This window comes from Sitophilus oryzae, unplaced genomic scaffold, assembly GCF_002938485.1.
Source record: "Sitophilus oryzae breed Bouriz unplaced genomic scaffold, Soryzae_2.0 scaffold_54_pilon_pilon, whole genome shotgun sequence".
NCBI lineage: Eukaryota > Metazoa > Arthropoda > Insecta > Coleoptera > Curculionidae > Sitophilus > Sitophilus oryzae.
In genome coordinates, this window is record NW_022147140.1 from 2,513 (window position 1) to 244,832 (window position 242,320).

The window sequence follows — 242,320 nt, forward strand, 5'->3', positions numbered from 1 at the left end:
GTACATGACTTGTGCGTTTAAACATGATTACTCGTGTGATTAGAACAACTCGGTTTATGACCTCGTCGTTCTAATCGTTCACACTCGTTGTTTTTATCATGTTCATAAACACACTTGTACTGTAAATAACTATTTCGTTGTACCATTTTTAATTAATGTGTTGTCAGATCAATATAACACATCGCTTAAGTATAAAATTTAAAATGTTTAATTGGGAAGATTAGTGTTTGAAAATGTTACTAATTTTAAAATAACATATTTGTGCCAACAGGTTATTTAATAAAAATGTGTAATTTAATAATATACAGGGTGCGATAAAACTTATGGAATGATTCCTTGATAACAATAAGGGGTCATCATCATCATCATCAATTCCTCGTGGGTACCATGCGGTAATTTTTGTGGCATTTATTTAGAAGCAGATTGATTCATTGATAACAATAAGGGGTCATCATAATCGTCATCAATTCCTCGTGGGCACCATGCTGTAATTTTTGTGGTCCATCTGTTGTTCTTGCCCGGTGTCCTACCCATTACCAATTGAGGGATTCAATTTTGTGGATGACATCTGTTACCTTGGTATTTTGTCGTGTCCACTCTATTCTTTTACATTTTTTTTTTTCTTATTCCAGCATATTTCTTTTCATTGAGCGTTGTGCGACGTACAGTTTCCTGATAATGTTCGTTTTAAGTGTCCAGGTTTCCCATGCATAGGTCCTCACTGGCAGTACACATTGGTCAGATGTTTTCTTCTTTAGATAAAGTGGCATTCTAGATTGGAATATGATTCTGTTTCTTCCATAAGTACTCCATGCTAACTTAATTCTTCTGTTGATTTTTGGTGGTAGAAATCCCGAGTTGTGTATTAGTTGTCTATTAGAATTTCTTTTCTGTCTACAAGTTTATGGAACATTGCTTTATTGTATTGTGCCATTGGTGGCTGTATTAGGTTGTTAATTTGTGCTTGGTAGTTATTCAGGACTATTGGAAATTAGGACTATTTTATCAGCGAATGTTAGATGGTTAATATATTCTCCATATATTCGTAATCCTTTTTGGTTTAGTCCAGTTGACGGAAGATTTCTGCTAGTGTTGCTGTAAACAGCTTTGGCGATATTGCGTCTACCTGTCGTACTCCTTTGCCAGTTGAGAACTCTGGGGTTATCTTACATATCATTACTTTAAATACTTTAACATTATTAAATACTTTAATACTAATACATTAACTTAAAATACTTAATCTACGACAATGTCATTATGACACATTTAACATTGTCATTTGGATGTCATTATGGCTTTCATAATAACACGCAAATTTTAAAATAAGAAATAAGCAAAAAAAGGTACCTAAATACGTTTATTTATTGTAAACATTAATTATAATATCAGTACAATTCGTTAAATTAATTCCAGACGATGACAGGTGAGTTGGTTTCCTGAGTGGTTGAACTTGTTGAACTTGTTGAACTCCATCATTGCCAGCAATGTTACCCAAAATATTACATGACACTTTTTTCTTATTTTCTTTGGAATTTTCTATATAGCTCTCTGCCACTGTGTTAGAGCGCCAACCACCATGTAGTTTAACAGTTAATAAATCCACTCCTGAATCTGCAAGCAACGACGCAGACGATCTACGGAAACAATGTCCAATGTATTGTTATGGATTTGGAAGACTTAGGAACAATGCTATATTATACGGCATTTTGCCTAAAGTATTAATGCCAACAGGTTGCTTAATACATTTTCCATTTCTGTACCCCCCAAAAAGCGAGTATGCTCTGTGGTGCTTGGCCGCATAGCTATATATCTTCGAACCATTTCCACCATATTTATTCCTTAAACATTCCTTTTCGTTATAAAAAAATCTCGTGATATCTCTGTTTTCGTAAATGGAATAATGACATGAATGCATTGTCCTTCATCTTTAACATTTTACAGCTGCAGATTTGTCAACTCGATACGCCGGCAGGCTCCCGCAAGTCCCACTATCAATGAAACTTTTGTCAGGAAATAAGTTTTATCATCGGCTTCCAACAAAAAACGAGTTATGTCTTCTTTTCTTAAAATTCTCGATTTTTTGACCGAAATCCTTCCGATTTTCTTTTAAGAAATGCAATTAAATGGACGTACTTACTAATATCTGTATTTTTCTTCACTGATATAACTGAACGTAGCATGGAATAATATACCCAATGTGATGAAGCCTTCCTATGTTTTGAAAGATGTTCAAAATATGCCAGGAGAACCTTTTTGTTACTACTATTCTTGATTCCTTTCCCTTTACACCAATCTTCAAGTTTTACATAGGCTTGCTCGTACGTTTGGCTTGATTTTTGGGGAAGTAGGGAATCGACAACGTTTTGCGCAATGCCTTCAATATCCGAAGGGACACTTTCAGAATGAGAATCACCCATATTAATATTATTTTTTGCTTTTTGCTAAAACTGAACATTTAACACAAAATTGAACATCAATAATCGAGTTGTCAAAGTCAAAATGGAAACAATCAACAAGCACGGTTACCACGGCGTCGACTAATATGGGCACCTGATAATTTTGAATTTTAATTTTTATGAGGTTATGTCTGATATTTTAAATTAAATCAATCAGTTTCTTTGGATCGTGTCGCGTCGTAGATTAAATTTTGAATGATACACGTTCGATGCGAACTTTTTAATGAAACTTGTGTAACTAAGCCACTCGGCTAACGCCTCGTGGCTTAACGTTACACGCGTTTCATTATGATGTTCGTATCGAACTTGTATCATTAATAACTATAACTTTATTTAAACAATTGTCACAAATAGAGCATTTTTGCAATTACCATGCTCTGGTCAAGGCAGTATGTAGAAACTACCCCTTAAAAACGGAACTCTGACCAATTGGCAAAGGCATACATTCGCAGGCACGTGAATAATAAATCCCTAACAGCTTCCAGTATAGAGTAAAACATTTTCTACTAGAAGGCACAAGAGGGAATAGGGACAAATAGAGAAATAAAACCTTTTCAAGGATGCGCATCGGACGGGAATGGATCGATGTACCTTAAGGGGATTTACGTATTTGCATTTATTTAGAAGCAGTTTGGTTTATTCGACAATGTGCCGGAGTTATAAACAAGAAGGAAAATGGAAAATCGAGAAAAAAGTAAAAGATGTTTCAGACGTAGCATAAAGACAAATAAAAATTCTAAAAATAAATGTTTTTCAGATTGTCTCCTTTTTTGGAAGCTTATATTTACAATGTTGATATAAGTTGTATTATTTACTTAGCAATATATGTATGGATGATAGAAAAACATATTGACATACCGTAGCATCAAAAATAAATACCGTCAAGTTGGTATGACGATTAATGACATTAGCCGTATAGAACGACAGTCACATTTCCATGTCAACTCTGAGGGTTTTTTTTCGATTGTATTGTATTGAACAGTGTTAAGTCTTTAGAATGTCGATTTTTTGTCGAAAATTCACACAAAGCGAGAGAAGGATTTAATAATAATAGCTCCCGTATATAGCGTTTAACGCCTGGGAGTAGCAAGGTACAGCTTGCCATGCTAGAGCCGTTCGGTATACAAGGAAGGTAATATGGCTAGCACTACGCTTCAACCGCCTATTATTACCTCAGGATTTAACTATTTTTATTTTATTAAACATAGTCGGCTGATGAAATGCCGGCTGTAGGATTCGAATCCACAACCTTTGGATTGGTAGACGAGAGCTGTACCTCTACGCCACCGGGCACCACAGAGAAGGATTTTAACACAGAACATCTAAAAATTTACAAACAAAAATTAAAAAATCTAAAAAACGTTGCTATCAGAATCTGAATCTCAGAATGCAAATTTTGAGATATTAGGGCGAAGATTATAACTAAAAACAAATAAATGTTTCTGAAAATAGCAAAAATTCGAAAAACATAAGTATTTTTTAAAAGTTCGTATATTGATGTTTTAATAGGCCAACTTGATTTTGATAATTACCCACAATGTATCTATCTGTCTGATAAACAAATACCAAAGAAAGAGCAAACGTTTATGAAATATCTAAAAATTTTAATTATGGGGGAACATTTTTTTTAGAAAATGACTACAAAAATGCAAAAAAATTATTCTGAGAAACTGTTGTTTGTTGTAAACAGCTGTAACAGAAGTTGTCATTGCCTTCTTAGTTTTCACGCTATGTGACTTTTTTAGTCCAGAGGCTTAGTTTTTTTTTAATATTTCCAATTTTGAGATATTGACCACAATTAATGGTTTTCGAATAAAAAACCCGGAACATGTCAACCCGGTCAAGAAATTAATTTGTATTATTTTAAAGTTCAAAAAAGTAATAACTGCGCCATCGCCATTGGGTTTTACGTACTATGAGATCTAATTCGCGGTATTTTTGGATTCTCAAATAAGTAGAAAATGTTCATGAAAATTGCACGGTACTATCTATACTAAAAAGCGAGATATCCCTCAATTACATCAAAGATGGGACACTCTGGACAGCCATCATTTTAAAAAATACAATGATGAAAAGAAGATTTTTTACTCTGATTTTTTTAAACAATTTCAAACGTTGCAAATATATAAAAAACATTTAAAAGTAATACCTTGTAAGTAATTATATGTCGAGAAACTATGGTTACGCTAGCTGAATTTGACAGTTTATGTCAGTATAATAATATATTTTTGTGAAAGCGTTTCGAAATTGACAGTTTTTGATATGTATTTGAAATTCCAAATGACATTCTTTTAGGCACTAGTATCTAAAAGTGACACTTCTTTAGGCACTAATGCCTAAAAGTAAAAAATGAAACGTTAGAATCAATTTATCTATCTATTGGTCCCTCAGTAAACAGTAAACACTGTTGGAAAATGAGTTTTTGTATTCGGAATCTTCACACTAATAAATGACTGCGATCTTTAATAGCATCTACGGTCAAAAACGTGATTTCTTCCCTCCTACATGCTCTAAATACTCCAACGATTAAGACAACTTTAGCTAACAAGAATTCATTGTCATCGGCTTCTTTCATAAAGCGTTCTATTTCCACTTTTGTAAATACTTTTGATTTCATTGCCTGATATCCGGAAGCTTTTCTTTTTAAAAATGCAATAAGATTTGTGAATTTGCTAATATCTACGTTTCTGTTCAGGTAAATCATGGTGCGGAGGGAGCATCGAATATTTACTCCACAGAGTTGACGGCTTTAAGGTAGTGGATAACTTCAGGAAATAGGCTAGCAATACCTTTTCTGTGAAATTCTCAACATGTTTTTCTTTGACCTAGGTTTCACAGTTGTTGTAGGTGGTGTCGTATAAGTTTTTCGACTTCTCGGGCACTAACGTGGATAGCGCAGTCTCAGCAGCTTGTTGAATATCCAAAGACTCGTCATTATCACTCATTTTTTCACAAAACTTTGTAGGAAATACGGCGACGTTTGAACCTGACAGAACTTTGTCATTAAACAATGCATAAACAATACCTTAGAAACCGATTACCAGAATATTTTAAAAAATGTTTAAAAATAAATAATAATAATAGCATGAAAATCTCAATTATCCGCTTTCACAAAAATCTTGTATGAAATTTGTTGCGAAAGAGCGTTTTAAGCACTCGACGCCAACGCATTGTCCAACAATTTTGCGTCCCGTGCTTAAAACACATTCATTTTCAACTTGTTACATAAATAGCTATTTTATATTGTCAATCTTTTGTGACGTTTGAAAAATAATTATTCTATTTTAAATACAAAAATAGAAGAGACCAAAAGAAAATGTTTTAAAATTTTGAAAACAAAGGTTTTAATACTGTTGGCTAATCACAGGCTGTTTCTACATCCTTCTCCCCAAAAATATATATTTCTTAATGAGAGCATGCATCCAAAAATCATCCAAAATTATACTAAAAACAATATGCTTGTTCACCCTATTTAAGACAAAAATTTGAATTTTCAACCAATTAGTTTAGACTTCTCCGAATGACTAGAACACAGTGCAAGATATACATGACCAAACATTATGGCTTTCTAGATTTCCTGATATGTAACGCCAATGGTTTCGCCAGAAGCAATGTCCAGTTGCCACCCAATCAATAGATATCTGGAATTTGCCGCAAAAGTGATGCGTGGCCTTCGTACGGAACTAGCGAGCTAAGTGCATAAAACGTGCCCTGGCCAGCAACTTTTCTCCGTTTAATATTGATCAGAAATTTAATACTTCCATTTCCGGTTTTATATTCTACTTAAAATCCTTTATCTCAATTTAATTTTGGAGGAGAATCTCTAAGCTTGCCGAATAAAAATAGTTATTTATATTCGATTGTTTTACATTGAGATATAAAACAATTTAGAACTAACAAATAACAAAGTTTCCATAAAGTTTTGATTAAATCCTACCCGTCGTCTTGTTATTGATTTATTACAATTAAAAAAATTAAACGCTCTTGCTAAAAGGATTTTTTGTAAATGTATTCTAAAACTAAAAACTGGATAGATTAAAATTTATGTAAATATAAATCTTATAACATTTTTCAATCAAATAAAGTTTGCTCCACACCGACATAGAATGTATGCTGATAATACTTGAATCTGTGCGAATGTATACATGATAATTTTATAGTATAGACACCAATATATCAAACCTCTGGAGGCCTGAATCACTCTATTATCCATTCCATTTTAAATCAAGAAAATTAAACTGAAATATTTCATTAGTAATAATTGTGAATAATAAATGAAACTGTCATTAAAAGTATGACAGTGATTGTATTTTGAGAAAATGTCTAAAGCTAGAGCTAGCTGGATTTGATTCTTTTTAAGGATATATTAATAAATTAAATAAAAACGCTGCGGTATAATTTTAAGTATCAATTTTGATGTCCCTTTTTTAATAAAGTTTGTCAATGTCTGTAGAAATAGATTAAGATTAGAAGATTATTCTATGGAGCTGTAGTATAACATTACAGCATGATGTAATAGAGACGTTAAGATACTTACAGTTACATTTAATAAGTCTTTGGATTATTACTAGTTCTAAGGAATGTATTGAGTCAGAGCTGAACTGGTGCTAAAATCAACTAATAAACTATTTATATTTATATCCTGAAAAGAATGAAGTCTGTCAGCAAGATTACTGGTTGTATCCTAAAATTAAAATTTTCATTATAAATATAGCATCAAATTTCAATCAAAAGCACAAATAATGCTCAAAATAGATTCAAAAAGTTCTATTTATATTGTAAATATTTAATAGACATTATTAGTAATATGTGAAATGAAAATATGAATGATAAAAATGGTTTTGTCATTTGGATATGGACAACAAGATATATACAGTTACATCATACTTTTTATTAATTATATTATCATCAATTATCATATTCAGTTAAATATTCATTAATTAATTATTTAACTGAAATATACGTTTATAAAATAAAATCAAATAACACAACAAAATTCTTTAAGTGTCCTAAAATCAATAGTTGTCAATCAAAAATTCAATGATCATATAACATAAAGACATAATATTATATTCAAATTATGTATTATTACGTACTAATTGAGAAGCCACTAAATATTTTAATACGTATTTCCGAAATAATGCTAAAAGAATTATTATTTACCTATAGTAAAATGGGGCTACTTGGTCACCTTTCTGCTACATTTTCCCATGTGAAGACGAAACCTTAATCATTATACCGACTCAAATAATGATTATCTACAGCTGTTAAGCATATTTCAAATGAGGCTAATGGACCACCTTTTTGGTATATTTTCCCATGTTTCGAAGTAAAAATAACCATTGTATCGATCTAAATAATGGTTATCCAGAGCTGTTTAGCGTATTTAAAATATGAGCACTGGTACCAAAAAAATTGTTTCGGGTGACAGAGTAGCCACAATCAAAGTCACTAAAAATCCAGCCAAGTATTTCCCAATCTGTTGGCTAATAACCTATCTCGGGACTACTATCAAACTAGAATGTCTTTATGCCCAAATTATCCACTTGGACACTACAGGCGTATTTTATGCAAGGATGGTTTTATTATATCTGCACAGATTTGTACTTCTTATTCTCCCAAGGGCAATGTAAGTAATTAGTAAAAAAAATGAAGATGTCTGCTCTGTCCATAATACCTATTAAATTTGGTCGTGAATGCTCAGTTTTAACTACTCTAAGAACGTCTTGCTTATCAAAATACTTCTTGACATAACGAGCATATAGTTTCTATTCTTTGTTTCTGCAACTACATCTTGGCAATTAGGTACTAGCAACATTTTTTTGACATACCGCCGCTAACAGCATCAAATGTGCACTACAAATGTTTATTCTAAAAGTCTTTATATTTTCTAGATCATATCTTTCAAACGATCCAACCATTTTAATACCTGCCTGTCGAATTACCTACAATCTAAATATCTTAACGAATTAGTACCCTTTTACATGGAGTAGATCGTCCGTCCATGAGTACCATGCCTTTATACAGGGTGAGTTTCCTACGATGTTCTCTATGGGTATCTCGGAATCTATTGGAGACAGAGAGTCGGTTAAATGGGGAAAAAATTGCAGTTTTGTGGGGTCATAAATATGGGCCTTTCAGATTTTTGAAAAAGTTCATGGCTTACTAGATATTTCAAAAAAAAACAAATTTCGGCTATTTCAAAAATTTTCTCTAATTCCATTATAATCTATTTTAGACAAAAAAAAATCAGATAAAAGTTGTAGATAACACCTTAATGAGATAATAATAAAATTATATAAGAGTTTCTTGGCCTTGAACTGCTAATATAGAAATTAATTCCACGCTGTGTTCGACATAATGTGGGTCAACCTGCTCTCACTACCGGTTTCGGGGCCCTACCCCATCATCAGGTGAGCTTGGGTATTTCCACAATATGTCGAGCACAGCGTAGAGTATATAAAAACGACTTGTCGTAAAGTAGCGGTAAGATATTGTGGAAATACCCAAGCTCACCTGATGATGGGGTAGGGCCCCGAAACCGGTAGTGAGAGCAGGTTGATCCACATTATGTCGAACACAGCGCAGAATTAATTTCTATATTAGCAGTTCAAGGCAAGAAACTCTTATATAATTTTATTATATACCTAAAAACTGCAAGAAATTTACTTTCCATTACTTAATGATATTGTGTCCTCCGTTTTTTCTAAAGCCTGTCATTTTTGACATATGATACAAACATATGCTTTTTTAAATGGAAACCATAGTTGGCTATGATCTCATAAAAAGGGCCATTTTTTAAGCTTTTCAGCGATATAACCTATAATATGTTTTTTTTCGAAAAATTACTGAATTATAGCCAATTCTTATCATTTTTAAACAATTTCACTTAGCCATGGAAACAAGTTCAATCGTCGTTAATCTCAGAAATATGAAACTGCCACATCTAAACTTTGTTTTTTTAACATTTTTAAAAATAACTTAAACTGTATGTAGTGATATTATTTTTTTAAGTCTTAGTTTGTGTAATGTAAATTATAAAGAACCGTTTAATAATATATTCTGACTTTTTGTAAGTTACAAATCATAACAGAATAAGAATACCATGCAATCTAAGTGAAATTTACCTAACCTAACCTAACTAAATTTAACTTTTCTAACATATTTTGAAAACCGTTCTCTAAAAAACGCAAAACATTCACCAGTCAACGTATTCTCGAAAACGTATGGTCAAGAAAAGTTGAACCAATAATCCTACACGCTTTTCTTCATTTGAAAAATTCGTATTTACAATTTTTGTTTATTTTAATTTAGAAAGTTTGGATGTGACAGTTTCACATTTCAGAGAACAAAGACGATTAAACTTGTTTCCATGGCTAACTAAGTGAAATTGTTTAAAAATTATAAGAATTGGCTATAACTCAGTAATTTTTCGAAAAAAAAAACATATTATAGCTTATATCGCTGAAATGCTTAAAAAATTGCGCTTTTTATGAAGTCATGGCCAACTATGGTTTCCATTTAAAAAAACTTATGTTTGTGTCGTATGTCAAAAATGACAGGCTTTAGAAAAAAAACACAGGACACAATCTCATTATGGATATGATTATCTACAACTTTTATCTGAAAATTTTTTGTTTAAAATAGCTTATAATGGATTATAGTAAATATATATATTAATAGAAAATAGCCGAAATTTGTTTTTTTTTCGAAATATCTAGTAAGCCATGAACTATTTGAAGAATCTGAAAGGCGCATATTTATGACCCCACAAAACTGCAATTATTTCCTCATTTAACCGACTCACTATCACTCGTAGTTTCCGAGATACCCGTAGAGAACATCGTAGGAAACTCACCCTGTATGAATCTATTCACATGGGCGCTGATAATCTGTCCGGATGCTTTGATCCTCAAATGCTATATGATTAAATACGTTTTCACATGCGCAGAGTGGCAGCACATGTGAAACAACACTACTTAGTCGGTCCTTAAAAATGCACAGAAACATCGCAGACGATCCGCTCCATTTGAAACAGCACTTAGGAGCAAAAACTGAATTTCAGGTTAAAAATTACCTTTAAAATATGACCCGCATGTGATCAAGTAGTCCATTTTATGGTAGCCTTAGGAATCTAATACCCTTCCTTTATTTACAGTACTTCAACGATACAGTGAAAGCGCAAATTAAATTTTAAAGGTTTGCATTTAAAGGTTGCATTTAGAAGAAGGTTTGAGAAATAGAAACTCTAATATATTAGACATCTAGCTTTAGATATAAAAATTATCATTGAAAATTCCAAGCTTATTTCAGTTTATTTTTCTTGTTGTTTTATCGTGCACAATCCCAATTTAATTGATTCGTAGGAACGTTTGTTGCCTTTGGATCGGTCTCCGGAGGCAGTCTTCCATGGGAGGCCAACGTCCAGCGGCGTACCCCAATATCCCCCCCTCCCCGCCTTCCAATTTCAGAGACCATTTTTTCTTGTGCAACGAAACCACTGGTGCTAATCGAACCTCTCGACAGACCGGAAGCGACGTCATCAGCCTTTCAGCTTCACTCTGATGACGTAGTTCCGGTGCTCGGGGTGCGCCACTATCGATCCGGCCGCCGGAAATGCCATGAGCCCGCGTTTCCGGTGACCTCGAGTGCCCTCCCCTCGTCTTGTTACGTCTCTAGACATAAAAATATTGTTACTAAGAGGAGTTTGCAACAAAAATAAGAGTATAAATACAATTATTATATATCTGATATCTATTATACTACTGTCCTATATTTGTGTGTGCGTGTTGTCAGTTTTTTGTGAACTATATTTAATATTATTATTAAGGTTACTAGAATATAAATAACAAGTCGATGATATGAATTAATTGTGGTTTTATTTGTTACCTTAACCCTATGAACGAAAATTGCATTGTCCTGTAGACAGGGTGGCGCTTCTCATACGCCGCGGAAGCTTCAAGGAGAATGGTAGTTTATATCGAAATGAAATTTTGGCAGCATATGCAGGTTAAATGATAGCATTTTATAAAAATATATAGAATTATACAGGGTTTTCCCAAAAAAAGTTACACATCAAAGTTGTGTTTTTTTGTAATGGAACATCCTATATATTAATTAATTTTCGGATTCTAGGAAAAACATAAAGATGAGTTTTATTAAAGAAGCATATACCTAAAATCTAAGGATTTTGAAATATTTCACATTTTGTGTAAATGAAGAGTAAATGTTAAATTTCGATAACAGCTACATAAATTTTAGTTGATCATGTCTAGCCTCATATTTAATTACAGTAACCATTGTATGTTAAACCAAATTGAAATTTTGCCCGAAAAGTTATACAGGGTGAGACAAAATTATATATTATATATATAGAATATTAGTCACTTTTAAAAGCAAATTACTCCTTTATTTGAAATGGAACACCCAGTATATTTTCCGGTGTTCAATGGGGAATTTATGTATCTTTAAAATATTATTAAGGTTGCCTACCCCCCAGACAAAGATTTTTCTAGATATTTTAATTTTTATGATTTTGCGTCAGTAGCTCTTTATTATTTGAGAAAATCTAGAGTGACTGTGTGATATACCTTTTGTTAATCTAACAAAAAATTAAAGATTGTAAAAAGTAAAATACTCAACGGTAATAAAAGATACATGTTTAAAACATATCTTAATTATTACAGAATTAAAACTAGATATAAACCTATAATTATGTGACAAAAAATCAGCTAGATGAAATCAAATGCACAAACGCTTCTTTTCTTTTCAAAAGGATCTTTTCATTTTAAAAGGCATATGTGGAGTTGTGAAACTCCACATATGCTCCTCGAAAAGCAGCTACAATAACTTCTCTCGTGTTGTCGACAATAGTTGGTTGAGTTTTGGAAACACTGTCTTCAACATATCCCCATAAAAAAGCATGCTAGATAAAATTAGGAGTATTTAAGTATTTTATTAAATGGTGAATGCACACTGCATTCACCATATGCTCCTCGAAAAGCAGCTACAATAACTTCTCTCGTGTTGTCGACAATAGTTGGTTGAGTTTTGGAAACACTGTCTTCAACATATCCCCATAAAAAAGCATGCTAGATAAAATTAGGAGTATTTAAGTATTTTATTAATTGGTGAATGCACACTGCATTCACCATCTAATAGAATCATATTTCTTTTTGATGTAGTATAAGCACGGTATAAGTTTGCATTTTCAGCAAATTTCTCAGATTTTTTGTTTTAACTGACACAAACTGATAACTAGTTGTTAAAGTTGGACAATTAGACAGCTATGTTGAAGTAACGTCAGACATATTACCAGCCACCTAGATTTTGTCAAATAATAAAGATCTACTCATATGAAATCATGTAAATGAAAATATCTAGAAAAATCTTTGTTTGAGGGGTAGGCAACCTTAATAATATTTGGAAGTGACATGAATTCTCCACTGAATATCGGAATAATATACTGAGTGTTCCATTTAAAATAAAAGAGTAAGATGCTTTTAAAGGTGACCAATGTTCAATATTAATTTTGACTCACCCTGTATAACTTTCTGGATCCATAGTTATCTTAATTAGTTTGTTATAATAGTTAGTTTAATTACGTATTAGGCTATACTTGGTAAATTCCAATATAGGTAGCTTTTATTGTAATTTAAAAATTGTTCTTTATTTCAAGAAAATGTTAAATATGTCAAAAACCTTACATTTTAGTCATTACTTCTCTTATAAAACTCACCTTTATTTTTCTCCTAGAATCCGACTATTACTGAATATATAGGGTGTCCCATTACAAAAAATACAACTTTGATATGTAACTTTTTTGGGGACACCCTGTAAAACTCATAGAATTGCCCTCATAGAATATTTTTAAAAAGTGCTCTGAATTATCCTACATATGCTCACAAAATTTCATTTCAATACAAACTGTCGTTCTCCTTGAAGCCTCCGCGGCGTATGAGAGGCGCCACCCTGTACCTATACAAAATTTTCGTTTTCCTGTTAGAGGGCATCAAACTTTAATAAAATAAACACATTTTTTCAAATATTTTATGAACAGTTATCCCGATTTGAATGAAAATTTGGGTGTCTATGTTATGGCAGTACTATAAAATTTGACTTACACAAAAATCAAGAAAATGTACGGGAAGGATGAAAACTACCCCCACCCCTACATAAATTTTAGTGTAAATATTTTCCAACTTCACCGACGACAGATTTTCTTTTCGTAAAATTTTTATCTCTTGTAAAAAAACACCACATCGCTTAGTTTTTGAGAATTTTTTAGAGGATCTATTTTTCCACAGTAGACCTACAAAATATACAGTTAGTCCCAATATTCCGTGGGCATAGAACTACTACGTATTTTTTTAAATCAAAATAAGTTAATTACACATAATTTACCTTCATACAAAAGTGCTTCGTTTGTCCCTTAGAGGGCATCAATCAAAAATAAACCCGAATGTTACTTGATTTAAAATTTATTATTTTTTAAGCTTTTTATCAAATATAATTTGTGATACTAACATAAAATTCCATATTTTCGCCAACTAGATTATTAGAGCATAATGCATTTTATGCCCCTCCATAGCTTGATGTGACAAAAAAAAACTTTTGGAAGTTAGCTTGGGAAATTTTTTTTTGCTCAAAAAGTAGGCGCGATAGCGTTTTTTTACTAGATACAAAAAATGTACTAAATACTAGAAGGACCATTTTACGAAAAGAAAATCGGTCATCGGTTGAGTTGGAAAATATTTATACTAAAATTTATATAGGAGTGAGGGTAGTTTTCACCCTTACCGTACTTTTTCTTGATTTTTGTGACAGTCAAATGTTAAAGCAGTTAACGAAACATACACACCCAAAATCTCATTCAAATCGGAATAACGATTCTTAAAATATCTGAAAAAATATGTTTATTTTTTTAAAAGTCTGATACCCCCTAACGGACAAACGAAGCACTCTTATATAAAGATAAATTTTGTCCAAGGAACTTAGTTTGATCCCCAAAATACGTAGTGGTTCTATGTCCACGGAATGTTGGGACACCCTGTACAGGGTGGCGCCTCTCATACGCCGCGGAGGCTTCAAGGAAAACTACAGTTTGTATTGAAATGAAATTTTGTTAGCATATGTAGGTTAATTCAGATCACTTTTTAAAAAATATACAGATACAGGGGGTACCCAAAATAAGTTACATATCAAAGTTGTATTTTCTTGTAATGGAACACCCATCCTATATATTAATTGATTTTCGGATTCTGGGAGAAAAATAAACGTGAGTTTTATAAGAGAAGTATATGAAGAAAGAAATCTAGAAATAAGGAACAATTTTTAAATTACAATAAAAGCTACCTAAATTGGAATTTACCCGGTATAGCCTAATATGTAGTTAAATTATTGTACTTTAAATCAAATTAAAACTTGGTCCGAAAAGTTATACTGGGTGAGACAAAATTAATATTGAACATGCGGCTCAGCAAGCTGCTAGAAGAGATCCCATTGATTTCCATCATATTAGTAAATATGATCTTAAAGTTCTACTGCATAAAAGAACAGAAAGGGAATGGCAGGATGAGTGGGCAGGTATACCTTCAAAGCTTTGCGAAATAAAACAGGATCCGTCAACGCCATCCTTAAGTCTTGCACTAGGACGAGCGGATGAATCCAGAGTGCATCGTCTTCGTATTGGGCATACTGCAGTGACTCACGCATATCTGCTTCACAGAGAAATACCTCCAATGTGTATAGTCTGTGATGTTGAGTTGAATGAAATGAAAAAAAAATATATGTGAATGTCCTCAATATACGATAGAAAGAAATAGATTCGATATACGTGGTGAAATTCGTGATAATTTAACTGAAGAAGAGAAAATTAAAAATATTTTGAAATTTATGAAAGATATTAATATATACCACCAACTGTGATACTCGTCTGTGATACTCAAATCCAACTGTGATACTGTGATGTAAATAATTACCTATTTTTCTTATTGTTTGATTTTTGTTGTCTATTTTTTTTGTGTTTAGTTTTTTATTCTTTTGGCACTCAATTTGAAATGTATATGTCAATGTAGTTTTATAAATTTTGAATTGCCCTTGTAAGATTGAATCCCTTGAGGATATTGAGATAGATCCCTGTAATTACATTATTGTTAACAATAACGAGTTGTATATGGCTAATGATCCTGGTGATCGATGCCTAGAAAAAAAATTCACAGTCCTTTACAAAGATGCAACCGGGGGGGCATTGAAAATGATGAATAAAAACGTAAAAATATGATTAGTGTTAATATGAGTGTATTACATACATATGTTTAAATAACGAACTTAACAAAAAACAACAGATTTAAAGATTCACTGAAAAAGTAGTAATGTTAACATTAAATATAACATTATCAATAATAATTATGCGATCGCACCTATCCGTAAAACAAGCAAGCAAAAAAACCTCGAAAAAAACAAAATAACATACAAAACATCAGGTTAACATGATGACAGATCATGATCAATGACAGATAAAGAATTCTTACGGAAAGTTACACTTTACGATATAACTTTTTACCTGTTAAAGGCAAACCCCATTTAAACACAAAACTTTTTAATACCTACTACTGTATCTAAAAGACTTTTTTTTAAATTACTAAATTCTTAGCCACGCTTCTGTTTTTCTTGGCTGTTGTGCGTCACGTCACAGATTAACAGGCCCACGTTTGCACCACAAGGCGATGCTGCAGACCACTAGGTAGACCGGTCGTAGAAATTTATGTTATACAACTTGTAGTCAATCTACACAAATGCTTCACTCAAGGGACGTTGCCATGCCGCGTTTTTCGTAATAATAATGTTAATTTTTAAGCATACTTTAATTTTCCTAATATATCAAATTCCTCATAATTATGTATATTCGGTAATTCTTGTATACTTGCGTCACTTATTTCGTTAAAGAAATGCTAAATGAGTGAAGAAATGTAGCCGTGGGATTATAATATAAAAATACATTTTTCAAGTACTGAGAATTATGGGTTACCTTTGCAACCTCCCAAAAACCTTGCGCATAGTTTTGATCCACCTGCGCGCATATAACATAAAAAATTAAATCTTGACAACGAAAATCCCATCAGTGAAATTTCTGATTTGTATCTGTTCTGTGCTCTCACACACCTATTTTCGATTTTTGCACACATCATTTTCCTTTATCTGGTTTCAATATGAAAATTCCACGTCAATTCTAGTTGGTTTTTAAGCACCAGACTTTACACCCCAAAAATATGCAATAGAAGAAATCGAAATTATCCTAAAAATTAACCACCATCGATTTTTTGAGAACAATTTTACCTCGAATTTTACTAAACTATAATAGGATAAGAGTGATAGATAGTAATGTTTATAAGATGTTTTAAAGTTTATTCAGATATTTTCTCTATGTGGTGTCGCTATTGCTAATATTTTGATGTTGAAGTTAATAGCATCTACAATTATTATTATTAATGAAGTTTTTAGTTATTACTTATTTAAATTACTATTTTTTAATATTTTACTTGTAGTTATCTGGCGTCCTTTGTAGTGTGCGCCCTGGGTGACCGCCCAGGTCGCCCGGCTCTTCCACCGGCCTTGTGGACATATTTGTACCACCCTTAATTTTTAGAACTTTTTTTTGAAAACAAGTGGTATTGAAAGGGTTAAAATATATTTTAAAACGATACATATTAAGGGTTTATGTTATAACTTTCCTCAGGAGGGTGTGCAACATTCGAAAATAGGTGTGCAAAATTAGCAGAATTGATGTACATACACAGAAATAATTCAATTTCGTAACAGATGAGGGGGAATGGTCAATCGCCTTCCACGCCTAAAGATTCTGTTGCTGGTTCTCTACATATATCTCAAATTAATCCTATTCCAAGCACTGCTGGTTCTTCTCCAGTAAATTCGTTAATCAGTTTCTTATCGTCAGGCTCGCCTGTTATTATTTCTACTGCTCTCATTGAAATTCGCGATGAATATGGAAACTTCCATAAATTCAGAGCTATCATTGACTCCGTTAGTGAATGTAGTTTCATTACGGAGAAATGTGCCAATAGATTGGGATTTGTCAAACAAAAAATAAATTTATCGATATTCGGAATTGGTCAAGTATCGTCTACCGCTACCAGCTTCATCTTGTCTCATATTCGTCTATGCAACTCATCGTCGTCATCATCTCTATTTATCGAGGCAGTCGTATTGCCAAAAATTGGAAAGCATACTACTTCATCGCCTTTAAATCGCCATTCTTGGCCTCATTTTTTTCGGTATGAGCAGAATTATATATTCCTTTTTATTAAAGGACAAAAGAATTCTTACTCATAATCCCAAAAACAATTCTCACTATTTTTGATTGGGTTCTCAGTAGTTATACTTCCCCACCGGATCGTGTAAAAACTAGTTTACGCAGTGTGGTGTGCTCAGAAGATTTTCAAGATTCTATTGATTCAATCATTAAAAGTTTCGGGGAGATTGAACAACTTCTACAGAAAATATTTCGTTCCTCAGAAGATGAGTTATGCGAAAGCATATTTCTTAAATCTCGCTCGCGTTGTGATTCTGGTCGTTTAATCGTGGGCTTACCATTTCGACATATCTCGCCAATTTTCGCTGGTTCTCGCTCACTCGCATTTCGTCGTTTGCTTTCGTTAGAAAAGCGACTACAAAATTCTTCTCTCTATGACAGTTACTCTGAGGTATTACAGGAATATTTGTCGTCAGTACATATGGAAAAAGTGTCTGCTTCTGCTTCGGGTGAAGGTCATTTCTATTATCTCGATCATCACCCTGTTTTTAAACTGAGTAGTGCTACTACTAAAATTCGAGTAGTATTTGATGTTTCGGCGAAAGATTCCAAGGGACAGTCATTGAATGATCTTTTAATGGAAGATAAATTATAAAATTATATATTCTCAATATTGTTAAAATTTAGTTAAAAATCGTATTCACTGCAGATATTAAACAAATGTATCGCCAGATTTGGATAGAACCAAAACATACGGATTATCACATTGACATTTGTCAGCGGTTTACTCCTTGTAGATAATCAAAAAGATTTTTGATAAAATTTGCTTTTTATGTCAGATCATTTCTATGAAAAATTACATTAGATTTTTATTAAAGACGCTGGGTAATTAAAACATTGACTATCAGTGTAGCACATTCAAAACGATCGATTCAAAATAGAGTGAAATCCATACTATAATAATGTAAATCTTACCACCACTTTTTTTGACATATAACCACTATATATTTATTAGAACTCTACAATGTCATGTACCATCTAAGAACATCATGAATAAATATAGTCATTAGTTTTAAGTAATATACAACTGTGTTTTCTTTCTCTGTACATGCCTGGCGCCCAATATTTATAATTTCGAGTTATTATTGTTAATTAGTTTCTTTCCAGTGAAATACCTTATCCACGACTGCTCTACCAACGAAAAGCTGCCGTTCGCCGCCGTGATAATGTTTTAAAAAAACGCTACAATAATGGAAAAAGCTATAGCATTTTTATAATAATGGTACAGCTGGTTCCAAAAAAAATGAATACGACTCTTTACACATTTTTTTCGAACATTTGGGCAGTGTATATTTATGTGTCAAGTATTTTGACATTTTAAGGTTATTGTGACATTGTATAAAACAACTTTGCTTTTGACAAAGTGGCAGGGCCCGTATTCTGTAACTTTGAAAACGCTAAGCGCTTTTAGACGCTCAGCGTATATGACGTTAATTTTCGCTGAGCGCGCACTTAATTAACGATTTCGGTATTCTCGTCTGACGCGCTTAGCGTCTTTACTGATTGCGCTGAGCGCTTTGAAAACGGTTGCCTTAAAGGATCGTTTTGCTTGTCAAACATTGAAAAAAATTGTGATTTTGTGCGTTATCTTGCTCTTTAGTGAAAATTACTACTTCTTCTATAAATTCCTCAATAAGTAATTGATAATTTACGACTTGGCAGCTATAAATATTGTTCAAAACATCGAAAATACTGAGGAGCGTCTTCAACACTTCCCTCGTATAGTAAGAATAATGACATATCCATAGAAAAATAGCTTGACATAACTCAACAATAAGTTATGAAATTCACGTAACATTGACATTTTTCATTGTTACATCCGTCAGTTATCAACTTTTGGCTATTAGCTACTTAGAAATTGTGATGTTGCCAATATGTGCTCAACGCGTATCCAGAACATGAATCGCATGGCAACGAGAATACCAAAATCGACTGCTTTGCGTTTCGCTGATCGAATACTTGCGCTCACCGCTTTGAAAGCGTAACATTTTTATGTCAAAGTTACAGAATTCGGGCCCAGATAAATTTTTCAGAACGTCAGCATGACATGAGTAGAGAAATGGGGGACTGGTATCATAGAATATACTGCCCGAAATAATAAAAATATGTTTTAAATCGTATTCAATTTTATTGGAACCAGCTGTACATTCCAAGGAATCAGTGTGAAATATGAGAATATAAACCAAATTTAACTTGTTAAAATAGAAGGCATCTATCAGGTATTTAGCTTTGAAGAACTATAAAGCAGTACGAGACAGAGAAATTTACAGTGAAATTAAAGCTTGAGTAATGTTTTGACAGTGAAAGCTTGAGTAATGTTTTGACAGTGAAATTAGATCCTTTTTTATGTTGTTAAAAGAAAATGTGTGATGCGTAAATAAACATATTTAGTGTAAATAAACATATTTTAGCCTAGAAATTATGTTATTTACCAAATTGTTTTTAGATTTTAAAGAAATGGCGAATGCTCCAGGTTTGATAAAATAATAAATTAAATTGAAGAATTGTCTCTAAAATTACAATATTGAGCCCAAAATAAATAAAATTAGAAAATAAATGTATGAGAATATAAATCCCGTAACAACTTTTCTCAAAAACATCTGTTGATCGAATTGCTTATAAAACAGTACCATAAGCAATATTGGCATGTTGGATTGCAAACGTTGCAATTTTTATTGCCTTAAAATTTTTGGATTTTGTCAGCTAGAAGGGCTATTTATAAAGTAATTTTTAAATGCATTAGGTGTTTTCGAAATAGTCCTAAAATTTCTCAACCTCCAATAGGTCAGCTACCATCTGTTCGAGTAAATCAAGCTAAGCCTTATGAAGTAGTTGGTGTGGACTTCGCGGGACTCCATTTTATAGTTTTAGGAAGATCGGGGTGCAAAATCTCAAAAGGCATATATTTGTCTCTTTGTTTGTTTTGCCACAAAGGTCTTACACGTTGAGATGGTTAGCGATCTTACCACTAATGTTTTTCTTGCCCCATTGCGTAGATTTATTGCTCGACGTGGTAGGTGTAACCAAATATTCTCTGATCGTGGCACTAGTATTATAAGTGCCAATAGTGAAATTCTGAAATGTATGGAAGATGCGTGTGTTGAGGAAGGAGGATTATGGGAAGTAGGGGTAAAATTCTTTAAAATTCATCTCGTCAGAGTCATTGGGGATCAACGATTAACGTACGAAGAACTTTATACAGTTTTGGCTCAAATTTTGGCGTTGTTGAATTCAAAGCCATTGTGTCCGTTAAGCTTTGATCACAATAACTTATTTGCCCTAACTCCAGGGAATTTCTTGACTCTAGCTCCACTTTCTAGTATTCCAGATCCCGATTTGACTTCTATTATTGTCAATCGACTCACCCGATGGCAATTAATCCAGAGGATCCAGCGGGATTTTTGGCGTCGATGGCATCGTGAATACTTGCCTCAATTGCATCAAAAATTAAAGTGGAATAAAGCTACTAGTTCAATGGTTCCCGGTACATGTACATTGGTGTACAAGAAAACGATCCACCCCTTAATTGACCTCTCGCCAGAGTGGGAAAATGTAATTTAGGTGCGGATGGTATATCTAGAGTAGTTACTCTTAAAAATCAACGAGGACAATTACAGCGACCTGTTGTTAAAATTTGTCCTCTTCCTCTAAATTAGTTAAAATATTATATATATTTTGGTGGGCGATATGTTCACGCATCTCATTAATTTTTAAGATTTATGGGCATGGGATGTGTAAATATAAATGATGTGCAAAATTAATAGTTTATTTTTTGATTCTCTTTTCAATATTCAATTGTTTGTTTAGTTAGGAATGATCGTATTTAAATCAAATTCAACTTCTTTTCATAATTCAAACTCATACTCAGATGGTTTCTCTATTGCCCAGAGCGCGCGATCTAAGTGCGCGCAGAACCACAAGAAGAACACATTAGGCCGGTGTGTGAGATGAACACTAGTGCAGCAATCATACACTGATTTTTTTACTTGTGATATTTTCTCAAATAAATTGACATACTCCTTCTATGCATTAAACTACCTTTTTTGGTGTGCAAGGAATTTTATTTATTTCAACCAGTGAGTGCCGCCCATACGGGTTTTACATTGAATATTTTTGGAGAAGAAAGTGGTACACCACTGACTTCTCTTAAAATAAAAATTATTTTCAAAATCTACATTCATTTCTAAACATTTTTGTCCCTTGATTTTTTACATCCGACGCATAGTTTTTGCTTAAAAAATTAAAGTCAGTTTATTTCAGGGTTCAATCGCTACAAAAATATGATGCGGTGACTGTTGTGTGGAAATCATTTCTGCATTGGCTGGAAGGAAATTAAGAAATGAAACAATTTTTTTCATATATCAAAATAAGCATTTCCAAAATAAGCAAGAGATATTTTGTAATAACCTCGAAATTTATTCCACTCACACAATTCGCCATCCAGCGAAAAGTTCGATAATGCTCCCGTCTCCTCTGGTTTATTGTCGTCCTCTGGCGACCCCGCCTTCCCCTAGAACGTCCCCCCGCCCCCTACAGAAGCTATAAATCAAATTATCGTTGGGATATTGTCAAATTTTCCTTAGGACATCGTCTTAGGACAAAGCTTAGGATAAGATCGCGCTGTGTTTGGTAGCAGTTCTTAGCGAGATTAGGAGGTTTATCATGGGATTTTTATGAAGGAAATCTGCATATTTTGAAGTTAGAGCGTTAGAAGTTTTTGTTAAGAAGTTTAGAGAAAAATAAAAAATATACAGGGTCTGGCAAAAGTGCGTCGGGCATCTGTAGCTCCTAGAATAAAAAACTTGAGAATTTTGTTTAAGTGTAAACCTAAACCCTTGTGTGAGAGATATGTACGAGGATTTATTTGAAGAAAATATTTTAACTTCTATAGGGTGGCTCAAAAAAGTGTGAGCGGATCGGGATAATTTTTTTTTAAATGGAACACATCATGCATGAGAATGAAGTTTCTCCCATAATCATTGGCATATGGTAACACGACAGACTCAAGAATTAAATCACTCGGCCTAACTGGATTACTTCCCAGACCATAACTGTTCCACCTTGATAAGGGTGCACTTCCTGAACATGATCCAACCGAATTAGATTTCCTGGTTCTCTCCATACCCTAAGCCTTCTCGAATCCGGATGAATTCCAAAGCGTGACTCATCCGTGAAGAGAACATTGGCCCATTGTTCATTCGACCACTGAACATGATCTTGAGCCCACAAATATCGTACCTCTCGATTTCCTCTCGTTAAGAGTTGAGCTCTCCAGGGGCGTCTGCTTGTTAAGTTGACCTCTCTTATTCTATTGCGAACAGTGTCAGGACTAACGGTTACATTATGTGTTTCCTGGAGAATTAAACTAAGCTCTGGTGCTGTAAGAGTCGGTCGGCGTCGAGCATTTAATTGTAAAAAATGATCTTGCTGAGGGGTAGTAATGCGATGTCGCCTTGTGTGCCTTTCAGCAACAACACCACTTTCACGGTAGCGTGCACTTAATCGCGATATTACACTTTGCGTTGTATTTAATGCTTTAGCTACGTCGATTTGGCGCATTCCAGCTTCGAGCATACCCATGGCCCTTAGCATTTCGTCTCTGTTAAGATGTTTACGCTCCATAAAGTCGTTTAATACTAAACAGAGTTATTTGAATGAATTCTGGCCAGTTATCATAAAAACATAGCCAGTACATGTTAAATTCGAACAATTGATGCTAGATGCTTTTTATACATTTGACAAAAAATGCACAAACATTTCTGCAAATATCCTAAATTTAGAAATAACTAGTGTGACTACTTCGTTTCAATCGAAGTAGAAAGAATCGGCCTACAAATATGTGGTTGTTTATTCAAAACATTTATTTTTAACTTTAATAAAATGATCTCCCTAGATTTTTCCAATGTGTGTATTTACTCATATCTTAAGATTATGTAAAGTTATCTGAAAGGAAGCCAAAAATGCAATAATATACAGGGTAAATACACTTAGATCCATTTTATCACATACTAAACCAATGAATACAGACCAATAAACAAAAAATGTAATATACCAAATACCCTGTGAATGCGATAAATTTTACATTGGTGAAACATCTAGACCCTTAAATGTCAGAATTAAAGAACATAAAGATTCTTTAAGAAAGGCAGATTTTCACAAATCTAAGATTTGTCAGCATTCTTGGGACACAATTCATAATGTAAATAAAAAATAAAAGAGGCTTTGTTACGTGTATCCGAAGAGTGTGAGCAAAAAGGGTAAGTCGTTTGAGTGCCCTGACATATTTATATTTATTTTTTATTAGTTTCTTCTTCCAATTCTTCTCTTTTTTTGTTCAGTTCGCAACATTGATGTTTACCAAATTTAACAAGTATCTATCTAAAATTTATTTAGTTTTCTTAATAAGATTTATAAATTATTATGAGATTTATCATATTGCCATAACCCATCTTCCCAAGGACTCTACCTTAATATATTATATAAATTCATTATGATGAACAAATTTTGAGAATAGTTTGCATACTACTCGGTTAGATTGTAAACTATATGCTGCTTCCCCTAGGAGATGCAAGACCTTGTTGTTGGTGGGGAAGCTCCTGGTCAGCTGCTGGGGGGAATCCCCCCTAGCGCTTGGCTTGGTCTAACAAGTATCTCATTCATTGTCTTGTCCCTGGCTGTAGTGTCGTGGCCAGTGGTGAATTGCACCATGACATATAACGATGCCGAACGGGGCTACCCCTGTCCGTCATACCAGGCACCTTCTACTGACTGTGGTCATGTCTCGCGGGTAGAGGGTGGGTGGGGGGTATCTTGGCTTAACCGCCTGGTACAAGAGGAAACAACCTCACAAAAAACCTAAACCCTACGATGGTGGGACCATTACTGGCCTCAACCTTGGGCCAGATACACGCACCCCATTGTTTTTAGCCCTTACTTCTACATGCGGGGCTCTGTAGAAGTGGACCGACTATCCCCAGCGACTCGTGGGAACACTATGAGATCTAGCGTTAAAAACACCACCGGTGAAGCTGTGGGGAATCCCCCTAGCGACACTGGGAACATTACAAATGAAAGTCATAAGGGACCAAATCCAAAGGTAACTACAAGAGGGGCGGCTGACACTTGCTTGGGATCATCCTCCACAAGTGGCACACAAGCTACCACCTTCTCCAGCCAAGGGTCGGCAGCCTACCTCTAGACCCAATAAGCGATACAAGCTACCGTTTCATTTACCCGGCCTGGGGCAATACCTGGGAGATATATCCTAGGTCAATACCCGGCCTGGGACCCTACCCTACCTCCGACTGCTCCACGAAGGATTTGCTCCAGAGAAAGCAAAAGCGAAAACACTCCTCCGAAAAGGGTAGAGTAAAGAAACCAAGAAACAACCTGACTCATCTCCATCAAAGGGCAAGAGAGGGAGTGAGAACCTCTCACCTCTTCTCCGGGAGGGAGAGAAAAAAGCCGGGATGGAAAGCCGTCCAATACCGGGAGCCAAGCAGGGAGGTATCACCAGCTTTGCCGCTATTGCTGCACAAGTGAAAATGGCGGTGCTGCCAAAGGATTTCCCAGAGGTTGCTCTGACCACCGACCAGCAAACATCTCTAGAAGAGGCTATAATGGACGATGTAGTGGCGATCGAATCGCGACACAAAGATCTACAAAATGTGGGTCAGCGGCGTTTTGCGGGGATACACTTTCGGGTTGGCATGATCCTCATAGATTGTGTATCTCAAGAATCGGCGAATTGGTTGGTGGAAATCGCACCTAAGCTTAAAAATTGGCAAGGGCCGGAACTGGTTACTGTGAAGGGAGAAAACAACCCTAAAGGGGCGGCCATCACGGTCTTTCTGCCGGGGAGCAAGGGGAAAGACACCACCTACCTGCTGAGCCTTATCCAGGGTCAGAACTTCAATGTAAGCACATCGAGTTGGCGAGTCATCAACTCGAGGGAGGAGGGTCATAGTCAGGTCCTCATAATAGGAATTGACCTCAAATCCAAGGAGGCAATAGAGAAAGAGGGACATATCCTCTATTATAGATACGGTACAACACCGGTATCAAGTCTAAGGAGAGACCAAGTTAAAGAGGTGGAGAAAATGGAGACAGATCCTCCAGCCTCCACCTCACGGGTTCCTCAGCCGGAGGCAAGCTCCTCGACTGTGAAGGGCGGCACAGAGAGCCAAACTCCAACCGTGAAAGGAAGAACCCTCGGAGGAAGAGCTGTTGTCAGAGGAGGATGGGAAATACCCTGTCCCCCCTTCAACAGGGGTATGATGGATTATAGACTGTGTTATGACTCATCCAAGAATGATCGGATTACTTCAAAATATCAGCACTTTTAGTTAGTTTGCAAAATTGTTTACATTTTAAGGTATTTAGTATACATTTTAAGGGTAGGAGTTTCTGTAGTATTGTTATAAAAATAATATTTAAATATTCCGCCTTTACCATATGTAAAATAATATATAGTACACCATCCGTTTCCGGTAGATGTATGCGCAGGCATAAGGTACTGATGGTACGACATTGTAAATTCATTCTTTCTCTGAGCGTTGAAATAAAAGTATCAAATTTCAAACTGTGTTTTACTCAGCCTCAGTAAAGTTGGAATCACGTGGTCCAAGACACCACAATTGGCGACGAGGATTAAAAACTATTCTATTCTGTGTTGAAAACGAATATAGATCCGCGCGTTAAGAAGTGAACAGTAAAATGGCGGAAATCGGGCATCTCAGGGAATTTTCACCGATAAGTAGTGACTGGTCTATCTTCAAGGCCCGTTTGTTAAACTATTTCGCTGCAAACGGAATAAAAGAAGAGAAAGATGAAGACAGAATGAAGGCGATATTATTAAATACATGTGATGAAGAGGCATACAAATTAATATTCGATTTGGTAAGTCCTGAGAAACCGGAACAGAGGACATTTGGCCAGTTGATCAAGGTGTTCGACGAATATTTTAAACCGCAGCAGTCCGCATTCGCTTTAAGATACAAATTTTATGCAGCAAGGAAGGAATATGGAGAGACGGCAACTCAGTGGGCAGGCAGATTGCGAAGTCTGGCTGTAGGATGCGAGTTCGAGCCGAGCTGGGGAGTTTGCTCAAGAGATCGATTCATATTTGGGTTCGAAAAGGGACCAATTTTGGACCGTCTAATGGAGGAAAATATCGCTACGTCTTTTGAAGGGATAGTGAAAATTGCATCAGTAAAGATGGCGGCCAGAGAGGTGCAAGAATCGATGGTAAAACAGGAGCCCGTGAATTTCCTACGCAACAAGAAAGGCGACGCAGGTGCAAGAGGCGCGCGCAACCCGGATGTAGGAGGCAACTTTGGAACCACAAGACAGCAGTGGAACCCCCACCAACAGAAACGTCAAAGTCACAGCAGGGAGGCAGCCATGACGACAGCCATAAAATGTGACGTCTGCGGAAAAGGCAATCACCAAAAAGATAAGTGTTTTTATAAATCTTTAAATTGTTCCAAATGTAAAAAGAAAGGTCATTTAGCCGCAGTATGCAGACAAAAATTTAGTAATAGGTATCATAATTTTATTGAAGAAAAATCCTCGGTAAATAATCAAAACAATGATGATATTTGTTTGTTTACATTAAGACAGCAGATATTTTTAGATCAGAACCATTTAAAATTAATATTTTACTGGAAAATAAAAAACGTTCAATGTCAAATAGATACGGGCAGCGGAATTTCATGTTTTTCTGAGGAATTTTATTTAAATAATTTTAAAATTTATCCTCTTCAAGGATCAAACAAAACATTTATTTTTTATAATGGGCAACAAGTGAAGCCATTGGGTGAACTTTATTTAGAAATAAGTTACAAAGGAAAAAAAGAAAATTTAACTTTTTACATTATGAAAAATGGAGGACCTCCGATATTAGGGCGTGATTTTTTAAATTTATACAATTTTAGTTTGAATGTCTTTAACATAAATAATGCTACTCAGCATTTGCATGATGAATTTCCTGATGTTTTTTCTCCTGGATTGGGCTGTTTTAACAAGGCCAAAGAGAAAATTTATTTAAAAAATACTGAAATTAAACCAAAATTCTTAAAGGCTCGCCCAGTCCCATTTGCTATTAAAAATAAAGTAGAAAAAGAAATTGAACGATTGGTATTTTTAGGTATATTGTCTCCAGTGGAGTACAGCGCATGGGCAACCCCAATTGTGCCAGTTTTTAAGAAAAATGGAGACATAAGAATATGTGGAGACTTCAAAGTAACAGTCAACCCTATAATAGAAGTGGACCAGCACCCACTACCGAGAATTGAGGATCTTTTTAGCAAGCTTCAGGGAGGAAAGGAGTTCTCGAAACTTGATTTGTCACAAGCCTTTCAGCAGATAGCCATTGATGATGAGAGTAAGGAGTTATTAACAATATCTACACATTTAGGCCTCTTTAGATTTAATCGTTTAACGTTTGGCATATCATGTGCATCAGCTAAATTCCAAAAAATAATGGATTCTCTATTAAGTGCATTGTCAGGGGTGGTTATTTTTCAAGATGATATTTTGGTCACTGGGGTTGATAAAAAAAGTCATTTAGAAAATTTAAGAAATGTTGTTAAAGTTTTGCAAAATGCAGGGTTAAAAGTTAATTTTGAAAAGTGTAATTTTTTTCAAAAAAGCATTGAATATTTAGGGTTTATTATAGACGAAGAGGGTTTACACCCTTCAAAAGAAAAAATATCAGCTATCGATAATGCTATGCCACCAAAAAATGTTAAGGAGTTACAGTCGTTTCTAGGTACTATAAACTATTATGGTCGATTTATAAAAAATATGTCCACATTGCTACATCCCCTTTACAATCTTCTCAAACAAAATGTTAAATGGGAATGGTCTTTGAGAGAAGAGCAAGCTTTTAAAAAAATAAAAGAGCTTCTGAAATCTGCTGAAGTTTTAGTCCACTTCAATCCTGAATTGGAGCTAAGGCTATCGGTTGATGCCTCACCCGTGGGCATAGGGGCTGTATTAAGTCATATTTTGCCTTCCGGTGACGAAAAACCCGTAGCTTTTTCTTCAAGGTCGTTATCGGAGACCGAAAAAAGGTACTCACAGATTGAAAAGGAAGGACTAGCAATAATTTTTGGCGTCTTAAAGTTTAATCAGTATTTATATTTGAAGAAATTTAAACTTGTAACAGATCACAAGCCTTTATTAACAATTTTTGGTGAGCACAAGAGCATACCGCAATTTACGGCAAATAGGCTAAGGCGGTGGGCAGTAATATTATCAGGGTACAATTATGAAATTGCATACGTAAAAAGCAACAAAAATAATGCAGACTGGTTATCCCGTATGCCATCAAGTAAAGATAGTGATTTATTTAATGATGACAATATTGATATAGACTACTGTTATTTTTTATCAAAAAATACAGATTTTTATTTAAATTTTGAAATTTTACAAAAGGAAACAGCCTCTGACAAAATTCTTAAAAAAGTCATTTATTTTATTAAAAAAGGATGGCCTAAAAAAGTGAATGATATTTCGTTAAAGGCATATTTTGCTAAAAGATTTGAATTTGATGTAATTCAGAATTGTATAATATGGAATCATAGAATTGTTATTCCAAGTTCTATGCGGCAGCAAGTATTACAAGAGTTACATAAATCACATATGGGAGCTGTTAAGATGAAAAGTTTAGCTAGAGGGTATGTTTGGTTTCCAAATTTAGATGTTGAAATTGAAAATTTAACAAAAAAATGTGACGCATGTGTTTTGCATTCAAATAATGCTCCAAAGTCGCAAATATCTCCATGGCCTTGGCCAAAAGCACCTTGGGAGCGCATTCATATAGATTTTTTTGATTTTAGAAGAAAAAATTATCTTGTAATACTTGACGCTTATTCAAAATGGCTGGAAGTTTTCGAAATGTCTAGTATTACTTCTACATTAACTATACAAGCTCTTAGAAGAGTTTTTGCTACTTTTGGTTTGCCAATTACTTTAGTTTCAGACAATGGCAGACAGCTAGTATCAGATGAATTCGAAAACTTTTTGGCAAAAAATAACATCAAACATGTAACGAGTCCCCCTTACTCCCAGCATGTAATGGAGCAGCAGAGAATGCTGTTAAAACTGTAAAGTCAGCTCTTAAAAAGGCTTTAGTCTCAAACTCGGAAAATACTAATGTAGTGTTATGCAGGTTTCTCTTAGATTATAGGGTCACTCCACATTGTACAACTGGGGTGAGTCCTGCGACTTTAATGTTAGGTAGAAATTTAAGGACTAGGTTATCTACTCTTTTACCCACTGATAATATATTGGTTTTTAAAGAGAACATAGATAGAAATGTATTAAGTAAAAGGGTAGAACATGCTCAAAGTAATCAAATAAAAAATAGTAAGCCAAATAAAGAAGTAAATTTTGATGTAAATGAAACTGTGTTAGTCAAGAATTATAAATATGTCGACAAACCAACTTTTATTAAAGGAGTTATAACAAAAAAATGGGAATTAGGACTTATTTGGTAAAATACCAGAATTGGAAAAACTTTGGAAGAGGCATCTAATCAATTAAAAAATATACTCTACATTTTAATGAATCTAAAATTCCAACTCAAATAAATTCTAGTGTTTGTATTAATCAGCCTAATTTAGAAATTAGTCCAAATTTTAATGTACAAAGTGTAAATATAGATAATGGTGTTAATAATAATAGGGTAGAATTAGAAAACAAGTTAAGTGAGGAACAACCAGAGTGTTCATCAATTAATAATGACAGTAATAATTTAAAGAAAATGAAATTGTTTTTCCCGAAAATAAAAGACCAAGAAGGATTATAAAACCTGTTATTAGATTTGGATCTGAGCAGAATAGTTAGAGCATTTGTAATTTTAGAAAAATGTTAAAATTTGGTTTAAATGTAGTTAATTTTTTTAATGCCAAAGGAGTTATTATTGTTTATTGGATTAGGTTATATAGATATTAAGTTGTTAGTTGTATAATACTTGATTCAAACGCCACTGAGTTTAAAACAGTTATTGCTTAAGCTTAAATACAAATTGATTAAAGAGAGTAGATATATTTTTTGTAAAAAAAATTTTTTAAGAGGAGGGTATTGTAGTATTGTTATAAAAATAATATTTAAATATTCCGCTCTTTACCATATGTAAAATAATATATAGTACACCATCCGTTTCCGGTAGATGTATGCGCAGGCATAAGGTACTGATGGTACGACATTGTAAATTCATTCTTTCTCTGAGCGTTGAAATAAAAGTATCAAATTTCAAACTGTGTTTTACTCAGCCTCAGTAAAGTTGGAATCACGTGGTCCAAGACACCACAGTTTCAAAAGCCGCTTTGCAGTCCTCCTTAAAATTTAGTCCTACCATGAGTCTTGAGAAGGCACGTTGAGGTCATGAGTAGCATGAGCCCACACTTTTACACTATTATATCGTACGAAAGAAGTGAATGAAAAACTGCGTAGCTGATTGTATCTTACATATTGCATACTTACATGATTACTTACATTATCATATAGATCATATCAAATAAACTTTTAGTCATGAAATGCTTAATGATTAAGCTTGACCGGCTTGCCCACTTTTACATATTTTCTTTTAATCAAAATATTTTAGGAAACAGAAATAAATTAACTATAAATATATAAACAGTTATTATTTACTATTTAAACCAATAAAATTCACCTCCTTAACAGCACTTAAGGAATATAAAGGGCCATTACTACTGCTTTCCCGTTCAAAATATTCTAATAAGATTGTGATGAGTTTTTTTGCAACGGATATTAAGATATCTTGTACACTTCGCACTAAAAAGAGGTTCTAAAAAGGACAATGTTAGACTGCAAGGTCTACTAATATTTTTTTAAGCTTAAAGTATTACAACACAATTCATTTAAACTAAAAACTCGTAATACAAAACTAAAGCGTCAAAACGAATGACAATGTCAGGAAATAAATAAATAAATGTGGCAACTTAATGTGGCATTTCTTACAGCAGAGCTACCATCTGAATCCCCAGCGGGAAATTTAAATTCCAGTTAGTCGAATGGCTGGCAACAATGCATTTAAAAATCGCGCTTTCGATTATGTAACTAAAAGTTTAATTGGTATCGCTTATAATATATTGCAAATTGGGTGAAAGTAATTGTGTTAGATTTAACTTCTTTCCTTAAAATAATACGGTTAATTATTACGGCTTCTTTTCTTAATACGGTTAATTAACTACATTTTTTTAATAATAAATAAAATATTATTTTGACTAGGATAGCGAACTAGAACCGTCCGCTATTTATACCGTGCTGGCAACTGTTACTTTTGGGTCGGCATTTACATGTGTGGAAGTAAATCGCATAGGGATCTTATTAAGTCGGAGTGAGAGAAATGCGACAGACCGACGCGACGCGCGACTGTGTGCTGTTGCGGCGTTGCCGATACGCTTTTCCCTATCAAGTAGGTAAAGTAAAATCACGATCGCAAACCGCTTATTTTTAAAAGACTTTTTTTTCATGAGATAACTAGATAAAATCATTAGACATGTTTCTGAGCATCTGAAATGGAATTATAAGGATATCGTTAGGGTGTCATTTTTTTTATAACGAGAAAACGTCAGTAATCGCGATAATTTAGAAACTCAACTTTTTAACACATAACAGGCCATAACTCAAGAACCACTTTAGATATTGAAACTTTTTTTATTTTCAAGATCGGATATTTTACAATATGTTTACATAAGAAAAATTCGATAAGGTTGTTTTTTCCATTCAAAAATTGTAAACAATCCATCCATTTACTTTTAGAGCATAGCAATTTTCAGCAATCGTGTAATTTTTTTATTGATAAAGATTTTCACATACTGTCTACAAAGAAAATGCAGCAGAAATATTAACAAAGTTCTTGAAAAAACTACAATCTATTATTTCTAATAGATTTCGATTTTTGAATTCATAGTTCTAATAGCGCGACCACTATCGAACACCCACCAATTCCACTTATTTTTACCAAAAATGCAAGTGTTTCTAGCTTGCACTTAAAAAAATTCAAGCTATAAGGAAAATTACAACGACTCGTTAATAAATAAACAAATTAAGTATCACGAGACGTAATTAAATCGTGAAACTGAACGCATGACGTACACCTTTCCCTAGAACTTTAAGTACTGACAGAGGTATTAATTGGGTCGACCGGTCAACTGCGACAAATCTGCTATATCCCCTTCCACGTCTCTTAGCGATGTGCACAGTTTGTCGGTTTATTTCATACGTTTGGCAACGTGTTTACTGCCCTCCCTTTGTTCAGTACATTATAAACGCCATTGTACAGGGTGAGTCAACGATAGAGTAAAGTCCATTATCTCATTTATTTCAAGGTTTACAAAAAAAATATTAAATACAAAAGTTATAGGGACGGTTAAGATACACATTTTAAAATTATTATAGAGTATACAAGGTGCTTCGAAAAAGTGTGGCGAATATAACATATGTTTTTTTAAATGCAACACTCTATTTTTTATTTTATTTTTAGATTCTACGTAAAATTCCATAACTTTTTTGTATATAATGTTATATACCTAAAATTAATAGTTTTTGTAATATTTGAATTTGTTTTAAATAAATGTTAGATTGCAGTGCGAAAAAATTGTCAGTGATGGCATTGTTTCTGGAAGTTGGACAACTAAAATTTGGTAGGAGAATTTTATAGAGATATAGAAAAGACATATGTAAAGATATTTTAGTAAGATGCCATAGGTGTTCAAAAAATATATTTATGAATTTCAACTACTTAAAATTAAAAAATCTCAACTTTTTTAAATAGGACATCCTATATATTATCATTTTTTCTGATAGATTTTACAAAACTCTTCAACTTTTATTAAGTATGTCATATACCTATTTTTAATAGTTTGCGATTTATTCCAATTTTTTCTACTTTTACCCATATTTTTAATACAATTACGCTATAACATCATTGCCATAACAAAAAGTAAGCATTATCAAAACTTCATGTCTGTTAAGCAAGTTAAGAACAAAATTTGAATTTTAGTTTAATTTGTTACAGATTGTCTGAAATGAATTTGTGAATGTGACTGATTTACACGAACAAGCCAAGAAAAACATATTTTTTGGTTCAGTACTATATATTATATGGTACTTTGCTAAGGAGTATAAGAATAGATGTAGATTATCTAGAAAACATCTTCAGTGTGTAATGGGACGGTTTCACAGCAGTAGTAATATTGGTTTTACCAAATGAATTATAAACCAGAATTACTACGAGAAAAAAACTTTACTGGGTGTCAAAGAAAATTCCTATATCAGTATTCTTCAACAATTCGGTTTTCTAGTATTACCTTAATCTGTGGCTATTCGCCCCGACGGAAAATCCAAGTGTTCTCTTTCATAATATAGAAATACACCAAGAAATTCACGACTGCGATTTTAGTTTATTTGAGTAAAGTTAATTAATTATAACTAATACCAGCAGTTGTAACTAATTATTAAGCTAGTTGTTAAAGATAAGTAATAATTTTTTTTTGTCTAGTCATGGTAACTATGATTTTATAGGGTAATTGTATTAAAAATATGTGTAAAAATAGAAAAAATTGGAATAAATCGCAAACTATTAAAAATAGGTATATGACATAATAAAAGTTGAAGAGCTTTGTAAAATCTATCAGAAAAAATGGTAATATATAGGGTGTCCCATTTAAAAAAGTTAAGATTTTTTAATTTTAAGTAGTTGAAATTTATAAATATATTTTGAACACCCTGTATCATTTAACTAAAATATCTTTACTTATATCTTTTTTTTCATCTCTATAAAACTCTCCTACCAAATTTTGGTACTCCAACTTCAGAAACAATGGCATCACTGACAATTTTTTACCACATTGCAATTTAACATTTGTTTAAACAAATTAAAATATTACAAAAACTATTAATTTTAGGTATATAACATTGTATATAAAAAAGTTATGGAATTTTACGCAGAATCTAAAAATTCAATAAAAAATAGGGTGTAGCATTTAAAAAAACATATGTTATATCCGCCACACTTTTTTGAAGCACCTTGTATACTCTATAATATCATAATATTATATATTAATATAATATTTTTAAAATGTGCGTCTTAACCTTCCTTATACATTTTATATTATTTTTTTTTGTAAACCTCGAAACAAATGAGATAATTGTTATCGACGCCTATGATCCTTATGATAGGCAGTCATTTTCACGCCGTGCCTGCACCCCGTGACCGCTGATGTTTGCGAGTAGCGGAGTAGTAGGCTTTGGAAACAGTTGAATGTCAGAGGTTGTTGATTTCGGCCCAGAGAAGACATTGTTTTGTCAAGCTAGTTAGAATTATATTTAAACTATCAATTTCTGTTAAATATATTAATCTCCCGATTACATCAGAAGTGGCGATGAGTTTAATCCAGCGTTCTTAGGCCGTAACGGCGTATTTCTGACTTACTGACGACTATTGACTTGACTTTGACCTTTGAGACTATCGTTTTGTAAAGGCGTCGCGTCGCGTCGGTTTCGAGGATCTATTCGGTTGTCTCAGATACGGGTACCCGTCGGCGTCGGATTTCGGATACCGTCGTCGGATCGGCGAAGTGCAAAAAGAAAGCCGGAGGGATCATCCTGCTAGGTCTAGTGCTCGAAGGTAATAGCGAAAAAAAAGCAGTGCTGAAAAGAAGCGTCATATCACCCCTACAAGTTACAGACTCCGGAAGATAACAGGAAAAAGCAGTGAGCCAACACATTATCTGAACAAATCTCTTCTGAAAGGTATTTTAAAAATGGCTAGAAAAAAAATCGAGATAAATACTAATGTAATTACAAGATAAATTCTAAGGTAGTATTTTTATACAGTAAAAATTGTTGCCATGGAGACAGATTTGAGTTTAAAGTAATTGTTCGGATTTTTGGATTTCGGATTTCGGTGATATAAATCGCCTCGTGGTTCAAGAGGTCTCGAAGAGAGGGCGCTACCGTAGTCGGTTGATAAGGGCCGGTTTCGCTTGCGAAAGAAGATGGATGGGAACCTCGGCACAAACAGACAGTTTTTCACGTAAAAAGTAAAATTTTATTGTTAAAATTAAAAGGTAAATAAATATCTATCTATGGTCCTCCAGAGGAATAAAATTTCTAGAGTTATGTGTTATTTAGTATATTAGTTATGTTGAATATGTGTTATTTTATTCTCATTAAACTTCTTGATCAAGCCGAAACGTGGAACAGTGGTTTTCAAACATGATTTTTATTTTTTGTGCGGTGAAAAGTCGAACAGTAATTTAATAATTTCATTGTTTATTATGTAAATAAAAAATATATCAAGTATATACAGGTATATTCAAGACTTTATGTGGAAAGGTAAAAAAAGTCTCCAAAAGTTTTTCAGTTTTTCAGAAGTACCTACTATCCATTGTTTCATAAATATATAATTTATATTTTTCATATATACATTTTTTTAATTATACCCCATTTTACTTATTACTTATTTTATTACTTTAAGTTTAGTTATAGATATTATTAATATTTCAGCTATATTTTTAATTTTTCTTACATTTTACTGAAACTTTCAACTTTAGGTAGTCTAGTATTGCTATATCAGTAATATACTAGGTATTACATGAATGTACTTGGTAATTATCTTTAGTGATTAGAAATACTAGAGAGAAATAGTAGGTATGTAAAATTTAAAGTTAAACATTTGTGACATCAAACGTTTATTAAGGCATAATATTTATTATAGACACCTCATAATCCTTCTAGTACCTATACACGCATTTTCGATCTAATATTTGATAATTCAGTTTAAGATGCTTTAACGTAGTCTTTAAGAAAGTTATTTTGTTTTGTACCTATTTATGTAGTTGAATAAATACATGGTTGTAGAAAAGTTAAATAGGTTCCGAACGTCAGGTTTTGCAAATTCACTTGAGAATTATATCAAAAATTCACATAATTTATAAGTATTACATTAGTTTTTCAATTATTATAATATAATTTTAACCACCTCATTATATTTCAGAGTTTTTCAGTTTAATTCAGGTATTTCACTAGTATTTCAAGAACTTTATTCTTCGTATACGCCATATTTAATAGCAAATAACCCTTCGAGTAGTGTTGTAATAAATTAACACATAGTGAATGTTAAAAAAGTTGTTGTGTAAAATTTTGTAGAAGATGAGAACGAAGCGTTTATTAAGTACACAGGGCTACTTTTTAATAAAAGCGTAATTTCTTGTAATTAGAAATAAATGTAAATGTCCAGATGGGTAAAATTCTAGGCGCAAGAGTACTATTATGTTTTACTATTATATAGTGTACTATTATATAGTAATTTTCACAAGACGCTGTAGATATCTTAAAAACAAACTACTAAAGAACGACATAAAATAAATATTCTCGGAAATAACATATTGTTTCGGTAAAAATATGTATACGTATATAGTTAACAAAAATGTATAATGTAATATACAACTAGCAAATCCGATTATCTTAATCTTATATAAAATGCATACACTTTTCATATTATGCGTAGACAAAAATAAATAAAGCGGTAATATTATTTTAATTCAAAATACATAAACTAAGCTACCTAGGTATATACTTAAAGCTTTATGCGACGTTAATATATGAGTTTTACAACCCCGAATAAAGTAATAATTTAGGGATACCCTTTTACCTAAAGAAAACGAATACTTTCAATATAAACTAGCCATATCTCACTACCTGAATACTGTTTGACATCCACGTCGAATGGGACAAGTAGAGAGGCATAATCTCTAGTTTGTGTAACAAGTTGCATTACGATATCTAGGTTGAAAATGTTTCAAACATTCAGTTTGGATTGTGTGGAATCTAAGCACTAGGAGCAAAATGAGCGTATCTGGACAAGTTGCGTTTATCCCTCCGGGCGTAAATGATAAAGTCGGCGTTAGCGAGTTTCGGCGTAAATGAGTAGCGAATTATGCGAAATATCAAGCGGAATAAAAGAAAAATTGGATGCGTAGCGAACTATATTCAGCGTTAGATCTACTAAGGATCACTTCGACACAGCTAATAGCATCCCAATTAACTCCATGGTAGACAGGTTCATTTAAATTTCTAAGCAGCTGAGGATAGGTTGAAGTTAGAAACATCCTAGGATGGTATGCACGGTCAAAGAACAAAAGTACCGTGGAATAGCTAGGTTTGGCAAGCTATGGATTTGGTTATGGTAGATTCAAACGTGTATTAGGATAGGAAAAAGGAGTAGGGTTAGTTCTACCCGGTACTCTCTTTTTCAAGGTATACGTTAGTATGATAGCTGGAAAAGGCGTATGGTGGTTGCTAAGGTATGAGTTTACTACCTGGGCGCTTTGTGAGTAGGGCGGACAAGACTTGCGAATAGGGTTGTAGTCCCGGTATTCGGTCTGGTTAGTTCGACCCGGATTGCTCTCTTTTCCAGTGGCTGGAATAGGCGTGGGCCCATAGTTAGATTTTAGATTTTAAATTTTAGAATTTAGATTTTAGATTTGAGATTTAACTTTATTTTGTTGCAAGCAAGCTGCAGATTGCGTGTAACACCAATATATAATAAGTAATTCGTTTATTTTACCTTTTGAAATTTTCTTTAGTCCCTGAATAATTTATTTGTCCATCCTAAGTTTTTGAGTATTGTTTCTGAGTGAGTTACAATATTTTATTTTTATTTATTTAAGTAGCAAATAAGAGGTAGCTCCAGTATGAGCAGTGAACAATCTATCGATATTTTTATTTCAGCTTTTAAAAAATGTCCTTAAAACGATTCTGATTATGTTTCTCCTTTTAGAGTGATGTAACAATGGTAACAATTAGCTGATAAGGTTTTGTCAATTGGTTTTGTATCAATTGTCCAATATCAGCAGCAAACAATCTAACATATATTTTTATTTCAGCATTTAAAAAATGTCCTATAAACGATTCTGATTATGTTTCTCCTTTTAGTGTGTTGTAATAATGGTAACAATTGGCTGATAAGGTTTTGTCAATTGGTTTTGTATCAATTGTCTAGTATCAGCAGCAATCAATCTAACATATATTTTTATTTCAGCATTTAAAAATGCCATTTTAAAAGGTTCTGGTTATTTATGTCCTTTTAGTGTGATTCAGAGGAGTGAGGACATTCATAAGTCAGGAATGGCCGAATGTTATCGACGCCTATGATCCTTATGATCGGCAGTCATTTTCACGCCGTGCCTGCACCCCGTGTCCGCTGATGTTTGCGAGTAGCGGAGTAGTAGGCTTTGGAAACAGTTGAATGTCAGAGGTTGTTGATTTCGGCCCAGAGAAGACATTGTTTTGTCAAGCTAGTTAGAATTATATTTAAGCTATCAATTTCTGTTAAATATATTAATCTCCCGATTACATAATGGACTTTACTCTATCGTTGACTCACCCTGTACTCTTCTTACATACGGAAATCTCGACACAAGACTAACCTTTGCCAGCCATTAGTATTTTATTTTGTTATAGAGAGAATAATGTACGACAAAATAATTCTTCACTCGTTTTTATATTTTATTTGTAATAAAAGATGTAACATGAACTAATAAACATATATAAAAGTATCGTAATAACAATAACCAAGTTACATGCAAGAGCGGCATATAGTATTTACTCTTGATATCACAGTTTCTTCCAGTACTTCAAAGTGGATTCCCAACAAATTGTTATGATATTAAGTTTGAAAAATAAAAACCAAATAACGGCTAAGTAGAACAGTCCTTTACATAATTTATCCAGATAATAAAGCCTACAAATATTTATGCATATAATATTATAATAAAAACTTTACAACTTACAAATAATATTTGCAATATAAACATTAACATCTTATTTCTGCATTAACAGATTTTTTTACAGAATGTCGAACATATTCAAAAATAAATTATTCTATTTCACAAAAATTTATCAGACTATATTTACCCTTTGTTCAATGCCATTGTTCTAGGTTTAATCTCTTTACTCATATTCAACAAAACCCATCTGGTCGTTCTAAAGGAGTCCTTTATGTAATCGTATGTTTCCTTGTCATTTTTAACCATGTGGAACTTAAACTCTTCCTTTTCTGAACCTAGCATATCATCATTAAATAATTTCATAGCATTATCATTCAGGAAATCCCAGTCATGAGTCATAAAGTAATTCAGTGCGATATTTGATACAAAAACTTTTCTCTGTATTTTGAATAAGCTGAAAAAATCAACAAAACCGATAACTTTATTAATTTGAATATGTTTGTGTTGTAGATATATGATAATTCAGATAATAATTATTTATCAAACGAGTGTGTTTAATTTAAGTCTCCATTAATTTTTGAAATTGAATATAACAAATGTCTGTCTACATTCTTTTAGAAATAGTAGTATATTATTTAATTAAGTGTAAAAGTGATTGACGGACGAGCGTTAAGCCGAGGTTTCTTACAAAGCGGTAAGGCTAAGTCGTGTAAAAATGAGGCATTTTTCAAAACTTTTAGTTTTTTTCTCAGTTACAAGCATTTAGATATAAAAGTATTCCTTCTACAGTATGTTACCGGATTGTCTTTACAAGAAGAAAAAAAAACTTTTTTATAATTGACATTTTGAGAAAAATGCACTCTTCATAAAGATTTTTGATTGTTCTATATTCTAAAAAGGTTAATCCCGTTTGTACTTTCGGTAAGCCGCGGTTTCTTACAAAGCGGTAAGGCTAAGTGGTGTAAAAATGAGGCATTTTTCAAAACATTTAGCTTTTTCCTCAGTCACAACCATTTAAATATAAAAGTATTTCTTCTACAGTATGTTCCTGGATTGTCTTTATAAGAGGAAAAAAACTTTTTTATCATTGAGATTTTGAGAAAAATGAACTCTTCATAAAAAATTTTGCTTGTTCTAAAATGGTTTAAACCCGTTTATACTTTTCCAAATTTCCATACCGTTTTAAAGAAAATTAAAAAAAAAAACATGAAAGTATAGTTTCATTCATTCAATTTTTTCATAAGTCCTATAAAAATCAAAACGCTATGGAAATATAATCTCGATTTCATTCTTGGATGAATTGTTATTGATAGAATTTTAATTAAAGTCACATTTTTGCTGGTTTAAAAATGTTAAAGAAGAACAAAATTTATTTAGTTCATGCTATTGATTGATCATTTCATGAATTGATTATGCTATTGGGTGATAATAGTTATAGGAAAATATGATACTTTAATAATAGCAAAAAATATGACGTCAATCAAAATTAACAATAAGTTAAAAATAATCTTATCTATCAAAGAATGAAATCGAAATGATATTACCATAGAAAAGCCTTTAGATTTTTGTAGGATTTAGGAAAAAATGCAACTATATTTTCAGGTTTTTATAATTTTCTTTAAAACGGTATGGGTGAAATTTGGAAAAGTATAAACGGGATTAACTATTTAAGAACAAGCAAAAATTTGAGTGCATTTTCTTCAAAATGTTAAATAAAAATTGGCGCCGGGAGGCACGTATAGCCGCCCATACTAAAATATGTTAATAAAAAGTTGGTAGGCAGTTCTTTTAGTTTCAAAGTAAAGGAATTTTTCCAATTTTGGTCCGCGGTTATTTCCCCTATCCGCCACCTGGTGTCGCGTCCGATGGGAGTTTGGAGTTCTCCACACGGATTTTCTCAAAAACGGACTACGGAAACACGGATTATCCCCAAAACTGCGATTTTGACTGATTTTGATGTTATTATAAGTTTTGTTGCAAATATTATTCCTAATCTTAAATTGAAAACCGCGTTTCGCTAGCTACTACAATTTTGGAGTTACGATTTTTTTAAATTTTTAACCCCCTCCCATATACAATAGATCTGTAAGGTCGCAGTGATTTATCCCCCTCCCATTCATTCTAAATTCTAGAAACCTCCTTCCATACCCCCTTACCAGAAAATATTTTTAATTAGGTAATTTATGACCCAAATAACTCATTTTGAGTGAAATTAATTTTTTTTTGCCAAACCAGACCACACATCGGAAGCTGGTTCCTCGGAGGTGGACTTTTTTAGTGGATAATATTTGACTCCAGCACTGTCTAGAGTTCGTCTCTATGATCATCTCTCTCGAGATGGTGATGGGAACCAGCACCATTCGCCTATTAAAGGTTTTTTACCACCCCCTCACCAAAAAAATGCCTTTAAGTTGTCTCATGTTTTCCACTACCTTTGTCTCATTATTACCACTGTGTGTGTCTCAAATCCTCCAAAAAATATCATTTTATACCAACAGGATTTAATTTAAACGGACATGTCTTTCCAGGCCATGTTCCGTTATCTATCTAAGCACGCGATGACAGGAGTCAAACGCTTTCTACTTCATACTGATGTCACCTAACAAAAGTTTGGTAGTCAGTATCAAAAGTTTCAAACCTCAAAACGAGACAATAGATTTGTAATTTCAATTTTTCTTCACATCACACAAAGATTAAAGAAATTATGGGATTGATCTGTTAAGAATTACTATTAAACGTTGCTAACTAGAAAACTGACTGAATAAAACCACTTTTTTTCACCGCTTAACCCTAAGCCCGTGGTTACATTGGATGCGTGTACGTGCGTATTTTTGGTGGTACGTGAACGGACGTGCACGCAGCAAAAAACAAACAAATGGTATTTACGCAGGCGCTTACATTGCATCGGAGCTTGCGCGTCCGTGCACGTACGTCAATTTCCGTTGGTCGGATGAAAACAAACTGGTTTGTTTTTTTAATACGTGCACGTCCGAGCGTTCGAATTTTTATATCTCTGAGCCCAATACTTTCCCGAAAAATTTTAATATTTTTGAATACCAGGTTTATTTTTATTTAGGATATATTAATATTGATGGAAACATTCTACAGGGTTGTTCACCACATACGACACGGAGTATTGTAGCTAAATGATTAGATTTTTACAAATTGTAAGTTTTGTGTTCGTTGAAGGACTGTTAGAGCTATAATTTAAAAATATTTTTACAAGATACAGAGTGTCACAAATAAGTAAAAAATAATATAGTTGTATTTTTTTAAATGGAACACCCTGTATATTATTCTATTTTTGGATTCTACGATTGAAATAAAGGTAAATTTGATTAAGGTTTATCACACTTAAACCTTACCGTTTTTGAAATATTTTCAATTTTGTGAAATTGCAGTCAAAATTTTAAGGCTTCATTTCTCCAAGGGTATAAAAGTTTATAATACTAAATATTTACTGAAGATTATCTATTGATCACATATTGTACTGCAATAATAAAAATCTTACTACCTTATACAGAGTGTCCAAAAATTTATATTAAATAATTACTAGCTTTAAACGGCAATAACTTGATTAATTTAAATAGAACACCCTATATATGTTACGTGAATTAGATGCACAACGTAATTGCCTATCAAATTGTATTATACTATTTTTTACCCATCTCTTCAAGTTTTCGTAGAAAATGCATTTTCTTATAATTTAGACTTCATTTATCACTATACCCATGGAATATTGACATTTCAGATTTTTTATAGCACCATATAATATGTACAAAATTTACAGGTGGTAAATATTGCAAGCCCATTGCCCATTGGTATACAAAAAAAAACTATTTAAATCTTTGTAAAAGACTATACCCATTAAATATACCACCATTATTTCCGACCAAAAACACCAAAAATTAGTTAACTACATACTTTTAAATTGTTTTAATTGATAAAGTATTCTAAATAAATGTGGATTTGGCTGAGAAATCAATATAATAATAAGTTATGAAAATGAACGTCTCTGTTTTTATAAATAAAGCATTCGTCAAAAAATTAAATAAAATTTAGAAGGTGTAACTTTTTATCACACTGTCTAATACACACACAAAATTCAGTTTTTTAGTACTTGGAGCAATTATTTTTAATCAACGTAAACAGTCAATTAATGTAGTTTAAATACTGGGATCATATTAATTGGTCCTCTTTAACAAAAAATAATTAAACAGTTTTTTTAATGTTTCAATTAAATAAGCAAACTATATCGACAATATTAGTATCTGTACCCTTTGAAAATTTGTTACATCTTTAAAAATAAGCTAAAATATCAATATTCCATGGGTATAGTGATAAATGAGGTCTAAATTATAAGAAAATGCATTTTCTACGAAAACTTGAAGAGGTGGGAAAAAAATGGTATAATACAATTTGGTAGACAATTACATTGTGCATCTGATTCACGTAAAATATATAGGGTGTTCCATTTAAATTAAACGAGTTATTGCCGTTTAAAGCTAGTAATTATTTAATACAAATTTTTGGACACTCTGCATAAGGTAGTAATATTTTTATTATTGCAGCACAATATCTGATCAATTAATAATCTTCAGCAAATATTTAGTATTAAAAACTTTGATACCCTTGGAGAAATGAAGCCTTAAAATGTTTACTGCAATTTCATAAAATTGAAAATATTTCAAAAACGGTAAGGTTTAAGTGTGATAAACCTTAATCAAATTTACCTTTATTACAATCGTATAATCCAAAAATAGAATAATATACAGGGTGTTCTATTTAAAAAAACACAACTATAATATTTTTTACTTATTTGTGACACTCTGTATCTTGTAAAAATATTTTTAAATTGTAGCTCTAATAGTCCTTCAACGAACACAAAACTTACAATTTGTATAAATCTAATCGTTTAGCTACAATACATCGTGTCGTATGTGGTGAACAACCCTGTATAATATTCAAAAAATTTGACCGGTTGTTGTTTTAATTCACCAAATATTTTACATATTTATTTTCTTCTCCTTTTCTTGCATATAAATCATTTACCCAACATTTTCTTCTGTTCATAAGTAGTTATTAAATCTTCAGTTATTTAGATAGTTATTAAATCTTCAGACAGCATCAAAGTAGTGGCGTCCGCTTTGACAAACTCGACACACAGGACACCCTGAACACGCATCTAATGTAACCACTAAAATAAAATAGTCGTGCGAGTAAATTCTGTCAGAGCTCGCACGTATAAAAAAACGTACGGACTCGCGTCCAATGTAACCGCGGGCTAACGCAAAAGAGCAGCTGTAATTTGACGGTGAGTTACGCCTCAAAAAAGGGCATATTTACTTGCAGATCGGTGTGTATTTTGTATTTTGTAGGAAACCGAAGAGAATAAGTTATTTTTTTTAAACGACACAGATATTTTTTTAGATAATTTCAAATGTTGCAAATAATATAGAAATATTTCAAAGTAATACCGTATGATAAAAAAACGGCGTCCAGTTGGCTTGAAAATAAACATCGATGACATTCGCTACACAGGGAGTCCCAGAAATAAGTGCAAGTATTTTAGGGGGTGGTAGATCTCGATAAAAGAAACATATTTTCTCTTTATCGTTTTTCAAATAAGTCTAAAATAACGGAGTTATTTTACTTTGAAAATTTCCAAAAAAATGATTTTTTGCTAAAATTTTGAGAACCACTGGATCTTTTCTGGATTTTCTTTTTTGTAAATTTACTCTAATACCTATGTTGCATTTTATTAAGAAATTATGTTTTTTAACTAAAAACTAAAAAAAATTTAAAAAAAATCAAATTTTCAATTTTTTTTTTCGAGAAAAAACCTCATAGCGTGTTTCTGGGGTTGAACTATACTACCAGTTAAAATACTTGCACTTATTTCTGGGGCAACCTGTATAATTTTACATATAAAATGACAGCGATCTGCATTTCATTGCTGACGCCGCTTTTTTTTCGATCATATTGTATCTTGTAAGTAATTATATGAGAAACTATTGTTACAAGTCGTTGAATTTGACACCTTATGTCAGTTTAATTATTATATTTTCGTCCTTTTGTGCTTAGGCGTAAAAGTGCTTTACTTTTATGCCTATGAGTTAAAATTACTTTTTTAAATGTCAATCACGGTCGCAAAAATTAATGCTTTTGTGACGAAGAAAAAAATTAATAATGTAGAAAAAGTAGATAAATTAATAGCGAATCGTAATTTAAGATTGTGAGAGATTCGCCTTTTGTTTTATATATTGTTGTATATTGTTCCAATAACGTAAGTACATACAATGGTTTGTGTCCAAAGAGTTTTAGGAATAAATCAAGTAATACTGCTGGCATAAAATGAATTAAAATTGCATTAATATAATAGTAAGTCCAACATTGTGTAAATGTTATATTTGGATACCACATTTTTACATCCAGAGGGACTTCATAACCTGCGTCCATGGCTATTTTTGTAAAATGCTTTATACTGTACTTCTTCTGGTTGTAAGCGCTTGATTGCATTATTTCAACAGTTCCAAGTGATCTGAAATTATAAAATATACATATAATAGAACTAATACATTCAAAACCTTACAAAGTTAAATAGTTGTTTAAGGAGGTAGTAACGTCTATGAAAATAAAAAAAAACTGATTTTCTTTCTGATCTCTTTTTTGAGTGGAAAATATGGATATTGATCGATTTTTTTTATTTCATCTTCTGGTACTTCAAGAACCGGCCTCGAATGGATTTATATCAAACCATGTTGTATGCTAACAAAAGTATCCTTTACAGTTTTCTTTCTTTTCAACCGGAGATAGGCCGAGATGCGACAAAGTTAGACAACCAAATGCGACCTTGATTTGCTTTCCGAATAGTATAGTGGGTGTATAATCAGTTAAATTGTACAATTGGACTGCGCAAACTGGCTTGCACACTGCATAGCTCCTGTGTTAGAGAAGTGAGCTCTTACAAGTTGCAGTTATCGACAGTGGTCGTTAAAAATGTATAACAGTTTATTATTACTATACAACACTGTAAGAAGATTGAGGTACCGAAAAATTTTATGCAAGGTTCAATTTAGCAAAATGTGAAACTTTCTAAAATATAAAATAGTTTTTCTTAATTTTTTTAGATGAAACACTCTATAATATTCCTTTGTTAGATAGAAAATTTAAAAGTGCACATTTTTTGTATTTAAAGTATTTTTTAGCTTTTATAAAAAAGAACTAGGTATTTGATATAATAAAAGCATATTAGTTCCTAAAGCGTCGAGCTTAACCTTTGAGAGATAACGTGCCGAACCGTGACATAAAAGGTAACGTGCGGAGTAAGACTTATAAATCCGCACTTGTTTTCTCTCGAAATTTGACAAAAATACTGGGTAAATAAAATATTGCTACGCTTTTTTAGTTCTTATATTATTGTTTCATGTTTATAAATCATATTTTTAATATAAAAAAACAAATTCTTAAATTCTCATCAATTAAGTACATATTAACAAATCAAAAAATAAAATAGTAAGCAACAAAACCTATTCTTATAGTAACAGTAACATTTAGCTAAAAACGGCTTGAAAAAAAAAATAATTTTCAAATTGTCCATTTTCATTTGCAGTCAGAACAAATATATTTAGAATGTTCTAAGCAATTAAATTTTCTGCAACTTGAACATTTAAACCGGGTAGGTCTGTTTTTCTTTCTGTCGCACTGAAAACATCGGCCTTTTTCAGCCTCAGAGTTTGAGGCTGAAAAGGCCGATGGAAAGGAGCCTGCAAATTAGGCTCATCACTTATGCCCAATATTTCTTTGGCACGGATTCTGATATTTCGTGGAATCCTTGTATTCAACGCTCGTCGTCGCAAGTGTGCAATCGTCGAGGGGTTGTATTCTTGTAACCTGCATTACTTTTGTAAATAACAAATGAGTTAATGCCAGCTATATTCAAACTAGAAGAGAATATGACCATAGGCCATCGACGGGTCGGTCTGGCACAGTTATAGGCCTCAGACATCTTATCCACTGTATCAACACCGCCTTTTGTTCTATTATAATCTAAAATAATCGCGGGCTGTCCAGTTTTCTCGTCAATATAATCATCCTCGAAATGCATTGTAGATAACAGAAGGACAGCTTTATTTTTCCTGGGAATATAGGAGCAAATTGTCGCTTTGTCCTGGAATCCAAACATGCTGGTTTTTTCAGGCCGAGGTGCAGGCTGTGTGAATTCCAAAGGCAATTCCTTCCTGTTTTTCTTTATAGTTCCAAGAATTGTTAGTTTATGTTCAGTTGAGAGGGTATTTGCAACAGCCATACTAGTAAAGAAATTGTCCATTGTCACGTTTCTTCTGCTACCAGAAATTGGCTGACAAAGACGAGATAAAAGAGAGACATTATCTGTTTGGACTTTGTAGAGTCCAGGAGGTTGTTGTCCAACATAAATTTCCAATTTTGCAGTGTAACACATTTATGCATCTACCAAGGAGTATATTTTGATGCCATATCGATTTGGCTTATTTGGCATGTAAACTCGAAACCCACATTTTCCTCGAAATGCTGCTAACATTTCATCCACCGTCGTATACTCTGAGAGGCAAAAGTATTTAGATAAATTAGTATTAAATGCATCAAATACTTCACGCGGATTGGTGCCAACTTGTCATACTTCTGACGTTCCTCACGGGTAGTTGTGTTGTCAAAACGAATATGCCATAATAGGAATTTAAACCTTTGGAGAGACATTGTCAGGCGGAAAATCTCCATAGAAGTTCCGTTCGTTCTGAACAAATCGGCGGCATTAACATGATTATTTTTTGACATGCCTGAAATATAAAGTAGTCCAAGGAGGGCCTTCAATTCAATAATATCGGTTTGCCTTGCTGATCGATTAGAGGGATCAAAGTGGCTCATGCCAATAAAAATATTTGTGTTTTCAACAATAACCTCTAAAATATCATCGGGGAAAAAAAGGCTCCAAATCTCCATCGCACTTTTTTTCCCTCTTGCATTTGCCAGGAAGGCCAGGAAGGCATTTGATAATGTTTTCTGCACGAGTTCTTACTTGTATATTTCCAGGGTGCTTACGCCAGTTTGTCTTTCAATCTTTCCCCGTATAAAGCGCAGCAAGCTGTTGTCCCGTTTGTTCGTTTGTCAGCAGAATATTCAAATCATCAATGGTCTCAATTGTTTGGTCATCAACGGTGTCGTAATTTTGGATTTCTTCATTGTCACTGGTCAAACTTGCATCGTCGTCATCGGGTTTGACATCGGTATCTACCTCGTCAGAGAGTCGTTGAAGATATTCCTGTTCTTTTGCATAGTCCATAGCGCACTCTAAAAATACATAATTGTGCTCAGTAATCAAGCAAACACAAATAAAAAAAGAAGATACTCACATCAAGAAATGTTGCAATAAGGATAACCTGCGGAGCGTCACTCCGCAAATGACCAATATTCGAGAACTAATCAGTCTTCTAACCTCGCTATTTGACACTATTTTTGTAACGTCAAATGCAACAGCTACTCAGGCGCAGTACGTCAATGTCGGTAGAATTCGTCAAATATCGGGAAAATTCTGAACGCGCGGAGTCATGCTCCGCACGTTATCTCTCGAAGGTTTATGGATTCATTTATATTTTCAATTTCGTGAATAGGTAAATACTGTTAGATATTAAATTTACTATATAGATACTTATAACAATCCTGAGATTAAACGAATAAATGAGTCACCATTTAACTAATACTTTTATTAATTCTGACTTGTGATTCACTCATTGAGTCATTTGCTTACTTCCGTTGGGCTCTATTCCAAGCAGATAAAATCAATACTTTAACAACATTATCTACTGGTGTGCAATCTGATCCGATATTAGGATCTCCCAAACCTATTCTGAAAACGCCAAAGCCTGCCCCAACACATAATCCGTTGATACCGTTCCAATTGTCTATCCAACCTCTTAGTGGTTCATTTATTGCAGCAACAACTGAAAGAAATCATAATATTCTTATTTATAAAAGGTATTAATAAAGAAAATACATGAACTTGTTTCTCAACTCGTACTCCCCCCAGTTCGTTTTATTTGAAAAGCTATTTGTTAAGTTAACGGTAATTATATCTTAAAATCAAAGCTCCTTTTCTTAAGAATAGCTAAGATACGTTTATAAGGATTACCAATGATTAGATAAATTTGCTGTAAATAGTAGTATAAAATTAACGACTTGTTCAACCTCTAACTAAAATAAAATAGCGTGATCAGCTCATATTATACAGCACAAACATCGGAAAAAAATTGTAAGTAAAATGCTTTTAATTAGAGCGAATAATTGCTGTAAATTAGCCTTTAAAAAGCCGTAAAATAAGCTGTTTTCGTTTCGCAACTACTTGGATTCTGTTGTCACAGACAATGGGCACCCTCCACTGTTGGCAGAAATGCGTCGACGTCTCACAATGGCAAGGTTGAATCTTAGGACGAAACGTATACAAACAGTAAAAAATAGTTTTTTACGTGCAACAAATAGTTTTATACGCGTAAAAAATAGTTTTTATGTGTTAAAAATATTTTTATTTGTACCCGTGTCACGGCCGTCTCACTAGTTCGTGTGTCATGGCTTTGAATTTTTAATCCCAGGGCGTGTAAGGAAGTTTCAGTATTATTAAATATTATGTCCGCCTATAACTCGGTCTCATCTTAGAAATCACTAAAGACGCTACAGAAGACAAATCACTTTGTTTTCATTTGCGTTTTTGGGAGGCACGCCGAATGCTACACCCTTTTGGTCGAACCTTATACAAAGAAAAGGAATCGCGGAGAATGTTTCAATTTCACGGCTTATTTACGAATAATGTACGGAAATCACTTCGCCCAGTTTTAAGTATTTTATTTGTTGTTTACGTGCGACAACAAATTAAACAAAAAAAAAACATATTTTAGACTACTAATATGACAATAAATTAACAAAATAAACTTACCAATAGTGGGCCTTACAATTACTGTAGGTATCTTAGAAGTTAGTAGATCATTAATGCAATGCTCCGCTAAGTGTTTAGTATAAGTGTAAGTATTAGGAAAGTCTCCAATAAATTTATGTGAGAAGGTGTTTAATATATTTTCTTCTCCGTTTTCGGCAAGATATATAGCTTTTTTCCAGTTGCCTCTAGCTGGAAGCAATTTCTCGGGAACAGTCTAAAATAACATTTTTGATTTATTATAAATCATTATCAGAAAAAGGTGCTTCACGGGAAACCTTGAACGAATTTATTTATTAACTAACACTTTTCTTGTGCAGGTATGAACTGAATCTAGCAGATACTGTAATTTAGACTGTAGTTAATACCGTACCGAGAAAAAAAAACGATAATAAACAAAAATGAACCAACAAACCAAAACATACCTAACCAAAGCAATCAAAACACGCTGTAAGCTAAAACGCGTCTATTTACGAATTCCAATTGCCAAGTACTTTTAAAATCTTGCTATATTTTACAATTAATAAATAAAAATAGTACACTTCCGCAAGAAATTCTTTTGCGTGTCTCCGTTTAGAAAGATTTCTAGAATGAAAAACAGAAACGTATTTTCATGTACTCATTTTGCACTGTACGAATATGTACCCAGCTTTAAGATTAGAGTGCATTTTGCTGCAGTGCAACTCCTAACTGGTAGAAACGAGCAATCGGTGTCACATAGGAGGCATTGTAAATGTGCTCGGTGGAAGGTTACGTGTTTATAGAAAATAGTAGTGGTGGCTTAACCATGAGGTCAAATGGTCAATGCCCTCCCCCTCAGAAAAATCAAGAAAAAATTAGAAAAACCTAGTGTGTATTTACAAAAAGTGATACTTTTTGTAAATCACTTTTTTTCGTCCTAAGAAATTCAAAACTATTCCCAAAAATCTTTAATTTGTCCAATTTTCGCTTGAAAACGTTTTATTTTACACATTTTCCCTACTGCCGCATGCCGGTCAAAATTTCATTTTGTCATTCGTTCCCGCTATGCTTTACACGTATTAAACTCCAAACAAGGTAAGGTATACTACGTATAGAACATATTATGGGTTAAGGTGCGATAGATATAGATTGTATTATTGGCCATTGACCGCGTCATTCATAAAAGGATTTCAGTCATCGCTGGAAAAATTTCCCCGTGTGGGCAGTTTGGATGTTTATAAAAACTCAAATTATAAAATAACTTTTTGTGTCGTTTATCAATTTTTAGTCAATATAAAGCAATAATATATATTAATATCGAAAGAAATCCGATCTAGTTTTAGTTTGTCGAGTGTTTGAAGTGCAGCGCGAAATTTGTGTAGATAATAATTTTCTGGTTATGGATAAATGATGAACTGTGTTGACTGGTTCTGGAAGAGACAGAGATTTTTGTGACATTATTATTTAAGTCCTACCGTGGAAAATTTCTGTAAAGAACATTGTTTGGATTTTTAGTGAAATGGCACTAGACCACCTGTTTAAAAATGTAAGGGTAGGTTTCATTTTAACAGAATTTGTACTTATTTTTAGATTTATTTTCCTTTAACTAAACGTAGGTTTGGTTTGGGAACGAAAGTATCTCGTAGGAATCTAATTAAATTTGGGCGCGTCTTAAAAATCGACGCAATATTTTTAGATATTGACCTCCCTACAATAATGACCACGAACCGCCACTGGAAAATAGATGAGAGGATTTGAATATTTTGCACTGATTAGGTACAAACTACAGCTTATCATAGCCAGCTAGTCAACTCCGCTAGTTTTTGAGCGCTTCGCCTGCCCCGCCCGCCTTGTCTTGTATAGATTGTAGAATGTATGGGAGGGGCGCGACTCACTGGCGCGACTCACTGGCGCGACTCACTGGCGCGGAATCACCGCGACCACAGATCTATTGTGTGTCTTCCTTTCTTGAGTTATAACGAGTTATAACTCATCATATAGAGTCAGGGGTTTGGCAAAAGCCAATATCAGACGGTTTTACAAATGTTAGTTCTCCATCTTCGATATCAATCGTACCGAATCTCCTGACACGAATGGTTACCGTCTCGGTGCACTCAGTGTTGTCCTGAGTTGATGTGGTGTGTCCCCATTTTCCTCACAGAATCTGCATTCGCCATTATTTCTTACTTTCAATCTACTGAAGTGTTCGTTGATAGGACCGTGTTCTATTAAAACCACGTGACAATCGGAATATTGTTCTTACTGTCTCGTGCGTAATAACAAGACCATTGTTTTTGTACTATCATATAAACTTTAATCCTAGACTTATTTCAAGAAATGAACCCGCCCCAAATCCGGTAAAACAATCGGTTATTGTTGTAAAATGTTATAGTTCGTTATGAATGACATAACAGTTTAGAACAATAACTGACGCAAATTTCTTACACGAGAGGGTAATAACAATGATGACCTTGTACCTATAGCAAATTCATTATATTAGGACCAATGGCCACTCAAGAGATTCATGAAAATTTTATATAGGGTGCCCACTGTTCGGAAAAATTCTTTCCAGGTTTTTTACTGGAGATTTTCTCTCCGTGATTCTAACCATGCTAAAATAGGTTAATATGCTTTTGTGTACAGGGTGTTTTAAAATACATGTGCCATAAATCGTGGGGAGATTCGTCACCAAAAATAAAATTTATATCAATATAGGTCTGATTCTCCTTTGTTCTGTAGTTACAGGGCGTTGAAGTTTTCTTTTGTTTCGATTTTAGGTGTGGACACATTCACCAGGGACGCGCATATTGGGTATCACTTGAATATTTTTCTAAAAAGAAAGCTGTACGCTACTGAGTTTTTTCTCTTATTAGCACAATTATGTAGGCTCTTTAATGTCGATTAAAAGCGCGATGCATCGCAATGGCGCGGCGCCTCTTAGCCGCTCGTTTGCTTTTGTTATTTTAACGAACCACCCGCGCTCCATAGGTAAACCGCGCACATTTATTTACTCAGGTTTCTGGTGTGCGAGAAGAACTACGCAATTTTAGTGATCAGTGGTGCGGCTTTCTGACCCCTTCATTAATAAACATTATTCAAAGACAAACAGTTAAAAAGAGAATTTATTCAAAGAAACTAAGTCACAGATAAATGCCGCGCTGTCTTCATCGGCCGCGGCATTCAAAATTTTGCATTTATGCAAAATTTTATGCTATATCCAATTATGTACAGAAAAATTGAGGGTGCAATTTAAAAAAACTTTTTAAATTTTTCATATCTTTGTCAAAAGTATTTGAATTTTTTTTTGGACGGCCGGCCGTCCCAATTAAACAACGACCATACACGCATGCGGGAAAAACTTAAATGGCAGTGTTTTGAACAAGAATTGCCTGATCCATGTATTAGATGGCGCCACCGTCGCACAGTGGATCGAGGTATACGGAAATATCGACATTTGCTTTTGTTTTAGAACTATTAGTCTGATCAGAAATGTCCAATTCTGATATTTTTGACTAGAAATGACTATTAAGTATTTAATTTCAGTCCCAAATCTGGTTTTTCCATAAACTCAAGATGGCGGCTAAGTGTTTTCTAAAGCATGGATAATTTTTATCAACTTACTTGTGAAATATTTTTTATACTATTAACTTTGACTACTAACTAACAAGATTTCATTCCTCATATTTATTTTTAGTAGAAAAATTGCCCGACTAGCTATCAGGTAAAAAATATACGAGGCTGTTCGCGCTATTCAACACGGAGTTTTGAAGCCAAATGATTAGATTTGTGGAAATTATGAGCGATGGGTTTGTTGGTGGACAACTGAAGCTACACTTTAAAATTACTTGCAAAACGTACATAGTGTTCCAAATAAAAAAATATCAAAGTTGTATTTTTTTAAATGGAACGCCCTGTATATTATTACGTTTTTAGTTTTTACGATTAAAATAAACGTAATTTAATTCAGGTTTGCCGCACTTTAATCTTACCGTTTTTGAAATATTTACGATTTTGTGGAAAAACACTAACAATTTTAATGCTTTATTTCTCTAAGCATATTTATGTTTTTAAAACCAAATATACTACCTACTGAAGTTTTTGTATTCACTAGATTTTGTGTTGCAATAATAAAAATAATACTACCTCATACAGAGTTTCTATAAATTTATTTTACATAATTATTAGCTTTAAATGGTAATAACTTGTTTAATTTAAATGGACCTGTATATAGCCTGTATATTTTACGTGAATCTAATGAAAATGAGGTACTGTATGCAAAATTTTATGCTATATCCAATTATGTACAGAAAAATTGGGGGTGCAATTTTAAAAAACTGTTTAAATTTTTCATATCTTTATCAAAATTATTTGAAAATTTTTCATATCTTTAAAATATTTTTCATATTCAATAAAATACTAAACTTTTCAAAACCTCGTTTAATACTATAATAATAACTACTATTGCGAGAGATATATACATGCCACAAAAAACATGGAATACTCCCGCCCATAAACAAATATAGATACAATATTGTCAGGCTTACTTTAATTTATATACATATTACATCACACTTCCCTCCTACAAAAAAAAAACTAATTATACATTAAACGTTGCACTGGTTTCCCTAAACGTTTTGGCCGATTTTCACTGAGATCAGAATTAATATTTTCAACTTTATCAGGGGACGTTGAGTTTACAATCGAATTTTCTTGAGAAATTCCCTCATTATGACTTACGCCTTGTTCATCAATTAATTCTTTAGAAATAGCTGATTCATTAATAAAAAATTTCTTTATCTGGTTTAAATGACGCTTCCAAATAATGTCATTTAATGAAGGAATTTTTACCAAGTACATGCATTTTCTTATTTTTTTTATAAATTTTACCACGTATCCAAGTAGGTTTTTGGACATTTCTGTAATCCTTAACTGTAACATTTTCATTAATACTAAACTGCATAAATATATTGCCTCTATGATAATATTTTTGTATATTTTGCTGCTTAATGACTTTATTTTTTACATTAGTAGAACTCGCACAAAGTTGATTATCATTTTCAGGCAACAAATTACTAAACCTAGTACGCACTTTCCTATTAAACATCAACTGCGATGGTGAAACACCAGTCGTGCAATGAGGCGTATTTCGAAAATCAAATAGAAAATTGCATAATAACCTATTTAAATTATTCTCTACTTGAGTACTATTACTAGTTAGAGCGTTTTTAAGTGCAGTTTTAACTGTTTTTACCGCATTTTCGGCGGCCCCATTTGAGGAAGGATGAAAAGGAGGTGAAGTTTTATGCTTAATATTGTTCATACACAAAAAATTTTGAAAATCATTGCTGCAAAAAGTTTTTGCATTATCTGTAACTATAAATTTGGGTAATCCAAATCTTGAAAAACAATTCCTTAAACAGTCGATAGTTACCTTGGAGGTTATAGATGTTACTGGAAAAACTTCCAACCATTTAGTGTGACTATCAACTATCACTAAAAACTGTTTATTTAAAAATGGCCCCATGAAATCGACATGTAGTCTTATACAAGGTTCTTCTGGCCAAGGCCAAGTGTCAAGAATTGCCTTGCTAGGGCTTTTCTTATACAATAGGCAAGAAGGACAAGCGGAACAAATATTTTCGATGTCCTTGTCCAAACCTGGCCACCAGAAATATGACCTAGCTAAACTTTTAGTTTTAACCATTCCCATGTGTGTGGAATGCAAGTCTTTTAGAATTAGGGAATAATTATTCTATTATTCCACAATATACACTCTGATTCAATGCTTAACTCATTTCGAATGCGAAAAAATGGTTTTAAATTATCGGAAATATTTTGTGGCCACTCTGTAAGCAAAAATATTTTTACCTCACAAAGAGTGCTGTCTTTTAATGACGCATTTTTAACTGCCTCAAAATTAATCGGAAAATCACTATTTTGGCTAAAATAATTTATAAAGTTCACGTCAACATTTTGCCACTCGAAATCAGAATTTTCCGAACTTGATAAAGGCATTCTCGACAAACAATCGGCATAATTTTTCTCTGATTTAACAAATTTAATATCATACTGATAATTTGAAAGAATGACTGCCCAACGTCTCAGTCTATTTGCTGAAAATTGTGGAATAGCTTTTTCCGGATGAAAAATTGTCGTAAGAGCCTTATGATCAGTTAACAAAGTAAATTTGCGACCATACAAATATTGATTAAATTTACAAACAGAAAAAATTATGCTTAGCCCCTCTTTTTCAATTTGACTAAACTTCTTCTCAGAATCTGAAAGAGTGCGTGAGGCAAACGCAATGGGCTTCTCGCTGCCATCCGCATAAAGGTGAGAAAGCACACCCCCAATACCATAATCGCTTGCGTCGGTACTCAAAATAATAGGTAAGTCTGGATTATAATGCACTAATATGGGTGCTGATGTAAGAAGATCTTTTATTTTTAAAAAAACTTGGTCACATTCTGGTGACCATGCCCATATAACATCCTTTTTTAGCAAATAATATAAAGGATGGAGCAGTGTTGCCAGATTAGGCACAAAAGAACCATAATAATTTATAAGACCTAAAAAAGATTTTAATTGCGTTACATTTTGGGGCTGTTCTCCATCTTTTATGGCTTTTATTTTTTTGTCTGATGTATTTAGTCCTTCTTTATTAATAATGAAACCCAAATACTCAATTTGATCTTGGAAAAAACTACATTTAGGTAATGAAATTTTTAAACCTGATTCCTGCAGAATTTGCAAAACCTTTTTTAGCCTAATTAAATGCTCCTTACGATTACATCCAGTAATTAAAATATAATCAAGAAATACTACTGTACCGTCAAGGCCTTGCAACAATGATTCCATAATTTTTTGGAATTTGGCAGGTATACTTGCGATACCAAAAGGTGCCCTATTATATTGATATAAACCTTTGTGAGTGGAAATTGTCATCAATTCCTTTGAAGATTGATCTAAGCAAATTTGTTGATAAGCGTTAGATAAATCTAACTTGGAAAAATGAACGCCTCCTTGTAATTTGACAAAAAGTTCATTGATACGAGGCAAAGGATATTGATCAATTTCGATGTATGGGTTAACGGTAACCTTAAAGTCACCACAAATTCGTATTGAACCGTCTTTTTTTAGTACAGGAACGATAGGTGTTCTCGAAGGACTGTAATTAACGGGTGTAATGACCCCAATTTTTTCTAAGCGTTCCAATTCAAGATCAACTTTATTTTTAATCGCAAACGGCAAAGGCCGTGCTCGAAAAAATTTAGGTGATACGTTTTTCGATTTTAATTTGATCGAAATACACCCCTGTTTAAAAGTACCTAGCCCTGGTGCAAATACCTTATTGAATTCTTTAACTAAACTATTTATATCAACTGTCAACTCTAAAAAATTTATTGTTGAAATGTATAAACAGAATAAATTATAAAAATCCGTACCTAATAAAGGCGGACCGACTGCATTTTGAATAACATATAGATCTAATTCACATTCTTTGTTATTGTAAATCACATTACAGGTAATATAATCCAATGGAACAATTTGGTCACCATTATATAAGTTAAATACTTTATTGGTGTGTTTCAAATTTTTATGGTAAAATTTTTCTATATAATAATTTTCTGAAATAACACTATAGCTAGACCCTGTATCTAAATTAAAAGAAACATCAAGGTTTTCAATTTTTAAATTAATTAAAATTACATTATTTGTACAATCTAAAGTAAATAAACAATAATCTTCAGATTCTAAATAATTTTGAGAATGAAAAAAATAATTTACATTATTTCTATTTTTATTGGGACATACCGGTGCAAGATGCCCCTTTTTTTACAACAATGACAAAAACAATCTCTAAACGCACACTGACCTGTTTCGTGGTTTTTGCAACCACAAACCTTGCAAGCTGATGTGCCGGAGAATCGCATACCCTTCTTGGCTGATAATTGACCAGCGAACTGACCTTTGGACCGCAAATGGTGTGACGTCTGCGCTGGCTTATTATTGCACCTTAGCCCTGTGGAATGACTTCGCCTCTGGTATCCCCTAGTATAGAGAAGTTCTGACTCCTGTTTGACTAAAACTTCATTGTTGTAGGTTCTTACTGCAGATTTTGCTGCGGCAATATCAATCATATCTACAAATTTGGTAGACTTCTTTTCTTCCATGAGCCTATCTTGCACTGGCCCAGGATTGAACCCCACTACAAACATGTCACGCAACACTAACTCTAGTTGTCCAGCTTCAAAGTCACAAGGTGAAGCTAAGCTGCGTAACCGGGCTGCCCACTCCGAGAGTTTTTCGTTTTGAGTTTTCACAGCACGATAAAATTTGTATCTTGCAGCAAAAATTGAAGAAGGGGGCTTAAAATGTTCGGTGATTAATTTTACAAGCACATCGTACCCTTTTTTTCTGGTTCCTCAGGTAAACATAGATCAAACACCAACTTGTAGGCATCTTCACTTAAAAGGTTTAATAAAATTGCCCTTTTCCTAACTGCGTCTTTAATTTCGTTAGCCGAAAAATAATTTTCAATTCGTCTTTTATATATTGACCAGTCGGAATTTAAAGGATCAAACTCCAATATTGTCAGGCTTACTTTAATTTATATACATATTACATCACAGTCAACAACGACGATATTGAACTTTCTCGCACTAATACGCCACCCTGTATATATTCCAAAGGGGCGCCTAGTGGCAGTAAATCTTTTTATATTTCTTTTAAGGAATACATCTTCAATAACAGATATAAAAATAGTTTATGCATATTTAAGCATTTTTTTAAACCTTAATTTTTATTAAAATTTAATTTTTTATGATAAGACTATAGACTATATTATTATAAAATAATAAGACTTGAAAATTATTGTTATTGAATACATGTTGGTATTAAGGAACTGGACAAATCGCAAGGTCATAATTGATATAGAATTAAAATATGATAAAAAGTTCATTAAGTTTTGGAATAAGTATGAAATTATGCAGTTTAATTTGTAATAGTCAATTTAATACGAAAATTAAAACAAAATATATATTCTGTAAAAACACCCCTGCACTATTCAGTAAGTTATCTATAATAAAGTTATGACTCTTTTTAACAAATTTGAAGACTTTAGAACACATTTAATCAAAAAAATGTCTTAATTTAGAAATTTTGCATAATTGCTGAATGTCCAGCAAATTGCATTGGGTCGATCCACTGTGCGTCGGTCAAAAAATACCACGGCATATAAAACAATCGGCAGGCTAACTTTTTAATTTCTATAAAATTTGACCTTGTCAGGGCCGAATGAAAACGTATCAAAGAAATTTCCGAGAAAATAAACTATTGATAGACAGGAGGGTCGTATTAAAAAAAGATACTGTACTGTAATGTTTGTATTTGGATTATTCAGTGAATAATATTCTCAGCTCATTTTAATACTTCTGAAAAAAAATACTGGGTTTTGGTTAAGCCTATAAAATATAACACTTCATGGTGTTAGGTTTAAGTATTTTAACCTAACTGTTTACGTTATTAAACCCATCATGATTAAACCCTTAATATGTTTAGTCTTCTTCCTCTTCTTCGGGTGCCATTTGCTATGCCGCACGTTGACGATAATTCGTCTATTTTATGGCTATAAGATGACTAGGGTGCCCTATTATTCGACTCGTCGAAATATGGTTGCGGCTTCAGGTATGCCACTCCAGTTTCTTATGTTGCGAAGTCAAGAATGCTGTTTTCGACCCGGTCCCTGTCGGCCTTCGATTTTCTACTGCAGTATCAACCTGGGTATAGGGTACTGACGTCCACTTAATATATATGTCCTAGATATGATAGTTTGCGTTGTTTTACGGTATCCATTAGTTGTCTGTCTACTCTGGCTCTTCTTAGGACTTCATCATTTGTTGCATGCTCCGTCCAGGGTATGCGCAGCAATCGGCGAAGTGTCCACATTTCGAAAGCCTCAATTCTGTTTATTGTTTTTACATTAAGTGACCAAGTCTCAGCGCCATACAACATCACAGACTGCACATAAGATTGAATTACCCGCATCCTGGTATGTAGCGGCATATTTCTATACAGGAGTAAATTCTTAAGTTTAAAGAAAATTGTTTTTGCACGGCCGATTCTTCTCTTAACTTCCTCGTCGCAATCCCACTCTTCATTTAGGGAGGCGCCAAAATAGGTGAAATATGTGACCCGTTCGATGTTCTCTCCATCGATGTTAAGATGAGTGTTGAACTGGTGTCTGCTGAGCACCATCATTTTAGTTTTGCAACGTTAATATGGAGCCCAATCTGTTCACCGCATTTTACTTTATTTAGCAGAATCTGGATGTCTTCAAGGTTGTTAGCCAGAATTGCATACATACATACAGCCGTTACTCGCTGACGAGTATTCGACACACATAAAGAAAATGGTCACGCAAGGCGTTTTCTTTCATGAGCTTTTCTGTGACTGAAAAGCCCGATACGTGATGTTATCTGCCTACCGCACTCCGGACATTCAAAAATCTCATTGCTTTGTTGCCTCTCTACTTTACGACACGGAGTATTGTAGCTAAACAATGAGATTTTTACAAATTTTAAGTTTTGGGTTCGTTGAAGGACTATTAGAGCTACAATTTAGAAATAATTTTACAAGATACAGAGTGTCCCAAATAAGTAAAAAATATCAAAGTTGTATTTTTTTAAATGGAACACCCTGTATATTATTAAATTTCTGGTTTCTACGATTAAAATAAAGGTAAATTTGATTAAGGTTTATTATATTTAAACCTTATCGTTTTTGAAATATTTTCAATTTTGTGAAATTGCAGTAAAAATTTTAAGGCTTCATTTCTCCAGGGGTATCAAAGTTTTTAATACTAAATATTTACTGAAGTTTATTTATTGTTCAGTTATTGTGTTGCAATAATAAAAAGTATACTACCTTACACAGAGTGTCTAAAAATTTATTTTAAATAATTATTAGCTTCAAACGGCAAAAAATTGTTTAATTTAAATAGAACACCCTGTATATTTTACGAGAATCAGATGCACAATTAAATTGTCTATCAAATCATGTTATACCATTTTTTACCTATCTCTTCTAAGTTTCCGTAGAAAATGCATTTTCTTGTAATTTAGAACTTATTTATCAATATACCCATGGAATATTGACATTTTAGATTATTTTTAGAGATGTACCAAATTTTTAAAGAGTACGGATACTAATATTGTCGATATAATTTGTTTATTTTATTAAAAAATAAAAAAAACTGTTTAAATATTTGTTAAAGAGGATCAATTAATATGATTCCAGTATTCAAACTACATTAACTGACTGCGTTGATTAATAATAATTGCTCCAAATACTAAAAAACTGAATTTTGTATGGGTATTAGAGAGTGTGATAAAAAGTAACACCTTAAAAATGATATTTCATTTTTTTAATAAATGTTTATTTATAACCACAGAGACTTTAATTTTGATAACTTATTATTATATTTATTTCTGACTCAAATCCACATTTATTTATTAACGAACATACAATTAAGTATGTAATTAATTAGTATATGGGCGGAAATAATGGTGTTATATTTAATTAATAGTATGCTCTTTTATAAAGATTTAAATAGTTTTCTTTTTGCATACAAATGGGCTAGTAATATTATCGTTTTGCTAAAAACGATAATATTACTAGCTTGTACATTTTGTACATTTGTTGCTTTAAAAACAATCTAAAATGTCAATATTCCATAGGTATATTGATAAATGAGGTCTAAATTATAAGAAAATGCATTTTCTACGAAAACTTGAAGGGATAGGTAAAAAATGGAATAATACAATTTGATAGACAATTAAATTTTGTATCTGATTCTCCTAAAATATACAGGGCGTTCCATTTAAATTAAAAATGTTATTGGCGTTTAAAGCTAGAAATTATTTAAAATAAATTTTTAGACACTCTGTATAAGGTAGTATTATTTTTATTATTGCAACACAATAACTGAACAATAAATAAACTTCAGTAAATATTTAGTATTAAAAACTTTGATACCCTTGGAGAAATGAAGCCTTAAAATTTTTACTGCAATTTCACAAAATTGAAAATATTTCAAAAACGGTAAGGTTTAAGTATAATAAACCATAATCAAATTTACCTTTATTTTAATCATAGAAACTAAAAATGTAATAATATACAGGGTGTTCCATTTAAAAAAATACAACTTTGATATTTTTTACTTATTTGGGACACTCTGTATCTTGTAAAATTATTTTGAAATTGTACCTCTATAAGTCCTTCATCGAACCCAAAACTTGAAATTTGTAAAAATATAATCGTTTAGCTACAATACTCCGTGTCGTATGTGGTGAACAACCCTGTACAGAATGGGTGATAGTACACATCCCTGCCGAACTCCCTTCAATACGCTGAAGTTTTCCGATGTTCGATCACCATCAATACGGATCTCCGCCGACTGCTGCCAATACAGTTCTTTAATTATTCTTATGTCCTTGCCATCCACGCCTATGTCCTGTAGGCTCTCCATCAACTCAACAATCTATGTTTAGTCTATGATCCGGGTAAATAAGACATTTATTAGCCGTTTGGATCTTAACTGAAGAATCTAGAGTAAGAATAAATCGGGCTCTTGAACTGAAAACTGTTTTATTTTGCTCTACCGTAATATGTATTAAAATTTAGTTTAATTATAATTTTTAACTGCTATAAAGTGTTGCGTAAAGTTAGCATTAACTTGCTACAGTATTGTAACGTTTTTAGTTCGTTACATGTCTTTTTTATATATGATATATGATGTCTGGCTATCATTACCGGATTCCGTATCGTTCAGGCCTGACAACTTATTTGAAACGCTTGGCGTAGTTCTAACGTTCTCAAGTCGACAACTATGTTATCGTTTCACTGCTTCTGTGGAGGGCTGCAGGGCCAGTCAACTGAGATATACGACCTTGAACGATTTGTTTTTGGGGTAGTAATTTCCTGGGGCGCTAGATGGCGTATTTTTATTTTAATTTTTCCAGTTGCCTAACAATTGCGTACAAAATTGTTTTTATAGTTGCCTAAATAGGCCTATTAATTATGTTCTGTCATTGTTCTGTATGTCAAATCAGTTTTCCGTTTCCGGCTTCCTCCTTCCTCCTCAGTTGTGTTTTGCAATTGAACGGAGATGTGCGTTTCGCTGTTTTCTGGTTGTTTGGCTGTGTTTTTTTGCAATCTTCATTTTACAATCGTGATTTTGTATTTTTGAATTTTTTTGAACTTTGTTTTGTTTGATTTTTAAGATCTTTATTAAAGGTAAGGTTTAAGTTAAAGGTCTTTGATTTATCTAACAATTTTATTTAATAATCCGAGAAAGTGAGGTGAGGTAACCTAACCAAGTCCAAATATTCGTGAATTTTATTTTTTAACAATGTAATATTTACAACGCCATATATTTTTGTACATAAACTCCACAATGTGATATTACACAATTGTTCAAGTCCATATGTAAAAAATACACGTAAATAAAACATTGTTTCTAATGGACGTCACTTTCTCTTGTATTCCAACGATATTTGTTATGTGTTCTTAAATCTGGTACTATAATAAATATTATACTTTTAAATCTGTTAAAGTTATACTTTTAATCTGTGTAGGTTTATTGTGTTTATTACACCTTGTTAGGTTTTAAATACGAGTTTCGTATTTTTAGGGTCCAAGGTACGGACATTATCCTTTCATGGTGTCCTGGTGTCCTGGTGTCCAGGCTCATAGTGTCCTCATTCTGGCCTCTTTTGTTGTATTGGCCAACAGTAAAGCCGAGAGAGAGTTCAGAGATACAAGTCCACCTCACGCTGTACTGTTTGCAACAGGATTGCCTCAAGAACGAACAGCTAAGTTTAGATTTAAGTTCTGGATTTTATGTTTTACATCTCAGTCTTGAATAACATCTTACAGACTTTACGCTTAGTGATTAAATTACTTATGTCAGATTAGTATTTGAAATACGATTTAGATTATAGTTTCATTACGAACATATCTTGTAATGGTATTACTTTCTATGTATATTATTATTGCGTGATTTTGGCAGATGAATAACCAAACAGATTCTAGAATCTACGATTTGCAACATCTCAGATTTAACATTGTATAAAAGATAACAGATTAAATAAAGTAATGCTACCTTTTTTTTATTTCCAATAGCTTTGTCTATATTATATTTTTCCATAGTCTTTTTCATTCAACATATTAATTTAATATTATTTTTAACACAACTTTCCTCGACATATAACAACTATAATGATTAGAATTTTACAATGTTATTTACCATCAGAATCCATCGTTAATAAATATAGTCATTAATTTTAAGTAATATACAACTGTGTTTTCTTTCTCTGTACATACTTGGCGCCCAATATCTATATTTTTTGTTTATTGTTGTTAATTAGTTTTCTTTCCAGTAAAATACCTTATCCACGACTGCTCTACCGATGAGAAGCTGCCGTTCGCAGTGGTAATGTTTAAAAAACATTATAGTATGTTAAAATATAATGGCCTGTCCTACACAAAAATGCTCTTCAAATATATTAGAAATTCTTAAATACATAATCAATTGATTGAATGAGTAATAAATCAATTGAATTACTTTTTCAAGCAAAAGTATCGCTTAAGGCTTGCGGTAGACTGGATTTGTGCGCAAAAGTTGACAAACTTCACAAAAGTCACCGAATATGTGGCGCTCATTTCAGTACGCGAATGTTTCTGAAGGGCAAAAGGAAACTTTAAAGGAAGGGAATCGTTAACCGCGCATACTCCTCGAAAAGTAAAAATGAAAAAATCAATTAAACATTTGACTGTAGAGACATTTAAAATTAAAAAACATGCAACTAAAATAAACATGCCCGGAGTTACAAACAAGGATTAAAAACCCAATAAAATATATATCTGTTGAACAATATAAAGAGGCTAAGTACAAATTATGCCCATCAATGGACGTAGCAAAGTTTATTTATATTCAGATTTCACAAATTAACAATGCTACAGGAAGAAGATTCACCGTTGAAATTTAAATATAAATATCTGGCGATGTACTTTTCCGGACGGAAATTATATACAAGACGCTTTTGACAAATTCATTTTGCCTTCCATGTCTAGAGACACTAATAAAATTAATATATGACATTTATATCAAATCTGGAATAAAGAAAATAATTATAGAAAATCCTAGTGTATTTGAGACTCAACCTTACTCTAAAAAGAAAATATTTTATTATATTATTAATCGATATTGATGAGATGAGTACCAAGTGCAATTTACTTTAAAAACAAAGTAAATTAAGCCGCACGCTATTGATTCAAAGCTGCCGTAACTGTCGATGACAAAAACTACGACACTTGTTCTGGTTACTTTCTGTTGTTGGACACCCAAATGGCGGCGTGAGCAAAGATATGCGTGAAGCGTTCCGATTGTTTTATATGCCGTGAAAATACGATGACGGAGTAAGAGGAAGGGTAAAATTTCCCGCCCACTTCCCTTCTCGTCCTAATAGTCCCCACCAGTGACCAATGCACGAGCTAATCCTGTCAGTGTGATTTTTTATTTCGAGGAGGGATGTGGTAGTCAATGCTCCTAAATTACGTATTTTAAAATATTTTTTTCATGTGCATTTTTAGACTAAAAAAACTCTAAAGACTTTAAAAAGATAAACACGGATCTACAAATTAAAGTTTAAACTCAAAAAGACTCAACACAGAATACACAACAAAAACTAATTTTCCATCGACTGCAGAGTGGCCTATGTGATGAACTTAGTATACCGGGCAAAAAAGAAATTGTTGCAAAGGACACCGTTTTATTGTTTCTCATCTAATTTGAATCATAGGTTTAACATATAGGTAATCAAATCAAAACACACAATTGAATATCACTACTGGTTTAATCGAGAGTAAGTTCAAGAGAAAAATTAAAATATATACGTTTGTATTCTTATTTACATAGAGTTTAACATTTTCCTTTCAGTGCTATATCACATATTGGCAATATTTTTTTAAATGGCGGCATAGAGCAGTTTTATTCAAAATTCAATATGGCTGGATTTTTGATTTTTTTTATTACTCATAGTTTATTATAGAATTGCAAATAACTATACAAGGTGTTCCACTTAATATGGATACAAGCCAATATCTTGGTTGTTTGTTGAGCGATCTTTTTCATTTTTGGCAGGAGGCTGTATGGCTATAAGACGTACATTTTGCCTAGGGTAAGAAATGGGGTTTGATATTTTTCGAGTCAAAAGTAAACTACCCTTAGGACAGTATTTATTTCAAATCTGATAAATTATATTGAATCCTCCTTACCCAAGATACTTAAGTTCTAATTTTGATAAATATTGACACAGGGTGTGTTATTAAAATAAGACATTTTAATTTTTATTATTATTTTTTAAGTACTTACGACGTCACTGGATAAACAGCTGGTTTATTATCAATAACCGATTATCAATTAATAATCGATTTAAGTTTTCAGATAGCTTCCATAATAATTAAGATACGATACAAAAAAAACTAAATATTTTCAATTTATTTTGTTTACTTTAAAAAATTGTTTTTTAAGTCTGCTAATACAAATGAATAAAATGATTTACAAAATAATTTAAAAACCCAGTTTTTAATGGAATCTGAAATATGATTTTTATTCGTTTTATTGAGGAATATTTAAAAAAATCCAAATAGTTATTTAAAACAATCACTATTAACTTTGGAAAATATGCTCTAAACAAAGATTTATAAAACTATAACGAACTAAAAGTCATCATCTTCGACCCAAGTTAAATGGATTATTAATTGTTAATTGGATATAATCGGTTATTGATAACAAAAAAGTTGTTTATCCAGTGGCGTCGTAAGTACTTAAAAAAATAATAATATAAATAAAAATGTCTTATTTTAATAACATACCCTGTATCAATATTTATAAAAATTAGAACTTAAGTATCTTAATTGAGGAGAATTCAATATAATTTATCAGATTTGAAATAAATACTGCCCTAAGGGTAATTTACTCTTGATTCGAAAAATATCAAACCCCATTAAAACGTACGTCTATGAGGTATCGCATTTCTTACCCTGGGCAAAATGTACAGCCTCCTGCCAAAAATAAAAAAGATCGCTCAACAAACAACCAAGATATTGGCTTGTATCCATCTTAAGTGGGACACCCTGTATGTAAATTGGTACTCTGTAGCGAGCTTCAGCCGTTGAGTTTTGAAGAGAACGCCATTTCTATTTAGCGAAAATAGAACTGGTTACAGACGCTTATTAAATGCACAATCCAGAATAGCTTGTAGCTTTGTGCTTTCACAGCTCTTACCTTATTTTCAGTGATGCTGCAATACGCTGTAGAAACATGAACGAATACTTCAATATTTTTCATTTCCAATGATAACAAGGCCATGTCTCGTGCACTTCGTAGGTTTGTCAATATTGCATCCTTGATAAAATCATCAAATCTTACCGAAGCAGCTGCATGAAATATTACGTTAACTTTCTCTATTAAAATTTGCCTATCAGAACTGGATAAACCTGAGACCAAAATTACCTTCGTTGTTATATAACATTTTCTTAAAGTTATATGTAGTGTTACCTAAATTTGCCTCAGCAACATTGCCTCTAACAGGTATAACTTTATAGAATACGTCCGAATTACTATTTTTCAAATTGTCAAAAATCTAAAAACGCAAAAAAAAACTATAAATTCAAACCAGATTAAACATTGAAGAATATACTAAGGGCTGGCAAAGATTACGTGTGTCTTGGGTCGAGATTTCCGTATGTAAGAAGAGTACAATGCGTTTATAATGTACTGAACAAAGAGAGAACGCTAAACACGTTGCCAAATGTATGAAATAAATCGAGAAACTTTGCACATTGCTAAGAGACGTGGAAGGGGATATAGTAGATTTGTCGCTATATCGACAGCTTGTCGTATAGCAGCTTGAAAATGTTTAGTGCAAGCTAGAAACTCTTGCATTTTTCGTAAAAATAAGTAGAATTGAGTTGGTTTTCGACAGTGGTCAGGCTATTAGAACTCTGAATTCAAAAATCGATATCTCGAAATCTATTAGAAATAATTGATTGTAGTTTTTTCATAAACTTTTTTAATATTTCTGCTGCATTTTCTTCGTAGACAGTAAGTGAAAATCTGTATCAATAAAAAAATTATACGACTGCTGAAAATTGCTATGCTCTAAAAGTAAATAGATGTTTACAAGTTTTGAATGGAAAAAAACAACCTTATCGAATTTTTCTTATGTAAACATATTGTAAAAGTTCTTATCTTCAAAATAAAAAAAGTTTCAATATCAAAGTGTTTCTTGAGTTATGGCGTGTTATGTGTTAAAAAGTTGAGTTTTTAAATTATTATCGCGATTGACGTTTTCTCGTTATAAAAAAAATGACACCTAAAAGATATCCTTATAATTCCATTTCAGATGCTCAGAAACATTTCTAATGATTTTATCTAGTTATGTTGCAGGAAGCAGGTATAAGTGCGGCAATTTAAAATTTAAAGAAATTAAAATAATTAATCTTAATCTAAGAAATTACATAAAAGAAAATAATTTTATATAAAATATTAAGTTTCCTTAACAATCCCTATGCGATTTACTTCCATACATGTGAATACCGACCCAAGAGTAACAGTTGCCAGCACGGTATAACGCAGAGAACATAAAACACACGGTAAGTATAATAATACTTAAAGTTTTCATTTTGGATTCGAATTGTTATTATTTTCTTAGAAAACTCAAGATATCACAGAACACTAGAAGAACGCATAATATGAAGAGATAATAAAGTTGACCACAACCGGACACATCTGAACCAATAAATTTGATTAGACAAAAATGTTTTTGGAAAAAATAGATAGGTGTCGGTACTCAGTAGGACCTACAGTAGCCAGCAGTATCACACTGGTAATAAAGAATGTCCATGGATTCGTATCTATACGGACCTACCCAACTACCCAGCACTATTCATAATCCGGGAGGCATCGGCTTTTTTTTTTCAAGGAATTTCATTCCGGCCCAGTTTAATACAGTAGATTATACTCACATTCTAGATGACGAAACTGACCGTCATCGACAGTACGAGCGGTGGGTGCGAGCGTGGGAGACTGTCATATTCGTAAAAAATAGATTTCTGAAGTTATTTCATCCCGCGTGAAACTGTTTATATGTAATATTGATGTTAAATAGTAATAAAAAACGACCCCGGCCTTTCCCCCAACGAGCTGACGCATATTTTCACATTTCTATTTATTAAAAGTCGTGATGAAATTCCTTGAAAAAAAACCGTTGTCTCTCGGACTATCAATAACTCTTTAAAGCTTTAAATTTAGAGAAGAAAAAAATGACTAATAAAAACTTACCGGGTTAGAAAATAGTTTTTGGCATCTTTCTTCTAAATTCATCCCTTTTTTGGATCTCAGTAGTATATAAATATTTCCCACACCTGGACAACTACGTAATAGTTTCTCTATTAGGGCTTTTCCAATAAATCCTGTCCCTCCCGTTATAAAAATGTTTTTATCTATAAAATATTATTTTTATTGGTACAAGAAACTTCCCACGAAAATATATTAAAACCAGTATATTCAATTTTGACTTAATGCTAATCATTATTAACCATTAATATTTTTTTTATTTACATATCTTTTTGTAGTATTTCTCCTTCGTTCACCAATATAAAATATGTTTCCACAGCATTTTTTATGCAACTTTTGGTGTTAAATTTAAGCTTTCTTTATTATTTATAATATTATACTTCATTCAACAGCAAGCGCCAATTACAGAATGGGTCGTACTGTATAAATTACAAATTAAAATGAAGAAATTTATAGATCATAAAATGGTTAATTATACAATGGTTACTTGATATACAGGGTGTTTCAAAACAAATACGAAAAACTTCAGGGGTTGATTCCTTGTTCAAAATAAAGGGTAGTTTGCTTCATAAACGTTGGGTCAAAAGTCAACCATTAGGGAGATATCGCGGTACAAAGATGGCGGAAAAATAATGTTTTTATTTTTTATCTTTAAAACGAAAAGCGATAGAGTAATGAAATTTTATGGAAGCATTACTATTATGAAAACACACTTTTTGGTATTTTTTTCACTTTTTTAAAATGAGTGGAAGGGGTTGAAATAAACTACCTCTATCATTCTTGTTAACGAAATTTAAAGAAAAATCTTATCAAGCACATGCAAAAAATTAATTTGAATAGTTTCGTTTGTTTAGAAACTTTTTTATCTCTTGTGTTTTTTTGATAAAACTTAGCGATTTGAAATTAAAAAAATGAAATGGTAAAGCATTACATGTCAGGACAAAAACATTTTTAGATAAAGAATCTAGTGGGCTGCTGCCAAACAGTTTTATTTCGTAATAATATCGTTACATTTTCTTCTGAACGATAACCTCTTAAAAATTGTTTACCAAGACAATTTTTAATTCTGTATTTTAATTCATGAAAGTAATAATATCAAAATAATATCGTTAAAAAAATAATGTTTAAACATTGCAGCTCAAATAAAAACACAACGTCTTTTGCAGGAGCAATTAATTTTTTTGTGTTGAAAGTGTTGAAAATGTCCACCTTGTGATGTAATACATGCATTTATCCTACGCAACATTGAGCCCCTAATACGCTGAAATATGCCAGGATTATTTCTTATTATATCACATGATGCAATTATGCGATTTCGTAGGTCTTCGATATCCTGTACTGGTGTAGCGTAAACTAATTCTTTTAAATATCCCCAAATACAAAAATCCGAAGGATTCAAATCTGAAGATCGAGGCGGCCAGAAATGAGGCCCACCTCTTCCTATCCAGCGGTTTTCATAATTAAGATTTAAATACCTCCGTACATCTATGCTGAAATGTGCTGGACCACCATCATGCATTTCGTCTAATCTGCAGGGGTAAATGTTCTAGTAGAAGAGGCAATTCTTCTTGTAGGAAATAAAAATACGACTCACCAGTTAATCTTAAAGGTAGAAAATGGGGCCCAATTAAATGTTCATCGACAATTCCTATACAAACGTTAACGGAAAACTGCTATTGATGTCTAGATTCTATAACTGAATGAGGATTTTCTTCAGCCCATACATGCCTATTATGGAAGTTTTCAATTGCATCTCTTGAGAAACTAGCTTCGTCCGAAAAAAGAATTTTTGAACAAAAAAAGGGTTTTCCATATTCATTTGATGAAACCATTGGCAAATTGTCATTCTCGGCTCGAAATCTCTTGGTAAAAGAGCTTGAACTCTCTGTATATGGTAAGGATATAACTGCTGTTCTTTTAATATCTTCCATACAGTTGATGTACAAGTATTTAATTCCGCTGCAATTTTCCAGGTACTTGTCTCAGGTTGCGCTTCAATAATATTTAAGACAGCAACTTCTAATTCGGGTGTTTGAATTTGGCGGTGTCGGCCGGTATCCAAACTTCTTTTTTCGAAAGTTCCAGATTCATGCAGCCTTTGATGAAGCCTAGTGAACGTGCTGTGGTGGGGAGGTCTACGATTCGGATACATTTCTGTATAAAGACGACAAGCTTCCAAGGAATTTCCATTTGCACGCCCATACATAAAATGCATATCTGCCATTTCAGCATTAGTGAAATTAACCATTATTGTTTTACTGATTATCTAATACGGAATTAAAACTCCTTTTTTACGCAATTAAATAGATCATAAAAAGGGTGCGGAATAATTAACTGATCGTAAGATAATAACGTATTGCAGTAGAGTAATGTCAAATAAAATAATATTAGAAACCTCCTAAAAAGTGACAGCGGCCGACTAGATTTTTTCCTAAAAAAATTACAGCAGCCCCCTAGGTTCTTCATCTAAAAAGCTTTTTTTCCTGACATGTAATGCTTTACATTTTGTTTTTTAATTGTAAATCGGCGAGTTTTATCAAAAAAACACAAGAGATAAAAAAGTTTCTAAACAAACTAAGCTATCCAAATTATTTTTTTTGCATGTGTTTGGTTTGGTTTGGTTTCATAAGATTTTTCTTTAAATTTCGTTAACAAGAATGATAGGGGTAGTTTATTTCAACCCCTTCCACTCATTTTAAAAAAGTGAAAAAATTACCAAAAAGTGTGTTTTCATGATAGTAATGCTTCTATAAAATTTCATTAGTCTATCGCTTTTCGTTTTCAAGATAAAAAATAAAAACATTATTTTTCCGCCATCTTTGTACCGCGATATCTCCCTAATGGTTGACTTTTGACCCAACGTTTATTAAGCAAACTACCCTTTATTTTGAATAAGGAATCACCCCCTGAAGTTTTTCGCATTTGTTTTGAAACACCCTGTATGTACAGTAGGGTGAATCGAAAAATCAAAGTTTTGAAAATCGTTTGGAATACTGCGCAAAAGTTGCCAATTGGTATTAGAAAACTAATATCTATTTAAAGTTTTTCAATTTTTTTTTCATCTTCTGCCCTCTACCGGGCTTTAAAAAAAGTAAAAAATACAAAAATATAAAATTTTGATTTTTAGCCGAAATTTCAGGTAATAAGTAACTGTTCTAATTAGAAATAATATATCTTATTGAAAAAAGACATTTTAGCTCCCCAACTCAGTGTACCCTATATACAAAGTTAAACAATTTTTTTATAAATACCCAAATATTTACACACTTTAACAAAGAATTAAAAATGTGTCGAGCAGACCACTTAAAGCCGTTTTTCGCTTGTTTGACAATATTTTATGTATTCAGTATTGTTAAACAATCCAGAACTCACCAAGGGGAAATAATTGTTCAGCGAATTCAATCCCACCCTCCCTCATGATTTATTATTGTTCACTTATTGATTGTAGTCTTTTTTTACTCAAATTGTGGCATAAGATTGGGCGAATCTATTTTGGTCTTTATAAAACTGTCTCTCTTTTGTACGCCTACAACTGATAAATATGCTTCGGTTACAAGTTTTATGCATCTCTCTACTGATTGAGTGTGACAGGGAAATGCAGCGATGTCGATGATTGTTTCAGAAGAACTAACAATCATATTTTTCAAATCATCTACTTCCAAAGTTTGGAACAATGGGGGACAGGTTATTTCATTTTTTGCCAATCAATTAGATCAACATATAAGAGGTCGGATATTTCGTGAACGATTGTCTTGAGTTTTTGCATTTAGAATGCGGCGAAGTGCAAACTCTCTAAAAATATGGGGGCGAGTGTCATGTAGCATACATATCAGAAGATTTACGGGATGGACAAAATAGGCATTTCTTTGTATTACAGGGTCTATAACACTTTTTAAATCTTGCTCTAGGTATCGGCTACGTTTTATTGTTTGTAAAACATGTTTGGCACCATATACACATGAAGAGTTGCATTTAATTTGAAACCATAAAGGAGCATAAACCTTGACAATAAATTTGGACAGTTCCTTTAATTGTAATGTTGGATTTTCGGTACTAACATAAAGACGTAAGGTGCGATTAGCCAAAGTGAGCCATCGAGAATGACTTAACTTTCCTGGGCTTCGGTTTAATAAATCTACGGAGCACTCACTTGTAGAAACCGCAACACAAATTTCGTACAGATATTTCTTCATTCAAGAAAATCCACGTCTGGTAAATCACAGTCAATAATGGTACAGTTCACAACTGGCATATTTTCGCACTGTTGTATTTGATTTCCTATAATTCCTGCAAAAGCTCTTGGACCTAGGGTTTGACCGTCAAGCTTTTGAAAAAAATGCCTAAGATGTAACTTAGCGTGAAGCTTGCAGACCAATCTTTGTAAAGGGCGTCCTAATTTTAATTCTAATTGATAAATTGCACCGTTTTTTTCACCACGGTTCCCTCACATCCTAGTTTGACTTTAGAAAATTATTAGAAAATGCTTAGAGCCGATCCAGAACTGGGAACTGTGTGAACTAAAGAAATATGTTCTTCAAGTACAGTTCTTCTGTGGGACTTGCCTTCAATATTTTCAATAACATAGGTTTTATCTTTCCTTCCGTCAAAATAAACGGCCTTCAAAGCTCCCGAGGAGTTTTGCTTAAAACTGTTTCTTGTTTGCTCTCTTGCTCTTCTCAGCTTACAACGATCTATAACGTTTTCTTTATCCTATTTGGTGACAATTCCAAGGTCGTGTAGCACTGCCGTTGCCACTGCTGCTGCAGAACTATCTGATAGTCCAGCGGTCACAAACTTTAGCCAGGGTAGGAAGTTTGACAAAAATTTTTGTACACTGGATTTTTCTCTTGATACTGTCATAGAAAGTGGAAAGCAATTCATGATCAATTTCTACACTCAGAAAAAAAATGCATTGTAAAATGCACAATAAATCACGTTAAAATAATTAACTCGTTCTATGGAATTCGATTTACCTAATTATTTGTTTCATAAACGATTGCTGATAATATAATATTGTTTTATATACATAATAAAAATTAAAGCATTCGAAATAAAGTGAATACTGTTTTATCGGATATCTAATATTTAGTTTAGTTTAGTTTAATAAAATTGTTAAAAAGGTGGAAGTTACTACAGCTCGTACCAATATAAAAGGTAAAAAAATATATTGATGAACTTTAGAATGTACAGGGTAAGTCAACGATAGAGTAAGGTCATTATCTCCTTTGTTCTGAGATTTACAAAAAATGTTAAATATAAAAGTTATAGGGAGGGTTAAGATACACATTTTAAAATTATTGTAGAATATACAGAGTGCTTCAAAAAAGTGTTGCGGATATAACATATTTTTTTAAATGCAACACCCTACTTTTTATTTTATTTTTTAAATTCTACGTAAAATTCTACAACTTTTTTATCTAATAATATTTTTTTGTTATAATATACAGGGTCCGCAAGTAGTGCGTTGGGCCATCTGTAATAGAATAATAAACTTCACAATTTTGTTTAAGTGCAAACCTAAAGTATATACTAGGATGTATTTCAGGAAAATATTTCAACTTTTATAGAGTGGTTCAAAAATGTGATCGGTATGTTTTTTTTTAAAATGGAAGACCCTGTATATCATTGCATTTTTGGCTTTCTTTTGGACCACTTTACATAATATATTATATATGAGTAAATATATTTCGATAATATCAGAGATATTAATAAATAAATAAAAAATATATTTTTTCCAATCTTCCTTATTTTTTTTTACTTTATGAAGCACCCAGTATATTCTACAATAATTTAAAACGTGTATCTTAACATACTCTAATTAACCCTATAACTTTATATATACTTAACAAACCCTATAACTTTTGTATTTAACATTTATTTGTAAACCTCCAAACAATTATTGAGATAATGGACTTTACTCTATCGTTAACTCATCCTGTACAGAACAGAAATTTGTACAGGGTGGAAATACAGAACAGAAATTTGTACAGGAGGTTCGAATCGCACCAAGATTTAATGGTAATTAAGTCATTTGATATAATCCTATGAAGTGCCGTGTTGCTCCAAGTGAAGCTAGTGTCGTCCGCAAAAAGACATATTTTGCCACTGATGTTTATGTTAGCAATGTCGTTAATAAAAAGAAGAAACAAAATAGGGCCTAGTACTGAGCCTTGTGGTACTCCACATTCTATTGGCTTGCTAGAAGACAACGTGGTATCCACCCTCACAAGTTGACTTCTGTTGCTCAGATACCACTTAAACCATTCGAGAGATGATCCCCTGAACCCATAGTGCTGCAGTTTATTAATTAGGATCTTATGATTTACACAATCGAACGCCTTAGAAAAATCACAGAAAATTGTTGTAGAATGATGGTTGTTTAGGCTAGAGTAAACTTTATTAAGGAGGGAAAACATAGCATCATTTGTGGACTTGTTGCTTAGAAATCCAAATTGATATTCAGTAAGTATTTTGTACTTAAACAGAAAAGATACCAGCCTTCTTTTAACCAACCTTTCTATGATCTTAGATAGCGTTGGAAGAAGTGCAATTGGGCGATAGTTAGAAGCTTCATCTTTGTCTCCTCCTTTATGCAGAGGAATGATTATTGCCGTCTTAAGATATTTTGGAAAAATGCCATTTTGGAACGACATGTTTATTAAAGTTGTTAGGTGATTCAGAGTGCTTTCTGGCAGATTCGAAAACATTTTTAAAGTTAGCCCGTCGGTCCCAGAAGAGGATTTATTTTTTGATGGTATTAATTGTACTGCGAAGCTCTTCTAAAACTACGGGGAAAAAAAGAAACTGTGTAAGTTTACATTATCATTAGAGAAATAAGAAAGTGGATCATAAGGAGGACATATGATATTATTTAAGTTTTTCGCTACATTTACAAAGTAATCGTTAAGGTTCTCAGGTGAGGTAGTGATATTGCTAGACGAAGAAGCTTTGTTTCTCAATTCATTCACAATATACCATGTTTCTTTAGCAACATTACCAGAATTGACTATTCTCCTATTATAATAAAGGTCCTTAGCGGCTCTTATAGTCTTATGATAAATTTTTCTGTATAGTTTTACGTAATTGTGGAAGAAGAGACTGCCTGAGAATTTTTTTAAGTGAGATAATGAACGCATGTTTTTAGAAGGGTGGGTCGGGGTGGTTTGAAAAATACTCCATTTGCCTCATTCAGCTGGGTCCCAATTTGTAACTTATGCTGAAAAGATCACTTTTTTCGTTAATGTCCACCTAATTTTTCGTGTAGGGTGTAGTTTTTCAAGTTTACCCTAAAAACTTTATGATCATCGTTTAGCATTTTTCATTGGCTTTCCAAAAAGGCGCCACAAGTGGGGTGTTGCTATTTAAGATTTTCAAGTGAGTAGGGGTGCCGCCTAAGGGGTAGGTCGGGGTGGTTCATAAAATACGTCATATGTATTCCCCCTCGATATTATAGAAACGGTATTTTTTATTTTTTTGATATCTTTTTTGGTTTAAAAATTATAGCCATTGTAAGTTTTCAGTGGCCCACCCTGTATTATGTAGCAAACTAAACATTATGTCCCCGGATTGTCTTTACAAGAGGAGGAAAAACTTTTTAATATTGACTTTTTGAGAAAAATGCATTCTTCTTAAAAACCTTTGCCTGTTCTAAAATGGTTAATCTCGTTTATACTTTTCCAAATTTCCATACCGTTTTAAAGAAAATTTAAAATAAAATATGAAACTATTGTTGGAGTCCTAAAAATCAAAAGGCCTTTCTATGGTAAGTATGGTAATTCTGGCACTTGGACATAAAAATGTTACGCTTTCAAAGCGGTAAGCGAAAGTATTCGATAATACCTGGTTAGACAGAAGTTTTGTGAATGCGAAGCAGTCGATTTTGGTATTCTCATTGCAGTACGAAGCGTTTTCTGGATACGCGATGAGCACATATTAGCAGCATCGCAATCGTTATCTGCTAATCACTGTTTTCATCATTCCGGATGTTGCTAGATTAAGCAGCAGTTGGTTAAAACGAGTTTTAATCATCTGCTGATGATGCTAGAATGGTTAGCGAAACGCGCATCCAGTGTAAAAGTAATGCCCGGACCCCATTAGCCAACACGCTACGCCACGCGATGCCATGCTACCCACATCGTGAAGATCAGTGCGTATGTTTTTCCATTTAATTACATATATTGCGTACACACTAGGAACACGCCACGCTACCCGACGCTATAACACGTGTGATGGTCGATTCGTCGGTCCCAGATCTCACCGATGTGTGTTACGGCGTGTTGTTCCCGGCTTGCCTCTCTAGTCCCCTTGTTCCAATACGTTTTCTAAATCTAGTGTCCATTCTCTGTCCATACAAAAGTACATATGGTACCGATTAGGATCTGCCTCGATTTCTCTAATTAGCGTATGAAAGGCACCATATTTATTGCGTTTTTTGTTTATTTTGTGTACCCAAAATCCTCTTTTGTTTACACTTTCTAATACAATAGCGGTACACTTCACTAAAAATTCTTCGTCACTGAAAGAACTGCTTGAATCAATCGTTACTTTTCTAAAGGTTATTTTCGAATGCAATAGAAAACAAAAATGTTTTTTGAGTGTTCAATCAGTAAGAATACAAATTCTATTAATAATTTTAAAATCTAATAATCAAAAATTAAGGAAAGAAGGTTAATGGAGATTGTGAAGTTAAGGTGTGTATTATGATTATAATCTAATATCGGTATGGGCATCGATACTTCTAGTATTTTCGTATCCCTACTGACAACTTTTTAACTCTAATAAAAAATATCAGGCGTGTTAACACGTGTTACCTAATGTGTACACCCATTCCCACGTCACAACACGTGGGATAGCGTGGCATCGCGTGGCATCACGTCGGGTGTTGGCTAATGGGGTTCCGGCTTAAAAGTGTTTTGTTGTATTATTGTGGTGATTTAGTGTTTTATTTTGTTTATACTACTAGCGAACTTCTCTGGTAATAAATAAATGTATTTATATATAAATATTAAATAATTAATATGACAAATTAAAATAAGATATCGTATATAGAAAATAAAATAGAAAACTAACAAAATATATGACTATTAATACAAAAAAATATTTAAGTTTCCAATAACACTTTAATATTTTGTTAAATATTGACAGAAACGAAACCCAAAAGAATTATTTTTTGTTATAAAAATAGTAAAAAAATTATGATCTTAAAAAATTAAATTATTTTAGAAGTAATTCAATATTACTTTTTCATTCATATTTTAGTATTATTTCGATAATTAAATATTCTAACAATTAAAAATGAACAAGAAGTATTTATTTTTGTTTATTTTTTTTCGAATAATTATTTTTTATAATCAGTTGAACGTTTTGATTAGGTTAAAAAAACTACTTACACAATTAATAATTTACTACGGGAAAATTAATTTAAAATCTATGAAATAGAAAATATTAAGAAAGCTAGCTAACAAAAATACATCTAAATAATATGTTTGATTTTAATACATATAAACAGAGTGTGTCTTAAATAAGTAAAATATTTTCAGGGCTGGTAGATCTCGATAAAAGAAATATAATTTTCTCTTTACCGTTTTTCAAATCCAAAATAACTGAGTTATTTTATTTTGAAGATTTCCAAAAAAAAAATATTTTTTGCTTAAATTTTTAGAACCACTGGATTTTTTCTGGATGTTCTTTCTTGTACATTTACTATTTACTACCTATGTTGCCATATTATCAAGAAATTATGTTTTTAATTAAAAACTAAAAAAAATCCAAAGTTTCAAAAAAAAATCGCGAAAGAAAACGAATATCTACATCTAAAAATATTTGCACTTATTTAAGACTCACTCTGTATATATATTCAAACCAGGTAAATCGTACCTTTATAATATGCACTTATAGGCCCGTTTTTTATCTTGTCCATTTTGACGGCAGGTTTATTTACGAATATAGTTTGAAATGATCTGTTTAACGTACTTGAATATACAAATGTAAATGGGTGCCAATAGATTGTAAATCACGACATAAATTAGTTCGGAGGATGTACTAATAAAACCCGTCTATTTCCAATGCACCTGAATAAATAAATTATTTTAACCTCTGTAGTTTACAAATGTATGTTAAAAAAAGCAAAATGAATAATTAATTTTCTAAACTAGTACTTTGAAATATTCAGTCTATTTCATGCATATGTGAAGATTTTTTTATAGATGTATCAAATAATCCAAGTATTTTTTAATGCAATTATTGAACTTTTAAATATTCATATAGAAAAAAAATATATCCATTATTGTGAATACGTTTATAGGTTTGTTCAACTATTTTTTTGCTCAATTTTTTTAATATACATTTCGTTGTTAAAGAACCATAACTAAAGTCGAATGGTTAGTACTTACTTTTAACGAAGGACTAAAATTGTCTGGCTACAAAGCAGGAACTACACTATCTTTTACTTCAATTTTTAAGGAAGCAAATAATGTTTGATTTAATTAAAAGTAAAAGAAGAAGAAGAAGAAGAATTTTATATAAGCCGCATCAGCTGCTGGGCCATTTACTGGCAAATAAACAAAAACGGCAAGCAGCATACTTAAAAATCCAAGAAGTGATGGCAATAGAAGGTTTCGGCCAAATTTTTTTTCGATTCATAGCACTATTTTCAATAGAAAATACAAAATGTTTGCCTATTTTTTATAAAAAACGGACTCAGGTTAATAATTTTTAGCAGCGACAATCGACTTGTACTAAATAACTCGTCTAAATAAATGGCTAAATGTAGACGCTGTTTTTACTCGACTTGATTAAATAAACTCTACTAATTTACTTGACCCGTGTGAACAGAAAATACACTTGACTAAATTACTTTACTCTACTAAACTACTGGCTGCGTCTGAACCAGCCATAATAGCTCCAAAAGCCTAAAAGGCTCATGGCTTGATTGGTTATCTTTCTCAATTTGTTTCTGTCTTTCGCCTTTATTCTCCACCCATCCACTCTTATCCTTCTCAAGTCCTCGTCTACATCCTTTTCCCATCTGATACTCGGTCTACCCCTCCTTCTCTTTCCACCTATTTCACGTTTCATTATCACACTAGGAATTCTTGCTTCAGCCATTCTTTCAATGTGCCCCAGCCATCGCAGTCCTTGTGCTCTTGCTACTCCCGTTATACTAGGTGTCCGATATAGTTGCTTTAATTAAAATGATTACTTATATTAATTTTAGTTTATTTTTATTTACTATCTTTTGCTTTAATTTTTAAGGAAGCAAATCGCGGGTAATCTGGCAAATGTTCCTATCTCCTGAAACAATAACCTTACAGGAGGCAATAAAAATGGTATTTTCAAAAACGGAACGACTTAGAAGCCTGGGCTATTGAAAATATATTATAATGTATGTTTTCTATTAAATACTATTTATTTGGAAGCAATTTATCTGTAATAGTATAATAATAGCTCCCGTATATAGCGTTTAACGCCTTGGGAGTAGCAAGGTACAGCTTGCCATACTAGAGCCGTTCGGTATGCAAGGAATGTAATGTCGCTAGCACTACGCTTCAACCGCCTATTATTACCTCAGGATTGTGAATCCCAAGTACTCATTTAAGGCTGAGTCGACCTAGGTGCCCAAACTATTTTTATTTTAATAAAAATAGTCGGCTGATTCAATGCCGGGTGTGGGAATCGAACCCACTACCTTGAGATTGGTAGACGAGAGCCTGTACCTCTACGCCACCGGCCACCTAATTTATCTGTAACTTGTTTAATTAAATCAGACAGGATTTTTTGCTTTTGATAAAATGGCACATAAGATTATTTGTATTTTAGGATTATAAAGGATAGGACGTTTTGCTTGTGGTAAAAGTAAGATAATATAATTTGCTTTCATAATATCACTACTTTCATTGCTTCTTAATATCACCTGATTATAGATAGGAGCTTTTGCTTTTTAATCAAAATAAGTAGATAGGAGTTTGTGTGATCAGAATAACAGGTGGTTTCAGATAGGAGGTTTTCTTTCTTTTAAATTGTGCCGTAATTTTTTTTATTTTCAGAGTTTACCTTTTGTTTACGTGCTTAATGACTCATAGACCGTTATGCTAAAATAATCTCAATTTTGAAAAAAATGGCAGATAGGAGCATTTGCCAGATCACCGGCGAAATAATGTCTTATGCAATTAAAAGTATAGGTCATAAATACAGATACAGTAATCACATCACTAAATTGCTATTCGTTAAGTGTATCAAAATTGTTTGTTTTTAATAATTATTGAGGTTCAACTTTGTATAAAATATGACATATGACTTGAAATTTCAAAATATACATTTTTATTGTTATCGACTAAAAAATTATTAAAATATAATTAGATTGAAATATAGAGACATTATACACAGTAAGTGTCCTTATAAATGTCTAAGGAGAATTATTTACGAGCAAAATCAATAATTGATAAAAAAATTATTCTATGCTGCGGTCTGTATCTGTGCCTCTATTTCTTAGTGAAATTTATAAGAAGTAATAAGTAGTAAATAATTCATAAATCGATTAACATAATATAAATATAACTGAAACTATCGAAATTTGTACAGAAAAATTCGAATGAAATACTCCGATTTTTTTTTCGGATAAGATTATCCTTAATAATCCAGAAAAAAAATGGTAATAGTAAAATTGTTGAATGCGCACTGCATTCACCAACTAGTAGAATTTTACCAATTCTCTCTGATGTAGGATAAGTTTCTATTTTCCGCAAATTTCTGAGATTTTGTTTTGTTTTAACTGATATAAAATGATAAGTAGTTGTTAAAGTTGGACTAATTAGACAGCTATGTTAAAATAACGTCAGACATATCTCAGCCACCTAGATTTTATCAAATAATAAAAATCTACATAAAACACTAAATCATAAAAATGAAAATATCTAAGAAATCTTTGTTTGAGGACTAGGCAACATTAATTGTATTTTGAATGGACATGAATTCCTCATTGAGTATCGAAATAATATTCTGCGTGTTTCATTTAAAATAAAAGAGTAACTTGCTTTAAAGGTAACTAATGTTCAATATTAGTTTTGTCTCACCTTGTATAACTTTTTGGGTCAAGTTTTATTTTGATTTAATATACAATAGTTATTTTAACTGCATATTAGGCTATACCGGGTAAATTCCAATTTAGGTAGCTTTTATTGAAATTTAATAATTGTTCTTTATTTTTAGAAAATGTTAAATATGTCAATAAACCTTACATTCTAATCATATACTTCTCTAATAAAGCTCACCTTTATTTTTCTCATAGAATCCGAAAATGAATTAATATATAGAGTGTTCGATTACAAAAAACAGAACTTTGATATGTAACTTTTTTTGGGGACACCTTGTAGAACTCCCTATATATGCTCCAAAAATTTCATTTCAGTACAAACTGTTGTTTTCCTTGGAGTCTCCGCGTCGTATGAGAGGCGCCAACCTGTACATTATTTCTTTGCAAAATATAATAAACTACTTTGAAATTAAAATGAAGCACACATCTATCGCTGTTAAAGACAGTCAAGGATTTTGTCGTTGGACAGACTATACGGAGTTCTAGAGACTGTATTGAAAATGTAGGACTTAATTCATTCAAAACTAGACCAAATTTATAGAGGCAAGTTATAGAATTGGCAAAAAACTAAAATTATCTCTCCAAAAAAATCCTTTATGGGTATTTCGCCACTGCACTGCAAGAAAATCTACAAAATAAAATAGATATTTTTTGTAAACATTTCTGCGTTAAACCTAAACGGACACTGCTTGTCAGAAGTTATGTTTACAGTTATACAAATTTGCCTAACAAAGAACGTTCGGAAAGTCTATCTCTTTCCGTCGTCGGAAGCAAAAAATACAAAGAATATAGAAAAAAAAAACTATTTAAAATGTTTAAATTCAAACTATTATGAGAACACTTTAGTTTTTTTTTTAAACAGATACGTCTACAAGAAACTGTTGACGTTCTGTTAAAATGACATTATATCAAGTTAAACTTCAAAATTAACAATTACAACCTGATAACAATTACTTAATAAGGTAAAACCAAAAAGCCCAAAACTTTCTGTATGATTATTTCCCTCATCGTGAATAAGGGGTGAAAACCCCTTATTCGATATTATTTTGAACAAATAAGTGGAAGAAAATATGTCAGAATTTGATATGTTGACATGCGAAACGGTCCTCGATGCATTGTTGGGATGAGTAACCAAGGTAGCAGAAGCACAAACATTACCTATGAACATTACTTACGCGACGTCATTTTGAAACGTCTTTAAATTTTATTTTAAATTTAGAATTTGTTATTTGTAAAAAAAATGTTGTCCGAAAATGTTAAATTTTATAGTTAATAAAATTCTTATAGTTATTTATTTCATCTTAAGTCATTCAGGAAATAATCTAGCCGTATATCACTCAACCTATAAATTTAATTGATTAAACTACCCAAATAATTTTTTGCATGATTTTGCTTTTTAGAAAATCACGCGCAAAATATAATTGAATAGTATAATCGATTAAATTTATAGGTCTCGTGATATAATATATGATTATTTTTAAATTTTACGAATGTTATGTTTATTTATGTTATGTTCTTTAAAATCAAAGAAGCGATTGTCATACATTACTAAAATCTACAGATGCATGAGCAATACATTTATTTTTATTAGATTGTATTAAAAAGCCTCTTTTATTTTTCTTTTAGAGGCTATCGCTTCTTTCATTATAATATTTTTTGATAACGCCAAAATTAGAGATATATAGGTATAGACATTTTTTAACTAAAATTATCTTGTACATTCCTGCAATTCATATTATTATAAGAAAATCACGATCCAATGATTCCATACCTAGTTAAATATTATAATATAATCTGGCTTATCAATATCTGCGATTCATGACCTAATTCGATAACTGTTTAAAGTTTTCTCTAAACATATATTTAAATTGGAGTATAAAAATACGTACTGCATTTATACTCAATATAGTCTTTTATCAAAATTTGTTGCGCGACGACAGTGCAATGTTGGGGTCATATCTGGATGTGACAAAGCCCCTCGTTTTCTTTGTTGCTTTTTTCATTACAGAAGGATTTGGAGAATGGTGCGAATTAACGATTGAATGTCGTGGTACGTATGTTACATTTATTTATTATATTTGTTAGATTTCTTAAAATGCATATTAAATAGTTAGCAATTAATCAAAATTATTATTTGTGTAATCGGGAGATTAATATATTTAACAGAAATTGATATTTTAAAATGTAATTCTAACTAGCTTGACAAACAATGTCTTCTCTCGGCCGAAATCAACAATCTCTGACATTCAACTGTTTCCAAAGCCTACTACTCCGCTACTCGCAAACATCAGCGGACACGGGGTGCAGGCACGGCGTGAAAATGACTGCCTATCATAAGGATCATAGGCATCGATAACATTCGGCCATTCCTGACTTATGAGTGTCCTCACTCCTCTGAATCACACTAAAAAGGGCAAAAATAATCAGAACCTTTTAAATTGCATTTTTAAAAGCTGAAATAAAAATATTTATTAGCTTGTTTCCTGCTGATACTGGACAATTGATACAAAACCAATTGACAAAACCTTATCAGCTAATTGCTACTATTCTTACATCACACTAAAAGGACAAAAATAATCAGAATCGTTTAAAGGACATTTTTAAATGCTGAAATAAAAATATATGTTAGATTGTTTGCTGCTGATACTAGACAATTGATACAAAACCAATTGACTAAACCTTATCAGCTAATTGTTACCATTATCTCAACACTAAAAGGAGAAACATTATCAGAATCATTTAAAGGACATTTTTAAAAGCTGAAATAAAAATATAGTTAGATTGTTCACTGCTCATACTGGAGCTACGTCTTATTTGCTACTTAAATAAATAAAAATAAAATATCGTAACTCACTCAGAAACAATACCCAAAAACTCATGATGGACAAATAAATTATTCAGGGACAAAAAACAATTTCAAAAGGTAAAATAAACGAATTACTTATTATATATTGGTGTTACACGCAATCTGCAGCTTGCGTGCAACAAAATAATGTTAAATCTCAACTCTAAAATCTTAAACCTAAATTCTAAAATATAAATCTAAATTGTAAATTCTAAATCTAACTATGGGCCCACGCCTATTCCAGCCACTGGAAAAGAGAGCAATCCCGGTCGAACTAACCAGACCGAATACCGGGACTCATCCCTATTCGCAAGTCATGTCCGCCCTCCTCACAAAGCGCCCAGGTGGTAAACTCATACCTTAGCAACCACCTCACGCCTTTTCCAGCTATCATACTAACGTATACCTTGAAAAAAAGAGTACCGGGTAGAACTAACCCTACTCCTTTTTCCAATCCTAATTCCCGTTTGAATCTACCATAACCAAATCCATAGCTTGCCAAACCTAGCTATTCCATGGTACTTTGTTCTTTGACCGTGCATACCATCCTAGGATGTTTCTAACTTCATATCAACCAATCCTCAGCTACTTAGAAGTTCAAATGAACCTGTCTACCATGGAGTTGATTGGGATCCTATTAGCTGTGTCGAAGTGATCCTTAGTAGATCTAACGCTGAATATAGTTCGCTACGCATCCAATTTTTCTTTTATTCCGCTTGATATTTCGCATAATTCGCTACTAATTTACGCCGAAAATCGCTAACGCCGACTTTATCATTTACGCCCGGAGGGATAAACGCAACTTGTCCAGATACGCTCATTTTACTCCTAGTGCTTAGTTCCACGCAATCCAAACTGAATGTTTGAAACATTTTCAACCTAGATATCGTAATGCAACTTGTTACACTTACTAGAGATTATGCCTCTCTATCTACTTCTCCCATTCCACGTGGATGTCCAACAGTATTCAGGTAGTGAGATATGGCTAGTTTATATTGAAAGTACTCGTTTTTTTTTAGGTAAAAGGGTATCCCTAAATGATTACTTTATTCGGGGTTGTAAAACTCATATATTTACGCATAAAGATTTAAGTACATACCTAGGTAGCTTAGTTTATGTATTTTGAATTAAAATAATATTACCGCTTTATTTATTTTTGTTTACGCATAATATGAAAAGTGTATGCATTTTATATAAGATAATCGGATTTGCTAGTTAGTAGTATAGTATATTACATTATACATTTTTGTTAACAACATTTAAACATGTTTTTACCTACTTTTAATGCTGAAAAATACGTAAATTTACGTTTTAGTAATTAATGTTTTTTTTTTGTATTATATTTAGACTTACTGTTTGAACAGTCCTAATATAATGTTGCTAATATTTCTATTGCCGAAAGAATATAGTATTTCCGACAATATTTATTTTATGTCGTGCTGCTTTAGTAGTTTGTTTTCAAAATATCTATAGCGTGTTGTGAAAATTACTATATATTAGTACTCTGGCGCCTAGAATCTTACCCATCTGGACATGTACATGTATTTCTAATTAAAAGAAATTACACTTTTATTAAAAAGTAGCCCTGTATACTTTAATAAACACATCGTTCTCATCTTCTATCTTCTAACAATTTTACACAACTATTTTAACATTCACAATGTGTCAATATATTACCCACACTACTCGAAGGGTTATTTGCTCTTAAATATGGCGTATACAAAGAATAAAGTTCTTGAAATACTAGTGAAATACCTGAATTAAACTGAAAAACTCTGAAATATAATGAGGTGGTTAAAATTATATTATAATAATTGAAAAACTAATGTAATACTTACTAATTATGTGAAATTTTGATATAATTCTCAAGTGAATTTGCAAAACCTACAGTTCGGAACCTACTTAACTTTTCTACAACCCTGTATTTATTCAACTACATAAATATGTAGAAAACAAAATAACTTTCTTAAAGACTGCGTTAAAAACAGCATCTTAAAATAAATTTTCATGTATACTAGAAGGATTATGAGGTGCCTATAATAAATTAATATTTCTTAATAAACGTTTGATTTCATAAATGTTCAACTTTAAATTTTACATATCTACTATTTCTCTCTTGTATTTCTAATCACTAAAGATAATTACCAAGTACATTCATGTAACACCTAGTATATTTCTGATATAGCAATACTAGACTACCTAAAGTTGAAAGTTTCAGTAAATTAAAAATATAGCTGAAATATTAATAACATCTATAACTAAACTTAAAGTAATAAAATAAGTAATAAGTAAAATGGGGTATAATTAAAAATGTATATATGAAAAATATAAATTATATATTTATGAAACAATCTATGGTCGGTATTTCTGAAAAACTGAAAAACTTTTGAAGACTTTTTTTTATCTTTCCACATAAAATGTCTTGAATATACCTGTATATACTTGATATATTTTTTTATTACATAATAAACAATGAAATTATTAAATTACTGTTCGACTTTTGTTTAATATTTTTAATTAAAAAGCTCAACAAAATATTTCAAAGCACAATAAAAATGATGTTTGAAAACCACCGTTCCACGTTTCGGCTTGATCAAGAAGTTTAATGAGAATAAAATAACACATATTCAACATAACTAATATACTAAATAACACATAACTCTAGAAATTTTATTCCTCAGGAGGACCATAGATAGATATTTATTTAACTTTTAATTTTAACAATAAAATTTTAGTTTTTACGTGAAAAACTGTCTGTTTATGCCGAGGTTCGCAGCCATCTTCTTTCGCAAGCGAAATCGACCCTTATCAACCGACTACGGTAGCGCCCTCTCTTCGAGACCTCTTGAACCACGAGGCGATTCATATCACCGAAATTCGAAATCGAAAAATCCGAACAATTACGTTAAACTTCTTTAAACTCAAATCTGTCTCCATGACAACAATTTTTACTGTATAAAAATACTACCTTAGAATTTTAATTACCTTAGAATTTATCTCGATTTTTTTTGTAGTCATTTTTAAAATACCTTTCAGAAGAGATTTGTTCAGATAATGTGTTGGCTCACTACCTTTTCCTGTTATTCTTCTGGAGTCTGTAACTCGTAGGGGTGATATGACGCTTCTTTTCAGCACTGCTTTTTTTTCGCTATTACCTTCGAGCACTAGAGCTAGCAGAATGATCCCTCCGGTTTTCTTTTCGCGCTTCGCCGATTCGACGACGGTATCCGAAATCCGACGTCTACGGGTACCCGTATCTGAGACGATCGATCACCGAATCGATCCTCGAAACCGATGCATTTACGAAACGATATGGTCAAAGGTCAAAGTCAAGTCAATAGTCGTCAGTAAGTCAGAAATACGCCGTTACGGCCTAAGAACGCTGGATTAAACTCATCGTCACTTCTGATGTAATCGGGAGATTAATATATTTAACAGAAATTGATATTTTAAAATGTAATTCTAACTAGCTTGACAAACATTGTCTTCTCTCGGCCGAAATCAACAATCTCTGACATTCAACTGTTTCCAAAGCCTACTACTCCGCTACTCGCAAACATCAGCGGACACAGGGTGCAGGCACGGCGTGAAAATGACTGCCTATCATAAGGATCATAGGCGTCGATAACATTTGTTAACAGGTTTTAAAAATATTTTTAAAATTCATGATTATTTAATATATTCTGTCTAGCGAAATAATACATGACAGACATTATCTCTGGTTTTAATTAAAAAGTAGATTGTTTTTGTTATATTCTGGATGTCCGTTTATCGAAATCCTATTCTATAGCAAACGAGAGTATACAGGGTGGTGACAATTTTGATGCTCAACATTCTTGATTAGTATCTTGATTAATTTCCGATTTATGCCAAAAAAATTAAAATAATGGATTATTTATTTTAAATTACAATATCTTTAGAATTATTGTATGTACTGCAATGTAAGTTTATATATTTTTTTTTATTTTATATCCCTGTTTTAGGGTAATATTATTGCGTTACTGACTACTTTAAAAAAACCTTTTACATAACTAGGTACTATATCCCAGTAATACAGCGAATTTTCTTAAAATGTTATCAAATGAAAGACATATTAATTAGCGTTAGATAGAAGCATATTGAACTAAAAATACCCAAATTACTCTATAATGGCTTTATCAAAGAGTTTAATTTAATAATAACAAAAGGGTTTTAAGTGGCTTCATTTGTGCTTTATATAGTCGCTTATAAACCAATTATGCAGGCAAAACGCAAAAAAATTATCTAACAGTTGTGGCTGTCGCTTTTATAAAGGCTTATTGGTAATATATAAAAGATATATTATTTAGCTCTAAGAAGGTTCTAACAACTATATTAAAAAGCCATATTGCTTAAAAAACTATTTAGTGTGAATTAACAATTTAATAAAGTTATTAAAGTCCCTCAGACTCCTTTATAAAACAATTATAAAGATTAAAGCGATATGAAAGAGCACCTTTGTGTTACTTGGGCAGGTGGCCAAAATTCTACATATTCAGTTGGCTCTAAAATATAAATATATAATATACTAAAGAAAATATAGGAACTAGTGGGGTTGCAGTCGGAAGGGTTCCCACTAGTTCCCAGATTTTCTTTCTCACTAGTCAGTCGATACTACTGTCTGCTAAATATATTAAATTTAAATCTATATGAGTATGAAAATTTTGCACGGACGCTCCTTGGGTGAGGTAATTAAGCATTAAGGGCCGATTGTACAAAAATCGCCCTCTGAGGGAATGAAATTAGGGGGTTAATATTGTAAGTATAATTTTTTTTTTAAATCTGTCCTAGAACTATGAAAGTTTACACAGAGGTCTCTTAAGCGCCGTAATTAAATACTAAGAAGCAATTTTCGGAAATTCAATCTTTAAGGGGGTGAAACTACTGAAAATAGAGGTGGAAGTTTAACTCTTTATATTATTTATCATTTGGTTTATTGTATATTGTACTTATACGTATACCTAATGTGCATAGTATTGTATCGTAAATGCAATCAAATTCCATTGTGTCTTAACAGAATTCACATTTGATAACATTTTTACAATGCAATACTATAATACATATTACGTATAAGTACGACCCATGATAAATGCTAAATACTATAAGTAATAATAGTAATCAAAGTAACGATATCGTTTTAAATTCGGTACTCGTTACTTCGGGTATCGTTAAGTAACGAGTACTCGAGTAGCGAGTAGTTACTTTTTCAACATCTCTACAGCTAGGTCACTGGATTTGTCTCCTCTGGATTTTTTTATGGGGACATCTCAAAAAAAAAGGAATTTGCCACGCAACCGGAAACAGTAGAAGTATTACGTCAAAGAATTGTACACGAGTGCGCAGTTATAACACCCGAAATATTACAACACGGCCGAGAACGCTTTGAGCAGTACCTGTATTCATGGATGGAAGCAGGGGGTGCTCAATTCGAACATTTAATCAAGTAATTATTTCAAAGCAAAGTACAGCAGGGTACTAGTTAGCAAAATCTTGTTGATTTAAACTAAATTTTTTATTTTAGACCCCATTTCGATTCCTGTACAATTAATGACATATCAAAGCATCATCAATTTATGAAAAGTTTATTTTTCAGCCCGATTCCGCCAAATATGACAAAAACTCCAAAAATGAGACGGCTTTTTTTGAGGCTTTAATAACCTTTCAATAGATGTGCTACTCGAATCCGCATTACATTTAAAATTTTAAGGGTGTATGTCGCCCCCGCGTGGGGTTTGAATTAGGGGCTTCAAAAATAGTCGCATCTTATTTCCCGTTTGAAAATAAAGTTGACGTGTTTCACCGTTTTGTCCTTTTCACACCAGAAATGCCTTTAAATTGCTTTGTTTCGTTTGAACTGGGACACCCTGTATAGAAATTGCATTAATTCTATTCAAGAAATTGTATCAGTAGTAATTAGTACATTCAGTAATATTACTAATAGTTGTTAATAATTTAAAGTCATTTATTTCTTTGCGTGGCCTGTAACTGCGACATTTTTGTGCGTTCGATACAGCTTTGACTTTCTTTATTTTCTGATTTTTTCTGATTTCTTTTCTGACACTAACAAATATTTAGTTGTTGGTAGATTATTTGCTTACGTTGCCTATCATTACGACATTTTTCTGCGTTTGTTATACAAGAACTCTTTAAATTTCCTTTTCTCTTTTTTGCCAACTCTTATTATTTGTCAGCGAAACCTCTTCCTCTTGATTTATATCGTTAAATTTTGTGATTTTTTTCAGGTACGCTTTGACTGATATCGTCCGATTTTCTTTTTTTTAGATTTCTTTCATTTTTATGTTTTGAAATATTTAAACCGAACTACCGAACTACGAAGTACCGTACTGCCGAAGTTCTGAACTACGGTACTCGAATTACCGAACTATGAACTAACAAGTTAACAAAGTATTACCGAACACCCGAACTACGAACTACCGAAGTACCAAACTACCCGTAATTTATAGCCTATGTGTTATGCTGATGTATATACAATTAATACCTGGTTTATCAAAAACAAATTAACATTAAACTATGATAAAACCAAATTTATATCCTTCTCTATTTATAAAAATAATGAACCAGATTGGGATAGATTACAAATAACCAATAATAATGTAATACCGGAATGTGATTTTATAAAATATTTAGGGGTTACAATCGACAAACATCTTAAATGGAATATTCATATTAATAATGTAACTAGAAAATGGCGAGGATTGTTGCCGAAATTTAAGTATTTGAAAAGTTTTTTGGACGTCAAACAGCTTAGAATCCTGTACTCATCCATTGTACAATCTCATTTGACATATGGAATTCTAGGGTGGGGTGGTGCGGCTGAATGTCATTTAAAGAGCTTGTATTCTGTTCAAAAATGGTTTATAAAAATTATTTACAATAAAAAGAAAACTTTCTCTTCAAACGTTCTCTTTAAGCAGGCGCATCTGTTGGATATATGTCAGCTATACTGCCTAGATGTTTTAAAATACATTTATCAGTGGAAAATATCTATTGAACATGTTGACCATGGATATGAAACTAGACATAAGGCGTTTTATCCTAGTTTATGCTCTAAAACTGTTGGACAAAGATCTTCAAAGTTTTTTGCACCTCGATTATATAACATCTTACCAACCTTCCTAAAGGATGTTTAAAGTTACTCTGGGTTTAAAAAAGGGGTATGCAAATGGATGGTTCATCGAGGTAGAGATATATTTAATGACCTAGTTAACTTAAAATATACAAAATAAATTTTCATAAGTGCCAGTAAACATTATGTATTGTCATAATTAAATTGTATTCCTTTCCACATACAAGTAATTCTATTACTTTGTGATAATTCTTTTAACGTTTATTTCGATTCTTAAAATTTAAATATAGTCTTAGTTAAATTGTACTTAGATAATGTGTATTTGATATAGTAGCATATTATGTTGTATTGTACTGTACTATTTTGTATCTGTTTTAATTTCAAGAGAAAATGTTTAATAAACGTTATTTTTTAACATTGAAAATGTTTCTGTTATCCTATATAAGGGAGCCCAAATCGAATTAAAATGCTACATTTGCCACACCATGACGTCATATACATATACAAGGGTAGAAATCCAGCAGCGGCGGCAGTCGGTGGTCAGCGCGCGCAGCATTACATCGCTATCAGCTTGTTGATATATCTTTATCGCTTAAGGCAATGTATTTGAAATTGTAATGCTGGAAGTACACACTCGCTGAGGCGACCCGAGGCGCGTCAAAAAAATTAACGATTTGTACATCGTTATTGGTTAGGACCGTCCCTTTTTGTCGCGCCTTGGGTACGCCTCGCGGTGAGTGTGTACTTCCAGCATAACATGTGGTTTATGATGACAATTTGACTCGAAATACCAAATGTGACAACAACGATTAAAACTATTTTAACCACACGGTTAAATCTATTTTTCCAAGGCTCTGATTAAAAATGAATGTTTTTAAAAATACGATGTTTTTAAGCGAAAATGTCAAATGTTGACATGTTATATGTCATTCTCAGAGTGTCATTTATTCTATCGAATAAAGTAAAAAAATACCGAGGGTGCCATTTAAAAATCAAATGCTGTAGTAATTTCTGGTGAAACAGAAAATGGCCAAAAACAATTGCATAATTCAATCAATCTTGATTTATGTCATATACAGGGTGTCCCAGAAATAAGTGCAAGTATTTTAACTGGTAGTATAGTTCAACTCCAGAAACAAGCCCAAGAGATTTTTTTCGCGGAAAGAAAATTTTGAAAATTCCAAATTTTTTGAACAATTTTTTGGAATTTTTTTTAGTTTTTAGTTATAATAATAATAGCTCCCATATATAGCGTTTAACGTCTTGGGAGTAGCAAGGTCCAGCTTGCTATACTAGAGCCGTTCGGTATCCAAGGAAGGTAATGTGGCTAGCACTACGCTTCAACCGCCTATTATCACTTTAGGATTATGAATCCCAAGTACTCATTAAAGGCTGAGTCGATATAGGTACCCAAACTATTTTTATTTTAATAAAAATAGCCGACTGATGAAATGCCGGGTGTGGGAATCGAACCCACGAGATTGGTAGACGAGAGCCTGTACCTCTACGCCACCGGGCACCAGTTTTTAGTTAAAAAACATAATTTGTTGATAATATGGCAACATAGGTATTAGATTAAATTTACGAGAAAAAAATCCAGAAATGATCCAGTGGCTCTCCAAATTTTAGCATACAATATTTTTTGGAAATTTCAAAGTAAAATAACTCCGTTATTTTGGAGTTATTTTAAAAACGATAAAGAGAAAATGTGTTTCTTTTATCGAGATCTACCACCCCTTAAAATACTTGCACTTATTTCTGGGACACCCTGTATAATGAACTAAATCTCGTTTTTATCTGAAATATATAAAAAAAAGTTATAGGCGTGAACTAATTTTGAAAAACACCCAGTATAGAAAAACATATCAGACATATTTTACACTAAATGCCCCAATATGAACCAGAGAAAATATGTTTTAATCCACTGAAAAGTATTCATGTTTCTTTCTTAAATAAGTAAGTAGATATCAAATAATCGAAAATATAACCGCTGTAAATGAACCTTTGACATTTTCTATATTTTACATCAATAATCCTTTATCTTTTGATTGTCCTACTTGTTTAAGTGCATGAATAATGTATAAATAATTGACTTCCAGTTAGCTTAATTGTTGTTTTGTTAAATGCTATTAGAGAATTTGTTTTTTGAAGACATGCCTTTTTTTACATCATTATTTTATTGTGCTTATTAGAATCATGTATAAGCATTATACGCTTCAAAAATTTATTTAATCATAAAGGTATGTTAGTAGAAAAGCTAACATTAATTTCCCCTTCTATGCAGAAACATATTTTGGCTTAATCTGTACAATACTACCTCTTTACTCCGGATACGTGTTTATCCGTACATCCAATAACCCGGACACGTTATTGTTCCAATAATAGTCCTTGTCTCTCGATAATCCTGACATGTTTTGGCATTTCTTGTAATTTTGAGTTTAAACTGTCACATAGATGGGGCGTGAAAGCCGGTATTCTCAATAGCTTCTGCTTCTACATCCCGCTAGTCAACTCGCCTACCCAACAATGTTGCCGTTTGCTATCGGCTACATTTTATTTTATGTACAATATTGTAATTTTATGAACGGTTTTAAGAACGGCGGAAAGTAACGCCTAGCTGTAGCCAATTTCGCAAGAGTAGCTGTAGATCCAATGGTGAGGCCGTTGCTTCTCTTCTTCCATCAATTAGACCACATAATCGTTCGAAGGACGCATCTAAAAGATGTCAGACTCACAAAAGCCAGAATAGATGCCGAATGCGGCACTGACCACCGACTTTTAATTTCAAAAATGAAAATCCAGTTAAAACACAAACATCCACACTGTAAAAAGCAAAACAACATGACCGGATTGAATGTACGGCTAGACCCCGTACGTTCAATCGTAAGAACAACAATACCGCCGACGCCCTCCGGGAAGCCATCAAAGAATCACTTCCACCGATAACTTCAATCTCAATCTTGGAAGCTGAACAAGGCTGGACACAATTAAGGGATGCGATTTATAAAACCCGCGAAGCAGTACTGGGAAAGTCGAACAAAAAGAAACAACCAGACTGGTTTAACGAAAATCAACCGCATATACAGGCTTTGTTGGAACAAAATCATAGAGCACATCAAGCAGTTACTGCAAATCCACACAATCCAAGACTGGTAGACAACTTTAAAGCAGCCTCCAACACGCTTCGAAGAGAACTGCGCCAACTAAAGGATAACTGGTGGTCACAAAAAGTGAGCATCACTATTATCGTAAATTCTTCGAGGCTGTAAAAGAAGTATATGGTCCAATCAAGAAGGTAAGCTGCCCAATCATGGCACAAAATGGCGAACTTCTAAAAAAGGAAGAACAAATCAGAAGTCGCTGGAAAGGGCATTACAGCCATATCCTTAACCAAGAAAACAACCCCAATATAGAAGCACTAAACACAATACCTCAGTATGACAGCTTGGATGTATTAGACATCCCAATAACAGAACAGGAAATAAAGACCTCCATAAAACAGCTTAGAAACAACAAATCAGCTGGCTGTGATGCGATTCCGGCGGAAATTTATAAGTGTACAAGTAAAGAACTTATTGGTCATCTTAAGGCTCTCTTCGATGTCATATGGGAAAGCGGAGAGGTACCTCAGGACTTTCGCAACGCGAATATAGTGAATACCTATATTTAAGAACAAAGGAAGTGCATCAGACTGCGGAAATTATCGGGGAATTTCACTATTGGCTTTTGGCGGAAAAATTCTTGCAAAAATTATGTCAAACCGCCTGCACCCATATATAGAAAAAATTCTTCCAGAATCGCAAACGGGTTTTCGTACCAACCGCGGCACCGTCGATTCCATATTTTCCATCCGTCAACTACAGGAAAAAGTAAAGGAGCAGCAGTCTAAACTTTATGTTGCATTCATCGATCTAACAAAAGCCTTTGACTCTGTGAACAGAGATGCGCTTTGGGCAATTATGAAAAAGTTCGGAGTACCCAACAAATTTCTTACATTGTGTAAAAGCCTCCATAACAACAAGTCAAGAGTGTCACCATCATGGATCACTGAGCGATCCCTTCCTAACAAATACAGGAGTTAGGCAGGGATGTGTCTTAGCGCATCTCCAATATTCATGGCAGCGTTCTCCATTATAGTGGACAGCAAACTGCAGCAGAGGGGATTGGGCATTAGATACAGATACGACGGCGCACTATGGTTTGTAGAAGCTACTTTTTTGGCCAAAATTAAACAACTTACATTTAATGGAAAATATTGACTGTAAATTTGTGTTTTTAATAAAATAAAAGAAGGGCTAATAATATATAAAGTTATTTTTAATCTTCTCATTCAACGTGTGATTAACATGAAGCATCTTCTGTATTTAGTTCCAAAAAAGAAAGTTGATCAATAATCGAATTACTGCTGTCCAAAAAACAATCTTCTTTAGAAATATCTTCTTGAACTTCTTCTTTTTGCATTTCTTTTTCTCCTTGCTCTTCCTCCTCGTATTCGTCTTCTTTTCCATGCTTCTCTTCAAATTGTTCTTCATTTAACTTCTTTTCGATAATGTCAGGTACACGAAGTAGGTTAAGTATATCGGTAGGATAACTAAATTTACAAAGCAACCTGCACACGTAAAGTATTTTGCAGCCTGTATAAGTAAAGCCCAATCTTGCTTATGTTCCTCGGAAACTTTTGAGGCCGTTCTTCTCTGGGTTCTGGAAGATTGCTCCGAAAAAGGTAATCGTGGGCAGCCGGTAGATGATGTGGATGGAAGGGGTTCATTTAACTCAAGGATAAAATCCTCCTTTAACCAGTCTTCATTTTGTTTTAAAAATAAATCTTTAAGCCGCGAAGCCGCGAATGGATGGTTTTAATCTTTCAAAATTTATACAAAGGCGATTTATCTTTTTTCCATTGTGCCTGATAGTTCTTGTTCATTATTCTGAAATTTCTGTCAAAATTTGAAACATAACCGTTTTTCTCAACTTTATCGGCCTCTTGTAGCCATTATTCCAAAATATCTATTTTTTTCAATCGATACATAGAAAAAAAATTCTTTTAAAAAAAAAGTTGCAGCTAGTAGCAGCCAATTTTTTCTTTGATATGTTCACAAAGGATTGTTTCAAATTTTACAATAACATCTAGCATGGAGAAGCATGGAGAATTTTTTATAAGTCAAACTAAACTTTTAACTTTTTATTTATTATCTGTCTTAAACTCATTATTTTTAATTAATTAAAAAATAACGGACGCTGATTCTTATGTACAATTGTTAGTGATTTCTTAAAAATACATACCATAAAGCGTAAAAATAACAGTAATCCGTTTTATATCCCACTGAAATATATCACTTAATATTCACCAAAACTCTTCCGAAAATAAACAACTGAATAGGCACAAATACTTCACTAGAACGTCTGAATATAAATGCTGATAATGAATAAAATAAAAACGAAACAAAAATATATGCATGTGGCCTTCTTCATTTGTATATCTGCTTGCATTCCACTTACACAAAAAGTCCATATACAGTGAGTCTAAAATATGTATTTTGGCCAAAAAATTAGCTTCTAGAAAACATAGTGCGGCGGTCTGTTCAACATAAAAAGTCTCAGGGCAAAAACACGTACAAAATTCATCACAGAACTTCAATACGCTGATGACTGCGCTCTAGTTGCAAACACGTTACAACAATAATTACAAGAAATGTTGAATACATATTTTTGTTCTCTAAAATATTTTGATTAAAAAAATATATATAAAAGTGGACAACGCTGTGCCGGTGAAGCACGAAGAAAATCGACAACTATGAAACTATGATCCCTTCCCCGACATAAACGGTACATTGTGAGACAGGAAATTGTAGAAAACCATAACATAGGATACAACATTTTAATGAACAGTGCTTTCCATAAAATCAATAAAATAAAAAATATACGAAATAATATACATGTACTGATTTCTTTCGAAAATCGACAACTATGAAACTATGATCCCTTCCCCGACACAAACGGTATATTGTGAGACAGGAAATTGTAGAGAGAAACAAGCCGTATAACATAGGATACAACGATACAACATTTTACACATCACGTGACTAAAAGTTTATTTGGTATGAACTGTAGTTATGATGATAAAGTATTTCTTCCCATAGAGTTGATTTTCTTAAAACATTTCTTCTTCTTTCTCTGCTTATCCATTAATGGATGTTTGCGACCACATTTTCTATGGCTTCCCTATCTCTGGCTGTGTGGATCAAAGTCTGTATGTTACTAATGCCTGTCCACTGTCTTATGTTCCGCAGCCACGACATTTTTTTCCGTCCCAAACCTCTTCTGCCCTCGATCTTTCCCTCGATAATCAACTGGAGAAATGTGTATTTATGGTTACACATGACGTGACCCAGGTATGCCGTCCATGGTATCTTGAGGATTCTGCGGTATATCCACATTTCGAAAGCTTCCGTCTGTTTATGGCACTTGCTTTTAGTGTCCAACTCTCCACGCCGTATAGGAGTACCGACCAGACGTAGCATTCCACAAATCTCAACCGAAGCTCAAGGGCGAAATCGCTACAGGTGAAGACTTTTTTAAATTTCAGGAATGCGCCCCGGGCTTGCTCGATTCTGCACTTAATGACCCTGTCAGATGACCAGTCCTCGTGAAGCCAAGCTCCCAGGTACTTGAATAGCTAAAAAAATAGCTTAAAACAACTAAATATTTATAATTGGCTACCTACTTCTACAAATTAACATTTTCTATTACCCACACAAAAGCTCTTCAGCAGTTTTCTCCTTAATTTATGTAATTAATCAGTAGCGTAAGCTCATGCCTGACTCCCAAGATAAGCTCAGTTAGTGGAAGCCGAGCCCTGCAGAACAGAACATTTTTTCCTCAAAGTGTTCCTCGTACTGGAGTGGAGGTGCTTAGAATTGATTGAGTGGCATTATGTCACGAAAGCCTATTTAACGAGTGTGGAGTAAAATTTAATTGGCTTAATGGTTCTCGAATTTTAAACCATGCGTGATACCGAATGAAAAATTTGAGTATAAATATAATGAGGTAATATTACGGTGTAGTATGGGCATATAATTCGTTTCAAAAATTATTAGATAATGGAAATGATGACGGACTTAGATATACTAGAGGACACTTATAGTAACCTAATATGGAATATTTAGTTTTTGTATTATATAAAAAAAAATCTTTTTAAAACGTTTAAAAAATTTTTTTAAACCAAACATATTGAACATAAATAAGGCACCTAAATATGATATATAAAAACCAATTGTTATGTTTTTAACAGCAGGATACGGGACGCCGGCGTCGCGTCAGAAATGTCGGCATCGTTTCAGATACCCTAAATTGAACAAAAATATAATTATTAGAAAAGATAAATTTTGAACAAAATAATTCACTAACCCAAATTAAATTTCCCTTACGTTTCCGTTTTTAGATAGAGATTATTTTAGGAAGAGTTTCGGTATAAACGTACGAAACTTTTTCTTTGTAAATTACCTTTGTGGCGAGAAATTATCCCGGGGAGCATATTCGAAGCATGCGGGGCGGTCAAAGACCTGGAATTTATACCTCTATATGGGAACATTTCGGTTTAACCAACCGTACATGCTACTTAGTTAAGGCTTAAGAAATACTTTCTAGAATAAGTCGAAGATATAGTTTGGAGGGAGCATTTAAATGGAATTTAAGGTTAAATGAAATTCTAGTTGAAAGTTATTTACAAAGTCGGTATTCTATTAATGGAGTTCCCGAGAGTTTCAACCCCTTTACTATATCGTGTTTATACAAATTAGTTTAAAATAATATTTAGTATATTTTTTCCATAGCAACTGTTAAAATTGCCTTTTATCTATCAAAAATAGTAGATGGGTAGATTAAAAGGGTAGATTAAAAAATGATACTTTAACAGCGAGGATAGGTTAAAAACTTTAATTCTTCTCGCGCGTTTTTTAATTGCTTCCATTTTTGAAAAATTTTGTATTGCTTTTCATAAGTTATTCGGGATTTAAATGGAAGTAGTTTGGATATGGCCTTTATCGCCTCAACCTGAATATCTGTTGGTAATTTCCTTATTTCGTTTTAAGCCATTTGTGGCTACAATGAGGAAGATGCATATATTTTATTTTTCGCCAGAAACTGTTCAATTTATTAGAATAAATATGTGTAAATGCAAAAAAAAACTTTTTTCTTTAAAAAATGATTGTTTTTGTTATATTCTGGATATATCAGATTTATCAATCTATTCTAGCAAACAGTATACAGGGTGGTGACAATTTTGATGCTCAACATTCTTGATTAGTATCTTGATTAATTTCCGATTTATGCCAAAAAATTAAAATAATGGATTATTTATTTTAAATTACAATATCTTTAAATTATTATGTACTGCAATGTAAGTTTATATATTTTTTATTTTATATCCCTGTTTTAGGGTAATATTATTGCGTTACTGACTACTTTAAAAAAACCTTTTACATAACTAGGTACTATATCCCAGTAATACAGCGAATTTTCTTAAAATGTTATCAAATGAAAGACATATTAATTAGCGTTAGATAGAAGCATATTGAACTAAAAATACCCAAATTACTCTATAATGAGCACATCAAGGTTTAATTTAAATAATAACCAAGGGTTTTTAAGTGAAGCCATTTGTGCTTTATATAGTCGCTTATAAACCAATTATGCAGGCTCAAAACAAAAAAATTATCCTTTTGGTGTGGCTGTCGCTTTTATAAAGGCTTATTGGTAATATATAAAAGAAATATATTATTTAGCTCTCTAAGAAGGTTCTAACAACTATATTAAAAAGCCATATTGCTTAAAAAGCTATTTAGTGTGAATTAACAATTTAATAAAATTTATTAAAGTACCTCAGATATTTATAAAACAATTATAAAGATTAAAGCGATATGAAAGAGCACCTTTGTGTTACTTGGGCAGGTGGCCAAAATTCTACATATTCAGTTAATCTAAAATACAAATATATAATACTAAAAAGAAAATATAGGAACTAGTGGGGTTGCAGTCGGAAGGGTTCCCACTAGTTCCCAGATTTTCTTTCTCACTAGTCATTCGATGTCGATACTACTGTCTGCTAAATATATTAAATTTAAATCTATATGAGTATGAAAATTTTGCACGGACGCTCCTTGGGTGAGGTAATTAAGCATTAAGGGCCGATTGTACAAAAATCGCCCTCTGAGGGAATGAAATTAGGGGGTCAATATTGTAAGTATAATTTTTTTTTTAAATCTGTCCTAGAACTATGAAAGTTTACACAGAGGTCTCTTAAGCGCCGTCATTAAATACTAAGAAGCAATTTTCGGAAATTCAATCTTTAAGGGGGTGAAACTACTGAAAATAGGGGTGGAAGTTTAACTCTTTATATTATTTATCATTTGGTTTATTGTATATCGTACTTATGCGTATACCTAATATGCATAGTATTGTATCGTAAATGCAATCAAATTCCATTGTGTTTTAACAGAATTCGCATTTGATAACATTTTTACAATGCAATACTATAATACATATTACGTATAAGTACGACCCATGATAAATGCTAAATACTATAAGTAATAATAGTAATCAAAGTAACGTATCGTTAAGTAACGAGTACTCGAGTAGCGAGTAGTTACTTTTTCAACATCTCTACAGCTAGGTCACTGGATTTGTCTCCTCTGGATTTTTTTATGGGGACATCTCAAATAAAAAGGAATTTGCCACGCAACCGGAAACAGTAGAAGTATTACGTCAAAGAACTGTACACGAGTGCGCAGTTATAACACCCGAAATATTACAACACGGCCGAGAACGCTTTGAGCAGAACCTGTATTCGTGGATGGAAGCAGGGGGTGCTTAATTCGAACATTTAATCAAGTCATTATTTCAAAGCAGGGTACTAGTTTTTGTGTATTATTCAATATGCAAAATCTTGTTGATTTAAACTAAATTTTTTATTTTAGACCCCATTTCGATTCCTGTACAATTAATGACATATCAAAGCATCATCAATTTATGAAAAGCCAAACTACCCGTTATTTATAGCCTATGTGTTATTCTGATGTATATACAATTAATACCTGGTTTATCAAAAACAAATTAACATTAAACTATGATAAAACCAAATTTATATCCTTCTCTATTTATAAAAATAATGAACCAGATTGGGACATAATAACGAATAATAATGTAATACCGGAATGTGATTTTATAAAATATTTAGGGGTTACAATCGACAAACATCTTAAATGGAATATTCATATTAATAATGTAACTAAAAAATGGCGAGGATTGTTGCCGAAATTTAATTATTTGAAAAGTTTTTGGACGTCAAACAGCTTAGAATCCTGTACTCATCCCTTTGTACAATCTCTCATTTGACATATGGAATTCTAGGGTGGGTTGGTGCAGCTGAATGTCATTTAAAGAGCTTGTATTCTGTTCAAAAATGGTTCATAAAAATTATTTACAATAAAAAGAAAACTTTCTCTTCAAACGTTCTCTTTAAGCAGGTGCATCTACTGGATATACGTCAGCTATACTGCCTAGATGTTTTAAAATTCATTTATCAGGGGAAAATATCTATTGAACATGTTGACCATGAATATGAAACTAGACATAATGCGTTTTATCCTAGTTTATGCTCTAAAACTGTTGGACAAAGATCTTCAAAGTTTTTTGCACCTCGATTATATAACATCTTACCAACCTTCCTAGAGGAAGTTAAAAGTTACTCTGGGTTTAAAAAAGGGGTATGCAAATGGATGGTTGATCGAGGTAGAGATATATTTAATGACCTAGTTAACTTAAAATATACAAAATAAATTTTCATAAGTGCCCCCAGTGAACATTATATATTGTCTAATTAAATTGTATTCCTTTCCGCAGGAAGACGCCATTCGCTCCGTCCTTTCCCGCGTCAGACTGTTCATCAAGACGGTTCCGAACAGAGTCAGTCTGCAACTCTGCGCCGCCTGGTTTATTCTTTGCACTATTTGGAGCAATTGATCTCAGCTATAAGGAATGCTACTCCCTATAACCGGTGTGGCCGAAGCCGTCGTCATTGGCCGAGTATTACTCGTTTCCAGGGTGCACCACGAGGAGGTGACGACATGCACCCCCATTATTATTATTATTATTATTATTATTTATTATATGCTATATTATTGTAATGTTTAATTAAAATCCATTCAGTAGTTTTTGCGTGAAAGAGTAACAAAGATCTTTACATCCATCTATGCATCCATACACAGGATTGCGAGACAATTAGAATATACAGAAATTATTAAAATTATTATTTAATTGCCAAACAAGAGACATTGACTGTGGAGATCGTGACAGTCAATGTTAATTTTACATAAAAATGATCTCAGTAGTATTTTCAATACTAAAAACATTCTGAAAAATTTCCAGCTAAACTGTGAGCACTTCGTGTTTACAAAGAGTTATGGACCAAAACGACATTCTTGTCGTTATTGTGACATTTTAAACTGAAGCTTTTTAATCCTCATTTAAAACGATAGTCCAGAATGAACTTTCGCAAAAGTCAAATGCTTTTCCATAATTAAAACTTTTAATAAGGACTAAAATTTTAACCATATTTTCTATGCTTTTAGAACACATACCGTGTATAAATAAAATAACCTATGTAGTAAGCAGAAATAAGGTTAATTTCTCTGGGGCAATGGCCAAATGCAAAGAAATGGGTATGGAACTAGCTTCAATCATGTCAGCAACAGAACAAAGGGTTATAACCGACCACATAAAACAGGAAGGAGTAAATGTAGTAGGTACTTACCCAATGTATAATTTAGTTAAATATATGAAGTAAGATGAATATATTAACTTAGTATAAAATATATACATATAACACTAGTAAAATATAGTGCTTATTCAATCTAAAATACTAGTTTGTTTTCTAAAATTAATACATGGTTTTTACAGCCGAAGCTTCTTCCCTTCTTCAACCAGTTATTCACATTTTGTCGGTCTTCCCTCTTTGGCCGTATATTCATCTATTTCATCTTACCCTGATCTTTGGATCTACGTGTCAATCCTCGTTGATTATTAGTTGTATACTGTTTATTTCGACATACATTTTTCTTCGTTAGTATTGTGTCCAATTTTATCAGGCCACAACATCTTTAATAGTTTTTCAATTCAGTAGCCAGTATTTTTAAGTTTTTTTTTGTTTGTGACACATACCGTGTGGAGCATCGGAACAGAACAAATCCCATGTAAATTTTGAAAAGGTCAAATATCCCTCCAAATGATGTTATGCAAAGTTTGTTAGACATTTATGAAGAGGTGATAAAGTTATTCTTTCATCAAGAATTTTGTTTTATTTGAAATAGGCATTTAAATTTTATTTGAAAAAAATTATCTTCAAATTACTAAAATTTTAAAATACGGCCCAGAGAAAGCTTCAATAATTAAAATACTACCAAAAGTATGATTTTTTCATTGTCAAATTCGTTGTCTCATTTTGTTTACAAGAATTTGTGTGGTTTAGAGAAAGGATGGTTATTTTTTTCTGAATTGGGATGATCATCTACAAAGGATTTAGTTGAACTGAGTACTCGCGCATAGTACTCGCGCTGTATGACTTGTTTCTGTTCATTACTCGATCACTCTCGTGGCCTCGTCCATATTAGCATACAGGGTGGCGTCATACGCCGCGGAAGCTCCAATGAGAACGGTACTTTATATCGAAATGAAATTTTGGCGGTATATGTAGGTTAACTAAAAGCATTTTATAAAAATATATAGAATTATACAGGGTGTCCCCAAAAAAAGTTACACATCAAAGTTGTGTTTTTTTAATGGAACACCCTATATATTAATTGATTTTCGGATTCTAGGAAAAAAATAAAGGTGAGTTTTATTAAAGAAGCATATACCTAAAATCTAAGGATTTTGACATATTTCACATTGTGTGAAAATGAATTTTTCCGGTGTTCAATGGGGAATTTATATATCTTCAAAATATTATTCAGGTTGCATACTCCTCAGACAAATATTTTTCGGGATATTTTAATATTTATGATTTTGCGTCAGTAAATCTTTATTATTTGAAAAAATCTAGGTGGCTGTGTGATATACCTTTTGTTAGTTTAACAAAAATTAAATATTGTAGAGTAAAATACTCAAGGGTAATAAAAAGATACACGTTTAAAACATATTTTAATTATTACAGAATTAAAACTATAGATATAAACCTATAGTTATGCGACAAAAATTAGCTAGATGAAATCAAATGCTCAAAAGCGTCCTTTCTTGTTAAGTGCATAAAATGATTGTCTTTTCAAAAGGATCTTTTCATTTTAAAATGCATATGTGGAGTTCTACCTCGAAAAGCACCTACAATAATTTCTCTCATGTTGTCGACACTATGGTTGGTCGAGTTTTGTAAACACTGTCTTTAACATATCCCCATAAAAAAACAGACTAGATAAAATCAGGAGCTTTTAAGTATTCTATTAATTGGTGAATGCACACTGCATTCACCAACTAATAGAATCATATCAATTCTCTCTGATGTAGGATAGCTTTGCATTTCGGCAAATTTCCGAGATTTTTTTTTGCTTTAACTGACAGAAAATGATAACTAGTTGTTAAAATTGGACTAATTAAATAATTATGTTAACGTCAGACATCACAGCCACCCAGATTTTATCAAATAATAAAGATCTACTCAGATCAAATAATGTAAATGAAAATATCTAGGAAAATCTTTGTTTGAGGGGTAGGCAACCTTAATAGTATTTTGAAGAGGCACGAATTCTCCATTGAATATCGGAATAATATACTGGGTGTTCCGTTTAAAATAAGAGAGTAACATGCTTTTAAAAGTGACCAATGTTCAATATTAATTTTGTCTTACCCTGTATAACTTTTTGGCTCAAGTTTTAATTTGATTTAAAGTACAATAGTTAATTTAACTACATATTAGGCTATACCGGGTAAATTCCAATTTAGGTAGCTTTTATTTTAATTTACAAATTGTTCTTTATTTCTAGAAAATGTTAAATAGGTCATAAACCTTACATTTTAGTCATATACTTTTCTTATAAAACTCACCTTTATTTTTTTCCCAGAATCCGAAAATCAATTAATATATAGGGTTCCATTACAAAAATCACAACCTTGATATGTAATTTTTTTGGGGACACCCTGTAGAACTCTCTATATTTTTAAAGAATGCTCTGAATTAACCTACATATGCTCACACAATTTCATTTCAATACAAACTGTCGTTCTCCTTGGAGCCTCCGCGGCGTATGAGAAGCGCCACCCTGTACATGATAATTTAATATACAATAATTTAAGAAATAATCGAAATATTTGCAACTAAAGACACACTATTAAACAACCATTCTAAGGAATAACATGTTCACATAATCAAACAATACCCCAAATGATGAATGAAATTCACGTCTCACAATACAAAGCTGTCGTCACACAATACAAAACAGTCTCACAATACAAAACATACAATAACGTCTCACAATACAAAACATTTCGCATTTCACAGAGATAATATTTTCAGTTGGCCTAAGTTTCTGTATTTAATATGCCTATAAAGACTGTTTTCCAGTATGTTTCAGACGAGGAAGTCGTTCGTCAAAAGTGCAGGAAACCTGGCAGGCCAACAAATGGTACCATTTGGCCTAATTATGTTTTCTCTAAACGCATCTCGCCAATATTCCCTAAATTAGGGAATATTATAAGGGAATTGTTTTGCAGGATAACCATTCATTTGATACTAGATTTCATGATCTGAAGGGACGAGGTCTTCTAATTTGTTAAAACCCTCTACTGAGGAAAAAGGAGACTACAACTCACAGCCTTGTATTATTACGGTGGTATATTGTATTATTACGCTAGGACATTGCCATTCTGTTACTGTAAATACTGTAAATAAATCTAATATAAGTTTAAAATCACAAATTAAAGAGTTAAGGATGGCAGTGAAACTATTATAGAGGTATCATTACCAAATATAAAGGATTTGTTTACTATTTGGCACATTAAATTACAGTAAAAAAATCTTTTTATCCTTAATGACCTACTGGTTTCTGATTTGGTATAACTGGTGGAGTAACTTTTTTGTCTTTTGAGCTTGAGGATGGGATTTGATTCTCGAAACATGATGCCCCCACCTTATTTAAATAGTAAAATTTTAAAATAATATTTTTATAGAAGACTGAGTTTGAGTCTCCTTTTCTTTCAATAGAGGATTTTAACGAATTATTATGTACTCACGCTGGGTCGCTGAACGTTTAGTGACTTCTTCTAAAGCCAGCCCTATTTCTTCTTGTAAGAGCTATAATGTCTTAAGTGTCCAAAGAATAATGCTGTGGTCTTTTCCTACTGTCTCCACAATAGGCGGAAATCAGTATTTTTCTTTTCTTCGACGTGAAGAAGAATATTCAAATCATTATTGTTTTCTTCCTAATCATTATTTTTATCTTCAAACTTCCATGTGCTTAATACTGTGTTACTTGGTGGAGATGTGGTTAACCCTCCGGAGGTCGCGCGCTGATTCACAGTCCGCAGGTACCTATTTTTCCCGATCACGATAATTCGAAAATGTGAAAATATCAGATGCTGCGCCGCTTAGTATCTTCCTGTCTCTGGATATCTTATGAGAAGTGTACGTTTGCTCATCGTTTAGTTTAGTTAGTATCTTTTTATACTCATATGCAGAGTGCCAGTCCGCGTACGACCGTTTGTGAGACTATTTTTACATCAATAATTTTATAATGTCGAACAGGGTAAGTTAATTTACAGATTTGTTTTAATTGAAAATGAGCAAATTGTAATAAAAAAAGTGAATAATCGACTTTTTTTTATTAAGTATTATTTTTTAGATGTACTTGCTCTTTTTAGATGCAAGACTGTTTGAACGAAGATAACGAGTTAACCACTGAACATGGCAACTCGGGTTTTTTATAGTCTTCAAGTCGCATTTTTCCTGAGAATGCAAATAAAAAATATTTAAAAAATTAGCAGAAACGTTCAAGATTTACCAAATTAAGCGAAAGCAATAATAAAACAAAATAAACATGAAAGTTTCAAATATAGGTATATTTTTTCTTTTCACATTGTATAGTATAAGCTTATTCATTAGGTTAAGATAAACCGCAATTATTTATGTGAAATAATTGTTTACTGTGGCAACTAACGGCCATGTGGCCATAGAGTTGCTTGCCACCATGTGACAATATTATTAGATTAAGCGCTGCAATGTAACTATATTGGTAATTAATAAAGATTGTTTAAAATTGAAAATTGACTGAACATGGCGATGAAAAGGAAGAACGAGAAGTGGATATTATAGAAAGGCAAGGGCCCAAAGTAAATTCTGATACTGAAAAATAAATTTCAGATTCGGAAGCACTGAAAACACTATTACCAGAGGCCGATCCTCTGGTAATACTGTTTAATAATTAATACTACCGAATTGTGATAGGCGGGAAAACAGACCAACTCATTACTCTTTGTACAGTATCACAATTTCGTATGTTTTGAGCAGACATAGATATTCTGTAATCACTGTTATACGGATTGATTTTTGTATTATTATTAATTAGTTTTGTTTTTGAATAATATTTATTAATTTGTTTTTTTGCGTGTTTTTTGTTATATATTTTATGTTTATGTTTGCTATTTGTAATGAAGCAAGTCAATAAATAATTGTTTTTTTGATTATCATATTATTTTATGTCTTTCCACCACTAGGAACGCTTAAGACCTCTTGAATTTAGCATGCGGACTCCGAGTCCGTGAGCGACCTTTCGTGTAACAGACAAAGCGGGACCTCGGAAAGGTTAATATTTGAGTCGTCAGCGGGGATACTATTTCCTGTAAAATTCCATTTAACGATCCTAACTTTTTCGGATAGGATGTTGTAAAAATCATAATTATTTTATACAAAATTACTCTATTTGGTACCTCCAAATTCTTGTAAAGAAAATGTGATATGAAATTTGACAATGAAAAAATCACCTTTTTGTTGGTATTTTAATTGTAGCTTTCTTGGGGCCGTATTATAAAATTTTAGTAATTTGAAAGTATGTTTTTACAAATAACATTTAAATGATTGTTCCAAATGAATATCTGAATATGAATTAAATCTCTTTCACACACCAGCAAAATCGGTGCCGGTAACGGTGCCGGTGCTGAAATCGATTGCAATATAAATAAATTAGCTCCTTCACATATACTCCGAACCGGTAATATAGTCATGGACTAGCAAATACAATAGAATTAAATTCGACTGTCGCAACGTGTGCAAACCGGCACCGGCACCGACACCGATTTTGCCGGTGTGGGTGAAAGCGACCTTAGCGTTTTATTTTGATATTTAAAATAAGTTTTTCTTTTAAGCTGGCGATCCATACAAGGGATTTTGGCTGAGCGGTACCAGATCGAGCAGAGGTGGAAATAATTTTGTATGGTTAGGTACAGGAAAGCAAATGACGTATAAAAATTTTGCTCCAGGTCAGCCAGATAATGCTGGAAATAACGAAGACTGTGTTGAACTCTGGTACGGTTCCAATTTAAAATTTTATTGGAATGATATTGGATGCTATCACAATTTGAGATACATCTGTCAGAAAACACAAAAACAATGTTTGGATTTAAAATGTCAGTGAAATTTGCCGTGTACAATTACAAAATGTTTTTTTAATAAATATATGTAGTAAAAATACACTCACCGGCACGAAAAACGGGCACCTTAACATTTTGATGTATTTTAAAGTTTAATGTTCTGATGAGCGGATTACAAACCCCATGATTTTGATGATTGTCTAAGCAATTTGTAGATAAATTATTTGACTTTTTAATATCTCTTTCTAAATTAAAAATGAAAGTTTCCATCTGTCAGTAATAGTCTAAGAGCTGGCTACATAAAAGAACTTTATCATTGTTACATGGGTAATTTTGTGTGTGAAGTATCCTTTTATGTAGCCGTTATGAAATAGTCATATCTGCCAGCGCGATCCCGGGGCTTAAAGCAGCGGCGGCCAATCGAAAGGGTGAAATTTTGACACTAAAAATATTATAAGATACACGAGTTACAATTGCGAAAATAGCTTTTATTTATTATTAACAACCATGGAAAATTGTTGGAAGACATTTTTCTAGTCGCTAAAATGCCGACAGACAACGCGAAAGAGGCATGAAATTTTAAAAATTATTAAAAAATGAAATTTGAAGAATGAAAAAAATTATGGCATATTTGCAAGCCGATTGGTGAAATGTCATATTTATTTATTTTAAAAGCCGTATAAAAAAGGGCAAACAAAAAGATAGTGGCTAAATCAGCTGCAGACAGTTACCAAAAGCGCGATATTACTCTAGCGCTGTCAGGGAACGCTCGGCGCCTCATCCATTTAAGTACAGATAAATGATATATACACGATTATATTATAAATATAGTTTTTTATTATTTCAATAACGATTTTTTTGTCTGCCCTTTTGCATACGGCTTTTTAAATTAATTAACAATAAACATGACATTCCACCATTCCACCAATCGACATGCATGTATATGCGATGATTTTCTTTTGTCAAAATGCTATGCCTCTTTCGCGTTGTCTGCCGACATTTTAGCCACGAGAAAAATGTCTGTCAACAATTTTACACGTTTCTTAATAATAAATAAAAGCAATTTGGCAATTATAACTCGTGTACCTTATAATATTTTTAGTATCAAAATTTCACCCTTTCGATTGGCCGCCCCCCGTTTTAAGCCCCGGGATCGCGCTGGCAGACGTGACTATTTCATAATGGCTACACAAAAGGATACTTCACACAAAAAATTAGCCATGTAAAGATGATAAGGTTTTTTTATGTAGCCAGCGCTCCGTCTATTTTACGAGGGAAAACAAAATGTTGATAATTTGGTGAAAGTTTGAAACACTCTGTGGAATATGTTGGCAAAGCAAGGAAAAAATAATTTTCTCATCTAGGTAACTTTTTTCTAGATAGTTTGTTTTATGATTCTGCCCAATAGCTTTATTTTTATTGGAGATATTCCCTTTTGAATAAGACAGATTTTAACGCAATTTTTAGCCTTCATTTTGGGTCCTCATCAACACACTTATAAAATAGTGTTTATTGTTTTTGTAATGTCACTGTGATTGAAATATCATATTATTATCGTTTATTGACGGTTGCTTTGATAAACATGGTTTTAAGTTCTGAAGTATCGGCTATTGTTGCTTTAATTATGATCATGGTAGAGATTAAGTTTTAGACTTAAAACCATATCTGCTAGAGCAACTGCCCAGCAGACAATAATAATATGATTTTTTAAGACAGTGACATTACATAAATCATAACCACTATTTTATAGGTATGTTGACTAGGACCAAAGGCAAAGGCATGGGTTTAATGTAAAAAATACGAAAAAATGTTAGCGTCTTCTTCAAAAGCAAATATCTCCAAAAAATAAAGCTATTGAGATGAATCAAAAACAAACTACTGAGAAAAGAACACCTAGATGATAAAATTATTTTTTTAAATTCCTTGCCTTGTTCATGTACTCTACAGGCTGTTTGAAACTTTCACCAAAATATCACTACATATTTTGTTTTCTCTCGTATAATTGAAAGATGGTAACTTTCATTTTTAATTAAGAAAGAGACACTATAAAGTCAAAGTTTAGCTAGAAATTGCTTAAAAAATAATCCAAATCGGTTAACTAGAACACAATATATCAAACTTTAAAGAAAATTAAAATTTTGAGGTGCTCGTTTTTAGCGTCCAAAGATAAATCGTGTAAATGATTTATTATTCGTTAAGAAATTCACTTTTAGACTTACAGTAAGGACAATCTTCTGATTGTCACGGGGTTTCTAACAGGACACTTGGACACTGTCTCCTAAACGAACATCTCAGTAGAATGAAGCTGAGAAACAACGACAAATGCAGATTCTGTGGGAAAAATGGGGAAACACCAGTACACCTTCTCACTGAGTGCGCCGAGACGACAACAGTTCGTGTCATAGACTTTGGTACGGCTAAAGTCGGAGATAGAGAGCTGGTCTCTGTGGAGCCGTCCCAGATACTGGCTTTTGTAAAAGCCCTGAGACTCTATGATGCGTTACCTTCTTCTTCATGTACCATCTCCAATTCAGAGATTGGCTATCATCGAAACTATTTTAAATTTGGAAGTTGCGACCCTTAATGAGTCATATTATATACTGCGAGAGAAGACTAGAGCTTCGCTCGCAGTATGCGTTGAGTGTCTAAACCTCTACACAATACAAGAGGACCAGAAATACATAGCACTTGAGCATCCGTGTTTTCAGCTCCAATTATAACAATTCTAAACAATAATCTACGGAGTCAACACTTGTACTCAGGTAGTCATACCTCTCGACTCTTTCCAGCCTTTCGCCTTCCACATACAATTGTTCATTGGGCGCTTCAGTTCTGATGACAATCATATATTTCGTCTTCTTAACGTTAAGTGTGAGACCATATTCACAACTAACTGTAATGAGTTAAAATGAGTTATAACTCGTTATAACTCAAGAAAGGGGAACAGATAATAGATCTGTAAGGTCGCGGGGATTAACCCCCCTCCTAAACAATCTACACCCTACATCTCTCTTGCGGCTGACGAATAAAAATGACAAATTAAATCCATGCTACATTATTAATGTAACACAGGTTTTTTGATGCAAAGTAATCCAAAAATATTTAAACCCTTCAATTATTATACAGCAATATTCTCGGAGACCCGGAGTAGTTAAATGCTTATGTTATCCGATCCTGCTATCTTCTGAGCATTAAAAATCAAATTCAATATCTTCCAAAATATACATTTGGTTTTTAGTTTATCCATAGAAATATCTAAAAATATATAGTGAACATTTGCCTTGGTCAACATCATTGCTTATTAAACATCGCTGCAAGAGAAACAACTGAATTTAAAACAAAAGAGTATACCTAACTTTTTGTTGCCTACCACCTACCAAATATTGAGGTTGGCATGCGATGGAAAGAAAACTTGAACGGATGTGTCATAAATAACAAATTAGAGATAAATAATTAAATGCATATTTTAAAAAATTACGGACACGTTCAAAAATATTTCATTTTATAACGAATTCTGTAATGTTGATCTTATGTTATTTTCATCCATCTAAAATAAAACTTCAATAAATTTTACATTATTTATTATAATTTTATACATATGAATTTTAGTTAAATTTAGTTGTAATTATAGGCAGAATCAGATTTTCCTCAACTATAACAGAAATCCATCTTGAGCAATTCAGTACGAAAAATCTATACAGCATTATACGAAATAAAATATGTTTATTTACAATGAGAGCAATTCGAAAACTTAGATCTATAAAAATAAAATATTCTTAAATATTTACAACAAAAAATTACTTACAAAGATATATTTTTTTTCTTATTTTACTATTCTTTGGCGTTCATCAGCAGGTCAAAATCAATGCATTGATTTGGCACATAATATTTAACCTAATATTAATTAATATAAGTTCAATAAAATTTTAAAGGAATGATTCTTGTGAATTTATACAATTCGATAACTTCAATCCAGAAATATTCAATACCGAAATAATATGATACAAAAAATATATATACTACTGAATGGTAAAATCCAGATTAAGCAAAAATGGATGATCTTAAAAAGATCTTAAAATTAAGTACAGGGTGAGTCAAATTCGACGCTTTTAAAGGGAAACACCTTTTTTATAGGAGATAGATGAAAACTAATATTGGTGTCTGGAGTTCAATTTTTATCAAAAACATGATGGTGAAAACCGCACATCGATATCTGTTACCGTTTATGAGTTACGGGGTGTATTTCAAAAATGTGCCTTTTTAACAAATCGCTGTAACTTTTTTGCTAAGGAAAATTTTGTATTTTTGTGAAAGTATTTCCGAAGCACCTTTTTACGTAGAATTTAATGGTTCAAGTATATTTTTTTTAAATTAATAATTTAAGAGTTATCAACAGAAAATTTGATTTTTTATTTGGGACACCCTGTATATTTTTAATTAAGTGAAAAAACTTAAAATTCCTTTCCAAATATATAGCAAACTTAATATTTTATTATATTCAAAATACAGAATTTTTAAAGTTCGACACTTTTAACTAGTAGACTTTGAGGCCCTTATTGATGATCTGCTCCTAATGGAACTCGAAAACATATTTTTGCAGCCAATTTCGAGAATAATAAAATTGAATAGCTAACCAAGATCCCAGCTGTTGGCCATCGAGGCCGCCGGACTTAGTGCCTGTTATCCTTAGTGGCTTTTTATCTTTGCGGAAGAATAAAGCTGGATTTATAAACTCGGGAGTTGAGGTTCAGTTGCCGTTCAAAATGTTCAACGCTATGAAATGAACGCGCGCATTTATAAAGTCAGTTGGTCGAAAAGTTGGCAGTTCGTTTTACGTTCAGCGGAGTTCAAAGATGGTCACGCACGGCAGTTGCGGCAGTTGGCGACCGCTGGCGACGTTCGGCGACAGCCAATGAATAAGCGCCTGCCTGATCTAATGGTACACCGATGCATTGGAAAATGACCCTTATTGTTGTTTCATTATTTCTGTTAATGTGATGTTTATATTTTGCGTAATCGTGGATTACTGTGTTTGAACTTTGACAAATACCAGAAGTATTTTTAAATCGAAAGAAAAACGTTCGAAATTTTCACAATTCCAAACCTAACCTACAACCGAAACTGCTACGAACATCCAACTGCAACTGAACCTCAACTGAACGCCAACTTCCGAGTTTATAAATCCAGCTTGAAGGTTCTTATTTTTAAATTGCCCATATAATCTAGACCAGAATTAGAAGTACTTAGCAGTTATGCGAGGGTATCTTTTACCCCGTCTGAGTTAATAAATTTCGCGAGAAATGTCTAAAAACTGTCCATAACAAAAGACGATCGACATGTCGAACACTTGTAGCAAAATCTCATGTCTTGATTTGCTATTAATTTTTATTGTTATTAGATATAGTTTAAATGTGTTGCTGTTGTTAAATATTGTTTTAAAATTCTGCATCTCTCATTGCAAATATTATTTTCGTTTTAATTGCTGCTCACAGCTAGAATTTTTTTGGGTCGGTAATTTTAAATTCTTTTCAATCAATTAAAAATATACAGGGTGTCCAGTATAAAGAACCAAATTTTCTGTTGATAATTCTTAAATTATTAAGTTTAAAAAAATATACTTAAACCATTATATTCTACGTAAACAGGTGATTTGGAAATGTTTTCACAAAAATACAAATTTTTCCATTGCGAAAAAGTTACAGCGATTTGTTGAAAATACACATTTTTGAACAACACCCCGTTTTCACCATCATGTTATTGATAAAAAATGAGCTCCAGACTCCACTATTACTATACTAGTTTATCCTATAAAAAAAATCGTCTATCTCCTATAAAAAAAGGGTGTTCCCATTTAAAAGCGTCGAATTTGACCCACCCTGTACATAAATGTCCATGATCGGTGATTTACAAATAGGTACCTAATATAGGTATAATTAGGTACCTAATTCTAAACCTAATCTAGCTAGAGACATGTTTTTTCTTAGCCTGGTAATTTCCAAGTAGACGTCATGGGCTGCAAAGAAAAAAATAGTATAAGAAAATCAGTATTTAGACTTCTAACACATAAAAGATCGATCATCTATTTATACAGGGTTCGGCAATAGTGCGTCGGGCATCTATAACTCCTAGAATAAAAACTTGAGGATTTTGTTTAAGCGCAAACCTAAAGTATGTACAGGGTGGTCGGAATTGTTCTGTTTTAACAGAGAAAACCTATTTTCTGACTAGATAGAGCAAAACCGACATAGATGTCATGGGCTCGATTTCTGAGACACGTTTAATGGCATAAACTGCCTGTTGATATTTTCACTGCCAACTGAGATATGGGGTCTTGGTTGAATTTTTTACCATTTTGAAAATTGCCCATAACTTTTTTATTTCGCGGAATAATGAAATTCTGTAAAGATGTTTTTAAGGCACTTTTTTAAGCACAATCCAGTGGCGTAGTGAGTTTTTTTCTATGCTTGCTCTTTTTGTCAGAAATAATAAAAAATATAATTTTTTAAATGGAAATCACAGTTGGCTATGAACTTAAAAAAATGCTGGCGTTTAACCATTTCGAACGATATAAAGTTATGGGTACCTATTTCTAAGAATGAGAAATATTAGGTTTTTCATCTTTTTATCGAAGTGTGCCTTGATTTTGTGTTGTTCTAGTTGTCTAATTATTTTTTATCGCAATTTAATATTCTATATTATTATTTATCTGAAATTAAAGACTTTTGAAAAAGTAAATTAACATTCTATATTAGTTTTAGTAATTTTACAATTGAAATCCATACAATAAACAAAGAACAACGCTAAAAAAAGTATTTTTTGAGTGACGAATATAGTTTTCTAAAAAAACTCATCTAAGATGTTGAAACTGAGCACCTCCTCGTTGAATACATAATAAACATCTTTTGCGCACAGAGTTACAGCGATTTATTAGGTTTAATAAGTCCAAAATCTTGCCTAGTAGCCTTCTGCAATTCTTCTCTCGTCCAATGGTTCTTCTCTTATATATAAGGACTTTTAATTCCCCTCATAAAAAAGTCGAAAGAAGTTAAATCACAGGACTTAGCAGACCAAGATATGGGGCCCCTTGTTCCAATCCGATTCTCTCTAAATTCTCCATTTAATGGCGTTTTAATTGTAATTGGCAAAACTAATATAGAATGTTGATTTATCTTTTCAAAAGTCTTTAATTTCGCAGATAAATAGTAATATAGAATATTAAATTGCGATAAAAAATAATTAGGCAACTAGATCAACAGGAAATCAAGGCCCGCTTCGATACAAAGATAAAAAACTCTAATATTTCTCTCATTCTTAGAAATAAATACCCATAACTGTATATCGTTGGAAAGGGTTAAACATCAGCATTTTTTTAAGTTCATAGCCAACTATGATTTCCATTTAAATAATTATATTTTTTATTATTTATGACAAAAAGAGCAAGCATAGAAAAAACTGACTACGCCACTGGATTGTGTTTAAAAAAATTCCTTAAGAACGTTTTTGCAGAATTTTATTATTCCGCGAAATAAAAAAGTTATGGGCAATTTTCAAAATGGTAAAAAATTAAAAAAGACCCCGTATCTGAGTTGGCAGTGAAAATAACAACATGCGGTTTATGCCATTAAACGTGTCTCAGAAATCGAGCCCATGACATCTACGTCGGTTTTGCTCTATCTAGTCAGGAAATAGATTTTCTCTGTTAAAACAGACCAATTTCGCCCACCCTGTACAAGGATGTATTTCAGGAAAATATTTTAAGTTCTATAGAGTGGCTTAAAAAAGTGTGAGTGGATCGGGATGATTTTTTTAAAATGGAACACCCTTTGTATTATTGCATTTATTTGGTTTTGGTTAGGTTGTGTTATGTGTACTTCACATAATCCTAAGGTATGAGTTAGTATTTCGATAGTTTCAGAGATATTAATAAATAAATAAAAAATATATATTTTTCAGATTTCCCAAAAAAAATATTAAAAATACAAGAATCTGTCCAGCAATCACTTTTTTTGTATATTATGTGACTGGATCGTTCTATGTCCTATAAGATAAAAAACATTTTTATTATTACCATTTTGAGAAAAATGCATTCTTCGCAAAAGCTTTTGCTTGTTCTAAAATAATTAGTTCAGTACTTTTCCAAATGTCCATACCGTTTTAGAGAAAAATAACAGAATATGAAAATATAGCTAAATTTTTTCCAGTTGCAAAAATCAAATCGCATTTCTATGGTAATATAATTTCCTTTTTTGTTTAACAGCAAAGATTATGACTTTATTATTTTTTTAATTTCTCTCTAAAACAGCACAGAAATGTTTAAAAGTGCAAACATGATTAACCATTTTAGAACAAGCAAACACTTTTATAAATAATGCACTTTTCTCAAAAAGTTAATAATTAATATAAAAGTTTTTCCCTTTGTAACGACAATCTGGGGATTATACTGTAGACAAAGAAAGGAATGATTATTGAACATACAGACCTGGTCATTCAATTACTGTGTATAGGATTTTAATGGATACGACAGAGAATAATACAAATGACCGGTTGAAAGACAGAGAAACAAAATAAAAGGATACAGTGTTGCCGGTTCGTGAGCGTGTAGGCAGGATTAAGAATGAGAATGGTGGGAGCACAAATCGACTCCGATGCCGATGACAATTCGAGACTGCTCTCAGTGTTGCCAGATAAACTTCCTCTAACAACCTCTGCAGAACTAATAGCATATTGTCAAATAATATCAATAGAATAGATTCCGTTTTCTGATTAGAATTTTTGTTTTAAATCTCAATAAAGAAAAATTACATATTTAAAAAAATGAACTACTCAAAACAATTATCGCATATTTTCTAAAAAAATATTAATTTGAAAAACAAGACATTTTGAATTCCTTGACTTACGATTTTAAATAGTACGGATACTGTGAAGGGAAATTCGATAAAATAAGCCTACGCGCAGACCTGTAATTTTTAGTCGGCGTTGCAAAAGTGTAAACAATACATACTTATGAAGTCGATCGGCCGACTATTTGATTGCATGTGAGCTCGGCTCCATAAGAATATATTGGTTACAAATATGCAACTAAATAGTCGGCCGATTAAAATTGCCTGTCAGCGCATAGCCTAAGGCTACGCAATGTAATCAAGTATTGGGCCGATCGGCTCCATAAGAATGTATTGTTTTCACTTTTGCAACCAAGTCCAAAGTCGGCCGACTAAAAATTACATGTCAGTGCATACCCTATAACTATCCTAAAAAAACTCACAAGAGAAAGGCAGAAAAATGCATGCTTCAGTTAAAAATATGTAATAATTACAAATATGCGATAATTGTTTTGAGTAGTGTATAATTATTAAAAGATATTTTCTGATGATACTATTAAAATGCCAAGTTTGGGAACAAAATTAAATGCACACACTAAATTTTGTCTAAAAAATATGTTTTCCCAAAATTTACTTCTATGATTTAAATTTTAATTCTTACTAGATTTAGGAGAATTTTCTAGACCTGGCAACTATGACTAATACTGACCGTCTCCATGTTAAGAGATTCCTTACTTCTTTCCCACCACTTAATTTGTCATAGCTGATTGGTCTCATCCGCCACTCTCAAATTTGGAAGCCATGAATTTGTGTCGCCACGTGTGACCCATCAAACTCTTGAGTTTAAGCGTACTAATATTTTTTTCCATTTAGATTTAGTATTACAGCCAATTATAGTTTAAAATTTTTACTTATGAATTCTGTAAAATTTAATTTATTAGAATTTTTATAAGAATCGTTTTATGATAGCTGACAAAGTTTAAGAGGGAACGGCATGAAAAAAACAGACGAAAACTTCCAACCCTGATGCAACATTTTTTTGAAACGTCTACTTATGCGGTTTGAAATTTTGATGCAAAATCCGGCAATACCGCTCAGAAGAAATGTAAACTACCCATACCCACCCAACTTTTTTTTCTTTTTAATACATTTGATCTGTCTACAAGCTGTCTACATCACTGTCTTAGACGTTAAAATCCAACCCGCAGAGTTTGAATGTCCCGATCGGTACATATATGTAACTGATAATAGAAACAGTACCATTGTAACCCAAGATTCTTCATATGGATAATACTTGTATTATTTGTTATAGAAATGATAGGCAATTAAATACTTCTCAGAAACCTCCATTTTTTAATAAAATTTGCCAATATTTTATATTTTAAAAAGTTTGGCATGTGGAACACCCTATATGGTCAAAGATTACGATATTTTACGGCAAAGTAAGGACAGACCCACTACAGTAAGTACCTAATATAGTTTTGATTTCAGGACATTTCTTGTATTATTTATATTTTTTTTAAATGCTGAAAAAATATTTGTTTCACTTATTTATTAATATCTTTGAAATTATCAAACCATATTTAATAATATCTTAGGATTATGTAAAGTGATCAATAAGGAAGCCAAAAATGCAATAATATACAGGGTGTTTCATTTAAAAAAAAATCATCCCGATCCGCTCACACTTTTTTGAGCCCCCTTAAAAAATTAAAATATTTTCCTAAAATACATCCTAATACATCCTTTAGGCTTGCACTAAGAACAGAATTCCTAACTTTCTTATTATAGGAGCTACCGATGCCCGACGCACTATCGCCAGACCCTGTAGTCCCTGTAGAGAACATTGCAGTGGTCTAAAACACAAAATAACGACATTGAAAGTTCAACGGATATTTCCGTACATTGGGTGTTTTTCAAAAACGACACATTCCTATAATTTTTTTATTATTCCAGATAAAAAAATGAAATTTGGTATGTTAGAATATGACATTTATATTGACGTATTAAATTAGTTTCGGTCACTTTCTGTTCCACCGGAAATGCCTACTGTTTTTAATTTTTAAATTGTACCTTCAATATAAGTCTCAATCTGGAGTGTAATGGCTGTGTTCATAACGACAATTTGAATCAAAATACCGAGCATATGATACCAAATTATTCGTAAAGAAATACTTTTTACAAAATATGCTAATGAGCCGTCCTTGTTTCAAAAAAGTGAGTTATGATTAAAAATACGATTTGGGCTTTTAATCTTTTAACCGGCCAGGTAGAGTCATGAAAATCAGTAGACGATTAAATCTATTTTTCCAAGGCTCCTTGATTAAAGATTTGTGGTTTTAAAACAACCATGACATTGATATTTAAATTACAATTGTTTTCTTCAGCAAAGATGTCAAAAGTTGACATACGATTTGTCATTTTATTCAGAATGTAATTTTCTATCAAATAAAATAAAAAGAATATCAAAGAAAAATAAAAATCAAAAGTAGTAGTAATTTCCGGCGAAACAGGAAGTGATGTATGTAAGTCATATACTGACATACATTGGGTTTTTATCTAAAAAGGTAACAAATTCATAGGGGTGAGTCACTTTTGAAACACACGGGGCATAGATACTTATGTTTCTGAAAAAAATCAAATATATGTTGTTTATATTTTAATATATACTTACAAGAGCTTTTCACTAAGCCACGTTGTATATATTTCAGATAATTTAAGAAATCACAGACGGCAATTATCTGTAAAAGAAAATAAATGTTAATATTCCTACAAAAGTATTACTCATATTTATCTTTAAAACTTATTTTAGCATAATCAGTTCAACTATAACATCGGTATCATATTCTTCTGTTGTAGTTAAAAAAGAGATATCTGCTTTAATAGCATAACAATTTTTAATTTATATAGATAATACGAGCATTCAAATATAACTAGTTTAGAGTTCAATATAAATAATTTAGCAAATCTAAAACAACAATGCATCAAACTATTTAATGACACTTGTATATCTAAAGTGTCGGGAATTTTAAATTTAATTAAAAACGCATGTTTTCTATATTAAATCGGGCATTTTGAACTGAATCCATGAGTATTTTACATGTATACAGTTCTTTGGATCAATATTCCTATGCTTACATGTCGTTTGTAATGCAATGCAATGCAAATGTTAATATTGTTAATAAAAAAAGTTTTCGGGATAACTAGAATATTACCTTCTGGTTTTTTTCTTTCATTTCTAAAATATACAGGGTGTCCCAGAAATAAGTGCAAATATTTTAAGGGGTGGTAGATCTCAATAAAAGAAACATATTTTCTCTTTATCGTTTTTCAAATAAGTCCAAAATTACGGAGTTATTTTACTTTGAAAATTTCAAAAAAAAAAAAGATTTTTTGCTAAAATTTTGAGAACCACTGGATCTTTTCTGGATTTTCTTTCTTGTAAATTTAATCTAATACCTATGTTTTCATATTATCAAGAAATTATGTTTTTTAACTAAAAACAATATCAAAAAAAAATTTCTAAAAATTTCGAATTTTCAATTTTTTTTTTCGCGAAAAGAACCTAATAGGCGTGTTTATGGGGTTGAACTATACTACTATGGTACCAAAAAGCCTGAGCATATTAAATTTTAATCGAATTTAATAAATGTAAAAAAAAAAATAAAAATATTTATTGGTAAATAAACAAAAACTTAAAAGAAACCAAACTTTAATTCGAACGGCTATGGGTAAGGCAGGTTCTTGTTCAGGATGGTTCATGACATAGACTTGCCTGAAAAGAAAAATCTTTGTGAGTATGCCGGTCCTACAAAATTCCTGATATTTATTATTAAGGTAAAATATCACAGTTCAAATGTTACAACGGGTATTAAACGCAGAACACCCTTCACAAATGTCCAAAACATATTACGGCACTAAACGCGAAATGCCCTCTCTAAACAACTGATGAACCCTTGCCACCAGCCTAGTGAACCCTTGCCACTAGCTCTCTAAACAACTGGTGAACCCTTGCCACCAGCCTAGTGAACCCTTGCCACTAGCTCTTTAAACCACTGGTGAACCCTTGCCACCAGCCTAGTGAACCCTTGCCACTAGCTCTTTAAATAATATATCTACCCTGTACTGAGACGTGCAATGACACCAAACGCAAGGGTTTGTTTCAGTTACAGAGAATACTCAACAAATTATTATAGAAAAGATAACTCTTTAAACTCATAAACTCTTAAATAAATCAATTATAAATTAAAACATAACATGTAGAGAATGCATACTCAGTGAATCAACTCACCCTATAATGTAGCTTTAACACTGCCACAACACTGTCACAATTTTATAACTATTTAAATTAATTATTTAGCTCGTATTTAAATTAACGTTTAGCGACACTCCACTTCTTTAAAAGATTCAAAAGCAACTAAATGCCAACCTAAATATTAAACTGAACCTCTCCGATATTGTGTGCGTCTTTCATAAAAAACTATGAGCCTTAAGACCTTTTTTTTAAATGCCGTGACCAGAGCTTGCCAGAGCGTTCTGTTTATATTATCGCCGCACGCCGCGCCGTTACGTAGTCTAAACAATCTGGAGCGATAAGCTTTTCTCCCTAACTCGACAAAATTGGTGTGCTTTTGTTACAGCGTTTGAAATATATCTAGGATAATATGAGGTAAAATATACAGGGTCTTACACTACCAGTTAAAATATTTGCACTTATTTCTGGGACACCCTGTATAAGAATAAATAATTGAAGTACTATTTTACATGTATATAGGTCCTAAGACAGGAGGGTCCGCGAAGGCTGGGGCCCGGCTGCATATTTGTAAACAACGTCTATGATCGTGATGCGGTTCTAGGAGGAACGATGCCGCATAAACAGCATACGATATCGCAAATCCGTCTAGTAAATAGCATTCGTGATTCCAAATTTAATCTGCCTTAACTCCTCTTATAAACAGCAAACTATGTCGCGAAATTTCTTGATTGGTTGCTTGTAATCAGCTTTCAAGAAATTTTTTGGCAAAATTCTTAAGTGCAAAAGGTCTACCAAAGAATATAATACTAAATATTATTTTGCAAGAAAAGAATTTGCCTCCAAACCATGAGTATATAAGTTAGTAAATAAAGAAATTATTAGAACACCTTTCGTTAAAAAGGAAGAAATTGAGGTAAGTTACAGAAATTAACTCAAAATAAATTAACTTAAAAAAAATGAGATTATTAATTGAAACCAAAAAAATGAATGCTAAAATGAAGTTATAGAATGTTTTAATTTTCCAGGACATTTTACCCAATGTTTAGAGAATTACCAGCTTTACTTCAAAAATCACACTCTGTGTAGTTTCTTTGCAGGTTAAATTTGGGTTTTTCTAGTACAAGAAACAGTGTAAAATATGTCTATACCTATGTGGCGGATTCATCTCTCCAAAAAAACACTTTATGGGTATTTCGCCGCTGCAAATACAACAAAAATCTACAAAATAAAATAGTTATTTTTTGTAAACACTTCTGCGTTAAACCTAAACGGACACTGCTTGTCAGAAGTTATGTTTACAGTAATAAACATTTGCCTAACAAAGAAAAAAAATGCTTAACGTTTCGGAAAGTTTATTTCTTTCCATCGCGCGTCGTCGGAAGCAAAAAAATACAAAGAATAAAGAAAAAAACTATTTAAAATATTTAAATTCAACTATTCGAGAACACTTCACTTTTTTTAAAACAAATAGGTCTACAAGAAACCGTTGACGTTCTGTTAATTTTTTTTTCTTTGTTAGGCAACTTTTTATTACTGTAAACATAACTTCTGACTAGCAGTGTCCGTTTAGGTTAAACGCAGAAATGTTTACAAAAAATAACTATTTTATTTTGTAGATTTTTCTTGCAGTGCAGTGGCGAGATACCCATAAAGGATTTTTTTTTTGATAGTACAAGAAGATTGTAACTTAGTTCCTTCTTGATATTAATTTTTTATAGTTACAAGGACAAATCTTTTTTTTAAGAACAGTTAAGTATTAGATGTTTCCATTAAGTTCTATGGAAATGGAAAATATACTCTATTTTGTTTTAAGTAATTTGGAGTATGTAAGTTGGATGAAAATAAAATAGTGTCATTTGTGAATCTATGTTCTGTTGATTTCTCAACACGATTTTAAATTTTACATTATAATCCTCTATAATAATCAAACTTCTTATGTATTAAAAGCACGTTGACGTTTTTTTTCCTACGATCACCAGCAGTACCAGCGTACGATCAGCAGCACGATTAAGCACCAATATGCGTGGTTGTTATAGGAAAGGTTGGCCGCTTGAAAATATCCCGTTTTTTATTTTGGCTGGTTTAATTTTTGTGTTGCTGGTAAAATTTGCGATCCTTAATGCTGATTACAAGCAACCCATTAACACATTTTGCGATATCGTCTGCTGTTTATAAGAGGTATTAAGAATACAACGCGGTACCGTTCGGCCTAGAACCGAATAGCGATCATGGATGTCGTTTACAAATATGCGACCCGGCTGGCAATCGCCACCCTGACTATATGGCCAGTCCGACCCTTGCATGTCATCATGTTTTATCGTTGATATTCATACGACTTTATCAGCTTATGCCGCGACCGCACATGCGACCTTTGGTGATTTCCGAGCGCTCGTCAACGGGGCTTCGCCGATTTCCGATCAGTGTGGACGGGGAAGTTGGAGTTCGGCGAAGAGGACTAGCGCTCGTCTTTATGTTGCTGATGGACTTTTGAACAGAGCTCGACGATGCCCGCATGTGTGGACGGAAAGGCGAAGTCCGATGACGAGCCCTCGCAAATCGCCGACTGCCGCATATGCGGTCGCGGCATTAGGGTCTAAAATGGATATTCTGCTGCATCTGCAATTTTAACTAAGTATAGCAAAACATAGCATAATGCCATCCATTAAATGTAGAAATTTTGATAATAAATACGATAAATTAATAATAGATATCTAAACGTATTTAAACGTAAACTACGTAAAGTACATAAAAATAAAGAAAATAAAACTATAAATTAATTGATAATGGGCACAAAAAATCATAAAATTGTGCTACCTGTTTAATACATTAACATTTTAGTTCTGCAGTGCACGCACAACGTAACAATAACACAGCGTTGTCACGAACTTAACTAATTTAAACTTTCACGCCATATTTTAAAATTGTTAAACCCTACTTGACAGCAATGATATTGCTGTTGCTAAATAGCCCATGCCAATGGTCACTGTCTCAAACACTATATTTTCTCAATGTATGACATCAGTAGTAGACCTCAGTGAGACTCTAGATCAATAATATTTATCTATGGTTTGCAATCTATATAATTTACATATTACCTTACGATAATGAATTATTTAATTTATAATAGAAATCGTAGATAATTTCAATAATTAGTTATAACAACAGTAATATTAGATAGTATAATAATAGTAGTTATTTCTTACCCTATTTCTACATATTTGTGATATGCTATACCAGTCATCAGAATCTCCAATATTCATTCGATAAAAACAAATTCTTGGCACTTGCATCAAAGCACAGGTTCTAAAACAAAAAGAAATATCGTGAAATTTATATTTCGCAAAAATTAATAGCAGGTAAATTTGAACAACTGCTTTTATTGATAAAAGTGAAATAAATTGCGCCTTCCGATTTGTAAAACTTAACTGAACGGATAATGGAATGCAATCAATAATACAATTCATACAGAGCTGTCAGGAAGCGTAAAAGTAACAATTCAGTTTGCACTCTACTATAATTCATCAAACTGTTAAAATTTTATAAACTATATTGTTAACGCTTATTAAACATATATTTTAGGACTGGTTCAGACGCCTCCTACAATTTAGTCAAGTGATCGAATAATTTACTCGGCCAGATCGAGACGATAAATAGAATTCTAACTTAATTATCTCGCTGAAAAGAGAGCCACGTGATTTGTTAAATCTGCAACTGATAATATTGAAGAATATTGAAGAATATTGCATACAGAGTGGGTCCGATTTGTATTCGGGAAACTTCGGCAGGACACTCTACGTTTTGGAGAAGTTTCATTTTTATTTCGATTTTTCCCAAATAATTTCAGAACTAATTTCAATAATTGGATGAAAATTGGTGTCAGGTTTTTTCATGAGAAATTTAATTTGGGTGTCAATATGACTCCTACATGTAGGGAGAGACACCTACATATTTCTTGAACTGATTTGAAGAATAATGACTTTTTATTTGTACCTACAGGGTGGCCCATCGAAACGTTCCGCAAGGCATAACGGCCAGGGTAATTTTTTTTCAGAAAATTCAAAAACACGTCAATTTTGTTTGTGAGGGGGACAACTTTTGCCCCAAAAATGATTGCAAAATCTTCAACCCTGTAAGCGGGGGTGTCATCCCCCAATTTTTTTCAAACGGGAAGGGGGGTCAAGTGGTACCGCAATGAAAAGGGCTTTCTATTCTTTATACTTTCCGGCATAGTTTTTGAAAATCGGTCGAGTCATTGAGAAAATATGAAGGATTGAAATTTGAAAAGTTTATTTAAACATTTATCAGAGTAAGGGTAATTTTTTTCGACTAATTTGTTTTTTTTTTATTATTTCTAGATGTTTACGCATTTTTTCACTTGCCACAAGGTTGAACGATCAGGTGCGGTAGTTGCTAGATAGCTGTTCTGTGACTTATGCGTTGAAGTTCTTCTCAATATCGTTAAATTTTTTAACAATTATTATGGTGTACTCACTTGCAGAAAAATTGGAAATAATTGAACTTTATTTTAAAAATAATGAATGCGGCAATCGGGTTGCGCAGATATTCAATGAACGCCATCCTGACAACCACCTTTATGGCAAAATTGTTCGCGAGTTAGTAGCAAAATTTCGCGAAACTGGTTCCGTTATGAATAAAAAGAGGCAGAGGGAAAATCCTGTAGTAAATTAAGCTATGGAGGTACTCGTATTGGGCCAAGTTGCCATGGATAGTACGCTGAGTACAAGAAAATTAGCCAATGAGACCGGCGTAAATCGTACAAGTGTCCAAAGTATATTAAAAAAACGGAAGTTCCACCGGTACAACATTCAGTTGGTACAACTCAACGAAGACGATTTTGATCGTCGCTTGCAATTTTGTGAAACTATGAGTGAACGAGTGGCGAATGATAATAATTTCCGATTTAATGTGTGTTTTTTGGATGAGTGCACTTTCTTTTTGAACGGTGTAGTTAATCGGCACAACTTGTCGGTACTGGGCTGAAGACAACCCCAGGGTTTTTCACGAGGTGCACACACAAAACCCTCAGAAATTGAACGGTTGGGCTGGTATTTTTGGAAATTCTATTGTGGGTCAGTTTAACCATATTGAGAAGAACTTCAACGCACAAGTCACAGAACAGCTATCTAGCAACTACCGCACCTGATCGTTCAATCTTGTGGCAAGTGAAAAAATGCGTAAACATCTAGAAATAATAAGAAAAAACCTCAAATTGGTCGAAGGAATTTATCCTTATCCTTTACTCTAATAAATGTTTCAATAAACTTTTCAAATTTCAATCCTTCATATTTTCTCAATGACTCAACGGAATTTCAAAAACGAGGCGGAGAAATATAAAGAATAGAAAGCTCTTTTCATTGCGGTGCCACTTGACCCCCCTACCCATTTGAAAAAAGTTGGGGGATGATACCCCCGTTTAGAGGGTTGAAGATTTTGCAATCATTTTTGGGGCAAAAGTTGTCCCCCTCACAAACAAAATTGACGTGTTTTTGGATTTTTTGAAAAAAAGAATACCGTTGCCGTTATGCCTTGCGGAACGTTTTCGATGGGCCACCCTGTATATAAAACTACTTGATAAAAAAATATACATTTTCGGTGTGTTTTACTTAAAAAAAACTTCTTGGTACAAATCAATGATAAAATATTTGGAATATAAATTATCAGTATGTCGTTAATAACAAAAAATAAACATGTTGACTAGATAGTTATTTGACTGAAATGCGACAAATCTGGCAACTTTTTTTTTAAATTAATCATAAATCATAATTTTTTCTAGAACAAATTATGATGAAACAGTTTCTGATGGACCTTTGGCGCAAAAACATTTCAAATTTATTACTTCAATCGGATAACTATCTATAGTCAACATATTCAATTTTTGTAAATGATGACATGTATTGATTTTTCGATTCCAAATATCTGGAGAACCATTAGTCGTAGAAATTTTTAATAAAAAACCTTTTTTACGAAAAAACGGCGGAATTGTATATTTTTTTCATTCGATAGTTTTATACAGGTTTGAACAAAAAGTTATTATTATTCAAACTATTTAAACTATGTAGGTTGCGCCCTCTACAAGTAGGAGTCATATTGATATCGAATCAAATTTTTCATGCCAAAAAAGTTCCAGACACCAATTTTCATCGACATATCGACGATAGTTAGAAATTACTTGGAAAAACTCGAAATAACAATGAAATTTCTACGCCGAAATGAAGTATTTTAAAACATAAATTCATACAAACTTTTTTATTTATTTTTTTGATCTGCAGAATATGCTGCGGAAGTTTCCTGAATACAATTCCCTCTATATCATACAAGGTGACTCTTAGTGCAAATTTTTCATGGTTGGTAGATCTCGATAAAAGAAATATATTTTCCTTTTTCCATTTCCAAGCAAGTCCAAAATAACCGAGTTATTTTACTTTAAAAAAATTTTGATTGATACTAAACTTCTGAGGAAACTGGCTTTTTTCCAGGGTTTTCGTTCCTCTAAATTTAATCCACTACCTATGTTTCCATGTTATCGAGATATGTTTTTAACTGAAAATTTAAAAAACAATTTCAATTTTTTTTGGCTAATAAACATTTTTTTGGGTAATAAACCTCATAATGTTCCTAGAATAGAAATATACTACACCTAAAAATACTTGCACTTATTTAAGACTCATCCTGTATAACCTACAGACGTTTAAATTATTTCGTATAATATTTTGTATGCACAGGAACATAATTTTAAGTGTCTTACTCAATTTATAATTTTTCTGTTTCATATTTTAAGATAGTAGAAAGATTTTCTACTATGTAATTTTTTGCGACGATGCCGATTTTTTATCTGAAATTTTTTTAAAACGTCAATTTTGACAGATATGACGCCATCTTGATTTTTTTTTAATGGAAACCACCTAATATTTTAGTATCTTCCGGTAGACAAATTTTAGCTAATTTCAAAAATATATAATTTAATATACTTTGCACTTACCGATTAGAGTGGTTTTAAGAATGAAATCTTCCAGAATCATTTTTAGCTTCCAGAATTATTTTTAGAGCAATCCAGTTTACGATTAGCAATTTTTTGCAAAAGCTAATTTCAAAAATATAAAATAGTTTAGTATATTTTGCACTTATCGTTTTCGACATACAGTGGATTTAATAATGAAATGTTCCAGAATCATTTTACGTGTCTCACCAAATTTAATATTTTTCTGTTTCTTATTTTAAGATAGTAAAAAGATATTTTAATGTAATTTTTCGCGAGGGCCGTTTTTGCCGATTTTTTATCTAAACACTTTTTAAAACGTCAATTTTGACAGCAATTTTCTGTAAATATTTGTTTTCTTAAAAATTGTAAATTGAGTAAAGCTTGATTTTCATGCATCCGTTATACCGTTGATACGTATATCCGTTGATACGATGGTCCGACGGTGCTCTCATTGGTCATAGCGTTTTCGCGCCACTTTTCATCCATACATATTTTACTTCAGCCCGTCAACGGACCCGTTCATACGATAACGGACGTTTTGGCACTTTTTTGACAAATTTAATCTAACCTTAAAAAAAAATATAAGTAAAATAGCAAAATCATTATGGAAACGAAAATATAAAATGACACCAGCGTATATCCGATAAACGGAGGCATAAAAATGTAATAAATTTAAGAACTGCATTATTTTCTAACCAATCAAAGTCTTTAAATTCTACCAATAAAATTAATATCGTATCAACGTATCGTCGGACAACGGATGCATGAAAATCAAGCTTAAGACACTTGAAAGTCTCTGAACCTACATGATTTTTCAGACAATATTTCAGCAGATAAAAAAAATATCGATTTTAACGTGAAACTGCCTTATAAAACAACTTCAAATTACTATAGTAAATCAGAAAACAGTCTAAACAATTCTTCAATTTTTACTCGCCATTATACCAAAATACTTGATTCGTCTAAAAACATCTTATTATTTGATTAAATTCTTGTGCTATACCAATTTACTGAAAACATCCGAACTATACTTTACAATCAGCTGTCGCTGTCACTTTGAAGATCTTCAACTATACTTACTTAAAGTAAAGTACAAACTCTAATGATATTTCTACTATTACTGCTTTCCTGCTGTGGCGTAATTTTTATTCTTACACTCATATGTGGTAAAGTCCGAAATTCTATAAAATTCATGAAAACTCGATAATATTTCCTATTCCTTCGATAATAATCCCTTTTTTATTTTATTACTGAAATATATACTTACTTCGGAAACATAATTTTAGATCTGTCTCCAACTGCTTCAATTAAAACGGCACCTGTTTCCACTGCATTTAATACCTTGTCCGACAATTCCTTATTGCTGAACGTCAAACAGATATCAATATCTTCCTGATAAGCCCTCCGAACGAATGGATCATTCTTATCTAGAACTGGATTCTGCCGCCAGACTAGAAACTCCTTATGGACGACAGGATCAACCTTTAAAATAAATGAATACATTTATATACAGTCTCTGTATTGTTAAACTTATTGGTATAAAGAGTATATCGGGTTTTTTTCAAAAGGTTCACACTTCTATTTTTTCAGATAAAAAAATTACATTTCGTATGATAGTATATGACATAAATCAGGATTGATTGACGGATTCAACTAGTTTCGGTAACTTTCTGTTTCACCGGAAATGATTTAATTACTTTTAATTTATAAATGGTTTTATCGAGTTTTTTACTTTATTAACAATATAAAATAACATTCTGAATAAACATTAATAACAATTATAAAACCTCATACCCAAGAAAGATAAAATAAACTATATGGATATTCTGAATAAAATGACATATATTTCAACTTGAACTTTTGACATTTCCGTTTGAAAAAAAGTTATATTTTAAATTTCAATTTCTATGGTTGTGTAAAGCCACTAGTCGGTAGTTATGCCAATGCGACAATGATTAGAATGGTTACTGACGGAAACAGTACTGGGAGAATTTTCAGGTCAGGGGCTTGGAACACCCTCAAAAAGAAAATTCCACTTCTCCAACTCCCAATGGATGACATACCAAGAATTTACAACTTTGAGAAACACCTCACTGTAGTATTGAGTAATAAAAAGGATTGGAAGAAAGAGACGCTTACTCAGCATATAAAAGACCATACCATCATGTGGTATACGGATGCTTCCAAAACCAAAGCAGGGACAGGGATAGGAATATTTGGGCCGAAAACTGAATACTCCGAACCAATGGGCACCTACCCCAGTATCCTTCAGGCAGAAATTTGCGCTATCGAAAGATGCGTACAATTTATCTTAGATAGGAACTATCGAAAACAGAAAATTGGGCTTCCTATCCGATAGTCAAGCAGCACTTAACGCGATCAACTCAGTAACCATCAATTCGACGTTGGTCAAAGAATGCCTGGAGAAGCTCAACAAATTAGGCAAAGAAAATAAAGTCCTCCTACTCTGGGTGCCTGCTCACCAAGGGATAGAAGGCAATGAAAAAGCAAATGATCTAGCTAGAAAAGGAGCGAACACTCCACTAACTGGACCAGAACCGTTCTGTTTTCCAAACGGGAACCAACTGAAAGCGGAACTGAAGAATCTGGAAGACTCCATCCGTAACTTGGAATGGGTGTCCTCCAACGGTCTAAAAACACTCGAAAAGTTCCTTAGAATTTATGACCGAGAAAAATCAAAGGTTTTCCTTGATTTAAGTAAAAACAATCTTCGGATTGTCACGGGGTTTCTAACAGGACACTGTCTCCTCAACGAACACCTCAGTAGGCTGAAACTGAGAAACAACGGCGAATGCAGATTTTGTGGGGAAAATGGGGAAACACCAAAACACCTTATCACTGAGTGCGCCGAGACGACGACCATTCGTGCCATGAACCTTGGTACGTCTGATGTCGAGGATGGAGAGCTGGCCTCTGTCTCAGATACTGGCTTTTCTTAAAGCCCTGAGACCGTATGATGAGTTATAACTCGTTATAACTCAAGAAAGGGGAACACACAATAGATCTATAAGGTCACGGTGATTAACTCCCCTCCTAAACATTCTACATTCTACAAAGCCACTAATTTTAAATCAAAGAAACTTGGAGAAATAGATTTGATCATCTAATATTTTTCGTGACTTTTGCTGGCTGTTTAAAGGATGCCCAACTCGTATCTGAAATCATAACTCGTTTTTTTCAAAGGGAACAGAGGTGGTTTATTAACATATTTGGAAAAAGTATTTTCCTACAAAATATGTGGTACCACATACTAGGTATTTAGAGTCAAACTGTCGTTATGAACACAGCCATTACACTTTAGATTGAAATTTAAAATACAATTTTCTATGGCCCCTCTACACGTTGGCCAATGTGTTCGCCAGTGCATTGGCCAATACGTTGGCACACGTATTTTCCAGGCTCTACACGTTGGCCAGTGCGTTGGCCAATACGTTGGCACACGTATTGGACGTATTATTAATTAAATTCTGTGAACATGACGTTTAGTTTGTCTCGACGCCAAGATAAAAAATGGATATCCGGACGGTAGCGACTACGACAATTTATTTAGTCAGTGCGTATCTTAGTGTGTACCATGTGTGTACCATTACGGAGTTATAAAAAAATGATGCAGTTTAATACCGAAATCAAAAGATTTTCTAGAATGATATCGTTGGGTCAGTGATTCGGTTGACGCGCTCTGGATCCAATGGTCGCGAGTTCAATTCCTATACTTTTTTAAGTTCTGATTAATTTGCTTTTCATCTTCGTCTTCGTGATTATTTTATTTTTCAATTTTAATTCGAATTTGATTGATTTAAATTTTTGGATTTTAAAATTAAATGTCTTACAGACAGCTGTTCTATTGATCGGTATCAATAGTGAGCAACAAGACAAAAACAGTATTCTCGTGGTTTGATTGGTCGGGATTATTGGTGATTTTGCCACTCATAAAATGTCTAATATTAGACATTATTAAATAAACTAAATACAGGGTGTCAGTGGTGTAACTAGAAATTTTTGGCTTCCACATAACTTTCGACGATTGGGCCCTTGGCCTCATTGGGTCCTAGCCCCGTATCTCAATTTTTAACCGGGTATCCCAATATTCCATGGACATAGAGCTACTACGTGTTTTTGGGATCAAAATAAGTTCATTGGACACAATTTACCTCTATAAAACGTGCTTCGTTTAACAGTTAGAGGGTATCAAACTTTAAACAAATAAACACATTTTTTGAGATATTTTAAGAATTTCCGTTATTCTGATTTAAACTACATTTGGTGTTTGTATTTTTTGCTGATTATTAGGCGTAAATTTTTATTTAATCGTCAAAATACCATGAAAAGTCTTGTCTTCGAGCCCCATCTACATTTTGAGTTTCGCCCCCCTAGTTTACATAGGGTCCGAGTTACGATGCTCCAAGATCAAAAAGTCAACGTTACCACTTTTGCTCCCGCGTCCCGTCACGGCCGTGTTCCAGCCTTCAGTTTTTACTTCCATCGCGTGTAAAGAAGTTTCACTTTAAAAATTCTCCAATTTTTTTTTCTCAAAATCTAGGCGATGTGGCTTTTTTACAAGGGCCAAAAAATCTAGTAAATACTATGAGGTTCATTTTACGAAAAGAAGCCGTCGCGCGTCGGTAGAATTTGAAAATATTTTTATTAAAATTATTTAAGTAGAGGTGGGGGTAGTTCTCACCTTTCCCGTACTTTTTCACATTTTTACATTTTTCTCACAAATCTAGTTCAAATCGGAATATCGGTTCTTAAAATAATCTCCTTGATGCCCTCTAACTGGCAAACAAAGCATATTTGTATAGAGGTAAATTGTGTCCTCGATTGTGTCCAATGAACTTATCTTGACTCCGAAAAATAAGTAGTAGTTCTATATCCTGGGAATATTGAGACACCCCGTATATACACAGAAAAATATCACCGACCAATCACCGATCAATACCAACTCCCTTTGATGTGTCTTGAAAAAAACCGACAACAGATGGATCGGTCGCCAATGTTTGGGCGAACTCGACCAGTGCCGCCAATACGACCAATGGTCCCCTCTACACGTTGGCCCAACGCGTTGGCCATCGTATTGGCCAACGCACTGGCCAACACATTGGCCAACGTGTAAAGGGGTCATTTTTAAAGTGTCTTGAAAAAACCACAGCAAACGGATTGGTCGCCAATGCTTGGGCCAACTTCAGCCAGTTCAGCCAACACGACCAATAGTCCCCTCTACACGTTGGCCCAACGCGCTGGCCAGCGTACTGGCACATGCATTGGCCAACGTATAGAGGGGTCATTAGCAAAAATGCCAAAAGTTGACATACCTTATATCATTCTATTCAGAATGTCATTTTCAATCAAATAAAGTAAAAATAACGAGGGTACTATTTAAAAATCAAAAGTTTTATTGATTTCCGGAAAAACAGGAAGAGAAGTGACCACCACTAATTGAATACTTACAATATACAATCAATTCTGAATACTATTAATACTAATTTATATCAAACCTTGCTTTTTTTTGTCTGCAAAAATAAAGAAGATGTAAGGGTCACATATATTGGTGTGTGTTTTTTTACCGGAGGTATAACCTCAAAGGACATTGAAAAAATATCAATTGCTTGAGAATCTCAAGAGAAAAGAAAAGCGTAATGTTCTAGTTTGATAGTTTTCTAAGATTTTCTACTTTAGTGTTTGTATTTTTTTATTGAATCTTGTTGATTATGTTAAATATACTCTTTTATGTGTTGCCTGTATTTTTCAGGTGTTTTTTAAATTTTATTATTCTTTTAAAAAAAATGTTAAAGCTAGATCTATTTTTATGTAAGACATAAATACGACTTTGGCTATATTTATACAGTATGTCCGCGGATAAAGAACCACAAAACATACTTAGTTTAATGCTACGGAAAAGGTGATACTAGTTATCACAAAATAGGTTGATTCCTATTTTGTGCGAAAGGGTGATGGTTAAACAACAACAAAAAATATGACGTTAATCAAAATAAATAATAATAACCATCTACAGTATGTCCCTGGACTCTCTTTACAAGAGGAAAACCTATTGGCATTTTGAGAAAAATGCATTCTTTTTTTTTTAAAAAAGGTTTTAGATTTTTAGGATTTTTTTTAGGAAAAATTTAATTCTAAGTTCATGTTTTTTTTTTAATTTTAAACGGTATGGAAATATATGGGTCACTTCTGAAAAATACCCGGTATAAAATGAATTGAAGATGTGATACGTCTACCATTTAATTTCTAACCAAAATCATGAAACTATGTAATATTGTGGCATATCAATATACAGGGTGTCCCACGATTAGTGCGACAAACTGAAAGGGGTTGTAGATAGTATCAAAACAAGTCATTTGTGTTATAGGCTATAGCTAGTCATATAGTTCTTTTATAAAACTCACTTTTATTTTTCTCCCAGCCAAAAACTTTTACTTTTATACTGGATGCGCGTTTCGTTAACCATGTTAGCATCAGCAGCAGGTAATTAAAACTCAGTTTAGTTTGTTGCTGTGTAACACCAAAGATTCCAACCCACAACTGTAATAATATTTTATGTAAACGGAAGGGAAACGGAAGGTAGCTGATACGGAAGGTATAGTGAGAATCTTAGGTGAGAATCAACCTTAAATAGTAACATATAGTTAGTGAGACGGGAATGTTCTTCTAGACGCATCCTGAATCAAGTATAGAAATAACCTAAGTGAATCAAATAGTAAGGTACGATCGTCATTCATTTTGATATGAATGGACTTGCGGAAGAAGTATTATGTTTGAAAATGTTGTACAAGCAACTATTAAAATATAGCGATGACTGAACAGTTGTTATGAAATGTTGAGTGGTAATAAAAAAGGTTTTGAACTAATGGATAGTCGAAATGTATCAATTGGTTCTCCGATAACGATTTCAGATTCATCCTTAAAGAGTACCAAAGTTTACAGAATAAATACCTATGGAAATATTGCGGTACCTAGTGCATTTATGTTATATGGCATTAAAAAAAGAAAAATAATGTTAATTAAAAAATATATATAAAATGACTCTAGAGCTTAAATAAGCTCTAGAGTTGATTTTGGTAGGTCTTTCTTAAAAATTCTCATATTAGAGAAAATTATGGAAAACATTGCATAGGCAAAATTATCGAGAATAAAATATGGATTTTATTCTCGATAATTTTCCAATACTACTAACACATACCTCTAATATTTCTTTGCTTTCACAATCAGTTCCTGGTAAAAGGGCAACAGAATTGTCTTTGACTGGTGAGTCAGGAGGTGAGTTTTCTCGTCCATATTTCAAGTTGTAATGTGACGGCGACCTTCGATGTTTCTTGGGCACGCCTGCAAACAACAAAATCGTCTGCGTCACGAATAAAAATAACAGGGGATGAGGGTATTTTCCAAGTAATTGAGGAAAATTTTATGGACATAAATGCAAAATAAATACTAAAGTATAGAAGCCGTAAGGTTAAATTAACATAATTTCCACGCATAAATTTCCACGAACTAATGCAGACGTCACGTCATTGATTTTCTATTCTAATTATTTTTCTTGGTATTTTCCCATGAAATATTTCTTAACGAGTGACGTCATTTTATATATAAATCGTTTGTTTTATTTCCAGAAAAATGTTAAAATTACTTTATAATAATTTTCTTTATTTAGTCTTAAAACCAGTAATCACATTGTATTACGATTTTCTTGATAACAGATCTGAAGAGAATTTAAAATTATTTTTCTCTATTTCACCGATAATTTTCTGGTTAAAGATATGTATATATGTATATAAACAGAGCTAGTGTTCTTTCCTTTGGTGTAATTTTATTATCTTTTCTTCGAAAATTCAACTGAAAAAACAGGTAAAATGAAGATATTTTTTTTTATATTTAAAGTGTTTCGTTAAACTCATGTTACATCCAAATAGTTATACTGACATTGAAAATGCAACGCCTATGCAGATGCCTATGCTTTACTTTTCTTTTCACTATAGTTTGGCAACATTTTAGCCTACCACTAAATAGTTAGTGATTAGAATTTCGAGAACTCGAAATGTCTCGTACATACTGAGATATTCTTCCTTAATGTTAATAATAAGGTACAACATCTCAGTGTATTTTTCTATACACTTTTGACGTTGCCGTGGTATCGAGATTGGAGAAGGTCTCTTCTTTGGGTATGTTTTCCTAGGATACCTGAACTTCATTGCGAAGTGCATCCAGTGTTTGAAGAGGGGGGGGGGCAATCAATTATGTTGGAGAAAGGTCTGCAGATCGACGGATCCACTGAAGAAGATTTATACCGGAAATTTCAAAAAATTCTAAAGTTATGCTGGCCGCATGTGGTCATGCTGAAAAACTGGATATGCGAGAGTTTACAGAAATAAATGTGGCTGTAGCACCTCCTTAATGAATCGCTGGCCGCTCATGTCACCTTGAATGAATACTAAGCGTGACCTGCTGCCGTAAGCAGTGGCACCTCGTACCATAACACCCACGGTGCAGTGAACATGCCGTTCAATTGAAAATTGAGCACATTCCGTCTTTCACCACGTCTCCTGGAACGGCCATCATGCGTCCCTAGGCAAAATGTTTATTCATGGCTGAACATATCTGAGCTCCATTTCATATTCTATTCTCGTCTTTCACTACTCAATTTCAATCGTTGACATCGATGCTGTGGGTTTAGGGGTAGACCAGATAAGGACGTTATGGAAACAGTTTTATGGTAAGAGGTGCCATGGCTTATGGCAGCAGGTTACGTTCAGTATTCATTCAAGGTGGCATGATCGTCAGCCATGAATCAATATTTTGCCTAGGGATGCATGATGGCCGTTCCAGGGGACGGCGTGGTGAAAGACGGAATATTCAATTTTCAACTGAGCGGCATGTTCACTGCACCGTGGCGTGTACGACAGAAGGTTAAATTTAGTATTCATTCAAGGTGGTAATTGGCCCAGTGATAAAAAAAGAGGTCAAAGAGGTGCTACAGCCATATTTGGTTGCTTTTCTACAAACACTCGTATATCCGGTTTTTCAGCAGGATAATGCACGACATGTGACAAATGTAACTTTAGACTTTCTTTAAGGTTCCGGTACAAACGTTCTTCAGTGGCCCCCTCGATTTCTATTTCTTTCTCCAGTAGATCATATCTAGGATATAATGGGAAGAGGCATGATAATTTACTGTACCCACAAACACTGGAGGCTCTACGCAACGAATCTCAGGTGGCATGGGATACTATACCCCAAAATGAGATTAACCACCTTATTCAATCCATGCCGCGACAATTTCACGAGTGTATAGAAAACAGAGGAGCATCAGCTCATTATTAACATTAAGGTAGGACATCTCAGTTTTTACGAGACTTTCCGCGTTTAAATTCTACTACTACTTAGTAGTAGATGAACATAGATCTTCATAGGTGTTGAACTCTCAATGTCACTTAGCATTTTATCACTTTACTTAACTTAAACCTAAGTATAAAGTCAAAAGTCAAAAGTACAATCAATTTTAAAATTTAGTTAGAAAGTATTAAATCTGTGAAGAATTAATTCTGTGTAATTTTGTAGTTTTTAAAAATGTGAATATAGGCAAAACGGGGCCTATATTTTTTAATTCATACTCTTTAGTTCTACTAAACTGCCAATCCTTACTAATTTTATAATCGCGAAAGTTTTTATGTCTGAATCTGTTACTCTTTCATGCAAATACTACTGAATGAATTTTAATGAAACTTTACAATAATATAGATTATACATTACCATAGGTAGGCTATAAATTTCGGGTAAATAATAATAATTTGGGTAATTCGGAACTACCCTACTACCGAACTACTAGTTCAGTACTTTGGTACTTCGGTACTTCAGTACTTCGGTACGTCGGTACTTCGTTCGTTCGTAGTTTGGTAGTTCGGTACTTCGGTAATTAACGTATACTTTAGCCATAGCAACGTTTAGACGGTTCTGCTAGTAAGATATATTTTTTAAAATTGTGTATAATCAGTGTTAAAAAAATATATTGAAATACTGTTAGTCGTATTGATTTTATGACGAATCTATATTTAAAATACTAATTATTCATAATATTGAGACGAAAAATGTCGTTAGCTAATGGATATTTACATTATATGAGTATTCTATGAATAACAGGAAAACTTTTAACGTGATTAAAACCCCGGAAAAGGAGAATTAATATGTTAATAGTTCTCCTAAGTAATTTATGTATAATATAATACAGTTTTAATGAAAACTTAAGCGAACACGCATATTTATCGGAAATATTGCATATATTGAGGGAGTGAACTGCAAAATCCACTTAAATTAGTTTTAGATGATCAGTATAGAATAGTGGCTCAATTATATTTAATTTATTGTTCAAACCTTGTTTGAACCTTGCTGGTGGTGTACAGCACGGGATTTTTTCTTTTTTAAATTATTATCTTTTGTAGTGGGTAAAATTTGAATCTTAGTTTTCGGATAATTGCTCTTATCGCCTTGATCACATACATTATTAAATACATCACATTATAAAATCCGGGGAATTTCTGCATATAATGCCAGTGCCTAGTCACCCAATCGATAATTCAAAATCCAAGCTTCAAAATAACCCTGGCCACTTTATTTCCGTGGTCTGTACTTTAATGCATACGACAGATATAAATATGTACGACCAGTTGAGAGAAAGAGAAAAAATAAAAAGCGGCATACAGTGTTGCCTGTTCGTACGAGATATACAATAATGCCCATTTCTGTTAGACAGTTGTTAAAGGATCTATTATAGCTGTAGTAAAATGAGTAACTAATAATTGTGCAAAATAAAGTTCCAACCCTAGATGAAACATTTCTCGTGAACACCTTCTGAAATTTTGAAGCACAATCCGACAATATCGCATAGAAGAAATGTCTCTACCTAACTTTTATCTCTTTTTAGTACATTATTTGATTTTCCATTTAAGCTGTCTACATCACTGTCTTACGCATTAGAATCCAGACCACGCAGTTTCGATGACCAGATCGGTACATGAGGAGTAAGTTTTATTAAATAGTGCATATTTTATAATATCAAAAAAATACTCATTCAGTTTCTTTTTAATAGTTTTACCAAAATTATATTTTGTCCAAAAATATAGACGACAAAATTATTAAAAAGGGGAAGTCTGATATATTTTTGAAATCACATTGTGGATGTATATTTAAAAAAATAGTTCAGTCAATAACTGTTCATATCAATAACTGTAACATTTGACAGCTTATGCTATTTAACGGTACTTATCAAACCTTGACTAAAAACGCTGTAATTTTTTTAATTACTGTTCTAGCTCCAAAAATAAAAAAAGGCTCAATTGTATAGATAGATAAGTTCGAAAGTTAACGCTACAAAATACCCTAAAGCTAATTCGGGAGTTGAAACTCACAGTTGAAGAATTAAAACTCAAAATGTATACCTGCTTCATCTTTAGAGATTTGTGGGTGTAAATGAGGATTGGGTGAGCTTGGCGTAGATGTCAGTACCAGCGTTTTCAAAGCTGTAACTTCCGCAGTTAAAACGTCCACCTTCATCTGGTTTTCTTTCAGAGCTTTCTCTGCAGCAGCTTGTTTCTCATTTGCTTCCCGAACCATATTATGGGCTTCCTGCAAAATTTATTTCATATAAATTGATATATTTTGTAACAGCTATTTAGAGTAGTGATGTGTCGGTATTTGAGTAACGCGTTTTTGGAGCGGTATTTTTTTGTAACGTCGTGTCGCGCTCCACTACGAATCAGGAACCTGTTACTGAAGAACGACGATCATAATAACGACGAAACTATAAATTATTCATAATTTGCAAATAAATTATTTACAATCGCTCTTGGAGTTAGCTCGAACCGCAGTAACCGCATAGCGACGTGTTTTATGGTTATAACGTGTATCCAGGGGTGGATGGGCCATATGGGAAAACGGGAAAATTCCCGGTGGGCCGATCCCGATCAGAGCTCAAAAAAAGATTGATTTAGCAAAAATTAAATGGTTAATTTCTAACTAAAGTTACGTAAGATGTTTAGTGACTGCCTAACTAACTAATCAATTAGATCAATATAATCGTCAGTTGCTTTTAAACATAAGCAACAATTTGTAAAATAACTATTGTTATAGATGTCTTTCTCTGAGACACTTATAATTTTAATAAACATCTGTTGTTCCGTTTGAAACGTTTTATTATACAAGGTGAGTTTATAAGTGCATTTTATTTGTGCTGTTTTGTGCAAATATTTTAGTCACAGGGCTGGTAGATATGAACAAAAGAAACATACTATATTCTCTTTGCCGTGTTTTAAATACCTAAGTCCAAAATAACCGAGTTAATAAAGTTTAAAATTTAAAAAAAAAATGATTTAATTTTAAAAAAAAATCACCGAAATTTTTCTGCATTTGCATCTCTTTTTGTGCCGTAATATCAAAGATTATATACCGTGGGAACATTTGCGGTGTTTTTTTTTGCGGCATTTTTTTTGCAAAAACTTCATAGACGTGTTCCTAGAGTCAAAATATACCACCCCTGAAAATATTTGCACTTATTTAAGACTCATCCTGTATAGTTTTACCACTATTATTTTATTAATAACTAATAAAGACTCCGGCGAGCGTACAGTAGAAAAACGAGTGAATATCATCTAAATAGTCTCGATCTAAGTGTATACTATAAATATGGTAGCGTAGCTTGACAACTGGGGCACAAACTGGGGCCTCGGTGCAATACATTTCGAGCTCCTCTAAAAGGTAGGCGAATTTAACGCGAACTCTGCGGTTGACGGAGAAAACATGAAGATGGATATCTCTATGCTTGGTTTGAATTGGGGACAGTCTAAAAACCAAGTCTGAGAACTAAAAGTTAAATCTAAGTTGTTGTTTTAAATGTTGCTAGAATAATTTTACTAAAAATTAGTGAAACAGCAGAGAAGAGTTAAATAAGATTTAAACTAGATTAGATAATAAAATATTAATATGTCTCCAAAATCCAAATATTCTTATTACGGACCATAACATAGCATCTACCTCAGAACACATTTATATCCACTGCCTAGGTATTGCCTATACTAATATAGGTTTTTTTCGTTTGAGTCATGGCATTATTATACAAGATGCCAAATGTAGAAACGAGTAAAAGTTACGTGATGAGAATTAAACCAAAAATTAAAACACGTATACACGACGAGGCTGCCGCTGTACCAGAAAAGAGAGAATTTCTTTCTACTATGTGTAAGAAAGTATGTATATACCTGAAAAGCTAAAAATAATGTATTTCACAGAGGATTGGGCCAGCTAACCTGAATGAATCAAGAAGTCTTAAAGTTTCTCAAAATCGTGATTGAAAATCGTAGCATATTCACGATCAAATTACCGTTATCGATAATGGAAATAAAACAGTAGAACTCTGTGAAACTGACCTATTTTGTAGTAAAAATTCAGATGTCCGATCTGATATTGATCTTTATAAAAATTTTGATCAAGACAATTTCAATATTTTTAAAAAATCGGAGGCAAAAGAATTTTTTTCGCCCGAGGGAAAATTACCCTTACTTATTATTGTATAGGGTGTCCCAGAAATAAGTGCAAGTATTTAAGGGGGGATTTTGTAGCGGTATTTCTCTGGAGCGTTCGCTATTGCAACGCGACTAATGTGGAACCAGTATTCCCATCACTAATTCCCAGTAACAGTCAGTGAAAAACCCACAAATCAACTTTCTATAGGATGTTTCTTTGATTCAAACCTTCTCTTTTTCCGAAATAATGTCTCAAATAAATATGTCAAATTAATGTAATGAGTCTTTTTGGTATGTCACTCAAGTGGTTCACGGCGACATGTGCTGTGAAATATATTTCATTTGGTTTGGTTTCTCAGTAGAGATGAGCAACAAATCGCAGCCATTTTCTTATGATAACATAAGCAAATACTCGCAATCGCAATCGCAACCTGCGATTGGCTCTCATAGGAAATTGCGACTGCGATTTTTATATTTGCGAGTGTAGATTTAGGCAATCAATATTACTATAATTGCGATTTGCGACTTTGCTGCGATTTGAAATTTCTTCTACTTGCAAGTTTCAATTTAGGCAACCAATATTACTATAATTGCGATTTTGATGCGATTTGCGATTTTTTGTGATTTTGTAAACTAGGACCGTAATAACCTTCTATCTGCGAGTTTAAATTTTTAGGAGCTGCGATTTGCGATTTTGTTGCGAATGTAATTTTGTAGTCCATTGAAGCTTTTTATATTAAACTGCGATTGACTTCTTTCTCTGATTTTATTTATTTTTAGAGAAGGTATTATTTTCTAAGGCCAAGATCAATAATATACCGGGTGTTTCTCAAGATTGGTTCGCCCCTGTTACTTAATTTTTGCTCATCTCTAGACCTCAGTACAGCTCTCGTCTATGTATGCCTTTGTACGCAGATGTGGAAGCGGATGAGTAGAGCAATACTTTTTGCGCACAAATACATGCTATGTTTTGCTACCGATTATTTTGCTCGTCTATCTCAGACCAACATAAACACGGGCCATAAGGTCGTGAGTCGAACCCTGGGACAGGCTTATATCAGCTGTAGCCGAGTACCTAGGACAAAGCATCCTCAAATGTGTACTTAAGGAGTAAGGGGTCTATGAATTTGTGGAAAATTCCTAATTGTTTTATTTTAAACCATGTGATAACCCATATGCACGTCCCTGGTGAATATATCGATACTTTTTTAGTATTAAAATTTGTCGCACTTACTCTGAAAATTTCATTCGAATCGCTAAAAGTACTTAGAAAAAAATTGTAATAAATCTAAAAAAAATTAAAACTTTAACCCCTTGTAGCTACCAAACAAAGCAAAATCGGACCTATGTTGATATAAAGAATAAATCTTAATTTTACGTGAGGAATCTCCCCACGAGAGATGGAATATGTTTTTTGAAACACCCCGTATAATTTTTAAAAGTCGTTTATGTTCATTGCACCATAGATTGTACGAAAGTTATAATCTATATCCCGATGGACTATTTTCCTTTTAGCAGGTTACACTCTCCTTTTCTCTGTAAAATTAGGATTTAAATCTGTAATGCGGTTGGCCTTAACACCGAAACGCGTTAGTTTTCAAGGTAGCGGAAATTAAACATTAATAGTTTAGATAAAATGCGCAAAATTCTCGTAAAGACACTAAAAGGAAATTACATTAACCAGACTTTATCGGTAAATACTGATAATTATTTTTTATTAGCCTAATGCATTAAATTATTCAAAAAATGCTTATACAAAACTACATTCTAAAAAAATTATATTCTAAATGTAATGAATTTGAATGAAATTAAAAAAAATATTTAAAACATTAGAATTTTTTACAAATCTTAGACCATCAAAGTAACACCAAAATGTTACTTTGTGTATTACATATCACCTGTTTATTAATAAAATATGACCTTTTGAGGATATTCGGTCTGTAAATGAATAAGTTCAAAACATATTCAGGAGATGATTTTTAATGCCCCGTACGTTAGTTATACCGGGTGAGTCATAACTTTTTTATTTTTTTTAAAAATCGAGATTTGGTATGTTAGTATATGACATAAATTAGGATTAATTATTGACGTATTCACTTCTTCTCGGTCGCTTCCTGTTTCACCGGAAATGCCTACGACTTTTGATTTTTAAATGGCACTCTCGGTATTTTGTTATTTTATTCGATAGAAAATGACACCATATGTCAACTTTTGACATTTTCGAATATGGTTTATTTGAAATTGCAACATGTGATTCATAATGACAATATGACTCAAAATGCGAAATTGTAGTCATTTCAGGTGAAACAGGAAGTGACGCACTCCGTATAGTGTGAATAAAAATTGTAATACCATTATTATTTAATTTATAAAAAGTATAAAAACGTATCTTAACAAAAAGTTTGAAAAAGTTGTGTTGATTTATTATATAAAATAAAGGGTGTTATTAAATAAAAAGTGTTAAAGGGTGAGGCTTAAATAAGTTGCAAATATTTTTAGGAGTAGTACATTACGATCCCAGAAACGCCTCAATGAGGTTTTTTTCGCGAAAAGAGAAATCAAAATTTGAATTTTTTTAGAAAGTTTTTAAATTTTTAGTTAAAAAACATAATATCTTCTTAATATGGCATCATAACTACTATAAGTAGTGGAGTAAATTCAATCTCGGTTGTTTTGGACTTATTTGAAAATCGGCAAAGAGAAAATATGTTTCTTTTATCGAGTTCTAACAGCCCTGAAAAATCCTTGAAAATAATGCATTTATTTAAAGGAATAAATTCAGTAAAGCAAGTGAACTATCTTGGATCCCACATAGACCGTGGACTCACGCTCACGATGAGCCTGCACCTCAAGGAGGTGTGTTTGAAATCACAACGAACTGTTAAAGCGTTGTCCGCAATACTGCCAAACGTTCGGGGCCCAACACCAGCAAAGAGAAGAGTGTTAGCATATGCGTACCATAATATTATTATGTATGGATCACCTGTGTGGAATGAAGCAACCAATATTTACGTAAATAAACAAAGACTTGAGGGTGCACAGAGAGGCATGGCTTTGAGGGTCTGCTCGGCGCGGCGTATCGGACAACTGAAGCAGCCTTGGTGATATCGGGTCTGATGCCCTTGCATCTTCTCTCAAGAGAACTGGACTCTTTCTCAAGGGTGAAGTACAAACCAGGGCAAGCAGAGAGTTGGAGAGAAATCGCTCAGTGCAGCAGTGGCAAGCAGAATGGGAAGTATCACAAAGGAAGATGGACATATAAGCTCATCCCAAATATAAATATGTGGATTAAAACAAAGCATGGAGAGGTAAGCTTCTATCTTACTCAGGGGCGGATACAGGAATTTATTTTAGGGGGGGGGGGCTCGGAATATATTTTAGAGCCAAATAAAATGTAACGTAGGATATGCTTTTTAGAACGCATTTTTTAACCCAAAAATATTTAACCCAATTTATAGACTTTATTATTTATTAGACTATTATAGAAAAAAAATATTTAACCCAATTTATAGACTTTAGGGGCGGCCTTGGCCCCGTGGGGGACGACTCTGTATCCGACACTGGTCTTACTCAAATATTGAGTGGTCACGGAAATTTTGGGAGTTACTTGTGTAAAATTGGAAAGAGGGAAGTTGCGGCATGCAGATACCTGTGCTGAACCCAATGATACCCCAGAACACACAATGTTTGCCTGTCCAAGATGGGAACAGGACAGATGTGAGGCACGCATGACTTTTGGTGGCAACATCTCCGCAGATACCTTCTTAATATCGGTAACAGAAAGAAGAGAAAACTTTGAAGCCATCTCAAATCTGGCCCAAAATATACTAGAGGCAAAATACAGCGAAGAGCAGGGGTAATGAAACAAAAAGAACAGTCCGGCGTCTACTTGAGGAAATGCGTCCAGCAGGTTCAGGTAGACGTGGCAGGAGCGAGGGGGTGATGTTTAGTGGGTAGTGTCCTCCAGTCAGCTTAAGGAGAGATTGAGTCCCACACTCCGCACGTTAAGGTATTTTACACCTCCAGAAAAAAACCTGTATAATAGAGACGATATGTGTCTTGGCGAGAGACGAGAGACGATTTGTTCTAACTAGATGTTTATTCTCACCCTGTATATAGCAATCAATATGGCCTATTTTATATCACTTATAAAATTTAGAATATTTATCACTGGAAAATAATTAAAATTAACTCTAAACAAAACCGATTGTAGAATTAATAATAAATAACATAAAATAAACTCAGTAAAGACAAAGAAATCGACAAAATTTCAAATCAAATTCAATTTTTTCAATTGAAACGTCAAACAGAAGGATGGGGACCCATGATGCCGATTCCATCTACGACGCACGAATATATGGTTAGCATTATGCTCCTTTCCTAAACATTTTATTCGGAGAAGTGTTTTAAACGACTTTTTTAAACCATAATCTTGACGGCAACGGTGTTTAAAGCAATAAAATCTCTTTTAAATTATAAAAAACACGGATATTTAGTAAAGTATAATTTTTTCCCAACCCTGAAAAGAAGGAGTGTTTTATACATTGCTTGAAATTATTTTTTCCAAAGCCGTAGTTGGCCCCTAGTACCAAATCGAGTAATAAATGGTAACAACGCAATTGTAATAATCGCATTATCTCTTGCGGAATTCGGAGAACAATTTTCAAGGATGCGTATGGGCAGAAATTCTTCACACGGAGCGGGCCGCAAACCCTGAGGCATTTTATTATTGTTATTTTATGTATACAAAGTTAATTATCATGCACATCGCTTTGTTAGATCGTGTTTATATATTTTTTTATATTTTCGTAATCGTATCTTTAAATGGTTACACCTTACATTATGAGTAGCACAACAATAGGACTAAAATAGGAAGTTTCACAGAGATTATGAAGTAATTTAATTTTTAAAATAGAGGTGACAACAAAACGTTGCAAAGACAGTCATTTCATTGTTTTTAACGTGGATGTTTAAACATTGCGTATAATATAATTATTATAGTTTATCAAAATACATTTTCCATTAAAACATATTGAACATCATTTTCACTCTAACTAAAACTGAGTTAAAAATTCTTTGTACAGCGATATATCATAATTGATAATATTTTTTTAAATAGCAGCATAGAGAAGTCTTAATCTGATTATTTATTATTATATAACGTCAAACTGTTCGTTGTGATTGTTATGAATAACTTCAAAAATTACGCAATGGTGTATTTGAAATGAAATACACCACTTAAAAAATAACACCTTAAATTAACATATCCCTAGAAATAGAATTATAAAGTAAACAGAGCTTAAAACGTGTAAAAAATATACATAATGCATTACAGTTGAGGGTTCTAATCTTTGGTGTTACAACAGAACAAAATATTTTTGCATTGGACGTGCGTTTCTTTAACTATGTTAGCATCATCAGCAGATGATTAAAACTCAAATTATTTTAAATCATCTGCTAATGATGCTAACATTGTTAGCGAATAATTTTTTATATAAAAGTTTGTTTATTTCCTGGTCCTAAACCTGCGAACACCATTTCATCTATAATATAAAGATGTAAATCTACCATATTATTCTTATATATTTAGATTACCACGAAATTATTCTATCAGTAGGTCACAGTTGAAGGTTGGAACGTTTGGTGTTAAAACATCAAAATAAAACACTAATTCACCACAATACACTTTACTTTTGCACTGGACTCTATTACCTTGGGATGCTACATAACCTATGATAAAGATAATGACTACATGAAAAAAATAAATAAATTCCAATCAATGTGTGGAACTATCGCAAAACATTTTAAAAACAAAGCACGGCTAGAAACGCAAGTAAAACTATATAATACATTAGCGGTACCGATAGTATTATACGGAAGTGAAGCCTGGACTACCACAAAAGTTAAAGAACAAAGACTTAGAACAACGGAGATGACGTTCTTACGATAAATAAAAGGAATTACTTATTCTATCTTCTCTACTTAGAACATAGAATGCAGAGCGCAGACCAAGCTAACAGCTACCGACCAATTGCTCTTCTTAGTGCCTGATACAAGCTACTGGAACGCCTAATTCTCAACAGAATCGAAGATAAAATATCGGAGAATTTCCCTACTGAGCAAGCAGGTTTTAGAAGAGGTCGTAGCTGTACTGACCAAATCCTCAGCCTTACAACTTATATTGAGGCAGGCTTTGAGAGACAACTAAAAACATCGGCAGTATTCGTGGACCTATCAGCTGCCTATGATATGGTATGGAGAGAGAGACTACTGTATAAATTCCTAAAAGTTATCCCCTGCAGAACACTTAGTTCTCTCCTAAATAATATGTTATGCGATAGGTTATTTCGTGTAGTAATGGACCAGAGATACAGCAACAAAAGATCATTTAAAAATGGATTGCCTCAGGGATCTGTGCTCGCACCGGCTCTCTTCAACCTTTATTTATTTACATTTCCGACGTTCCAACGACGACCAGTAGAAAATTTGCGTACGCTGACGACCTTGCCCTTGCCGTAAGCTGAGTAAGCCCTTGCCGGCGTAGAAGAAACGGAAGCCGTCTTGACAGACGACTTGGAAGTATTATGGAAATACTAAAAGTATTAATGTCTTTAACGACTTTAGTATCAGCGAGACATGGAAACATTCGTGGTGTCAAGTAGTTACCCCACAAGTGAGTTCTCGCCTAAACCCTGATACCAAACCTGCTGGTATCGATCTACCACGTCGTGTCTGAAAAACCGCTAATAGGATACGTTCAAACCACGGAATATGTAGAGACTCGCTTCATAAATGGAAAAAGACCGCTGATCCATTGTGCAGCTGCGGCAGGGGGAACCAGACCATCCGCCACATATTGCGAGATGACGGCTTATCGCACTGGCAGAGTAAATGACTTCCTTGATCTTCCTCAGACGGCAGTCGACTGGATTGATTCTATGTGTGTAAATATTTGATATACATTCTTTTTTACATTCTGTTCGTCCTTACATTGTTGTATTTGTACTTTTCTGATGTTTTGTTTTATATTTATATTGTAACGTTTTTAGTTCGTTACATGTCTTTTTTACATATGATATATGATGTCTGGCCTATCATCACCGGATTCCCTCTCGTTCAAGCCGGATAGCTTATTTGACGCGCAATTTTTACGTTCCCAGCTATAAGCCTAGTCAGTAGCTACGGCTGTAAGGATTTATAGTATCGCTCTGTGGGAGCGCGCGCTGTCAACATCGCTGCTGTCAATTCTCTGTGATCTAACTTCACTTTTGGTTGGACCGTTCGGCCTCTTAGACGCCATTAGTCCCAGTGTTGAGAAATGGTGGTCATTTAAATCTGGCTGTATTATCTGAATCAGCTGCCATTTCGAAGCTACAGGTAAAGCTGAGTTATTTTCCTTTTAGATTCGATAATATTAGTGAATATTTTTAGGGTAGAGTTACGGATGTCCCAACTTGTATTTGTATTTGGCTGGCACGTTGGCGTCCCTTTGCTTTTGTCCTCCAGAATGTCATTTGGAAGAAAGGACAGATTGTTTATTATTTATTGAGCCCTCGGAAGTACTTCGAGGTAGGTTCATTTTGTTTATTAGACGGTGTTTGATTTTAAACATGGGTTTCATGCTCTTAGGGTCTTACGGACGGACTATTTACAAGGTACGGGCATTATCCAAGGTCCTAGTATTCCCTTGTGCCACTGTCTTATGGACGGATGTCCCATGGACAAGTGTCCCCTGTAGGATTGATTTGTCTTCACATAGAGTGCTCCAGCGTGGGTGTGGCTTGAGCCCCGTGCTGCTTCACCCCCATTTCTAAGCCTGGATCGCCGACAGACAGTGCAGAGATGCAAGACCTCCTCGCGCTGCTACTGGTTGAAGCAGGGTTACATTAAAGAACAGCTAAGTGTAATTTTAAGTTCTAGTATTGCATTTAACACCTAAAATGTTTTCAGTCTTAAACAGTAACGTACATTTAAACTATAGCGTACAGACTATATTTAGTGGTTAGATTATTAAGAATATTTATGTCAATGCAGTAGTAAAAGTGTGATTTAGATTTTAGATTTCATAATATCACGCATTGTAATGGTATTACTTTCTATAGACATCATTATTACGCTATACTAATAGATGAATGACGAGATAGATTCTAGAATCTACAGGTTGCAACAGATCTGATTGAACACCGTATAAATTTAACAATTTAAATAAAGTAATGCTACTTTTCTTATATTTTCTCTAATGTGACACGCATTGTATTTTCCTTATAGTCTTTACATAGAACGTATTTAATATTATTTACATATATAGTTTTATTCAACAGGTAACCACTATAATAATTATTAAAATTGTACAATGCTATTCACCATCAGAATTCGTCACGAATAAATATAGTCATTAGTTTTAAGTATTATACAATTGTGTTTTCTTTCTCTGTACATGCCTGGCGCCCAATATCTAGATATCTTTTGTTTATTATTATTGATTAATTTTCTCTCTAGTGAAATACCTTATCCACGACTGCTCTCCGATGAAAAGCTGCCGTTCGCAGTGGTAGTTGTTTTAAAAAACGCTACACTTAATTTGGCGCCCAACGTGGGGCCTTGAGAAATTTTTACTCGTAACATTTCACTGGAGTCTGACAATTTTTCTTATTAATTTTCTTACATTAATTTTTGTAGTTTAATCTTTTTTGGCATGATACAGAGGAAGAAACGGTTGTAGTTTCTCTTGGTACGATTTAAGACTGAAATTTCTATTCTCTTTCTTATTTTTGATATTTCTATTTATTATTATTTGGGTCTGTAGAATTTGGACAATTTCATATTACGGAGATATATCAGCTGGGTATTTTGGTATTTTTGATATTTTGATATATTTTTGAACCTGGTATACAGGGCGGTCAAGATTTAATGCTTGGACCTGAATTTTTTTTTGAGTTAAAATTTTTAATATTTTAAAAAATTTTTTCTTAGGTAGATACACTTGAAAGTTTATCTATTGTTGGGACTTCCTTATACAGGGTGGTCAATATTTTTTTGTGACTTTGAAATTTTTTAAATTTCAAGGTGTTTGACATTTGATAAAGTTTGAAACTTTATATTTACAGACATTCTGGTTTGTATTTTTCCCTATACAGGGTGGACAAGCATTAAATTTTCGACTTTGATTTTTTTTATCTCTAGATGTTTGAAATTTGATATAAATTTTGAACGTTATACTTAATTGAGATTACTTTGATAATTTTACAATACTGGGTGGTCACAACTTGACCATTTTGAATTTGTTTTTGTTTATTAATTGATTGCAATTAATTTAACAGGTTTTGGAATTGTCGATAACGACAGGCTATATTATTTTTGATTTTTATCTTGACAATTTTGAATTTTTTTAAGATGGAGGTTACCGCTTTCCAATCGGGTCATTTATTGATCGATGAGCTTAATTATGAACTTGAGATTAGACAGACCATCACAGAGCGTCCGATGAATGAGAAACGGAAGATTTTGTGTCGTTTATTAGAGAAGGAACGTATGAAACCTGGTTGTCTGATTGACATGTCATCGTACGACAAACCTTTTGAGCAAGAGTGTACTGAAATTAACTTTACAGTAGATTCTATTAAAACTTTGATTTCTGATTTTGAAGGTTCAGTTTCTGACTCTCTATTTAAGCGCATAAAGTCTAGATTGTTTCATGTGTTAGGCCGTATTAAGCGAGTTCCCTTGCCGTCAGTTGAAGACGAAGACGTGTTGAGACGCGCTAGAACTTTTAAAAACGAAACTTACGCTACTTGTATACAGTTAGAAGCAGACTTGCACGAACGCGTACAGCCTAGTAGAGCTGCCTCTCCAAATCTTTTAGGTTTCAGTGACCCTAGTAGTTTTCAGCCCATCATTAATGTACCTGCACCGGTTATTAATGTTGGTAGGTCTATAAATTTATCCGAATGGGGTATCAAGTTTAGTGGGGATGGTAGACAAGTTTTTAACTTTCTTGAACGCGTTGAAGAACTGGCATTATCGCGCAATGTAAGCCGGGATGAGTTGTTTAGATCTGCGGTTGAGCTTTTTACCGGCGAAGCTTTTATCTGGTTTCGTAGTATTAAAGATTCGGTTCATGATTGGGAATCCTTAGTTAAACGGATTAAGTTAGATTTTCTTTCGGCTGAAATTGATGATGACTTGTGGGATCAGATTAAGGGGCGTAAACAGAAGAAAAATGAGACTGTTGTAATTTTTGTTTCGCACATGGAAGCTTTATTTTCTCGTTTGAGTCACCCTCCTCATGAAACGACTAAAGTTAAAATCTTGAGGAAGAATTTATTGGCTATTTTTTCAAATCAGCTCGCGTTAGTTGATATAGTTTCAGTATCAAACTTAGTGGACATGTGTCGGAAATTAGAGGCGAATTTACGTCCAGTTAACGAGCAATCGGTTGCTCATGTTTGTAGTTGTAGTACTAGCGGTCAAGCTGGATCCAGTTCAAGTCAGTCACGTAGCGTGAAGTCTCCTGTCTCAAATTCTGTTAATAATTTTAGAAAAAATTTGAGTAAAAATTTTAAGCAAAATAAAGCAGCACATCCTATAAATACTCCAACCAGTACATCTCAAGAACCAAGTACAAGTTCAGTACCTAAAACTCCTTCTACATGTTGGAATTGTGGCCAACAAGGACATTTGTTTTATAATTGTAAATTACAGAGTAAAACGTTTTGTTATCGTTGTGGTTTACCAAACGTAACTATGAGAAATTGTCCTAAGTGTTCAAAAAACTAGTGATAGAGGCGCGTAGGCCCAGTCGACGAACCTCTTCTAGATTTAATATCACAGATTGGGAGTCTTGGCTTCGGACAGTTCGGAGTTTTCTTAAACGAAGAACTCCGAAGAGACTAAAAACTGATTCTAAAATTTCTACCATTTTATTTAAAAAGCCTTTGGACAATAGATTTTTTATTAAGATAGATGTTTTTTCTCATGAGTTTACAGTACTTATTGATTCTGGTTGTACAACCACAGTGATTGGTTCGGAAGGTATACATTTTCTTAGTAAACTTGGCATAACTAAAAATTCTTCAACTTTTTCGACAGTTAGTTTAGCCGATGGTTCTAAAAGAGATGTAGTGGGTGTAATAGATCTACCGATTGTTGTAGATAAGTGCTGTTTTGTTATTTCTGCTTTAGTAGTACCGTCTCTTAAGCTCAGTTTTATTTTAGGCAGCGACTTTTTTACACAGAGTGCTGCAATTATTGATTATAAGACAAATAGTTTTCGCATTCAGAATTGTCAAGATTGTGTTCTTGGTGCTCAAGACTTTGAGGGCGATTTTAATTTTAAAACTAATGATTTATTTTCGATTGATGATTTAACGACTAGACAGCAGAACACGGCTGAAACAATTATTCGATCTTTTGAAGCAATTGATAGTGAACATCGTCTTGGAAGGACGAGTAAAATAGAATTAACTATAGAAACGGGAGATGCAAAGCCTTTTAAGAAAAGACCTTATTTATTATCACCGTATATGCATAAAATTTTGAACGATGAGTTGGACGACATGCTCAAACTGGGTGTTATTGAACCTTCTTCTAGTCCTTGGTCTTCTCCAGTTCTTTTAGTTAAGAAAACAACTGGCGAGTATCGGTTTTGTTTCGATGGACGTCCACTCAACGAGGTGACTAAGCATGACAGTTATCCTCTACCCCGTATCGATAGGATTCTAAATATGTTGCGTGATGCAAAATTTATTTCTTCAATAGATCTCAGGAAATCTTTCTGGCAAATTCCACTTCATCCTTCGTCTAGAGAAAAGACAGCGTTCAGTGTGATAGGACGTGGATTATTTCAGTTTGTAACCATGCCTTTTGGTCTTTGTAATGCTGCTCAGACACAACAACGTTTGATAGATTCAATTTTTGGTCCACAATATGAACCAAATATTTTTTGTTATTTAGATGATATTATAGTTTGTTCTGCTACTTTTGAAGAACATATCAAGCTGTTGTCCGTTGTCAGAGATAAGCTTAAAGAAGCTAACCTTACTATAAATACCAAAAAGTGTGAGTTCTTTAAAACATCTCTTAAATTTCTTGGATATGTAGTTGGTGGTAACTCTTTACGCACCGATCCAGATAAAATTTCGGCTATGATTAATTATCCTCGTCCAACCACCACAACTGAAGTCAAACGCTTCATTGGTCTTTGCTCTTGGTACAGACGTTTCATTAAAGATTTTTCTACGTTAGTTTCGCCGATTAATGATTTATTAAAGGGCAAAAAGAAGAAGAGAGAGTCTATCTCTTGGTCTTCTGAAGCCGAATCTTCTTTTATTAAGATTAAGGAAGCTTTAGTTTCTTCACCTGTCTTGTCACAACCAGACTTTTCGCAGCCTTTTACAATCCAATGTGATGCTTCGAATACAGGACTTGGAGGTGTCCTTACACAAGTCTTAGACGGAGAGGAAAAAGTTATAGCTTATGCTAGTCGTTCATTGTCTAGAGCGGAACGTAACTATTCTGTTACGGAACGCGAATGTCTTGCGGTCATTTTTTCGATCGAGAAATTTCGTCCTTATGTCGAAGGTACTAAGTTTACCGTTATTACTGACCATTATTCTCTACTTTGGCTTAGTAATTTGAAAAACCCTACAGGGAGATTGGCTCGTTGGTCGCTTAGGTTGCGACAAAATTCTTTCGATTTAGTCCATCGTAAAGGGGCGGATCATGTTGTTCCAGACGCATTGAGTCGCATGTTTGAGGAATCAGTTCCACCAGAAATATCCACCCTTGGAGTTGATATTGATAGGATCGACCCTTGGTATGCGAACTTGCGCGAACAGGTTCGTGCATCACCGGATCGGTACCCTCAGTGGAAGCTCGAGAGTGAGATGCTGTACAAGTTTGTCCCTTGTTACTTACCTGTTAAAACTAACATTCTGGAATGGAAAATTTTAGTTCCTAAGCCTCAAACGTATGATATCATTCGCTCTTGTCATGACCCTTCTACTTCAGCTCATCTTGGCTTCTATAAAACTTTATCTCGCATTCGGGAGTTATATTACTGGCCTAAAATGCGCCATCAAGTACTAAGATATGTTCGTTCATGTAAAGTTTGTGGAGCACAGAAAGCCACAAATGCTGCGAGAATAGGTTTTATGGGGAAAGAGAAAGAAGCAAAATTTCCATGGCAGATTATTGCTGTAGATCTTGTAGGACCTCTACCGCGTTCTAAGAAAGGGTTTACATGGTTATTAGTAGTTGGAGATTGGTTTTCCAAATATACGCTAGTACATCCTCTACGTACGGCTACAGCCAAGAATATTAGTAACTTTATAGAGAATAATGTGTTTTTAGTCTATGGTGTACCTCAGTATGTGATTTGCGATAACGCACCGAATTTGAGTGGTAGAGTCTTGCGTGATTTGTGTTCTCAATATCGAGTCCAGAAGATTCTGTTCAACGCTGTGTATTCGCCTCAGTGCAATTTTGTAGAGCGCAGTAATCGAACGGTTTCTACGGCAATTCGTTGTTACATTGATGAACATCAAAATTGGGATGCAGAGTTACCTAAAATTCAGTTTGCGATTAACACCAGTCGTCACGAAATCACAAAGGTTACACCTTCTTTTTTGAATTTTGGTCGTCATGTACCCGTGTCTGGGGATTATTATGGTTCAGATGCCATGAATAATGTTGATTTTGAGATTTTACCTGGCGATAGAAAGGGTTATGCTGCCGAACTTGGAGGTTTACGCGATTTATTTTTGGATGTTAGGAAAAATATGCATAAGGCTTATCTTCAGTACGCAAATGCATACAATCTCCGAAAGAGAGAGATCTCGTTTAGTATAGGAGATAAGGTATGGCGTCGCAACAAGGTTTTGTCGAATGCAGCTAACAAATTCGCGGCTAAGCTAGCACCCAAGTTTGTTTTATGTACAGTAACTAAGAAACTTTCACGCCTTGTTTATACTTTGTCGAATCCTGATGGATCTACTGCCGGAAATTGGCATGTTAAGGATCTTAAGCCTTACAGTCCCGTAGAAGATGATTCTTCTAGTTCGTCTATGCATTCTGATGCATGAGACTTATGTTTTAGTTTTCCGGCCGTGCGATATATTTGTCTGGATGACATCTATATCGAATATAGTTTTTCTCGTTCTCGAGAGATACATTTGTCTTGATGACATCTGTATCATATTTAGTTTTTTTTTGGGTCATTCCCATGAGATATATTTGTCTTGGTGACATCTATATTATATTTAGTTTTTGGGTCATTCCCATGGGATATATTTGTCTTGGTGACATCTATATCATATTTAGGTTTTTTGGGTCTTGACCGTGAGATATATTTGTCTTGACGACATCTATATCAGATTTAGTTTTTTGGTAAATTTTGGCAGTAAAATCCCATACAGCCGGATTTACAGATACTTGGAGATTCTTATTAGCATACATAGAGGGGTGACGATTTCTCTATTGTACTGCAGATTCTCTATTTATTTTTTTTGGTTTTGGGGTGGTTGTTTCGCGAGCAATCATACCATTATTTTGGTTTAGGATAGCTATCAGCAAGATAATTGTAGGTTAGTGCCAGATGAGTTGTCATGAAGACAACTACATCCTGTATGACTGTTGGGAAATAGTCATACGTTTATTTAGTTTAAGTTTAGCTTAGTTTAGTACTTTAGGTTATGTACAGTAGTTGTACATATTGGAGTTTGGATTGGAGCAATGTCGCTTCGGACATGTTTGTGACTGTAGTCAGTTTTGGGTTGAACCTAGTACTGGTTTGTTGTAACTCTTTGAGTTTGGTTGTCATTTTGACATTTGTCTTGCGTGATTTGTTTGTTTTGTGTTGATCTATGGCTATGACCTAGTCTATGGTCATGGTTTGGGCCGTGTGGCTCGTATCCGCTCTACATGGTGGGCGAGTTGAGTGTGCTACTGGTTAGTTGCATACTCAACAGTAAAGAATAGCCATGTACGGGTTCCTCGTGACGGTAAGAGTCCGTCAAATGCCACCGTAGTATGTGAGTCTCAGAACATCGAGAGTGTTGGAAATTCTTTCCATACCCTTATCCACATACTACGTATATGGTATTGCGTGTGTGGTGTTGTGTGGGTGATGTTGCGTATGTGGTACTACGTGAATAGTACTACATATGTGGTATTACCTGTACAGCATTACTTCATCGTAATACCTATTTAATAGGTTCTACTTTAGTAAGTAAAACCTATATTTATTCATTTTTTAAATTGATTCGATTGACATACCTGGTTAGGGTTCCGTCGCCATTTGCTTGACAGGGCGTTGATCTTCCGTCGACCACCCTAGGCGATGCGTTTTTTTTTTTCTTTCTTTCTGAGCTAAGGCTCAGAAGGTTTTTAGTTGCATATTTTTGTTGTTGAATGTACACGAGTCGGATTATGCGATTGGTACGGCGTAAAACGTGGCCAATGGCATAAATTGAACTCGGCCATTCACATGTAGAATAATTTTGGGATATCGTGTAGATATGCTCTATTTGTCCCATTTTAGTTGATGTACACTACAGTGCATCCCCTCGTGCTGACAGATGTAGGGTATTATTTTTCCATATTCATTTCATTTTAACTTTTCTTTACAGTTCTGTCTCTTGGTGATCATTTCTGGTTTATGTTGGTGCAATCTGCTCCGTCTGAGAGAAGGGTTGAATTAGAGCACAGTAAATTTGTCTTTATTTAGGTCTTAGAGTACCTGTTGTTGTAAAACCTATAGCTGCTCTAGTAGTGTATTGTTCCTTCTCTGGCGTAGTTGATCTGACATGAACTAGAATGTTGGTTCCAGCAACTATCACCGAGACGTATCGATACCATGAATGGATCGACGTTCTCTTTAATGATTGTTGAGTCGCGTTGTTTTAGAACAAAGCGTTATTAATTTTGAGTCTGCACCTGTCTAGTCTGCATTATCGATAATTTACACCTATATCGTTTTATAACACCTAACTATAACAGTATTTTTTAATCTTGCATACCATAATAGCTGATATACCTCCGTATTATTTTATTTTAGCAGAACAATGGCTCGAGTATCTCTGTACTTTACGGCGTATCCAGCAGCTTTAGTAATTTTACACCTTTATTTTTTTTTTGATCTCCAGCGTCATGTATTCTGAATGCTCCCACAGAGCGATACCATAAATCCTTACAGCCGTAGCTACTGACTAGGCTTATAGCTGGGAACGTAAAAATTGCGCGTCAAATAAGCTATCCGGCTTGAACGAGAGGGAATCCGGTGATGATAGGCCAGACATCATATATCATATGTAAAAAAGACATGTAACGAACTAAAAACGTTACAATATACATTGTATTGTTTTTATTCCATGTGTACGAGCCATACGATAAATAAATAGAAGATAGAATAAGAAATGACACAATAAGAAATGAACTAAAAATACAACCATTAGAAGAAAAAGTGAGAGTATATAAAAACAAATGGAAAGGAAGGAACATGTAGAAAGAATGTCAGATGATAGAATTCCACAGAAAATGCTACCATATCAACCTCCGGGAAGGAGAAGTATTGGACGACCAATACAGAGATGGTGAAGCGGAATAGGTTTTTAAACCTAAACCGAAAAAGGATACGACGACGACGACGACGACTCTATTACCTGGTCCAATATCTACACTATATCCCAGAATTTTGGTATGGTAATTGAGACCTGGACTGCCCAGTTTACGAAAAAACCCTAATCTGACGTATTGATAAAGAAGAATGGTTATTATTTTAAATAGGGCACGTTTAATATATTTCATTATAATTCCAAAAATAAAACAAGTGAAGGTGTTTTTGCTTTTCATTTAGTTGAAAAATACCTTTATCTTTTTAATCTCACACTTACTCATTAATCTCAATAGAATCTCAATTATTGTAGTTAAAGACTTGTTTCCTTTTAAGAATCCGTTGTAGTAAGCGGATAGTCCGTCGACCGTCGCGATTTGACGACTGTTGCCGAACAGAGTATTTGAACGAGATATTTTACAGCATTAATTTGGATTACTCCGCCATTAAAATATTTAATATACATGGGACCCAATTGTCTACTTTGCCCTGCAGCAGTCGGTGAGAACGTCATATATTTAGTTTTTGCGACCTTTACACTCAGTCAATTAGCATCCAGCCATTTTTTAGGGTCTTGCAGTGTGGCTTGAGCTTTGTTCCACGTCTCCTACCATGAAAAAACAATTTTACATTTATTATACTTTAATAGATCATTTATAAATATAGGGTGAGTTTCCTACGATGTTCTCTATGGGTATCTCGGAAATTACTGGAGATAGAGAGTCGGTTAAATGGGGAAAGAATTGCAGTTGTGTGGGGTCATAAATATGCGCCTTTCAAATTTTTGAAAAAATTCATGGCTTACTAGATATTTCGAAAAAAACAAATTTCGGCTATTTTAAAAATTGTCCCTAACTCTATTATAAGCTATTTTAGACAAAAAGTTTTCAGATAAGAGTTGTAGATAATCACATCCTTAATGAGATTGTGCCCTCTGCTTTTTTCTAAAGCCTGTCATTTTTGACATATGATACAAACATATGTTCTTTTAAATGGAAACCATAGTTGGCCATGATTTCATAAAAAGGGCCATTTTTTAAGCTTTTCAGCGATATAAGCTATAATATGTTTTCTTCGAAAAATTACTGAGTTATAGCCAATTCTTATCATTTTTAAATAATTTTACTTAGTTAGTTATGGAAACAAGTTTAATCGTCTTTGCTTTGCATTTAACCGACTCTCTATCTCCAGTAGTTTCCGAGATACCCATAGAGAACATCGTAGGAAACTCACCCTGTATAAGAAATAGGGTAGGTCCCAGTATAGTTCCCTGTTGAATCCCAGTTTTTATAATTTTGGTGTAGCTGAGTATCCCATTTATGTGTACTTGGTAGTATCTTTCTGTCAAATAACTTTTAAATAATGAACAAGTTTTACCTTTAATACCTATGTTAAATTTTTCCAGTAATCTACTAACACAGTAATAATTCACAGTATCAAATGCTTTTGTAAATCAACAAAAATACCAATGGTCTTTTTGTTACTACTAAAATTACTCGTACGTATGTTTTCTATTAGTATCTGAAGGGGTTGTTCAGTGCCAATTCCTTTTTGAAATCCAAACTGACAATTTGATACCATTTTATGTTCGTTTAAAAAAGATGTCAGTCTCTTGTTGGTGCTTTTATCGAAAACTTTAGACAGATCAATTGGCAATGAGATAGGGCGATAATTTGTCATTTCCATTTTATTTCCATCTTTGAATATAGGAATAACAATACTCTCTTTAAATTGCGTTGGTGTTAGTGATGAAATATTAAGTTAGAGAAATAGAGGTTTTGAAATTAACTTTTTGATGGATTTAAGAGTTTTAATGGATATTTCATTTTTACCAGGTGATTATGAATTTATCATTTGTTTCAGAGTGACTTATATTTCAACAATCTTGCTCCCGATTTCCACGATATAATTATTAAACGTATCGCAAATATCCGTTTGATCTTTTATAGTGAGTCCATTTTCTAAGATATTTTCAATATTGTTTTGGCTTTTTTGGATATGTAGGATACCTCGTTGATTAATCATTTTTTTTCTTGTAATTGTTACCTGTAGAGTTCAGTTTGTTTTTATAGTAATTAGCTTTTGCAGTCTTAATTAGATAATTTAAATTGTTTCTCTAATAAATATAGTGGTGTTTTTAGGTCCCGATCATTTCTATCTCTAAGAAATATTTTCTATTAATTAAACTAATTACGTATTCTAAATATTTGCACATACAGACAAACGATTTTTAGATAAAACAAAATATAAATATCATGGACTGTTTGTTTAGATGACTCATTTTAATTGAAAATGAAGTAAAACCCTTCAATTTAGATACTTTCTAAAAGATTAGCATAGAACCGTCCAGAAATTCAATCAAATAGGGTGTATTACCCAATCGTAAATAAAAAGAAAAGAGTTATATCCTTGTGTTATATGTTTTGGATAAAAATTGGCAAGCTAAAAGACAATTTATCTTTATTAACATGTACGGAAAATATTTACGTAGGTAGTCCTATTCATAAAAATGAAGACAAATATTAATATCTCCATATTTCGAGCCCATCATACAATCTCTTTTTTAAATGATGTCGTGAAAACCGCCCTATCTTATATCTCTACCTTGTCACTAAAATAAATTCTCTGGTATTATGCTTGTCATGCTCAAGTATGTCACGTACACGGCAAACATTCTTGTAATATTCTAGCAAAACGACTTTTGAAATATATCATCGCTCTTTTAGCTTATTACATACCATGTTATGTTTTTTGTAGTACATATATTTAAAATATATGAGTATAAGAACTACTGTAATACCTTTGGTTATTTTAAATAATATACTTTACAATATGAGTAATTTGTCGTAATATATTTAAGTCAATGAATAACAAAATTTTTACTGGTGAAAGTATTACATTCAGTGGCGTAGCTAGGTAACCAAGGGCCCTGGGGCAAATTAAAAAATGGGGCCCCACCGCTATGTAAACTGATTAGGTTTTATCAAATATAAATATGAAATATACAAATACTTTAAAAATTGCTAAGCTACTTAAGCCCTTTTTTGTGCACTGCAGGGCAGGTAATTAAACTATTAAACAGCAACAACATAAATTACAATTAATACTTGGTGTAGGTTTGGCTAATAAAACGAAATAGAGAAGATTTAAGGGTTTATTATATAAAGGTCGGGCCTAACCAACTGACTAAATAACAATTATATTTATAATTTTTTCTTAGCATTAGTTTTCGTAAAAGTATCAATGATTTCGTTTAAATCCAGGCTTGATGGCGGTTTTGTCTTCAATTGCTATTAGCGATAAATGTCGGTGTCGAGTTTGGCCCATATTATTTCTTAAATAATTTTTTATTATTTTTAATTTGCTAAAGGACCTTTCAGCTACTGTAGAAGTGACAGGAATTGTAAAGAATAATAACATTGCTGTAAACATTTCCGTTAGGTCCTAGCACTCCATATTTGCTCATTATTTCCTTACATAATTGGTGAACAGTTGCTTGAGTTAGTTGAGGTAAAACTAGGTGGTAAATATTAGTAAATCGAAGCGAAAAAATAAGGCCTATTATATCTGAATATTTTCTTTGGAATTCGTCACACTTTTGTAATAAAGTTGCTTCATCAACATGTAATAAAAATGTTGGTGTTATCGAATGTTCGAAAATCTAATATATGACAGACTGCACTCATACCAATAAAACGTGTATCTAATTGAGATATTACTGTGTCTAGTACATTATTGAAAATCTCAAGTTTAAATATTTTTTCTCGATTTGGAAATCGGTGATAAGCAGCTAATTCATCGAAATGTTTATTAACTTTTCTTTGCCTTTTTTCTTGAAAATGGGTATCAATAACATATTTTCTCGCAGTTTCACTGGCTTTGCACTTGAATAATTCGAAATCATTTCTATAAATTTTTTGCAACACAACTTTGCTTTGGTCTCTGCTAAAACTTTACTCGCCTCGGCTAAATTGATGCCGCATTTTTGTAAAGTTTTGGATGCATAATTGATGTCGTTCAATACACTGTGCATGAATTCGCACATATCACTATCCGTCAAATTGACAACACTGCCAACCTACAGAAAGAATTTAGGGAAATTCCAGAGGCATAACTTTTTGATTTCTCTCAACTGCATGAGTTGTCATGATTAAAGTGGGGTTGCAACTTGTCATATTTATTTTGAAAATGGAAGAAATTTCCAAAAGTTCTGTTCGATCGAGATTTCTGGTAAGGATTCGAGGGCCCCCTGAGCTTGAGGGCCTCGGGGCACTGCCCCGCCTAGCCCCTAGGTAGCTACGCCACTGATTACATTATTGTTTCTTCGGATGGACGAAATTCATCAGTAATTCTCTGGGCAATTCTGTCGAAGTGTTTACACAATCATAATATTTTATAGGTATTTCCATTAATAAATATAAATCTAAATTAGAAATTGAATTTTTAACATCAGTTTGGTAATGATAATTAATATAATAATAATAATAGCTCCCGTATATAGCATATAACGCATTGGGAGTAGCAAGGTACAGCTTGCCATGCTAGAGCCGTTTGGTATACAAGAAAGGTAATGTGGCTAGCACTACGCTTCAACTGCCTATTATTACCTCAGGATTGTGAATCCCAAGTACTCATTTAAGGCTGAGTCGACCTAGGTAACCAAACTGTCTGAAATCTCAAAATAGTCGGTTGATGAAATACCGGGTGTAGGATTCGAACCCACAACCTTGAGATTGGTAGACGAGAGCCTGTACCTCTACGCCACCGGGCACCTTTATGATAGTGTCATCTTTCAAGAAACTTTCAAGAGGGAAATGAGGGAGTTAAAGTGAATAGTCACGAATCAACAATATCAGATGCGCTGACGATGTAGTAGTAATGACAGACAATAGTAAAGATCTGCCGAACCTACTTCAAAGAGTAAATGGCCGAAAATGAATTTGAAGAAAACAAAATTCATGGTTATTACAAAAGACCAAAATATAAATACTTCAATATCAATAGACAGCAGGCCAACAGTAAAATTATATTTTGGCAGTACATGTATATTTTTTACCCAAGTGAGACACCCCTCGACAAAGTCTGAAGATGTACATAGGGTTAAGTGGTCCAATGTGGCACATTCGTTTTTCATCTTAGTATGTATTGTTTTTTCCAGTAAAATACCTGCATGCAAGTTAAGTTGAATTCAAGATAGGAATCTTGAATTTGTCATGGTAGTGCAAATATAAATATGTTTAATTGTATGCTACCAACTCGAATGAGTATCTTTTTGCTATGGTCGTATTGTTATCACGAACTCATTAATGTTTAACACATTGTTTGATATAGAATGTTAACATCAAAGTCCACTTGTTTATAAAAAAAACATAAGAATCGCATTGTACTTACAAAATCACTTGCATCATGAATTAAAAAAAGGCTTGTGAAAAAAGATAATATTAGATGTATTGTTCATTATATCCTGGTAGGCATTATGAATAAAACAGCTGCAAATTACAATCGTTGGAAATAGTTTCTAAGAAATTTAATGTGAGTATAGTGTTAGTCGTTTCGTAGTAACAATGTAATTGAATTAAATTAACAATATTGTTTGGCTAATTTTTTAACTTTGATTTCGTAAAATAAGAAATTAAAACTTTTGACGACGTCAAAGTGGTCTCTCTCAAATTAACAGCGGTGTAAATTATGTCTGATTTTAACATCTAGCAAATGACGTTGAAGATATGTATTTTGAATATCACTAATTACTAAAGCAAGCAGAATGGAATTACCACATGTTTTCTATCAATTCGAGGATAGCCATTTAACGTTTATTCCTATGTAACGTAACACATTTATATGTATAGGTTGTCAAGGAAAAGAATATCAATGAGAGTCTTTTAATGAAATTCAGAAGTGGTATTTTTCTCGATTTTGTTGATACCTCTCGGATTCATATATTAGCATACAAACCACTCTTGGAGAGACATTATTCTATCTTTTATAATAGTAATCTAGATTAAATCAATCTTGTCTAAAAAAAGTAATGATCATTCTAAATTAATAGAGAACAATGACAACTAAAACACACCAAGTTAATAACAATAAATATTATTTTCGATTAAGAGTGGCTGTAATGACGTCCCGTAATCCTGCTGTTAAAACATAACAATTGGTTTTTATATATAAAAACCCAGCTGTTTTAACAGCAGGATTACGGGACGTTGTTGCAGCCACCCTAAGAAGTGGCCACGATACTAAACTAGTCATAATAGCACCATGTGATCCCCTCACTGCGATTGCCAGATGCAATGCCATAAATTCCAGTCGTTTCGATGACCACCAACCGCAGACAGTGGCAACCGCGATTATACCATATGATTGAAAAAAAAACGGCGCCAAAGACGGCTGTGATTGCCCCGTACTCTTCTTTACTTTTGGTGCTTACCGCCATCGCCAGTTGGCCTTAAGCTTAAGAAGGTTGTAATTTATTTTTATATCGAGTAAAAATTATTTTTAAATGGTGTTTGAAAGAGAAGAAATATATTTTTTTGGGATAGATTTGTGATATGGAACTCTATAATTATTAGTGTTAATTTTTAGAGTTAATACAAAGAATAAAAAGAAAAACTAAAATTTGTTTCATTTAAATTGGATCAATTATCTCGAATACGAATTTCTTTGTGTGAAATAAATTGTAAGGGATGTTTTATTAAATTTACTTATGAAACATTGGAGGAAGACTATCCCAACTCAAAATAATTATTTCTTATTTACAATGAATCGATGGTAATTTGTCTATTTTTGATATACTACTTGTATTTCTCTTAGACATAAAAATATAGACAAATTGCAGTCGTGTTAATGTAACAACAAAAAAAATAATTATTTTGAGTTGTTCTAGTCTTTTTCCAAACAGACGATATATGAATATTGCGATTAGGTATAACTTAACTTAATAACAAAGGTAACTGCTAAAAATTTCTCTAAATGTAATTCAGATTTCTTTTTTAAATTTAATTTGCAGTTTTGACTACAGCTCATAGATGGCGTACCAAAAGATGTTGTCCGGATCTTATGTACGGAACATATACGGAACATTTCGTCTGTGACCAGGATTCTCAACAACTTTTGTATTCGAAAGCCTTTTATGACTCATAGATTATGACTTGAAACACCGATTAGTTATAATCATAAGAATATATTATAATCTACAAATATACTCTTTATATTTAGCACGTATGTTTATAATTTCATAAAGAATTGTTATCATAAAAAACTATCTCACAAATCTTCTGGTAAAAATGTTTAACGTAAAAAATTATAATTTTAATTCGTATAATATAGCACATATAATATTAACAAGCGAGGTAATCATCGCGCAAATCTTGACACTGATAAATATATGATATTATGGTAATAATATACAACGTAAACTTTTATTGTTGTGTGGGTATGAGATATTTCAGGGTCATTATGCATATTTTCCATCAAGTATGTATAATTAAATCTGCTGCAAATTTGCATATTTAAATATTTCTTAACTTAAATAAATGAAATGAAATTAATAATATTGATATATTACTATTTGTTTCTAATAGACACATTTACATTATTTTTTTATACAATTGCTCTTGACGGACGCTGAGAGGAGAGAATAACAAATAACATAATACAAAAATTAACTCATAAACTGCGTGTTATATGGTAATCATTTTTTTTAATTATCAAGGTAAACGAATAGTGTCATTATATACCATCATCTAAAGAAACGTCTAGAATGGGTAATATAAGTCAAAAATTTTATATCCAGGGTGGGCCACTGGAAACTTACAATAGCTATAATTTTTAAATCAAAAAAGATATCAAAAAAATAAAAAATACTGTTTCTATAATATCGAGGGGGAATACATATGACGGATTTTTTGAACCACCTCGACCTACCCCTTAGGTGACACCCTAACTCACTTGAAAATCTTAAATGGCAACACCCCACTTGTTTGTGTTTTGGAAAGCTCATGAAAAATGCTAAATGATGATCGTAAAATTTTTAGGGTGAAATTGAAAAACTACCCTTACACGAACAATTAGGTGGACATTAATGAAAAAGGTGATTTTTTCAGCATAAGTTACAAATTGGGACACAGCTAAATGACGCAAATGAAGTATTTTTCAAACCACCCCAACCCACCCCTAGATGGCACCCCCTCACTTCTAATCTCAAGATAGCGATACCCCACTTGTGACACTTCTTTGGAAAGCTAATTGAAATTGCTAAACGATGGTCATACAGACTTCAACTTAATTACTGGTTAGTGACAAGAAATGTAGGTGTGACAATTTGAAAGAAATTTAAAATGATAATTTATTTTAATAATTGCTCAAAATGAGAGCCGTTTTGTTCCATACAAAAATACAAACGATTTTCAAATTCTTCTCTCATTTTTTGGAAAGTCTCTCTCGGAATATTTCGACATGCTTCAGTTCTCCTCTGCCGCAATTCTTGCAACGAACCTGTTTTGTCTTGTAGACTATGGATTTAGTGTAACCCCACAAGGAAAAGTCTAAAGGAGTGAGATCAGGTGACCTTGGCGGCCACTCGATTAGACCCCTTCTGCCAATCCATTGCCTTGGATAATATTTATCCAACCTCCGTCTTGTGACAATAGAATTATGCGAAGGGGTTCCATGAAGGGGCTTGCTGAAAGTGTATGAGGTCTTCATTAAGAGTTATAATAAATATCTTTGTACCATTTTTTTTTCTCGCAATGGTTCATGGATACAAAAATAATTCATTCTATTGATTTTGACACGTTTTGACATTTTTGTTTTATTTTTAGGCTCTATTTTTTTCGTTCTTTTTTATGACAGTCGTTCAGCATTTTTTATACGCTTTCCAAAGAGGTATCACAAGTGGGGTATAGCTATCTTGAGGTTAGAAGTGAGGTGGTGGCACCTAGGGGTGGGTCGGGGTAGTTTTAAAAAAAACTCATTTAGCTGGGTCCCAATTTGTAACTTATGCTGAAAAAATCACTTTTCTCATTAATGTCCACCTAATTTTTCGTGTAAGGGGTAGTTTTTCAATTTCACCCTAAAAACTTTATGATCATCGTTTAGCATTTTTCATGGGCTTTCCAAAAAGGCGCCATAAGTGGGGTGTTGCCATTTAAGATTTTCAAGTGAGTAGTGGTGCCGCCTTAGGGGTAGGTCGGGGTGGTTCAAAAAATACGTCATATGTATTCCCCCTCGATATTATAGAAACGGTATTTTTTATTTTTTTGATATCTTTTTTGGTTTAAAAATTATAGCCATTGTAAGTTTTCAGTGGCCCACCCTATTTTTTATACTTATATCTAATATAATATACAACCTATAGTTTTGTAGAAATGTTTTTAAATATATGTTACTATATGAATGTATTCTACCAATACTCATAATATAAGAATTTATATATAAAATAAAATGTAAGATTGATTCCCCTCTTACCAACTAAATATTATACATTCACACAGAAAAAAATATACTTTCGCTCACTTTAAAAGTAACTGTCAAAAACAAAAAAAAATGTTAAGTAGTCTTAAAACCTTTTACAAAATAATACAGTGTGTCCCATTATTCCGTGGACATAGAAGTATTGCGTATTTTTGGAGTCAAAATAAGTTCATTGGTCACAATTTACCTCTATACAAAAATGCTTTGTTTGTCCGTTAGGGGGCATCAAACAAAAAACCATTAACAACATTTTTAAAGATGTTTTAAGAATTGATATTCCGATTTGAATGAGATTTTGGGTGCGTATGTTTTGTTAAGAGCTTTAACATTTGACTTTAAGGGTCGGGAACTAAGTACGGGAACGGTGAGAATTTCTTCCACCCCTATATAAATTGTAGAAAGACTATTTTCCAATTCTACCGATGACAGATATTTTTTCGGAAAATGGTCCTTCTAGTATTTGCTACATTTTTTATCTCTTATAAAAAAAACCACCGCGCATACTTTTTGAAGAAAAAAAATATTTTTCCGAATCTGAGTTCCAAAAAATTGTCACCTCAAGATATGTAGGCGCATAACACACATATTCTATATTAGTATCATAAATGATACTTGACAATAAGCTTTAGAAGTTTTAAATTAATTAACGTTCGGGTTTATTTTTGATTCATGCCTTCTATCGAACAAACGTGGCGCTTTTGTATAGAGGTAAATCGTGGTCAATTAACATATTTTGATTCAAAAAATAAGTGGTTATTCAAAAAATAAGTGGTTATTCTATTCAAAAAATAAGTGGTTATTCTATATTATTATATTCCAGGGAATATTGGATTCCTGTATATTTTGTAAATCTGCTTACTATGCGTTGAGGCGGTATCTTATAAAAGAGACAAAAAAAATTACTGGTCAGTAAAGTAGAAAAATATTTGTACTGAAATTTATATAGGGGGGTTAGGTTGTAGACGACTCTAACGGACAAACAAAGCACTTTTGTATGGAAATAAATTATGTCCAATGAACTTATTTTGATTCCAAAAATATGTAGTAGTTCTATCTCCACCGAATATTGGGACCCCCCCCCGTATAAATAAAAAATATATTTTCATTAAATTCATATACCTTTCCTTATTTCATTTAATGGGTTATAAAAGCTAAACATTTCTGAGCAGTTGAGTCGTTTAGGCTAGAGACGACCCTGCTCATCTAAAGATGCACCCACCGCGTCATCTATGATACGACTGCATTTCGATAGCTCCTTGCTTGAGATTGGAGGCTTTACTGATCCATGAGAGGTTATTATATAAGAAATTATTACATTCAACCAATGTGTCATGACCAATGCATGCGAAACCTGGACTTAAAACGGACATTAGAAGCAGTGACGTATATGTCTTCAAAATATTTGTTCTGAATACTGAGGTTCTGAAGAATTTTTGCTTCTTATTTCAATTTTTCATCGAAATAGTTGGAAAGTACAGATTTCTCCAAAATTTTAAAAAGCTACTTTCCACTTCGTATAAACCAGAAAATCTGTCGAATTATATCCAAATTTTTCGTAAATTCAAAAAAATATTCGTTTGTTTCGAGGACGTTTTATTTTTTTTCCATCAAAATATAGTTTAGATCGTTTTATCTATCTTTTACTATTAAATCGTGCTGTAAGGTTTCACTCAGTTGCAAGATTATCAGATATATTTTTCAATTGATCGAATTGATTTCTCAGGTTCGAGACGCTTTCAAATAGTTTTTTCAGATCTTTGGGAGAGACATAGTGCTTTCTAAAAATATTAAAATATATTATTCTGTACATTTCTAATGTTTTAATAGATTTGTCTTCATCGACTCCTGTTTTCTAATTGGATGTAAATATGATGTTCAACGCTTTCTGTACATCGACGTACCTAGATCTTAAAGCTAACAGAGCAACTTGTTTAGATCATCATTCGTAGGGTTTAATCTTTTTAATGTTCTTTATCTAGATCCAGGTTTTAAATATTAGGTTTTTACATAAAGGTTTAGGAACAATAGGTTAGGAACAATAGGTAAGGAACAATAGGTTTTTAGACAAATTTGTTCCACAAAATCAATAGAGTTGCTTATTTAAGAGACACTTCGTGAATTGCCATTTGCGACCAAATTGAGATTTTTAGCAGCACGATTTATTTTGTGTGGTAAGAAAGGATATGAAGAAAAATAAAGTTTCATCATCCAATTAGTAATGTTCATCAATCAGAATAATGAGAAAATAAACATATGTGTAGTTGTAACAAATTTCTAATCTTTGGTTATAGTTTGTAATATGAAGAACACAAACTCTGCAATTTGATTCTGTAAGGCATGCAATACCCTCGCGGGCCCCCTACGGACCCGGGCCTGTGTTCCGTCGAACACGTTTGAACACTGATAGTTACGTCACTAAGTGATCATAAGGAAACTGCAGGTCGCACAACACTCAATGGAACGAAATATGCTGGGAATAACCAAGAGAGACCGTAAAAGAATAGAGTGGATACGACAAAAGACCAAGTTAATAGATGTCATTCACAAAGTTAAATCCCTCAAATGCCAATGGGCAGGACACATTACAGCATGGTGCCCATGAGGAATTAAGAGACCTAGAAGACCGAACCTGAGATGGGACCATGATATTACGAAATTAGCAGGGATAACTTGGGCCCGCATAGCCAATAATAGACAAAAATGGGCCCAACTACAAAGATAATTTCTATATATGTTAGGAAGGCTACACCATAATTGGAAATGGTTGATTAAGCTGAAAATGATGATGGTGATATGTGAAAAAATAAAGGTCTGTTTTTCTACTTCATGCATGCTTTTAAACTGGCTACGGAAAACAAGAAGGTCACATGCTTACTAATGCATACTTGTAGACATACCTATACTTGGCTCAAGAAATTTTGTTTTTTATACAGTAGCACACGATTTTGGTGTAGTTAAAACTGATAAATATAATTATAAATAAAGGCAATAGAAGTCCAAAACGAATCTTTAATTAGTTATTATTATAAAATAATAAGATCTTTATACTTTCAAACAAGTGTTATTTTTTTCATTTTCTTGTCATTATGACTTGTCTGCTATCACATGGCTATCACTCATTTAGACCCACGGCTTCTATTTGAAAGTGAAATTTCGCAGTGTAAAAAATAATCGCGAAATATTCAGTACAGTTTGACACTAATTAATACAAAATTAATTAATATGCGTAAGAATATGAGATACAAATTTAATGAAAGTTTGTTCTGTTAATTAAAGTACGGTCATTATTAACATATTTTGAAAGAAAATGCTATCATTAATATAAGACATAGACAATCCGAGAGGTCATTACGATAATCTTAAAAATATATATAATAATCTAAAATTTTAAAATAATACTAACTATTAAATAACAACTACAGAATAGCATAATATCGCAAAAGTATTTTTAGCTCCTTAATTTTTATAATATACGGCTCTAGAATAGAATCCTGAACCACACCTTATTATTCATCTTAATATTCAAATTCGAGTCTTTTAACAGTCTGCGTGTCACCAGCCGCCGTTTGCCAATTCACATACCCAATGTAAAATATATCAAGTTGTGCGGCTGGTACTTAATAAACCGTTGTTGCACCTTGCTACTCCCAAGGCGTGCAAATATATCAACTCTATATGAACTACTATAAATTATTATTTTAGGATGTAAAGCAACAAAAATAAGTTCTGACAATGAGAGTATTATTACGCAGATCATACAATTTGATGATTATTTATCAATAATCCCTAATATATTTAAAAATAATTAAATTTAATAATTAAATAAAAATTTAAATAAAAAAATACATTTAAATAAAACCGCTGTTTAATTTTGCACTTACCTGAAATAAACTAGCTGTTAGGTCTTCTAGTTCAGCTTCAACATCTTGTCGTATCCTATTGACTCTCGCAAGTTCTTCATCTTTCAATTTTAATTGCCTTGTGGCCTGTTTCAGTTCTTCCTATAATATAAACAATTACTAAATATTAGTAGCATTAGCAGCATATTCAGCACAATCAATGTCGAAAATGAAAAGAGAAAAAGATTTGAAAAATTCCAAAACAAAATTTCAAAAATATGTGAGCGGACCAATGACTAAAGAATATAAGGACATGTAACTCCCCTATACGGGCTGCAGCAGAATTTGTGACCTTAGAGACCTTTATTTTGGTGGCAAACAATGAGTCACCATTTGGTCACCAGCGACAATTTTAGCGATTTTTAATAGTTTGTGTGTAGTAAACTTTGTATAAACTTTATTACAATGGTGATTAGTTATTCAGCTTTCAAGTGTAAAAGCAGCAGCGATAAGAAAGAGCCAGGAGTTACGTTTTTTATGTAAATAAACAGTCCACTCCAACTTTTTAGCGTTTTCATATTGAATTCGATAATTATTCTTCAATTTCAATTAACATCTATATGTACTTGATATGTGCTATACGGCGATACTAGTTTTGTACCTTTTGTTAACATTTTAATACGTTTTTTTCGTAATTAATTAGGATGATACACCATAGGCGTAGTCAAAACAATTATCAAAAAATATAAATATTGCTTCAAACAGCTAGGTTAAGAAAAATATGTGCTACGGCTACGGCACTGTTTGGTGACATCGTCATAATTTGCTCTCGGGTGTTATTTGTCTTTGGATTCTTTAGTCATTGGAGCGGATTAAGTATTAGTGAATTACTTCAGTATTTAACCTTTTAATGTATTTACTTACTTGTAGTCCTACTAAAATTTGATCCTTGCAAGGCACCACAGATCCAGACCAATCCACCTGATCGCTACCGCTAGCACCACTTTTACTATCACTGTCATCCTTCAAATCGAAAGACGAAATTACTTCGAGATCGCATTTTTCTAGATCTAAATCGCTATACATTGAACTATCCGAGCTGAAATAAAAAGTATAGAATTACTTCTTAACAAAACACGATACAACAAACAATATAATTTTTTTTGGAACCCAGCTAGCAATTAATATTGCAACTAACTATTTATATGAAAAAAATACAGGAATGGTAATTTCAGACCTTTTTCAGACTGGTAATTTCAGACGTGATTTGTACGTATCTGCAAAAAAAAGCTCTGCTTTTTTTCGAAGAAGAAAATAAGAAATTATCATTTGTAAATTTTGTCTCCGCTTTTACACATACTGACAAGCATAAAATAATAAAGATTGTTACATTATATGAGGCGTCAAGTTTCAAAATCTGCCTTATCCCAAAACCGTTGTTTCGAGATAATAAGCAAAAACTGTTTTAGCACATTAGGGATCGGTAAGCAATTTCTTGTCTTGTCTTGAAATATTTTCAAGAATTAAAAAAAATCTTGTCTTGATCATTTCTTGTCTTGATTCAAGAAATCTTGAATTTTCTTGATATCTTGACAAAAGGAGAACCCCCGTTTAAAATTCGTTTATTAAAGGGGAACCCCCTGTTTAAAAGTCGCGGTGTGATTGGTTAATGCGATGTTTATGTTTTATGCGTAAAATCTAGGGTCAGGAATCTAATTTTCAAAAAATTCAAAAACTTTGGGCTCATACTACAGTAGCCAAAATCATCAGATTTACATAATTTTGTTAATTATTATTATTATTATCTAACATCAAAATGAGTGATTGTGATGGTTCGTTCAGCAGAAAATTTGAGCTATTCGTAATTGAATCGTTCAGAATACCTACCACCTTAGACACCTGGGCGTAGAAGTTTAGTTAGATAATTAGTGACCTTGATAGTAGTGACGGTGATAATACTACTACAGATAAAAACAGTAAAAACAATAATGATAAAAACTGCTCTATTACTTCAGTGGCATTAGTTCAGATTTTAGATTCAGTACATTAAAATGTATTATTTTTTTTTATTTTAAAAGTTTTACGTTAATTCAAAAAGTCTGTATGCCACTGAAATAGACCCGCTTTGCAAAGTTTTTATTATTCTAATATCGTAGGCCATAACAACATATTCAAAAAATTATAAAAAAAACATTTAAAAATTCAAAAATTATATTAGGCATTAAAAAAGGTTTCAATTTAATTTGGCCCACAGTATGCCAACTTTGGACATCCAACTTTGGACGTACTTATGTCAACTTTGAACATCCGACAAAGTGCTGCTTCGTACAAATATTTTTTTGCTTAATATTTTTTTTATCCATCAATTAATGGATATTCATATAATATACAAATACATAAGTAAATGAGTATTTCTTTTTTATTTTATATTTTCATGAAATTTCAAGATTTTCTTGATTTCTTGTCAAGAAATCTTGATCTTGAGAAGTAATTTCTTGTCTTGTCTTGAAAACCAAAAATCATTTCTTGTCTTGATCTTGTTTTGAAATCAAGACAAGATCAAAAAGTTGTCAAGAAAATGACGACCCCTATAGCAAATGTTTGAAGCGTTATTTTACAAAAAAACGTGTCCATTAAGTGGAACCATCGTTTTGTATCTGGTTTTGTAGAAATAAAAATTAACATTTAATTTTTAAAGAGAAAAAAACGGATAAACACAAAAATAATTTGGATAAGGCCGGTTTTGTTGCAGTATGATGCATATACTACAGCATAAAGCTCCGCGCGCACTGAATCGGTACCAGTCCGGCGAGAAACGGCGAAGGCGGTGACTCGACTATCGTAGATAGATAGAGGTAGGAATCTGGCCTCTACAGGCCGAAATGTTTTAGTGGACGCCGGCGCCGTCTATATGTACGATGGTCGCAGTCGCTTTTGCTGGTCGGTCCGATCCGATGCAGTGCGCGCCCTTCTTAACCCGTCTTATCCGAATTATTTCAGTGCGTTTTCTCTTTAAAAATTAAATATAAATTTTTATTTCTACAACAACCAGATACAAAACAATGATTCCACTTAATGGATACGTTTTTTGTGTGCGTTTTGTTTTGCCGGTTTTGCTACAGCAAGATATTTGCTTCTCTACTTGGAATTATTAAGTATGCTATTTTATTAAAATTAGGTAAGGATTTGAAATTGATAAGACATCAGTAGTAATACTATATTTGTGTAAAAAGTTTATGAAAAAATGCGAGATTTGCAACAATAATGAGAATAAAAAACAAATAAAAATGGATAAGACGGATTTTGTTGCAGTAACCAGTAACGCAATTTGCAGTGAATTTTATATAATGGGACTTTTTTTAATTTTTATTATCTGTATTTAAAATACATATCTAACGACATTACTTTTCTTTTAAACACAAAACAAAAAAGATTTTTTTTTAATTTACTAAACTAATTTCTACATTGTTATTTCGAGCTCGATCAAACAGTGACTGCTTAATAAAATACCAATGAACTGAAAATTCCAGAACCTTCCTTTCAACAGATTTTTTCCCATATAATGATATTTACTTCTTGTAATGCTTTTTTCGCAAACCAACAAACCATCCACGGTCACGAACTATCAAAATATATTCATTTTTAATTTATTTTACACTATTAAGGCTAAAAATCAACTTTTGAAACTTATGGTAGAAATACTTAAACAATCTTATTTTATTGTTGTGAAACGTTGATAAAAAGGGCTGATGCTGCTTTGATGCGTAGCTATAGGGGGTATATACGAGTACAGGGTATCCCAGGCTGAGCGTGCATTAGAAGTTTCTAGAAAACCACAATATCTAGATCGGAGATTTCTTGCACATCATTGTTGTACAACGAGATCTATCGATTAAAATTATTTTCAATATGACGGCACTTCTGGAAATACCGGAAGTTGACAGCAACTTTCTTATTTTAAGTGGGTGCCCCATTTTTTATTACATACTTCAATTCTCTGTAAAATTCCATGAATATTGATGTAAACACTCTATATCTAACATTAACCGTTTTTGAGAAAAAAAAATTATTTAAAATTTTTGGACGAAAAAAACTACCTGTCAAAAAAATTTGTATAGCCTAAAAGCCAACTTTAGTGATTACCACAGCCACTTTGGCATAAAGAGAAAACATGTGTCTATCTATTTCAAAAATTAAATTGTTCAAGTGTCATATAATAATGACGGTAGCTGTCAAGGAATTCAGTGATTAAAAAATTAACATAAATCATTTTTTTCAAATGGAAACCAACTTTTTTTATTTCACTAATAAAACGGTTTTTCAATTCGTTACTTTATACTATACATGTTCCTATACCCAAAAATAAATCGTTTTTAAGTTATTTAAAATTGAGTTTGAAAACCTATATTTTTCTTGATTTTGTCTAGCTTCCTTTGACATTAAGTGTCAAAGGGTCAGACAATTTATTTCTATCTGTCAGGAAACGAATTGTTTGAATTTCCTATAGTATAAATACTGCCTGCTTATAAGATTTTAAAAAGTATACTTATAAAAACATATATCTCGTATTTTTGCTCTTTAGTGATATGTGGTGATATCTAATAGTTGATATTATAAAAAATTAATTTTCCGTATGATCGAAAAAAAAACAGCGTAAAGTTGGCTCGAAAATGATGCTGCTTTTTGAACAAAGCAACACAATATGACAGCCTGATCTATTGTTTTACATCACACATCACTTGACGTTTAAAGTCATAGGCTACTGGTTAAAATCAATTAAAATATACGCTTTAAAACTAAATCTTAAATAACTCAAAGACGATTTATTTTAGGTATAGAAACATGTATAGTTAAAGAGTAACGAATTGAAAGGCCTTTTCAATAGTGAAATAAAAAAAGGGGATTTCCATTTGAAAAAATAATTTATGATAATTTTTTAATCGCTCAATTCTATGGCAGCTGCTGCCATTATTATATGACATTCGAACAATTTAATTTTTAAAATAGATAGCCACATATTTTCTCTTTATGGCACAGTGGCTGTGGTAATCATTAAATTTGAAGTTTAGGCTATGCACATATTTTTGACAGGCAGTTTTTTTCGTTCAAAATTTTTAAATATTTTTTTTCTCAAAAACGGTTAATGTTAGATATAGAGTGGTTTATATCAAAATTTATAAAATTCTACAGGGAATTTAAGAAAATAATAAAAAATGGGGGCACCCATTTAAAATAAGAAAGTTGCTGTCAACTTCCGGTATTTCCAGAAGTGCCGCCATATTGAAAATATTTTTAATCGATAGATCTCATTGTGAAACTATGATGTGCAAAAAATCTCCGAGCTAGATGTTGTAGTTCTCTAGAAACTTCTAATGCACGCTCAGCCTGGGACACCCTGTATATAGAGTGTTAAAGTATTAAAACTAACATTCTTTTCTCTTGTTTGGAAATTGTGCAGGCGGTTTAATAGAGATTAAAATTTGTGTCTTGATATTTTGTCGAATTCAATCTCCTTGATGAGATTTTGTTTTGAAAAAATCTAATTTAGTACTAAATGTTATCACTGATGCTCAGTGCTATCTAACGGGTGCGTCTCAATAGTGGCTCACCTCTATTGATATTATTGTTATAAATAACTTTTTTTTATTTTTTCAGATAAAAAAACGAGATTTGGTATATTAGTACATATATGACATAAACTAGGAGTGATTGACGTATTCAATTGTTTTTGGCCCCTTCCTGTTTCACCGGAAATGACAACAACTTTTCATTTTGAAATAGCACCTCAGAATTTTTTTACTTAATTCCATAAGGAATGACAGCATAAGTAGAAGTAAGTAAAGTAGTTTCTTATATGGTTTATTTGAAATTGTAACATGTGGATCGACAATTTGACTCGAAATACCAAGTATGTGGTAACAAATTATTCTTAAAAAAAAATGGTATTTCCAAATATGCTAATGAGCCACCCTCGTTCCATTTGAAAAAATTGAGATATGATTAAAAATACGATTCGGGGATCTTTTAACCGGCCAGGACCAAACACGAGAAACACTATATGTTCAAATCTATTTTTCGAGGCATCTTGATTAAAAATTAGTGTTTCAGCCATGGCACTCTAGATTGAAATTTAAAAAATTATTTTTTTCAAAGCGAAAATGTCAATAGTTAACATGTGATATGTCATTTCAATTCAGAGTGATATTTTCTATCGCATAAAGTAAAAAAATTCCGAGGGTGCTGTCTAAAAATCAAAAGTTGTAGTCATTTCCGGTGAAACAGGAAGTGACCAAAAACAATTGAATGCGTCAATCAATTCTACTTTATGTCTTATACTAACATAGCAAATTTTTAATAAATTGTTTTTTATCTGAAAAATAAAAAAGTTCACTCAAGTCACTGTGTGTGTGATACAGACTCATAGTGGTTCACCCTAGAGCTACTTTTGAGACTTTAGGGGTATAGTAAATAAAAAAAATAATGCTATTTAAGATAATTATTACAAAAAATCTATTTTTTAAAAGTTTCTTATAAGAACCTGTTTTCATATATTTTGATGAGGAATCAGTACTTATTTAACACTTTAGCCAGTTAATGACATTAATCATTTTTAAAAGTTACTATTTGACTTGGATTAAGGCAAATTAATGAAATTTCGTTTATCTTGTCAAGTCTTATCGGCATTAAACGGCGGTCTAGTGGCGCACATGTTATTTTATAGAAAATATTCCAATGATAACCTATATGCACATCTCCGTTGAATATGTAGACACTTTTTTAGCGTTGAAATATGTCTCACTTATAGTAACTTTTACCTTCAAAATAGCATTCGAAACGCTAGAAGCAATTGGAGAAAATTGTAATAAATCGAAATGATAAAGACTTGCAGCTACGAACAAGACTTGTAACGCCCTGTTGCTATGAAGCGAAGCAGAATCGGACTAATGTTGATATAAAAATTAATCTTATTTTTACGTGAGGACCTCCCTACGGGATATGTTTTTGAAGCATCGTGTACCAGTGACGGATACAGGAGAGGGGTCTATGGGACTCTGTACCCCAAAAAAATATCCTTGTATCCGCCCCTGAGTTATACAATGAATAATTCTTCCGTTAGTTAATAAAAGCCCATTTAACTTTGCCTTTAAAAATAGGTCAAAGCGACGACAGTAATATTTACACTCAGGATAAATATTATTGATTAGTATACAGCATAGAGTTTTAGTAAGTTCATAATAAACGCTTAGTCTCAATACAGTCACAATATTTTCTAAAATAGTATATAGAATTTATTATTTATTATTTCAACTACAGAAAACCATTTTATAAATGCATTTTAATTGATATTTTTGGAGTAAAAAGTAGTATCTTTACATTATTCCAAAAATTAGGTCATCAAAACTCATAATTTTCTGTTAGTAATTGAACATCCGGTTAAATCGGTAGCTATCTTTAAATATAATATTTTGTTGCATATTATCTATTTTTGGAGTAAAGCTCCTTTACACGCAATGGGAATAAAAATTCAAGGCGAATTCAAGGCCCATTATCAATGGCGAAAAAATCGTCCAATTTAATGAGTCATTGGAGCGTCGTAACGCGGGTCCTATGTGAGTTAAGGGGCTGAAACTCGGAATGTAGCTATTCGAGAGGCATTTTTTCATGATATTTTGATGACGTTTTGTGTGTCAAGAAACCCCATCATCATGGAATCAAATTAAATAATTGTCCGAGTTAAATGAAATTTGGTATGTCGACAGATTTAGGGTTTCATCGAGATGAGAAATCTCGTCCCGAAGGTGTCGAGACGGGTCTCGATCATCGAGACGAGATATTAAAAAACTCTCGTCTCGATGTTTTTCTCAAAGTCAATTTCTCGATCTCGATTCGAGAGTCTCGAAAATAAATAACTGATTTATTATTATTAAAAAATTGGTGCCGGGCGGCACGTATAGCCGCACATACTAAAATATGTTAATAAAAAGTTGGTAGGCAGTTCTTTTAGTTTCAAAGTAAAGGAATTTTTTTCAATTTTTTTTATCTCAAAAACTGCGACTTTGACTGATTTTGATGTCATTACAAATTTTGTTGCAAATATTATTCCTAATCTTAAATTGAAAACCGCGTTTCGCTAGCGAGCATGAGATCGAGAAATCTCTAAAAAATTTCTCGATCTCGAAAAATCTCGAAGTCATTTCCTCGATCTCGACTCGAAAAAAAATTCTGTCTCGAAAAAAAATTCTCAGTCAGTCTCGTCTCGAAATCGAGACGAAACGAGACGAGAAATCTCGAATTTCGAGAATCTCGTGAAACCCTAGACAGTTTGGACCAATGCCAACTTGGTGTACGGAACGTGTCATGACAGTTAGTTTTGACTGAGGGGTATCTCACTTGGGTAAAAAATGTACATGTATTGCCAAAATATCATCTTTCTATCAAGCGACTGCCAATCACAGCCAAGAAGACTGCCTGTGACTGCCATGTAATTATTATAGGTGAATGCCGTAAGACTGCCAATGACTGCCAGCGACTGTCAAGAAAATGTACATGTAATTCCAGTAGTGAGACACCCCTCGGTTTTGACGTAAGAAACGTCAAAAGTTGATGTTGTCCGATTGCTACGAAATTTGATGTGTAGGCGACGGTCCCACCTGGAAAAGTTGGATACGACGTTTCGTTTACATCTTCATCAAGGCGAGACTCAGGATTTGATATTGAAGAAAAATGTGGGTCGATTTCGGCATAATTGGGCACGGGCTACAGGATGACGTCCTCGACTTTTCGAACCGATGCCTTTAAATGGACGAAATCATCAGGATTTTCATTAATTGTGGGTCGATTGGAACCAAAATCTCCCCCGAATAGAACCCGATTGGAATCGTCAGACAGACAGAGCGAAAGACGAAAGTAAGAAAAAGTTTCACTTCAAATATGCGCACATAGGGCAAACATAATTACTTTTTATAAATTCGCATAGAATTAAGAATCTCTCTTAAACGATAACATATGTATGTTAGTTCCAGTTTTCATATTGTCAGCTGAGTCCAATATGGTGGAATTTTGAAGATACCAATAGCGAATCAAACATCCATTGAAAAATTATCCAATCTCAAGAATCAAATACATGAAATTATCAAAAGCAATCAAATCTATGTTAATGAATAGTTTTCAGTGTTATAAATAACTACCGTGTTTCTGAAAAGTGGCTCATCCCTATAACATTTCTTTATTATTTTTTTTTTCTTATAAAAAACGAGATTCGGCATGTTACTTTGTGTTGACATAAATTAGGATTGATTGACGTATTCAATTGTTTTCAGTCACTTCCTTTTTCACTGGAAATGACTACAACTTTTGATTTTTAAATGGCATCTTCGTTATTTCTTTACCTTGTTCGATAGTAAATGACACTCTGAATAGAATGACACATCATATGTCACCTTTTAGCATTTTCGCTAAAAAACAATAGTATTTTAAATTTCAATCCAGAGTGCCATGGCTGTGTTACAAACACTAATTTTTAATCAAGGGGCCTTGGAAAAATATATTTGATCGTCTCACATAACATTTTTCGTGACTTGTCCTGGCCGGTAATAAGATGCCCAAATCGTATTTTTAAATATATCACAATTTTTTCAAATGGAAAGAGAGTGGCTGGAGGCTTTTTTACGAATAATTTGGTACTACACACTTGGCATTTCCATTCAAATTGATGTTATTAGCCCGGTGTTACAAATTCAAACAAATCATATGCGAAAAGGCCAAAAGTTGACATATGATATGTCATTCTATTCAGAGTGTCATTTTCTATCGAATAAAGTAAGAAATAGAGAGGTTGTCATTTAAAAATCAAAAATTTCATCAAAACATTTCCGGTGAAACAGGATGTGACTGAAACCCTGATTTATGTTATATACTAACGTAGGGGTGAGCCGCTTTTGAGAAACACCCGGTATATCTACCTATTTCTGTCGTTTATGCCAAAGCCCCTGACTTTATCGGATATTTCCCTATCTTGAAATAACTTTCTAGTTACATGGTCCCTGATGGTAATGTCCGGCTCGATTTCCACATTGTCCTCTTCATCGGACGAATACGATTCATCGCCAGTAGTACCCGTTGATCCCACTCGCTTGTGCTGATTGCTCTTGGTATTCAACTTCAAACCGGATGACATTGTTGTCGGATGATATTTCGCGTTATCTGAAAAAGAAAAATTACAATTAACCGTGTTCTTACGTAAGCCACCTCTCTCACGTACTGGTAAAGGCGGTCCCACACATTCGGATAATTTTTACAAATAATTCGGTATCTGGCATACGGGTGGACTAATATGCCTATTGGTAGTTTAGTGACAAATATTTGCACAAAAACATATATCTGGTAAATAGAAATATTCCCACTTAAAGTCGGTAAATAACCACAAAACAAAGGCGCAAATATTTGCAAAACTTTGTCTATTCAAAGAAATAAATAAATGCCTTTATTGTCAAAAATTTTTACAATTTGTAGACCAAGGTAAAGTAAACTGTTAGCGGCACGCCAATTAATAGGGCCATATCTCTTAAGTATGTTATTTCTGTGAAATAGTCTGGGCATACTAGTGCTGGCTGACATTTCAGTTTCAAATTGTCTGGGTGTAGTATTGCTTTCTGACTTGCTATTTGTTTGAAATAGTCTAGGCATAATAATAGACTAGTGCTGGCTGACATTTCATTAGTTTGGAATTGTCTGGGTGTAGTATTGCTTTCTGACTTATTAATTGCGAAGTAGTCTGGGCATACTAGTGCTGGCTGGCATTTCATTTGTTTGAAATTGTCTGGGTGTAGTATTGCTTTCTGATTTGTTATTTGTGAAGTAGTCTGGGCATCATTTTATGTATTTGAAACTGCCTAGATGTATTATTGCTAGCTAACGTAATTTCGTAAATTAGTCGTGAGTAGTATTGCTGACTGACCTTTCATTTGTTTGAAAGTGCCTGTTTGTACTATTGCTTACTGATTTGTGAATTTGTGTGAGTACAGTTTTGCTGTCTGACATTTCACTTACAAAAATTGTCTGGCTGTATTATTGGTTTTTGATTTTAAATTATTTTAATTTGTTCGAGCAGAGTACTGTTTACAGATATTTTAAGTTCTATATCTGTTTTTGAATAATACTGTTATGTGTTTTGATTCTTTATTTTCATTCTATACATATAATGATAGAGGTTTGAAACTATCTGAGTATATTTGTAGTCAGAATATGGTCGAGCTGATTGGGCCGAGAACGTCCCATTGTCAGGTTGGCCGTGTTAGCGGCACGCCAATGAATAGGGCCATATCTCTTAAGTATGTTATGTGTATAAACAAGTCCAAGTGGTGGTCTGGCGCAACCCTCAGGCTCTGAGAGGGTACCTGCGGTACGGTAACGACCCTTGTGACTCTTTACATAAACATAATAATTATTTCATAAATTGACAGATTAGTAATAATATAATCTAATATCTAACATAAACAAACAAACAAAAGAGAATACCAAACAAGTATACAAATTACATTGTCAGTCTTATTGTTTAAAATAAACATTTATAAATGTTTACAATGTCAAAGAATAAAAAAAATTAAAATAATAATAAGATTCAAAAATATTTTGAAAGTTTACAGAAAATATTATAGTAATAGCAAATATTAGACCAGTGTTTACAAGATCAAATTCGATTATCAAAACATAAGTCATTTACGGAGTAGAAAACCTTGTCAAAGTTTACAGGCCTTGTCTAGTAAATAAGATTTCAATGCTTTGCGAAATGAAGAAAATGATGTTATGGATTTGATTTCAAATGGCAGGCATTTTTTTCGAGTTGTATAATATTGAACTTTTAACTAACTCTGAGCGTGGGGTAGGTAGATAAAGATCTTGCTCCGCGTTCCTGAGTGGATAAGTGTGAAATGGTTTTTCTTGAAATACATGCTTACGTATTAGGCAAACGGATTCAAATATAAATAAGGAAGGATGAGTTAATATTTTTATTTTTTTTAAAAAAGGCCTGGCAATGTGTTCTGCTGTGAATATCGAACTGCTCTCTTCTGGAGCTTGAAAATGCGGTCAAATTGAGTCGCACAACACGCACCCCAGAATGGAGGGGCATATCTGAGGTGCGACTCAAAAAGTGCATAATAAATAGTTCTAGCCACCGACAAGTTAAGCTCCTTAGAAACAGATCTTAATGCAAAACAGACAGATCTTAATTTTTTCGACAAAGCGTCGATATGCATGTCCCATTTTAGAGAATTGTCTACAACAAGCCCTAGAATTTTACAGATTTTACGACGTCAATGGCGGTGTTGTTAAGTACAAAAGGCTGCAGCGAGTTCTTATACGACAAAGCTTTAGTTTTAGAAATGTTGAGACTCAGGAGGTTCGAATCGCATTAAGATTTAATGGTGATTAAGTCATTTGATATAATCCCATGAAGTGCCGTGACGTCCTTGTTGCTCCAAGTGAAGCTAGTGTCGTCCGCAAAAAAACATATTTTACCACTGATGTTTATGTTAGCAATGTCGTTAATAAAACAAAGAAACAAAATAGGGCCTAGTACTGAGCCTTGAGGTACTGCACATTCTATTGGCAGATTCGAAAACATTTTTAAAGTTAGCCCGTCGGTCCCAGATGAGGATTTATTTTTGATGGTATGGATTGTACTGCGAAGCTCTTTTAAAACTACGGGCGTAAAAAAGAAACTGTGTAAGTTTACATTATCATTAGAGATATATGAAAGTGGATCGAGAGAAGGACATATGATATTAGTTAAATTTTTGGCTACATTTACAAAGTAACCGTTAAGGTTCTCATGTGAGGTAGAGATATTGCTAGACGAATAAGCTTTGTTTCTCAAATCATTCACAATAGGCCATGTTTCTTTAGCAATATTACCAGAAAAAAGAGGAAAAGACCTGGCACAAAAAGAGGAGCGAAGTCTCTGATGCTTAGAACATATATACACAAATATATTGAATTAACCATCGATTGTTTTATCATAGACCTTAAGAAAACGCAAGAATCTCAGTTCTCTTAATCGTTTCTTTGCAGGATATTATTTCTTCACGTAGTGTCCTTCTTCATTACTGAGACTCCACTTTTCTTAGCAGAATTTTAAAATTTTCTGCAGACATTCCCCAATTTTTTTAAACAACCAGAAGCCTCTTTTACCAAATCAGCAAGAAGGTTTGTGGCATTATATCTAAAAAATTGTATTTTATTTGAAGATCTGTTCTATGAAAAGCTTTTAACAGCCGTACATCTGATTTTCGTGCAAATTTTCTGTTTAAAGCTTGCCAGGCCAAGGAGACCATCAACAAAACTCACCTTTTTAACAGCACTTAAGGGACATTAAATTATTCTTATAAAGTTGCAATGAGTTTTTTACGGCTATTAAGCTATCTTGTACACTAAACGAGATTCTAAAAAGAACAATTTTCGACTGCACGTCTGCTAGTGAACATTTTCAAGCTTATATCAAGCGTATCACAACATTATTTATTTAAACCAAAAACTCGTAATACAAAAATAAAGTGTCAGAACGAATGACAATGTTAGTAACTTGGCATTTTCTTACAGCAGAGCTACTTATCTTGGAAATTTGTCTTATTTTTGAATGTCTTATTTTGGAAATTTTTGGCGATCCCCATCGCACATTTAGCGATACCTAGAGGGTCGCAGCTTATACTCAGAGACAAACTGATTTAAAGAAATAAACCAATCATACACCGTATGGAATTCGATTCCAGTACTCTCGATCAGGAGTGATACACACTTGCCGCTAAGCCACGGCCGGCACTGCGTCACCTTTACCCGCAATTAATGAAAACAGTACCGTAGAAATTGTAACTGTTTTTGCTATAATGTACTGCTATTATAGCGTTAAATACATATTTTCACATGCGACAAAGGGTTAAAAGGTTAAAAAAGTGTGCGGTATTATTGTTAGTAGTTATGTATTATGCTGGTAAGTTTTATGAGAGATTTTCATACAATGCATAATTAATATTCTAATTTTGTTAGGTATAAAACTGTATTATACAGGGTGATCCGAATTGTATTCGGGACACTTTGACATTATATTCTACAGATAAAAATAAGTAAAAAAGTTCGTATAAATTTATGTCCTAAAGTGCTTCGTTTTGGAGATACAGGGTGTGGAAGTATCCTTTTTATTTCGATTTTTTCCCAATAACTTTTAAGTTATCGATCGTCGATATTTGGATAAAAATTGGTGTCTGGGTGTTTTTTTATATGATAAATTTGATTTCGATGTCAATAGACCAACTTCTAAGGACGCCACCTACATATATTTTAACTGGTTTAAAGAGTAATAACTTTTAGTCCGTACATGTATAAAACTACCGCGTGAAAAATATACAATCCACTATTTTTTACGCAAAGAGGTCTCTCTAAAAAATTCGCTACGAGTAACCGATCTCAAGATATTTGAAATGTAAATTATCAATAAACAGATATTTGATTGATATGATAAATTAGGGAACTTTTTTTAATTAAACATAATTTTTTCTAGAAAAAATTATGATAAATCCCTTACTGTTGAACCTCTGACACAAAAACCTTTCAAATTTATGATTTCAGTCTAATAACTATTTTGTCAACATGTTAAATTTTTGTCAATGATGACACGATTTTCACCAAGAATTTTACGTAAAAACGACGTATATGGATATTTTTCACTCAGTAATTTTATACAGGTACGGACAAAAGTGATTACTCTTCAAACCAATTAAAAATATGTAAGTGGCGCCCTCTACAAGTAGGAGTGATATGACATCGAAATCGAATTTCTCATGTGAAAAAACTGCCAGATACCAATTTTCATCTTAATATCGACATTAGTTAAATTAGTTGGAAAAAAGCGAAATAAAAATAAAACTTCTACACCCTGTATCTCCGAAACGAATTCTAGGAGACACATTTATAAGATTTTTTTTATTTTTAATTAGAATATTCTGCCGAAGTTTCAGGATTTGGTTGCAGTATTCGGACCACCCTGTATATTTACAATTTCGTTAAGGTACAAACAACAAAACAAACAAACAACGCTTTATTGTACAAAAAGACAAAACAGCTTCATCGACAAAGCACTCACAAACAACAAAATCACAAAAAAATACAAACAACAAAAAATACACAATACAAATAATACAATTCAAAAAAAATTAAGTCTTTAAAATTACAAAAAGAATATACATGGACAATTTTAGAACAGTACGCAGTAAATAGATATAATTTTAGAGTTATAAAATATTAAATACTTGACCTTTGACCAGTGTGTGAGATGATCAAAATTTTAAAATTCAAAATTGTTCATAATTAAACATACAACAAAAAGTCGTTTACCGCATATAGGCGCTCTCTCCAGTAGGTATGATTTTAGAGCTTTGCGAAATGCGGGAAAGAATGAAAGCGACTTGATATTCAAAGGCAGATGATTGTACATTTTTTGGCATTGTACAGTATTGAACCGTTAACTAGTTCTAAGCTCGGGGTTGGCAGATAAAGATCGTGCTCTGCATTCCTAAGTGGATAGTTATGAGATGGCCTTTCGGGAATAGCAGATATATGCTTGCGGATTAAGCAAACGAATTCAAAAATGAGTAAAGAAAGAAGAGTCAGTATTTTCAAATTTTTAAAGAAATTCTGGCAGTGAGTTCTACTGTTCAGTCCCAATAAATATCGAGCTGCTCTCTTTTGAAGTCTGAAAACACGATCAAATTTTGTTGCGCCAGAATGGAAGGTACCCCCAAGTACCCCAGAATGGAAGGGCATAACGAAGATGTGACTCAAAAAGGGCATAATAGGCTATTCTAGAGGTTGAGAAGTTAAGTTCCTTAGAAACTGATCTTAGCGCAAAACAGGCAGCGCTTAGTTTCTTTGATAGAGCTTCAATGTGAAAGTCCCATTTTAACGAGTTGTCTACAACAAGTCCTAAGAATTTCACAGAGTCCACGACGTCAATAGTGGTGTTATTAAGTACAAAAGGTTGTATAGTACTTTTATATGACAAAACTTTATTTCTTGATAGATTGAGGCATAGGAGATTAGAATCGCACCAAGACTTAATGGTCAACATCTGGGCCGCTCCAAATGAAAATAGTATCGTCCGCAAAGAGGCAGATTTTACCGCTAATGTCAAGATTTGCAATGTCGTTGATAAACACCAGAAACAAAATAGGGCCAAGTACTGAACCCTGAGGGACACCACATTCTATAGGCTTACAAGAAGACATAGACGTGTCAATCCTCACAAGCTGCCTTCTGTTGCCAAGATATGACTTAAGCCATTCGAGCGGCACTCCCCTGAAACCATAGTATTGCAATTTGTTAATTAAGATATTATGATTTACACAATCGAAAGCTTTAGAGAAATCACAGAAAATTGTAGCTGTAGAGTGATGGTTATTCAGGCTAGAGTATATATTATTAAAAAGGTCGAACATAGCATCATTTGTGCAACTGTTACTTAGAAATCCAAATTGATGGGTAGTAAGTATTTTATATTTAAGGAGAAAAGATAGAAACCTTTTTTTAACCAATCTCAATGATCTTAGATAATGTGGGCAGGAGTGCAATTGGGCGATAGTTCGAAGCTTCATCTTTATCACCTCCTTTATACAGAGGAATAATTATTGCTGTCTTAAGGCAGTTTAGAATAACTCCTTTTTGGAATGACTCGTTAATTAAAGTAGTAAGATGGTTTAATGTTCATTCAGGAAGTTCAGAGAACATTTTGAGAGTAAGCCCAGATGAGGATTTTTTTAATACTATTAATTGTACTACGGAGCTCATCTAATGCTACGGGCGTGAAGAAGAAACTGTGTAAATTCTCATTTGCTTTAGGGAGATATGAAAGCGAATCATGGGAAGGAGTTATGGTGTTCACTAAATTTTTAGCCACATTAACAAAGTAAGTGTTTAAATCTTCAGGTGAATTAAAGACTGTGCCAGAGGAAGAAGTCATATTCCTTAAGTCATTTACAATTCTGACATTGGTATTCTACGGGCACTCTATTATTCAGATTTGATCTTAAAAATAATCATAAATTATAATACCGGGTGAATCAACAATATAGCGAAGTCTACTATTTTATTTCTTTCTATCCAAAAATTTCGATAGAAGGTTAAACAACTAACTGTATCTTGTTTCAGGCAATGTTCGTTAAACAACTAAAAATTATTTATTTCGAATTTCATTTAAAAACTATATTATATAAAAATCAACAAATAAGGTGAGTCAAGGATGAAAGAAAATTCATTATTTATTTGTTTCAAAAATTACGAAAAATATAATACTCAATAGTTTCGAAGATAACACAACTTAAAATTCTTTTTGAGGCCATAGGAATGTTTAGATAAAAGTGGCAGATATAATAATATGTTTTTTATGTAATGTACTATTTTTATTTTCAGTATGTTTTAGGTATTAATTATTATATTTAAAAAACCTAATCGCGTTTATTGAAAAAATAAGAAGATACGCTTATGGGCGAAGATCGCTTGTGGGCCATTTCGTGGCACAAAACCTGTCCGAGCTGTAGCTGGCTTCTAGCGTTACCGTCAGTCTGTGCGAGAATTCCGAGATTTAGTTTAGCTCTGCGCCGCTAGTCCTTTACGGCGCAGCGGATAAAGAATACTATACCGCAGCTCTGCTTTAAGTTGACAGAGTGAGTGGTTGCCGGAGCCAGTGTTGCCGGAACTACTGTTTAATCCGTAGATTTACGGATTTTGGATACAGTACGTTAGTAATACCATTATAATATGAATTTTCTATCGAAAGAATGACGTGAGAGTTCGCTTGGAAATAAAGATAGATGTTATTTCATATGTAAAATATTATGGTAAATAAGCGAACTAAACATATTCAGTACTTATAAAAGAATTTTTATTTTTGTTGTTTATTCCATGTTAAACACGAATAACTTATTCAATATTCAATACATAAACGCGGATTTTTCATACAAAGATATTTTTGTCAAACGTATTACAGATATTACAATTAATCAACACTGTCGCTTTCAGATCCACACCGTCTTCGATATGCCTTCCCTGGTAGAATTCAGGAAAATAAGTGTTATATGCGTTGACCGCAGAACGACTGGTGTCTCCACCGTACAGCACTTGAGACGTAAAGAGAAATCAAATCAGTTTTGTCACGAATTCGCTTATTAGGTTGCGTATCTTCCCAATTCTTTCAATCAACGCTAATAGTTTCCTAATATTTTAAATACTAGTATTAAGTGCTGTAAAAATTTTCCAGTTACTGTTTGAGAAGATGATATATAATTGGTAGGAGGATTTTAAAAAGGTGAAGAATGGTTGATAATATTTACCAAACTTTTATGTTATTACGTCTTTGAGGCTAATCGTTGTTTTAATATGTTTTTGAAATATTTTTTATCATAAATGGTCTGCTGAAAATTAACACAAATAGAGTAGTTTAGCTGTATAATTGTTTATTTAAATTTTCAGTGTATAATATCCAACGATAAAATAAATACTTCCGCGAGAATTAACATTTTTACGGTTGGTTAAATTAATGTAAAATAAAAACAGTAATGTAATTAGAACTACTTAAAACTTAGTAATATTTAAATTTTTAGAAAAATCTGTTAAAACAAAAAAAATCTTTACACTCTCATATCACCTGCTAAATATTCAAAAATAGAAGCTTAGTTCTACCTATTTACCTATTAAAAATATGACTGGGCAATTAAAAATTAAATATTAATTGGATATTAACGGTAGGAATTCTAGTTCTTTGTGAATATAGTTCCTTAGTTCTAGTTAACGTACGAAATATTGTGAGACGTGTAATTGCGTATATTAAAAACATATAGGATATTAGAGATAAGAATAGGATATTAGAGTATAAAAATCTAAATCACAAATCAATTGGGGCAAATAATGAAATACTTATTACTGACACATGTAGGTGAAGCTAAATGATAAATAGAAGGTAAAGTTTTCTCTTAATTAAAACTGCATTTTTCGTCACTTCAAGCTCTTAATTTTTGTCTAAAAAGTCAGAATATTTACTTCGTTTTATAAGATATTTCTTAATTTGACCTAAAGTGAAATGTTTCCATAAAATGATCAAAGAACGAACTAAAAATTAAAAAGAGTATCCACGACAATTTTCTTTGATAATTACGCTTAACCGCGGCCATAGACAAGGCCGGATCTGTCGTCGTCGCCTTGTATTATAGCTCGAAACTTCGGACCAAATAGATTATCATGAACTAGTCTTTTAATTAGTTCCCCCAGTTCCTTTCGGCCCGGGACCGATAGCATACGGCTGGCCCTCCCCATTCCCGAGTAGCATCGGTCTACGCTGCCACTGGCCGATCCGTCCGTGAATTAGTCTTTTATTTAGTTCCTCTCGGTCCTTTTAGTCCGGGACCGATAACATACGGCTGGTGCTGGTACTTTCCATCCGATTACGATCGCGTCAGCCGATCCGTCGCCGTCGCATATTATTACATCTCCATCACAATCTCGGTCCTCAAAATAGGTCCTGAGGAACTAGTTTTTTTTAAGAAACCCACAACTAGTTTCTTTCGTTGCGGGGTCGGAATAGTTCATTGGAACTAGTTCGTTCACGAACTACACACTTCTAATTACAAATTAATTTTTGACATTAGTTTTGTCTTTATAAGTCGGGTGTATATAGGGTGGATTGCAATGATTGTGATGCCGTGTACATAGGCCAAACAGGTAGAAATTTAGATATAAGGATTAAAGAACATGTAAAGTCTATTAATAATCTCCAGCATAGTTCTGGTCTTGCAACTCATTGTATAGTAAATAATCACAAAATTAATAAAAACTCAATTAAGTTACTACACAAAGAAACAAAAAGTAGACGCTTAAATTACATTGAACAGTTAGAAATACTAAAATCTGTTAAAAACGAAAATAATGTTAACGACCAACAAGGATCTCCAAATACATTTTTTATTACCCCTATTCTAAACTCTCTGAACTCACCCCCATAGCAAATATATATATATATATATATATATATATATATATATATATATATATATATATATATATATATATATATATATATATATATATATATGTAGTTACAGTGTAGATGTGTAGACGATTAGTTCTTAAAAAACTTGAAAAAGGCCTACCAAGCCGAAACATATATGTAGAGTTAAAGTTACTCTTATTAAAAGTTTTTTGATACATCTAAAAGCGTGTTTTATTAAAATACTAACTATTATAATATTGTAAAATCCTAACATTAAAAAAATTGGCGCTTATCAAGTTTTTCCCCTGGACCCTTCATATGAGAGTACGTTACTTAATGAACTAAAACTTTTATTTTTGAATATTTTATTAACTCTTGTAAAATAAATTGGTATAAAATCAAATCGTATTGATGAGTGTGTAATAAAATTGATTTAGCACATGCAGAAAATGCAAACTGAATATAAATGTGTGAAAATTTGACATACTTTCTTTGATACACGCTTCATAAACGTTGTAAAATTTTGTTGGTACATTAATTTACTTTCCATAGGTTTATTAAAGAGGAAGTAAGTTTCTTTATATATGTAAGAAAAAAGGGAAAATATTAAGAATATATTTATTAATGTTAAAACAAAAACTTCCACATACTGAACAATCTGAACATACAAATTTTATATATGCTGATCAATAAAATTAAAAATAATTGTTGTTAATTTGTTTAAAATTAATATAAAGAACAAAACTGAAATAAAATTACTTTTTTATAACGAAAAAATAATAACCGAAAAAAATAACCGAAATAAATTTATTTAGAGGTCATTGATATTAACTATAAACTAACTAAATATTTTTGATTATTATTATTTTTTTTGTTCTTTGACATTGTAAACATTTATATAAATGTTTATTTTAAACAATAAGACTGACAATATTATTTGTATAATGTTTTGTATTATCTTTTTTGTCAAAATTGTCAATTGTCAAAATTTTTTGACAATAAAGGCATTTATTTATTTATTTATTTATAATACAGTAAATTTACGGTATATGAAACTTAATGCTAATTGCTTCCTTTCCAATACTTATAATTATTAAAAATGTCTGTCGATATACTAATCAAAAATAAATACCAAAACAAAATCGTAACATAAACCTCTACTAATTACCTTTCATCGAATAAATTTGAGACTGGCTAGCTCATAAAAGTTTATATTTTCTATTAACAGCAATAATTGAATATCACTTCTTATAAATTTTTATTTATTTAATATTTACTTACATATATCTCTAAATTCTTCTTTCAATTACATATCACACATCCGTTTGTCATTTGATATATTTTTAATAACTAATATTTTTATAGGCACACCTCCTGCTCAAAATTTTGAGGGTAATTAATAGTAAAATATAAGATAAAAAATACTTATAGTAACAAGGAATCAAGTAATAAGTTTTGAATTTGTATTTCATAATAATTGTATAAATATTTAAACATACAGAAAGATCATCGGTTTATTTTATCTATTCTGGAATATACGCTGTTAAAAATAAGTTTACTAGTCTCGAAATATTCTGCTCTTTGAACTTGTTTATAATTTGCAAATATATATTTCAAGTTACCAGTTTTTTATAAATTGTTAACGGCACGCGGTACGTTATGACAGAATATATTTACCGGAAAATTTAAATGAATTATCAACTAATAAATTAACTAAAAACAGTTATATGATTAAAAAAACCTGTATGTATATGTAATAACATGTAACATGTACAGGGTGTCCCACTTAAGATGGATACAAGCCAATATCTTGGTTGTTTGTTGAGCGATCTTTTTCATTTTTGGCAGGAGGCTGTATGGCTATAAGAAGTACATTTTGCCCAGGGTAAGAAATACGATACCTCATGGACGTATGTTTTAATGGGGTCTGATATTTTTCGAGTCAAGAGTAAACTACCCTTAGGACAGTATTTATTTAAAATCTGATAAATTATATTGAATCCCCCTTACCCAAGATACTTAAGTTCTAATTTTGATAAATATTGATACAGCGTGTGTTATTAAAATACGACATTTTTATTTTTATTATCATTTTTTTAAGTACTTAAGACGCCACTGGATAAACAACTGGTTTATTATTAATAACCAATTATCAATAATAATCGATTTAAGTTTTCAGATAGTTTCCATAATAATTAAGATGCGATACAAAAAAACTAAATATTTTCATTTTTTTTGTTTACTTTAATTTTTTTTAAGTTTGCTAATAGAAATGAAATAAAATCAGTTACAAAATAATTTAAAAATCCAGTTTTCAATGGGATCATATTTGGGGATTGGGTTATGAGGAACGTTTTATTGAGGAATATTTTAAAAAATCCAAATAGTTATTTAAAACAATCACTATTAACTTTGAAAAATATGCTCTAAACAAAGATTTATAAAACTATAACGAACTAAAAGTCCACATCTTCGACCAAACTTAAATCGATTATAAATTAATAATTGGATATAATTGGATATAATTGTATTTTAATAACACACCCTGTATCAATATTTATCAAAATTAGAACTTAAGTATCTTGGGTAAGGGGGATTCAATATGATTTATCAGATTTGAAATAAATACTGTCCTAAGGGTAGTTTACTCTTGACTCGAAAAATATCAAACCCCATTAAAACGTACTTTTATGAGGTATCGCATTTATTACCCTGGGCAAAATGTACGTCTTATAGTCGTACAGCCTCCTGCCAAAAATGAAAAAGATCGCTCAACAAACAATCAAGATATTGGCTTGTATCCATCTTAAGTGGGACACCCTGTATGTATATGCTTTTTTCAATATAAAAAATTCTTTAATAACAATAGTCAGGCTTATATTCATTACGATTTTATGCCAAATTCAATATTACTTAATTATTTTAATGTATATTTAATTAACTTAACACTATTAAAGAGTAAATCTTATTAAAATGTTTCAATATACCTACCTCAGAAATTATTTTGTTTTTTTTGCAAAAATGTTTATTAAAAAAGTTTAACGTTCGGAAATTGATAGATATATTCAGTAGTTTTCTTTTTTATTTATTTTTTGATGGTTAGGTAGACATTGGCCGGCCGTAGCTCCGGCGTTAGTGTGTCGATCTGCGGAGCGGAAGGTACTCGGTTCGATCCCCAGCCAGTACGGTTTTATTTACTTAAATAAAAATATTTATTTATCTAAATAGAGCGACCAACGAGCCGCCACCTCAAGGAAGGCAATGGCAAACCACCTTGAGTATATTTGCCTTGTACAGACTCTCAAATATGCCGTTCGGATTCGGCAATAAACTGTAGGTCCCGTGTACTTGTGAAACACTGATGACACCCATCACTAGTACATGCGAGAGGTAGCCGACGCTCTATATAGAGTATGGCACTGTAAGAAGGTAGACATATTTATTTTACGATTAAAAAGGCATTGACAAGCTAGTTTCCGTTTAGATGCTACGCAGTGTTTAAGAAACCTTAGGCTATACACATATTTGTGACACGCAATTTTTTTTGTCCAAAAATTTTAAATATTTTTTTCTCAAAAACGGTTAATATTAGGTATAGAGTGTTTGATGTCAAAATTCATAAAAATTTAATAGAGAATTTAAGTATGTAATTTTAAATGGGGGTACCCATTTAAAATAAGGAAGTTGTTATCAACTTCCGGTACTTCCGGAAGTGCCTCCATATTGAAAATATTTTTAATCGATAGATCTCATTGTGAAACAATGATGTGCAAAAAATCTCCGATCTAGATATTGTAGTTCTCTAGAAACTTCTGATGCACGCTCAGCCTGGGACACCCTGTAAACCGCGGGTTGGCATTTCTGGCCAGAAAGGTGTAGACCATATTATTTATAATATACACAGGTTGTTAACTGCACAGTTACTTATAGGGGAACAGAATGGCAACACTGCCTATTGAGAACGCATGCACTTATAGGGTTTTCTGCCGACTCGTCCCGTCACGTCGTCTATCGACGAGCGGGCCGAGGTTGCCATATTTCAACCATAAAGCTCTTGCCGCGAGTAATAAAAAAATTAACAACCTGTATAAACCCACGTATTTTGAGTTAAATTAAGTTTTTAAACTTATTTGCTATTCCACTTAGATGTAATTACTTTCCTAACAATTAATTGTAAATTTACTTTAGCAATATAAATTAAAATGCTGAACGAAAATTAAACAAGCAAAACTATCTGCCTGCTTTCGCGATCCGATCGAATGTTACTTTCCTTTTTCGGCTGCGGTGAAACTGATATTTTTATAATTTTTACAATGCTGGCCGGCAACCGTTTTCGGTGAAGCATTATCAAGTATATACTACTGATACTACGTTACTATATTGAGTAGAGAATATTACCATATTTGTTATAGTTCAAGGAAAAAAATTGGTAGACGTTAAATGCTGGAAACCAGCGACTTCTTTTGATAATCAAGATCACTACAGCTATTTTTTACGCTTTATTGGACGTATTCCATATAGCCCTTAACTACTGAGCAAAGTTTTATGTACGTTGTACCTGACCACGGGTCAGATTGACCCATATAGATTTTTTTTTAATTTATAATGAATTTTAAGAAATAAAATTTAAAGGATTTTTTATTTTAGTGTATTTTTTACTAATTTATAATATACTGTATAGAAAAAAAAAACGCGAACAGTTTCTTAAAACTAGTCAATACAAAAACAAATCAATGTAGACAACAGAAGTGACAAATACGAGAAAGGCCATTTTACAAAAAAAATCGGTCGTCGATAAAATTAAAAAATATTTGTACTAAAATGTATTTAGGGGCGGGGGTAGTTTTCACCCCTCCCGTACTTTCTCTTAATTTTTGTGAAAGCCAAATATAAAAGCACTTAAAAAATGTCTATACCTATGTGGCGGATTCATCTCCTTTAAAATCAATTTAAAATCCTTTATGGGTATTTCGCCACTGCACTGCAAGAAAATCTACAAAATAAAATAGTTATTTTTTGTAAACACTTCTGCGTTAAACCTAAACGGACACTGCTTGTCAGAAGTTATATTTACAGTTATAGAAATTTGCCTAGCAAAGAAAAAAATGCTTAACGTCTCGGAAAGTTTATATCTTTCCGTCGTCGGAAGCAAAAAATACAAAGAATAAATAAAAAAACTATTTAAAATATTTAAATTCAACTATTCGAGAACACTTTACTTTTTTAAAGCAGATACGTCTACAAGAAACCGTTGACGTTCTGTTAAAATGACATTATATCAAGTTAAACTTCAAAATTAACAATTACTACCTGATAACAATTACTTAATACGGTAAAGCCCCAAACTTTCTGTATGATTATTTTTAAATTTTACGTATGTTATGTTTATTTATGTTATGTTCTTTAAAATCAAAGAAGCGATTGCCATACATTACTAACATCTACAGATGCATGAGCAATACATTTATTTTTATTAGATTGAATTAAAAAAGCCTCTTTTATTTTTCTTTTAGAGGCTATCGCTTCTTTCATTATAATTTTGGCATTATTAAAATTTATTCTGTGTTCTGTGTCCCATGAATGCTGATAAATCTTAGATTTGTGAAAATTTCGCTTTCTTAAATAATCTTTGTGTTCTTTAATTCTAACATTTATAGGTCTAGATATTTCACCAATGTAAAATTTATCGCATTCACATGGTATTTGGTATATTACATTTTTTGTTTGTTGTTTTGTATTCATTGGTTTAGTATGTGATAAAATGGATCTAAGTGAATTTTGCGTTTTGAAAGATGTTCGTATGTTATATTGTTTTCCTATCCTTCTTATTTTTTCCGAAACGCCTCGTATGTATGGAATTGTCAGTTGTATATATTGTGTATTGTTATCATTGTGTGTATGGTTTGGGGTTTGTATGTCGTTTAATGTTTTGTCACTAAAATATGGTGGATAGTCATTTTTTATTAATGTAGTTTTTATGTGGTTTATATCTCTGTTTAGTTAAATTTCGTCTATACATATTAACTTTTTATAACACCTTTTTTTTCACTTACACTTCATTAGATGTGAAATTTAAATATCTATCTGTGTTTGTGGGTTTCCTAACAAAAAAAAACTTAGCAAAACATAGGCACCCCAAAGATAATTCAAATAGGAACATTGGTTCTTAAAATATCTTAAAAAATGTGTTTATTTCTTAAGAACTTTTGTATAAAGGTATACTGTGTCCAATGAACTACTACTACGGAATATTGGGATACTCTCTTTATTTACGTAGTTATATACGTACAAACAGTACGTATTAACTGTTACTTTATGTTCTGGTAAACAGAAAGTATGTAGTAGAATCGTGTACCCTCTAGTACTCTCTAAGTCCAGTAGGTCTGTAGGGAACATATTGTCATAAGTAAAATATTATTTTCTGTCTTTTACTGTTCATTTTTAATAAATTTAAAGAATCCGATATTTTTTATGACTCTGATTAACTAAAGTTATCATTTGATTAAAAAATGTCTGGTTAATTTTGAACTTCTTCGCTCCTTATATTTAAAGACTAACTAGATATATTCACATCTAGTAGAGATGAACAAAATTGCGATTATAATAATAATATCTCCCGTATATAGCGTTTAACGCCTTGGGAGTAGCAAGGTACAGCTTGCCATGCTATAGCCGTTCGGTACACAAGGAAGGTAATGTGGTTAGCACTATGCTTCAACCTCCTATTACTCAGGATTGTGAATCCCAAGTACTCATTTAAGGCTGAGTCGACCTAGGTACCCAAACTATTTTTATTTTAATAAAAATAGTCGGTTGATGAAATGCCGGCTGCAGGATTCGAACCCACACCCCACACCTTTAGATTGGTAGACGAGAGCTGTACCTCTACGCTACCGGGAACCGTTAAATTGCGATTGGAGAATCGCAATTTAAACTGCGATTGAGATCTTTAAGTCGCTGCGACTGTAACCTGGAATTGCGATTTTAATATTTAAATATTGTACTAGGTATATGTCTAATTGTCTGTGTACGAATTCAATTGAAAGGGTGGCTGGGGTAGCTCCACTTTTTTTCGTAAACGAGATTTTTAATGAAATGCCCTTTAAAAAATTTGGCCGATCGTTTCCTGCTACAATCAGTTCTCTCAATATAACAGTACATAAATAGCGACGTTAGTTGGAGCTGTCTTGCTCTGGGTTTGCAGCAAGACCCGAGCAGCTCTTTCTCGATTTCCCACAAATTGATTAAAATGGAGCTGCCTGGTTATTGCCAGCCACCCCTTCAAGTGATTTAAAATTATATTATATTTGTATTGAATCCTCTTTCACCATAAATAACTTCAACTTTTGATTTTTTAATGACACTTTCGGTTTTTTATAACTTTATTCGATAGAAAATGACACTCTGAATAGAATGACATATCATATGTGAACTTTTGACATTTTCGCATATGGTTTAACTGGAAATTGTAACGTGCGGTTCATAAGGACAACAATTTGACTCGATATACCAAATGTGTAAACCAGATTATTTGTAAAAAATGCTTTTTCTAAATAATGCTGAGAGCTACCCTCGTTCCATTTGAAAAAATTGAGATATGATTAAAAATACGATTTGGGCATCTTTTAATCGGCCAGGTTTAAAAAAAACGTTTCGGCTAACATTATAGCCTTCATCCGTGTTGTGTCGATAACAAAGTACAATTTCAATTTACTTGTTACAATTTTTTTTTTCTCAGCATAAATCCGGTTTTAGCAACTAAGTCGGGATAATTCTTATCAACGACCTAATCGCGGTTCAACACAGTGCGAACGATAGAACCGGTAAAAAGAATTGTGGACTTCTGCATGGTAGAGATGATTCTTTCCTGGTTGTGAAGTTGGAGTTTCTTAAGGCTTTGAACAAGGTTTACGTCTACTAGGCCGTTACAGGTAAGTATTATTGGTAATATAAAAGTCTTGCTCAAATCGTATATGGCTTTTAGTTCTTGTGCCAGTGCCTCATATTTTGTGATTTTCTCTTTTCTTGCATTTTTAATATTTTCGTCTAGTGGTATTGTGATGTATAGCAGGTAAGCATGTTTTTGTTTTATATAGAAGACTACTATATTAGGTCTATTATGCTGCACAGTACGATCTGTGATGATGTCAGTATCCCAGTATACTTTTACGTTTTCGTCTTCTACTATTTTTTCAGGTAAGTATCAGTGTAACTAATCAGGTAGTACGGTGTAATTTCATTTAAAAGATTTTCTTTTTTGCAGATTTCTTGGTGTAGAATACCAGCCACCCGGTTATTCCTGTCCAGATAATGCCGCGGTGCAAAATAAGTACATCCAGAGCAGATGTGTTGAATTGTTTCCGGAAAGGCATTGCATAGTCGGCATCTGTCATTAGGTAAGTCCTTTTTGGCTATTATTTTTAGGAAATTTTTAGTGGGTATTTACTGGTCTTGTATAGCTATAATAAATCCTTCAGTCTCAGCTCTGAGCTCTCCATCTCTGAGAAAACGCAATGACAGATTTCGGTCAACATCGGGGTTATATGTGTTGGATGGATATCTACCGTGCAAGGCTTTCCCTTTCCACCCTTCGGTTAGTTCCTCAGCACCCTTAGTACCTACAGGTAATCTTTGACCTGCTAAGTTTAAAGGTGTGAGATTCCTGTCAGCGGTCTTAATAGCTGAAAGGAGAGGGTCATTTGATTGGTCAAAGTAATGCTGCAGACTTCTGATGTGCTTTTCATGCATAGCAATGAGATTAATAATTCCTCTTCCACATTTGTCCCTTGGCATGTAAAGTCTAATGGTTGAAGCATTGGGGTGGTGCATTCGGTGTCTTGTCGTTGATGGTCTGACTTTCCTATCAAGAGATTCCAGGTCGGTTTGTAACCATTTTAGAACTCCGAATGTATTAAGAATTACAAGTGCTGCCCACACACTGATCGCAGCTATTTTATTCTTCGCATGAAGCTCTGTTCCTAAGACTTTACAAACCCTCTTCATAAATGCAACCTCCGCAGTCTTCTTTATTACTCCATCATCAATTTTTAGAGCTTGATGGATATCAAGATATTTGTAGGTTTCACCCAGATGTAACGGCGAGAATGTTATTTCGTTAGTTAAAATAATCTCGTTAGATTCTTGGATTTTCCCTTTTGTACAATGCAAGAATGCACATTTTTCCATACCGAATTCCATATGAACTCATTTGTTATTTTCTCAACTCATTTGTTTATTTTGTTATCATTTGTCAGGTATGTATGTAGTACTCTGATAGTTACCCTAATATCTTTTATTTTATTTTCCAGTCTCCTCTTCCAAGGTGGTATTTGAGGTTTATGATTTGATGATTGCACCATCTCTCCTATCCTTAATCCGGTAACATGAGAGACAGCAACAGCGGCGCAGTAGATTAGATTACATGTGTTCTGAAGAGATAAACTTTGCAGTAAGTATTGACTTAATGTTCTATTCATGATGGCGACAGTTGACTTTGTTTGATTATTATATTTAATTTTAGGAAGCCTTGGACGACTTAAGAAGTCAACACCACTATATTTCATAAGGTACTTTTCAAATATCCGTCCAATTTCTTCGGTTACTATGTTTTCTTCAGGGTGTGGTATGACGGAGTGCCGTGATTGTCTGCGAATTAAAGATGCCCGTTCACGAGATTGAGGTGTGTTGTGAGTGGTCTCTGAGATTTCATTTAGGTTGTCATTCTGTTCCTGTTCCGGTTCTTGGCTTTCTGCTAGTACTGCTTGCTTTAGACGATCCAGTACGAGACGTTTCCTACGTAATACTGAGCGTAATTGGTCTGCAAGTTGTTGCGATTCTCTAGAGAAATCAGGTCTAAGACTGATCCACTGTTCGTAAAGCCGTATTCTATATCCTGTCTTGTTTTGTTCGCCATTGGTTGCCCTGTAGTATGCGCGTATCAAATCTAGGTTATCATTCCCGGTCCAGCGCACACGTGCTCGTACGGGGGTTAGGAACGGGGTCATGTTGAGTATGACCCAAGTTTTCTAACCCTCCATTTTCGGTGCTTTGTCCGTTTCCGTCGAGTGACCATGTGGTACGATTTCGCGTTGGGGCGCCACTTGTTTCCCCTTCCTCCGCTAAGGTCAGTTCAGACTGGCGAACAGGCGCCGATCCTCCACCTGTCGCATCCGAGGCTTGTTTTCTAGTTTGTAGAACCGATTATTTTATCTTCCTTTGAAGGGTGGTTAGCTCGCCAAAGGGGTAGTTGTGACCGTCTAGGGTCAAGTTTTGTGTAATGTGTCTATATGGGGATAGGTGTACTATGGGAAGATAGTCTGTATTAGCGGAGCCCGCTCCCGTCGGGGTATGGCACAGGCTGTACGGTTTACCCTGGGCATCGTAGCGGACACAGTAATGAGCCCTATCCCGGTTACTTTACTCTGTCTAGCCTGAAAAATTATTATTATTTTTTATCTGTTATTTTATTAAAAAAAATTACATAGATTTTTGTGACAAGTAAATTGAAATTGTACTTTGTTATATATAGACACAACACTGATGGAGGCTACAATGTTAGCCGAAACGTTTGTTTCTTTTTTAAAACCAAATAAAGTTAATATGAAACGAAATGAAAACTTAATCAGCGTTTTCCCGAATCTAAATCCCAAGAAAATTTTAGAATATTTATTACTTATATAAAATAATTAATACCATAATTATTGTTTCACGTTTATGATAGACTACGACCCCTAGGTCCAAGCAAGCTGTTGAATGAACATTCCCTTACGTGGAATGCTGCTGCAAATAAAATGTAATAAAGTGTGAGCTGAGTCTCGGACTATAATTGTTTTTCTCAATCGAGCTGCACATCCGACTCGAATTACGACTATCTCGTTTAATTCAACACGAAAAAGCTTTCACTTCATCCGGAGAAATCATTTAGATTAGTCCCTGAAACAACTAATTAAGTCGCGGCTAATTTACCTTGCATTTGTTTCAGTTTGCAGGTGCATGATTTAATTAGTTATTAGAAGGAACAGCAGTATACAAGGTGGCCCTTGTTTAGCTTGTATAATAATATAACACAAGATTATATATTTAAACCTTAAACTTTTTAGTAGAATTTTCTTACTTTACTTTTCTTCTTCATTTTTTAACGCATTTCTATTTTCTATGTTGTTCGTTTGGGATTTGAATTTTCTGTGAAATTTCACAAATTTTGATCTCTTTTGAGAATTACTAAGTCTTCTTCAATTTAAAAAAAATATATTTTATTGATATTACTGCCTCACTCAGGTACTTAAGGTTTTTACTATATTATTTTGCTGATTTCTATTACATGATTTATATTTTCTCTATTATACTTTTTATTATAAAATGTGTATTATGCCCAATTAAGTAGAAATTTAAATATATCGCTTTCCTTATGGAGATTGCTACTATTAATTATTTGAACTAACAATTAATTCTATTTTTTTCTACAGCGTGTTTCAAAAAACATGTGCCATCTCTCGTAGGGAGATTCCTCATGTAAAAATAAAATTTATTTTTCATATCAACATTGGTCCGATTCTGCTTTATTATGTAGCTACAGTGTGTTAAAGTCTTAATATTCTTTCGATTTATTATAGTTTTCTTCCAAGTACTTTTAGTGATTCGAATGAAATTTTGAGGGTAAAACTTTACGATAAGTGCTTCATATTTTAATGCTAAAAAAAGGAGATAAATTCACCAAGGACGTGCATATGGGTTATCACTGGAATATTTTTCAAAAAGAAACATGTGTGCCAATGACTTTTTTTCTTTTGATCAGAATTGAGTAGGCCGTTTAATGCCAGTTAAAAGCTATCTCGTGATATTTTGTCGAATTCGGCCTTCTTGATGAGATAAACGCTATTTTATTAATCGCATTTAATAAAATTAAAATAAAATTAATAAATCATATATTTTACATAATTTATTATTATATATTTTTACATAATTTATTATTAATATTATTATTTCTATTAGTTATTATTACTATTAGTCCAACCTAGAGCAATTTTAAATAAAAAATAATGGTATTTAAGATTTAAGATAGTTACGAAAAAACTAATTTAAAAAAATTTTAACATCCTGTAACTCTAAAACTATGCATTTCCATAGCAATGTTTATAGAAACTTTTTTCCATATTTCTTGATAAGAACTTTCGCAAGTTAATGATATTTTTTTTTAAAGTGTTGCTATTAGACTTGGATCAAGGCAAATTATCTCATCAAGGAGGCCGAAATGGACAAAATATGAAGAAACAACTTTTAATCGGCATTAAACTGCTTAGACTATTTCGCTAACTAGAAAAAAAAGTCAGTGGCGTACATGTTTTTTTATATGATATCTTATTCCAATGATAACCCATATACAAGTCCCTGGTGAATATGTCGACACTTTTTTAGCATTAAAATATGTCGCATTTATAATAACTTTTACCCTCAAGATTTCATTCGAAACGCTAAAAGTATTTAGAAGAAAATTACAATAAATCGAAAAAATATTAATATTTGAACACCCTGTCGCTACGAAACAAAGTAGAATCGGACCTATGTTGATATGAAAAATAAGTCTTATTTTTACGTGAGGAATCTCCCCACGAGAGATGGCAGATGTTTTTTGAAACACTCCGTATAATTAAATACAATTATTATACATTATAACAGTTTATAAATCTAACCAGCTTTTTACGCCATATTTTCCTTAAGACTATGTTAAGTTAAAATATGAAATAAAGACCTGTTTATTATTTTTATAAATATATCTGACTTGTGGGATGCGGGGTCTCAATGTTTTAGATATTAGTAAAGAAAGAAAGAATTAATAGATGTTGTTTTACTTCATTCAGTTAAAAAAAAATTATTCATGGACCGAGTCTATAATTGTCAGCATATACAGGGTGACTCAGGCTTCCGAAAAAGCTGTATTTTAGGCGAGATATTAGGTTTTTGGTTTGTAAATGTCATTTCAGTTTGTTTGTATGGTGGCAATGGTAACGCACATTTTGAAAATATTTTTGTCAACATACATGGTGATTCAAACATATTTTCAAACCCAAGTTGTATATTTTTAAATAGAATACTCTCGGGAACATAATATATTTTTTTAACTTAGTGGAATTTTGCCACTAAATTTCTGTTCCAAAAATACCATACTTAATGTCATGTACTATACCGAGTGGTTTTCGAAATATAAAGGTTTTTAAACTAAATTTACCGCTTATTTAAAGCCCTCTTAAAATTCTAAATTCGAATAATTTTATTTTTTTTAACAGGAAGTACTGTATAATAGTGTCTTCTTCAAAATTCGGTTTACCAAAATTTGCAATCTTGTTTGATATATACAGGGCGAGTCAAAACTAAATGCTGTATATTTCTGCACTATTTTAAATGGGACATCGTTTATTTTGTATCATAATCAAACAACGTTTTATTTATCCTTTTTGATTTATGAAGCATTTTCTATATATAAAATCGATATTTAGTGAGAAATTTGTGTTTTTTTTAATATAGGAGAAGATTTGATTTCGTTCTTTCAATAGTAGGCGTTTATCATTAATAGGTTTTTGGTTTGTGAAATGAAATTCATAAATATTATTTTTATTATTAACGTACTGTACACAAAATCCGTAAATTTACGGATTAATCAGTAGGTCTGGCAACACTGTCTCCATCAAACACTTAAGCTGGATTTATAAACTCGGGAGGTAAGGTTCAGTTGCCGTTCAAAATGTTCAACACTATGAAATGAACGCGCGCATTTATAAAGTCAGTTGGTCGAGAAGTTGGCAGTTCGTTTTACGTTCAGCGGAGTTCAAAGATGGTCAATGTTTATGTCGGCAGTTGCGGGCAGTTGGCGACCGCTGGCGACGTTCGGCGACAGCCAATGAATAAGCGCCTGTCGATCACGTGAAGCACAGTACGCCGATGCATTGGAAAATGACCCTTATTGTTGTTTCATTATTTCTGTTAATGTAATGTTTATATTTTGCGTAATCGTGGATTACTGTGTTTGAACTTTGACAAATACCAAAAGTATTTTTAAATCGAAAGAAAAACGTTCAAAATTTTCACAAATCCAAACCTAACCTACAACCGAAACTGACAGTTTATAAATGCAAAAATATTGAACCTCAACTGCCGCGAACATCCAACTGCAACTGAACCTCAACTGAACGCCAACTTCCGAGTTTATAAATCCAGCTTTACTCTGTCAACTGTACTTCTCGGCCAGACTGACGGACGGTAGAATTAGAATTAGAACGGACGGTAACGCCAGCTACATCTCGGACAGGTTTTGTGCCACGAAATCGCCCATAAAGTTACGTATCTTCTTATTTCTTCAATCACCGGTTTAACTTACGGACCAAATCAAATATTAAATTATTTATCGCCTCTAGCAACAGATTATTAAGAGACATTAAATTAACAACAAAGACATTATTAATTTAATGACTTATTTATGTTTTATTACTAATCCATTCATAAATACACGGGTATGTACATTTCTATCTAGCACGTTCGTATAATGCAAATAATATGCAGTTCCAGTATGATATAAATTTAATCGTTGTCGATTGATCTATTTTTAAAACAAGAATATATTATTGGATATTGAATTTCTATTATTAACATGAAAAAAATATCTATAATATTTATTATCACATGACGTTTTCATTAAAGGCTTTCCAGGTAGAATTTTCTGATATTGCGATACTTGTGAAATTAAATTTCTCCTTGGAATAACATTGGGTCTAATGAATAAAACGTAGCTTTTACTTCAAATTAATCAAGCAAAACCTTCGAAGTATATGATAAATCAATTTGGAGCATTTGCTCTACAACTGTAAGGAAAAGCATATGCTACACTATAAGCAAATACTTCAAGTAATATGAATAAAGTCATGCTTTTGCTAGATCTATAGCAAAAGCTTCATTTTTCTGAAGGTACCTCCAGTGCAGACTTCACGTCCGTAGTAGTGATACGTGTGTGGTAATTATGGCGTTTTTAAATAATTTAAGAGCCGTAAAACGTTACAAAAGATGTGTAGAGACATCACCGGCTGCTTTTAGACACCTTTTTCGTTTCAACGATGTTAATGTGCAGTGTTTCCATTGTGCAGTGCTAACCATTTCCTTGGTGAGAAGAATAATGAGCCACGAGGTGGGGCATTATCACCGTTCCAGGAAATGAAAGTGTTTTTGCGATACATTGCTGATCCGGGTTACCAAAACGGCGTAGGGGAAATCATTGGAATTCACTAAAGCACTGTGTCAAAAACAATTGCCAAAGTAATGAACACAATATTGCAAAAAGCAAATCTGTGGATAAAATTTCCATCTTCCATTGAGGAAATACGTGAAGCCCAACGTCTGGGGCAGCAAGTTTATTCGTTTCCATCTGCAATTGGTGATATGGATTGCACACATGTTCGAATTCCAAAGCCTTCTGAATTTGGAGATGAATATATAAATCGAAAAGGTTTTGCTAGCATCGATGTACAAGCAACTTGCGATGCACAGGATAAATTTACAAGTGTAGATGTACAATGGCCTGGTTCTACCCATGAAAGTAGAATCTGGAAAAGGTCTAACATTTGTGCCGTTCTACGTTGCAATACACAAAGAGCGTTGCTCCTGGCAGACGAAGGGTATGGGATAGAGCCCTGTTTAATGACTCCATATCAAAACCCAAATACACCAGAAGAAACACGATACAATAATTTGTTGAAGAAGGAAAGGGTGTGTATTGAACGTTGCTTTGGGCAGTTGAAGCAAAGATTTTCCATATTGCAATATAAAGCTCGATTGAAGCTTGAAAATATCCCTAAACTAATTGTGTGCTGCGTTGTTCTACACAACATTGCAAAAACACTATGCGATCCAGACTTTGACTTAGAAGAACTGCAGCCTAACGACGTAAATAATTATATTGAAGGAAATGAGAACGACGACATTAGGAGAAGTGGAATGCGAAGACGGGAGAAAGTTCTCTTATCCATCTTATTTTTCAACAAAATTTGTAAGGTAAGTTGAAAAATTTAATGGTACACAAATTGGAACTCAAAATTTATTGAACATATCAAAAATAAGTACATACTATAAAAAAAATCCGAGAAAAAATCTAAACATATTTTAAGGGAAGAATTTCATTTAAGAAAAATAATTTAAGATCTCCTCGTTTAACAAAAAAAAAACAACTACTTAAATGCGAAACCTCAACGTAAATATCGCTCTTTTCAAGTAGTACGTTGGGTTAGTTTTACAACTGTTTATACACTCTATCATTTTCTGTAACTATTGACTCTTCCTGTTGTAACTCTTTCATCAATTTTCTTTTTTTTAGCCCCAAAACTTCCAATTGTTCTAACAAAACTAATCTCTGTAATTCAGCCGTGGATAAATTTTGCGTTTCTGTGGTCTCTGGAAGATGATGTTTTTTAATTTTCTTTGACACCATGCTTTTTACAGGTTCTGGAACCAAAACGGATGGGTCAGACTCCGACCAGATGTCTACGGGAACAGCAGTCTGAGCAGTCTCTATTGGTGGCATAACGCCAACTTGCACAGCACCTGAAATTTAATTTCATGTAATGACCTGCTCTGTAAATAAATTTAAAAAATTATTCCAACTTGGTATTTTGCGTAAGGTCGGATTTCTATCACCATCCATTAACTTCCAAAATGCTTGTTCCTACGACTTCAACTTTATTGGTTTGTTGCCAGTTTTATTTAAATCTGTGTTTTGTTTGATTTTTGATTTCATGTTATTGATTTTTTTAGATAATTGCTTTACACTTATCACTTTTCCGCTCACCGCCTGCCATTCCATTTGTAACTTTATTAACGCATTCTCTTTCGCTTTTTTTGTAGTGGGTACTTGCGACTTTTCAAGTACTACTCTATAATTATGCAGTAACTCAACAAATTTCACCTTATCGTTCTCTTCACCGAACGTGCTTTCCTCGTTGTCGCTCATAGTGTTGCTTCTTCCGCACTAAATTGCTGCTTTCTATTTAACCAAACAATCAAAATATCATTATTTTTCCTGTCTGAACTTGTAAAAAAGTGTAGCAAATGGTCTAGATTCCGGAGCATTTACTACGGAGCAAAAGCATATGATTATTTATTATAAACGAAGCAAATGCTTTTTCTTCCACCTTTTGCTTCGAAGCATTTGCTTTTGCTTTTACTTTATATTTCGAGCAAATGCTACATTTTAATTCTTAAGACCCATTTGTCTTTAATACTGATGCTTTTTAAGGATGTTTTACAATTGTGGATATGGTTTTGAACTGACAGCGCCTTTAATCTCAATATGAAAGACATGGCCCGTATGAATAAAAAGAAAGCAAATGCTCATGAGTATGAGCAAACGCTCCAACAAGAGCTTCGAGTAACAGGTCGGAGTATAAGCATCTCTTCGAGTTGATATGAATAATGATTGGCTTGTACTCAAGAGTATTTGCTTCAATAAAATGAGCATTTGCGCCTGGTCATTCCTGTCGAAACTATTAAGTTGGCCAAAACACCTTTCATTTATACCTAACCCTTTCTTTCTTAAACAGTCTGTTGTAAGCTCTTTCCAATGCGTTATTAGGGTTTCTAAACGGAGTCATTAGCCACGGTTCTAAGCCATAACCATCATCACCCAGTAGTACTGCACCAGGAAAGTGTTGCATAGTTACACGTATATCGTAATTCCTCCAAATTCTTGCGTCGTGTACAGAACCCGGCCAACTAACATCAGCACTAGTAAACATTTCCACTGAGTTACGTGTTGCCTGCACATTTAAAGTCGCCAATCCCCTTCTGTTGATGTATTCATCATCGTGTTGATTCGGTTTCAAAATCTGAACGTGCGTGCAATGAATCACTCCAATAGCACTTGGAAACTGAAATTTTTCTTGCCACGCTTGCTGTGCTTCGTTTATTTTGGGTTGGGCTGACGGAAATTTGATCCATAAAGGGGACTTTTTCTTTTCTTTTGTTCATTAGAAATGAAATTGTTTTTGAAACAGTCGACTGAGTGATTCTCAATTCTTCTGCTACAGCTGCTACACCCATCTGAAATCCAGGATTGGCCATATACAGCAAGAAAACCTTCATTTTATGATTTGAAGAAAGAGCGGATCCTCTTCTTTCAAGATTTTCCCCCAAAAAGTACGTTGCCATCCAAATTACATTTTCTTCTTGAAATCTGTAAGGAGATTTAAAATCTCACCAATTAGCTTCCCTTCGCTCTTTGTATTGCTTCTGTGCACGTAAATTTACGAATTCTGCCATTTTATGACCAGCTTATTGCAAGGTGCATCTCCTACTAACGAGATGCAAAAATTTTAAAGCATATGCTCAACTAAGTAAGCAAAACATATATTTTATTCATAACAAGTTGAGCAAATACTTAAACGTGAGTAGATGCTCATGCTTCATCTAATACAAGTTTGAGCAAAACCTTTTACTTACATTTTTATTCATAAACTATATAGCATTTGCTTCAAGTTTTGCAAGTAGAAGGTTTTGCTCATTTTTATTCATATGGGCCAATGTCAGTCGAAGAACATATTTTACTTCATAAATTCATCACTGTCTATCAGTTTCATATAAACTTATTCCAGAGTTAAGGTTCACATTGTGAGTTCTTATTTTCCTTCTAGATTTTTAAGCATTAAAATTATAAATATTTTCATCACTAGAGTTAACATCAGTGTTTAAAATATAAACGAAATTTCGATTTTTTTAATTTAGATGAATAACAATGTCCCATTGTTTTTACTTTCCCAAGTTTAAATTTAAATTAACCTTTGTTTTGGCGAACAGAAAACGGTATAACGAAACAAGAATAAAAAAAATCAGTAGAATGCCAGTAGGTACACGAATATAATAAATTTCGTGTAAAAAGTAAAAGTAGAAGATAATTCCAGAGTACCGATTTTGCACTAAAAATTAAATAGAAAACATTTCCGATCAACTGTGTGAAACAATCGAATTAACTATTAAAAATTTTGGTAAACGATGAATTATATTAAAACTTACAGAGAGATATAATGGCAAAAACTTATTGATTATTCCTCGGGTTATTCTAAATTTTCTAAATCTGTTTCGAATATATATATATTATACGAAAGTAATTTTAAATATTTAGAGCAACAACACTAAAAATATTTAAAATATTTGTGTATAGTTTAATGAATAGTCAGTGAAGTTTAGACAATAACACAATATATTAATTTTTGTGGTTTAAAAATGACATACCATATACTATTTCGATACTTTCTATTGGCCAACACAATCCCAATAATTATTAAGAATTTTGAAAGAAGGTGCTTTAATAGAATAAATTTATTAATGAAAAGTACTATTTACTTATAAAATGCACAAAAACAATTTATATTATTTAAGTATAGAATTAGCTAAAGTGATAACAAATAGGTTTATAAGCTTTGGCAGAGAGTAAGACAAGCAACCAAAACTACAACACAATATGAGCATGGCCAACTCAAATAATCAATCCTCAAGCTACTAATATCCACTAACACGTACTAACAGCTACTAAAACCCAAAGCCGACGACCAAGAACTATAGTTTTATCTTATGTAATGCCAATTTCGTATCACTGATGACCCTATCATCAACTCTACTATATTGTTGAAAGTCTAAATTGCAAAACGCTTACGGATATCTCCGACCTTCAAATTTCACTCCACCGGCAAAAAACAAATATTCTGCAGTTTAAAATCGTTTAGTTAGCAGGTTTGCAGACAATGGCACGATAAGAATTTAAAAACTGACTGAAGGAGACTAAAAATCTTCCAACAACCCCTATACAAAAAGAGGTCCTCGATAACCACAAATTATAAGTCTCACTGTTATTGAAATCCTCTAATTACAGCAGCCACCATCGACAATAAATGTAAGTGGTGAAGGTTTAACAAAATTAGCTGACATAGCTGATAAAATAAAGAAAACATGAAACAGGCCACTGGCCAGCAAACCTCTGTGAATGGTGATTTTTTAGCAAATTAATCAGCTGAAGCAACAAGTTGTAGAAGAATGTAGAATGAGTAGGAGGAGAGTTAATCACTGGCGAACTTACAGATCTGGATGGAGAATGTCTTAACCATCTAAGATTCGTTGATGACATAATCCTAATTGCCAATAGTCCTGAAGGAGAACTACAAGCACAAATTAATGAACTAAACACAGCCAGCACCAAAGTTGGTCTCAAAATGGATTTAGCAAAAACTAAAGTGATGTACAACGAACTAGTTGAAAGAAAACATAGTCTAATAAATAACACAACACTGGAAATAGTAGAAGAATAAAAATATCTGGGACATCTAATACACAGCTCGGGATCTCTACTACCAGAAATCAACAGAAGAATTAAGTTAGCATGGAGTACTTATTGAAGAAACTCAACCATATTCAAATCTAAAATGAGAAGAAGAAAACATTCGACCAATAATGCATTCCAAAATATACTCCTAATCATGATCCATGCATGCGAAACGTGGACACTTAAACGAACATCATAAAGAAATTGCAGGTCGCACAACGTTCAATGGAACGGAATATGCTGGGAATAAAAAAGAGAGACCGTAAAAGAATAAAGTGGATACGACAAAAGACCCAGGTTATAGATCAACAGAATCAAATCCCTCAAATGGCAATGGGCAGGACAACTGGCAAGAAGAACATACAACAGATAGACCACAAAAATTACAGCATGGTACCCACGCGGAATTAAGAGACCTAGAGGAAGACCGAATCTGAGATAGGACCATGATATTACTTGGGCGCGCATAGCCAATAATAAACAATAATGGGCCCAACTACAAAGAGAGTATATTAAGGAGGCTACACCGTAATTGGAAATGGTTTAAAAAGCTGAAAATGATGATAATGATGAATATCAAATAATAATAGGTACACTATCAAATAATTATTTAACTTCCTCGTATTTTATCCTTCTTGGTGGAGTCTTAAATAAGTGCAAATATTTTCAGGGCTGATAGATTTCGATAAAAGAAACATATTTTCTTTTTACCATTTTTCAGATAAGTCCAAAATAACCGAGTTATTTAAGTTTGAAAATTAAAAAAAAAAATGATTTTTTTTGGAGCAACTTTGAAAGCCACCGTTTTTTTTCTGTATTTGCATCCCTTTTAGCACCGTAACCATAGAGTCAAGCCGTAACTTTGGTAATATCTGAGATTAAGGAATAATACCGTGGCAAAATTTGCGGTGAACAGGCAGTTTCAAAATTTTTCGAAAAATATACAGAAAATTTAAAAGAAAATGCACGATTTTCAACATCTTTTTTTAGCGAAAAAAACCTCATAGACGTGTTCCTAGGGTCGAAATATACCACCCCTGAAAATATTTGCACGTATTTAAGACTCACCCTGTATATTTCTATTTTTATGCAGTTATTGATCTGAAATAGAGATCAGGAAGTTGTCATACATAGTTGTCCCTCTCACTCTAAACATATTTTATTAGAATACAGAGTTAATATAAGGTGCTCTAACGCCCACTTGCACCGTTTGTATAAACTTTGTTTAAAGGCTAAACAGTGATTAACTATAATATTTTTTGCTCCATTTCACAAACATTGTTTATACTTATTTAATCAATGTTTAAACTAAACGGTCATATTTGGGCGTTTAAGTTTTAAACGTAGATTATCTAACTTCATTATTCTGTGTTTTGTTGTCAGATTCTTTGGCGCTTGTGCTTTTAGTATATTTTTATACTTAGTTTTTGTTTAAAAAAAATATATATAACATGGATTTTGATGAAAATTACATTTTGGAAGATGATTTGGATAACTCAAAATTATCGATTATGGATTTCCTCGACAAATTTATGTGAAGACTATAACTATTTTGACGAAATAAACGAATCTAAATTTTAGCACTTTTTTCACGGACACACGGACAGTTTTCTCATTTTCCTAATATATCCTTATATCTGTCACATACGAGGTCACATATATTTGCAATTAGAGTTTTTTCGCTTGGGTTCTAATATAACGGTTTCTTTTCTTTTTAATTTCATCGCAGTCCATGTCCCAAACTTATTGTTAATTTAAAAAAATACAAAGAGTGCTACAAAATTATTTTCCCTTTAAAAACGTAAAAAAACGACAAAACGTTAAAAACATAAAAACGACAAAAAAATACAAAATAAACAATGTTTGAAACCACGGAAAAGGTAGAAATACAAATATGAAGTTCTCTACCTTAGCAAAGAGTTACGTTGTTTTCAAAAATATTCGCTGATTAACTAAACAAACTTTCATTGTACATGGTGCAAATATAACAAAAATAATCAGTGATTACTTACAAGCTCTTTAAATGCAAATTGGGTGCAAACGGCAATAAGTTATCTAAGTATCAACCAGGCCGTTTTTAGTTTTTATTTACAAACAATCTAAGAGGGAAATTTGGCGACCGATGTGAGAAACCTACCTCACGACGTGACTACGCGCGACGCCGACGTGACGGAATATTTGCGGAAATTGGAAAACATTTTATTTCAAAATAAGCTGTGTAAAAAAATAAAACACTGCAAGCGGAGTAATAATGTTTGATAATTTCTGTATATGATGATTCAAAAATAATCCAACCAAAGATGAAACTTGATTTATATTGAGTTGATATTTACCGATATTTGTTTTCTTTTAGTTTATTAGACATTTTAACAGCGTGGAGCCCTGTACTAGCAAATAACTTTATAGGGAAATGCCAAATTGAATATTTTATACGTAAACAAGCTGATTTTTTTACGCTTTTTTAATTGCATCCTGTATATTTCAAAGTTTTTTTCAGAGACATGCCTAATGTATAAATGTACTTGCAGATTGTAAGTTTTCATAAAAAACAATTGTTCCGAAAAATAAAAATCATTAATTTTTATACAAAAATACTTAATTTTTTAATTTGGTGCTTACCCTAATATCTTTTAAGGCACTATCCATACAGAGGTTCACTTGAAGCATCAACGAGCCCGTTTTTATTTACAAACAACGTAACAGAGCAATTCGGTGCCCGATGTGGAAGACGTCGACCTCACGACGACGCGACGGAATGTCAGCAGGAATTAGACAACATTCCTGCCGCACGCTCTTCGGATCGACAGAAATTGACCGCGATAACAACAACGGATAATAAAGGCTCACTCGAAAACGGCGCACCAAGACTAGACTGGCATTCTAGCAGTGCAAACCGCGACCCGACACGGCACTAGGCACTGCGATATGTTGCGTTTCGCTGTGGGCGCAGGAGTGGAGTATTGGCGTGCAGGAAACGACGAGGTCGGAGACTAGAGTATGCAGGTGCGGCAATAAATGGCTAAATAAATAACTTTTTGTGAATGCGTTTCGAAATTGACAGTTTTTGATATTTATTTGAGATTCGAAGTGACCTTCTTTTAGGCTCTAGTATCTAAAAGTGACACTTGTTTGTTAAAAATTAAAAAATGAAACGTTAGAAACAATGAAAATATTTATTTATTATAAATCTTAAAGGTACAATTATTTTAATTACTAAAGTGAATACAAGAGGCATCAAACTTTCGCCCAGAAATGCAAGTTGTAGGAGTCGGAATAAGTAAATTTCGTTTACTGGCAATGCTGGTAGCTTCTGCTTCTACGTGAACTGCTTTTAATTTCTTATTTGGCGTATCTTTCTATCCCATGATTTTTTGCTATTTCGGTTTTCTGTTCAATTGAATTTTCAATGTTGCGCAGTTTCAGCAGCTTGTTGAATATCCAGACTCGTCATTATCACTCATTTTTTCACAAAACTTTGTAGGAAATACGGCGATGTTTGAACCTGACAGAACTTTGTCAATAAACAATGCCTTAGAAACCGATTACTAGAACATTTTAAAAAATGTTTAAAAATAAATAATAATAATAGCATGAAAATCTCAAATTATCCGCTTTCACAAAAAATCTTGTATGAAATTCGTTGCGAAAAGAGTGTTTTAACCAGGGTTGCCAGACGTCCCTATTTAGGCGGGACTGTCCCGATTTTAATCGATGTGTCCCGATATGTCCCGCGGCCCGAGACTGTCCCGATTTGTCCCGCATCTCGTTCTCTGCCTTCAAATTCCCAAAATCTTCCTTCGCCACTATTATAGTGGAGACAGGCGACAATGGCATCATGCGTAAACTCTGTTATCGCCTCGTGTCCGCCTCACCGTTTCAAGTACCGACGGTTTAAATACATGACATATCGATGCATCATTGCCATTCCTACTAATTCTTCTTTCTCTCTTCTTTTTCTTTCACGGGATTTAGTCGCTTGTCGCTTACGTTTTGTCGCAAGGTCTTTTGTCTTTTAATTTTAAAAGACCTTGTTGTAGTGTACTTCTGTTCACTTGTCTCTAGCCCTAGCAGGCAACTGTTAAGCCCGACCAATCACGTTAGAGTTTTTGACAAACACGAATGAATTAACACACTCCAAATAACCACGCTAACCAACCTGATTGGTCAAGCTTAATAGTTGACTGCTAGGACTAGACACTTCTCTTCTGTTCTGTGGTGTACTTTGGTGTTTGGTGTACTTCACAGAGGGTAGAAGGTGTACTTGCTCCTTGCCGAGATCAAACGCTTGCGTATTTATTTCAACAATTTAGGAAACAGGTACGATATATTATGAGTTAATTATATAGTTAAATTAAAAAATATATTTTTTTACTGGATGGAGACTTAAAAAATTAATATTTTTTGTATTTAGGATATTTCAAAATTTTTAACGGTTTCGCAGATACACGCAGTATTATTTCATATGGCGCTTTCAATGGTAATATACGAGAGAAAAATCATTGGGTGGCTTTGATAAAAATTTACTGTGGAAAATGCCATATGAAATATAAAACCGCAAATATTTGCGAAACCGTTAAAAATTTTGAAATACTCTAAATACAAAAAATGTTAATTTTTTAATTCTTCGTCTATTGAAAAATTAATATACAGGCTGTTCCATTTAAAAAAACGAAGAAAAATTATTTTATATTTTAGAAAGTTTGGCGCAGAATTTTGAACATCCTGTATGATTTACGCTTTTCATATTTGTAGCAAAGTAAGTACAGACCATCTAAAGTAAATACCTAATATAGTTTTGATTTCAGAACAGTTCTTGTATTTTTAATATTTTTTTTAAGAAGGGCTGAAAAATATATATTATTGATTTATTTTTTAATATCTCTGAAACTATCGAAATATATTTATTCATATCTTAGGGTTATGTTGGACAATTTTGTGTCCCGTCCTTAAAACACATTCGCAACGTTTACATAAATAGCTATTACCTGTGAGCAAAGGCGATTCTAAAAAAACAATTCTGCGGGGGGTAATTTTAAATTAAAAAAATGTGTGTGCACTATGTGCGCATATTTGAAGTGAAACTACTTACTAACTTCTTACTAACAACTATTAAATTAAAGAATTTAAATGACATGTTTCAAAAGGTGTAGTTTGAAATGTTAAAAAAGTAATAAATTAAAAAATATATTTTTTACCCCTAAAAATAGTTTTTACGTGTAACAAATAGTTATTTACCGTAACAAATATTTGCTTTTCTTAAACCTGCTGGCCTTAAATCTGAAACAGAGATTCTTACTGGCATGTCATGTTGGTGTAATAGATGCTTTTGTGTACCGCAGTCAGTCTATTGACTTGAAATATTGGTGGTATAATAGAATAAACATCCATTTGATTGTCGAGGTGTGCAGGCTATATCCTGAATTACAATTTTTAAGATTGTCGGCGTTTTAGGAGGGATGAGAGCTCTTAACCGACTTTCGGAAAATTCTATTGTACCGAGGTTCATCCAGGCAACTTGCGATGTATATGCAGAAAGCGGTGGTTATTGGGATCCTTCGATTGTTCAGGCAAATGAGTTATTACTCTTTGATCTCAGTCTCGTTCTCGGAATAATGAGACCGAGACTGCTCACGATCGTCAAATTAGCTTATTTTTTAGCGTATCGCTCCATCTATCGCTGCGTGGATGAATGAATACAGTCTGAAGTCAAAAAAAAAGAATGAATCATATTTGATCCATATATGATCTGATCGAATCACGAAGAGGATTTCTCGGACGGCTGAAGAATCGCCTTCGTATTTATATGCGTAAACACAGAACGAAATGTTAGATAATAGTGTCTTATTAATGTAAGTCTTATAAATTTAACAGAATTGTGCTTTTATCTGAATTACTCGTATATCCTACGAATAAGTAAAATTTTTAGCAGCTTATACATTTTTAGTCTGCACCACCAATAATCATTTCTAGCAAACAACATTTAGAAAGAACATGATGAATCACGGGGTTTCTAACAGGACACTGTCTCCGCAACGAACACCTCAGTAGGCTGAAGCTGAGAAACAACGGCGAATGCAGATTCTGTGGGGAAATTGGGGAAACACCAAAACACCTTATCACTGTGCCAAGACGACGATCGTCCGTGCCGTGAACTTTGATACGGCTGATGTCGAGGATGGAGAGCTGGCCTCTTTGGAGCCGTCTGAGATACTGGCTTTTGTTAAAGGAAGTGGAACACACAATAGATCTGTAAGGTGGTGATTAATCCTGCTCCTAAACATTCTACATTCTACAAGAGAAAGGATTAAAAAAACTACAGACCGAATACTCGAATACACATGATTAGTAAGCCACTAAGTGCTATACAACACAGCTATTGGCATAGTAGGAAAAACATTTGACATTGATATGTGTAACTTAAGTCACTACTTGTATTTATTGAATAAAGAAATATAAACTTTTTTTTTATTTTTATATAGCTTTTCTCCTGGAACGAAAAAAGTCTTCGAATTTTGTAGAAATTTCCACTTTATTGATATATAAAGTGGAAATTTAAATAACAAAATCGTAATTTGTAATAAATTTGTTTCCTGGTGTATTATTTTCATTACATTTCTTTTGGCTATATTATTTACAGAATTTAAACAGTTCCCTCTACATGCTGAACTCGTTAGCATAACTTTTCTCATGGAAGGAATTCCGAGACCTGCTGTCTACGTCATCGGGGATGGTGAAACCAGAGGCGTAGAATTTGGAACTAAAAATTTCACTATATCTTATCTTAAAAACAAAATACTTTCATTGGAAGTGAAGAGTATTATTATGATTTCAATAAAATGTCTTATATTTGGTATAAAATTAGGATTATACTTGTGACAACAGTGGTGAAGAATATATTAAACTACATAATTTAATTTATTACCTAGTATCAGTTGAGGAACTCCACTGCTCAGTAGTAGCTTGTTTGGTATCGCATCGCAGCATGGTACGGAGTCTTTCTCCACAATGAACCAAGTGTTTAATTATTTTACATAATAATTGTTGTTATGAAGCGGGCGTCAACAAAATTGTTATCACAATTTGGCAATGTTTAACAGTAATACAATAATAACAATCATACACTAATGTATACCGATTTTATATAGAGACGAGCATTGAATAAACGTTATTAATCCAAAATGTCCTATGGTTTATTAAATCTAAATATACAGTATGTCTCCGGATTGTCTTTACAAGAGGAAAAACTTTTTTATTATTGGGATTTTGAGAAAAATGCATTCTTAATAAAAAAATTCTGCTTGTTCTAAAATGGTTAATCACTTTTCCAAATTTCTATACCGTTTTAGAGAAAAGAGAAAATTAATAAGAACATGAAAATATCGTTGAATTTTTCCCTAAAAAAGAAGTCCTAAAAATCAAAAGGTCTTTCTATGGTAATTTAATTTTGATTTCTTTCTTTGATATATTGTTATTGATAGAATTTTAATTAATGTCATATAATTTGCTGTTTTAAAGTGTTAAAGAAGCACAGAATTTATTTAGCTCAAGGCTACGGAAAGGGTGATAATAGTTTTCGGAAAACGTGATATTTTAACAACAATAAAAAATATAACGCTCATCAAAATTAATAATAATCATCTATCAATCAAACAAGATAAAGGAAACAAGTTTGAGATTGGAATGCTCGGCTTACCGCCAAAACTTATATGTATATATATATATATATATATATATATATATATATATATATATATATATATATATATATATATATAGGGTATCTCAGAAATAAGTGCAAATATTTTAAAGGGTGGTAGATCTCGATAAAAGAAACATATTTTCTCTTTATCGTTTTTCAAATAAGTCCAAAATAACGGAGTTATTTTACTTTGACAATTTCCGAAAAAAAATATTTTTTGCTAAAATTTTGAGAACCACTGACTGGATCTTTTCTGGATTTTCTTTCTTGTAAATTTAATCTAATACCTACGTTGCCATATTATCAAGAAATTATGTTTTTTAACTAAAAACTAAAAAAAATTCCACAAGATTTCGAATTTTCAATTTTTTTTTTCGCGGAAAAACCTCATAGGCGTGTTTCTGGGGTTGAACTATACTACCAGTTAAAATATTTGGACTTATTTCTGGGATACCCTGTATATAATTATATAATTGTTTTGGAGCGCATACGTTCTAGGGCGCTGCTATAGCGGTTGCTAAACCAGAAATAATTTTGTCTTGTCAAAGTCAGAATCTTCAAAAATTATAAAATCTTTCAAAATTTAAACCGTCCTCGTTGAAAAAATACCGAAAAGTGTTTAAAGCGTCCATTTTCAAAGTAATTATTGCTATCTTGTGAGTTTAATTTAAACTTTATTTACTCAAACCAGTGATAAGAAAATATTCGACCAACGTGTATTACCAGTCAAGATTTATGCAAGCGAAACCTGGAGGTTAACTTCGTTTTAGGTGTAAAACGGACATTATAAGGAAACTGCAGGTCGCACAATGCTCAATTGCACGAAATATGCTGGGAATAACTAAAAGAAGACCATATAGTATAATAGAGTAGATATACTATAGAAATGTTAGAATGGATACGACAAAATATCCAGGTATAGATACCATCCACAAAATCAAATCCCTCAAGTGACAGCAGTTACCTGACAAGATGGACAACAAATGGACCTCAAAATACATCATGGTACACACGAGGAATTAAGAGACCTAGAAGAAGATCAAACCTGAGATGGAACTATGATATTAGGAAATTAAGTGGGATAACTTGGACCCGCATATCCAACCATAGACAAAAATGGGCCCAAGTACAAAGAGGGTATCTAGCTATGCGAAGGAGGCTCCACCATAATTGCAAATTGTTGAATAAGCTGAAAATGATGATGATGTCAAAAAGTATTTTGTTATAGTACGTATAGTCTTTTGTTATACGCATTTATTGTATGTATACATTGCTTGCCTTTAACTGTCTAATTATAATAATAATAATTATAATAATAATAATTATAATAATAATAATATTAATATAATAACCCGCGTGGTTTTGCTAGTTCCATACCGGGCGCCTCCCCAGGTAGCGGATAGAGGCAAGCCTCCCAGATATGGGTGGTACCGGAGAAATGAAATATCCGGGGCGGACGAAAAACTAGCACAGGGTACGACGGTTCTCCATGTAGGAGCGGTGCCCGACCAGCGTCTGTTTCCCATGTTAGGGACGGCTGTATTTAATTTTGCCTGGCAGTAGGCATAAAATGCACACCATTTTTAATAAAATGAGCAAAAGAAATTATGGATTAATGCGATCGCCGGAGGACGGCCCTGGGGCTGTTGGAGCTGGTCCTGACCCCCAGGAAGGAGCGAGCGGCCAGTGGCGAGGAAAACAACGGAGCTCAGGACCTCGCCGGGTTCAACCCGAAACTGTTACTGCTCCCAATTTGATCATTTTAGACTCGTCTGACTCAGAAAACTCAGCTCAAGGTCGCCACGCAGAGGAAACTCACAGTGGTCCTGCTGATAATGAACAACAGAATGAAATCGCAGAAGCAGAAGCAAGCCAGAAATCGAAAAATAAAAGAATCTTCTGGACAAAAGACGAGATGAAAGAGGTTATATGGTGCTTTATGTGGAAAAAACTAACATCTGTTGACAATTACAGAGAGGTATATGAATATTGGCGCCAACGAAACCCAAACGCACGACCTAGCATGGATGCTAAAAAGTTGTTAAATCAAAAAAACTTTATAATAAAGAGCAAAAAAATCACCCAGCTGGAAATAGATAATATAAAAGAACAAATTGAGAAACTAATGCAAGATAATCGGGAATGCATATCTAGAGACCAACCAATAGGAAACGAAAATCCTAACATAACTGCACCAGTAGTGGAAATAGCTCAAGAAGGGTCGATTGAAATAATAGGGGATGAAGTGCAACTACAGAATACAAATGCAGATAGAGAAACGAAAGAGCTTGAAACTAAAATTAGAGATGAATTTTATTTGTTACAATCTAGAAGTCTTGAGAGCCGTAAAAGAATACTAAAAATCAACAATATATTCGGCTAATATACAATCCGCAAACAAAGCCTTAGAGAATATACTAGTGGAAAATAATAATCTAGACTTATTCCAAATAAACGCACTTATTTATGCCTGTGCTTATGTTGTATCCACTGACAATAAGCAAGCAGAACGTCACTACACATTAACATCGACAAAAAGTAAAGGCACAAGAAAACCACCACCGTGGAAATTGCGAATACAAAAGAAAATAGAGAAATATAGAAAACTTTTATCTCAACTGGCAAGTATACAATGGCATAATATTAGTGTAAAACAGCGTCACCTACTGGATTCTCAATCTATATTTTCCAATAATACACTAGCTGTCACAAAGGAAAACCTAAAACAGAAAATATCAGCATTAGCATACAGGATAAAAAGGTACGAAAAAAGAAACAAAGCAATTTAAACAAAGATAATATGATTCGATCGAGATAAAAGGAAGCTGTTTTAGAGGAACTGACACTTAAAACTGCAATAATGATGGTATTTGTAAATTTCCTGAAAAAAATGATGTGGAACGATTTTGGAGAGGAATCTTGGAGTCGGATGCAACCTACAATGAGAAAGCAAGATGGATAAAAAGAAATAGAGAAACTCCACAACACCGATGGAATGGAATCCCATAACAAAAGAAGAGGTTGTAGCTCGTTTGAAGAAGGCTAATAACTGGAAGGCATCGGGTCCGGATGGTATTCCGAACTTCTGGTTAAAACGCTTACCAGCAGCTCACGAATGTTTAGCCAGAAATTACAACTATATACTAAATAATCCAGAAAACATTCCCCAGTGGTTAACTGTCGGGCGAACAACATTAATATTCAAAAGCGGTGACGCAGAAAATCCAAGAAACTACCGACCGATAACCTGTTTAAACACCATATATAAAATTCTTACTGGAATTATAGCTGATAGATTATATAAACATTTAGAAATACAGGAAATATTACCATATGAACAGAAAGGATGCAGGAGAAATGCTCAGGGGTGCAGAGACCAGGTATTACTATCTAACATAATTGCTGAAGATTGTAAGCGACGGAAGAAAAATCTAAGTATAGCGTGGGTTGACTATAAAAAAGCTTACGATTCGATCCCTCACAGCTGGATAGGGAAATCGTTGCAACTGGCTGGGGCTAATGATGTTATTATTCAATTTTGGCCCAAGGTACCATGAAAAACTGGACAACAAAGATCTCTTTAAAAACAAACGCGGGCTATATTGAAACAGAAAATAAACATCAATAGGAATACCATCAGGCGACTCACTGTCTCCCCTGCTTTTCTGTATTGCAATGATCCCGTTATCTAAAGAACTAGAGAGCACGGGTATAGGATATAATATAACAGGACAAAATAAACGGATCCATCATCTTTTATATATGGATGACCTCAAACTTTTTGCTAAGGATGATAAAGGTCTAGATAGGTTGCTCCAAATAACAAAATCATTTAGCAGTGATATATGCATGGAATTTGGGTTAAATAAATGCGCAAAAGTAAGATTCCATCGTGGAAAATTAGCCACTTCAGAAAATATGAACAGCGAGACATTTCAACGCGTTAAATCTTTAGACGCGTCAGAAACATACAAATATCTAGGTTTTGAGGAATGCCTTGGTACAAACAACAGAACCGTAAAAGAACGACTTGAAAAAGTATATATTAAGCGCTTAAGATCGGCCCTAGACAACGAGTTATGTGCAAAATTTAAAATCGAGACTATCAACACAATTGCAGTCCCAGTTCTAAGATATAGTTTTGGAATAGTAAACTGGAGCAAGTATGAAATGCAGGCACTTGATCGGAAAACAAGAAAACTGCTAAGAAAGTTTAACCTACATCATCCTGCAGCTGATATCGATAGGCTATACGTATCAAGGTTAGAAGGAGGGAGAGGACTAATTCAACTAGAATCACTACTAAAGAGCAGCGTAATTGCGACAGCAAATTATTTAAAATCAGATTCTGGAGACCCGCTAAAACAGATGCTAGCTGATTGGGATAGAAATCAAGCGCCGAGTTTGTCTTTGCAGCGGAAAGCTGAGCAATTCCAACAGGAATTATACAGAATATCAGAAGATGTAGAAAACACAACAGTCGGAAGATCCGACATAAGAGAAATTTTAAAAAAACCTAAGGTAAATCCTGGGAAAAGAAACCTTTGCATGGCCAACACAAGAGAGAAATAAAAAAACAGTCAGATAATATTGATGGCTGCAATAGCTGGAACTGGCTCTCAACTGGAATGCTTAAAGGTGAAACCGAGGCATTGATAGTTGCTGCACAAGACCAAGCAATAAGAACTAACTATATAAAAACAAAGATTGATAAAACGTCAACTAACCCAAAATGTCGTCTCTGTAGAGAACATAATGAAACGATAGAACACGTAATATCGGGATGCACGATTCTAGCAGGAAGAGAATATTTAAACCGTCATAACAAAGTAGCTTCCCAATTGCACTATAACATCTGTAAGTGGCTTAATATAACCATGTCGGCTGAACAATGGTATAAACACGACCCACCACCCGTATGTGACACTCCCGATGGAAAAACACGGGTACTTTGGGACTATTCAATTAACACAGACAGGACGATACCAAACAACAAACCAGACATCATAATAAGAATGCCAGATATAACTTACCTCATTGATATTGCAGTTCCGGCTGATGGAAATGTATGCAGAAAAGAAGCGGAAAAAGTTGTGAAATATCGAGACCTAGAAATAGAAATTAAAAGAATGTGGAATACCCAGACAAAAATATTACCTGTTGTTATTGGTGCTACTGGTGTAGTGTCTAAGGCTCTCCCAAAATATTTAGATATCCTTCCAGGAGAACACAGCTTGGCAAATCTACAAAAAACAGCGATATTAGGCACTGCTCATATTATAAGAAAAACAATTGCAGATTAATTTAATTTATACTTACCTTTATGTGTATTTCTTTACCTCTGTATCAATATTTCACAAAATAAGTATTACTTGATCGACTACCTGCCTGGCCCTAGGAAAGCGGAGCTATCCCGGCCAGAACAGGATAACAGCCAGTTAAAACTGAGAAAGAAATAATAAATAAATAATAATAATAATTAAACATCCGCCTACCCAACAACAAATTGAAGAGTTTTGGCGAGGAATTCTAGAGAACGAGGTGATACATAATGAAAACGCATTATGGATAAGAGCAGAAAGAGAGAAATACCAACATATCAAGTCAGATTCTTGGCAGGACTTCACTACGGAAGAAATAGCAACAGTCATTAAAATTAAATAACTGGAAGCACCTGGACCGGACAAGGCTACAAAATGTTTGAAAACAAAGCAGTTTACCTCTCTGCATGCAGACCTAACAAATGCTATAAACGAAACTATCAAGAATCCTAATAATGCACCACAATGGCTTACCACCGGTAATACATTCTTACTCTCTAAAGGAAAAGACACCAAAGATCCGAAAAATTATCGGCCGATAACCTGCCTACCTACTATATTCAAAGTATTGACAGCAGCCATTACGAACCGCATATACTCCCATTTAATTGCACATAAAATTCTTCCAGATGAACAGAAAGGATGTCGAAGAGCTTCGAGAGGTTGCAAGGACCAATTGTTACTGAGTAAAATGGTGGTATCTACTGCGAAAAAACGAATGCGTGGACTGGGCCTGGCATGGATAGATTATAAGAAAGCATTCGACAGTGTACCACATTCTTGGATATCAACCATGATGCAGCTATGTGGCATTAATCCAACCATATCCCAATTCATTAATAAATCGATGCAAACTTGGAAAACCGAGATGCTATTATTCTATGAAGAAGGCCATATTCAAACAGAGGCCATTAAAATCAAAAGAGGGATATTTCAGGGAGACTCCCTCTCCCCACTGCTATTCTGCATGGCATTGATTCCGCTTACCAACATGTTGTGAGTCAAAATATAAGGTTTTAAGCTATACTAATAGTACCGAAATAAGTCACCTATTTTACATGGACGACCTGAAGTTGTTCACAAAAGATGAAAGCCAATTACGACTAGCCCTCTCAACAGTCAAGGAATTCAGTGATGACATCAGAATGGCGTTCGGACTTGATAAGTGTGCTACGGCAATATATAAAGGTGGCAAGCTAATTAAAATAGATAATGTAAAATTAGACGAAAAAACATCGATCAGAAATCTAGATATTGGTGAGTCTTACAAGTACCTAGGGGTTGAAGAAATGGACGGGATAGATAACAATAAAATGAAGACAAAAATCTCAAAAGAATACTACCGGCGAGTAAGGAAGATATTAGGTACAGAATTAAACGCAACAAATAAAATAAAAGCGATTAGCACATTAGCTGTTCAGCTCATGACCTATAGTTTTGGTATTGTTGATTGGCCAAGAAGCGAGCTTGGAAAAGTGGATTGCAAAACTAGGAAGCTTCTCACTATAAGTGGCTTACATCACCCAAAGGCCGATGTGCATAGGCTGTATATTAAAGGACGAAATGGTGGACGAGGGTTAATAGAAATTGAGTCGGCTTTCAACTCTGCTATCACAAGTCTGAGCAACTATATTGCTCTTAACAGAGATAAATATTGCAAGGCAATAGCAACCCACGATGAAAAGAAGGCGAAATGCTCTATTCAAAAGAAAAGAGCTATCAATATCCTGGCCAAATTCTCTAAATAATGGAGAATTGTAAACTCAGTTAACAACGACAACCTAGTGCGGAAGAGTACTTACTTGTTTTTCATCTTCCACTTGTAACAAAATATTTAATTCATTTTCATTTATTATTTCTCGATGACCTTTATAAATAAATATTATTCTTATTTTTATATTTGCATTTTATTAATACCTGTTGCTGTTGGATTTTTTTGAATTTATAATATTTAATAACTCTTCTGGCCTATTTGGGGAATGTACAAGAAATAAATCCTTTTCAGCGTGTAGACTATTTCTTCCATAATAACAATAAGCTATTTTTGTATCTTCACTTGTACAGGGTGAGTCTTAAATAAGTGCAAATATTTCAGAGATGGTAGATTCCATAAAGAAACATATTTTCCTTTTTACCATTTTTTCTGATAAGTCTAAAATAACCGATTTATTTAAAGTTTGAAAAATTAAAAAAATATTTTTTAAATTTTGAGAGCCACCGGATTTTTTCTTATTTGCATCTCTTTTATTGCCGTAACCGTGTAGTAAAGCCCTAACTATGGTAATATCAAAGATTATAAGAAATTACCGTGGGAAAATTCGCGGTGAACAGGCAAAGTTCTAAAACTTTTCGAAAAATATACAGAGAAATTTATAAAGAAAATGCACGATTTTCAACATCTTTTTTTAAGAAGAAACTCATAGACGTGTTCCTGGGATCGAAATATACCGCCGCTGAAAATATTTGCATTTATTTAAGACTCCACCCTGTATAATTCATAGTTTACAAATTATTTTTAAAAAAAAAAAAAAAAAAAAAAAAAAAAAAAAAAACGTTTTTTAAATCATTTTTTGATAACAATAACGTAAATTTCACAGTAAAAAATGAATTTGAAGGTGGCATGCATGTGGCATGTTTGTTATTCCCATCAGGAACGGAATATTTTGTCAATTAATTCTAGTATATTTTATCTTTTTATATAACTGCAACAAGAATTCGTAGGCGCTATTGAAATTAAACAGTTTGCTTTATTTTAAAGAGTTTTAAAAGTTTCAAATACATTTTTCTGAAAAAAATGAAGAAAACTTATTCATCATAAATATACATGGAATGTAATATGTTTAGATCGGCTATGTAACAGACTGTATTATAGATAGTTAAAAGAAAAAAAATGTCATAAACATATCAGAACAGAATTATCCATATTGCAAGATTTTTTGCATAATCTGCGAATATGTGATATACAGGTTTTTACTCTCGAAAGAAAAATTTCTCAGCGCTATTAAAGAATTTAAAATAAAATTATATACACAATACAGAATTACTTATTATATTTATTTTTACAGACGCACATGAATGTATTTTCTGTTGTTGTAACCAAAGTTAGTTAGTCTTTATCATCTTTAGTGTATGGATCTGGTGGTCGCCTATAAAAACCAGCTGTCATTGGTCTTTTCTTGTATTTTGGCTTCTTCAATTTTTCCTTGGGACATCTCTTACTGGAACCAGTATTGCCGTGTTCGCATGGTGGTGGTTGGCCTTCGTCATACCTCCTCTTTTTGTCTGCCAAGACAGTAGCCTGTTTTAATTCCACGGGCTATAAAAGAAAATTTTACTGTAGATACGATATCAAAGGTCATGAAACTGTACGAAGTTTTTCTACTAATTTTTTACTCAGTTCGTTCAGAACGAAAGAATACCACTAATATTACAGATTTAAAAGTAATATCTTGTAAGCTTTGAATAAAAAGATTAAGGAAGGAGCATATTAAAAATCTTAAATCGACTTCTGCGGGGTCCTACAATGGCCGACTTAAATTCCGGTTTATCAGTGCGCCGTTCTAATTTTATTCAAAAAACGTGTAAAATATATAAAAAAAAAAAAAAAAAAAAACTTGTTATTTTATTTTATTGTCAATAATTGTTGGTAGTTTGCGGTTTGCTAGGTTACAGTGTGGCATATCTGTGTAGTCAGGAGAGTTCTTTCAAAACCTGAAATAAAAATGGTATCCGTATTTAAAAATTGCTAAGCTCTGTATCTCACAAATATCATTAATTTGAAAAACTAAAATACTCATATGGCCTACTAAAGTGGCTATGAGAATGTGCAATTAGTTTTTGATTTTCTTAAAAATAAAGAAAGGTAACAGGAAAAAAATAAAATTAAAAAAAAAAAAATCCGTTTTTTCCAAAAACTCAGCAAAGTTTGAAATTTTTAAAACTTTGATGGCATCTTGGTAAACATCCCAAAGCGCAACTTTGCCCCAATTTTTCCATGTTCGTATCTATTACGATTACCGAGATTTTGTAGCACCCTGTATTCTGATGAATTTGACACTTTATTTAAATTTAATATATTTCGTACTTTTGTGCGTTAAAATGATTGTTTTATACTATACCTGTTTTTTTTCTCAGGTAAGATTTTATTGACAGACGATGACAGAAGAAAACAGATGACGCATACCACCTTATTTATTTTACTAAAAAACTAATAATTTTTAAGTTAACTATGGATGTGTTTAAATATAAAACTGTTATGCGTCAGTTCTGTTGTTTTTAACCAGTTTTAGTGGTTTATTTCAAAAATGACAGATCGTATTTCAATTTTACATGACGCAACGATGAACGAGATAAACGGACGCGGATGCGTATGAACTCGCCTATAGATTTTTGACGCTTGTCAAAGTCTTACAAAATTATAGGTTATAATTTTGTGTCAACTTTGTCAAATACCCTGCGTTTTTTGGAAGATGATGCATTTTGACTCGTGCTATTACTTTGTTTAAATAAAATAACTCGATTACCTACATTTTTTCAGTTTTATACAACTTTTTTCACAATATTTTGAAGTAATCACTTGTTAGTCAAATTTTAAATATTTCCTGCTATGCGTTCCAGTTGTACCAACTTATTTCTTTGTAAATTAAAATAAACTACTTTGAAATTAAAATGACAGACACATCTATCACTGTCAAGGATCTTCTCGTTGGACAGACTATATCAATCACGTCGCAAAAATTAAAACTTTTGTAACGTTTGAAAAAGAAATGTCTTTAAAATACAGAGCTACTACTAAACTGTATTTTATTTTTTGTAATACAGAAAAAAATCAAAGATCTTATTAAAATCGGGGAAAAATAATTTTATTAGGCTCAGTGTCGGAGGCTCACACAAAAGAAAGATTGATGTAAACCCCTGTCAAATATCCAGTCATTAAAAACGGAAATTTATAACTCCCCTACCATTCTTACGCCTGTAATGGTGCCAAGACAATATTTTACACTTCTGGGCGCCATTGTTAGCACGCTTAAGATATTGCTTATGAAATTCCTTTGAAAAATGTCGATGGGTTATTTTGCAAATGCGCGAGACGAGAAGTTTTGCGCTTTTTAAAAACCCAAGAAAACATATAGAAATTAAAACAGACATAAAATTAGATAATTCTCCTTAATTTATTACTTCCTATATTCTCCTAACAGTATAATTAATGCAACAATGTTAGTTTTAAAGTTTTTTATTCAAATTATATTATCATACAACACCTGTCAGTATAATAAAATTTAATTTATTTTCTGCTCTTAACCTGGTCTTTAATCTTGTCTTTCTTTCTCCAAGTTTTTTTAGTCATTTCCTAAAATTAATTTAGAGCATTTATAGAAAACTATTTTTGGCAAAATAAAACACTAATACACCACTATACACCAAAACACTTACTTTTGCACTAGAGGCGTGTTTTGTAAATTATGTTAGCATGATCCGCATTTTTAGATTAAAACTAAAAATATTATGGTGAATTAGTCTTTTATTTTGCTATTGCAACACCGAAAGTTCCAACCCCCCAACTGTAAATTAGTTTTAATTATTAGAAAGTAAATTATACTAGTAACCCAACCTGTTTGCTTCTTATGGTTTGTTTCCTGCATCCAGGTGGTTCACACTTTCCCTCCTAAAAAATATCAATAATGATTGTTGAAAAACAGCTGTCTAATATTTTTTTAGATATACATAAATATACGGGATGTGTGGTACTTACCAGTGGTTCAGTGACGACACTTTTTTTACCTCTACCAGACCACCAGTCAACATCACCATACTCAATATCCGTGTTCTATAAAGAAAGACAGAGCACTGTAACTAAAATTGTCACCGTCTTTCAAAATACCATACGATCGAAAAAAAATCGGCGTCAAAAACGGCTCGGGAATGACAATCGATAATAATTTTAGCGAAGTCAAGCCCTAGATGTCATTTACTTGGCCCGTACTCTTCTTTATTTTTAAAGGGTTTTTTATTGTGTAAAAGTGATTTTTATATGGCGTAGTTTAAAATTCTAAAAAAACTGTTTTTTTAGGTAAAAGATTTGTGTGTCTGGAAACGTTCTATTTTTTTAACCTTTATATAATTAGTGTTAAGTTTTATGTCAATTTCTAGTAAATGACGTCTAGAGAGTGACCTCGTCAAAATTATCATCGGTTGTCATTCCCAGCCCTCTTTGACGCCTTTTTTTTCGGTCATACGGTATTACCCGAAATATTAGGCTATTAATATCTACACAGAAAATCATGTAAATTTATCCAAATTCCAAAATCTTACAGATACAAATACACAGTGTCTCTGAAAATGTGTTATTATCATTTTTAGAAAAATGCGTTCTTCGTAAAAGTTTCTGCTGCTTCAAAAATCGCTAACTCGTTAAAATTTCCATTTTTTTTTATTTTTTTTTTTTTGTTGATCCGGTAATAAATGTATACATATATTACATACATAATTAATTACATATACCGGGTGCGTCTCAAAAGTGGCTCACCCCTATAATTTTTTTATTTTTACAGTTAAAAAAACGAGATTTCAAAGTTTGCAGGTCAAGCTTAATCACGTGACTAAAATTTTATTGGATATGAACGATATTTGATTATTCCCTTTTTTAAAATTTACATGTGACTTCCAAATGTTGAAGTATGAGCAATTTTATACTATGAAAATTCAAACACATAATAATTTAATTGAGTTGCTGCTTTATTTGCGATTTTTTTTTATTTATACAAAGACATATTTTTTTATATTTTAATAAAAATCTGGATCTGCTCTAGTTTTTCTATTGGTTGGATGAATGCACCTGTTCCTCTCTGTATTCTGAAATAAATATACAAAACGATCAAAAATATCAAATGGCTATTTCTCCAAGGATATAGAACTCCAATTTCATATTTAGGCAAGTTACCCATAATATGAAAAAAGATTGTATTATCTTATCACACTTACCTTTATTTCCATCAAGGCGATAAAATGTGTCACAATTCTTTCAAATTAAAACAAAAATAGCAATATGGGGAACTTGCCTTAATATAAATAATTAGATAATTATTTTTTTTAAGTTGTCATTTAAATAAATATATACAAAGGGGATAAAGGGGATAATCACATTAATGCAAATTCCCCAACTGCATTATTATTCAAGACACTTGAACCAACTTAAAATTATATACAATCTTGCAAAATATTATTTTATTGTAACTAAACATTTGCCAAGAGTATATATAACAGTGACAGCCCAAAAGTTTGCAATAAATGAAAAAAAATTAATTGATAAAAATATGCAAAACTAGTTCAATAACAAAAATGTCAGTTTGGGTTTACATGCATCCGTAATGCGTCATATATCGTTCCGTCACTCCAATCATGTTTAAGTACGGCGGTCATTTTTGAAATAAACCAATAAACACACTCATTCTTTAACGGTCATGGTCGTTGGCCGATAAATGTAAAGTGGAATAAGATGACAAGATATCATTTCAAAGACAAAATTTTCCGAAAAATGTACAAAAATACATAAATGTTATATTTCTTAAAGATCTTTCTATTTTTTTTTTGAAAAATATAGCATGCAAATGTAAAATCAATTTTATAAAACTTTCTATTTGTCACTTTTCGATACTTTGTCATGTAACCACATGAGAGTTGAATTGTAAACTATAAGCGACACCAAATACACTTTTAGTTACGTCATCGAGAGCGCAAGTAGTAAATTCATTGTTGCTAACCATGGACATATTCGGCGCCGGCGCCGGGCTAACTCACTAAAATTTAGATTTCCTGCTGGTGATTCAGGTAGTAGCTCTGCTTTAAAAAAGGTCACATGCCACATTTATTTATTTATTTCCTGTCATTTTGGTTCGTTTTAACAGTTTAGTTTTGTATTACGAGCAGACCCCCCCCCTTGCAGTTCAGCAGAAAATTGTTCTTTTTAGAATTTTAGTGCAAAATATACAAAAAGCTGAAGCAGCTTAATAGCCATTGAGATATGATTGAAAACCATGAGTCATCAATTATCATCAGAACCAAACTAAAAGTTTATTTGGTATGACCTATACCGGGTGCGTCTCAAAAGTGGCCCACCCTTATAACTTTTTTATTTTTTTCAGATAAAATCGAGATTTGGTATGTTAGTATATGACATAAATTAGGATTGATTGACATATTCAATTGTTTTCGGTCACTTCCGGTTTCAACGGAAATGACTACATCTTTTGATTTTTAAATGGCACCCTTGGATAGAAAATGACACTCTGAATAGAATGACATATTATATGTCAACTTTTGACATTTTCGCATATGGTGTATTTGAAATTATAACTTGCGGTCCGTAACAAAAATTTGACTCAAAGTGTGTGGCATCAAATTATTCGTAAAAAATGCTTTTTCCAAATATGCTAATGAGCCACCCTCGTTCCATTTGAAAAAAATGAGATATGATTAAAAATACGATTTAGGCATCTTTTAACCGACCAGGACAAGACAGTAAAAACATTAGACGATCAAATCTATTTTTCCAAGGCTCCTTGATTTAAGATTAGTGTTTTTAACACAGCCATTGCACTCTAGACTGAAATTTAAAATACAATTTGTTTTTGAGCGAATATGTCGAAAGTTGACATATGATATGTCATTCGATTCAGAATGTCATTTTCTATCGAAGGGTGCCATTCAAAAATCAAAAGTTGCAGTCATTTCCGGTGAAACAGGAAGTAACCAAAAACAATTGAATACGTCAATTAATCCCAATTTATGGCATATACTAACATACCAAATCTCGTTTTTTTTTTATATGAAACAATAAAAAAGTTATAGGGGTAAGCCACTTTTGAGACGCACCCGGTATATAAAAATTATGCCTCTTTGTTATTGGGTCTCTATATGATTTTTTTCAATAACTCAATTTTTCTCGCCACTTGTTACAAGCATTTTGATGAGCATACTTCGTAAAAAATGTATAATTTCTATAGGGAAATTGGAACAACTTTCGTTGCATTCGTTGCACGTCATCAATGACACCATGCGTCGTCTTATGGAGTTTGCTGGTGGTCGTATTATGATGTGCAACGAAAATTATTTTAATTTCCTTATAGAAAATATCAATTAAAATAGAAATAATTCCATAAATTAATGATACGATGTACTCCTAGAACGTAAGCATAAATAAAATGTAAATAAATAAATGTAGTATTAATGGTATCTCAATCTAAAATCTGATACTATAACCAAATTTAGTTGGTTAGTTTTAGTTTAGTTTAGACTATATAGTATTGTCAAAAATGATCTGATCTTTTCTGAAAATGTCACCAACCACTATTTTTAAAACGTGCTATATATGCAGTGTCATAGATAAAGTCTGCATCATATGGGATTATTTGTATTATTTGATTTGGATCAAATTTGGCTTTGGCGATATTTTTTTTCTTGAAATAGAATAAAAAGGGCATAATAAAGTAACAAATAGGATTATTAGTCAAGTCTTGAGGGACTCCATCAGAAAAAGGAATTTCTTGTTGGTCAGTCAGATCTCCAGTTTGTCGGTCAAATATTTATCTAGTAGTCATATACAAGGTATATCTAGTAGTCATAGTCAAGGTTGCCCACCTCATTCGCCTCGATTGATTATCCGAAAACAAAAAAGTGTAGAAACAAAAGTTTTTATGGGTATTATGTGGGAAGGTAATGTTCATATAATTTAAAATTATTTTGAATTATACACATTGTTTCAGAATAACATATTCTGGAGAGCAAAGATATTTAAACTCAAGAGATACAATGTTTACCTTTTTTCTTCATCGGCCATAATTCTATCCTTATTTTCCCATCTCTCTTACACCGAAAAAATTTGCCAGATTTATCTGTATATTAGTATTAGTATTCGATTAAATACCACAACAAGTAATAAATAATTTCGTTATATTTCTATAATATAAACAGGGTGTTTCAAAACAAATGCGAAAAACTTCAGGGGGTGACTCCTTGTTCAAAATAAAGGGTAGTTTGCTTCATAAACGTTGGGTCAAAAGTCAACCATTAGGGAGATATTGCGGTACAAAGATGGCGGAAAAATAATATTTTTATTTTTTATCTTGAAAACGAAAAGAGATAGACTAACAAAATTTTATGGAAGCATTACTGTTATGAAAACACACTTTCTGGTAATTTTTTCACTTTTTTAAAATGAGTGGAAGGGGTTGAAATAAACTACCCCTATCATTCTTGTTAACGAAATTTAAAGAAAAATCTTATCAAACACATGCAAAAAAATTAATTTGGATAGTTTAGTTTGTTTAGAAACTTTTTTATCTCTTGTATTTTTTTGATAAAACTCGCCGATTTGAAATTAAAAAATAAAATGTAAAGCATTACATGTCAGGACAAAAAACATTTTCTGATAAAGAATCTAGTGGGCTGCTGTAATTTTTTTAGGAAAAAATCTAGTCGGCCGCTGTTACTTTTTAGGATGTTCCTAATATTATTTTATTTGACATTACTCTACTGCAATACGTTATTATCTAGATGATTATTATTATCGTTATTATCACTAGATTCTTAATCTAAAAATGTTTTTTGTCCTGACATGTAATGCTTTACATTTTATTTTTTAATTTCTAATCGGTGAGCTTTATCAAAAAAACACAAGAGGTAAAAAAGTTACTAAACAAACTAAACTATCCAAATTAAAGCATTTGCATGTGTTTGATAAAATTTTTCTTTAAATTTCGTTAACAAGAATGATATGGGTAGTTTATTTCAACCCCTTCCACTCATTTTAAAAAAGTAAAAAAATTACCTGAAAGTGTGTTTTCATATCAGTAATGCTTCCATAAAATTTTATTAGTCTATCTCTTTTCGTTTTCAAGATAAAAAATAAAAACATTATTTTTCCGCCATCTTTGTACCGCGATATCTCCCTAATGGTTGACTTTTGACCCAACGTTTATGAAGCAAACTACCCTTTATTTTGAACAAGGAATCACCCCCTAAAGTTTTTCGCATTTGTTTTGAAACACCCTGTATATCAAGTACATTAATTTGCTAACGTCAATTTTTTCATTTAATACTTAACTATTTTAAATTTTATAATGGAATTAGAATATCATGGTCGTGTTTCTTTTAATAATAAAAAGCAATTTCGCAACGAACGAGTTTAAATATCTTTGCTGGAGAGCAATAAGCTATTTTTATATAATTTTTCATTCAACTTAAGGCAAAAACTAGGTCCAATGCCAAATTTCATCTATAAGATTAAATTCAAAATACTATATGATCGAAAATAAACTTTGATCGTATAATATATACTTAATAACAAAGTCTAAATAATTTTGGAGAAACTTACATCGTATGCATTTTCCTTTGGTCTTTTTGGCTTCTTGCCTTTTCGGCAATTCGGAGGTTTTTGTTTTTTCTCGCACATCAACAATTGTTCGATGTCATTCTTAGAAGGAAGGTCCATCCATGATCCATTCATTTCCAGCCTAAAAGCGATATATTATAAAATTAGAAAAAAACAACATTTTTTTTTTCCTTGTTATACCGGATGCCTCTCAAAAGTGGCTCACCCCTATAACTTTTTATTTTATCAGATAAAAAAAAACGAGATTTGGTATGTTAGTATATGACATAAATTAGAATTGATTATCGTATTCAATTGTTTTTAGTAACTTCCTGTTTCATCGGAAATGATTACAACTTTTGATTTTAAACGGCACCCTAGGTATTTTTTACTTTATTCGATAGAAAATGACATTCTGAAATATGATAGAAAATGATTCTGAATAGAATGACATATCATATGTCAACTTTTGACATTTTTGCCTAAAACAATATTGAATTTAAAAATTCAATCTAGAGTGCCATGGCTGTGTTAAAAATACAAATTTTTAATCAAGGAGCCTTGGAAAAATAGATTTGATCGTCGATCGCCATGTTGGTCACATTGCGCCGCGATCAGCAATGTTGCCGTTTATTTACTTGGCAATTATCATAATGTCAGTCATTATTTTGTACAATATCGTGTTGTTGTTGAATTTTTAGGAGTAATTATCGTTTTATTGCCAATTTTCATAGTCAAAAATTGTACTTTTAAGCACAGTTCTTTTAAGAACTAAATTTTTTGGAGTTTTTGCATTGCATTTCTTGAAATTGTGTATCGAAAATATGCGAAAGCATTTAAACAGTGGAAGCAAAGAGCTTGTAGCTTTCCTGATAAACTATTTTGAACGAGAACATGAAAATAAAGGTCCTTTATTACCTTTGACTGCAGTTAGAGGAGTAAGTTTGATTGGTAAACACATTATATAATTTTCAAAATTATGTCTTATTTCGATTTATAGCGACTAGCTGGCTGCCTTAAATTTAAATATTGCTACTGTGAGTGTTAGTGACTACTGTTAATAAATAAATTAATTACTAAAATATTAGTTATTAAATTAAAAATAAAACGTAAAAATCTTTAAAAAATGATATAATAAATATATTGTGTCCCAATTTTACATTAAGATTCATCTCATAAGTATATCAGTCTTGTAGCGCTGTCGCCATCGCTTGTCATTCAAAGTTGATCACGTGCATCGGAAATTGTTTTGCAATTACTTTACAGGGGGAGTCTTAAATAAGTACAAATATATTTAGGAGTGGTATATTTCGACCCCAAAAACACGTCTATGAGTTTTTTTCGCAAAATAAACATTTTGAGAGTTTGGTATTTTTTGGAATTTTATAGGGATCTCTTTTAATTTTTAGTTAAAAACATAATATCTTGATATCATAAGCCAGTCGCCAAGTATTAAAAAATAGCTTATGGCGGGAGCAAATCCGGACAAGCTAGAATAAATTTTATTTTGTTTAGTTTAGTGTAAGGAACCACGTGTTAAATTTGCACCACCCCCAAAGCCCGGATTTGGCCGCCATCTTAGAAAAAGTGGCTAAAATTCGGTTTATTTTTCATTATTTGTCAATAACTGTCTATCAACTTCAGTGCAAAAAATGTATAGACCAAAATTAAAGAAGAGGAAAATCTCTATAAAAAACGTTCTATGTACTTTTTCCGTTCGACGACCCGTTCCCAAGTTATCTCGCTTTAAACACGCTAAATATATTATAACCAGTTATTATTTCCTCTGTTCTAGGCAGTTTTTGTCTTTCCGAGAACCTTACTCTTTGTATTTCTTCACGGATTTAGTGGCTGCGACACCACATCCGCATTATACAGACAAGGAAAAATGAAATGTTCCTTTGAAAAAGTTTTACAGAAAGAAAAAGAATTACAGACAGCAGCACAAACTTTCAAAGATCCAAACGCATCCCCAGAAGATATAGAAAAAGCTGGAGAACGATTTCTTCTTCATCTATATGGATCCAAAAAATGTGACTCATTAGATAAGTACTGATACCAGTGTTTCGTAAAATCTATTACCAAACTCATTACCACCGACCAAAGACGCAGCTCGCTTGCACTCCTTCCGTACGTACAGTCAGGTAGAGCTATGGTATGGAAATGAAAAATCACCTCTAGATTGGGGATGGAAAAATTCAAAGAATGGGTTTATGCCCATTGCTACTTCCCAAGATGCAGTTCCCAAGAATTATTAAATCTGATTTCATGTAAATGTGCCAAAGGTTGTAATACATCTTGTAGTTGCCGCAAAGCAGGTTTGCGTTGCTCGGTAATGTGTAGTGTGTGCACTTTGTCAGGGCCAATCATGTTCGAATAGTTTGGAGATGGCATAATTAGACGAAGATGAGTACGAGGACAATTTTCCTCTCGATAAAGATCAACGAAAAGAATATTCTGCACCTTATGAACCAGATCCGGAATATGATACAGATGTGGAAGACATTCTGGAAGATTATATTGAACAGGCAGTGACATCAAAAAAACGAAGGAACTCTGATGAACCTTCCACCTCAAAAGAAACCTAAGTTGACGACATGTGGATTAGGCCTATTGGAAATGGGGAGACCACTCAAAAAAACGCGCAGGGTACTTTACCTCAAAGCAGTTCCCTGAGAGATAAGACGGTTAAACTTGATTTTCCACCAGTCGCGCAACAATAAAAATTTAGTCCGTTATTGCAGTCAGAATGCAAATTGCGTTCTTCCATTATGACCGCGACAGCACACTACTGCCAACCAGTAGCAAACAAGTTTTTAGGCTTTATGTCTTGGGGTGCCGTTCAAGGTGGTGTGGAAACAAGTACAGTTAAACAAGTACAGTTCATTTTGTTTTCGTAAAATTCGATACTTTGGGTAGCACATGGGTAGTAAAAAAACCATACAATGTTTTTTATAGAGTTTTTCCTCTTCTTTAATTTCGGTCCTACATATTTTACATTAAAGTTGATAGAAATCGAGTTATTGACAAATAATGAAAAATAAACCGAATTTTAGCCAATTTTTCCAAGATGGCGGCCAAATCCGGGCTTTACGGGGAGTGCAAATTTAATACATGCTTCTCGACACCAAACTAAACAAAATAAAATTTATTCCAGCTTGTCCGGATTTGCTCCCGCCATCGATGCACTTGCCGACTGGCCTAATCATGGCAACATACAAAAAAAAAGAATTTACAAGAAAGAAAACTCAGAAGAGACCCAATGGTACTCAAAATTTTAATAAAAAGTATTTTTTTGAAATTTTTAAAGTAAAATAACCCGGTTATTTTGGACTTATTTGAAAAACGCTATTGTAAATATTTTCTAATTTGTTTTTGTGATTTTACAATAAATTTAATGGCCACACTAAAAACAGTAGGTTTCTCGTAAATAATTCACTAAATCTTTTTTTG

General features: G+C 33.0%; 7 protein-coding genes across 10 annotated transcripts; 3 read left to right on the forward strand and 4 right to left on the reverse strand.

The window, feature by feature from the left end:
• Window positions 1–39,325: 39,325 nt before the first annotated feature.
• On the reverse strand, window positions 39,326–80,043 carry LOC115886968 (putative fatty acyl-CoA reductase CG5065). The gene is made up of 9 exons (XM_030906296.1): window positions 79,775–80,043; window positions 69,884–70,044; window positions 68,099–68,183; window positions 67,826–68,037; window positions 50,518–50,731; window positions 49,339–49,531; window positions 45,853–46,095; window positions 39,742–40,008; window positions 39,326–39,568 (listed from the first exon to the last, which is right to left on the reverse strand). Exons 1-9 carry the CDS (start codon window positions 79,815–79,817, stop codon window positions 39,442–39,444), a joined length of 1,545 nt encoding a protein of 514 aa, XP_030762156.1. The 5' UTR covers window positions 79,818–80,043; the 3' UTR covers window positions 39,326–39,441.
• A 4,834-nt stretch (window positions 80,044–84,877) lies between these two features.
• On the forward strand, window positions 84,878–110,701 carry LOC115886967 (C-type lectin 37Db-like). The gene is made up of 3 exons (XM_030906295.1): window positions 84,878–85,038; window positions 104,566–104,739; window positions 110,342–110,701. Exons 1-3 carry the CDS (start codon window positions 84,933–84,935, stop codon window positions 110,608–110,610), a joined length of 549 nt encoding a protein of 182 aa, XP_030762155.1. The 5' UTR covers window positions 84,878–84,932; the 3' UTR covers window positions 110,611–110,701.
• Window positions 110,702–116,254: 5,553 nt separating this feature from the next.
• LOC115886951 (guanine nucleotide exchange factor for Rab-3A-like) lies at window positions 116,255–217,404 on the reverse strand. Of its 2 annotated transcripts, none has more exons than XM_030906279.1 (10): window positions 217,099–217,404; window positions 184,066–184,306; window positions 175,028–175,202; window positions 174,146–174,265; window positions 142,103–142,289; window positions 137,857–137,999; window positions 131,908–132,122; window positions 126,844–126,943; window positions 122,060–122,126; window positions 116,255–116,579 (listed from the first exon to the last, which is right to left on the reverse strand). In XM_030906279.1, the coding sequence occupies exons 2-10, from the start codon at window positions 184,278–184,280 to the stop codon at window positions 116,500–116,502; spliced, it is 1,302 nt and encodes a 433-aa protein (XP_030762139.1). In that variant the 5' UTR covers window positions 184,281–184,306; window positions 217,099–217,404; the 3' UTR covers window positions 116,255–116,499. The 2 variants fall into 2 exon arrangements, with proteins under 2 accessions (XP_030762139.1, XP_030762140.1); XM_030906280.1 differs by lacking the exon at window positions 217,099–217,404 and adding an exon at window positions 203,414–203,427.
• LOC115886975 lies at window positions 203,357–204,136 on the reverse strand. The gene has a single exon (XM_030906302.1). The coding sequence runs from the start codon at window positions 204,134–204,136 to the stop codon at window positions 203,357–203,359; it is 780 nt and encodes a 259-aa protein (XP_030762162.1).
• On the forward strand, window positions 209,436–210,176 carry LOC115886976 (putative nuclease HARBI1). The gene has a single exon (XM_030906303.1). It carries the CDS (start codon window positions 209,436–209,438, stop codon window positions 210,174–210,176), a length of 741 nt encoding a protein of 246 aa, XP_030762163.1.
• An 8,449-nt stretch (window positions 217,405–225,853) lies between the features above and the next one.
• On the forward strand, window positions 225,854–226,750 carry LOC115886977. The gene has a single exon (XM_030906304.1). The coding sequence runs from the start codon at window positions 225,854–225,856 to the stop codon at window positions 226,748–226,750; it is 897 nt and encodes a 298-aa protein (XP_030762164.1).
• A 3,784-nt stretch (window positions 226,751–230,534) lies between these two features.
• On the reverse strand, window positions 230,535–239,006 carry LOC115886974. 3 transcript variants are annotated; one of them, XM_030906301.1, is made up of 4 exons: window positions 238,871–239,006; window positions 233,252–233,326; window positions 233,111–233,164; window positions 232,717–232,849 (listed from the first exon to the last, which is right to left on the reverse strand). In XM_030906301.1, exons 1-4 carry the CDS (start codon window positions 239,000–239,002, stop codon window positions 232,784–232,786), a joined length of 327 nt encoding a protein of 108 aa, XP_030762161.1. In that variant the 5' UTR covers window positions 239,003–239,006; the 3' UTR covers window positions 232,717–232,783. The 3 variants fall into 3 exon arrangements, 2 of the variants coding, with proteins under 2 accessions (XP_030762160.1, XP_030762161.1); XM_030906300.1 differs by lacking the exons at window positions 232,717–232,849; window positions 233,111–233,164; window positions 233,252–233,326 and adding an exon at window positions 230,535–230,815; XR_004050983.1 differs by lacking the exons at window positions 232,717–232,849; window positions 233,111–233,164; window positions 233,252–233,326 and adding an exon at window positions 234,217–234,351.
• Between the last annotated feature and the right edge of the window lie 3,314 nt (window positions 239,007–242,320).

What these genes read in the sequence shown, in the direction of transcription:
- LOC115886951 (XM_030906279.1), bottom strand. Translation starts at nt 184,280, where the DNA reads ATGTCATCCGGTTTGAAGTTGAATACCAAGAGCAATCAGCACAAGCGA. An exon ending in TAACAGCTAGTTTATTTCAG is followed by an intron (nt 142,290 to 174,145) that starts GTAAGTGCAAAA and finishes TAAATTTTGCAG; the next exon opens with GAAGCCCATAATATGGTTCG. An exon ending in TCTAAAATTATGTTTCCGAA is followed by an intron (nt 126,944 to 131,907) that starts GTAAGTATATAT and finishes TTTTTGTTTTAG; the next exon opens with AACCTGTGCTTTGATGCAAG.
- LOC115886967 (XM_030906295.1), top strand. Translation starts at nt 84,933, where the DNA reads ATGTTGGGGTCATATCTGGATGTGACAAAGCCCCTCGTTTTCTTTGTT. An exon ending in ATTAACGATTGAATGTCGTG is followed by an intron (nt 85,039 to 104,565) that starts GTACGTATGTTA and finishes CTATGCTTTTAG; the next exon opens with AACACATACCGTGTATAAAT. An exon ending in GGAAGGAGTAAATGTAGTAG is followed by an intron (nt 104,740 to 110,341) that starts GTACTTACCCAA and finishes TTTTCTTTTAAG; the next exon opens with CTGGCGATCCATACAAGGGA.
- LOC115886968 (XM_030906296.1), bottom strand. Translation starts at nt 79,817, where the DNA reads ATGGACAAGATAAAAAACGGGCCTATAAGTGCATATTATAAAG. An exon ending in GCAGCATCACTGAAAATAAG is followed by an intron (nt 50,732 to 67,825) that starts GTAAGAGCTGTG and finishes ATGTTATTTTAG; the next exon opens with ACTGTTCCCGAGAAATTGCT. An exon ending in AATTGTAAGGCCCACTATTG is followed by an intron (nt 49,532 to 50,517) that starts GTAAGTTTATTT and finishes GATTTCTTTCAG; the next exon opens with TTGTTGCTGCAATAAATGAA.
- LOC115886977 (XM_030906304.1), top strand. Translation starts at nt 225,854, where the DNA reads ATGATCCCGTTATCTAAAGAACTAGAGAGCACGGGTATAGGATATAAT.
- LOC115886975 (XM_030906302.1), bottom strand. Translation starts at nt 204,136, where the DNA reads ATGACCCCGTTCCTAACCCCCGTACGAGCACGTGTGCGCTGGACCGGG.
- LOC115886976 (XM_030906303.1), top strand. Translation starts at nt 209,436, where the DNA reads ATGAACACAATATTGCAAAAAGCAAATCTGTGGATAAAATTTCCATCT.
- LOC115886974 (XM_030906300.1), bottom strand. Translation starts at nt 239,002, where the DNA reads ATGAATGGATCATGGATGGACCTTCCTTCTAAGAATGACATCGAACAA. An exon ending in CAAAGGAAAATGCATACGAT is followed by an intron (nt 230,816 to 238,870) that starts GTAAGTTTCTCC and finishes TTTCTTTTATAG; the next exon opens with CCCGTGGAATTAAAACAGGC.